We start from the raw sequence: 288,358 nt of genomic DNA on the forward strand, positions 1-288,358 counted from the left end.
GTTGTTGGATCAGGCCGAAGCCCAACCAAAGTAAGTGAATGATGTGTTTTGTGTAGTCGTTCCTTCTGTAAGTCCTCCTGAGTCCAGCTTCATCAGGTGATCTCGAGTTCTACTTGCCATAGGAGAGGGAGAAAATAGTCCCTCCCTCCACACCATTCATAATTTTTATGTGGGGCAGGGAATGAATCCATGGACGCACTGGTGGGTTTACCATCAGGTTTACAAGGAACTAAAGAGCAGGCTGGAGGGGTGATGAGTTTGGTTAAGAAAACATTTCAGACCAAGAAGACAGGGGGGAACTGCGGGATAGAACGAGACAGTGAGCTTGCCTCCCAGGCAGGTTTTTGCGAGATCTCATCGTTCTATTTATAACTCCATGTGCCATGTTAGATTATCTCACACTCCAGGAGATGTGCACCATCTATGCCACAAAATGCATTAGAAACACTACGGGTTATCTCCAAAACAAATGTCTCTGGCCTTCATATTTCTGCAGAGCTCGGAGGTGCATTATCTGGCAAGGGACGCGAGATCCTCTGGCAAAGATCAGTTTGCAACCTGTGAGGCCCGTCCAAATTCAGGATGATTACCTTTTCCATCCTACCACCTTGACAACTTTGAAAACTCCCTGTGCAAGTGCTAAAAATACACAAACGAGCTGACCCTTGCTGTTATCACTGTAGGTGGAATCTGCAAAGCCAACTTTTCTATATTTATTGTTCTATATTTAAACGGAAAGAGAAGCTTTTGTCTCAAGGGCAAAGGATGCTCTTTGATCAACATGTTTGAAGCTTTTAGAAGAAACTGTCACGAATAACTCGCTAGACAAGTCTAGGATTCCCTAACATTCTTGAACAGCCTGAAGGATCTATTTTGTAAAGTGTTATGTACTCTCAGGTCTCGTTGAGTTCTTGAGAGTGCCTCAGAAAAGGCCATCAACTCCCCTTAAGGCTCCTTCACTAAAAGGATCACAACTTAAGGGAGTAGATAGAGAACACTTTGAAACTCTGCTTGTTTCACCAGAAATATGTCTACTATGTGCTGAATGGTTCTTTTCAAGGCAAATGAAAATGGGTTGCTTTTTTAAAAAAAATATAAAAAATGACAATTAAAGGGAGAAACTATACAGGATTCTCAGTTAGGGATGAGGAAGAATTTGGAGTCAGTTCACATTTAAAGACAGGCCTGCCTAATACACAGTTTCTGAAACAATTCAAGAACCAAAGCAAAACCATCATTCAAGATTTGCAGATCTTCAGATTTAGCAATGGAGTTCTTGACCCAGGTAATGTGTAAAAAAAAAAACCCAAGCAGCAAATAATGGGGTATAGGTTTTTATTAAAATGCATATATTTGTGAAAATAACATGCAAAAATGCATTATGTTAGAGGAAATTGATTTGGAAAAAAATGTGTGCATTAAGCTAAATTGCATACAAGCTAGCATGTATTAGGAGAAATTTACAGCAAAAGGCTCATGCATATATATATTGTGGAAATGTGAACTGTCTTTAAAATTGAAAAAATGAGAAACAGAGAGAAACAGAAAGTGACAGATTTGCCCATCATTGTTCTCGGTCATGGATAGCATAGAATAATAGAATTGTAGAGTCGTAAGGGACCATGAGGGCCATCTAGTCTAACCCCCTGCAATACAGCTCGAACCCACAACCCTGAGATTAAGAGTCTCAGACTACACCGACTGAGCTTTCCCATGATAATTAATTAATTAATTGGGTAAGTATAATTCTTGGGTTTTTAAACAAAATGCAGCCATAGAGGTTTCTTCCTTATACTCTTGTGGTTTCTCATCAAAATCCCCCCAGCTGCTTTTCCCTTTATGGGGGAAAATTGCTGTGGCAATTTTTCAGTGGTGAGGTATGGGTTAAACAACATAATACCAAGCCATTGGGAGGGCTTTGCTTTTATTTTGTGTTTTGGTTTTTGGTTTTCATTTTCTTTTATTAAATATTTTGTTTTTCCATTTCACAATTTTTCAACAACAAAAATTAAATCAAAACAAATTCAACCTACATTTTCTTCGACTTCCCTCCCCCCCCCCTGCGGTTCCTTATTTGATATCGTAATCTTACTGCATAACCAATTCAAACCTGTTTAAAAAATTTAACCTTTATACTCCCTTTAAGTTATTTCTTACTGCTCGTGTCTATGTCAATCCTGTTAACGTTTTTAATTGTTCATAGTTTGTCTTCATATATTCAACAATTTTTCCCCATTCTGGAAAGGCCTTGCTTTTAACCCTAGTTCCCTGAACAAGCCAAAATATGGCTCACAGATGTTCAAAGAAACTGTGGTCTGTTTTGCCAAATGTTGGTTTGTTGCTTCCCTGTCCCCCATTTATACTCAGGTCCTTTGTGGCACTCAAGGGCTGGCGAGGAATAACTGCAATGCTCCTCATCACGACTTGGAGGCTGGCTAGAACTTCAGGACCTGCACACATACATAAGAGCATAGTCCAGTCTAGGGTTCCCCAAGCTTATGAGTTCACTGACCCATTGATGAGCTTATAAAGTTGCCATTGACCCCAACTCAAATTCTTAGGAATGTAAATGCAATTAAGTCAAGAAACATCAACATATAATCAGCATATATTAATCATTGGTCACCATTACTAGGAATAATATTTTAAAAAAAGAAATGCTGTGGAATTGTGGAATCATCTTATTAACTACAGGCGTACCTTGGTTGTCGAATGCCTCAGTTGTCAAACAAATCAGCTCCTGAATGAACAAAACCTAGAAGTGAGTGTTTCGGTTTTCAAACTTTTTTGGGAAGCCAAATGTCCAATGCAGCTTCTGCAGCCAATCAGAAGCTGTGCTTTGGTTTCAGAACATTTTGGAAGTTGAACGGATCTCCAGAATGGATTCCATTCGACTTCTGTGGTACGACTGTACAGAGGTTCCTTACTGGCAAAGGGAGGTTGCCTCTGAACATGCCAATGCCCTTTATTTTGCAGGCTCATCCTTCCTAATTGTTGTTTTTTTCACATTAGAAACCTCTTTTCCTACCCTCCCAGTTGCTAGATCTTTATTCACCCCTTGAAACAATCCCCTCAACCCTAGGAGGTCAATATCAACCACTTTGGGAAACCCTGATTTAGTGGCTTAAGTCTAACTTCCAGGAGATGAAATTGTCAGCCTTGGTGCTGTCCAAGGTTCTGAAGCACAAGCCTAACCATCCCTAATTATTTGCTGTAGTCCACCATCCATTATCTTTCCTGTTTTTAAAAAAGGTTTTTATTAAAAATTTTCTTATGTTACAAAACAAACAAATAAACAAGGAAAAGCACATATAGCGTCTCCATTTTGGATTCATAGTGTTTTTTCCACACTTCATTTATGTTCAGCATGACACACTATTGTCATACACATCGTGTGGTTGAGGGGAAAGAGAGGAGGGAGAGGGAGAGGGAGGAAGAGAAGTAGTGACAATCTTTCTTCATTCTATTGCATAGTGTTTGTGTCAGCATCACATAGGTAGATGATTGATGGATTGATGGATTGATTGATTGATTGATTGATTGATTGACTGGCATTGCAAGAGATTAGAGCGTCAAGAGCTTGGTTGTGTTCAGTTGGTTGTAGTATGGTTTGTTTGTATGTGGCAGGGGTGTTGTTGAAGAAGATTAGCCTTATTGAGTAATAGCCTGTTGGGGGGGGGTAGAATCATAGAATCATAGAATCATAGAATCATAGAATCATAGAATCATAGAGTTGGAAGAGACCACAAGGGCCATCAAGTCCAACTCCCTGCCAAGCAGGAAACACCATCAGAGCACTCCTGACATATGGTTGTCAAGCGTCTGATTAAAGACCTCCAAAGAAGGAGACTCCACCACACTCCTTGGCAGCAAATTCCACTGTCAAACAGCTCTTACTGTCAGGAAGTTCTTCCTAATGTTTAGGTGGAATCTTTTTTCTTGTACTTTGGAACCATTGCTCCGTGTCCGCTTCTCTGGAGCAGCAGAAAACAACCTTTCTCCCTCCTCTATGTGACATCCTTTTATATATTTGAAAATGGCTATCATATCACCCCTTAACCTCCTCTTCTCCAGGCTAAACATGCCCAACTCCCTTAGCCGTTCCTCATAAGGCATCGTTTCCAGGCCTTTGACCATTTTGGTAGCCCTCCTCTGGACACGTTCCGGTTTGTCAGTGTCCTTCTTGAACTGTGGTGCCCAGAACTGGAAACAGTACTTCAGGTGAGGTCTGACCAGAGCAGAATACAGTGGCACTATTACTTCCCTTGATCTAGATGCTATACTCCTATTGATGCAGCTCAGAATTGCATTGGCTTTTTTAGCTGCCGCGTCACACTGTTGGCTCATGTCAAGTTTGTGGTCAACCAAGACTCCTAGATCCTTTTCACAAGTACTTCTCTGAAGCCAACCCATCTTGTATTTGTGCCTCTCATTTTTTTTGCCCAAGTGCATTTCTCCCTGTTAAAATTCATCTTGTTTGTTTTGGCCCAGTTCTCTAATCTGTCAAGGTCGTTTTGAAGTGTGATCCTGTCCTCTGGGGTGTTAGCCACCCTTCCCAGTTTGGTGTCATCTGCAAATTTGATCAGGATGCCCTTGAGTCCATCATCCAAGTCGTTGATAAAGATGTTGAGTAAGACCGGGCCCAAGACAGAACCCTGTGGCACCCCACTAGTCACTCTTCTCCAGGATGAAGAGGAACCATTGATGAGCACCCTTTGGGTTCGGTCAGTCAGCCAGTTACAAATCCACTGAGTGGTAGCATAGTCAAGACCGCATTTTACCAGCTTCTTTACAAGAATATCATGGGGCACCTTGTCAAATGCCTTGCTGAAATCAAGGTAGGCTACATCCACTGCGTTCCCTTCATCTACCAGGCTTATAATTCTGTCAAAAAACGAGATCAGGTTAGTCTGACATGACTTATTTTTCAGAAATCCATGCTGACTATTGGTGATCACAGCATTCCTTTCTAGGTGCTCACAGACTGTTTGCTTAATGATCTGCTCCAGAATCTTCCCTGGTATTGATGTCAGACTGACTGGGCGGTAATTATTTAATTATCTCTTTTCCCCTTTTTGAAAATAGGGACAACATTTGCCCTCCTCCAGTCTGCCGGGACTTCGCCTGTTCTCCAGGAATTCTCAAAGATGACTGCCAGTGGTTCTGAGATCACATCTGCCAGTTCTTTTAATACTCTTGGATGCAGTTCATCTGGCCCTGGAGACTTGAATACATCTAAACGAGCCAAGTATTCTTGTACTATCTCCTTAGTTATTCTGGGCTGTGTTTCCTCTGCTGAATCATTTGCTCCAAATTCTTCAGGTCGGGCATTGTTTTCTTTATCGGAGAAGACTGAGGCAAAGAAGGCATTGAGGAGTTCAGCCCTTTCTGTGTCCCCTGTTTGCATTTCACCAGCTTCTCCTCTGAGTGACCCCACTGTTTCTTTGTTCTTCCTTTTGCTACGAACATACCCATAAAAGCCTTTTTTGTTGCTTTTAACCTCTCTAGCAAGCCTAAGTTCATTCTGTGCTTTAGCTTTTCTGACTTTGTGTCTACACGTGCTGGCTATTTGTTTGAATTCCTCTTTGGTGGTTTCCCCCCTTTTCCATTTTTTGTACACATCCTTTTTTAATCTTAACTCAGTTAAAAGTTCTTTAGATAGCCACCCTGGCTTCTTTAGGCACCTTCCATGTTTCCATCTCATTGGTATTGCCTGAAGTTGTGCTTTTACTATCTCCCTCTTAACAAACTCCCAGCCATCATGAACTCCCTTTCCTTTTAGTATTACTGTCCATGGGATCTCACCCAGCACTTCCCTAAGTTTTATGGAGTCGGCTTTCTTAAAGTCAAGAAATTGAGTCCTAGTATGCTTGGCTGCTCCTTTCCGCTGTATAGTAAACTTCAGAAGAGCATGATCACTCGCGCCTAATGATCCTTCCACTTCTACCCCACTAACCAGGTCATCAACACTGGTTAGGACCAGATCTAAAATGGCTGTTCCTCTTGTTGCTTCTCCCACTTTCTGGACAATGAAGTTGTCTGAACAGGAGTGTTCTTGTTAGGAGGTGAGATGATGGAGATGATTTAATTGCCTTCTACGTTGCTGTTTTGTTGAAGCTGCTACTTCTGTACCTATAAAAGATAAATATGGCAGAGCAGAAACAAACACCAGAGTCACAGGGGAACAAAAACCACTCTCAAGCAAGTACCTGCACTGTCAGAGCTGTACTGATGTCTCAAGGGAGACATCACCTTGTGTTGCTGCCTGTCACACTTCTGACAAGGGGAATGTGTGTGGATCAGGGCCTCCGCTGGTTATCTCAGCAGAAGGACAGGTTCATAGAGCTTTGTTATCACTGTTCCTTTTGTATATAGATTCAATAATGTGGAAGTGGTGGGTTAACTCTGGCAGCTCATAAGCTCTGTTAAATTCGGTAGCATTTGTTCAGTATGACCAAGCCAAAATATCCATCAAATTATTATCCCAAGATTGTTATTTTAAACTCTTTCATGGCTCTTCCCCTCCTTGTTTTCTTTCTGCATTTTGAATATTTAAAGACATGCATGCATGGAAGTCCCACTGCACTCAATTAGGTTTAGTTCTAAGTAGACTCGTATAGGATTGCACTGTTAAATAAGTTCTTTTCGTTCTTCCCATTTTTTCTCCCCTCTTGAGCTCTAGAAGCTTATTTTGTAAAATGTGATTCTCGCCAGATTGGGATTTATGAATCTTGACTCAGAATAAAGTGCTCTGAACAACAACAAGCAGCACATCGCCTAATAATATACTGTACTGACAACATTTTTATAACACTATACTGTATCAAAATTCATAAACAGAAGACATTGGTAAGTCACTGCCAAGGATCACTGAAACAGAGGCAGAATGCCTTTCCACAGTCAACATCCTATCCAAAATATAGTTGGGAGTGAGTTGGAGCACGGTGGTGCTATGGGCACAACACTACAAACGTGAGATGTATAAAGTATGACAGCCTCATTAACCTCAGGGTCAAGCTGTATAGCTGGATGGGTTCATGTCTCCTGCTTAAGGAAACACTCCCCCCCCCAAAAAAAAAAGACAGGTCAAAATTATTTTGGTTTCTGAAAGCCTTTTGTATTCCTTTGCAGCAAGCAAATTCTCATAGGGGCTTTATATATTTTTATAGCCATTTCAGTAGTGTAGATACCTGCAGTTCCACTGTTAAACGTCACCTGTAAAACGCTAAAAGCTATAGTCAGTAAGTATAGATCTGAGAAAGAAAGCTACTGTTGCCCTCTGCCTACTTCCCCAAGTGGTGAGAAGATCAGGGGGACAGTGTCAGTACCTGCTTTGGTTTCCTTTAGAGAACTAGAGACCTAAGGCATCTTGGTAATGTTTTCTTACAAGCACAGCATAAACAGAGGCAAACAGCAGGCATGTCTGCAAGGTAGAAGATTCCCCCCAGAGAGCAACTTGGACAGCCCTGCAAGGCTCTGCTCCTGCTTTCAGACAACACAGCTAAAGGCAAGTTAGCAGGGGGGCATGGCAGAGATGTATAAGAATATGCATGCGGTGCAGAAATGGGGTAGAATTTTCCTCTCTCTTTCATAATACTAGAGTCCAGTCCAGTGAAGCTGAATGCTGTAAGGTTCAGCAGGACAATTTAAAGTAAGTACTTTGGGGAAGAAGGATAGCTCAGTCAGAGATTAAGATAGAACTCTCAGGGTTGTGGGTTCGAGGTCCGCATTGGGCAAAAGGTACCTGCATTGCTGGGCTTTGCACTAAATGCCCCATGCGATCCCTTCCAACGCTACAGTTCTAGTATTCTTCACACAGTGCATAGTTAAAACTACTGTATGGAATTCGCTTGCACAAGAGGTAGTGATGTCCACCAATTTGGGTGGCTTTAAAAGACAAATTCATGGAGGATAAGCCTATCAGTGGGTCCTAGTCATGATGGCTACGTTCTACCTCTACTGTCAGAGGCTATACAGTTCTGAAATCTTTCTTCTTCTTCTTCTTCTTCTTCTTCTTCTTCTTCTTCTTCTTCTTCTTCTTCTTCTACTTCTTCTTCTTCTTTGGTGAGCACTCGTAGCTGAGTAAGATTGTCTTCCATAAACACGGTTGTGGTGTTTGCCCGTTCTTTTGAAAATGTCTGTACAGGGGGAGAGAAAGAGTTAATAGGTAGACCAATAGAAAAGCCAGAGGCGGAGCCTACCTGTTTATAAAAAGGCTTAGCCCGAGGTTTGGGTTGGTTGGTTTTAGTTGGTTGGTTGGCTGGTTGGTTGGTTGGTTGGGAAAGGCAGTTGGGAAAGCAGTTGGCAGACAGTTGGAAATAGAGAGACAGTTAGTGCCGTTGTTTCTTGTGTGAGGGGAGGTAGAAGAGTTAGAGACAGGATAAAAATAAGACTAAGAAGGTACAGCGTAACAACGTTTTGAATGCAGTTAAAGTTTATTTGTGTTGTCAACAAACTACACTCTTCTTTGTTAACTTAAGAACCTGACTGAGACTAAGTGATTTACCAGGGAGGACCTGGTTGGTGGCAGCGGATTAGTGGTGTACAGGTCAATAGTCCATGAGACGACCAGGGGCTCCATACAAATGCCACAATGGTTTTAACAGTGGGTTCATAAGTGACTGTGGATGCCAATTCTGGATCCACAGTGAGGACATAGGTTTCCGGGTGGGAGTTGATCACGGTGTGTAGTTGCCAAGTGTGCCTTCCTCTTGGCGCGTTTCTCCCTTGCGTCCTGAGTTCGAGTGTCTTCAAAGCCCACGACACCTTTGATAAAGGCTGTTCTCCAGTTGGAGCACTCAGAGGCCAGTGTTTCCCAGTTGTCAGTGTTTATACTACATTTGTTTAAGATTTGCCTTGAGAACATCTTTAAACATTTTTTGTTAATACGTTCTGAATACCAGTTTCTGGAAAGCACAAGTGCAGAGAGTCCTTTCAGGCTTCTCATATCTGGCTGGCTGCTGTGAGAACAGGATGCTGGACTAGATGTGCCATTGGCCTGGCACATCTAGTCAGTGTGGTGCAGTGGTTAGGAGCGCTAGACTTGTAATCTGGGGAACCAGGTTCGTGTCTCCGCTCCTCCACACGCAACTGCTGGGTGACCTTGGGCCAGTCACACTTCTTTGAAGTCTCTCAGCCCCACTCACCTCACAGAGTGTTTGTTGTGGGGAGGAAGGGAAAGGAGAATGTTAGCCGCTTTGAGACTCCTTTGGGTAGTGATAAAACGGGATATCAAATCCAAACTCTTCTTCTTCTGCTCTTTTTATGTTCTTACAATGAGCAGTCAGATTAATCTTTGGTGTGGATGCACATCAGCTCACCCATCCCTACATGTTATGTCTAGCCTGTACTTCTGTACCGCCCAGTTTCCCCTCTATCTATTCCATAGCCGACGAGGCAGAGAGTCAGTGCTACTCACAACTCTGCCCTAGCCACATCTACTCAAATGCAAGCCACATTGGGTTCAATGAGCCTTACTCCTAGTAGGATCAAAGCCTGAAGGCATTTCAAGTTTTGCCTCCTAAATTTGTCAAAACAAATACGGGAGGGGGGATTTCTTCAGATCCTGCTCCAGAAGCCCACCCAGGAGTAAATGAATGGTGTTTGGTGTGAGGATATAAGGCAGGTGTCCCCAAACTTGGCCCTCCAGATGTTTTGGGACTACAACTCCCACCATCCCTAGCTAACAGGACCAGTGGTCAGGGATGATGGGAATTGTAGTCCCAAAACATCTGGAGGACTGAGTTTGGGGGTGCCTGGTATAAGGTGTTAAGAGTACACAAGGTTATCCCTGTTTTCATCTGTGAAATGTTGCAAAGTACATGCAAGGTTCGTAGAATCAGGCTGGTAGCTTGCCATCCTTCTTTAGCTGTATTGGGTCTCTCCCTCCCTCCCTCTCTCTCTCTCTCTCTCTCTCCCTCCCTCCCTCCCTCCCCAATATCCAATGTATAATATATAACTTCTCTTAAATTTCCATGAATTCTCTATGATTGCAGAGTACTTAAACTGCACTGATTTCCCATAATAGTCAGCTTGGCAAATTTAATGCCTGAAGCATTGTAATAACATCATTTTTAAATAGGAACTCCTGAAATATTAATTGGTCCGTTCGTTATTCTTTCAAGCTGCCTCTCTTTCAACTTCTTATCTACTGCAATGTTCTTTCCCTTTCAACTGTCTGTACACCGATATCCTTCAATCATCAAACCACCCACAGAATGACTCATAGTTATGTGAGATTTCTGGGTTTGGGGCTTACTTTTATTCTCAAATGGTAATTCTATTGTTTTCCTTTTTGTTTCAATTTTCTTATTTTTTTTCCTTCCGTTCATTATATTTTTCTTATGCTGCCATTTCTCCAAGTTGCTCAGAATGATATACATATTTCCTCCATTATCCTCACAACACATCTATGAGGTAGGTTAAGCTGAGAAAAAATGATCGGCTTTTCATGGGTGAGTAAGAATTCGCACCTGGATCTTCCTAGTCCAAGTCCAGCATTCTGTCCACTGTATATAAATGCAGGCTGCAACAAGAGCTATAGACCCGTCTTTCAAATTATCTTAGCTGTTGCTCAAAATGGGGTTACTCAAATAAAATTGAAGGCTATTCTCTGTTTATTCTTTCTTCCATGTATAGGCTGCATTTCCATATTTTTTAAAAAATGCCAAAGGCAATGTATTATCTAACACTTAATAAATAAGCAACATCATAATAAAACTGTGTGAAAATGAGATGAGGGTAGATTTAAAAAGAAAATTGAGGGCTGGGCCTGTTGAAAATAAAAACACAGGTTTAAACACACATTGGCAGAGGAAAAACAACTCAGGAACCAGATACCTGTTTAAATGAAAGGGGGTTTGCCTGCTAGTGGATGATTGGAGGTTTTTAAGCAGAGGTGGGATGGTCATCTGTCATGGATGCTTTGTTGTTGTTTAGTAATTTAGTTGTGTCTGACTCTTCGTGACCCCATGGACCAGAGCACGCCAGGCACTCCTGTCTTCCACTGCCTCCCACAGTTTGGTCAGACTCATGTTTGTAGCTTCGAGAACACTATCCAACCATCTCATCCTCTGTCGCCCCCTTCTTCTTATGCCCTCCATCTTTCCCAACATCAGGGTCTTTTCCAGGGACTCTTCTCTTCTCATGAGGTGGCAAAAGTCTTGGAGCCTCAGCTTCACGATCTATCCTTCCCGTGAGCACTCAGGGCTGATTTCCCTCAGAATGGATAGTTTTGATCTTCTTGCAGTCCATGGAACTCTTGGGAGTCTCTTCCAGCACCATAATTCAAAAGCATCAATTCTTCGATGATCAGCCTTCTTGATGGTCCAGCTCTCACTTCCATACATCACTACTGGGAAAACCATAGCTTTTACTATAAGGACCTTTGTTGGCAAGGTGATGTCTCTGCTTTTTAAGATGCTGTCATTGCTTTCCTCCCAAGATGCAGGTGTCTTAATTTCGTGGCTGCTGTCACCATCTGCAGTGATCATGGAGTAAAATCTCTCACTGCCTCCATTTCTTCCCCTTCTATTTGCCAGGAGGTGATGGGCCCATAGTGCTTTGGGGCCTAAGCTAAGGCATGTGTTTTGAGTATCATGTAGGATGGCCTTAAGTCTGGCTGGTGTCTTTCTCTGCCTCACAGTTTCTTCCTCCTATGAGCATTTGACTCTAGAAATTCAAATAGAATATTCAAATTCAATAGTCCTTTACAAGAGAAAGAGCTGTATTTCGGGGGGACAGAGAGATGTGGGTCTGTGGCAGAGCATCTGCTTTGCATGCAGAAGGTCCCAGGCTCAATTCCCAGCATCTCCAGGTAGGACAAGGAATGTCCCACCTGAAATCCTGGAGAACCTACTTCCTATCAGCTTATACAATATTGAGTTAGATTGCCTGAATTAGTGCAAGGCAGCTTCCTAGGTTTATAGTGTATGTGAGTGGGTGGGCAAGGGAGGACAGAATTTTAAAATGTCCTAGAGCTCTCTCTCTCTTTCTTTCTTTCTTTCTCTCTCTCTCTCTATGTATAATTTGTAGTTTTTACTAGTGGAGAGAAGATGGAAGAAATAGAAGCAGCAGCAGAGAAAATTATACAGATTTAGAAAGACAGAAAAAAAGATGGTAGATAGAAAGGTACATTTAATAGTTCCGGACACAAGCAGCTCAGTTCAGTTTTTTACTTTCAGTCAGCAATTATCTAAGACCTTATCTCATTTATATGGTAATACCTTGTCTCATGTCAAGTCACAAAACAGAGCTAGCAAGCTAAGCAGAGCTGGCTTCTCTGACAGCCCCCTTGAAGGTTCTGGCTGGCTGGAAACCCACCATTCGTGGGTGGAGAAGCCTTGATAGGCTGAAGCTCTCCCCAAAGCACCAATTAGACTTTCCAATGAGCCAAGCTTAGTGGTGCTGTGAGGTGCATAATAAGCTACGGAATCTATTACAGCCATGGATTTGACTTCGCTCTCGTAGCTTATTGCAGGCTGAGCCCAAAGTTACTTTGAAAGATTAATCTGTCCAGTTTCAGCAAAGTGCTGGGATGTTTGCCCAAGAGATTTCCCTTCCTTAAAAGACTCACCAGCCTTCCTTGGCCACTGTGCAATGTATATTCAGGCTTCCAAAAAGCTTTGGGCAAAGTCCTTCATCAAAGATCTTCAATAAGCTTAGCAGTCATAGGAAGAGGTCTTCAAACTGATCTATAAGCGGTTAAAGAAAGAGAAACTGAAGGTAGCATTAAACAGACAGCTTTCACAATGCAGGGAATCTTCATTCTGGCTGGTGCTGTTCAATTTATCCATAAATGATTTTCAGCCAGCAATGAACTATAGGATGTCTAGCGAGGTTGATCTGACAGATGGGTTGGGAGGACACAGGGCTGGCCAGAAGGCCTTTGCAGTGGTGGCACCCCAGTTGAAGAATGCCTTTCCTGAAGAGGCTCACCTGATGCCTTCTTTGTAGTAATTTTAGCACCAAGTAAATTATTATTCTCCTTAACCTTTCAAATATTTGTGTTTTTAGTGTCCTAGGCCACTGTTTACACATCTCATACTCCAGCTGCTGCCACTGAGAAGGCCCTTTCTCCTGTGCCATTGAGCTATGCTTCCATTCTCAGTGGGATCACAGAATTGCAGAGCTGGAAGGGACCCAAGGATCATCTCGTCCAACCCCCTGCAATGCAGGAATCTCAGCTAAAGCATCCACGACAGATGGCCAACCAACATCTGCTTAAAAGCCTCCAAGGAAGGAGAATCCACAACCTTTCGTGGGAGTCTGTTCCACTGCCAAACAGCTCTTGCTGTCAGAAAGTTCTTCCTGATGTTTATTTGGAATCTCCTTTCTTGTAACTTGAAGCCATTGGTTTGAGTCCTACCCTCCAGAGCAGGAGAAAACAAGCTTGCTCCATCTTCCATGTCACAGCCCTTTAGATATTTGAAGATGGCTATCTCCGTCTCCTCTTTTCCAGGCTAAAGAAGCAAGGAAGGGCTTTTCCTTTTGATGCTAGGGGGCAGGCAAGATCGTATGGAGTAGTTGATTCCTAAGTTATCCTGGACCAAAATCACTTAGAAATTTAAAGATAATTGCCAACACTTTGGATTGAGCCCAGAAACAAACATCTAATAAGTATAGCCATTGCAGGATCATGGTAAGATGTTCTCACCATAAGTTAGCTATCAATACTAGCACAGTAGCACTTCTTCCAAGTCCTGCATAGCAAAAAGCCATTTCACACAAGGGTTTTTCCCCCCATGATGACTCAATAGCAAGGAAGGAGAACCCAGAGAATTTGTCTTCATGTTTCTTGTTTTCTCTCCAAGCCAATGGAGCAAGTGTGTAAGCCACATGTGGACTGTCCCCTTTGCAAGTACAAGAGGCCAGTTGTGGCTGGTCCCCATTGGGACTAATTGGGCAGAAGACCAGCCAGTCAATAGTAGATGGTGCCAGAGGCCCTGATAGGCAAAGCCAAATAATTCTAGTGTTCTCCCCAACCACCACCACCCCTGCTAAATTCTGCAAAGGGCAAAACTAAGGAGAGGAAGCTGATGGCCAGGGTTGCCCCCAGACTGCTTGTAAGTAAGAAAGCAGACAAGTGTGGGCTGGCTAAGGTTGGTGGGGCAACGTCCCATTTGCCCAGATAAGTGGTTGCTGTAGACAAGTCACAAAATCAAGGCTAACCCAGGCATCATCCCTCTCCCATAATACTAGAATTCCCGAGTGAATTCATTCCTATGGGTTAAAAATAAATAATTTGCAGGACTTAGAGATGCTCCCCAACTTTGGGTGATTCAGCCTCTGTGGACAGTTGACTTTTACCCCCTAAACTCAAAACTATGCTCCTCACAGGTTGCCCATCATAATGACAGGCATTTCACAACTTTTGCATAAAAGGGAAATGTGCTCTGAGAGAGGAAATGTAAGAAATCCAACAGCCACCTGATAGCAATAAGAAAACAATTCAGAACACTGAGTGCAGAAAAGCATTGTGCTTTTCCATTTGACTGCTCCTCTCCCAAGAAATGGCTGCAGTTTGTGTTTATGTTGTTGTTGTTTTCCAATTCTTGGGCTGACATACTTTGCAGTTCCTTTCCTGCTCAATAATTACAACCCTCCTCGGTAATGTACTGGAGGTGGCTTGAAAAGAGTAATTATGGTGAGCACTTTGATGCATGGTAATATTGCTTTCCATATTATTATCTTGCTTCCATCTTAGAAATCATCATGCAAAACTGTCAAACCATCCAGATTTATAACTTGCCAGTCTACCTCTCCTTGGTTCAGAGCTTCATAGACGCTGTTGTAAAATCATTATTTTCTGCACTGAAATGCAGATCATCATTTGGCATGACAAACTATGGTTTCTATTTATATTTTTTATATATATAATTTTTATTAAAGATTTTTTAAATACAACAAACAAAATAAAACATACAAAAATGTCATGTGTCATAACATATTTTCTGATCCTCCTTGGACTTCCTCACATCTCCCGCTCCTACATTCCAAATTTATAAAAATTAAACCAGCAATTTCTCACCTTATCCCCACCTTAAAATCCCTTTTTACAATGTTATATCTTAAATTTTAGATATGTTTATTTCCTCTTCAGTGCATTAAGATTAACCCAATAATTATCTAAAAATTTAGTTTTTTCATAAATTTAACTTATCTTCATAATTCACTTCATTTGTTTCCATGGTGCCCAATGATCAAACATCCTGCTTAACATTCATACAATTTACAATACTTTTGCAAATAAATCTTAAATTTTCTCCAATCTTCTATGGTTTCTATTTATAATGGATAAATTAACAAGCCACCTCCAGGGCCAGGTGGCTGAAGACACATTTTATGCCATTTGGCATGATTTTATTTCCTTTGTGAAGCAGGCACATAAGGGGACACAGCTACCGAGTCAATATACTTTTATTTGGAGTAAATAACACATGACAGGGAACTGTGCCCTAAACCTGCTGGATCTCTTGGGGAACTCAGGAAATGGATAGCAATACTTATCTTTAGGACCCAACTGATTCCTGCAATCTTAATTTATTTTAAACAGTTTTTAATATTGTGGTTTATTTGCTCTAACTCACCCTGGGACTTTGGGGTGAAGTATGGATAATAAATTGTAATAATAATAATAATAATAATAATAATAATAATACCTCCTACAAAAAATATAAAAAATTAAGATGTGATGAGACACCCTCCCCCACCATGCATCTGTAACACACTTTTACCGCTTGTCAAACCCTGCAGTTTGCTGTTTGTGTTAATACCTTGCTTCAATCCATTTGTACTATGCAAATTAAAAACTGCATTAAAAATAATAATTTTTAAAACAGGTCACTTTTACCAGAAACCTCTTAAGAAGTGATGGAGATGCAACAACCTATGTCTGGTGAGAGCTATGCCTTGCTTAGTGACCTTGGGCCAGTCACACTTCTTTGAAGTCTCTCAGCCCCACTCACCTCACAGAGTGTTATTGTAGGGGAGGAAGGGAAAGGAGAATGTTAGCTGCTTTGAGACTCCTTCAGGTAGTGATAAATTGGGATATCAAATCCAAACTCCTCTTCTTCTTAGATCATAGGAACATAGAGTTGGAAGGGACCCTGAGGATCATCTAGTCCAACCCCCCGCAATGCAGGAATATACAGCTGTCCCATATGGGGATCAAACCTGCAACCTTGGCGTTATCAGCACCATGCTCTAACCAACTGAGCTATCCAGGCTCCTCCTCTTCTTCTTCTTCTTCTTCTTCTTCTTCTTCTTGCTTATTGAAGTAGTAATTAGTCCACTCCAACAGTAGATGGAGCTGTAACCTATCTTAATTGGCTGAAGCTTACTTATTTCTCTTTCTATCTCTGATTTAAGCAACTTCCTCTTTAACTTCCTCTTTCCATTTCCCCTCCTTGTTGAATTCATGCTATATATGTTGCTTGCAGTCAGTTAAGTTTCCCCCGCCCCCAAGAAGTATTTCTGCCATGTATGAGACTGACCGAGTTTATTTGCAGCAACAACATTCCATTAACAAAAACAGAGACCTGTACCCAAAAGTGGCCCAATGCATGAGTGGAAGTGTCATGGCCTGAGTCCTTGGAATCCTCAAGCAACAGCAGACCTGCTTCAGGGGCCATCCTCAGAAGACACACTGGAACCAAATTCCATGCATAGTACCACTGAATACTGAAGCTGCATATTTCCCTGTGGGCTCTCACTGATAGGCTACTGATTCCAATGTCAGTCAAGCAAAGCTACCACAGACCAAGTCCCTGGAGGCCAAAAGCTCTACCATTAAGAAGGTCCAGCTGAACCGATGAGTACTCACCTTTTAACAAGTGTATTTAAGCAGTCAGAAGGTGGTTCTTCCATCTAGCTCCTCCAGGCTAGACTCTGAAGCTCTGGCAGTTGCAATATGCACACAGCTGTAGGAAAGGCTGCCCCAAGTTGTTTTGCTGCTTGGTGCAAAGGACAAGATGGCGTCCCTACCAGTTCACATACAGAGCCTGACTGGACTTGCAGTTGAATCTCACTCAACTCTGGCAATGGGACAGCATCATCTGCCACTGCAAGTTAGATTAGGGAGTGCAGAACAGGCCACAAAGCCAAACACCACAGTCCTGTAACAGGGAAAAATGGTTGGGTTGAGAAGGGGCTCAGCAAAAATGACCTTGTGGCAACAGATTCACTATGCCCAATGATAGGGCTGGCCCTGCCTGTAGGATTGCCACCTGTGGTTCTGAACCTCTGACTCCTTCATTCTAACTGAACGATTCTCAGTATTATCTCATTGGTAGATACCAGATTTATCATGCCCCAAAAATAATTTATTACTGGAGATGTATTATTTTCCCCTTGACCACAATCTTCAGGGTGATGTTAAGCTGGAGAACGAAATCAGGGAGGCATCCATGGAAGAGGAATGGTTGTAGTGATCGTACAAGGGCAAATTGTAGTTGCCCTTCTACAGACTTGCCTAAAATACACGTTCCGGTCATGAGAAAGAAGTAAAAAATTCCAGAATGTGAATAGCAGTGCTGGTTTTAACTAAGAAATAATGACAACAGATTTCAGGCTTAGAAAAATGTGACATCTACAGTGCCTTATTCCAGGAGGGAGGAGATGAAAATGCCAATTACAGCAGGTAGTTAGTAAGATATCATTGGAAGCCCCCGAGAGAGAGAGAAATTCCTGGCATTGATTACTGCCAGAACCAAACACAAAGTCAATTGAACATTTCTGACAGTCTTTGCATTTATTTATTTTTTTAAAAGCCTGTTATCATCAGGCAGAAATCCCATATCCACAGGAGTCGAGAGGAAAGTGGAGGCGTCAGAGAAGCACAAAGACATGCCTAACAATTATAAGATAGCAACCAAGCAATCCGCAAGGGGAAGAAGGGTTGCTGGATGCAGATGTTATCCGCATTCAAGTAAGAACAAAGGGATTCTGTTCCCCTTGCACCTGGACAAGGTATCACTGCTGCACTATGTAACAAGGATGCAACTGGATCTCTTAAAAACAGATTAAGTAGTCTCTCTAGTAATTCCATATATAAAAACTCGGTTGCTTCCCCGCCCCCACTCCTTTCCCTCTAAAAAGTTAGTAAAAAAGGTAAAGGGACCCCTGAACATTAGGTCCAGTCGCAGACGACTCTGGAGTTACGGCGCTCATCTCGCTTTACTGGCCGAGGGAGCCGGCATACAGCTTCTGGGTCATGTGGCCAGCATGACTAAGCCGCTTCTGGCGAACCAGAGCAGCGCATGGAAACGTCGTTTACCTTCCCGCCAGAGTGGTACCTCTTTATCTACTTGCACTTTGGTGTGCTTTTGAACTGCTAGGTTGACAGGAGCAGGGACCGAGCAACGGGAGCTCACCCCGTCGTGGGAATTCGAACCGCCAACCTTCTGATCGGTAAGCCCTAGGCTTTGTGGCTTAGACCACAGCGCCACCCGCGTCCTTCAAGAAGTTAGTAACCCTATGGATTTTTCATTGTGGATTCTTGCATGCTAATTTTTAATTATGATCATCATCATTAAACTTAATTCATCATCTATATTGGGGGTCTCCAGGCAATCTGCAGTAGAGGGCATATTTAGAATACAAAAGCATTCTTTTTTATTTTATTTTTTAAATCAACAATATAAAACACATAAGAAGAGGAGAAAAGCCTGCTGGATCAGGCCAATGGCTCATCTAGTCCAATATCCTGTTCTCACAATGGCCATCCAGATGCCTGCGGGGAACCCTCAAGCAGAATTCGATAAAACACTCCATCCAGTTAAACATACGACAGTTTGCAAAAAGATCCCTCTATTGACATGATCACCATATAGTATCTAAATCTAATTCCACCCCCCTCAAGAAGTAGCAATCCATCACTGCGGTTATAATTGGTGCCCAGAGCATGGCAATTATCTGTATATTGTATTCTTCATGGTGATACTTTTTTTAAAAAAATCAAAGAACCTTTAAGACTAACTATTATGGCATTATAATATAAATTTTATAACTATTATAGGGACGCGGGTGGCGCTGTGGGTTAAACCACAGAGCCTAGGACTTGCCGATCAGAAGGTCAGCGGTTCGAATCCCCACGATGGGATGAGCTCCCGTTGCTCGGTCCCTGCTCCTGCCAACCTAGCAGTTTGAAAGCACGTCAAAGTGCAAGTAGATAAATAGGTACCACTCCAGCGGGAAGGTAAACGGCGTTTCCGTGCGCTGCTCTGGTTCGCCAGAAGTGGCTTAGTCATGCTGGTCACATGACCCGGAAGCTGTACGCCGGCTCCCTCGGCCAGTAAAGCGAGATGAGCGCCGCAACCCCAGAGTCGGCCACAACTAGACCTAATGGTCAGGGGTCCTTTTACCTTTTATTATGGCATAAGAAAATCTTTGCCAACCTGGTGCCCTCCTGATACTTTTTGTAATCTTCAAAATTTGAATAAATATTATATATATATATATATATATATATATATATATATATATATATATAAGATACTTTGGATGACAGCTTCCATCAGCCCTGGCCTGGTTGGGAGCTGTAGTCCCAAACATCTGGAGAGCAGCAGGCTGGCTTGCGCCAAAATAAAATGAGTTAGCCTTTAAGGTGTCAGAAGACTTGTTGGTTTTACTGCAGCTGTCTAACATGCCTGCCCCTTTGGAAGCTGGTTAAACAAAATGGCAGAGACTGCAGTCCTATACACATTTATTTGGGAATAAGTCCCATTGAACATAATAAAATTTGCTTTGGAGTCGAACACACACAGGATTACCCTGTGCTAAATTGTCTCCCCACCCCCCACCCCGTTAAGCCTACCTTTCTGGTTGTGTACACATTACCAGCTTAAAATGCAGCTAGGTTGTTCTTTTCCCCCAGTTTGGATTGAAGCTGGTTTTGCGGAAAATGTCATGTGTACACTGCTTCTCAAACCAGGAGTGTGTGCATATAGCCTTTGTGCACAGGGCAATCTCCTGATTAAAGATTAGTTGATTGATCCGATGAGCTAGCTACCCCGTTAAATCTGCATATATATTTGCCTGTGGCGAAAACAATGCCTTGGGAGTGGGGGGGGAGAGACAATACTATTTTCACTGTGTTTAGATTATATAACCTATAAGCAGTTAGACTGAAGTGAGATGGGTGATACCATCTGCTATCCTGGCAATATTTGTATTAAAATCAGTTTTTTCTTTTTTTTTAAAAAAAGGCATTGCGGGGTTAATCATGGATTTTAGCCTTATTAAAAAGATTTTAATTTGATTAATCATGAAATCAATTAAAGGCTGCAGCCCTACTATTTCAAGACATTCTGTTCTATTCTATTAGGTGAGGGACACTGGTGGTGCTGTGGTCTAAACAACTGAGCCTCTTGGGCTTGCCAATCGGAAGGTCAGCAGTTTGAATCCACACGACAGGGTGAGCTCCTGTTGCTCTGTCCCAGCTCCTGCCAACCTAGCAGTTCAAAAGCACGCCAGTGCAAGTAGATAAATAGGCACCACTGTGGTGGGAAGGTAAAAAATGTTTCCTTGCGCTCTGATTTCTGTCACAATGTGCTGTTGCACCAGAAGCAGTTTAATCGTGCTGGCCACATGACCTGGAAAGCTGTCTGTGGACCTGAAAACAAGATGAGCGCCACAACTTAACCATCCAGGGGTCCTTTACCTCTGTTCTCTTCTGTTCTTTATATCACCACCTCTGCAGAGTGATCCCAGTCCTGTGTCTGGGCTTCCATCTCAAGGCAGTTATAACCTTGTCAATCCCCTTAGATTTCTGCTTCACTTTTTCATAGGACTGCCAGGTTGCAGGTCAAAGAAGGGGAATGCCCCTTTTATGTCCCTCCCATCGCTGCAGAGCTTTTGTGTTCTGTTTCTTTCCTCCCACCTCCGATCAGTGACTGGCAGGGCGGGAGAATGACTGTGGAGATGGCAGAGTCCTGCTTGTCAACAATAGAGGCGAAGCCCTAAAAGTGTCCCGAAGAAAATTGGATTTCATAAAATGACAAAAATGTCATATAATAGTGAGAATGCATGTCACATTTCAGCAAATGCCATATTTGGGAGCACAAGAATACACTTTTTCCTATAAAGGCAACACAAATGAAGTCATTGCTGAAACACATTGGGCATCTCATTATTTTATAAGGACATTTATTTTATAAAATTCTGTTTTTCCGTGCCATTTTGAGGCTTTCTTTCTTTCTTTCTTTCTTTCTTTCTTTCTTTCTTTCTTTCTTTCTTTCATGTGTTTGGTGCTGCTGTCACCTTTATTTCCTCATCAATTAGACTTGCAGGAGCAGCTCAAAGATATTTTCGGCCTGAGGCAAGGGACAAGATGGCACCCCCTTATTCCATGCACAGAATCCATCTCAACTGGCAGTTAAATCTTATTCACTTTTGGTAATGGGGCAATATCCTTCCCTAGACCTGAGGGCAGCAGGCTAAGTTAGGGGGCAGAGAGTACACTAGTTTAGAGGATTCTGGGGGAATAGTCTGTTAACTATAATTTCTCGGTAATAGCAATGTGAATATGCTGGATTAGATGATGTCATGGACTGGCTGGATACAGAGGAGGGGTGGAAGGCACTCTCTGGGGAACCCCCAAGAGAAGAAGGCTCAGAGCCAGGTGATTGGTAGCGGGACAATGATGAGTGGTCAAAGTGAGAAGAGGGAGCAGACTGGGGGGAGGAGGTATCGGAAGCTGAAGAGTTCACAGGGCTTAGTGAACAGGAAGAGGTTGTGGCAGAGAGCAGGCTAGACTCAGGAGAGGAGGCTGGTGAGGAGGGGGCCCAAGAGGCAGAGATGAGACAGGCTGCTGAAGAAGCCAAGGAAGTGTCCCCCTCCTGTTGCAAATAGCTCCTCCACCACCACCCCATTCTCCCAGAACACGAAGAGGAATGAAGCAAAGAGAGAAAAGACCAAAGGAGTCTCAGCTTGCTGAGGAAGGACCTGGGGGAAGAGTCTTAGAGAGCGGTGGGAAGGTGGGAACTTCCAGTTATCATAACTGCCTCATTGGCACAAGACTTGCGAAGAGTTGCTGCGCTCACTGGGCCTGCGCTCACTAAAGAGTTGGCTTCACTGATGCCGAGTGAGTTATTACTAACCTGCTCCTGGAACCCATCCCTGACAGATGACCTTCAAAATCAACCTGTGTGGTGCAGTGGTTAGAGTGCTGGACTAAGACCTAGGAGACCAAGGTTCAATTCCCTGCTCAGCCATGAAACTCGCTAGGTGAATTTGAGCCAATCACAGTCTCTCAACTTAGCCTTCCTCACAGGGCTGTTGTGAGGGGAGAAAGAGAACCACCTTGAGCCCCTTGGAGGAATGGTGGGATATAATTGCGAGAAATACATAAATACAATCTCTTCTGGCTCTTTATTTGCTTGTTACAATTATAATCTACCTTTTCTCCAAGGAACGCACAGCATCGTGCGTGGTTATCCTCCTCCCTGTTTTATCCTCACAACAACTCTGTGAGGTAGGCTGAGAGACATTAACTGGCCCAAGGTCACTCTGTGAACTTCATTGTCTGAGTGGGGACTGGAACCCAGGTCTTCCACCACACTGGATATCACTGATTCAGTGAAATGAGGCAACACTGAGAGCAACGCCTCCTGCCTTTCTTTCCCTTCCTTAAATAATTTTATTATTAAAGATTTTCTTGGTTTACAAAAGCACACGCCTTGTCTCTTTTTTTCAGGCTGTTTTTCTAACAAGCGGTTGTTTGCTTCTCCGTGTTCCACCCGCCTTGCTACCTGAGAATGCTGACGCAGAGCTGCCCAGGCACCACATAGCAGCTTGGCTCTGTTTTCGACATTTAAACCCCACTTTGGGATCTGCCACCGAGAGCCCCGGACTGTCATTCTTCAAAGGACTTTGGTTGTGCAATCAGTCCAAGGGAATCGTTAAATGGAAGACAATGAAAACAAACTTTAAATGAGATACTAAATGAAGGGAAAGGAAAGATGTCGTCAAAATGTCAAGGTTAATGTTTTCATAAAGCTAACCAGGGGAACGGTAAGCCAGTAGGAACGGTTGGGACTTAAACTTTGTAAAACCTTTTGCTTGCCTTAGACAGTAATGTTTCTCCTAGAATTGACTCACAGAGCCTTAGCTGACTGCGTACGCCAGACAGGACCATTAATACACGGATGAGGATGTGGATCTCATGGACCAGTTAAGTGAAAAATGTTATTCAACTACCACCAGATCAATTGCTAGTGAACTGTGTCTCCCGTGTGCCTTGCAAGCAAAGGTCACCTGATTTCATAATTACTGTCATACTAATTGTGACTTTTTATATAGGATCTGATTGTTGTTATTCATGTTTGATGTTGCAGCAAAACCAACAGTCTTGTGACACCTTAAAGATCAACAGCGTCCCCACCCCAATTGCTCAGCCCAGACACTGAGGTCCTCCGAGGGTCTTCTTCTGGTTCTCTCACTGCAAGAAGCGAAGTTACAGGGAACCAGGCAGAAGGCCTTCTCGGTAGTGGCACCCTCCCTGTAGAACACCCTCCCTTTGGATGTCAAGGAGATAAAGAACTATAAAGAACTTTTAGAAGACATCTGAAGGCAGCCCTGTATCAGGAAGTTCTTAATGTTTGATGCTTTATTATGTTTTATATATTTTGTAAGCTGCCCAGTGTGGCTGGGAAAACCCAGCCAGATGGGCAGGGTATAAATAAATAATTTTATTATTATTATTATTATTATTATTATTATTATTATTAGTGAGCTATTTTCTTTTTTTCTTTATTGCATAGGGTTTGTAATGTCCCATGCACCATCCTCTCTGAACCCCCAACAATCAGCTGATCACTTGAGTTTGCATTGCACTGCGCACAGAAGTCGAGAGAATCAGTTGAACATCAGAATTTACAAAATGCCATGCCTCGTGTTATGAAAGCCCTGGCAATCAGCCTGGGTGGGGAAGAGGGAAGGAAATGTGTGCACATTCTGGGAGTGGTAAATGTAGTTACAGGCCAGCCAGCCACATAAATAATAATAATAATAAAAAACTACCTCGCTGGCTCAGATTAAAGCTTCATTTCTTGTAGCATTCAGTCTGCAACATCGCCTTTGAGAAGCTCATAAAATGGGTATGAATTCAACAACCCTGTTGATCACCAGTATTGGGTATTCAGAGGTATTGAGAAATTCCAATGTTTTTAGAAGTTCAAAAAATATTTTTTGAGGGGGAAATAAGGGAGGGGATTCCTCCCAAAAGCCCAGTAAGAACTGAGAGCATAGGGTGGGTTGGAAAAAAATGGCATGAACTTGCTGGCTGGGACTGATGGGTGTTGTAATCCAAAAACATATGGAGGGCACCAAGTTGGCAAAGTGCCATGTTGTTATGTTTGGTTGGTTGGTTGCCTGCTCTTTATTGTAAGGTCCCAGGGCAGGTTGCAACAATAAAATGCGCAGTCATCAAAAACAAATTTTCTTCCATTTGATCTTCTGAAAAAACAATTTTGCTAATGGCAGCACACACCACCTTATCTTGTGGCAGTGAATTCCACCGGTTAATTTTATGTTGCATGCTGAAGCTCTTTCAGTCGTCTATAGTCGTCTCCCTCATCTATTTTCTCCCATTTATAATTTGTTGTATCTCCATCAGGTCTCCTTAGAGTTTGCTAGACTAAAACATGGGTCAAGGGACTTTATCCTTAACCTAAATGTGTTAGATTTATTATGGCTATTGTTATTGCCACCCTAAAGGCTTTTGCAGGGGCAAAAGTGGGGAATACATTTGTAAAGAAAGGAGTTTGCCCCCTACTTATCTTCAGAACCGCCCTGTAAGGTAGGTTTATATGAGACAAGAGTACAGGGATCATAAGATGGGAACTTAAGGCTGAAACGCCATGTTATTTTCAAAGCAGAACTTTTCTGGAGCTCCTAAACTGCAAATAAGCCTCTTTTTGCTGCCACAATGTATGTATTTCTAAAGCTTAATATTATTGAAGGCTGGTGTTAAGAAAAATAAAATGTTTGTTGTACTACTGGGACGCGATATGGCCAGTTTCACCCTGGTGATCAAACTGGCATAAATAGAGTTTATTAAAGCCTTGAAAAATGAGAGTTATAGAAAGAAAACCTTTGCCAGACCCTTCAGCTACAGCACTGCTGCCAATGTGCTCCGCCATAATAGATGACTGGTTTAAAGGAAAAGGAAAAGAAAAAAACACCCAACAACCTTGCTCCGAGGAGTCGATCACACATTTGGTCTGATTGCAACCCTGCTCTTATTTATGATGATGATAACTGGAGGGTACATCCAGTTTACGAGGCAATAATGCCATATGAGGCTGAATAAGCTGCAGTCGCAAGTGAGACCAATGATTCCTGTAGGTGTACGATGGCAAGAAGATGGCCCACAAGATGTAGTTGTTATTTTCTGATGTGGCTAATCCTAAAAATACGTTGGAACTGAACTGAGCTACTGTGTACGGAAGCTGCTTGAAAGGCATGCTCAAAGCTGGAAAGCCGCCATTTTGATGTGGCAACTGGAAGGAGAACCTGTTGAGTCATTCCAAAGGTTCATCTGCTCCAGCATCATGTTCTCACAGTGGCCAGCCAGATGCTTATGGGGAGCCCCAAAGCAAGACCCAGAAGCATAGAAGAAGAAGAAGAAGAGTTTGGATTTGATATCCCACTTTATCACTACCCTGTTGTTTAGTCGTTTAGTCATGTCTGACTCTTCGTGACCCCATGGACCAGAGCATGCCAGGCACTTCTGTCTTCCACTGCCTCCCACAGTTTAGTCAAACTCATGCTGGTAGCTTCGAGAACACTGTCCAACCATCTCGTCCTCTGTCATCCCCTTCTCCTTGTGCCCTCAATCTTTCCCAACATCAGGGTCTTTTCCAGGGAGTCTTCTCTTCTCATGAGGTGGCCAAAGTATTGGAGCCTCAGCTTCAGGATCTGTCCTTCCAATGAGCCCTCAGGGCTGATTTCCTTCAGAATGGATAGGTTTGATCTTCTTGCAGTCCATGGGACTCTCAAGACTACTTGACACTTAATCAAGGGCCACTGGCTGCCCACCATAATTCAAAAGCATCAATTCTTCGGTGATCAGCCTTCTTTATGGTCCAGGTCTCACTTCCATACATCACTACTGGGAAAACCATAGCTTTAACTATACAGATCTTTGTCGGCAAGGTGATGTCTCTGCTTTTTAAGATGCTGTCTAGGTTTGTCATTGCTTTTCTCCCAAGAAGCAGGAGTCTTTTAATTTCGTGACTGCTGTCACCATCTGCAGTGATCATGGAGCCCAAGAAAGTAAAATCTCTTATCACTACCCTAAGGAGTCTCAAAGCAGCTCACAATCTCCTTTCCCTTCCTCCCTCACAACAGACACCCTGTGAGGTGGGTGGGGCTGAGAGACTTCAAAGAAGTGTGACTTGTCCAAGGTCACCCAGCAGCTGCATGTGGAGGAGCGGGGAAGCGAACCCGGTTCACCAAATTACGAGTCTACCACTCCTAACCACTACACCACACTGGCTATCTTCCCACATGTGATTCCTAGCAACTGGCATTCAGGGGCACTCCATCTCTGACAGTCAAGGCCGTCTTTTCTCTGGGGCGCATGGGGTGTGGGGCACCCCGATGCCAAATTCTGGGGGGCACTAGATGGCTGGCGGGCATGCAGCTTCTCTCCCAAGCCTCTGCAGGGATTGCTCTCCTCCCTCCACCTGCAGTGGCATGGGAGAGAGTTGTGCACCCGCCACCCATATGGCTGGAGGGTGCACAGCGTCCCTCCCTCTCTGGGAAATGCTCTCTTCCTGCAGTGGCATGGCAGAGAGTTGTGTGCCCCCCTAAAACAAAGCTCAAGAACTTTGAGCTGTCCCCCTCAAAAAGTACTCAACAACTTAATTTGGGCGCTGGGCGGTTTTTGCACCCCAGCGCCGCACATGCTAAAGACGGCCCTTCTGACAGTGTAGGGAAAACAGTGTCATCTTAGTAGCCATTGATATCCTGCACCTTCACGGATTCATCTAATCCTCTTTTTTGAAATAATTTTTATTTGATTTGAAAAGAAAAAAATTATAACAATACAAGCATACACGATACGATATGTTACAATAATCTTTATTGTCATTGTCCCAGACAGAACAACGAAACTGAAAAAATCTACATAAGACATTCAAAAACAAACAAGCCAGCTATCCCAACCTGGTTAGCCCCCTAAAAACTCTGATACCCCATTTTTAAAATACAGTGTACTCCAATAGAGACTCCTTAAACTGCGTTTAAAACCAAAATTGCATTGGGGTAGAAACTGTTTCTCAGGTGGCTAGTCCTAGTCTTTATAACCCTGTACCTTCTTCCAGAAGGCAGAAGCTGAAATAGATCATTCCTCCAAATCTCTGGACTTCACGACTTCCCCTCCGTGGGTCCTATTATTAAACCTTTTCTACTGCACCTCAGCGCCTAGGGCTTGCCGATCGAAAGGTCGGCGGTTCGAATCCCTGTGGCGGGGTGCGCTCCTGCTGCTCGGTCCCAGCGCCTGCCAACCTAGCAGTTCGAAAGCACCTCCGGGTGCAAGTAGATAAATAGGGATCGCTTACCAGCGGGAAGGTAAACGGCGTTTCCTTGTGCGGCTCTGGCTCTGGCTCTGGCTCTGGCCAGAGCAGCGATGTCACGCTGGCCACGTGACCCGGAAGTGTCTCCGGACAGCGCTGGCCCCTGGCCTCTTAAGTGAGATGGGCGCACAACCCCAGAGTCTGTCAAGACTGGCCCGTACGGGCAGGGGTACCTTTACCTTTACCTTACTGCACCTTTTCTAATAGTCCATATTTTATATAAATCCATTATCTCCATAGTACGTGCTACATTACGAGTGTTGTTGCAATCCTTCTAATGTTTTCATCTGCTTACAGTGGTCTCCAAGATCAATATTAATTTCCCCCCCATCTTTGTTAAAGTTTTGGTCTTCCTGGTTCCTGAGCTTTCCGGTCAGTTTTGCCATTTTGGCATAGTCCAACAGCTTCATTTGCCATTCTTCTCTGGTAGGGACTTTATCTTCTTTCCATCTCTGGGCTAACAGCATACATGCGCCTGTCGTCGCATACATAAAAAGTCTTTTCTGCTCCTTTGGAATATCACATCTAATCCTCTTTTAAACCCATCCATATTGGTGACCATCATGACGGCCACATTCACACTACTGAAGCACTATGGGGCCATTTTAAGCAGCCATGGCTCCCCCCAAAAAAAAAATTATGGGAAATTGGGTCCACTTCCTGGTGGTGCCGGGCTGCAGTCTGGCCACCTAGCCACTCCCCTCAGTGTCAGTGGCAGGACAACATCCTGCGTCCCACTGGGGGAGACCCTGGCCACGTCAGGTTGCCAGGCGGCCAATCAGGTCACTTGAGGGCATGGCCAGGGGCGATTTAAGCCACGGCGCAATTCTGAGGCTTCCTCTTTCAGCCTAAATTTTGCCCATTAACATTTAACCTAAAATTCTGTGTCCTTGTGTCTTTATTCTCCTGGGGGTGGATTAGGGGCCTTGACACACAACTGTAGTTATTTAAGGGTCATTAGACTTGTTATTTAAGGGTCATTAGACTTGTTAGAGGGACGCAGGTGGCGCTGTGGGTTAAAGCCTCAGCGCCTAGGGCTTGCCGATCGAAAGGTCGGCGGTTCAAATCCCTGCGGCGGGGTGCGCTCCCGCTGCTCGGTCCCAGCGCCTGCCAACCTAGCAGTTCGAAAGCACCTCCGGGTGCAAGTAGATAAATAGGGACCGCTTACCAGCGGGAAGGTAAACGGCGTTTCCGTGTGCGGCTCTGGCTCTGGCTCTGGCTCTGGCTCTGGCCAGAGCAGCGATGTCACGCTGGCCACGTGACCCGGAAGTGTCTCCGGACAGCGCTGGCCCCTGGCCTCTTAAGTGAGATGGGCGCACAACCCCAGAGTCTGTCAAGACTGGCCCGTACGGGCAGGGGTACCTTTACCTTTACCTTTAGACTTGTTAGGAGACCCCTATTTTCCATCCAGAGCCATAACTCTCAAGGAACTCTGAGAATTATAAATCTGGGAGGTGAAATAGGGGTTGCCTAAAAAACTCTCAGCATCTTTAACAAACTTCTTTCTGACAGACTCTGCCTCTGCGTCACCATTTTGTGGGCTGTAATTTTCAGCCTTTATGTTAAGGGTATCCCATTCCTTGTTTTATGTGTTTCCGTTCATCAGAGCCCCAGTTCAGATCTTATACAAAATTCATCAAGAGGTCTTGCCATCCATCAGGGTTTCCCAAATTTTGGTCTCCAGCTGTTTTTTTGAACTACAACTCCCATCATCCCTGACCACTGGTCCTGCTAGCTAGGGATGATGGGAATTGTAGTCCAAAAAACCCAAAAAAACTGGAGGCCCAAGTTTGGGAAACGCTGCCATAGATGAAGCAGTTATTATAATTATATAATAATTATATATTATTATAAACAAAAGAGAACTTTCTCTAAAGAAATATTGTTTTTCACCTACTTGCTTTCACAGTGACATTTCAGGATGTGAATCACAATTGTAGAAGTTTTATTTACCACTTATAGGTTTTATTTGCAATTAAGCGGTATACTGTATATATGTATGCATACACGCACATATCTGGGAGATCATGGTCATAGAATACCATACCAAATATGTGCAGTGTCAGAATTGCGACTTGTTCTTTAGCATTGGCACTGTGGTGTTTCTGCTAGTTTTAGCATAATGGATTATTAGGAGTTGAGTATCATTGATTATTGACATACTTTGGATGACTGGTTCAGTTTAGCATCACAAAGAATCATTTTGTTGTATTTTCTTCAACCGACTTTGAATGCAGTAATTTCAGGAAAGGGGCATAAACTTAATTGTTATGTGGTTACATCTGTTGTGATTGCACTTTGATTGTAATCAAATTGACGTGAGTTGGCATTTTTTTAACAGATTCACACCATACCGGGGGGGGGGGGGGGGTAACAAAAGCTGGAAGAGGAAAGCATAAAGCCTGCAAATTTTTTATTGCTGAATAGATGTTCAGTAGCGCTCAAAAATATTGCTATTGGTCCTGCAGCAAATTAAGTATATCTCATGCATTAACTGCAATTATGTGCGAATAGTTTAGGAGAATGGTTGCATGCTCATCAATGCCACTCAGCAAACACAGCCACTATCAGAGAGGTTAATATCACAGCAATTTCAGGCACAGCCCATACCTGAATGTTAGAATCTTGGACTACAGTAGGTTTAAATCAAATTAAAACTTTGCTCTGGGGTGTGATTACATCGCTCAGTCTTCCAGAGCTGTCTTATTATTAGTGCTTTCACACGGGAAAAAGGAGAAGCTTTATGCCTCTCTGTGCCTGGATATATTTTTTTTAATCCAATAAAAAGAGGGGCGTCATTTACATCAGAGGACGGCTTTTTGCTACAGATTTGCTGCCCTCCAGAAATCTTTCAGGTTGGAACTATTGTGTTTTTTAAGTGGCTTTTTCCAGGCTTCCGCACCCAAACTAACAAAAGTGAGAAGGAGTTTTGAATTTTCTACAAAAGATAAGATGTGTTGGACATCCCAGGATTACAATGGCATTGTCTGCAGACGTGGAACTGAATTTAAACGCTCACAGAAAAGAGATGGATTGATAGCTTGGTAGGTATTTGCAAGCCCTGGGGTTGTAGAGGTGGGAAAGAGAGACTGCCTGCAGAATTGACTTCACAGGCATTTGATGAGCTCAGCTCAGGACAGGGCAGAATGCTCACCACGTGCATGGTTGTAACTACAGTGGTACCTCTGGTTACGAGCGCTTCTGGTTACGAACTCCGCTAACCCGGAAGTAGCTGCTCCTGGTTGCGAACTTTGCCCCAGGATGTGATCAGAAATCATGTGCTGGAGGCGCACGCGCAGCGGGAAACCCCATTAGCGGAAGCGCACCTCTGGATAGGAACAGTTTCAGCTTAAGAACGGACCTCCGGAATGAATTACGTTTGCAACCAGAGGTACCACTGTATTGTTGAAATGCAGGGGCAATAGCAGGAAATTGCTATCCTACCCTTGTACCACCACTAGGGGGCTTCCTCACACCATGAAGGTACATGCAAATGAGCTTCGCCGTCACTGTCATTGGTCAGCTGCTAATATTTGCACCAGGCAGCAATTGTTAGAATTCCTGCTCCATGACTGCAGTCATGGGATTGTTGTCTATCACATGACGGTATATGTTTTGACTCCACAGAGTGGGAAGTGACAGAGACAGGATGTTTGTGTTACTATGTTCCATGAAGTGGGACTATTGTCCTTTGTACTTTTTGCTCTTTGCTGTCTGATGCTAGAGAGAGAGGGAGCCATGTTGCAGTGCTCTGTGTGTGTTTAGATATAAATAAAGTAGATTAGCCAAAATGCTATGTTGCTGAGGTCTGTCACACAAGCTGCGAAGACTCTGCGGATCCCTAAGTGTGCCGATGTCTGTTGGCATCAGTTGCTGTGATGTTCAGGCTGAAGAAAGCTTTTGAAGCTCCCGAACGATCGACCAGGAGGGAGAGAACATGCCAGTTGGGCATGTGTCTCTACCAGGGTCCTACACGAGTGTAGGATGAGCTCCTGACAGCAGTTACTCCCTTAGCAGCCACTCATTCAGCAGCCGAGTGAATGTGTCCTTATAGGATCCTCTGTGCAAAAAGGGAATCTTGATTGTCTTAGGATTCTTCTTCACATAAAGGAGCCCTCCACAAGTCAGGCTTCTTTCTCACTGCTGGCAAATGCAAAGCCAGTGGAGGATGTTGTGAATAATCACAGAGCCACAACCTCTCAAAGGTTGGGAGCCCCTGGTCTCAACCATGGTTAGTGAGAACAAGCCAGCATCAAGCTGTGGTTTCAGGTCCTGGCTTGTTCCGAAACCGTAGTTTAAACAAACCACAGTTCTCCACATCTGGATATTACAAGGAACCTTTACAGGAAACGTGAATTCTGCATTCCAGCTAAACAACCCTGGCAAGCATGCGTCTTGTGCGAATGTGAAAGAAACTTGACCGATGCATTACGGGAAACCGCGTCTGAGCATTTCTGAGGGAAGCACTTGCTGCTTACAAGGTACGATTGTGCTCATAACGCTTTGATTCCCAAGATTCCTACTAGTTGGCATTTTTGCTGATAGTGATTTATGTACAAGACAAGATACTTTCTCTCTCTCTCTTTTGCTTGACTCTGCAGAGAAACATAATTAGGAAACAAATGAAACCTGGTTGGAAATTTTAATTAGGCTCATAAAACGCCTCAGTCTGAGAGAAGCATCCGAATGGGACTATGAAGACTTCAGAAAGGGTGGCACTTTCTTCCAGGCTGTATATTTATTTGATTTTATTTATTTAAACCATTTTTATTCCACTCTTCAGCCCCCCCCCCAAAGGCTCCCAGATTGTCTTACAAATGTCAGCAAGAAAGACAATTCCTGCCCTCGGGTTTACAGTCTAAAAAATCCACTTAATCTGTTATTGTACCACAACTCATTTCAGTGGAAAACTAGTCAGCAGCATCCTCTTTCTACAATCCATCAACACTCCAAATTTGAACTGATTTCCAAGTAATTCCCTCCCTCTCACTAAGGATCTCGGGGAGTGAGTGGGGGGAAGGTGTAGAGGTAGAGAACATTTACACAATTTCAAGGCTGAGTTTCAAATCCTAGAATTCTTGGGATAAGTCTTGACTGTTAAACCATCAATTCAGAATAAGGCAGAGACCAGGCCACAACCCTGGACAGAGCTCAGGTAAAAAGGAAGCTGTTGCATCTCCAAGTTGCAAAAACTTTCTGAAGGCTGGGTGGATTAGTCCTGCTACAGACCCGTCCACCTCTGTAAAGTCATTTTATCCTGTAGCTTCATCCCCCCCCCCCCGCCATGGCATAGGAGTGTCAGGGCCTGCTCTGAGAGCAAGCCTTCTAAAGAATCCAGCAAAGTCACATCTTCTTGTCTGGAAGGTCCTGGAAGAGAAAAGGAAGGGGATTGTATCAGAGTGCCATGTTTGAAGGACAACCTGGGCAAGAAGTCTCCAAACATTGCACTCTGATACAATCCCCTTCCTATGCCTCATACAGAAGTCTATTGGATTGGATTGGTAGAAGAAACATAGGAAGCTGTTACGTTGTGGGTGAACATATCAGACGACACAGCGATTCTTCAAACAGCTCTTGTTTATTCACAGGCCAGAACAGAACTGAACTGAACTGAAGGGCTCAGCCAGCCTGCTTATATAGAGTTCCACTACAACGCAACAGTAACTACTTTCTGTAACAGATAGGTAGCCGTGTTGGTCTGCCATAGTCAAAACAAAATAAAAAAATTCCTTCCAGTAGCACCTTAAAGACCAACTAAGTTAGTTCTTGGTATGAGCTTTCGTGTGCATGCACACTTCTTCAGATACCAGATACCACTTCTTATCTGAAGAAGTGTGCATGCACACGAAAGCTCATACCAAGAACTAACTTAGTTGGTCTTTAAGGTGCTACTGGAAGGAATTTTTTTATTTTACTTTCTGTAACTATCCAATCACTGAATGACACTTTCAATGCCTTATTTGCATATGTGGACCTGAGTGAAAACTATCTACAGTATCCCCCTGCTGGCCCAAGGTGAGAACTTCAGGACATAACAGAAGCTACCTTATACTGAGTCAGACCATTGGTCCATCAAGCTCAGTACTGTAAAATAAGGGGGGGTGAAGGTAAAGGACCCCTGGACAGTTAAGTCCAGTCAAAGACAACTATAAGGTTGTGGCACTCATCTCGCTTTCAGGCCAAGGGAGCCGGTGTTTGTCCACAGACAGGTCATGTGGCCAGCATGACTAAACTGCTTCTGGCACAATGGAACACCGTGACAGAAACCAGAGCGCACGAAAACACTGTTTACCTTCCCACCGCAGCGGTACCTATTTATCTACTTGCACTGGTGTGCTTTCGAACTGCTAGGTTGGCAGGAGCTGGGACAGAGCAATGGGAGCTCACCCTGTTGCAGAGATTTGAACCGTCGACCTTCCGATCGGCAAGCCCAAGAGGCTCAGTGGTTTAGACCACAGCGCCACCCACATCCCTTCAGTATTGTCGACACGACTGGCAGAGGTCCTTCAGGGTTTTCTGTAGGGATCTCTCCCAGGCCAACCTTAAGTACCAGAAACATAACCTATGTATGCTTCTTGGAACCTAGTATGAAGAGTGTTAGATGTTGGTAGGCAATTAATTCTACAATATCTGTTGTGCCTAGGTGAGTTAAAATTGTGATCTCTATCTGTGTAATATCCTCTATACGTCAAGCAAATTGTATTTGATATTCATTTCTGAGAACAGATCTAGCCCATTTTGAATCGACCAAACCATTGAAATACCTGGCACTATATTCCATGGAATATTCCACAGCTAAGCTCTCATCTTTTTCCTCCAGTTCTTCTAAATCCCAAGGGGTTCCTAAATTCAGTAGCTGCAGAAAGCGAGTCATCTCCTTCTTATTAGTAGCAAACCCCACTAGTTGTGGGAAAGCCTAACAATATTTTACTTGAGCTGCTTGTTATTTTTTGGTTACTGGTTTCAAAGCTTTACATTTCCTTAAAGTCTTTGAATGCGGGTCCTGAAGCACCATTATGTATTTCCCTGCAAATCCCCAACCCACTCATGTTCTGATATTTTTTCATGAATATTTTCCATTATATTTTTTTCATGTCTTTAATAATGAAATGCTTAAATACTCCGATAATGTATCTGCACATAGATAAATTCTTGAGCTTGGGAGCTAAACTTTGCTGGGCTCTTTCAATATCACCAGGAGACAGGTGTACTTTAGGGATCTTGGTCACCCACCATACCAGCAAAAATTTGATCCTATCCTCTTGTTCAGCCCCCTCTGGAACCCCCCTCTAGCACAGGTTTTATCATCTCACTCTAATCTCCTGGTCATCCACCTTTATAGAGAGCTCAAAATGGCTTTTAATAAAGTCCATGTTTTACTGGATGGCCAGATCCAGCAGTTCATCTGCAGTTGTTTCAATGGTCTGGGGGTTTTTGCATTAAGAATTCTAATTTTTCCTTCATAGAATCAAACACTTTCGTCCACTCAGCAGTAAGTGGAGCATGAAATTATTTAATTTTATCAGTGACAGCTTCCATAATAGCTGGAGTGTTGGTGGACACCATGTCTCCCGGACCCATTCTTAAGGTTTTGGCAGCCATTTTGAATCATGATAGTTGTGATTTTTATTGATTGATTTTATTGATGAAAGAGAAAAAGAAGAGGAGGATAGTGCAAAAAGCACTTTAAGAAAGAAAGATACAGTTTAGTACACTAAATATAATCAGTTATTGTCCATCTCCATACTTTATTATATACACAGATATATAACTAATATTATTGTCCTAATACATATATGGTTATTAATTGCCTGCTATATTCTGTACACAGTGGTACCTCGGATTACAGGCGCTTCAGGTTACAGACGCTTCAGGTTACAGACTCCGCTAACCCAGAAATAGTAGCTCGGGTTAAGAACTTTGCTTCAGGATGAGAACAGAAATTGCACGGCGGCGGCGGCAGCGCAGCGGCAGCAGTGCAGCGGCGGTAGCAGGAGGCCCCATTAGTTAAAGTGGTACCTCAGGTTAAAAACAGTTTCAGGTTAAGAACGGACCTCCAGAACGAATTAAGTTCTTAACACGAGGTACCACTGTAAACTCGTTCCAAATGTCAACATATTTAGACAAAGTTTGCATCTATAAGTAAGCCATTCATATGCTGTGAGTGTTGTCATGTCATGGATCCATTGATTAAAGGAGATCATATGCTGGTTGTGATCTTTAAATGTTAATTCCCAGGACAAAAGAGCTCCCAACTCACGAACTGAAAGCCTAGTAGGTGCTCTGTTGTTTGGACTAAATAATGAGCTTACTCCCTGAGGGGTTGATGGGATTACCTGCTGAGGGGTTTTGACTCAGGTCAACCATTTTTTTCACCTATCCTGTCAATTCCTGTTTTGCTGCAACATGCCAGAGTTAAGTCAATATGTGGCATAAGGAGCAGTTGTTCCCAGCACGCCTCAGCTGGTTTTCCCAGTTTCCCAGTCCAGTATCCAAAAGCTAAGAATGGGCTGCCATGTTACACTATGGCCACATAAGCCTGGTATGCAGTAGGTCGTTTTTTTGTGTGAAGACAATGCCAAATCCTTTGATCCCCTCACAGCTAGTTTTTTTTATTCTTTAGAATAAAGCAAACTTTCCTTCCTCATTAGTTTGAATCACTTTTCATAATTCATGGGCCCTTTCCCTCCCTGGCTCATCGCTCTTTCTTCTCTTCAGTCACAGATTTCAACCAACATCAAAGAGCCAAAGCCATTTGATCAGACCCATTATTCATCTTGCTTCAGGGCTGTGAGGTCAATACCTGGAATTCTTTGCTGAGGCAAGCTTTTTTTAAAAAAAAAAAAGTGTGGAGCTGATAGGAAGTAGGACGCATAATAGTAATGAGTTCAGGCTATTGTTACACCTTCTTTAGGTATGAACAAAACCCTGTGAAGAAAATCCATTTTTTTCTTTCCACTTTCCAATCTGAATGTGCACAGGTTCTACCTGTATGTCAATAAAGGTGCCAGATTTTTGACACATGCATGCATGAAACAATAAGTTAACACGTTTCTTTTTGTTCTTATGGGTGCGTGTTTCCCTTGCCGTCACTCTGCTTCATTGGATTTCTAGTCTTAAAAATGTGTTCTTAGATTTTACACAATTTTCAGTTGTGTAATATACAGCAGTGAAATGTTTTGGCTATATTGGGTCGCCAAAGTTCTGACCGGAGTTGATAATGTTTTATTTGAGGTATCAGTTGTGGGTGTGCCCTGTGGTGTCTTCTTGTAAGTCAGAAATTGTTAGTATTGACTTTGGGGGTTGGGGGGGAATGCTTGCAAGGGTTACACACTTCTAAATTACATTCCTGTGACATGGAGAGCAACAGATGGACAATGAAAGAGGAACCTGAGAACCCTTCTAACAAAGAGACTTATAAGGTAAAAAAAGGTAAAGGACCCCTGGACAGTTAAGTCCAGTCAAAGGCGACTACGGGATTGTGGCACTCATCTCGCTTTTAGGCCACGTGGCCAACATGACTAAGCCGCTTCTGGCGCAATGAAACACCGTGACGGAAACCAGAGCGCATGGAAACACCATTTACCTTCCCGCCGCAGCAGTACCTATTTATCTACTTGCCCTACGGCATCCCTAAAGAGACTTATACAGTGGTACCTCGGGTTAAGAACTTAATTCGTTCTGGAGATCCGTTCTTAACCTGAAACTGTTCTTAACCTGAGGTACCACTTTAGCTAATGGGGCCTCCCGCTGCTGCCACGCCGCCACTGCGCGATTTCTGTTCTCATCCTGAAGCAAAGTTCTTAACCCAAGGTACTATTTTTGGGTTAGCGGAGTCTGTAACCTGAAACGTCTGTAACCTGAAACGTCTGTAACCCAAGGTACCACTGTAGCTCAAAACTGGAAGCATAAATACCCATCATCCATTCTCAATCTTAATACCTTAATACCTTTCTATGTTTGACTCTGACAGTTATCAATCCCATTTAAGCTATCAATCCCATGGAAGCTAAACAGATTTCAAATTATATTGTTGAGGTTTCCTTCATTGCAAGGGGTTGGACCAGATGACCCTGAGGTACCCTTGCAACTCCACAGTTCCTAAGATTCTATTACTGATTATTTATTCTTATTGTTCTGGTGAACTAATGCTGATTCTTCCATTGTTCCTGTTATATTGTCCATAAAAATATTCGACTTTCTTTTCTTTCTTTTTACACGTGAAATTGTTTTGACATGTGAAACTGTTTTTAATCGTCATTTTTTAAAAAACAAACAAACTGGTTGGGGTTGTTTATATGCGTGCAATTGTGTGTTTTTTCTTGCACCGATGTTTTTATTGTGGGTTTTCCCCCCCTCCGCAGGAAGTGATTCAGAAATGGGATTAAATAAATAAATGAAATGTGGACCAACCTGGAGGCTCTGCATTCCGAGTGACCCAGTTTGAGTTATCGAACGGAGATTGCGGCTTCTTTCTGCAGCGCTGTGAAAGGCACCTTAAGGAAGTCAGAAAACAAAATGAAAAAAGGCGCCCCTTCTTTAGGTTGCATGCACTGGACAGACAACTTTGTACTAGGCAGGTAATAGCGACCCAGAATTGAATGAGAAGCAGGGAAGGACTAGGAAAAGTCACCTTGCTATGGCGGGGAGGGGCACTAATGGAACAAAGTCGAGCGGATTTCCTTGTGTGAGAGAGAGGGGCAAAGCACAGCCTTTCCATGGTGAAGGGGCTGTTAATGGGTTATGCCAAGGGAGCAAAACAGTGACCTGTCTTGTGCCTAATTCTCACATGCCCTCTGCAGTGCAGTAGCTGCTTGCAAAGGCGGCCATCCTTATATGGCAAGCCGTAGGTGTGAATGGATTCCCTGCCGATCTGGCAATTTTCAGGATGAGATTGCTAACTGATACAAAGGAGAAGCTTGCAGTGGTGTGAGGAAAACTACCAGACCCTCTGTGGGAGGCCAATTTGCAGAAATGCTACCAGCGATGCTTGCTGCTGCAAGATGACTGCCAGGGCCAATGCCCCTCCATAGCGCTGCGTTAATAACAAATATTGAATCAGCTTCGTCATTTTTCATACTGTGGGGATGAGTTATAAGCTGGCTACTTTTTGGTCGGGTTTGCTGACATCTAACTCTGGTTAGAGTTAGAGTTAGATCTAGTCTGGGACACGGGTGGTGCTGTGGGTTAAACCACTGAGCCTAGGACTTGCCAATCAGAAGTTTGGCAGTTTGAATCCCCGCGACAGGGTGAGCTCCCATTGCTCAGTCCCTGCTCCTGCCAACTGCCAACCTAGCAGTTCGAAAGCATGAAGTGCAAGTAGATAAATAGGTACCACTCCGGCGGGAAGGTAAACGGTGTTTCCGTGCACTGCTCTGGTTCGCCAGAAGCAGCTTTGTCATGCTGGCCACATGACCCAGAAGCTGTACGCCAGTTCCCTCAGCCAGTAAAGCGAGATGAGCGCCGCAACCCCAGAGTCGTCCGCGACTGGACCTAACGGTCAGGGGTCCCTTTACCTTTACCTTTAACTCTGGTTCCCAGCTCTCACAAGCTGGATGTAAAGGTAGGTGGTCCCGTCCCCCATCCCCCGCCCCCCCGCCAGACACCACCACCAATTTTGCTCCTAGTATTTAGGATTCAAAGACTTAAATGTACAGAGATATTCTGTCACTAATAACTGTAGAACAGCTTTCAGAGTCGCCAACATTTCGAAGCCACTTCGTTGTTTCCTGAAGTTTTCAAAACTCTACTGTGTTATAATTTGTGGTGGGTTTTTTTTTAAAGCCTTGTGGAGTCAGAGTGCAAAATTCCACAGTGCAGAAATAACTTCTATTTTCAGCTACATCGAACCCTAGAGTTTTTCAGCTGCGTTTTACTGCATGGTCAGGTGGAGCAAATAGATAGCGCTGCATTAAGTGCAGGCTTATATATCCCTTCCGTTGGCTGACAGAGGCAGACTGACAGGAGACGCTTAAAATATATAGGGGTCCAGCAAGGACTCTTTAATCTCATGTGCCAACCTAAATGTAAGTAAAGTGGCACTCCAGTCTGCTAATAAGGGGAGTAAATCAACTCTGGGAAGCCAATCAGGGGCACATAACTGAAGCCACTCTAATAATCTGAGCTCCCAGCCAAGAAAATGTCTCCTAAACGGAAGGAGGGTGCTGTGCTTCGCTGAGGACTGTAAACTGGTTTGGAAAAGACCAAATATTGGAAGTCAGTGAACATAACAACAATCTGCTGAGTCAGGCCAGTGGCACATCTAGTCCAGCACCCTGTTCGCACAAGTGCAAAAGCAACTCTCCCTTCCTGAGGTTTCAAGAATTCAAGCAACTGGTACCCAGAAGCAAACTACCTCTGGCTGTGGGCATAGAACATGCCATCATGGCTAGTTAGACACTGATAGCCTTGCCCTCCACACACTTGTCTGCTTATCTTTTAAAACCATCCAAGTCGAAAGGTTGGTATCCTCAGCAGACCCTCCACAAACTTTTTTTTAAAAAATTGTTCATTATTTTCAATTTTATACATTTCAATAATTTTACAACCATTTTAACATTTTGAAACTCAACTTCCTTCCCCCTCTTCCTGTGGTTCCATATATATATATATATATATATACAGTGGTGCCCCACAAGACGAATGCCTCGCAAGACGGAAAACCCGCTAGACGAAAGGGTTTTCCGTTTTGGAGATGCTTCGCAAAACGAATTTCCTATGGGCTTGCTTCGCAAGACGAGAATGTCTTACGAGTTCCTGCGGGGGATTTTCCTTTCCCCCCCCTTTTTCTAAGCCGCTAAGCCGCTTATCTGCTTATCCGATAAGCCGATAAGCCGCTAAAAGCCGCTAATAGCGCTAATCCGCTAAGCCGTCAATGGGCTTGCTTCGCAAGATGAAAAAACCGCTAGACGAAGAGACTCGCGGAACGGATTAATTTCGTCTTGCGAGGCATCACTGTGTGTATATGTGTGTGTGTATATATATATATATATATATATATATATATATTCTGCATATTCCAAATTAACTTAACTTACTCGTTTATTCATCTACTTTAAGTATATACACTTATAAAACTGCAGGTTATTGCAATAATCAATAATCCTGCCCGTGTTCTTATCTGGTGAAAATAACATACAAAACCCCCCACTTATTGGGGGAAATTGCTTTGTAAAATGCTTTGTAAAATATGTGCACACAACACAAAAACCACACGCACCAGTGGTGTATGGGATGAAATTTGCACAAAAACTCTGATGAAGCTTTTTTAGAAAATGCAAACTGATGTGGAGAACAGAACTTAAGTTTGGAACAATGAGAAACTGAGAGAATTGGAAATGTATTATTATTATTATTATTATTATTATTATTATTATTATTAAGATGCATATACTGCCCTTCATCAAATAATCTCAGAGTGATTCACAAGATAAAAACATAAGATATAAGCACAAATAAATAGTTAAAACAACAAAGCAACAACACATTTAAAAGGCTGCGGAATATTCATCAGCCAAAGGCTTGGTTGAAGAGGGATGTTTTTTGCCTGGCACAAAACATTTACCACAAATATTTTGCCTTATGTTAAAGAACAATCAGAAGACTCGTTTATCTATGGAATTACATTACATATCATATGCACCATGCCAGGGGCAAGGACAGAGCATGTAGATTTTCCTCTAGGCAATTTCATCTTTTACCCCTAAAGAAGGTATCCATGAATCTTCCCTCCGAAAGATATTCTCCTTTCTGCATGCTTGGATATTCTTTTTCACACGCAAAAAGGCTCCTGGCTTCAGTATGGCTTGGGCACTATTTTGGCTGGTGAAGTTATAAACTTTACAAATGCAAGGCACACTGTGTGAGGAAAGAAATAAACAGGTGTGTGCTGCCATCTTCTGGTTGCTTTCTGTCAGTATTCAACTGCAATAAAAACAACATGGGCTGCAATCATACCCATTTACCTGGGATTAAGCTGGGAGGGACGCAGGTAGCGCTGTGGGTTAAAGCCTCAGCGCCTAGGGCTTGCCGATCGAAAGGTCGGCGGTTCGAATCCCTGTGGCGGGGTGCGCTCCCACTGCTCGGTCCCAGCGCCTGCCAACCTAGCAGTTCGAAAGCACCTCCGGGTGCAAGTAGATAAATAGGGACCGCTTACCAGCGGGAAGGTAAACGGCGTTTCCATGTGTGGCTCTGGCTCTGGCTCTGGCTCTGGCCAGAGCAGCGATGTCACGCTGGCCACGTGACCCGGAAGTGTCTCCGGACAGTGCTGGCCCCTGGCCTCTTAAGTGAGATGGGCGCACAACCCCAGAGTCTGTCAAGACTGGCCCGTACGGGCAGGGGTACCTTTACCTTTACCTTTAAGCTCCTGGTGGTCACCAAAAGAGGTTTAAAGACTGTCTCAAGGCAAATCTAAAAAAAATGTCGTATAAACACTGACAACTGGGAAGCACTGGCCTGCAAGCGCTCCAGTTGGAGAACAGCCTTTACCAAAGGTGTCATGGGCTTTGAAGACACTCAAACTCAGGACAAAAGGGAGAAACATGCTAAGGGGAAGGCACGCTTGGCAAATCCACACCGTGATCAACTCCCACCCGGAAACCAATGTCCTCACTGTGGAAGGACGTGTGGGTCCAGAATTGGCCTCCACAGTCACTTACAGACTCATTGTTAAAACCGTGCTTATGGAAGACAATTTTATTCGGCCACAAGTGATTGCCAAAGAAGAATAAGGAGCTCCATTGAATGAGACTTGTTTCTGAGTAAACATGGCTGGAACTGCAGTCCAGGAAGTGCACATATCTACTTAGAAGTAAGTGCCATTGAGTTTAGTGGGGCTTACTCCCAGGTAAGTGGGTAGGATTGCAGCTTACATTCCTTTCAGGCTACATCTTTATTCAGTATTGTCAAGTAATTGTTTCCATTTTCATCCTAGCTCTTCTGCTGATTCTGCAGTTCTTCATTCTCTCTCTCTTTTAAGCAACTCAAACTTCCCTACTTTAGTTTGAGAGTAATAATCTCCCACCCCGGGTTAACGGTTTGGTAAAGTTTAATTAGGATTACTATGACTTGATATTTATATAAACATATAGCACTAGGTGAAGTGAAAAGGCCGACAATAATGGAATCACTGTGAGACAGAAATGGAGGTGAATGGAAAAAGTAATGTCAAAAAATGGCAATGAATTCAATCAGGGGGCCCACCAGACTGAGTTTCTTATTTATTTATTTTTAGGTATATTCTGCAAACTGAAACTGTTGTGCATATGCCAGAGAAGTGCTGCAGGCCAGTAACAAGCGACTCATTTACATTAGTCAAAAAACAGCATTTTAAATGCATTATAAATATGCAAAACCAGATGGCGCTGTAGAGCATGAAACTTTTCTGTGCGATTTTACATAGGGGTTTTTTGTGACGATTTAATTTATGATGTTTATAGTGTGTTTTTCCCAGTGTATAGATCCACTCTAGGTTTTAGAGGCAACAAGACTTCACAAAGCTAGCACAGGAGGTCAAGCAGTACTGCTAGGCCACTGTTAAGGGTCGTTCTGAATGCAACTGAAGCACTGTACTACTCTAGAAAGCAGGGGCTCACAAACACAGAATAAAAAAGGTCCATGGCCCTCTGAAGATTCTTCAGGGAATACAGTCATGAAGTGTGCCGAAAAGATTCTAGAGTTGTACCTTGGTTTTCGAACAGCTTATTTCCTGAACAACTTGGAAATTGTTCCAATTTGCAAACTTTGCTTCGGAAGCTGTACGTGCTCATGAGCTTCCGTTTGTACTGTTGCGCTGCTAATTTGCTAAAAAAAACCCAAAAAAACCCAATGTGATTGTAGCCTTCCCTTTCTGATTGCAGTGTTCTGAGGTGATATTTGGTGCTTTTGTTTTTGCTATTTTTTTGCGACTGTGGCTTGCTCTTCGTTTTATGGGACTCGTGACTTTGTTTTCGTGACTTGTTTTTGTGACTGGAACCAAGTTCCGCTATTGATTGATTGTGTGACTGTGGAAATGGATAAAAGCCCCCCATCCAAACAATGACTATCATCCGTACAAGTGTACTGTACAATTTTAATTTTTATCATTTACAATACTGTCTTATTTATTTTATAGTACAGTACATTGATTATTAGGGACACGGGTGGCACTGTGGGTTAAACCACAGAGCCTAGGGCTTGCCGATCAGAAGGTCGGCGGTTCAAATCCCCGCAACGGGGTGAGCTCCCGTTGCTCAGTCCCTGCTTCTGCCAACCTAGCAATTTGAAAGCACATCAAAGTGCAAGTCGATAAATAGGTATTGCTCTGACGGGAAGGTAGCGTTTCTGTGCGCTGCTCTGGTTCGCCAGAAGCGGCTTAGTCATGCTGGCCACATGACCCGGAAGCTGTACGCTGGCTCCCTCAGCCAATAAAGTGAGATGAGCGCCACAACCCCAGAGTCGGCCACGACTGGACCTAGTGGTCAGGGGTCCCTTTACCTTTACTTTTACATTGATTATTGCTTTCATTTTATAGATCAATGGTCTTGTTAGATAGTAAAATTCATGTTAAATTGCTGTTTTAGGGGTTGCTTTTAAAAGTCTGGAACGGATTAATCCATTTTGCATTACTTTCTATGGGAAAACACACCTTGGTTTTGGAACACTTTGGTTTTGGAATGGACTTCTGGAACGGATTAAAGTCTGGGAACCAAGGTAACACTGTATATGTATTTTTTCAGAGTCCTCAAGATGAACATGCTTTATTGCAGTCTGTCTCTTGCACCCTGAAGGCATGTCAATCATACAGAAAATCGAAATCATAAAAAATGCCCTGTGCTCACTCACCCATGAGTCAGTCAATGCCACCAGCAGAGCACAGGATGCTTAGCTTCCCAATGCAAGCAATCCAGAGTACCATGCAATCATAGAATTGCAGACTTGGAAGGGAACCCAGGGATCATCTAGTCCAGCCCCCTGCAATGCAGGAATTAAACAATCCCTGACAGATGGCCATCCAACCTCTGTTTAATAACCACTGACAAAGGAAAGTCCATCACCTTCCCAGCAGCTCCCAGACAATTCAGAACAGCTCACAAGCACCTGAACAGTGCTCTGCTGCTGCAAAACTTGCTACCTGCTAATGCATCTGAGCCATTTACATAGATTGTATCATCCTGTCCTATGTGGCAACATCAGGGTATTTTTATGGCATGAAGAGCTTTAGCATCCCGTCATAAAACATCCTTCCATCAGGTACAGCACAATTTACCCTTGTTTTCCTCCTATAGAAAGAACTTTGTTTTTTTTTTACATTTTTTAAAAATAACGTTTTTGTTTATACTTTTCAAAGTTATACATTTCATTAATTTTACAATCATTTTAACATTTCAAGGTTTGACTTCCTTCCCCCTCTTTCTGCGGTTCCTTAAATTTATTTTTAAATATCTTCTCCACATCCAAATTCATGTAATTTGCTCATTTAATTATCTACTTTAAATATATACTCTTATGAAACTGCAGGTTATTACAATAAACCTGCCAATGTTTTTATCTGTTCGCAATTTATCTGTAAATATTCAGTAAACCATTTCCATTCTTTTATTTTTAAAAAAGTTTGTTATCTTGATTTATTATTCTTCCAGTATGTTTTGCCATTTCTGCATATTCATAAGTTTTTGTATCCATTCTTCCTTTGCTGGGACTTCTGCTTCTTTCCAATTTGGGGTGAGTAACATTCTTGCTGCTGTCGTCACATACATAAATAAATTTCTATACACTTTAGGTAGTTCTGTCCCTATAATTCCTAAAAGGAAAGCTTCTGGCTTGGTTGGTTTTTTTACAAATGTTATTTTAAACATATTTTTCAATTCATTCTATATCATTTCCCAGTAAGCTTTAACCTTTCTACAAGACCACCACATATGATAAAAAGAACCTTCTTTCTCTTTGCATTTCCAACACTTGTTTGATTTAGATTTATACATTTTTGCCAGTTTACTTGATATTATGTAGATACCAACGATATATCATCCTATAGAAAGAACCTGGATGTGCCCCACATCCAAACATAGACAGGAGAACCACAGACTATATATTAATTACACATTATGGAACAAGAAGGAGACAGATTAAAACTGCAGAGTTTTGACAAATTAAAAAACAAAGTACGAGACTGGCTTCATTACTATCAAATAAGGGAGGTTTTTAATTTGGAGAAGAAAATTGGTTTTCAGGTGGAAAAATCAAAATTGGAAACAGAATTGTTAGATCCTAAAACTAAGAATTTGTCAAGAATGTATAACTTGCTGTTGAAATGGAATACACAGGATGTAACGGTTAAATCTGCTATGATTAAATGGGCACAAGATGTTGGACATAACATTATGATGGCTGACTGGGAACAGTTAAGGACCACTGGCATGAAGTTTATGGCATGTAATGCCTTAAGAGAGAATATAATGAAAATGATGTACAGGTGGTACATGACACCAGTCAAGCTTGCAAAAATTTATCATCTGCCCGATAACAAATGTTGGAAATGTAAAGAGATTGAAGGTACATTCTTTCACCTTTGGTGGACGTGCCCAAAGATTAAGACCTTTTGGGAGATGATCTATAATGAAATGAAAAAGGTATTTAAATATACCTTCCAGAAGAAACCAGAGGCCTTTCTCTTGGGCATGGTTGGCCAATTGGTGCTAAAGGAGGATAGAACTTTATGTATGCCACAACAGCAGCAAGAATACTTATTGCAAAGTATTGGAAAATGGAACTGGCTGAGATGACTGGCAGAATCCGAGACCAAGGAGAAGAGTCGGTGGAAGAAGATTGGAAAAAATTTAAAGTTTATCTTCAGAAATATTGTAAAATTAAGGAATGTTAGAAAGGTGTTGGAATAGAATTATCTGGTTTTAGCAGAAAAGATATAAAGGATTAAGTAAAAATAATTTGGTGAAAGAAGAGAATGTAAAATCACAATATATTAAGATAAACTATTAAGATAAAAACAAAGCTGGAAAGGGTTTGCTGAAATATCTAACTGAATTAGAATACAAAAATGGGAGGTGCGAGGAGGTCAAGGAAGTAAGTGAATGAAAGCAAGTGATGTAAAGGTTGGATCTGTGTTTTATTTTTCTCTTTTTTCAATTGTCTGTATTTTTTCTGTCCTTTCTATTTTTCTTTTTTTCTTTTTCTTTTTTCTCTTTGTAATCTTTAAAATGTGAATAAATATCATATATATATATATATATATATATATATATATTAATTACACATTAAAAGGAGGGGGATTCGAAGGGCATAGTCTTGTGCATGTGTGCAGGAAACAGTCTTGCATTGTTAACACGGGACAGAATGCATGTTTTAACCATTGTCGATGTTTGGCCCATTCATGAAAATGCCCTCAGCACTCATAGTGTGAAATGCAAGAAAGGCAAACAGACAAAAGAAGGACTTGCATTATATGGTTCAAGTTGTGCTTATCTGAAACTTGGAAGTATTGGTGCTTCAATAACACTAATTCCAAAGCATTTGTGAGTGAGATTCATGTCACATGTTAAGGGACTCTTAAAACCATGGGTAGGCAAACTAAGGCCCGTGGGCCGGATCCGGCCCAATCGCCTTCTAAATCAGCCTGCAGATCGTTCAGGAATCAGTGTGTTTTTACATGAGTAGAAAGTGTCCTTTTATTAAAAATGCATCTCTGGGTTATCTGTGGGGCATGGGAATGTGTTCATTCCCCCCCCCAAAAAAAAAATAATAGTCTGGCCCCCCCACAAGGTCTGAGGGACAGTGGACCAGTCCCTGACAGCAAAAGTTTGCTGACCCCTGCTTAAGACAGTCACTAATCACTAAACACTAATCACTAAACAAAGATTATTCTCCCTGCTTTATCACTTTTCAGTTCATAGGTACAGGTAAAAGTGGAACTGATGGTAAAGACAGGTGTTGAAAGATTTTCTGTTTATTTTTCCAGATATAGACTCTGCAAATAGCATATGGTCTTAGGCTGGGCCACATCACAGCAACTATCGTCTTGAGTAAAAGAAAGGCATTTTTCTCATCCAACATGAAGCTGCTTCCATTTCCCACTTATACCCAGGCTCCACTTCAGCTATCACAGCTACTTCATGGGAGTAACACTCACTCGTGTGTAGAGATGGGAGTGTAGCACCCTGCTTGTGGTTAACGCTTAGCTGGAATGAAATATTCAACACAGCAATAGAGAAATTAAAATAATAATTTATTTGTCAGACAAATAAATATGAGGCACAGTGGTATATGGTTACCAAGCTCTGGCCTGGCCTCTTGCCATTCTGGCCAGCACTTATATTTCCTTAATCCAGCCCCCTTGCTCCTCCTGTGGCTGCCTCTATCCAATCAGCCTGGTTAAAATTCCTATTGGCTGTTTGCTAGAACCAATCACAAAAGATACACCCATTTCCTCTTGCCTTTTATGGAAATCAAAAAGCTATATATTCTTCTATCTATAAATGACAAATAAGTAGTAATATATCTTACATGTGTCTCAACAAGGAATCTTAATTACCAGCTCACCTCTTGCCCTCCTTGCCCTATTGCCTTCCAAAACAGATGATTAATCTTGAATTTTTATCTTAAGCATATGTCAAGGATTTTGAGTTCACATCAACATTGAGAGATCTCCTTCATCTGAAGGTTTCTAAACAAAAGGCCTGACAACCATATATCAGGAGTGCTCGATGGCGTCTCCTGTCTGACAAGGGGGGCTGGTGGCTGACTTAATTTCAGGATAGTTACAACTCTTACAACTATATGAAATAAGAATCTAGCATTTCTTAAATCCTTTGCATAATTATATTTAAACTAATATATTTAATACATAAATAACCTTTTAAAAGGAAAAGAAATCTTAAAAGGATCTTAGTTTAAGAAAGAAACAGCTTTAGAAAAGACTTCCCAAAAATGCTCTGTTTCTGCCAGCCAGACCAGTTGCTTTTCCACTGCTCTTGACCTTCTTAACCTTAGGAAGAAGATATGGCTCATTTTACTATTTATCCACCCTTAATTTGTAGGGTCAGTGTAACCTTGGCTGTCAGCCTGTAATTCCCTTTTTACGACTTTGAGAATTGTTTTCTACTATAAATCAGGGGGCCCCTTGTCTAGGAGTAAAAACATTTTACCAAGGTTCTTAGGCAGCTAGTCTTCTGCCTGGCATAAAACATTTGTGAATTTGAACTCATTTTTAAGATACAAGCCCTGATTAAACATATAAGCTTTAATAAAAATGCAAGCTTATGATTAGATGCCTCAGGAGAAGATACTTGATTCAGTTCTCATTTAAAGGCAGATCTGTCAAATTCGTACTTTCCAAGATGAAAGTACTGCTATCCTTTGAAATGAGCACTTCTACGGATTTTATTATTCAGTCTGCCAACCAGTGTTTACAAAAAGGCACGTATATTAGAGGAGAGTTTGCATAAAAATGAAGATACCGGTGAAAACAACATACACATAATCACTAACATGCAGGCCACTTGACTTGATAAAATAACAAAGCACACTTGATTTTATATTCCCTAAGAACATCGTAAAAGGCCTGCTGGATCAGGCCAGGGCCCCTCCAGTCCAGGATCCTGCTCTCACTGTGGCCAACCGGATCCCTGCGAGGGAGACTGAAAGCTGCAGAATATGAGCAAAACAGCATTTTTCTGCCTTGTGATTCCTAGCCACTGCTATTTAGAGCCGTGGCCAACATTGGAGATAGTATATAGCTATCACGGCTTGCCACCTATAGCCTCGTGCTCTATGAATATGTCCAAAAGCTGCCCTAATATCTGTAAGAGGATCTCAATTTAAATAGCTGCTACTGTTCAAGGATCAACAAGCAAAGAGAAACTTGGCACGTTTCCCAAAACTGCAAAGAACCTCGTTTCGTGCTAATGAAACAAGATGCAAATTGCAGAGCAAAGCATATAGGATGCACCAAGAGAAGCAGCAATTGATTAATTTCATTTAGTGGCATTGGCCCAGTTCCCCAATTTGGCAAAGTCGTTTGGAATTTTATTCTTATCTTTCCCATGATGTTGAGGCATCTAATCATAAGCCTGCATTTTTATCAAAGCTTATATGTTTAATCAGGGCTTGTATTTTAAAAATGAGCTTAAAGATCTTCAAATGTTTCATGCCAGGCAGAAGACCAGCTGCCTAAGAACCTTGGCAATGTTTTTACTCCTAGACAAGGGGGCCCCCTGATTTATAGCAGAAAACAATTCTCAAAGTCGTAAAAAGGGAATTACAGGCTGAGAGCCAAGGTTACACTGACCCTACAAATTAAGGGTGGATAAATAGTAAAATGAGCCATATCTTCTTCCTAAGGTTAAAAAGGTCAAGAGCAGTGAAAAAGCAACTGGTCTGGCTGGCAGAAACAGAACATTTTTGGGAAGTCTTTTCTAAAGCTGTTTCTTTCTTAAACTAAGATCCTTTTAAGATTTCTTTTCCTTTTAAAAGGTTATTTATGTATTAAATATATTAGCTTAAATATAATTATGCAAAGGATTTAAGAAATGCTAGATTCTTATTTCATATAGTTGGAAGAGATCACAGGGGCCATCAGCCACCAGCCTCCTGCCAGACAGGAGACGCCATCGAGCACTCCTGATATATGGTTGTCAGGCCTTTTGTTTAGAAACCTTCAAATGAAGGAGATCTCTCAATGTTGATGTGAACTCAAAATCCTTGACATATGTTTAAGATAAAAATTCAAGATTAACCATCTGTTTTGGAAGGCAATAGGGCAAGGAGGGCAAGAGGTGAGCTGGTAATTAAGATTCCTTGTTGAGACACATGTAAGATATATTACTACTTATTTGTCATTTATAGATAGAAGAATATATAGCTTTTTGATTCCCATAAAAGGTCAAGAGGAAATGGGTGTATCTTTTGTGATTGGTTCTAGCAAATAGCCAATAGGAATTTCAACCAGGCTGATTGGACAGAGGCAGCCACAGGAGGAGCAAGGAGGCTGGATTAAGGAAATATAAGTGCTGGCCAGAATGGCAAGAGGCCAGGCCAGAGCTTGGTAACCATATACCACTGTGCCTCATATTTATTTGTCTGACAAATAAATTACTATTTTAATTTCTCTATTGCTGCGTTGAATATTTCATTCCAGCTAAGCGTTAACCACAAGCAGGGTGCTACAATGTATCAATTCAGATCAAATCAATGAATAAATAACCATTTGTAGTTGCTTTCTATAGCCGCCAGGGGCTGCTGCAGTGCAGGAAATAGAAATTTTTCTGCTCTCCTGGAGAGCAGAAATGCGAAAGCACTGCGCACTGTGCACTGGAAAAATAAGCTAAAGGAGAGCCTGTATAGGGCTACCTGGTCTGCATTGAATAGGCAATTACAGCACAAAGCAATTGGGCGACAGAAGAATGTATAGGGCCAGATCAATTCATTTTGCTGCCTGAGGCAAAGGGCAAGATACATACAGAAGTCAATTGGACTGACAGTTGAATCTTACTCAAATATTGGTGAAAGAAAATATATTGAGGGAACTTGAGGGCACCAGGCTAGCATAGGGGATACGGGGCAAGCATCATGGCACTGTCCCCTCCCTGCCCATCAACATCTGCCACCTGAGGCAACTGCTTCACTCTGCCTCATCACAGGGCTGGCCCTGAGAGTGCACCCAATGGAAAGTGGTTCTTCAGACCTGATGTACTTCTTTCTTTCTTTTTTGTGTGATATATATATATTATTATAATAATTTATTTACACCCCATCCATCTGGCTGGGTTTCCCCAGCCACTCTGGGCAGCTTCCAACAAAGTATTAAAATATAGTAGTCTGTTAAACATTAAAAGCTTCCCTAAAGAGGGCTGCCTTCATATGTCTTCTTAAAGTCTGGTAGTTGTTCTTCTCTTTGACATCTGGTGGGAGGGAGTTCCACAGGGCAGGTGCCACTACCGAGAAGGCCCTCTGCCTGGTTCAACATCTGCCACCTGAGGCAGCTGCTTCACTCTGCCTCATCATAGGGCTGGTCCTGAGAGTGTACCCAAATTTAGAGTTGTCAGAGCAGCTAACACCAATATAAAATGCCAAAACTCAATTCAATTTAAAAGCTGTAAGTTTAATAAAGCAAGGTTGCAGCTAGGAGGCAACAGAGGACAGGCATGAGTAGAAGGCACCACGAGAAAATAATGAAAATAATAGAACAGCGGAACAGCAAAACAAGGAAGATTCGGGTCAGATAAAAGCACCGTAGTTATCCACACAGTGCGTCACTGAACTATGGAATTTGCAACAGAGGCAGATTTAGGGGAAGCTTGCCTGAGACATGACCTGCAGATGTCAGGAATTTTACTTTTTGAAACATGGAAACCCAAATTTAGGGGAGCACAAATGGTTCTGTGGCACTGGAAGCAGAGCCACGAGGGCACCCCAACTATGATGTAGAATAGAAGGCAAGAAGTGGGGGAGGGCAAATTCTGAAATCACACAGGGTGCCACTGAAATTTGAGACCCCAAGGTCTGCCACTGAGATGATGGCTACCAACCTAGATGGCTTTACAAGGGTATTTCGACAAATCCATGGAGGACTGGGCATTCAGTAACGACCAAGCATGAAGGCTATGGTCCACCTCCACTCAATGCCAACAAAGAGGGGCCTGATCCAGGACTGCTCTTCTAACATTCAAGCAAATATGCTGAGCCACCATATTAAAAATAGCAGAACTTTCATAAGCCAATTGGACTTTATTTTGGGGGGCAGCTGTGATGGCTGTTCAGAAATGCCACAGCAACTGTTTGCTGAAGATTTCAAACACTGGTGCCTACGGTTACGGACTAATATAGACCTGCAGCCATTTATTCGAGCAGAATCCAGTTTAGAGTTAGCTGGAATGTCCCAGCTACTTTGTGAAGTGCCTTAACATGAAACCATGTTTGAATTTACAGCGGAGTCAGCTGGCAAGTCATAAATAGTTCCTCTGTGGGGTATTGCTGTGAAAACTGGCCTTCCCAGAGCCTGGTAAACAGCCCTCCACCTTGCAGGGGGTCAGTTCTGGGGGTTCCTGACTTTGCGCAATGTTGCCTATGCGAGTAGACCCCCCGAACTGAACCCTCACTGTACAGTGGTACCTCGGGTTAAGAACTTAATTTGTTCTGGAGGTCTGTTCTTAACCTGAAACTGTTCTTAACCTGAGGTACCACTTTAGCTAATGGGGCCTCCTGCTGCCGCTGCACGATTTCTGTTCTCATCCTGAAGCAAAGTTCTTAACCCAAGGTACTATTTCTGGGTTAGCGGAGTCTATAACCTGAAGCGTCTGTAACCTGAGGTACCACTGTACTACTTTGGCTTTCCCACAAAGCATCCTGGGAAGGGTAGTTTGTTAAGGGTGCCAAGAGTTGTTGGCAGACCCCTATTCCCCTCACTGAACTACAATTCCCAGAGTTCCTGGTGAAGAAGGACTGATTGCTAAGCTGCTCTGTGATTGTACAGTGGTACCTTGGTTCTTAAACTTAATCTGTTCCGGAGTCCGTTCCAAAACCAAAGTGTTCCAAAACCAAGGCGCGCTTTCCCATAGAAAATAATGGGAAATGGATCAATCCGTTCCAAACTTTTAAAAACAACCCCTAAAACAGCAGTTTAGCATGAATTTTACTATCTAACAAGACTATTGATCCATTATATGAAAGCATGAAACAATGTACTGCAGTCACAAAATCAATCAGTAGCTGAACTGGGTTCCACGCAGTCACTAAAAAGAAAGAAAAAGAGCCACAAAAACACAAAATAAATAGCCAAAACAAACCGACCTCGGTGTAACACTCAAACCGGAAGCGTAAAACTCAAATCAGAAGCGTAACGCTCAAAGTGGAAGTGTAACACTCGAAACGGGAGTGTGGCACTCAAAATGGAGCACATTCGGCTTCTGAAATAATAAATAATAAATACCGGTAATAAATAATAAATAATAAATAATTTATTATTTATACCCCACCCATCTGGCTGGGTGGGTGGCTTCCAACAGAATATTAAAATACACTAACCTATTAAACATTAAAAGCTTCCCTAAACAGGGCTGCCTTCAGATGTCTTCTAAAAATCTGGTAGTTGTTTTTCTCTTTGACATCTGGTGGGAGGGTGTTCCACAGGGCAGATGCCACTACCGAGAAGGCCCTCTGCCTGGTTCCCTGTAACTTGGCTTCTTGCAGCGAGGGAACCGCCAGAAGGCCAGAAGGCCCTTGGCACTAGACCTCAGTGTCCGGGCAGAACGATGGGGGAAGAGACGCTCCTTCAGGTAAAAAAGTTTGTGAAAAAAGTTCGCAAACCGGAACATTTACCGTATTTTTCGCCCCATAGGACGCACCTAGTTTTTTTTGGGGGGGGGAAATAAAGAAAAAAAATTATTTTCCCCCCAGGCACGGGGCTGGCGCGGGGGAAGCCCAGCCCCCAGAACAGCCTGCTATCCACAAGCCTAGGGAGCCGCGCCGGTCTCCCCAGGCTTGTGGACAGCTGTGCGAAGCCCGGGCGCGCTCTTCAGCACGCCTGAGGCTTCAGAATGCAGGCAGCTCTGCGCGACCCTCCGGAGGCCAGCGTGGCTTCACACCGGGCTCCAGAGGCTTGCGCAGAGCTTCCTGAAGCCTGGAGAGCGAGAGCCTCTTGCTCTCCAGGCTTCAGCGAAAGCCTGTATTCGCCCCATAGGACGCACCCACATTTCCCCTTCATTTTTGGATGCGTCCTATAGGGCGCAAAATACGGTACTTCCGGGTTTGCAGTGTTTGAGTTCCAAGTTGTTTGAGTACCAAGGCGTTTGAGAACCAAGGTACCACTGTACAGATTACTTACAGATTTCGCATAACACTTCCAGAAACTAAATATATACAAGCTGCCCCCTGCTAACAAGCATCTGAAGAAAGACGGGAGAGCCTGCTGCATAAATAACATTGCTTGATTTAAAAGTTGCTGCCCTGGTTCCACCTAAAGATTACCGTACATTGTGCCAAGAATGCCCTCGCGGTTGCCTGCCAGCTATTGTTTAGTCATTCCTATCCATTCTCTTGGGCACTCTTATCACGGGAAATGCAGGGAAATCAACGCCCATCCCAGAGCAGCCTGCCAGCTAGAGAAGAGAAATACATGCTGCAGAAGGCATGGGAAGATAGAACAAAAGAATAAAAATGTACACACACACATTTTTCATTTTTCTACATTTCAAAATAAACATTTTACAAACTTTAAAACATCCAATGACTTCCCTCTCCTCCTTGCGTGGTTCTTATTACATATCATACTTTCCCGCATATTTTACTATAAGCATTCAAATCATTTTTCCACTTTTATATCAATCAAACATTGCTTACTCTGTTGAATTTATCTTAATGCTCCCAGCGTTTTCAGCTGTGTACAATTGTTTTCCATATATTCAATAAATATTTTCCACTCTTCTTTAAATATACGTTCTTCTTGCTCTCTTATTCTGTGTGTTAAGCCTGCAAATTCTGCATATTCTAACATCTTAAGTTGCCAGTCCTCTTTACAAGGGACCTCACTTTCCATTTTTGGGCTAACAGAACCCGGGCCGCTGTAGTTGCATACATAAATAACTTTTTCTGGCACCTGGGGATTTCTGTCTGGGTTATTCCCAACGAAAAGGACTCTGGTTTTTTTGAGAAGGTAAATTTAAACATTTTTTTCAACTCATTATAAATGATTTCCCAATATTCCTTTACCTTTCTACATGTCCACCACATGAGGGGGGGGGGGAGTTCCTCCCATTTCTTTACATTTCCAACATGTATCTGATTCTGCTTTATACATCTTAGCCAGCCTACTGGGAGTTAAATACCACCTATGAATGATTTTCAAATCGTTCTCTTTCAGAAAATAACACACGGTAAATTTCAAATCACTTTTCCAAAGTTTCTCCCAGAGGTATAGGTGTGTCAATGATGCTCATCTTTTGTTTCCCATTCTAGTAAGAAATTACACATTTTAGACAGGAGTTTATCCTTATTTTGCAACAGTTATTTTTCAGATTATGAGCTTTGGTCCATAGAATGCATTTTTTTGGCATACTTTAAACATGTCCTAAATAATAATAATAATAATAATAATAATAATAATAATTGTAATTGTAATTATAATTATTATATTTTATTTGTATCCCGCCCTCCCCAGCCGAGGCCGGGTAACTTGGCTTCTTAAGTTCTCCATAGGTTTCAGTCTGGGTTCGACCCCTGCAAAGTCCAGCAATTACTGGTACCTGTAAGTCGCCCATTGTCTGTCCATACTGACTCTCTTAATTGTAAATGCTTCAGTGGGGCATAACCATTGTTGTAGAAATTTAAGCATCAATCACTCTCGTTCCTTAAGGGTGTAAAGGTGTTTTCCTTTCTAGCAGATTTTTTTTTTATTGTTTAGTCATTCCTATCCATTCTCTTGGGCACTCTTATCGTGGGAAATGCAGGGAAATGCAACGCCCATCCCAGAGTAGCCTGCCAGCTAGAGAAGAGAAATGCATGCTGAAAAAGAACAAAAGAAGAAAATGTACCTATTAATTTAAGCTTACCACCCTAAATCATTGCTATTCCTCCCAGGATTTGTACAGGTACAGCATAAAACTCAGAGATGATCTCTGCATTGTTTAGTTGGCCAGGCAACTAGATGGTTTAACTACTGGGCTCATTCATCATTCCAGCTGCAACTTTGTCAGTTAACCTGATAACACTGTTGAATGGAGATAGAGACACGTAATGTGGTATAGACAAGTTTAGAGTTCAATTCCACACATTTCAAGTGGCAATGCCAGCTCAGTCTCCACCCTCCCATGATTAAAAGCCAAGGAATATATAAAACACAGTTATCATTTATACGGTTTTGGGTTTAAAGGACTCTCAAGGTGCCCTCTAACCTTTTTTGCTGTTGGCATCTGTCTCTGGAGAGGAATGGCTAAAATGATTCATTCAGTTTCATTTGTTGAATGTCTGTTAGATATTCCATTTGTTATGCAAACTAGGGGCAATATGTTTCCATGGAAACCAATTAGCAAGAGGCACTTCTAGAAGGTAAAGGTAGAAGACCCCTGGGCAGTTAAGTTGCAGCGCTCATCTAGCTTTCAGGCTGAAGGAGGTGGTGTTTGTCCACAGACAGCTTTCCGGTCATGTGGCCAGCATGACTAAACCGCTTCTGGTGCAACGGAACACCATGACGGAAACCAGAGCACATGGAATTACCATTTACCTTCCCGCCACAGTGGTACCTATTTATCTACTTTCACTGATATGCTTACGACACAGCGCCACCCGAATCCCAGTCTCCTAACAACTGTCAGCACCCGTAACAAACTATAGTACCCAGGATTCTTTGGGGAAAACAATGTGTCTAGACCACAGCCAGTATGACAAAAGACAGGATGTCCTTCCTCTTCTCTCCTTGAGGGGAAATAAATGGTTTTTTTAAAGTGAGAACTGTGTAATTCATGGACAGAATTGGTTCTCCAAGTACATTTGTTGCAACTTCAACATTTATAATGCATTTGTGTATTATGTATGTATCTCTCTATCTAACATGGTGGCGGTGGTTGTCCTTTAAAGAAAAGGTCAAAATCTAAAATTTTATGATGAAGTAACAAGAGGAAGGGAGCAGAGACACGTATAAACACTGCAAGAATGTCTGCCCATTTCAGTTGCATGACCTTGAGCTTAGCCCAGGGACGGAGACAATCATCCCAATAAAACTTTTTAGATGGGAAGCCTGCAGTAAGTTGAAAGCAAAAAGGGAAATCATCTGGGAGAGCAAATGGACAACCATTGAGTTCATCTTTTGCGGGGGGAACTGGCAACAGGACAAATAGTAATAATGGGTGAATCAAGAGATGGGAAACCTGTGGCCCTCCAGATGTTGTGGAACATCTGGAGTTATGTGGGTTCCCTATCCCTAGCCGGTAGAAGGGGCAGAACCAAGCACACTGTCCCATGCTTCTTGGAAAAGGGGGACAATAAAAATGTCATCAATTCAGCACAGCTACCGTTTGCTTCTATTAAGGGCAGAAGATGAGGGAAATGATGTGCTGGCTGCTAACACAGCATGTTTCCTATGCTCACTATTCCATTTGTGACAATTGGACTATTTAAAGTCTGGACAGCTGCTATATAGGATTAAAACTGGCTGGTAGTACAGGCAGAGTAGGGTCCTGTGGAAAGTCAGGTGTTGTGTGTCACTCACTGCCTTAATGTAACATGCTCCTTAAGAATCTGTGTCTCGTAAGTCTGGCGATTATCCAACCACACTTAAGAGCCTTTCAGGACCCTTTGATTTCAACACTAGGAGAGTTCTGCGCCTGGGGCCTCTCACTGAAATCGATGGAACATAAAAGTGCCAAGCTTCAGTTGAATATGGCCCTTAAAACAAAATTCCTAGAGGTGGCTTCACGGAGCCTTGTTCATCCCGAAATGTAATCATAAAATGCTTATTTGGCTGCACAGAATGGCACCAAAGTTCATCTCATAAAGAGCATTCAGATCACCATAAACAGAGCAACAGTAAACAGAGGTGAGTTGGTAGTTACCACTGCCTGTTCACCCATCACACTGAGCCACTTTGTTTTAAACCATGACTTAATTGTGAACTTGCCGCACCATCACCACCTGCATGGATTGCTTATGGTTTGTTTGAAACAAAGAAAAAAATGTATTCTGAGTTCACACAACACAACAAGACATACTGTGGTTGGTTTGTGCCATGAGCAAGCAGCTGTGAGGGGACAGGAAGCATGTTCACGATTAAGCCATGGTCTAAAATAAACTGACCTAGTGTGACATGCAAAAAAGAGCCAGTGTGAATTTTCTCTTGGTCATGAATTAGGAAAAATACAAAATGGGGGTGGGCAGTGAAGCTACCCCTTATAATGTTATACAGTGGTACCTCGGGTTAAGTACTTAATTCGTTCCGGAGGTCCGTTCTTAACCTGAAACACCACTTTAGCTAATGGGGCCTCCCGCTGCTGCCGCGCCACCAGAGCACGATTTCTGTTCTCATCCTGAAGCAAAGTTCTTAACCCGAGGTATTATTTCTGGGTTAGCAGAGTCTGTAACCTGAAGCGTATGTAACTCGAGGTACCACTGTAATTCCAAAAACCCGCCTTAACACACTGCCTTTATATTAGGTCATCCAACCAAATAGTGTACACACTTTAGTAAAGCTGAATGCACCAATATGCAGCTTTGTCTTCTGGATCAACATGACATCCTCTAACTTTTCTGGTGTTGTAAAGCAACCCTGCAGGGCTAAAGTATCCATTTTTCAGAGGGGTCTTCTGAAAGCTCCTTTGACATAGCCTGGGATTCATTCAACAGCTGGAGTTAAGCTGACGGGCAGATGGTGTTTTAGTACTAATAGTTTGTATTAATCTGACTGCAACAAGATATTTTGAGCACACATTTTTTATTGACTTTCTGAGTCTATGGAACGGGCCTGTCTATAAATTACTATTAATTAACTTAATTACTGTAATTCAAGTCAGATGGGGACCTCAAAAATGTTTGTATGTTTTTGTCATTTTCATCTCCTTTCCACTTTTATCCCACCGTGGATATGAATAAAAGAGAATGCTATTGAACACATAAGAGTTCTATTTGTTTTTAATGTTACAGCTCCGCAAACGTATTCCTGCTGTATCAAAAAATGAGGTTATCCTGTGTACACTTACCTGAGAGCTTACTACTGAGTTGACACACATTGGATTGCACCAGCAAGGCATGCATCTATACTTCAAATGTATGTTACTTTTGCACCATTTTGTCACAGATTGCCCCCAAAATATTGGAAATCATGGTTTAGTAGAGCTGTGCGGAATTCTAACAGCCCCCTCCCAGAGAACTGCAATTCCCTTGATTCCACAGAAAGAAAGACTTATTTAGATTTAGGCTGTAAATGTTGACAGCAACTTTCCACTATTATGTGTTTAAATTCATCAGAATGACCACTTTCTGCCTGTCACCTGAGAGGTTGAAATGAAGCCATTATTGGACTGTCCCTTCAGCCAGACGTTTTGCTACCTGAAAGTTTTTTTTTCCCTTGTAGGACCTCACTTATGGAACTCCCTCAGCAAAGCTGAATTTTAGGGCACCGTTGCTTTTAGGACACCAAAATCAGTTCCATTTACCTAAACCAGTGGTTTTCAACCAGTGTGCCATGGCACCCTGGGGTGCCTTGAATGATGGTCAGGGGTGCCGTGGGCAACACTGACCTCTTTCCCTCATCTGATGCCCTCTTGCTTCTCTGCCTCCCAAAGGCTTGCACAGGTGTTTGTTGCAGCAGCCCTGGCCACAAGCTCCCCAGGTGAATGGTGCCTCTGGGGCTGGCCAGGGGGTGCTTCCCAGGTCCCTGAAGAGGCATCTCTCTTTGGGGCGGGGCGGAGGCAGCTCAGAGACATGGGGCAAGCAGCTGCGGCTGCCCAGAGGACACCCAAGGAAAGGGGAGAAGAGGCTGAGGGAACACTCCACAAAGGAAGGTGTTTGAAAAAGGGTGAGAGGCTGCCAGCCGTGCAGACAAGGGGTAACGTAAGTGGGCTCCTGAGCCCCACATGGGTGCCACAGAAAGAACGTAGTTGGTCAAGGGAGCTGTGGACTCAAAAGGTTGAAAACCTCTGACCTAAACTTTTAATACTAGGAAGGATCAACTGGCTCTTTTGAGAGAATTTGTGTTGATGTTTATATGCTACCTATAGTTTTTTTTCATACTGTGGGATAGTTTTGCTTTGTTTTACAATAAACAAAATGACATGCTCCATGTATTATGTGGAACAAAAGCAGGCACTGACTTTTTCAAGGGGAAATGTTCGCTAGGGAGGAAGATTGTGGTATCTCAGAGATCATTTCAATGTACTTTGATTATTTCTACTTTTAGGTAAGTATTTTTATTTTCTTGATGCGGGGGGGGGGGGAGCTGCCCCCCTCCCGGCTATGCCCATGATTGGTGTGGTGCGCCCTGCGTGTGTAGGGAGGGAAAGGCGCCCAATATAAAGTTACTGTGGTTCAAAGGGGTTGAGAAGCCTACGCGATTCCAGCAAGGAAAGCCAAACCAAACTGCAACGGGCCAAACTAACCCGCACCCCTTGTGTTTTTGAATGCGGCAACCTTGAACGCGCAAAACGCCATGGCTAAGAGGGGGCGGCGGCGTGAAGTTCAAAGGCGCCATCGTGCCAATGCAGTCTATGTGATTTTGGTACAGTATATAAACTCGTTCCCGCAACTGCAAGCCTCGACCCCTAGGGAGCATCTGGCCATTGCATAAGCCTCGTCCGGCCTCTTAAGCAGTCCCTCCTGACGCGCTTACATAACACAAGCCCCGACCGCCGCCATCCCAGCGACCCCGGAAGATAAGATCTGCAGCAAGCACCCCGCATCTCCGATCCGGGGCGCGCTCAGCCAAAGCGTCCCGGGACACCTGTCCCGCCGCGCCTTTGCGCAGCGCTCTGCAGAGCGGAGCGATGAACCCGGCCGATCGCAGGCAGGGCAAGCGGCGGCGAAGGCGGAGAGAGCGCGGCCCAGAGGGAGGAGTCTCCGGCAACGCCATCGACGGCCCCGCCGCAGCTCCGGGTCCTGGAGCCCTCCGGCTGCCGACTGCCTTTCTTTTGCTGCAGGAGCCTCCTCTGCACCGGGATCCTCGCGCGCTCCCTCCGTCTCTCCATGCCTTTTAGGTGAGTGGCGTGCTCGGGCTGACTTTGGACGACCCACAGCGGGGCTTCCCTCGGCCGCGCGACCGGAGCTCACCTTTGCGGTCACTTTGACATGCGATGGCGCCACCCTCAGCCTCGGTTCGGGGGCACCGGCTGCTGGCAAATGGGTGCCCCCTTCTTCCCTTGACAGGGATCATCTCCCCCCGCTTCCTCGGAGATGGGCAGGCAAAACTTTTCATGTGTGTGTCCCCCCCCCCTCCCGCCCAGTCTGCCGTCCTCGGGATCTAGCGGTCGCCGCGCGCGCTAAGAGCGCAGACGGGGAAATCCCACCCCGAGCCGGGTGTCGCCGTCAGGTCCCCTCCCAGTTCTAAGGCTGAAGCCTAGGAACTTTTCGAAGCGGCGCGGGGCAGCGTCACCACCGGCTGTGTTTCCGGACGCTAATAATGTATCGATTGCTATTACTATTAGATTCCCCGCTGCCGCAGAGATAGATCGGCGGTGAAAGCGGTTTACGCGCGGCGCGGATCCTAACTGCCTCTGCATGTTGGAAGGAAGTCTCCGGGTGTCCTTTAGGGCTGCAGGCGGAGGTGCTGCATGCGGCACTCGCGGTGCGCTATGGAAAGGCAAATGGAGAGGGGGACTTTCTTGTATCGGGTGACAGCTAGTCTTTCTGTAAAACAGAAACTGAAAAATGCGAGGAGCAGAGATGGGGGGGGGGGGAGCGAGGGGCGCTGGCCGAAAGGGGCCGGTTGTGCAATTGCCTCCTTGTATCGTACACAATGTAGCGGTTTATTTATAGTTCGTGGAAGGAGGAGCCTCTGGAAAAAGGCGCCTTTTTTTAGAGAGAGAGAGAGAGAATATATTTTAACAGCTGGGCCGCTATTTTCTCAGAGATACATTTCCTGATAGTTTTGTTGTTGTGTGTGCGGAGTGGGGGGTGTTCTCCGAAAAAATAACTTCTGTTCCGCCTCCGACATTTGGCGAAATCCTCCTCCCTCATTCTTCCCCCAGTGGAGAATTTCATGCGTAATTGTGGGTCCAGAAGTAACTGTTTATTTTTGTTTTAATACTACCGAAAGAAGGGACGGCCTCGGTCTGAGCTCCTCCCAGCCCTCCTCTCTTAGCTCGCTGACCAATAGACACTAACAACAGAGTTTCATTCAGAATTAACTGACTCGAATGTATTTTTCTGTTCCATTTTCTTCCGCTTCTTCCTCCTCCAACGCCGGGGATCGGAATGGGGCGGGGAGGGGGCTTCGGCATACAGATCACTTCCTCTACCTTTGAGCTGCGACCCTTTGTTGTAATTCCCTATAATCCAGTAGTTCCATCATAGAATTGCAGGGTTGGAAGGGACCACGAGGGTCATCTAGTCTAACCCCTGGCAATGCCCTACGTGGGCCTCAGACCCATGACCCTGAGATTAAGAGTCTCATGTTCTACCTACAATTGTTCTGGAGAATATTTGGCAAATTCCCTCCACCTAAATTTTGACACCTGTCTGTAGGGGTCGCGAATCTTAAGAACCATTTTCACTTCATCCTAAAATAGTTATATTTGCTCTACTTAGCATGCGAGTGGGGAAATCATGACTTGGTGCCTTCATGGGTGCAAAAGCAAGTTAATAATTCCTTGGTCTGAAATGGGCTGGCACACTTCCCTTCAAAACGTCAAATGCAGTAGGCAGGATTCTTCCCAAAGTAGCTTGAAACCTTTGACTCTTAGGAAAGCCAGAAGGGGAGGTGGCAGAGAGAGAACTTCTGTAGTACTTCTTCATGCACCACATAGTTAAACTAAAAAGGTAAAACAGGTAAAGGACTCCTGGATGGTTAAGCCCAGTCAAAGGCGACTATGGGGTGCGGTGCTTATCTCGCTTTCAGGCCAAGAGAGCTGGTGTTCGTCCACAGACAGCTTTATGGGTCATGTGGCCAGCATGACTAAACTGCTTCTGCAACACCGTGACAGAAACCAGAGTGCATGGAAACGCCTTTTACCTTCCCACCACAGCAGTACCTATTTATCTACCGGTACTTGCACTGGTGTGCTTTCAAACTGCTAGGTTGGCAGGAGCTGGGACAGAGCAACGGAAGCTCACCCCATCGTGCAGATTCGAACCTCCGACCTTCTGATCGGCAGGCTATGGAACTCACTATCAGCCACTAATGGTTACCAACGTAGATGGCTTTAAAAGAGGATTAGCCAAATTTGTGGAACATAAAACTCTTCCTCCCCAGTTGGAGGTAACAGTGTCTCTGAATGGTAGTTGCTGGAAGCAACAGCAGCATCTGCTCGGCTACTGTGAGAACAGGATGCTGGACTAGATGGACCATTGGCCTGATCCTGCGAGCTTTTATGTACAGTCATACCTCATGTTGCATTAGGTTCATGTTGCGTCTTTTCGGCTTGAGAACGCAGCAAACCTGGAAGTGTATACTTCCGGGTTTCACCATGCGCACGTGTGCAGAAGCATTCTGTGTGCTTTGTGCATGCACAGAAGTGCTCTATTGCACTCTGCGCTTGCGCAGAAGTGCCGCTCTGGTTACGGACTTTTCGGGGTGAGAACGGCACCCTGGAACGGATCGTGTCCGCAACTAGAGGTACCACTGTACGTATGCTCCAGTGCCGCTGCTCTCTCAGTGGATAGAAGGGTGCAATTTGGTACAGGGGTCAAATCCCTGCTTGGCCAGAGGATGAGCTGTGTGCACACCATACACTTAAAAGCACATACACACACCCCAGCACACTGTAGTCTACTCTTCACAGAGGTACAGTTTCCTACCACCCTTAGCAAACTCCAGTTCCTAGGATTCCTTGGACTGGAGGTCCCCCTACCAGCTGCCTGGGTTTGTGGCTGTCTGACAGACCCACCCGCAGAGGAGACAGTTGAGCAGGAACTGCAGAGCAGGTGCAGAAGTGTCTGCCTAGCAGCATGTGAAGTGACTCGGGAGGAGGGGAGGCGCAGGGATACACCTGTTCTGAACTACAGATGGAGCCTTCAGCTGCTATGTACAGACTGAGCTGCTTGACCACTGAAGCACAGCTCTCATTCCAGCTCCATCCTTTCTGGTCTGCAGAAAGGGACAGCGGGATCAACATGCAATTGTCCTATATATGTGTCTACTTTTTATTCAGAGAAGACCCACCAAAATCAATAGCCATGACTACTAATTTAGGCCCATTAATTTCAGTTTGTCTACTCTGAGTAAAAGTTAGTTGAATACAATCCTTGATAATTTTTTGCTCTCGTTCTAATTTACAGTGTTCCCAAGAAAACACAATGTTTTAGCTTTATGATCCACCTTACTCTTTGAAAACATGAGGAAAACAGGCAGTTTCCAACAATGTTCTTGTTTCCTTTGCCTACCTTTCCTAATTTGAATAATATTTGTAAGTTGCAGCATAAGCATAAACTGAAAACAAGATACTTAGGGTGCTCATGCAAGGTGCAAGTATATAGCTGTGGGAAAACACAGGTAGATGTTGGTGGAGAAACTTCTCCAATCGCACCTGTTTGCCTTCTGTGATTGGACACCAGCACTGCTAATTGTGCCTGAGCCAAGCCAGTGGGTATATGGATACTGTATCTTATACCATCCTTGAGCTTCCAGCCTAAAAAAGCAACAACAACAATTTATTATTTATACCCCACCCATCTGGCTGGGTTTCCCCAGCCACCCTGGGTGGCTCCCAACAGAATATTAAAATATTAAACACATATATCTTCCCTTAGGGAGATATAAGGGACAATGCAAAGGTAGTGTGCTGGCTGGCTGCTCAGCAAAAAGTGAGCCCGTTCTAGCCTTCCAATGCAATGAGCACAAAGGCATTGTTGGTTTGTTCGGATGATTTAAGTGCTTAATCAAAAAGCTGTCCAAAGGGAAACACAGCTAAAATCCAGAAAGCAATGAAAAACAAATGTACATAAAACAAATACCATGCAAACACAGATGAAAATCAATACAACTTTAGAATGAATATAGGTAACTAAATTACCTGTCTGGGTAAGCATTTTCAGCAGGTCTCTAAAGCAAAACAGCAAGGGCACCTTCTTAATGTCAATTGGCAGGGAGTTCCAAAGGATGACCACAGTAAGGGACTGACTCCAAATGCAGAACGAACAATATATGGCCTTTGCAAAAGGTGCAAGTCTGCAGATTGAAGCAGTCGAATAGGCACCTCACCTTAGAGGCGACTGAAGAATGCTAAGAAGTTAGTGGATTAGGCAATCCTACTGCATTCAGTGCTGCAGGTACAATATGGGTGTGCATGGAACTGCTGCTTTAATTTTATTAAAGTGTGTTTTAATTGCAGCATTAAATGCATACGTTTATGTATTGCAGACTACTTATTTTTAGGGTTTTGCTGTTTTCCATCAATTTAATTCCCCCCTCATTACCTGTTCTAAAGATCATTGAGATGATATACATAGAGCAATTTGAAATCCCCTGTTTAAATGCTCAGCATTCTTCTTAATGCCAAGTAGAAGCAGGCATTAATTACCGGTAGTTTCAGGAGCCCTCCTGAAGCCTCCGCCTTTATGTCTTTATTAATGGCTCCAGGTAGGACCTAAAGGGGGGCGGGGCGGGTGGAGAAACATGTTAACATTTTGTCCATCAGATTATTGTAACACTATGGCTTGTCCTCTGAGTGAAACACGTTCATTATCCACCCATTAGCATTGTGGACAAGTCTTGGCTTGTGCCTCTGCAGAGTTAAACCGCCAAAAGAGCTGCTCTCCGGGGTATAATTACAGCCCGGCACGTGATGACCTTTTTGCATCGTAGACGTGTGTTGTTGGCACCCTTTGGTGCCTTCCCACTGGCGGCTGCTTGGTGGGCCTGTCTCTGCAAGGGATAAACAAAATATCTCTTTCCAGAAAGGGAGGCGCCTGCACGAAAGAGGCTGGGCATGGAAGACCCACCCGATTCAGCAGGGAAACAAGAGGAGGGCAGAATAAACTGCTTGCCATTGGCCAGCTTCAAAGCATTCATGCCAAACCATCCAGCTCTTTTGTGCAGAGGGAAAGACAGCCAACAGCCTTTTTGATTTGTGGACTTAGAGAGGCCGCTCAATATGTTCCTTTTATTAGGGCCAGGGTGGGAGGGATGTGTGTCTCTTGGACTGTTGAACTGCAGCTCCCACCTTAGATAGCTAAGTTGGTAGAGCGTGAGGCGCTTGATCTCAAGGTCTTGGGTTTGAGCGCCACATTGGGAGAAAGATTCCTGCATTGCAGAGGGTTGGACCAGATGGGTGGCCCAAGTTTCCAAGATGGCGGCGCGTGCAGATGCTGAAAGCTCACTGGAGGGGAGTCAGGGTTTGTTCGAATGAATTATTTATAACCGATTTCACTCTTCCCACCTTGGATCAAATCTATGCTTCCAGGTGCCATAAGAAAGCTGCAGAGATAGCGCAGGATAGTGCACACCCCGGAAATGATCTCTTTCAGCTTCTGCCTTCTGGAAGAAGGTAAAGGTAAAGGTACCCCTGCCCGTACGGGCCAGTCTTGACAGACTCTGGGGTTGTGCGCCCATCTCACTTAAGAGGCCAGGGGCCAGCGCTGTCCGGAGACACTTCCGGGTCACGTGGCCAGCGTGACATCGCTGCTCTGGCAAGCCAGAGCCGCACACGGAAACGCCGTTTACCTTCCCGCTGGTAAGCGGTCCCTATTTATCTACTTGCACCCGGAGGTGCTTTCGAACTGCTAGGTTGGCAGGCGCTGGGACCGAGCAGCGGGAGCGCACCCCGCCGCAGGGATTCGAACCGCCGACCTTTCGATCAGCAAGTCCTAGGCGCTGAGGCTTTAACCCACAGCGCCACCTGCGTCCCTCTGGAAGAAGGTACAGGGTTATAAAGACTAGGACTAGCCACCTGAGAAACAGTTTCTACCCAAATGCGATTTTGGTTTTAAACACAGTGTAAGGGAGCATATTGTATTTAAAAATGGGGTATCAGAGTTTTTAGGGGGCTAACCAGGTTGGGATAGCTGCGATAGCAGGCTTGTTGAGTTTTGAATGTTTTATGTAGATTTTTCAATTTCGTTGTTCTGTATGGGACAATAACAATAAAGATTATCGTATTGTTGTCACTTCCAACTCTACAGATCTATGATCCCTGGCTATTGGGCCTGCTTGTCTGCGGCTGAAATCCAGCAGCACCCTTTTATTAACACACCTCTTTGTAACACAGTCCTGTTGTGTGGTATTAGCTGGAAAAGGCTACCAACTTTTGTTTAACCTGAGGACTCACCAACGGGCAGTGATCTTCAACAGGTGTTTCTAGAACTAGGCAAAGGGTTTTGCTCGATGGTTCTGGAGAGCCAGAAAAGGAGCTTAGTGGCTAGCGACAGCTCTGTGACACATTTCACAGTAGACAGTTAGCTATGACAGCTGGACTCTGCCACTGGGGTTGGAGCCAGTATTGCTTCTGAATAAACAGTGGCTGGAAATCACAGAAGGGGAGCGTGTACTTGGGTTTGGGTCCTGTTTGCTGGTTTGCCTGGTTGGCCGCTCTAAGAACAGGATGCTGAACTAGATGGGCCATTATTGGCCTGATCCAGCAGGCTATTCTTATGTTCTTACACACTGGTGCTGGGGGGACCTGTATCTAAAGAGAAAGAAGCAGTTTGGCATTGCAAAGTAGACAGCTGCCATGGGGTCAAACTGAGTCTTGGGGCATCTTAAAAACTAGCAGCCTTATTATATCATTAGTGGACAAGTCTCTGCTTCATGAGTTGCATGGAGCATAACCTTTAAGTGGATTTACATATACAACAGGGAGGGTGTGTTGTAAGCAGTATGAGTTGCTGGTGGTCAGAAAAGAGGCTTGTCTCAAGGCAAATCTAAAAAAATGTAGTATATCAATCAATCAATCAAACATTTATTGCATTAGCATACAGCCATAGTAGTATAAACACTGACAACGGGAAACACTGGCCTGCGAGCGCTCCAGTTGGAGAACCGTCTTAACCAAAGGTGTCGTAGGCTTTGAAGACACTTGAACTCAGGATGTGTGAGGACATGTGAACTCAGGACGTGAGAAACGTGTGAGGAGGAAGACACGCTTGGCAAATCCACACCGTGATCAACTCCCGCCAGGAAACCAATGTCCCTACTGTGAAAGGATGTGTGGATCCAGAATTGGCCTCCACAGTCACTTACGGACTCATTGTTAAAACCGTGTTTATGGAAGACCATCTTCCTCGGCTATGAGTGATCGCCAAAGAAAGAGAAGGGTTAGGAGAATGATAGGAGTTAAGGGTAGAGCACATGCTTTGTATGCAGAATGCCCCAGGTCCAATCCCTGGCATTTCCAGGTGGAAAAGGCCCCTATCTGTAACCATAGAGCTCCCCAGGCATTTAGTGGAACCAGAGTGGCTGGGGAAACCCAGCTAGATGAGTGGGGTATAAATAATAAAATTATGATGATGATAATGATGATGATGATGATGATGATGATGATGATGGCCAGCCTGTTTTGGACTACAGTTCCCATCAGCCCCTTGGGAGTTGTGGTCCAAAACATCTGGAGGACGTCAGAGACACCAGTACTGAACTTGATGGGTAGGGACAACTGGCTGGGATACAAGCTGCAAGAGAACTATAGGCGTGAGGTTCTCTGGTGCTCCTGCTCTTAAGAGTTTACACTCCTGCACTAGGAGCCGAAGCACAAGCAAGAACCAGCTTCCTTACAGACACACCCTTAATCCCTTTACCCACCCATCTTTTCGAGATTCCCTTCCCCAAACTCAAAAGTAGCACACAGGCTTGTAGTCTCTCTCCGTGTAACACCTTCCACTTTTTCCTTAGGAGAGTTCTGTCGAATCCAGTTTTGTCCCCAGCCTTTCTTCTTCTTCTTGCTTCTAAAACTCTCGATGTGAGGGATTTAATTCCCAGGGAATTAGCTGCATCCTTTCCTCTCTGCCACCGTGTGTTGCGTTCCCTTTTAAGCCATCTGCTCTTCTCTTTTATCTGCCGCCGGAGGAGAAGCCAAGCCCCGTGTTTACACAGCAGCATGTCAGGCCTTGCCAAAAAGGCTTTCCTTGGGTTCTGGAGGTGCGGCTTGCATTCCCAGCTGAAACCCCCCCCCCCGGCACGTTGGATCCTCATTTGGCCCCTCCTTGGCTAGCCACAGATTCCTCCTGTGATTTGACAAATTCATGAAGGATAAAGTTATCAGTGGCTATCTGCCATGGTACCTGTGTTCCATCTCCACTGTTGGGGGCAGCAGTGCCTCTGAATATCAGTTTCTGCACATTGCAAGTGGGGAGAGTTGCACTCACGTCCCTTTCACGAGCTTCTGGACAGCCACACTTAACAACAGGAGGCCACAGTCTTCTCCCCCTTCTCCCTTGGACCACTCATCATCATCCCAACACCAATCCCATGGCTCTAAGCCTTCTTCCCCTGGGGGTTCCCTGGCTGGTGCCTCCCACCACTCCTTTGCCTCCAGACAGTCCATGACAAGGTGCTCAAGAACTGGTCCTTATGGTTCCTCTCTAATATATGCCTGCTTCTAAATAGTTTACCCACATATTCAGAAGGTGTGCCGGCCTGGCCCAGGATTCCACAACAAGCCATTGTTTCTTTTTAAAGAAGAGACGGCGTCACCAATTATTTTTAATGGTTTTCAGAGGAGCTTCCAATATGTAGCAAGCTAGAAGGTGCACAACAGGGAGGCAACAGCTTCGCAGCAGCTCCCCGTCATGAAGCGTTCCAGCCAATAGACTCTTGAAAGAAACCAACTTCTCATTTCCTCCGTGACTTGCATCTCGGCAGGAAACCTCAGTGTTTTTTCAGCAAGTCTTAGGGAGCCTTTAACTTGCTCATCAGAATAAACTGGTCACAGGATGCTCATTCTCAAAAATTCCACCCACACCCCAAAATCTGATAAAGGTGTTTCCTTTTATTGAATGGTTTGACCAATCTACCACTGATAGCCACCCAAGTGGCGCCTCCTGCGATCTTTTGCTTTTTGCACTTTCCCCATCAAAAATATTTACACCTTCTTTGAGCGCTCAGCCTGAACATGCAATGGAAAGAAGTTTACAAGGGGCTTTGGGACATGTGTGTGCCCCTTCCACCATGCCTGACCTTCACATGTTTAGCACAAACGTCTGTAGGGAATTCCGTGCTTGGGTGTCTCTTTGCAATCTGGACCCTGAAAACCCTGGAGATCTGTGCAAGGCAAATTTTCAGATGCAGAGATTTGGGCGAGGGAACAGTAGTTTATTAACCTTAGACTTGGGACAAGGTTACTTGAGAGCATAGCTGTCAACTTTCAGATTTGAAAATAAGGGATCAGCAGCCTCACCTATCCTGGGGACAGTCTACGGGATATCTAATAATCTGGGATAGCAGCGGGAAGAAGCAGGAAACGGCGCTGGAATAAGGGAATTTCCTGCAAAAAAGGGGAAGGTTGACAGCTATGCTTGAGAGACTGCCTAACAGGGGTCAGCAAACTTTTTCAGCCGGAGTTCAGTCCACTGTCCCTCAGACCTTGGGGGGGCAGACTATTTTTTGGGGGGGAAGGGAATGACCAAATTCCTATGCCCCACAAATAACCCAGAGATGCATTTTAAATAATAGGACACATTCTACTCATGTAAAAACATGCTGATTCCCGGACCATCCACGGGCCAGATTGAGAAGGCGATTGGGCCAGATCCGGCCTGCAGGCCTTAGTTTGCCTACCATAGCTGTCAAGTGTCTCTTATTTGAAGGGACAGTCCCTTATTCCAGCACCATGTCCCGCTGCTGTCCCTTATTGATGGATGTCCCTTAAATGTCCCTTAAATGATGTCCCTTAAATTTCAAAGGAAGCAGCTCCTCTCCCTCCCTCCCTGTCAGGCCAGGGAGGGGGAGGCTCCAACTGTGTTGCTTGGTTGTGTTGCTCACCCAATAAGAAGTCTAAGAACGACTGGGGGGTGGAGCTTGCATGCCTTGTGTGTGGCTAGTTAATGCAAGCTGAAGGGGTTTTTGAATGCTAGACGCCATTTTGTTGCACGTGCTGCTGCAAACTTTGCAGTGCAAAGCCAGGCCGGGGAGCCATCTTAAGTTGAGGCTGCATAGGCCTTGTGGTGCATGTGATTCAGATTCTATTCAGTTGAACTTCTGGTTACAAAGTTGGTTGGACAGTGTTCTCAAAGCTACCAGCATGAGTTTGACCAGACTGCAGGAGGACAGGAAGACTGGAGTGCCTGGAACAGGTGAGGCTGCAGGTCCCTTATTTTGGCTGCTGGTCCCTTATTTTCAAGGCTGCTGGTCCCTTATTTTCAAATCTGTAAGTTGACAGCTATGTTGCCTACCCATGTCCTAAACACCTCATATACCTAGCAAGTCACTACAACTGTCAGGGGAAAGTTCTCCTTCATGTCCCTAAAATATCAGAAGTCCCCTCCACTGTAACTCAGAGCAGAACTTTCAGTGTGGCTGCCCCGATTTTGCCAAACAGCATCTCCGTTTAGGTACCCCTGCTGTTTCTAGTTTCCAGAAACATTTGAAGACATTCTTGTTTTGCCAACCTGTTCCAGATGGACGAAAAAGGCCTCTGCCTTAGTTGTCAGTTTTGTATTGTGTTTAAATTTGTACTTAGATGTGTTTCTGTACTATTTCTGAACTTTTAGCTGTACTTAGTGGTGTGTTTGCAAATGGTCTTGAGTCACATGTGAAAGGCGATTCATAAATAAATGATTTACCTCAGGGCATGCTCTATAAGATGGCGGTTGTCAATGTTCCAGTATCCTTAACTACAGCTCCCATCTTCTCTGACCGCTGGCTATGTTGGTTAAGGCTCTTGGGAGTTGTAGTCCAACAGCATCAGGAGGGCACCATGTTAGCTGGGCTGTCATTGGAAACAGATTCTTTGACTCCAATTCAAGCCCTGTCTTCAGTACTGGACACTTCTCTCTCTGGGTCTGGAATGCGGACCCTGTTGCCTCACTGATGTTGTTGGTCCCCCAACTCCCATCAGCATGGCCAAAGGTCAAGGATGATGGAGCGGTCATCCAACAACATCTAGAGGTCCACACATTGGCCAGCCCTACATATCTGGCTGCCCAGTTCAGACAACAGAAGGTTCTTCTGAACAAACCAGTTTTGCAGGGGTAGGCTGCAAGGTTGACTTTCATCCCTACAGGGTTAGTGAAAGGAACAAACAGATGTCATTTATTAAGAACACTGTGCTTTGCAGAAATGAATCACCATTTTAGGAGAGTAAATCAGGGCTCTGGAGGCCTGGTCTCTTCGCCACTCACTGAAATCCACCCTGAAACCAAGAAATTGAATTGAGTCCCTCCCAGGAAGCCATCAGCTTTCCTGCAAGGACAGTGACTCACAGGAGGTTGAGCTCTTCGTTTTGGCTATATTAAGCAGCTCGGACCCATTTTAATGATAGGACGCACTGCTTCTGGCCTAATCTGCATCCTGGAAGAACGAGATCCCTTCCCCCACCCTCTAGCCTATTGGGTTTTGCAAGGCAAATTTTTGTTCTTCTGGCTCAAGCGGCATAATTAGTGGGCTGGCTTTGCCCATGTTGTGCATAAATTAGACTTTAGGTCTTGATTATTCTGCATAGAGAAAGGCAATGCTTTCTAAGGCAAATATAACAGCATCATAGACGTTTGGGGAAGGGCTGTAGGGTCTGCTTTGCATTCAGATTCCAGGTTCAATCCTTGGCATCTCAAGGAAGGCTTAGGAATATCTGCCGTCTAAAACCCTGGAAAGCTACCGCTAGTCATTATAGGTAACACTGAGCTAGAGGAAGCAAGGCGTCTGACTCGACAGAATGCAGCTTCCTATGTTTGGCGGATCACTTTTTTCTGGTGTTGTTAGAGTCAGAGAATTGTAGAGTTGGAGGCAACCCCAAGGATCATCTAACCAGCCTTTCTCAACCTGTGGGTCCCCAGATGTTGTTGAACTACAACTCCCATCACCCCTAGCTAGCAAGGCCAGAGCTCAGGGATGATGGGAGTTGTAGTCCAACAACATCTGGGGACCCACAGGTTGGGAACCACTCTAGTCCAACTCTTTGTAATACAGGAATCTCAACACAGAGACCCCAATCCAATCTGAGACCAGACCAGACCCTGCTCAGCTTTGCTAAGTGTTCTAGCAGTTTTATTGCTGCACCACTAGGAAGGTTTGGTATTATTATTATTATTACTACTACTACTACCATATAACACCAGTCCTGAAAGACCAACATTGGCTCCCAGTATGTTTCCAATCACAATTCAAAGTGTTGGTGCTGACCTTTTTTTTTAAAAAAAAAAAATATTTTATTAAATTTTCAAAATACATAATACAAGATCCCTACACCAAAAAACCAAAACAAATACACCAAGAAACCATATAGAAAGAAAGGAATAAAAAATAACAATAGGGAAAAAAAAGATAGAGGAAAAAAAAAAGAGAAAAATATAACCAACCATTCAATATAACTTTCCTTATATAACTAACTGGACTTCCTCGCATCTCCTTACCCTGCATTATTTATAATCAGAATGTCAGCAAATTATTACCTTATTTCATACCTTATTTTGTACTTTCCAAATATTATACTTCTAAATTTAAAATATTTTTTACCAATTGCTCATACCTTAAAATTAAACAAAATATTGCCTTAAATTTTGACCTTTTCTTACTTATAACTTAATTTTCTATTTTACAAAGCCTATTCGCTGGAGCTGGTATTTTCTAAATCGTGCAAATAGTTAACATTCATACAACTTGTAATATTTTTGTAGATAATCCTTAAACTTCTTCCAGTCCTCTTCCATTGTTTCTTCTCCCAAGTCTCGGATTCTGCCAGTCATTTCAGCCAGTTCCATATAGTCTATCAATTGCGTCTGCCACTCTTCCAGTGTGGGCAAGTCTTGTGTCTTCCAGTACTTTGCGATGAGTATTCTTGCTGCTGTTGTCGCGTACATAAAAAAGCTTCTGTTCTTCTTTAACACTTTCTGGCCGACAATGCCCAAAAGGAAGGCCTCCGGTTTCTTAACAAAGGTATATTTAAATACCTTTTTTAGTTCATTATAGATCATTTCCCAGAAGGTTTCACTTTAGGGCATGTCCACCAGAGGTGAAAGAATGTCCCCTCAGCCTCTCTACATTTCCAACATTTATTATCAGACAGGTGATATATTTTTGCAAGCTTGACTGGGGTCATGTATGTTGGTGCTGACCTTTAAAGCCCTAAACGGCCTCGGCTCAGTATACCAGAATGAGCATCTCCACCCCCATTGTTCAGCCCAGACACCGAGGTCCAGCGCCGAGGGCCTTTTGGCTGTTCCCTCACTGCGAGAAGGGAGGTTACAGGGAACCAGGCAGAGGGCCTTCTTGGTAGTGGCTCCCGCCCTGTGGAACGCCCACCCATCAAGGAAATAAACAACTATCTGACTTTTAGAAGATATCTGAAAGCAGCCCTGTTTAGGGAAGTTTTAATGTTTGATCTTTTATCGTGTTTTTAATGTTCTGTTGGGAGCCTCCCAGAGTGGCTAGGGAAACCCAGCCAGATGGGCGGGGTATAAATAATAAAAAATATTGTTGTTGTTAAATGTAAAACTTATCTTTAAGTAGATTCAAACACAGCTGGTGACCATTCCTTTCATGTGGATGCAAGTGAGTTGCTGGTCTGTGTCCTTGCACACACACACACACACACACAACCTCTGATCTTCTTGGAAGGAAAGACTGAAGCATGTCAGATGAAGCAGGAGGCTAGAGCCCTTCCTTTCTAATGGGTCAGCTTGCAAGGAATTGCCCCACAGCACTGACTCTCCAGTCATTCCCATGCTGTGCTTTGCAACTGTAGACTGCATGTGCTCAGAGGGGTAGCCCAGGAACGCGTCAGGGCATCAAGAGGGGAAGTGGCAAAAAGCTTACCCCGGAAAACAGATTTTCCGGGTGAAGTCGCTATCTTGTTTAACCCAGCGTGAAAGTTTTCAAATCATCTCTGGAAAATGCCCATGGGAAAAGAATGCTCGTTCAGATGACAAGTCCAATCCAAAGTAAAAGAAAAAAGAAAAACAATGAAAATTGTCATATGAAAATTGGCCTGGTTTGCATAAAGCCCCCCCCCCCCGAAATGCTCCCAATTTAACAGTTCCCCCAGAAAACCCACAGCACAACAATACAACCATTTGGCTGGCAAGGCTATTTGAGCTTTTTCATCTGAGAACCAGCCTTGTAAAATAATAATAATAATACCCTGGGGGGAGGGGGATCCTAGGTTGCCAGGAGAAGGACAGAGAGCTCTGTGTCTAAGTCAGCTTCCCACTGCATTCCCATAGCAGGAGGAAGTATTTTCTGCCAGCCTGCTTACTCGGTTCTGTGCGGTGCCTTCTTGCCTACGGCTGCCAAGTTTATGCTTAAATATAAGGCTGGTATAAGTTAAGCAGCATGACCATAGAGGATTTAATGCATATCACCAGTGATGTGGCATCAGGGAAGGCACCTAATATCCCCAATTATGCAGCATATCTCAGTGGGTAGATCACCTGCCTTACATGCAGAGAAGGTCTCTGAATCAAATAATTCCAGCTGAAAGGATCAGGGAGCTGGTGAAGTGCAGTGGTGGTGGTTGTACCATGTATCCACATGGTTTGTGCACGGTTACGGTGTGTCATGCTGCCCACCACTGTTTCTCCGGTTTGCAAATCTGCACCCCAAGCCCCAAAGGGATTGGCAACCACTGGATGCAGGGCCATTTCAAAATGAAATAAACAGCAGTATGTCGCCTCAAACAAGAACCAGATGCTTAAATACAGCCAGATAATTCTGTCCTTAACTCCCAGACCCAGTGGTTGTGTTTGCGCAAACCCATTAAAATTATCCCTGCCAATTAATCAACTAGCATTTAGTTGATTAATCTACTACCTGAAGCACTTAAAGCCTGCAATACCAGTAATTACTGGAACAAATGAATGGCAAAGGGACAGTTCCGTTAAACTCCCCCCCCCCAAGTAGGCACCTGTACCTAACCAGTCAAAGGTGACTAAGCTAACCGACCCGAAGGAGCTTTAATAAAGAGATTTGAGACCTGGGTGGCTGGTGCCTCTCCAGATAAGGTCAGCGGTGACTGAGAGTCATTACTATCTGATCAGTGTCTGGTGGTTTAAGAGGAGCTGGCCTCCTCCCAACTCTTTAAGTGACAGCTTAACTATCTTCCTGGCAACTTCAGTGGAGAACCTGAGGAGCACAGCCCTTAAAAGAAATAAAGCACAACACACCATTCTCTCCAGGCTGAATTAGTGACAGGTTAATGGGAGACGCATTGCTTACATTGCACATGTGACCTGACAGGTTTCTCTTGGGCCCCTGGGAAGACACACATTTTTCATTCCTGGCGGAATGCAGCAAAAAGTGGCAGGTGACGGCCTGTGTTATGTTCTGCGTGACACAAGCTGGCAAAAACCCCTGTGAAGCTTGGGAGGAGACAGCTTGGCCCGTCACTGTGTTTATTCAGCACAAAGGGCTTGGCGTCGGAGTTGTGTGCGGACTGTGGCCTCACAGCTTTGGAAATAATTTCCTCAAAAGTCATTAGCCTGCGCAGAAAATTGCTAGCCCACCATGTGCTGGCAGAGGAAGAATGGAAGTGCCAACAGCTTGGTGCATTTCTGGGCAGTGGGCTGGAGAATAAGACTTATTGGCAGCTGCTAGCTATGAGAGCTGTGTGCTGCCTCCACAGTCAAAGAAGACAGTGATGCTTCTGAATATCAGTTGCTGGAAACTGCAGAAGCTCAGGTCCTGGTTGTGGGTTTCCCAGAAGCATTTGGTTGGCCTCTGTAAGACAGGATGCTAGACCAGAGGGACCAGCAGGCTCATCTTATGTTCTTATGTTAACCTCAGTTTGTCATTAACATCTGCATCAGAAACTGTAGTTAAAGGTTTTATTGGAACGAATCAGGGTCATAAACCATGTTAACCTCAGTTTTTCATTAACATCTGAATCGGAAATTGTAGTCAAAGGTTTTTTGGAACAAATCAGGATCATAAACCATGATTTGACCTTGGTGTATTTCTGTAAACTATGGTTTTAACTATCCACGGTTTACCCTTTTCAGATATAGTGAGAAACCGTGGTTAGTTTAAACATAGGCACGGATGTTTCTGATCTCCTTGTAACCAGGGGCGTATGAAGTGGCCACCCCGGGTGACACTCTGGGGGGTGACAAGATGGCCCCTTCCACCCCCCAGCTGTAGAGCAGCCGAGGGCACATGCAGTCAGTATGGGCTCCTCTCACACAACAACCATACGGGCTGCCACGCGTGCGCAGTCTGTATGGACATCGCACATGCATCACCAGGCAGTTTGCCCCGCCTCTCAGCGTCCTGCCCTGGGTGCTGGAGATGGTACCTCCGCCACTGCTTGCAACTGCACCAAAGGAGAGGGAAAGGGGGAGTGTGAGAGACCAAGGCTTTCCCAGCCTCCGTTGCATGGAACTAAATTACATCCTGAACCAGACCCTTAAGTCACAGTTTCCCATTCAGGTGTAAGGATAAGCTGTAGATTTTACCCACGTTTTATTACACAGGGATTATGATACCTGAACTGACCCACTACTTTTACAAAAGTCAGCCACAAGACCTGATCGTGTGTGGCTCATGCCATGTGCATTTCTGGGTTGGAGCTCCATGTTGCTAATGTTATTTCCTGTGTTTGCTTTTCTACTTCATTTGTTGCTTTGAGCATTTCCTTTCAGAGGAGAAAATGGAGATAGATATTTGTGTTTAAGTAAATAAAATATATCCTCTGTGGAAGGGGAGAGGGGAGTAAGGAGCAGCCATTTGGAGATGGTATCACTTAAAAATATTGGAACAGCTGCCAGTGCTACACATACACACACACACACACAATTGTCCAGAGTCGCTGTGCTATCTTCCACTGTACATTTGGAAGGGTAGTAAATCTCTTCATTGCATTCTTCAAAGCCACCAGATCCTCTTTTAAATAAATCCCTCTTTAAATCTGCCTTTGTTATGGTATATACAGATCTTTCCCATCAGGCACTGGACTTGCTGTCAGCCACCTGGAGCTAACAAAATCACTACAAAGCCACATGAATTGTAAATGTCTCCTGTCCCCAGGCAACATCCCGTGACTGATACCTCTTTTGAGGGAAGCCTGTTTTCTCATAGAGTGCCAAATCCCAGTTTAAGCAGGGAGATGAGCAGGGATAAACATATGATTCAAAAAGCCTGCTTAGGGAGAATTCTTACAGTCAGGCAGCTGCAAGGTTATCGCCACCCTGAAATTATTCGTAAGTTGCTTTCTTAATCCTTGAGGATTTAGGCAGTGCCCAAATTCTAAGATGAAAAGGGCCAGCGTCACTCAGGCCAGCATTGTCCCCTTTTCATGGGCAAGGAAAAAGGTGCTCTGTGCATGTTCAGACACACTTCTTTTCATGTGCCAGGGCTGGACGCTGGCATTTCCAGCAGGTTGAATGCTAGCAATGCACAAAAGCTTTCTTAACTATTTATTACCCAGCACTCTCCCAGTGAGCGCCCTTTTGTGATCACACTTAGATACATGCTGGGCTAGTTTAAAAAGCTCCCTTCTTTGCCTTAAAAGCCTTACAGGCACAGAGGAGAGTTGCAGGCTTTCACCCTGAAAACAGACACTAGACGGCAAAGGGCGGCACCAGTTAAGTACTGCAGATTAATTAGTGGGCCAAAGTAATCCTTTCAGTAACTCCATCACTTTCTGTGCGTTTAATGGAGAAGGTTTCCTTGTCCACCATTCAGCAAATCCAAGAGAAGACCTGATGGATTTATGGTCAACTGTAGCTAAGCCCACATCTAGCTGCAGAATTACTCCTGGTACAAAGGCCACACCAGGATGCTATCAAAACCCTTCCTACCACTGCATCTCAATTTTTTTGCCTGGGAGGTTGCCAGATCAAGGGCAGGCAGTGCAGCATTTGCACTGCTCAGAATGAACTACCATAGTTTGGTTAAGCAAAGTTTGCAGAATTAGTTCAAAAATCCCTGGCAGTATTTCTCACCATTTCCAGGTGAATTAAGGCCATGTTCACATCATACATTTAAAGCATTGTGATATCACTTTGAACAGACATGGCCCCCCGGCCCGAAATCTGGGAGCTGTAGTTTGCTAAGCGTTTGAGGGTTGGTGCGAGACCCCTGTTCCCCTCCCAGACCTGCAGTTCCCAGAGTGGTTTAACAGTCAATCCCTTTTCACAGGGAACTTTGAGATTTGTTATCTCTAATGCCTGGCTATGGGAGAGGATTTGCTGCATGGTTTGAAATTATTTCCTTTTACCATGCAGACTTAAACGTCTGTCTGAGCTATCTGCATAGGAGACAACTCCTAGGGGCAGAAGGGTCTTCAGCCCCCCCTAAAATATCTGCGGGGGGCCGGGCCCCCCTCAAAGTTGATAGGCACATTGCCATTCAAATAGTGTGTTTATGTGACCATGTCATGTGATCAGTTATGCAAAGCAGGGCTTACCTGCCCCCCCCCCCCATATTTTATTCAAGCTGACAACCCTGGCTATCTGAGCTACTTTCTCATTGAGAACATTTGTTTATTAGCTTGCTTGTTGTTGCTTTGTTATATTTGTATCCTGTCTTTCCACCAAATGGTGCAAAAGGCAGCCAATAACACAAATATAATAAAACAGCAGTACTGGTTTCAAGCCATGCAGGAATCTGTCCTGCAAAAGGGGCACAAGTATTATTATGAGTAGCATTTATTAATTTATATACAGCGGTACCTCGGAAGTCAAATGGAATCCATTCCGGAAGTCCGTTTGACTTCCAAAATGTTCAGAAACCAAGGCACGGCTTCCGATTGGCTGCAGGAAGCTCCTGCAGCCAATCAGAAGCCGCATTGGACATTCGGGTTCCAAAGAATGTTTGCAAACCGGAACACTCACTTCTGGGTTTGCGGCGTTTGGGAGCCAAAACTTTCAACTTGCAAAGTGTTCAGGATCCAAGGTAGGTCTGTACTAGCTAATGCCGAAATGGCTTCAAAGTGGTTTACAAAAACATAGAAAATGGTTGCACAGCATATGGAGTAAACAGAAATGCACACTAAAACAATCCCATCAAAACATTAAGATATAAATGTCCACAAATCACTTCCATTGCGGATTCCTAGTCATGTAATGTACAGTTTGACTTGCTGCATACAGAAGGCTCCTGAGTTGAAACTACTGTACTGGCATTTCCAGTTACAGAAAGATCAGAGAAGCTGTTGATGGGATAGAACTTTGACTGGCACCTGAAGGGGTTGCTGCCTTTCAGCACCACAGACAAATCATTCGACCTGCTATTAGGCAGTACTCTGGGTTCCTTGTGCGAATGAAAAAGCTAAGCTTTGTCAAAACTCCATCTGAAACTGTTGAAACAGGAAAAAATAGAACAAGGCAGAAACTAGGAGGAGTCCATTTTATATATTAAAGGAAACAAGAGTCTTGCAAAATCTTCTTCCCCCATATATGCATATCTGTCAACCATCCCTTATTTGGTGGGAAAGTCCTTTATCCCAGCGCTGTGTCCCGCTGCTGTCCCTTATTGATGATGTCCCTTAAATTTCCCAGGTTTCAAAGGAAGCAGCTCCTCTCCCTCCCTCCCTGCCAGCCAGGAAGGAGGCAGGCTCCAACTGTGTTGCTTGGCTGCATTGCTCACCCAATAAGGAGTCTAAGAATGACTGGGGGGTGGAGCTTGCATGCCTTGTGCCGATCAAATCGGCCACGTTGCCTGGGGACTCGCCTTTGCTCAGCGCTTCCCAGCGGAGAGGTGACGGTGGTTTTCCTTGCTGCATCCCCTTTGCTGGGTTGCTGTGCTGTGGGAACCATCACTTGAGGCTTTGTTTGGCTGCTGGCTGGGCTTTCTGCCTTTGGCTCGGAGGGGCCCAGAAGTTGAACATACCTGTGCTAGGAAAATCCCTTATTTTGGCTGCTGATCCCTTATTTTTGAGGCTGCTGGTCCCTTATTTTCAAATCTGTAAGTTGACAGCTATGCATATATGCCTCCTCAACCACTTCAATCTGCAAAACTGGCCACATAATATTTGCTTCTTATATTTGTAAGAAATATAGCTTGAAGTGTGACAGCACATGCACTTTGGAACTGCCTATTGACGCCAGGCAGGCAACTTTGCTGTATTCTTTTCAGTGCTTGCTAAAAACACCTTTGTTTAGGCAAACGGTCTGTCCAGACCCGTAGAATACCAGCACATGTTTTAATCTGGTTTTTAGCTTATTGATCTTAATTATTATATTTTTACTGTTTTAAATCATTGCTTTTAACTGGTTCTCCATGACAATTTTATTCTCTCTTTCTTTATATTTTTTTGTAAACCACTTTGAGGTTTTATTGCAATCAAGCAGTATATAAACGCTGTGAAATAAGTAAGCAAATAAATGGTTCCTATTTCTCCTGTTTGTCTCCCACACAACTGTATAGATGACAGGGGAAGAGCAGGCCGCTGTCTGACTCCAGAGAATCCCTTTATGCAACTAAAGGCCGGCACACAGCAGGGGTGCCTCTGTTGAAAAGGCAAATAAGATTTAAATAGAGATAATCCCCCGAGGAAAAACTCTGTGGAGCCCAGGTCACCATCAAATAAACCTGTTAACTTGCACAGAAGAGTAATGTTTGAAACTTATAAAAACTACAAGACGCCTGATGAATGGGGACTAGTTGACAGTATTAAAAGAAGAGGAAGTAAAATATTAGGTTTCAGTGCGTGTTAAGGCCAAACTACAGTAGATGTAACATTCGCCATCAGGTGCATACGTGATTTTTGTTAAATAAATAGCTGTTAAGTGGGATAGGGGAGAGATAGGACCAGGGGAATGTTGTTGTGATGCCCTTTTCATTTTGATGCTTAGTGCCGGTGAGCCAGTCGCATTCTCCTAAAACTGCCTCTGCACCTGCTGTTTGCAATAGTACTACTGCTTAACAAAAATACGTAAAGAAAAGGAAAGCTCTCATTGCCTCAATCCCTGGAAAAAGAGTCATGGGTGTTAAGGTTGCATATGAAGTTGCCTTATACAGAGGTAGACCGGTACCTAGCTCAGGATTGTCTACTGCAGGGACAAAGGACCTCTGGCATTCCAGATGTAGATGGACTCCTGCTTCCATCAGCTCCAGCCAACATGGCTAGTGGTCAGGGATGATGGGAGATGTTGTCTGGCAACATGTGGAAGGCCACAGGTTCCCCAGCCCCGGGCTTCCTTAACTTGACAGTAGGTCTCCAGATCTCATGAAGGGTCTTCTCAAGCCCTGCTGCTTTGAAGAGAAGAGACCAGTGATTAAAACTGGGATCTTCTGCATCTGCAGCATAGCTTCTAAGTCCCAGCCCTTCCCTGCATAAAGCATCTTCTTTTAATTCCTGTTCTATAAACTGATCTTAGTTGGGCTTTTTTTCCTCTCCCCTCTTACTCATTACTTCCTTTCTGTTTCTTCTTCATTTCTCCCATCCTCTCCTGCCTCTATCTACTACTTGCAAAAAAAGAAATGCACACAGAAAGTTAAGTTTTGCTCTAACTTCAGAGGACAACTTCTCGTTTTGTATTTGAAACAGAGAGGGGTTCTCCAAATCCTAATTGTGAATTCTCCACATCATGTCTGGTTGCGAATTCTCCAAATCCTATTAAATTTATGGCTTGCTACAGCTGTGTCCCATTCTTCAATATGAAGAAGTTCAAAGCAGCATTTTAGCTGCACAACAATCCGATCCAGCACTGAGGGCCTTCTGGCGGTTCCCTCACTGTGAGAAGTGAGATTACAGGGAACCAGGCAAAGGGCCTTCTCAGTAGTGGCGCCTGCCCTATGGAATGCCCTCCCAGCAGATGTCAAGGCAATAAACAACTATTTTACTTTTAAAAGACACCTGAAGGCGGCCCTGTTTACGGAAGTTTTTAATGTCTGACGCTGTATTGTTTTTGATATTTGGTTGGAAGCCGCCCAGAGTGGCTGGGGAGACCCAGTCAGATGGGTAGGGTATAAATAATAAATTATTATTATATTATTATAAGTTGAATAAGCCCAAGCCCACTTGTTTGAGTGGGGATTTGAACTTACATTCCCATATCTCCCCAATCAAGGCACCTAAAGATTTATAAAAGCATGTCATAACTATACTATTAAGGCTCTTAATTTGCACATCACGATGAATCCATGTTCCTGGTTTGTGTTGTGCTGCTTGATCACTCCTGCTTGCTCCTCTTCTCCAGCATGAGCGAAACAAACCTTGAAATGCCGATGATGATACTGCCAGTCACTACAACCCAGCCCTTTTTAACCTTGGGTCCCCAGATGTTGCTGGACTACAACTCCCACCATCCCTAGCTAGCAGCACAGGGATGATGGGACTTGTAGTCCAACAACTTCTGGGGATCCAAGTTGAGAAAGGCTGCTGTAGACTAGACTGAGTTAGGTGGACCAAGGTCTGACTTGGTGGAAGGCAGATTCCTATGTTCCTATGATACTCCAGCGTCCTTGCAGAATTGAATGTACCAATTGGCTGAGAAAGAAATACTTTCAGGGATTGAAAGCAGATGTTGTCTGTGCCTCTGACCCACAATGCCTGGCATATATGCTCAGTGGGAGGGGTGGGTGACTAATTTATGGAAAACTGCAGAAGTCCAGGCAAAAATGAGTCATGCAAGAAAACAGCCTATTTTACTCAATTCCAAAACTGTGTTCTGCGGTTCAAAAACTTATCTGTGCAATGTGGGGTTTGTAACAGTTGATTTGCTTTCTGAAGGGAGAGCAGCGTGGAGATGGAGTTGTTGGTCGGTCTTCTCAGATTCAGGCAAGCCTTTGCATAACTGGTATTTGCTTTTTGTCAGGGTTGTTTTGCAATATGAAGCACTCAGGGCTGATGCTGTTATGAAAAGAAGCTGAATGGCTAGATCATCCAGGAGCAGTTTTAATTATCCTGGAGCACATGGCTTTGAGATCCTTCCAAAAGTTTGGTGCCCAGAGCGATTGTGATCAGATAGTCTTCTGTAATACGTTTTCTCGTGGTGCAAACAAGAACAGCATTAGCATAGTTGCGCTTTCATCCTGCAATTAATGCTGCTACCATGCCATTAAGGATATGATTGTGTTTTTGGCACGGGGCATCCTGCAGGACTTGCAATTAATTTCTAACTTCAGAAACAATTAAGCTTTGCCACAAAGCCCCCTGCTGGTTTGCCAGGTGATCTGTTATTAAGGTTTGCAAAAAGTACGCTCAAAAGAGCAGTAGTTTTTAACTTTTTGCAGGTAGGCTGGTGAATTCAGCCACAGCAGTACGCTCCTGCATGCTGCATGAAAAAGGATAAACAGAGCTTACGCCTATTTGCTTTTATTTGATTTAACGTAATTTATATGCTGCTCGATTGTAGCAAAACCCTGTAAGCGGTTTACAAGAAAAAAGTTGTGCATACCAATCCTAGTGACTCCCATGTTGCGCCCTTGACTTGCTGTGCCGTGTTATATTAATGCTGTCAACTCCCAGCATTAGGAGTAGCTTTGAATAATTGTTACGATGCAGCAAGGATCACTAAGTTAAATCGCTGAGGGTGGGATTCAACTAAGGAGCTGCGTCAGCAGAAGTCTGAAATTGGCTGGGGGTGGGTAGGTGGGAGGCCCTCCAGAACAGTGTGCAGGGGAGCAGAGGGGATTTTTCCACCTGGCAAACTGCAGTGTTTTAATTCCACCCCTTGTAACTTAACTGCCATTGTCCAATATTTTATTTTTTCCATTTTTAGGGGAAAGGGGCATTTGCTTACTAGTAACCTTAACTTTTACTACATTGCTTTGAGGGTGATATCAAAGCTAACCAGTGCTGCTGAAATGTTAAAACAGGATTTGTGGCTATCATATAGGAAAGAGTAACCAGCATGCATTATAAAAGCAATAACAGCAACAGCCATTCTTTTCAATCACTTAATGCGTTGGGGAAATCCCCGAGATGAAAGTAATCTATGAGATTGTCTGGTGTTGCATTTCCCTCCCGGTTTTCTAAGCAATATTAAAATGAAACTTAATCTGTATTTAGGGTGGTTGGGTGCCCTACATTTCAGAGGATGGGGCTCTGTTTTAACAGCTGCCGGAAGACAGTCCTCTATTTGAAGACATCCTTTATTTGAAGAGCTGTCCGGTCAAAGTCTGATTTAAAGATAAAGAACCCTAAGAAGGGAGCATAGGGGCCTTGAAGTGACCTCTCAGCAGGTAGCAGGTAACTTCAGGATGACAGACTGACTGAGCAGGCAGACAGGTCACCAAGTCAACCGTCCTTTGAAATACAGTTTTTGCCCAGTGTTAGCAGACGCATGCCCCTAGTTTTGAAGTGCTCTGAATCTTGATTGCTGCCTGCAGTAGGAGAGGAGCCAATTCAATCTGGTGATACCAGGTAAACATCAGTGCAAGAGCTCTTCTGTCCTTTGATATATGGATAAAAATATAACTCTTATTTCAGGGAAGTGAAGCTGGCTTCATAGATTTGGGCTGTTTTCACCAGACACCTGCTAAGGATTACAGCCTGAAAGTTGAAGGTAAGTTCCATGTAATGTTTACTGGCAGTTCTGAAAAAACTAGCAAAATGCCCATATATTTTTTTTTTTTACAAGCTGGATGTATGTAAAGGGAGGGTCTGCATAATGCAGATAACCTGTGGCTGTCTTTTTCAGATTACAAAAGGCATGGTTATTCAGGAGGCTTTTGTCTGCTAAGTATCTGCTGTTGTTCTTTTTTAATGTAATTTTTAGCTGCGGTCTGTGCCTTTTCATTGTGTTTTTTGAACTATTTGATGGTTGCTTTTTTGTTGCATTTCATGACATTGCCATTTTAAATTGTTGCAAGCTACTCTTCACAATGTATACGCGCTTAAAGAACAGAATAGTGTTATAAGAAAAAACTGCTTCTTTTTCCTTATGGGGTATCCAAGATCCCGCATAGAGTCCTTATGTAGGTTCTCTATTGGTAGGAGAAAATAACAGAGGCCAACCAGAGAATATTGAGAAGCAAAGCAGCTAGTAAGCCTGATTTTTATTATACTGTTGCACCAGGGTCCCCTGCTCACCCCATGTAGGGAGGGAGGAGAGGAACCCAGAACATTGGTGTGCAAGCTCTTATATAGATTTTTGAAATTGTAGCTGAAGACCAACCCCCAAAACATTATACATACATCACAGAAAGAGGTAGTCCCCAGCAGAAATTTGAGTGTGTCGCTTCTCCTGTCTGCCAGGATATCTGATAATGCCTTTTCTGACTGCCTTTTCTGGGTAGCCTGGCCATTCCTTTGAGATGGTAAATACTTAGTTCCTGAATCTCTTACGCATATTGATAGTGTGCTCAGCTTAACAGATACCATACTTGCCAGACTGTATTTACAGGGAGGTGTAAGCCCCTACAGTCCAAAGACAATTAGAAAGCTTTTCCCATTTCCTTCCTCCTTGCAGAGAAACATTTGAGGTCAATTTGGGAGAGTAAAATGGCTTCAGGATTGTCCTCCTGTACTATTTCAGATGCGTGGTTTATATACTTATGTATGTGTTTGCTTGTACATTTATGAATGAATATATATATATATATATATATATATATATATATATGACCTTAGAATTCCTATAACAATAGAAATCTCAATCTTAATGTAAATAAATAACATGCATATGCATAGAGTTTCTGGGCATTTTGCATCAGACATCCCTTTTCCACTCAGTTCCTCAATAAGGCACCGCTTGGCATTTTTACCCCACCCTTTCCTCCAAGCAAGCATTTCAAGGAAGTGTGCAGTAGTGGAGGCAGTGCAGTGCAGTGGTTAGAGTTTCGGGCTAGGTTCCCCCACCTCAAAGGAGCCTCTTCTATAAATGAAGCACAATTGGACAGGAATCAGCAAGTTCACTTTGGAATGAAAGGAAGGGAGGAGCAGCATTCCTAAGTCATCCAAGCAGCCTCAAAAGTTCTTATTATCTAGATTAGTACTAACAAGTGTGATAATTATCTCAGATCATTTGATCCAGACAGTCCTATGGACATCGGCCAGTTCCAGGCTGTCGCCTGTGTATAACATTTGACACACTCCAGCATATTTTGAGTAGCTTTCTCCAAAGGAAACTCAGAGCGCTGATCATTTCCAAATGGAAAACGTTCTGAAAAAGTTGTAATGCTGGAAAATGCCAAGATTGCTCCAGCTTGATCTGCAAGATCTTGATCCATCCCTCCTTGGGTGAGATGGTAGAGCCATGTCAGTTATGCCACTTTTAAACCACTTTAACTTTGTAGCGTAAATGTGCTGCCCATAGACAAAACAATTTCAGCCAATGCAGTTGAGCATGTCTTCCATTTGAAATGCTTACAACACCCAACTGCCCCTTCATGTCTACTTTCTCCTGCATTAATGAGCAGCCCAAAACAAATCCACCTCTACGCTTATATAATAAGACAATACAGACACAAAAATAACTCCCCAAAATACACAGAACACCAGCAGTGACGTTTTGCAAGGTTCTCAGGATTGCATGACAAATATTGACAATGAAGGTGTCAGCGCACCTTCTCAAGGATCGCTTGTTTCAGTGTCAATATAGTTAAATGGTATACTTAAAACAGAAGAAAACACTGCTCCGGATTTTGCAGTGCCTTGGATAATAAAGAAGATTTCTGAATACAGTCATATCTTGGAAGTTGAATGGAATTCGTTCCGGAAGTCCGTTCAACTTCCAAAACGTTTGGAAACCAAAGTGCGGCTTCTAATTGGCTGCAGGAAGCTCCTGCAGCCAATCGGAAGCTGCAGAAGCCCCATCAGAAGTTCGGCTTCCAAAAATAGTTCACAAACCAGAACAATCACTTCTGGGTTTGCGACGTTCGGGAGCCAAAACGTCCGAGTACCAAGGCGTTCGGCATCCAAGGTATGACTGTACAGTGGTACCTTGGGTTAAGTACTTAATTCGTTCCGGAGGTCCATACTTAACCTGAAACTGTTCTTAACCTGAAGCCCCACTTTAGCTAATGGGGCCTCCTGCTGCTGCTGCGCCGCCGGAGCACGCTTTCTGTTCTCATCCTGAAGCAAAGTTCTTTACCTGAAGCACTATTTCTGGGTTAGCAGAGTCTGTAACCTGAAGCGTATGTAACCTGAAGCGTATGTAACCCGAGGTACCACTGTATAATGCATATTTGGACTGGGTCCCCCCCCCCACTTCTGCATAAACAATTTTAAATACCTTTCTGTTCTTGTTATTTGAATTTATATCCCTCTCTTTCTTCAAAATGAGCCAGCAAACAATAAGCAGTAAAATGATTTTAAAAAACCTTTAAAACAATTCCAGTTCAGATGCAGACAGGGAAAGATCTGAGTTTCAAAGGTATTCCATAAGCACCAAAAAGGCAACAGAGACAGCACTATTGAATCATAGAATGGTAGCATTGTAAGGGCCTGTTGTTGTTTAATCGTTTAGACCAGAGCACGCCAGGCATTCCTGTCTTCCACTGCCTCCCGCAGTTTGGTCAAACTCATGTTCGTAGCTTCGAGAACACTGTCCAACCATCTCGTCCTCTGTCATCCCCTTCTCCTTGTGTCTTCAATCTTTCCTAACATCAGGGTCTTTTCCAGGGAGTCTTCTCTTCTCATGCGGTGGCCAAAGTACTGGAGCCTCAGCTTCTGGATCTGTCCTTCCAGTGAGCTTATAAGGGGCTATATATTCCCTATATTGTGCAGAATTGACCTCCTGATATCCTGGCCTATTGAGATGTTTTGCCCTTATGTGAACAAGCTCCAAAGAACCACAGACCCTCGTACAGATTCCCCTCCTCTGGCGCATGCCATAATTCTCAATTTCCTAACCTTGTTTGTGACAGACCATAGTTTTCTAGTTTGTCTGAACAGTAAACTATGGTTAGAGCTTGCCTGCAGACTAGGATCACAAATCAGGATCATAGGCTGGATTGCAAATAAGGCTTTTGTTTGTGAAATGCCCCAAATTTTTGGCTAGCTATGCAGTCGTTGCTCGTAGCTAGTTCCTGCAGTTCACTTTGCTAAGATTAGTCATTTAAATTAAGTTGCCACTTAACTGAAAATGTAGGCCTCTGGGCTTGTGCTTCTCCAATAATTTTTGTAGTATCTAGTGTTTGAGATGATGAAAGCATTGGGGTGGCCCATGCTGCTTTGTGATGGGGCAGCCTTTCTCAACCTGTGGGTCCCCAGATGTTGTTGAACTACAACTCCCATCACCCCTAGCTAGCAAGGCCAGAGCTCAGTGCTGATGGGAGTTGCAGTCCAACAACATCTGAGGATCCACAGATTGAGAACCACTGTATGGGGGAAGGGGGAAACATCTCTGATAATATCTCTGCTTTTCTCAGAAAGGAAAAGCCAATGGGGGGGGGTATACTTAAAATGTGTGTCTGTCTGAGCAGCATATTCACACAGTTAAAAATAGGGCACTTTGAGACAGGGGGAAGGACAAACCCAAAACATGAAGTAGAAAGCCAAACAGATTACTCGTTATTCTCTTCTCTTTTTAACAGCTATGGTACATAGAGTAACTGGGAAGTGAAACAAGCACAGATAATTACATTAAGCTCCCATGTGCCCTGCTGACAGCTGCATCTGGGATGCTTTCACATCTGCCAAGGCCTGTTGCTGATGCATTCTGGGAAATTAAAAAGAGTTTATAGCCCCAGCTCTGCAGTGCTGCTGGGCACTCTGCTTCCACAGCCAGATAAGCCTGACAGGGGCTGCTGATAGGCAAAGAGACAGCGGAACCTTTGCCCAGTGCACCCTCAAATGTGAATCTAGATCTGGTCCCAGGTCTTTAAGTCTTTAAGGCCTTATACAGATCCTATGAACAGTTGTACTTACAACTGTCCAGAGTCTTTTCGGTGGTGGCTCCCAGATTTTGAACTCCCTCCTTAGGAAAGCTAGACTGGCTCACTTCTTGCTGTCTTTCCACTGGCAGGTGAAAACCTTCTTGTTCCAACAGGCTTTGGGAAACTGACCACTTTTAATGAAAGGGCTGGTGTGCTGTTTTCATTGTAATGATTGGTATGGTGTTAATATATTTATGTATATTGCTTTAATTCTATCAGTGTTTAATTGTTTCTTTTTTAATGGTTACTTTTTCTATGTTTTTAGTGGTCCTTATTCTTATCTGTATGCCACCTTGAGTCCCGTAAGGACTGTGAATAGCTCAGTTGGTAGAGCATGAGACTCAGAATCTCTGAGCCATGGGTTCAAGCCCCACATAGGGCAAAAGATTCCTGCATTAAAGGGGGTTGGACTAGATGACCCCCGCTGTCCCTTCCAACACTACAATTCTTGGATTCTAGGATTGCGGTGTAAAAAGGCAAGGTATAAATAGATAAAGAAAAGCAAGCAAACAAACATGCTTGAATAGTGGGGCTTAGACAGAAGGTAACTGAGGTGATCCCTGTGGAAGAGCCTGGGATCAGGCCTCAGACTTGAGTCTTCCTCCCCGATGTCTTTACTGTCAGGAGAAACTGCTGAATTAACAAAGAGATTCTGCAATCATTTAAAGACATCACAAAATGAAGTAATGATGGTAGTTCTAAATTTGATGGAATTTCACTTCTCTGTTGATCAGGACAGTGTTTACTTTTCTCAAAGCCTTTTCTTGTTGCATTTCTTGTTACCTTCCCTCTGTAACCAACCATCTTATAGCAGGCACAGAGAACATCCAGCTCAGTGGCCTTAACTAGGCCCAATACAAGCCAAACTTTGCCTGCAAAGGCTATTTCACCTGCTCTGGACCTGACATCATGTGTGGTGTCAGGTGAGGCACAGTGAGGAATGTGGCTCCAAAGGACCATTTGGGAGCTGAAAGAGAGCTCCCAGCCGTTCTTCTGCAAGCTGGGTTCGCAAACAGTGCCAAGTTCATGGGGTGGGGGTGGGGGGCTCACTGTCGCCGCCAATTAGGTGATCAGCTATCAGCCACCCCCGCTTGTCTGTTTGCAAGATAAAAATGCTTAAGAATCCCTTGCTCAGGCAGTCAAAGGTATTGCGGAGGCTGCTGGCTTTCCATCATTAGGGAGATTACTGATTAATAGTCCTTAATAGACAGTCAATGTCTCTGGAAGGAAGCTAAGTGTGGTGTAGTGGTTAAGAGGGTTGTCTCGTAATCTGGGGAACCGGGTTCGCGTCTCTGCTCCTCCACATGCAGCTGCTGGGTGACCTTGGGCCAGTCACACTTCTCTGAAGTCTCTCAGCCCCACTCACCTCACAGGGTGTTTGTTGTGGGGGAGGAAGGGAAAGGAGAATGTTAGCCGCTTTGAGACTCCTTAAAGGGAGTGAAAGGCGGGATATCAAATCCAAACTCTTCTCTTCTTCTTCTTCTTCTAACGCTTAGAATTAGTGCCAGAGAGAGATATTGGCCTCTGTGGAAGGAGGGACACAAAGTTTTTTGAAAATTCAGGGTTGGGGGAGAGATTTGGATAGAAATAGCCATTTTTTGTTTTCTGTTTTTTTCCGGTTTTGAACTTTATTTTGGCTCAGCTGTGTAGGGCTTTTCTTAGACATAATGTAGTTATGGTCACTGTCACTGGCAAATAGAGAGTCAAATATGTTGGGGGCGACCAAAGCAGTTTCTGTGCCAAAACCGGCCCTAAACCCCGATTGAAATGGATCCAGAAAATCAGTTTCTTCCAAAAGCGCCCGGATCTGGTCTGCGACCATTCGCTCCAGAACCTTGCTCAGGAAAGGGAGATTAGTAACTGGCTGGTAGTTAGGTTTTCTGATTCCAGGAAAGGTTTCTTAAGGAGTGGTTTTACCACTGCCTCCTTCAAACAGGCAGGGACCACCCACTCTTGTAAAGAGGCATTGGCCCAGTAAAATTCGTTAGCTGACACAGCGAAGCTTGGGCAATTGCAGATTCCCATCAGTGTGGAGGCTTCTTAGAGGCAGGTTTGATATTCACCACTCAAAACTATTTTCCTTTGTTCTTCACTATGAGGAAATATACCCTGTCCCTAGATGAACCCTGCCCACTTGAAAGCAAGTTTCACCTTGTGTGACAGGTTTGAAAGCTTTACGTGCCCAGAGGACGTTTGTTGTAATGAAGCCTCACAACTGAAAGTTTGGGGCATGCCAGCCGAGCAGAGAGAAGGCATAAGAGCATGAGGCAAGCCCTGCTGGATCTGGCCAATAGCCCAAAAGTCCAGCATCCTGATCTCACAGTGGCTGGCCAGAAGCCTATGGGTAGCCTGCAAGCTTGGACATGAGCAAAACAGCACTTTCACCTGCCTGCAGTTTGCAACTGGTATTCAGAGGTGCAGTGTCGATTTGCATGTGAACTTGGTCCAGACATGGCCCTGGTTCAAAATGGCATACCAGATTTGGCATGAGCAGAAAGCATTTTCCCCTGGTATGGAGGTGCACAGATGGTGCAGATAATTGGCACATTTGCACACTTGAGGAGAAGCTACAGAAATCCTGTTTTGGCATCAGCAAAGAGCAAGGAACTGGAAGTACCTATGTAGTGCTTATTGGTTTTTAATTCACCCCATCCACAGTGTCCCAAGCAGAGATGAAACAATCAGCCTATTTCATGTCCGTTTCTCACTGGTAAATCGGTCCCATTCTGTTTCTATATACAGTGGTACCTCGGGTTACATACATTTCAGGTTACATACGCTTCAGGTTACAGACTCCGCTAACCCAGAAATAGTGCTTCAGGTTAAGAACTTTGCTTTAGGATGAGAACAGAAATCGTGCTCCGGCAGCAGCAGTGGGAGGCCCCATTAGCTAAAGTGGTGCTCCAGGTTAAGAACAGTTTCAGGTTAAGAATGGACCTCCGGAACAAATTAAGTACTTAACCCGAGGTACCACTGTACAACTGTGAGTTTGTTTGTTTTTTAAATGTTGCACAAAAAGTGCATTATTTTTTAATGTATCCCCCCATGCACATTTTATATGCATTTGTTTCTCCAAATATGCCTTTTTGAAGGAGATGGCTACATCACAGAATTCAGAGAACAGAACCGCGTTACGATTTGCATATCAGTCCAGGAAACATGCAGCAGGTTGCTTGCCTTAAAAAAAAAAAAAGTGGACTGAAATCCATTGAGTAGCCTTAGCCCAAAGTGGTTCAGCGCTATAGTAATGCCTCAGGAAAGTAAGCTTGTTCAAACTCCTCTCTCTCCCGTAGTTTCATCTAATGCAATGACCCAGCAGCCACAGGATGAATTTGACAGCAGCGTGGAGAAGGCAGTAGATTGGATGAAGACCATTCAGGAGAGACTGCGGATCAATGACAACACCAAGGGACCTAGGTCTGCCCTGGAGGCCAGGCTAAGAGACACAGAGGTACACACACACACACACACACACACACACACACACCTGATTTCCTTCAGACATTTTTTCAGATGTAATATTGTTACTGCTGTGATTACCATCTGAACCTGCCCTGACATTGAGATCCTTGTCTGAGGACCTGCTCCAGATGTGCTCCCCAGTGCTATTTTTCTAGAAAAAGAGGTGCCAGAACTCGCCATGAGTGCCTCCCATGTTCTCTTATAATATCAATGGCAGCCCCCTGAGAGGTGCCAGAACTGAGTTCTGGTGACTTCCAGCTGAAAAAAAGGCCCTGGCTGTAGGCATCTGAAAGCAAAGGCTATGGCACATCCTTCTGATTTAATCACAATCCAGTCCTCTGTGCCCTGTCTTTTCCTCCTATTAAATGATTAAATTAGCTAATGGTTAATTCATATCTGCAGTCATCGTTACATACAGAAATTAGTCTTGCTAATGTCTCAATCTCGTTGGCTGTTGGCTTTTTAAATAACTTGGCTCCAAAGTTGCTGTTTCTGAGCTGTGCAGTTTATAGTCATACTTGATTTATATGATTTATGTTCCATTAATCTGTTAATGAAATCTTCAGCCAAGGAAAGCAGAGATTTATTTTTTTAAAAGCATGAAAAACGAGAATGTCATCATTGCAACAGATTTTCTCAAGAACACCTATTCACCTTCCCATTACTGCGAGCACTAATGAGTTCTGAAACCTGGCTTCAGGTTTATTTATAGATCTTCCTTTTGTTACCTAGTGCAGTTTATATTCTGGGATTGGCTCCTGGGAATTTTAATTAGTTCTATAGAAACACACCCTGGTTTACGGGGAGATGCAACCTAAGGTTTAATTTAGACATCATGGCCATACCATGGTGTGGCTATCAGATAAGTGCTGCAATGATCACATGCTCCCTTCTCTCCTCATATACTCTGATTCTCTCATCTTACCTCTCCTGAACTACAATTCCCAGAGTTCCCGGGGAAGTGGGATTCATTGTTAAGTCCCTCTGGGAATTGTAGCTCTGTTAATGGAACAGGGATCTAACAACTCTCAGCACCCTACTACACTTCCCAGAATTCTTTGGTGGAAACCATGGCTGTTTAAAGTGACTTTAAAAGCATAGTGCAGATGGGGCCTTAGGTTGCACGCACACCTTACATTTAAAGCACATCACCTCCCCACAAGGAATCCTGCGAATTGTGGTTTATCCCTCACAGCGCTACAATTCCTGGCGCCCTTAACATAGCACGGTTCCCATGATGCTTTGGGGAGAAAGTCATGCATATTAAATGTGTTTTAAATGTACAGTGCATACCCAGCCTTCACCTCAAAAGTTCTGCTACCCTACATGCATTAATTTTTTGGGGGGTCCCCCCACATCATTTGGCTTCCTTGTGCCCTTGTACAGTGGTACCTCTGGTTGCGAATGGGATCAATTCCTGAGCCCCGTTTGCACCATGACCAGAACGCAACCAGCATCTGTGCATGTGCAGGTCACAATTCGCCACTTCTGCGCATGCGCGTGATGTCATTCTGAGCGTCTGCGCATGCGCAAGCGGCAAAACCCAGAAGTAACCCATTCCGTTACTTCTGGGTCGCCACGGGACTCAACCTGAAAAGACGTAACCTGAACCGAACGTAACAAGAGGTACGACTGTATTTGTGGATCAACCTGTGGAAGCCTGATTCGTACATAGAATTATTAGATTGAGTCAATTAACAGCCAGCTCCCTGGAAGCCTGCCACAGGGTTGTGGCCTGCTTGGATATTGATTTATTTTTTAATACTATTTTCATTTTGTTGATCGATTGCATTTATATATACCGACTTCCTGCCAAGGCGCACGCAAGGTGGTTTACAATTTTCAAAACAAATAGTACAAAATAGCCTAAGGCGTCCTTCAGGGGCTGATGGCACTAGCACTATGACTTAGGCAGCGCCTCTTCTGCCTTCCCTGAGGGCACACAGGCCTGAGGAGCAACTATCTCAGCAGTTCTTTAGGGCTGCTGAGAGACCCTTCCCAAACCTGATAGTTTTACGACCCATAGCCTGGATCTCCTGGCTTCTGCTTTCTCTAAGGGCCCTCTGGTCCTAAGTCTCCCCACGAAAGGTGGAATGGGGTTTTGCAATGCTCCTAAGTCCCCTTTAAAAAAACCTATTTGTGGTTTAATTTTAATGTTTGATTCTTCCTAACAGAAAATCTGTGCGTTGGAACCTGAGGGCCGGTTGAAGATGGACTTGGTTCTCATGAAGGCCGATGCTCTCCTTCAGTGCACCGGTGAGGAAAAGAAACATGAGATATTATCCAAACTAAAGGATATTAAAGCCATGTGGGAAGAGACAGCCATATACATTACACATTGTCACAGGTAAGATTCCAGCCGTAGGAATGTGCCATTTGCCAAGTCAGACTGTTGGTCTATATAGCTCAGGGGTCTGCAACCCGCGGCTCCGGAGCCGCATGTGGCTCTTTTACACCTTTGCCGCGGCTCCGGGGTGGATACTAGCGAGGGGAGGAGGCGCATTGTGCGCCCCGACACTCCCCACTGTGGCGGGCGCTGTACTGGCTGTGACGTCGCATGGGGCGGTGCGTGCGTTAGTCACACACCGTCCTGATGTCACCTTCCCGCCCGCCCGCTACATTGTAAGGGGCATGTACGCTGGTCACTGTTTTGAAGGGGAGTGAAGAACACACACACAAAAAAAGGTAACTTGTTAATTTAACCTTTATTTCTATGAGGAGGAGTAATTCTGAGGGGTCAAACAAAGAAATAATAAAAAGTGACAAAAAAGTTATTTTTATAATGACGAGTTTTGCGGCTCCCAGTTTTTTTTCCTTTGGAAACGGGTCCAAGTGGCTCTTTTTGCCTTAAAGGTTGCAGACCCCTGTAGCTATATCATTGTTGTCTGCATTGCCTGTCAGTCGTTCCCTGGGGTTTCATTCAAGGGGAGATTCTCAGACCTACCTTAAAATTCCAGGGACTGAACATGGGACCTTCTGTGTAGAAAGCCTGATCCACCATCTCTGCCATTTTTTCCAGGAAATCCCAGATTCTGCTTTTGTTCTCCTAGTTTGGCTGCCGGGGATATATAGCCCCTCTAAGGCAGGGGAAGACCCTAAGTTGAACACTGTGTTGTCCCTCATATCCAGCAAAACTATTATGACACAACAATATTTAGTTCTCCCTTATAGCACCTTCATAGCAAACGTACAGACCATTTTATCTGTGGTAAGAATCATAGAGCTGGAAGGGATCCCTGGGGTCATCTAGTCCAACCCGCTGCAGCGCAGGAATCTCAGCTATAGCAGATGGCCATCCAGCCTCTGCTTAAAAACCTCCAAGGAAGGAGAGTCCACAACCTCCCGAGGGAGACTGTTCCACTGTTGAACAGCTCTTCCTGTCAGAAAGTTTTTCCATATGTTGAGTTGGAATCTCCTTTATTGTAACTTGAAGCCATTGGTTCGAGTCCTACCCTCCAGAGCAGGAGGAAACAAGCTTGCTCCATCTTCCATGATGCACTAGCAGAGGTGGATCAGGCCAGTGGGCCCTGCCTTGTGTTTTGATAGAACCCTGAGATCCATGAAACAGAGCCTGGTGCCAAAGACCTCACAAGCTGGAGGTTCCCCACTGGGGCTGAAGAACTAACAACAACAATAATTTATTATTTACACTTTATATAAATTTTTTATAATTTATTATTTATGGCAGCTCCCAACAGAATATTAAAAACATGATTAAAACATCAAACATTAAAAACTTACAGGGCTGCTTTCATATGTCTTCTAAAAGTCTGATAGTTGTATATTTCCTTGACATCTAATGGGAGGGCGCCACTACCGAGAAGGCCCTCTACCTGGTTCCCTGTAACCTTACTTCTTGCAGTGATGGAACCGCCAGAAGGCCCTCAGAGCTGGACCTCAGTGTCCGGGCTGAACGATGGGGGTGGAGACCAACCATAGTGACAACAGCAGTATGGGAAGGGAACACAGCTAACTGCTCCGGAAGAAGTCCATCACTCCCATCATCCAACTCTCTATTTATCCTTTTGCAGCCGTATCGAGTGGGTGTGGCTACACTGGAGTGAATACCTGAAAGCCCAAGATGAATTTTACGTATGGATTCACAACATGAAGGTGACTTTGGAGCCTGACATAGAGCTGCAGCTTGGCCTGAAGGAGAAAGAGTGGCAGCTCAGCCATGCCCAGGTCCTGCTGAACGATGTTCTAAACCAGTCAGCCCTGTTGGAACGGCTGCTGGAAGAAGCCTCTTCCCTCTACAACAGGATTGGGGACCCAAGTGTTGATGAGGACATCCAGAAGAAGATGAAAGAGGAATACGCAGATGTCAAGGACGAAGCACAGGTAAGGAGGGAACTAAGGGTGAGAAAAGGCAGAATATTAAAGAACAAGTGATAGTAACAACAATAATTTATTACTTATAACCTGCCCATCTGACTGGGTTGCCGCAGCCACTCTGGGCAGTTTCCTACATAAAAACGTAATAAAAACACAGCAAAACATCACACATTAAAAACTTTCTGAAATAATAATAATCTCCAGTTCCGTAGGCACAACAGGAAGTCTAAAGTTACAGATAGGTAGCCGTGTTGGTCTGCCATAGTCAAAACAAAATAAAAAAATTCCTTCCAGTAGCACCTTAAAGACCAACTAAGTTAGTTCTTGGTATGAGCTTTCGTGTGCATGCACACTTCTTCAGATAAAGTTAGTCCAGCCAAGGGGTCACATGCTCAGTGAAGTTATAGTGACACTTCTTGTTCCCAGTTGAACTCCCAATCCCTCTCTCTCCTAAACTGAGCATTTCAGTTCTTACTCAAAGAGGTTCACTTGCTCACCACTGGGAGCAAACTAATGTTCCCATTTTGTGCCAAAAAAGTATTCTCACTCTTCCTGGCTGCATTCTCCTTAATTTTTTTAAAAAAAAAAACAACACAAAAAGAACTATAACTACTGAAACACAACTTTACAAGTTTCCTGCCAGTTTCTTTTCCATTCAGTTGAGCCAGAAATGGCCTAAAAGGTTTATTGGCAATTCGCTCTTGAAATAATGTAAATAACCACTCAGGGGACATCCTGTCTTAGCTGAAAAGGGATATTTCACTACTTTACTGCAGTGTAGGTTAGTGGGAAGCATCACTGGTGTTTTCTCTGTGTAACTTGAACCTGGTCTCATAGCAGTTAGTTGGTACATTCCTGACTGAGGCCAACAGAATGATCAATGAGGGCGGTAACTGGAAATGGGCAGAAAGCCTGGATGATTTGCAGGAGATCAGTAGGGATTTCTGACTACCAATTGCTTAATAATAGCAGCAAGAAAATGACTCCTGCATCCTAAATTATTCTGCTGAAATGAAGGAACCAGGAGTGGATTTTTTGTGCAAAAGGGCTGTGAGCTCTATTAAGTTCTGGTGCTCAGATCAAATCCCCGGGTCCATGATTTTTTAATTCTAAGTGCATGCCTTCTGCATCTAGCTCTGATTGGCTGGCCCGGGACTCTACAATTGCATCCATGTATGAGTGGGCCTCATCCCAGGAGTGGAACAAATGGAAGATTTATACCCCAACTGTACATTTAAAGCAGTATCATACCACTTTAAACAGGCATGCCTTCTCCCAAAGCATCCTGGGAACTGTAGGGTGTTGAGGGTTGTTAGGAGACTCCCATTCCTCTCACAGAGCTACAGTTCCCGAGTGGTTTAGCGGGTGCTTTTTTGTGGGGGGAAAGCAGGCGTACACATACCCCTAAACATTTTGTGAATCTAAGTTTGGCCTCATTGAGGGGCAGTCTTTCAATATGAGTAGGAAAATGAGAGCACCCCTAAACATTTTTTAAGGAAAAAAAGCATTGGGTTTAACTATCAATCCCTCTTTCCAATGAGCTACGAGAATTGTAGTTCTCTGCGGGAAACAGGGCTGTCCTAATGACTCTCAGCACCCATAACAAACTACACTTCCCAGGATTCTTGTGGGGGGACCATGGCTGTTTAAAGTGGTATGATGCTGCTTGAAATGTGGAGTGCAGTTGTGCGTGAAAACTGGACACAGTTTTATTGGCTACAGCAATATACAGGGTTGTCTAGGCATGGGCAGGAATAATGACTGGCTTCCCGATGATCTATCCTAGCTGATTTGCTGGGGTCCCCTCCTGGACATTGCCAGCGTAACGTTCCCACTGTGGCGCAGGCCAAGTATGTGAGTTTCACTGGCCAACTTGGCTGAGCAGTACAAAGCCATCCCCACCATACATTCAAGCTACAGCTGTCTAATGCACTGCCTGCAAGATCCCACCCACTACCTGGTGCCTCCACAGTTATGATAAGAAACAGATTTTTTTATTTTTATTTTTTTGTCGAATGTTCCTACAGAGCTCCTGCTGAGGGGAAAGTGAAAAACTCACAACTGCATGCCAGTTTGGCGTGAGCAAAATTCCTTTCTAGCCCTGTCAACCAGTGACCAACCAAATTCCCAGCAAGGGATCTGATGGGGGGGGGTTGTAAAGCAGGTCTAATGGCAGGAACCCCCACTTTGAGGAAGTCCCACCTTCCCAAGAAGCCTCATGAAAGTGCAGAGGCTTCTGGGCAATCCCACAAGACCCAACCTGGTTCAGAAGATGGCTCCCACTTCTCTAGGCTCGGCACAGAGGATGGCCCCACCTAGAGAGGGTTGGCGGACCATAGGTAGAAAACAGAGTCAATCATACAAGCCTAAAGTCTGTGTACCCCTTTGTTTATGTACACTGGGTTAGAATCAGGCCCACGAAATGCTTATTTCATGCAGGATAGTGCAAATAAACATGTGTCCCACTGCAATCCAACTGGTAAGTCTGGGTTTTGTCATGGTTCAGGTGAGGGAAGCAGCAACAACAACCTGGAATTTCATTTGGCATCACTTTGCACTGATTACTTTTACCATCTCTTTTTGTACACAATGTTCCAGACAAAAGGTTGGGTCCCTGAAACACTAAACACAAATAACGCAGTCATAACATTTTAACTCTCAACTTGTGTTGCTGACAATGACCTTTCGGTTGGTTCCACAAGAAATACCATAGTCTGGATCCTCTTGATAGATGTGCATAAGTAGCTAAGCTTTCAAAAGCCTTGAGAAATTGCAATAGTTATAAATTATAGCAGAGCCAGGCCAAAAAGGCCAACTGATTAAAAAGATAAACATGCAACCTTCATTTGCTTTTTCTTTCTTTTTAAGTAACCTGTTCTCATGGTTACAGAAATGCACCAGAAAATCTAATCCCGAAAAATGAGATAAGGAGCAAGTCAGGTCTCAGAAACAACCTTGATCTATTGTTTTTCAACATCCATGTGTCACAACATTTCAAAAGACGGCCTATTTATTTATTTGATTTCTCACTCAACTTTTACCATAAGGCTACAACAATGAAATAGAAGACATCTTTTAGAGGACATCTGAAGGCCGCTCTGTATAGGGAAGTTTTTAAACGTTTGATGTTTTACTGTGTTTTTATATTTTGTTGAAAGCCGCCCAGAGTGGCTGGGGCAATGCAGTCAGATGGGCGGGTACAAATAATAAAATTGCTGTTGTTGTTTGAAATAATTTTTAATAAAGATTTTCTTGGATTGCAAAAGAATGTGCATTGTATAATGTTGGAGGGGAAGCAAGGTGAGTTGTGGGAAGAGGGTGGGTGGCAAACGTACAATATGTTGTTGCTGTGGCTGTTATAAAATATGAAACAATTATAAAACAAAGCAGTTACAACCATAAAACAGGAAAAGTGGAAAAACATGTAAAACCAGTTCTGTATATAAAACAATTTTAAAAAACACACAATCCCATTATGTAAAGTAATACAAATGTTTGAAAACAATTCCATATATTTATAATTAAAAAACCAGTTAAAAATAGTTGCAATATAGATGCAAACTGGGATAAAAGTTCTCTTCTTAAAAGGCCTGTCGAAGGAGGACCCTTTTCTATATACAGATAGGTAGCCGTGTTGGTCTGCCATAGTCAAAACAAAAAAATTTTTCCTTCCAGTAGCACCTTAAAGACCAACTAAGTTAGTTCTTGGTATGAGCTTTCGTGTGCATGCACACTTCTTCAGATAAGAAGTGGTATCTGGTATCTGAAGAAGTGTGCATGCACACGAAAGCTCATACCAAGAACTAACTTAGTTGGTCTTTAAGGTGCTACTGGAAGGAAAATTTTTTCCTTTTCTATATGATAATGCTGGAATAACGCAACAACGACAACAACAATTATTTATTATTTATACCCTGCCCATCTGGCTGGGTTTCCCCAGCCATTCCAGGCAGCTCCCAACAGTATATTAAAAACACGATAAAGCACCAAGCACAGAAAAAAAAGCACAGTCATTCACGCTTCCACTTGTGTCATGCCTAGGAAGCCTGGGTCTGAGCTCTTTTCCCCTTGCTCCACTGCTTTCCAAGGGAAAACCTGCTCTTTAGCGACAGATAGGAACAAATGGCAATCTGGGGAAATCCCAAATGGCCATTTGCTCCGATTTCGCACTAAAGAGCTGTTTTCCCTAAGTGGGAAAGGAGCATGGCAAGAGGAAGTGTTTCTAAGCCCTAGGTTTCATTGACGGGCAAACTAAGGGCAAGTGGAACTCTCCCACAGAAATAAAGGTGCAAGTCCAAGCCTGTTTACGGGATTACTTGGAAGAAATTCTTGTTGGGCACAAGGTTGCAGCTGCAGTCAGTTGGACAGTTAATGCTGAAACTTCACAAGTTCCAGTGCGCAACCCCAGCCAACCACAGCCCTTGGGTTGCAGAATGATTTCAGAATGGCTTGCAGAATGATTTCCTTGTACAGTGGTACCTCAGGTTAAGTACTTAATTTGTTCCGGAGGTCCGTTCTTAACCTGAAACTGTTCTTAACCTGAAGCACCACTTTAGCTAATGGGGCCTGCTGCTGCGCCGCTGGAGCACAATTTCTGTTCTCATCCTGAAGCAAAGTTCTTAACCCAAGGTACTATTTCTGGGTTAGCGGAGTCTGTAACCTGAAGCGTATGTAACCCGAGGTACCACTGTACTGTATTTTCATGAGCAAAAAACGGGTAGAAAATTTGAAGGCCCACACAGGCCCCCTGGTGGCTGTGGCCTTCATCTGCATAATAAATTGTGCAAAAGCTAAGTAAGCAGCATTGAAGTGCATTCTTTTTCCACAGATGAAGCGTTTTGAAATTGTGGGTATAAAATGTGGAAATCCAGCATGGATGTTTTGCAGATAGATTTTGGCATGCTAAGCCTTTCTTTTGTTATCTCGCTTTTTCTTTTCTAGAGAATGAAAGACTGTGACCTCACAAGGCCCTTGAAAACCTTGCATTCATTTAATTAAGTGCTTGGTAATTACAGCATCCTCAGGCCTGGGACACACTGTTTTGTTCTTGAGCTGAAGACAGCAAACTGTTTCAAAATTCCCAAAAGCAGCCAAGTGATTGGTGTGTGTGCACGAGCACGCAAAGGGGCAAAAGGAAAAGAACAGGCTCTTTGTGTTCTGGGTTTCTCAAAAATGCAAAGTATGAGGACAAAGATAACTTTCGCTTTCGCTGTTTCTGATGTTTCTCTTTTTACAGAGGAGAGTGCAGCTGCTTGAAAAGATAACAAAGGAACACGAGCGATATAAGAGCAACGTGGACCAGTTTCAGCTGTGGCTGACCCAGGTGACAGAGAGATTAAACTCCTGCCTTAGTCAAGAAGCAAAATCGCCAGCAGAGAACAGAATTAAGTCATTGCAGGTACTTGAACAGTGTCAGGGCTTTCTGTCGCGAGCGGAAAGCTTTACTCCTATTTCCTCGTCCATCCATGAGCAGGTGTATGAAAGGCATGTTCTGAAAGAGCTCATGTGTTCCACCCAAACAGAAGCCTCCATTTCAAAGATCCCATTCCTCTGCAGCTTTGAAGCTCACAAGGCAGCCTAGGGGAAGCTGCCTGGTCTACCTCACATGGTTGTTGTGAGGATTTTTTTTTAAAAAAAGAAGAAGAGATATTGTGCCGGTGTTGGAGCCCTCAATGCTTGAATGTGCCAGAATGTGCAGGACAGGCATTTTCATGTGGCATCCTTGAGCAACTGTTGTTGTTGTTGTTGTTGTTGTTGTTATTACTACTACTACCACCTCACCCATCTGGCTGGGTTTCCCCAGCCACTCTGGGCTGCTTGCAGCACATATGAAAACATAATAAAATGTCAAACATTAAAAACTTCCCAATAAAGCCTGCCTTCGGGTGCCTTCTAAAAGTTGTGTAGTTCTTTAACTCCTTGACATTCCCCAGGGAGGGCATTGAGAAGGCCCTCTGCCTGGTTCCCTGTAACCTAACTTCTCACTGTGAGGGATCCGCCAGAAGTCCCTCGGAGCTGGACCTCAGTACCTCAGCAATTCAGCACAGCCTAACTCCTGAGCACCTCTCCCCATATATACAGTATATATTGGCCCAGTGCTCCAAGCAGCGCCAGGTGCCTGGGTTTAGCTGACATTTTAATTTCCTGCAATGTCCTGGAGCCGCGCTACACTGGGGGCATTCTGGGAAATAAAAATGGTGGTCTGACTTGGTCACATGTTACTGCTCAGAGCACAAACTCCTTGCCTCTAAGTAAGCCCACCCGGGCCAATCAGACAGAAACACACCAGGCCCTGCCTCTGGCCACTTAAATCTCATGTTGGCTCCACCCACTGACCTGTCCCTTGCTCTGACCACTGACTTGGTGTTCTTCCACATGACCTGCTCATTGGGCATTCATCCTGATTTGCTTGCAGGGAGATAAGACAAAGCTGACTATGTAACGGGCACCTATTCTGGTTTGTTTGCGGGCAGGTTAGATGGTGTTGCGTCAAAGCAAGAGTTATCCCACACTTTCCTCAGAGCAAAACGTCCAAGTTTTTGGGGAAGTGGGTTTGTTGCACAAGACTTCTCGGTCAGCCATACTTGCACAACCTGAATTTGCTGGTATGCGATTGAATCACAGCCAAAAAATAGCAACAACCTGGAAGTGCTCTAGGTATTTTTTTAAAATTGGGAATTGACAACTCTGGGAGGAAGAGCATTTAAAACGAAATATTTATTAGCATTATTTGGGGAAGGGCCATAGCTCAGTGGGTAGAGCCTTGCATGCAGAAGGTCCTGGGTTCAGTCCTGGCTTCTTCAGGTAGGGACTCCTGCCTGAAACCCTGGAGATCCACAGACAGAAAGTTCTGAGCTGGATGGGCCAATGGGTCAGACTCAGAACGATGCAGTTTCCTATGTACCTGAGTAGTAGTAGTAGAATTGTAGAGTTGGAAGCAACTCCCAAGGTTCATCTAGTCCAAGTAGTCCTGGGATGTCCTAGTAGCAACCTTGTCCCTCTATGTAACTCTTTCTGAACCCCTTTCTCCTGTAGGACATTGCCAAAGATGTGAAGAGTGGGGAAAAGAAATGGCGACATCTTGAAGCTCAGTCTACAGGTGTGATGCAGAACACCTCCCCGCTGGGAGCCGAGAAGTTGAAAGAGGAGCTTGAGGATCTGAAGAAAGCCCTGGAGAAGCTGAAGGTGGTCAGCGCTGAGGAAGAAGAGAGGCTGCTGAAGAGCCTTAAATCTGAAAACGCCTATCATTCGCAAGCCAGGCTCTTGGAAGGCGAGGTCCAGGACTTCCGTAAAAGCCTGAAGAGATTAGGAAGCACCTTTGAATCAGATGACAGAGTGAGAGGCGACGAAGACTTAATCACTCTGTGGAGAAAATTCATGGTGAGTGATTATTTTGTCAGGGACAGACAGGGAACAAGGAAATTGTTAAGTCTGTATTATCCTGCCGGCCTTTCTTATCTACACTTATACATACCCATGTGATTGAAGTATGCAAACTTGTTTTGCTCAGGGAATTTTAAGAGCAATAGGGAAGCAATCTGGAACAAGAAAATTGCCTTTTTCTAGATAAATGCAGAATAAAAATATATGCACATGTGCCCAGTAAGATAAATTGATTTGATATGTGTGTGTGCATTTTAAATCATAATACCTTTGTGTTTTAAGGCAGCAAAGGCAACTCTCGCAGCAGAGGAATCAAAGGTTGAGAGACTGAAGGCTCAGCTGAAGGATTTGTTCAGGTTTTCGCAAGACACGCAAGCACTTTCCGAAAGCATGATAGGCCTAATACGGGAATATCAAAGGTATTTGGGGGGAACGAGGAGGACAGGAACAAATAGCCGTTGAAAATAAACTATACCTGAGAAGAGTTGGTATTTCCCCAGCCACTCTGGGCGGCTCCCAGTCAAGTATTAAAAACAATACAGCGTTAAATATTAAAAACTTCCCTGAACAGGGCTGCCTTCAGATGTATTTTAAAGACAGGATAGCTACTTAGTTCCTTCACATCTGAAGGGAGCATGTTCCACAGGGTGGGTGCCACTACCGAGAAGGCCCTCTGTCTGGTTCCCTGTAACCTTATTTCTCGCAATGAGGGAACTGCCAGAAGGCCCTCGGTGCTGGATCTCAGTGTCTGGGCTGAATGATGGGCGTGGAGACGCTCCTTCAGGTATACAGGATGGGGGAGGGGGGAGGCGAACCATTTGGCTTCTATCCAGGCAGCAAAATGTCTTGGATCACTATTTCACATCTGGCTCTGTTTGGTGGGATATTCATGCAAAGCTATGCTGTACCAAGTCAGTCCATTGGGTCATCTAGCGCAATATATTCACTATGCTCCATCTCCACTGCCTTGGGTGTTATGCCTCTGAATACCACTTGTTGAGACTCACAGGTGGGCAGAGTGATGTTGCGTTCATGTCTAGCTTGCAAGCTTCCCAGAGGCATCTGCTCAGCCACTGTGAGAACAGGATGCAATAGTCGATGGACCATTGTCCTTGTGTCCATCTCTGTAGCAGAAAGAGGTGAAGTGGGAGATCCCATTATTGGATACATGGGGAAAGTGTTGGTGGCAAGAGTCTTCCTTTAGCTGCTGACCCTTAAATGTTTATTGGATAATATAGGTCTTATGGCAGCACCTCACCAGGATTTCGGAAAGGGTCTTCTCAGCCCTGTGTGGAGATGCAAGGGAAGAAATCTTGGGCCTGCAAAGCAAATTGCTCTCTCACTAAGCTCTGGTCCTTCCTTGAAGTACTGGGTGGTTCTGCCACATACCTGGGATGTGACCCAAATAAGCCTTTTGGTCTTTTCCAAACTTACTAATCGGTGTTCTGGTGCTGGAGCACATCAGCAGCATCTAGTTGTGAGAAAGACTCACAAACACCCCTGTCTAAAATCCAGCACAGCCAATGGCAGTAAATGTAGACGATGTGAAGCTGGAAAGACCAGTGGTCTGACTTAGGGTATAGTATCTTCCCATCTACTGCTGCTTAAGCCAGCTCACCTGCCATTAGTGCCGAAACAGACTGTCGTTTCATTTTAAAATATCAAAGCGGTTAAACTATAATAGGAATCACACAAATATTAAAGCAGATCACCAGCTGACTATTGTGGGAAATGTACCCCCCCCCCCAGCTTACTTGTCTGTATAAGCCTGGCAGCAAGGAATTTTTCCCCACCAACCTTTTAAAGTAAATGGAGAGAGCACCTGCTGAATCTCTGCTGGAAGGGTTTTCCACAGGAATAGGCAATGGCGCTGAATGGCTCAGTTTTGTGTTGGTGTCAATTGAGGATTCTTCCACCCTATAATCAAGTGGTATATCAATTTTAAAAAGTAATAATAATAATAATTAATAAATAAAAACTTCGGAGGCAAACACCGAAGCTCCTACAGACGATCTCAGCAATGGTGCTGAGATATAAGTGCTTAGAAAGTCCCTGCAATAACCTGGACCTAAGTTGTTCAGGGCTTTGCAAATTAAAACTAAGGCCTTGAACCTAGCTCAGTAGTCTGTAGGCAGCCAGTTTTAAATCACATCATTTGTTCCTGTGGCAAGGGAGGGTGGGAAGAAGGATGCTTCTCCTCTCGCTACCTTGCATGGCACCCTGCCCTCCTTCCTGTCTATTCTGAATGTCGGTGTTGGCAGTCTGCTTTGAAAGTTGAGCAAAACCACTTCTCCTGCTTGCCTGGGTGACATCTGTCCTAAGAGCCAGCTTGCTCTGTAGGTCACTTTTAGTGCTGTTAGTCTCTAGGTTAGGGCTGCCCATTTATACTTCGGATCCTTATCTTGAAATGTTCTGTGCCTTGTTTGCCGTGCTTGAAGACAGACAGTACAGAGGTAGCAGTAACAGTAGTGAATTGCTAGGCATGGCCCTTCTCTCCAGTTTTGCTGGGCTAATTTCTTTCCCGTCGTAGATTTTTGGGTACACCTATCCTGCCAGTTTCTAACAGCCAACCTCCTGTTTCCTACTTACATTCAGTTGGGATAGGAAATCCAGCCTCTCTCTCTCCCTCCCTCTCCCTCTCCCTCTCCCCCTGAGCTTTGGCAAAAGACTTGCACTTCCAGGCTAACTGGAATCAGGAAGTGACGAGCATATAGCCCACACCTTTCCATACTTGGAGGAAAGATCGTCGGTTTCGCAAAGGCGCAGTTAATTTTGTTTGCGTCTGAAAAGCTGTCTTCCTTATGTCAAGTGCAGAGCACGCTGGCAAGCTGAAAGAGGTTTGTCTATATTAAATGGGTCGTTTCAAGAAGGCAGTTCAGATTTTAGGAAGCAAGTCTGGGATGCTTTCCAATGAGGAGTAGCAAGGAAAAAGAAAACTCCCAACGTTTGCCAACGCAGAAAAAACAGATTGCTGCCAGCTCGCTGCTTTGCAGGAAGTGGCAAATCCTTAAGGGGCAGAAGCGGAAGAACAGCAAAGGTAGTTGTCGCAGGGCCTCTCATCCTCCAAAACTAGTTTGAGGGCAACCTCCTCTTATTGTATACAAAGGGAAATGAGAATGTTGCTGTGCGGTGTCAAGTGAGATGAAAACTCCTCACTGTCTCTAGTTTAGCTAAAACAAAAGGTTTCTCTCAGGGAGAATTAACACCCAGGAGATGTTTTCTCCAAAGATGTTTCTCCATTAAGATTGGCAGCTGCATCTGGCCAGGTTCCATCCAGCTAGAAAAAAGTGTTTTGCCAAGTGTTTGTAAAGCAGCAAGTAGATTCTTATTTGGGGAAGTCGTTGCTGGTTTCTGCCTGTCTAGGTCGGAGGGGGAGGGGCATAGCTCAGTGCTGGAGCACCTGCTAGGCATGCAGAAGATTCCGGATTCAATCTCCAGCATCTCCAGACAGGGCTGGGAGGGACCTCTTACTGTAACCCTTGAGAGCCACTGCCAGACAGTACTAGCCATGATGGTTGTGCTCTGCCTCCACTGCCAGAGGCTTTATCCTTCTGAATTCCTGTTGCTGGGAATCGCAGGTGGGCAGAGCGCTGTTGCACTCATTTTCTGCTTACAGGCTTCCCACAGGCATCTAGTTGGCTGCTGTGAGAACAGGATGATGGGCCTGATGCAGCTGTTCTCCATGTAGACAATGCTGTGGTAGGCGAACCAGTGGTCTGTCTCGAGTGATCTTTGTTCTAGTTGCACAGGCCCGCTTATGGCAATTCCATACGGCAGGTGCACCAGGAAGGAATGTGCATCTTGGCATCTTGGTATCTTAAAAATAAAGTAAAAAAGGTTTTGTTGTTCCTCTGAGTAGCAGAGGCAGCTGCCCGGAAGCAAGAAAATGGGTTTATTATGAAGCAGAGACTGAACTGCCTTGTGTCAAAAAAGCAAAGCACAGAGGGCATTGACCATTTGGCTTCCAATGTAAAGGAAAAGCCAGGCCTTTCTCCCTCTCTCTCCCTCTCCCTCTCCCTCTCCCTCTCCCTCTCCCTCTCCCTCTCTCTCCTTCAGCTTTGTAGCATAGTTGAAATATACTCAGAATTGAGAGTGGATGTCATGCTCTTTATTCAGCTCATAGTGGTGAGGAGGAATGGAATTTCCCCCAGAATGTCTGTTTATATACATTATTTACACAATTGGTCCCACGTGATTGGATAGTTCTGGGATTCTCCTGTAGACCAATCAGGTTGCAGATTCACTTCTACCTGGAGCTGGATTGGGTGGCTCCTGTGGACCAGTCAGACTGCTGCATTCTGAATCTTATTGTTCTAGGACCAATCAGATTGCTGCATTTTGGATCCTATTCAGCTGAGTTCATAACAGTAGTTCTATGTCTGTTTTTGCAGCCTGAAGCAGAAGACCTTTAAAATGAGCACCGAGACTGAGACGGAACTGAGGCAACGCTTTCAAAACCCCGTGAGAGAGTTCCAGCTGTGGAAGCCATCGGCTCAGAGGCTCCTAGACACTGCGGCAAATGTCTCTGACCCGGCCTTGACAGATGCTTTTCTGCATCAGATAGAGGTGACAAGATTCTCTGCAGTTCTTGAAAGCCTAAAACTTGGTCAAGCACAGAACCTGTTTGTGTTCACACACACACAAATAATTTGCTGACAAGGAGACATGACACTGATGTTTCTGCAACCACTGGGCAGCCCCCGTTAAAGGAAGGCTTCTCTGTTACTATAGGAAACAACATTTATTATTAAATAATTACATGCTGCTTAATTCCCGGATGGCTCCCAAGCCATTTCGCGAAACATAAAACCAACTGCCCAATGTTGTTAAAATACAGAACAATTAAAAACGCACCATAATTAAAATGCAATGAAATAGTCCCATTAAAACATAAAAATATAAATGGCCATGATTAAAATGTGCAGCAAAACAACCCCGTTTGTTTTCAACCCACAGTAATGGCTGTCATTACTGACAGTAATGATAAGATCTGGATGCAGCGAAGAGCCCTAAGTTCTGTGCATGGAAACACAGCTCCCTTTCTCCCCAAGTCAGCAGAATCTATCAGTGAGGAATAACAACAACAACAACAACAACAACAATTTATTTATTTATGCCCCACCCATCTGGCTGGGTTTCCCCAGCCACTCTGGGCAGCTCCCAACAGAATTTTAAAAACACGCTACAACATCAAACATTAAAAACTTCCCTAAACAGGGTTGCCTTTAGATGTCTTCCAAAAGTCTGATAGTTGCTTATTTCATTGATATCTGATGGGAGGGCGTTCCACAGGGCAGGTGCCACTACCAAGAAGGCCCTCTGCCTGGTTCCCTGTAACCTCACTTCTCGCAGTGAGGGAACCATCAGAAGGCACTCAGCGCTGGACCTCAGTGTCCGGGCAGAACAATGGAGGTGGAGACACTCCTTCAGGTATACTGGGTCGAGGCCGTTTAGGTCTTTAAAGGTCAGCACCAACACTTTGAATTGTGCTCGGAAACGTACTGGGAGCCAATGTAGGTTTTTCAGGACCAGTGTTATATGGTCTCGGTGGCCACACCTAGTCACCAGTCTAGCTTCCGCATTCTGGATTAGTTGTGGTTTCTGGGTCACCATGAAGGTGGTTAGAGGTGGACAAGTTGTCTTTTGGGGAAGAATTCCCATCGCTATGATCTTCTCACCAAGCTATCTCTCATAAACAAACCAAGAATCCCAGGCCACAGTTTGAAAGCTATAGAAGATTTAAAACCTTAAACAGCCTGGGGCCAGGTTACTGGTGTGTGCACATAAGAGCAAAAATTCCCTACCAGATCAGGCCAAAGGACCATCCATTCCCAACATCCTATTCTCGCAGTGGCCAACCAAACCTGCAAGCAGAATCTGTATGCAGCAGTGCTCTCCCTACTTGCAGTTCCCAGAAAGTGGTATTCTGCTTCCTTCAACGGTTGGAGACAGAACATAGATTCCATAGCCAGTAGCATTTTTTCACCCCAACTAGTACAAATCTACCCAGTCCCTGATATTGAGATCTGAGAGCTCTGCTTTCTGGCCAGTCACCATTGAGAACATTTATACTATCACCTTTTCTCAGTGAGCTCACGGTGGCAACCCATGTAAGTTAAAGCAATAACTTAGGAGTTTTAAAAACAAGCTAAGAACAGCAACAGTTGTTATAAAATACCAAACCAAAGGTATTCACTATCACATGCCATTGGACTTGGAAGCAAGGGTTTTATTGGTGGACACAGGACACGGGGCCTTTTTGGTGTTGGCACCGCAGCTGGGGAATTCTCTCTGCAGAGAGATTTGCCCAGCCTGTTCCTGTTTTCAGATGGGCTTTGAAAATGTTTCATTTCCTGGAGGCTTTTATATGCTAGGTTCTCAGATTTTCATGTGCATTGCTGCATTTTTGACATGCGCTGGACTTTAATGGTGGGGTTGGTGTTATTTTGGAAAGCAGGGTACAAATTATTCATGTGAAAATGTGTTCTCCCCTGTAGGCATTTCTGGCCGAAAGCTCCCGCTTTAAGGAGCAGCTCATGATGTTGCAGATGAAGAAAGATTTCCTGGGCAGCATTTTCGAGGCAGAGAGAGCAAAGTCGCTCCTGGCTGAAGCAGCTGATGCCGCAAAGGAAACGGAACACCTGCACAAAAGTCTGCTTCAGAGCAAAATCAGGTTGCAGGTGAGACACTTCTATGGACTTTGCTCTTAGGCCACGGGATGAATTCTGCGTTTTGGGATCATGAGTCCTCTTGTTATTTGATACACTTGTATGCCTTCATGTGAGTCTGGCAGAGTAAGTAGCGGAAGGCAATCATGCCAAACTGTGTGAAATAAAAAAACAATCTTCTCTCTCTTCGGTTAGGCTTTGGTGTCTCAGCATAAAGACTTTGATGCGGTCTTCGAGCCTTTGCAGAAGAAATTGTCTGCTATCAGAGCCAAGTTGGAGGCAGAGAAGGAACCATTGCCTGACCTGGCGGGCAAAGAAGCCCGGCTGCAGAGGCTACAAGTAATTGGACAATTCCTATTCAGACGAATTCTGTTCTGGTGGATGTCATTACTAAGGCAAAAGAGCACCATCAATCCACAGGGTGTTTTTGTGGAGTCACAGGAGTGAGAGATCCCGTGTAGTGTAGTGGTCAGCGCATTGGACCTGGAGTTGTGAGACTTGGGTTCAAATCCCTACTCAGCCACAGAGCTTACCGGATAGCCATGGGGCCAATCACTCTCTTCCCTTGTGTCTATTCTGCTTTGCAAAGTTGTTCTGAGGATAAAAAGAGAGAGAGCATGTCCACCAGCCTGTCTGTTTGTAGGAAAGGTGGGATAATTGCAATTCCTTCATTTTGAAAGCTGAGACTCTGAGTTTTCCTTACCTCTGTACCATTTCTGTATGTGCACCACTGCACACCTTCTCTGATGTCTTTGCAAGGCTCTCATTCTCTCCTACACATATATAGTAATGTACAGAAGAGTCTTCTATGTGACAGTGTTCAAAACCGCTGTGATTAAACAAGAACTCCTCAGTCCCTTCCCCAGCTCCCAGGCTCTCTCTGCCACTAGCTCTGAAGTTTAAAATGTGGCTTGAATTGTATGCTAAGCTGCTGAACTGTGGAGAGTGGTGGTGGTAATAAAAGTTAGAGATGGGTGCTCATCGGCCCTAATGAACGTGTTAGGGCATTCAGGTTCCTGACATATTTGTTTGGTTTGCTGGTGGTACTGTTGTTTGAGCAATTCTGCATATGGCATCATGTAAAAGGCACAACACAGAAAATCCTCACTGTGGGGCTTTTTTCCTGATGTGCCCAGTTGCAGGGCAGTTGCTTTGACTGCAGAAGGCTGTTGGTTTAATCCTTGGCATTGCCACTTAAAGGATCTCAGGTAGCAGCTAGACTGGTGACTGGGAGCGGCCGCTGAGCCCATGTAACATATATTAGCTCCCAGTACATTTCTGAGCGCAATTCAAGGTGTTGGTGCTGACCTTTAAAGCCCTAAACAGCCTCGGCCCAGTATACCTGAAGGAGTGTCTCCGCCCCCATCGTTTAGTCCAGACACTGAGGTCCAGCTCCAAGGGCCTTCTGGCGGTTCCCTCCCTGTGAGAAGGGAGGTTACAGGGAACCAGGCAGAGGGCCTTCTCAGTAGTGGCGCCCTCCCATCAGATGTCAAGGAAATAAACAACTATCTGAGTTTTAGAAGACATCTGAAGGCAGCCCTGTTTAGGGACGTTTTTAATGTTTGATGTTTTAATTGTGTTTTTAATATTCTGTTGGGAGCTGCCCAGAGTGGCTGGGGAGGCCCGGCCAGATGGGTGGGGTATAAGTAATATATGATGACAATGATGATGATGATGATGATGACAATCATCACCAGGCATTATGCATGAACGGGTGGGACCAGAGCCGGTTGGGAATCCCAACCCCCAATGCCAACTAGTCCCTCCCCCTGATGCCGCCATACATTGCCGACTAGCCCTACCCCCTGATGCCAATGCTTTCAGTGCAAACATCTCCAGGAAGGGAGACTTCACACGCGGCAACTTGTGCAATGTGAAATCTTCTTCTCCAGGTCATCCAAGGAGACATGACAGAGTGCGCTGTTCAAATCGAAGACCTGGAAAAACTCGCGCAGTCCGACCCAGCGCAGATTAACAAAACCAAGCAGCTTTCCTCCAGCTATCAAATACTGAAGAGGTCTCTGGAGGTAAATCAGGTTTTGCTCAATGTTTTGCTTTGTGGCATAGTTTGCAAAAACGCTTTGGTTGCAAAGCAAGGTCAGTGAATGGCGTGGCTCTGGGAGACTTTCAAGGGCCAGATGGAGAGGACTGAAGGGCCTCATTTGGCCCCTTGGCCGAAGGTGGCCCACCACTGCTTTACCTCCCCCACCGCCCCACAGTTGCTATTTTCATTGGCGCTAGTGCAAATAGTAGCGAGGGGCAGCGGCACAATTTTCATTACAATGCCTGCCACAAGCCAAGTCCTGCCTGGGCCTCCACACTTTCTGCTGTGGTTTAAGGACAAATGCAAAGCCACATTTAACAGTAAGTGTCATTTGCCTGTTTAAGATCACATATTTAGCTTCTGGGGAGCCTGATTCTCTATGCACATTTGATCCAAAGCAAGTCTAGCTGAGTTCAGTGGAAGTTCTTTCCACAGCGGTCTGGGATGCACTCTCAAGACACTTTAAAAAATGGAACTTTTTGTTGTCACTGCTGTGAACCTGGAAGTCTCTGTTCAGTACTTTAAGGCTGCTGATGTGTGGGACATAAAAATCCATCTTGGTGTTTTTCCAAAGCTTTCGGGGGAGGGGGTGTCTCCGCCACTTCAGGCATCGATCTGGCCTTTATATATTGTTGTGCAGAGAATCTTAGTACTAAATCATCCGCACAGTTTATTGCCAGAGGATTATAACCGCTGGAAACAAATAGCGTTATGTAACATAGCGAATCAATTTAGCGTCTAGTGATTTGTTGGTGGGGGAATAAAGGTCTACACTCGTTCTCAAAAGAAACAACAAGCTTGCTGCAATATTTTAGTTTGATGGGCCAACCGAAATCTAAAGGTGGTGATAAAAAATGTACAGTAATGCAGAAATTTGGGGTGGGTTTTCAAGAGGGATAAAGTTGCTTGTAAATGTCAAACTCCTCTTTTAGGAAGACTTAAAAAAAAAAAGCACCACTATGAATGAGAACTCTTTTTTTTTTTTTTTTTTTACCCTGAATGGTGGTTTGGCTGTTTAGGTCTGTGGCTTTGAGAAAAGAAAAAAGTGTGCCTTGCAGCACAAAAACATACATATTTCTGTGTGCATGGGTGTGTTTAATATATATATATATATATATATATATATATATATATATATATATATATGTTGTTGTTGTTGTTTAGTCGTTTAGTCGTGTCCGACTCTTCGTGACCCCATGGACCAGAGAACGCCAGGCACTCCTGTCCTCCACTGCCCCCCGCAGCTTGGTCAGACTCATGCTGGTAACCTCGAAAACACTATCCAACCATCTCGTCCTCTGTCGCCCCCTTCTCCTTGTGCCCTCCATCTTTCCCAACATCAGGGTCTTCTCCAGGGAGTCTTCTCTTCTCATGAGGTGGCCAAAGTACTGGAGCCTCAGCTTCACAATCTGTCCTTCCAGTGAGCACTCAGGGCTGATTTCCTTCAGAATGGAGAGGTTTGATCTTCTTGCAGTCCATGGGACTCTCAAGAGTCTCCTCCAGCACCATAATTCAAAAGCATCAATTCTTCGGCGATCAGCCTTCTTTATGGTCCAGCTCTCACTTCCATACATCACTACTGGGAAAACCATAGCTTTAACTATACGGACCTTTGTTGGCAAGGTGATGTCTCTACTTCTCAAGATGCTGTCTAGGCCTGTCATTGCCCTTCTCCCAAGAAGCAGGCGTCTTTTAATTTCGTGGCTGCTGTCACCATCTGCAGTGATCATGGAGCCCAAGAAAGTAAAATCTCTCACTGCCTCCATTTCTTCCCCTTCTATTTGCCAGGAGGTGATGGGACCAGTAGCCATGATCTTCGTTTTTTTGATGTTGAGCTTCAGACCATATTTTGCACTCTCCTCTTTCACCCTCAATAAAAGGTTCTTTAATTCCTCCTCACTTTCTGCCATCAAGGTTGTGTCATCTGCATATCTGAGGTTGTTGATATTTCTTCCGGCAATCTTAATTCCGGCTAGGGATTCATCCAGCCCAGCCTTTCGCATGATGAATTCTGCATATAAGTTAAATAAGCAGGGAGACAAAATGCAGCCTTGTCGTACTCCTTTCCCAATTTTGAACCAGTCAGTTGTTCCATATCCAGTTCTAACTGTAGCTTCTTGTCCCACATAGAGATTTCTCAGGAGACAGGTGAGGTGATCAGGCACTCCCATTTCTTTAAGAACTTGCCATAGTTTGCCATGGTCGACACAGTCAAAGGCTTTTGCATAGTCAATGAAGCAGAAGTAAATGTCTTTCTGGAACTCTCTAGCTTTTTCCATAATCCAGCGCATGTTTGCAATTTGGTCTCTGGTTCCTCTGCCTCTTCTAAATCCAGCTTGCACTTCTGGGAGTTCTCGGTCCACATACTGCTTGAGCCTTCCTTGTAGAATTTTAAGCATAACCTTGCTAGCGTGAGAAATTAGTGCAATTGTGCGATAGTTGGAGCATTCTTTGGCACTGCCCTTCTTTGGGATTGGGATGTAGACTGATCTTCTCCAATCTTCTGGCCACTGCTGAGTTTTCCAAACTTGCTGGCATATTGAGTGTAGCACCTTAACAGCATCATCTTTTAAAATTTTAAATAGTTCAGCTGGAATACCATCACTTCCACTGGCCTTGTTATTTGCAGTGCTTTCTAAGGCCCATTTGACTTCACTCTCCAGGATGTCTGGCTCAAGGTCAGCAACCACACTACCTGGGGTAAATGAGACATCCGTTTCTTTCTGGTATAATTCCTCTGTGTATTCTTGCCACCTCTTCTTGATGTCTTCTGCTTCTGTTAGGTCCTTTCCACTTTTGTCCTTTATTATGGAAATCTTTGTACGAAATGTTCCTTTCATATCTCCAATTTTCTTGAACAGATCTCTGGTTCTTCCCATTCTATTGCTTTCCTCTATTTCTTTGCATTGCTTGTTTAAGAAGGTCTTCTTGTCTCTCCTTGCTATTCTTTGGAAATCTGCATTCAATTTCCTGTATGTTTCACGATCTCCCTTGCATTTTGCTTGCCTTCTCTCCCCCGCTATTTGTAAGGCCTCATTGGACAGCCACTTTGCTTTCTTGCATTTCCTTTTCATTGGGATGGTTTTCGTTGCTGCCTCCTGTATAATGTTACGAGCCTCCATCCATAGTTCTTCAGGCACTCTGTCCACCAAATCTAAATCCTTAAACCTGTTCCTCACTTCCACTGTGTATTCATAAGGGATTTGACTTAGATTGTATCTTACCGGCCCAGTGGTTTTTCCTACTTTCTTCAGTTTAAGCTTGAATTTTGCTATAAGAAGCTGATGATCTGAGCCACAGTCAGCTCCAGGTCTTGTTTTTGCTGACTGTATAGAGCTTCTCCATCTTTGGCTGCAGAGAATATAATCAATCTGATTTCGATGCTGCCCATCTGCTGATGTCCATGTGTAGAGTCGTCTCTTGTGTTGTTGGAAAAGCGTGTTTGTGATGACCAGCTTGTTCTCTTGACAGAACTCTATTAGCCTTTGCCCTGCTTCGTTTTGATCTCCAAGGCCAAACTTGCCAGTTGTTCCTTTTATCTCTTGACTCCCTACTTTAGCATTCCAATCCCCTATAATGAGAAGAACATCCTTCTTTGGTGTCACTTCTATAAGGTGTTGTAAGTCTTCATAGAATTGGTCAGTTTCAGTTTCTTCAGCACCAGTAGTTGGTGCATAAACTTGGATTACTGTGATGTTAAAAGGTCTGCCTTGGATTCGTATCGAGATCATTCTATCATTTTTGAGATTGCATCCCAGTACAGCTTTTGCCACCCTTTTGTTGACTATGAGGGCCACTCCATTTCTTTTACGGGTTTCTTGCCCACAGTAGTAGATATGATGGTCATCCAAACTGAATTCACCCATTCCCGTCCATTTTAGTTCACTGATGCCCAGGATGTCAATATTTATTCTTGCCATCTCATTTTTGACCACCTCCAACTTACCCATGTTCATGGTTCTTACATTCCAGGTTCCTATGCAATATTTTTCTTTACAGCATTGGACTTTCCTTTCGCTTCCAGGCATATCCGCAACTGAGCGTCCTTTCGGCTTTGGCCCAGCCGCTTCATCAGCTCTGGATCTACTTGTACTTGCCCTCCGCTCTTCCCCAGTAGCATGTTGGATGCCTTCTGACCTGAGGGGCTCATCTTCCAGCGTCATAACTTTTATATGCCTGTTGTCTTTGTCCATGGAGTTTTCTTGGCAGGGATACTGGAGTGGCTTGCCGGTTCCTCCTCCAGGTGGATCACGTTTGGTCAAAACTCTCCACTATGACCTGTTCATCTTGGGTGCCCTGCTCGGCATAGTTCATGGTTCATAGTTCATATACACACACACACACACACACACACACACACACACACAGTGGTACCTCGGGCTGCATACGCTTCAGGTTACATACACTTCAGGTTACAGACCCCGCTAACCCAGAAATATTACCTTGGGTTTAGAACTTTGCTTCAGGATGAGAACAGAAATCATGCTCCGGTGGCGCAGCAGCAGTGGGAGGCCCCATTAGCTAAAGTGGTGGTTCAGGTTAAGAACAGTTTCAGGTTAAGAACAGACCTCCAGAACGAATTAAGTTCTTAACCTTAGGCACCACTGTATATATTTCCTGTGCTGCATCCTACTTCATCAGAAATATAAATAAATGTAAGGATGGGCTGAGCAACCAATTCCATTCCATTCTGGTCTCGCTGTCACTCAGCCATAGGCCTGTTCAAACCCATTGTATGCATTTTGTACACATCTTATGCACACTTCTAGTATGAAATCCAAACTTTCCAGTGCTTTCATCAGTAAAATGTGCATTTTCTATACACCTTCCACATGTTTTAAGTTCTTATTCACCCCCAAAATGAACTGCAATATCCTGAGAAGGGCATAATCTGACCTGGAGTTGCGTTCTAATCCACAAATACATTTGAGAGCATCAGCTCAGGTCAAGTCCACTGTGAAAACCAAGCAAGTTCTCCCTCATCCCCAGCGATACACTTGCATGGTGCATTTTTATTCCTAGAACACCACCGTGTGGCTAGCTTTAAATATGCAAGGGTTCTTTTAATTGCGTGCTGGTTAAAGAAAGCTCTCATTTTACTGCTGATGCAGATGTTACTTTGGTCTGCTATCTACCCTCATTTTTCATTTATGGAAAAGGTTTGCTCCTGCCACCAACTTGCAGTGCAATTGTACTCATGTCTACTCTGAAAAAAGTACTGTTGAGTTCAATGTGACTTATTGCAATGTGAGTGTATATAGGACTGCAAATAAGGCTCCACCTGCACTATACATTTAAAGCAGTATCACACCACTCTAAGCAGGCATTTTAGCACAAATTTCTCCAAATAAACAAACCCGTGTGCACAAACATTTTCTCCTAATGCAATGAATTTTTGTATGTTACTTTCAATTACATCTTCATTTTTATGCACGTTTTCTCCTAAAATCTGCATTTTCATAAACATTGTTTTGTTGGCAAATTGCGTTGCAAAATCTGGATAAGTGTGGATTATTTTGAAGGATGGCTCAACTGTGTTTTGGTTCTCATATCATTTTAGAAAGTGCTGGTTTGATGCATGTGGTTTTAAAATCATCAAATCAAATTTCTCCCCCATCTCAAGGAGTGTCAGAATGAAACCTGGAGCTGCGTTGCAGCCCAGGACTGTGCAGTATGCAGGGAGGCCTAAGGCACCATCCTTGCTCACTAGGAGATAACAAGGAGGGCCAATAAAGATATCTCTGTTGTGACTGATTACTGATGTGGTTCTCCCTGATGTTCTTTGTAGAACATGACAGCCCAGAGCAAGCACCACGTCCAAGTCCACTGGACATTTAATGACAAATCGTCAGATCTCCTGCAGTGGCTGACGGTGACCAAGCAGAAGTTGGAGTCCTATCAGGATGGCAACGGAGGGTGGAAAACGAACAACAGGGCTTTGGACTTGGAGGTGAGGACCATTTATTTCCTTGTGATGTCATGACCATGCTGTGCAGGTGGCAAATCCGCCTGCCCCCACCTGGTGTCCTCCAGGTGTTTCTGACTACAACTCCCATCAGCCCTAGCCAGCATGGCAAATGGTCATGGGTGGAGAATATTGTAGTCCATCGACATCTGGAGGGCCACAGGTTCCCTATCCTTGGTTTAGAATGAGGGTGAGGAACCTCAGGCACAGGGCCTAATGTGGCCCTCCAAGCTTCTCGGTCTGGCCCTTGGGACTGCCTCCAGATCACATCCCTTCCTCAGTCACACGCTTGCCAAGCCACACTTCCCACCAGCCCTTGCTCTGTGCCCTTCTCAAGTGATAAAGGCTCTTGCTTCTTGGAGGAAAGGGTGGAGAAGTGTGAATGTGTGTGCAGAAGCCCTTGACTTTTGCATGACTGAAATGTAACCTGCTGTACAAAACAAAGAATTAAATCCATTGACCCACACCCACCTTTGCCTCTGGCTGGCATTTCCAACCAACCTTGCACCCCTAAAATGTTGTCCTCAAGGAAACACAGCTGAAAGGGGTTCCCCATCCCGGGTACAGATGGATCCATGGGTGATCTAGCTTGGGGTCCTCTTCTGTTTCCATTTACAAAAGCATCACCTGTGCATAGACTGTTAGCATCCATCTGTTGTCGAGTTACAGCGTCTGCTGTACCTGTAGAGACTGATTCTGGAGAGACATGTTTTGTTGCATCTGGGGCAGATGAAGGCATCCAGTTGTGCTGCTGCATGGCGTTTTTTCTCTCTGTGCTCCTCCCAGTGGCAATTCCTCCTCTGTTCACTGCTATGGATGCACAGCCTGTCTGTCTGTTCCATGGCACTGTGGTTGTCTGCAAGGATTCCCATAGGGTGGGGTTAATGTTGCCAGTCTTCATGCCACGTTTGCAGACATCTTTGTAATGCAGAGCTGGTCTACCACCGGGCCTAGTGCTGGAAGCCAGCTCCCCGTAGAGCACATCCTTGGGGATCCTGCCATCTTCCATTCTGTGGACATGACCAAGCCAGCGTAGATGTTGCTGAGACAGGAGTGCAGAATGTGGGCTTGGGAGACCACGCCTTTGTTTGAGACACTTTCCTGCTATATGATGCCCCAAATCTTCCTGACACAGTACATATGGAAGGCGTGGAGGCATCACTCCTGGTGGGTGTAAGTTGCCCATGACTCACTTCCATAAAGCAGCATGCTCAAGACGCAAGCCTGGTAGACCTTCATCTTGGTGTTGGACATTAGCATCACATTCTTCCATACCCTTTTGGAGAGGCAAGCCATTGCTGCAGCTCCCTTGCCAATATGCTTGTCCGGCTCAGCGTTGATGGAGAGATACTTTAGTGGCATCTACATGATTCTGCGTGTTGTGCCTTGTGCCTTTCAGGGGCTACAAAGTGAGTTTCCAGACAGAGAGATTCAGCTGCACCTCACTGAAGCCCACGGGCAGCTGGTGGCAGAAAACTCTTCGTTGGAAGGTGCTGAGAACATCCGAACCAAAGTGAAGAGGCTAAAGGAATCTTTTGAGTCTCTTGAAGACATGATGTCAAGGTAGGCAGATAGGCAGTTCTGATGTTTTGCACTCCAAGTTGGCTGGCACAGAGGGTGGACGGAGTGAAAGGGCAAGCAAAGCCGTGGTTGCGTTATTAGCTCCCATTTTCTCAACACTTTGAAAGGTCTGTGTGGTTTGTGGGCTTCCAAGAGGCAACTGCTTTGTTAGCGTGAGAACAGAATGCTAGACCTATTAGCCTTTGAGTCGTTCCAGCAAGGCTCTTCTTATGCCCTTAGGTAGCATTTCCAGTTTGAGGCCTGCTGATCCTCATTTGGCAATGTTGTTCAGCCTTGCAAATAAGCCCACTAAAGTTACTAGCCTGCAAAAGTTGCTGGCTGTGGCAGAGGCTTCCCTCCTCTGCCACTCGGCTCAGTTTCTTTTTCTAGTTGCAGAGGAGCGATGGAGAACTCTGTTCCTCCTCCACCAGCCTGTTCATTCACCTGCCGGCAATGCCATGTTGCCCATGGCTACTCAGCAAGTGCTTAAGTAACAGTTCTGATATAGACACGGCACAGGAAGCAGCAGGCAGAGTGGCTTCCTTTCTGAGTAACTGCTGCATGAAAGCTCCAAAATGCTGCAGCAGTGGTTCTAGTGTGGTTAAACTGTTTATCTAAATGCACCCCACAGTTTATAAAGCTGTATCTTGGTAACAAAGGAACCCAGCAGCGTTTGTGCTCTATGGAAGCCTACAAGCAGGAACCAGTTCTCTTCCAATAGGCCCTTTTTATTTTCCAAAGTAGAGAGACGTTTCTGTTTTCATAAGGTACATTTAAAGTACATTTTCCCACACTCCCACAAATCTAAGGAACTGTAGTTTTTCCCTCTCAGAGCTACAATTCCCAGGGTTCTTTGGCTCGGGGGAACGTATGCTTTAAGTATATTACCGGTATGTTTTTATATATGTTGGAAGCCACCCAAAGTTTCTGGGGCAGGGCACAAATTATTATTATCATCATTATCATTATTATTGTTAACAGTGCTTTTTCCTGGAGGGACGCAGGGGTACACATACCCTAAACATTTTGTGAATCTGGCCTCGTTGAGGGGCAGTATTTCAATGAGTAGGAAAATGAGAGTACCCCTAAACATTTTTTTTAGAAAAAAAGCACTGATTATTATTAATAATAATGCATACCGTGTACATAGCCATAAACTTAAATGATCTTCCCATACTTAACCCTTTTCTGTGTGTGTGTTTCTGCTCCAATATTTAATCACTTAAGCTCCAATAATTCAGCATTAATTTTTAGATCTTTCCCAATGCTGCTGAATAATACCATCTAAGTCTTTATGAATCACTGTGGGGTTCTGGGAATTTGAGCTTTCGCCCCCTTTCCTTTAACTTTCCTGGCAAGTTGTATGCTTTTCTCCTTTGCCCAGACTTCTACCCCCCACCCCCCACCCCACACTTTCCAATCTAAGTAGCTCTTTCTTTCCCCACCTCCTGAGCCTGTCAGGTTTCCTCATCAGTTCAGAAACCAGCCGCGGATTGTAACCGTTTCCTAATCGCAGCTAGGAGCGCTCTGCTAGAACAATCCCCTGGAAAGTAACGATCCATTTAAAAAGTGGCCTTAAAACGGCAAGACCATGTCCAGGGAGAATAAATAAAACCCACTGGCAGGAACTTGTCACGGTATCTTTTACATCTGTGCTTCGTCCTGTGATGCTGCTGTGCTTGTGCTGTTTGGGAGCTAGTGGTTCAGTTGCTAGAGAACGTCAGAGAAAGCTTATCCAAGCAAGGTCATCCATGAATCAAGATGAAGGCAGGGATTTAATGCCTCACTCTTCTGGTCGTTCCCAGTGCAAGAATTTCTGCTTGCCAGACAGAATGGTCTCCCCCTCTCCTCCCCCTGTGCACTCATCTCGGGGTTCTCCTATCCTTCTGGAGTGGATTGGGAGGGTTCTAACTACTCCATGCTTCTTCCATCCCTCCTTCTCATCTGACTGCTCCCTCAAGGACACCAGCTCAGGGCTCATGACAATATCGGCCACAGCTTCAACACACTATGTAGCCCATAGGAATCTTTAGTAAGCTTAACGGTTTAGTTGGTAGTCCCAGGATGAATAAGGGAGGCAGTGGAGTTTTATAAATGTTACAAGCCTTAGCTTAACTATCTCTCCTCTCCCCTCCCCTTCTTCGGTTTAACCATAGTCTCCTCCAGAAAATCTACCCAAACAGGACAACGGTAGATGCCGGCAAGAAAACAAACTTTTCAGCCAACCTGTCATCCCATGGTTTTGCCATTCGCTCTACAGAAGATCTCAACCACTCCTGGGTGAGAAAAGCATTTCAGTCACCTTTTTGCTATGACTTAAGTTTTGTGCAACAGGGCTGGCAAAGGAATGGGTCTGAGCCTCTGTAGTAATTTCACAGCTGGGGTCATAAAGGTGAGAACCTGTTTCAGCCAGAGCGCTGTGTTCCCTTGTGTTCCCTTGCTTCTCCAAACACTAGGTCAGGGTTTCTCAAACTTGGGTCTCCAGCTGCTGTTGAACTACATTTCCCATCATCCCTAACCACTAGTCCTGCTAGCTAGAGATGATGGGAGTTGTAGTCCAAAATCTGCTGGAGACCCAAGATTGGGAAACCCTGCTATAGTTCTCACCAACTTCTGAGGGTGGAAATCAGATTGACTCAGATTTGCCTTTGTCAGGAAGCGCATTGTAGATTTGTACCCGTGTAGGATGCTAACTATCTCCGTTCAGTGTATGCAATATGAACTGGGCTCTTCTGTCTGTTATTTTTGCTTTGCCCAACTGATGCTTGGTAGGGAGAACGGTGTGTGTGTGTGTGTGTTTCACAAACTCAGGTCTACCACAAAAGCTGCTCTGCTGCACCCCCTAAACTGGCCTGTTTGCTCACAGTTACAGTGGCAGATGCTGTCCGGTTGCCAGTGTGGAACTGATATTTAGCTGCCAGCTCAAAGGTCTTCTCTTTTGCATTGTACTGCGAACATAGGAAGCTGCCTTAATTTGAGTCAGTCCATTGGTCCATCAAGCTCAGTAATGTCCACACTGACCGACAGCAGCTTTCCAGGTTTCAGGTTGGAGTCTTTCCCAACAGTACCTGGAGATATCTGGGATTGAACTTTCTGCAAACAAAGCAGCTGCTCTACCACTGAGCGTTGGCCCTTTCACCAAGGAGGGAATACGAAGAGGTGGATTTTCCTGTACGCAGTGGCATAGCTCCAACACGATGGGTGCTGGAGCTCAAATCTAGTCTCATAAACTCCCAACTTCTACCTACCAGTCCTAACTGGGACAGGCAACAGTTACTCAATAGGGGAGAAAATGTTCTCTGCAGATGGCAATTGGCACACTCCCTTTTTTATTGCCATTGCTTTACATGTTCCAGGACTGACCCCTGACATTGAAAATAGGTGGCAGGACAGAGTGTGCAGGGGCCGGGTCTGAATGTTGCAGAGAGCCCTGGTTCAAATTAAATCCTGATTTTGCAGCAGACCCTTTTTCTTCCTTTTTTTTTTAAAAAAAAGAGGCCCGCGCTGCTTTGTTTTAATTCCAAGTGTGTTTTCTGCAGTTTACAACTCTTCATTCAGCCATCAAACTTTTTAATAGGGAACCTGGGGCCATATTCACAGCGGGTGTAGCTTGTAACACTGACATGCAACCAAACGGCAAACACCTTGGGAACGGAGCCTGTTCTCGGCTCTGAAATGTTTTGAATGTGAAAAGCGCCGTCTTTTCCAGTACCTTAAAAGTGTTGAATTTGCAGTGTCCCGTGCACAGCGGAATGATGAGGAGTACGTGCCACATACTCTATATTACTTTATTTACACTTCAAAGCTGTTAGGTTACAGAAAAACATCTTGCCTCTGCCGGAGCAGAGAAAGCATCCTCTCTCCTCTAAAGCACGGAGAGAACAGTGAAAAACAGGAAACCAGTGTACGTCACATCCAGTCTCCTTTCCCGTGAGAAACTCCAACAGCAATTGACTGTGGAATGTAAACACCTGTCTCGTGACAAGCACTTCGCTGCACAGTGAAGAGAGCAGAAACCAACAAAAAGTCCTTCTTAGTGTCTCCCCTCAACTGGGGATCTACGTTCATTTCAGAACGAATGAAGAATGAAATCAAATGGGACTGACTCTGTGCTCAGGGAAACATCATTGCAGATCAGAGAACTCCTTCCTGAGTTCTGCGTTCTGCTCCTTGGTGGTTCTCAATGGCACCTGGTAGGAAAGCTTTCTGCCCACCAACAAGCATAAGGAGAACTCCTTGGCATCTTTCTGCCCCCCTCAGAACCAAATTTCAATCTAACCTAACAGCAACTTTTGGGCACATTTATAACGGCAGCAGTGGGTTACCTTGTGGGTTGAGCAGAGAGGTTTAAGATCTTTCTGCCCAGTCCTGTGTCACAATAGGACTAATCCTCAAGGATCAACGGTGGGGGTTTCTCTGTTCATGTGGCCCCCAGAAGGCAAAAAAAAGACTAAAAAAAGGGTTAGTCACTCCTGCTTTTTTTTCCCACTCCACCAATCCAGTTTAAAAAATCAAATAGTGTCCCAGTCTAGTTATTATTTATTATACAGTGGTACCTTGGTTGTCGAAAGCCTCGACTCCGGAACAAATCGACTCCCGAATGCCACAAACCCGGAGTGTTCCAGTTTGTGAACGTTTTTCAGAAGCCAAACTTCCAACGCGGCTTCCGCTTGAGTGCAGGAAGCTCGTGCAGCCAATCAGAAGCTGCGCCTTGGTTTTCTTTTCTTTTCTTTTCTTTTAAAATTTTTTCAAAAAAAAATTATTGAATGATTTTATGTTACAAGAAACATTACAACCATACTACCACTAAATATAATTGAGAAATAAAAATTACATACATCAATATTTAGTTTGTTATTTGCCGTCTTATTTCCTCCCAAACATTCCATACAAAAACACACATATGTCTTGAACGGTTTCGAGTCGAATGGACTCCCAGAACAGATTAAGTTTGAGAACTAAGGTACCACTGTATTTGAATGCCATCCTTCATCCATAGATCTCTGGATGATTTGCGTCATAAAAAAATAAAAGATTAGGACAAGAATTTATCTCTTCGGATCGAGTTAAGAAAAGAGGAGTGGTCATATATGCAAAGGAGAGCCTATCACCAAAATTTCTATTTAAAGATGAGCAAGGAAGAATCTTGGCAATTGAGATACAAAATCAGGGAGAAAAGTTTTTGATATTAGGAATCTACGCACCAAATGAGGGGAAATCGGAATTTTATAAGAAGCTGCAAGAGATAATGCTGGACTATCTGGACTATGACAACATCATTATGATGGGAGATATGAACGGAGTGGCATCAACCAACATGGACAAGTCTCAAAGCCAAAATGTGACAAAAGATGGCAGACTACCTAAAACTTTTGCCTGTAATTTATACTTGATGCGTGGTTTCTTGCCCTGCCAAATAAACTTCGATATGTCCCTCTCCGGATTTTATGACAAGGTTAAGATTCACAAGAATTTCAAGAACCATATTGTAAGGAAAGCAGTGTTTAATGTCTGGATAAAATATAAAGACTTATTAGAAAACAAGACCCCAAGGTGGTTATCACCTATGGAAGCTAAGGCTGTGAAAAGACCTAATATGGAGGTCAAATGGCCGAAATATTGGGAAATATTAGAAAGAGATGGAGACAATTGGAGATTGCAGAGTATGGAGAAACTTAAAGATAAAGTGCGAGATTGATTACATTACACTCAGATTAAAGAGGCTTTTAAACTGGATAAAAAGTTAGGATTCCAAGTGGAAAAATCGAAATTGGAAACAGAACTGTTAGAACCTAAGACTAAATTACTTTCAAGAATGTATAACTTGCTGCTGAGGTGGAATACACAGGATGAAACGGTTAAATCAGCTATGATAAAATGGGCACAGGACATTGGGTATAATATGTTTGCTGACTGGGAAAAGTTATGTACTACCGGTATGAAGTTTACGGCATGTAATGCCTTGAAAGAAAATATTATGAAAATGATATATAGGTGGTACATGACCCCAGTCAAGCCAGCTAAAATATATCACCTGCCAGATAACAAGTGTTGGAAATGTAAGGAAACTGAAGGAACATTCTTTCACCTCTGGTGGACTTGCCCTAGGGTTAAGGCCTTCCGGGAAATGATATATAATGAGCTGAAAAAGGTATTTAAGTATACCTTCCCTAAGAAACCAGAGCCCTTCCTTTTGGGCATTGTTGGCCAGAGGGTGTTAAAGAAGGACCGAACATTATTTATGTATGCAACAACAGCAGCAAGGATACTTGTCGCCAAACATTGGAAAACTCAAGATTTGCCCACGCTGGAAGAATGGCAGATGCAACTGATGGACTACATGGAGCTAGCAGAAATGACCGGCAGAATCCGAGACCTGGGAGAAGAAGCAGTGGAGGAGGATTGGAAGAAATTTAAGGACTATCTTCAAAAACACTGTAAATTATATGAGTGTTAAGAAGGATGAGAGATTTGAAAATAACAGGGCACCATAAAGTTAGCTGAAAAGACTATGAGAATGAGTGAATTTCATGAGAAAGACAAATTTTGAATGAATATCATGTTAAAACTAGGTATTTAAGATTTTGATAAAAATATTCAAAGTTAGGGATAAAATATTGGAATTTCGTACAATAAGAATGAAAATAAGGTGATAAGTTGCTGGCTAAAGTTTTATTAACTTGGAATGTAGGAGCGAGAGACGTGAGGAAGTCCAAAAGGGAAAAATGAAGAAAAGATGGTTACTACAAGATGTAAAATCCTATGTTTGTTTTATTTTTTTCGATGTTTTCTGTTTATTCTGTATTTTTTTCTTTATTGTATTATTAAAACTCTTAATAAAAATTTTATATAAAAAAAAAAAGATTTGCGTCATAAAAATGCAAGTTTAAAAACATAAAATACATAATAAAAGCAAACCAAAACAATAATCTCACACCACCTCCCACAAACACATTTAAAAGGATACAGGATGGTAGTCAGCCAAAGGCCTGGTTGAAGGGGAACGTTTTTGCCTGGCTCCTAAAGGTATATAATGAGGGTACCAGGAGGGCACCCTGGGAAGAACATTCCACAAATGGAATGACAGAAGACAAGATAAATGAATGATTTGTTTCATAGCTGACTCTGCTGGGTATGGGATGCAACTAATCAATAACTCATGGGGGAAAGTGCATGCTCTTGTCTTCTACATTTGTGTCTTTTGCAATTGTTTCTGCAACTCAGGAGAACATGGCCAAAGAGGAAGATACTGATGATCTCCAGCTCATTAAGAACTTTGAGCAGTGGTTGCAAGAAGAAAATGCCAAGCTGTCTGAAATTCTCGCCTGGAAACCATCCAGTGGTGAAGAACTTAAAGCAAGGCGCAGCAAGTTAAAGGTTTGCTCCACTCCACAATGCTGCGTTAATTTCGCATTACTGTATGGTGTGCTTGAGAAGACACCCCAGTCTGGTCTGTTGCAATGGGCTAGGGACATAGGAAGCTGCCTTATGACAAGCCACAGCATTGGTCCGCCAAGCTCAGGAATGACTGCACTGACCAGACTGCAAGCTGCTCTCCAGGTTTGCAGGCAAAAGCATCTCCCAGCCCTCCCTGGAGATGCCAAGAATTGGACCAGGGACCTCCTTGTATGCACAGCATGTGCTCTACCACTGAGCTGTGAGCCTGTCCCCAATATCCCCAGAGAAGTCTTTCCACATCTTTCAGACTAGCATAGTTTTAAAAGTAGTTCAGAGTGGGGTTGTAGAGTTGGAAGGGAACCCAAAGGGCATCTAGCCCAGTGCTAAAGAATCCTTGACAGAAGGCCACCTGGCCTGTGTTTAAAAACCTCCAATGAAGGTGAGGCCACCGGAATCTCCTTTCTTATAACTTGAAGCCATTGGTTCAGGTCCTCTACTCTGGAGCAGGAGAAAACAAGCTTGCTCCTTCTTCCACGTGACAGCCCTTGAGATATTTGAAGATGGCTGTCATATATCCTCTCAGTCTTCCAGGCTAAACATGCCCAGCTCCTGCAACCATTCCTCATAAGGCTTGGTTTCCAGGCCATAGATCACCTTGGTCACCCTCCTCTGCACACATCCCAGCCTGTCAATACAGTCGTACCTCGGAAGTCGAACAGAATCCGTTCCGAAAGTCCATTCGACTTCTGAAACATTCAACTTCCAAAGCGCAGCTTCTGATTGGCTGCAGGAAGCCCCGTTGGATGTTTGGCTTCCAAAAGTACATTTGAAAACAGGAACACTCACGTCTCATTTTCAATCGTTCGGGAGCCAGAACATTCGACTCCCAAGGCGTTCGGGACCCGAGGTACAACTGTATCCTTTTCTTAGTTGGTGTTTTCTTTCTTTCCTTCTTCCTTGTGACAGCCCTTAAGATATTTGGTATCTCCTCTTAGCCTCCCCCTTATCGAGGCTCAACATATCCAACTCTGTCAACCTTTCCTTCTAAAGCTTGGTTTAGTGACCCTTGGAAGAAATATATAAATATAGTTAATATATATTTATGAAATATATAGACATAAAACCATGTAAAATAAAACCAGGCAGCTACACAGGAATAAAAAAATTGGAAGCGTCACCGCTTTGTGATCCGCCTTCCCCTTTGGAAATATTTGTGAAATGCCCCCTAATTGCTGTATGTGTAATGGGAAAAGGCGGTGTGTTCTCTCTTCACCGCTACCACCTCGATCGTTTGCACAACAAAACAGTGCTTTATCTCCCCACTTTCCCTTCCAGGAGCTTCAGTCTCGCGTCCCTGAGGGTCAGCAACATTTTGAAGATCTCCTGCGCCTTCGGCCGATTGTTAAAAACTCTGATGATCTGGAGGAGCTGCGCTACCGATGGATGCTCTACAAGTCGAAACTGAACGATTCTGGCAACTCCTTGGTAGGCCTTGTGATCTGAGGATAGGTGGATCAGGGATCTTTTACATTATACACTGGGGACCCAGTGTGGTGTAGTGGTTAAGAGCGGTGGACTCGTAATCTGGTGAACCGGGTTCGCTTCCCAGCTCCTCCACATGCAGCTGCTAGTCACACTTCTCTGAAGTCTCTCAGCCCCATTCACCTCACAGAGTGTTTGTTGTGGAGCAGGAAGGGAAAGGAGAACGTTAGCCGCTTTGAGACTCCTTAGGGTAGTGATAAAGCGGGATATCAGATCCAAACTCTTCTTCTTCTTCTTCTTCTTCTGTGGAGGATCGAAAGTGGGGGTGGGCTGGGGAGTGCATGTTAAAAACCTAGCCTGTCTGTGCTGTTCCTGGGGGCTAACCAAGAGGCGAGGTCCAAGTCCAGTCCGAAGTTGATGGTGCAGTATGGAGGCTGTCCGTCCAAGCTGTAGCTGGGTCCAAGGCAGGGAGTCGGGTGGGGTCAGGAACTCTGGCAGAAGAGCAGGTCAGGGTCAGGCAGGAACAGGCTACCAATGATGTTGCTCCTGCAACCTGGGACTGGGGCTGGCTGGCTTTTATCTGCCCCGAGGCATAGGGCAGCCCCGGTCCACGGGTGACTCGCCTCTCCTGGCCTGGAGGCGAGCACTCCTCCTGCAGGAACTTAGTTCCCTCTGCCTCTCTGCCCTGAGCCTTTGCAGCTCAGGAGAGGCTGAAGAGTTACTGGACCCAGAGGCAACCTCAGCTTCCCCTGACGGGGCTGAGAGTGGAGCACCTGCAGGCAATGGGTCCTCCATCACCTCAGGGGCCAGAGCAGACTCAGCTGGTGCCTGTACCTGAGGATCCAGCACAGGTGAGGACCCTTCAGGCTCAAGCCCCAGCCCTGGCTCAGCTGGTTCTGGAGGCGGGGGCTCCTGTGCAGGCTGGGATTCCTCAGGTTCAACCTCTGAGTCCGAATCCCAGGCCATCACACTGTCGTACGAAGGGAATATTGACATTCATTGCTCCTTCCACTTTGCCTCTGGCTCTGCCCACAACTGGCATGCAGCCCTCTGGCTGGAAAAGGTCCGCGCCCCCCCCCCCATCTCTGTTGTAATGGAGGGGGGGAATGTGTGATTCCAATTCCCTGCACATTTTCCTACCCTGCTGTACTTCACTGGCCAACACTTGTGAGGTTTGGGGAAATGTTGCAACATGCCTTTAGCTGGTCTGCATGTAATTTGGGGAAAAATGGGGAGAGGCATGCCATGCAGCTCCAATCTTTACTGTTTTGTATGAAGAAAGTGCTCAAAATTTTAAGGGAATTTGCTCTTCTTCATTTCCCCAGTTCTAAATGCAATGATTTTTTAAAAAAGTGGGGTGAATATGGAGTAATAAGAAAGCTAGATGGGAAAAAATACACAACAATCAAATGTTGGCTAAAGTGCAAGTAAGAAGTTAGTGTCCAGTGTCCTTACTCTGTGGAAAATGTGTGTAGGAATCCAGCCTCAGTGGTGCGCTTTTACTGTGCCATCTCCTGCAAAACTACAACTAGTCAGAAGGTGTCAGTGAAATCATAGTTATTTCTCTTGTAAGCCTAAACCAGACTTTAACTTGCTAGGGAACAAAATCCATTTGGAATTTAAACTGGATGTGTGCTATAAAGCTCATTAAATAGAAAATCACCTGCTGCTTTAGCTTGTCCAGACGATGAGAAATTTAAAGCAACATTCCCCTCGTGAAATAAACATTGGCTTATAGGTTCCTAGGGGATACCATGGTTTCTTTTCTTAACTAAAAACCCCAATGCTTTTGTCTTTTTTAAACAGGCAACAAGCTCTTTGGAGGAGACAGACACATTTAGAAAGGTAAGAGTGTGTTTTTGTTTGTTCACAGAAAAGGAGAGGGAAGGGCATATGTGTGTTTGTGTGTTTTAAAAACATAGTTGTCCAATAATGAAATGAAGTATATTTTGTTATGGAGGGCACGGCTGCAGGATTAGAATCCCCACAATAAAATTATACTACATTGCCAACCAAGTGTGCCACATAATACGATGCATTCTAGAAGACGAAACAAAACAATGGGTACACCTGGAGAGAGACATAATCAAAAACACCCCCACCATAGCATACCCATTCCTCCCAAACAAACTAAGGAAAATCCCCACAACACTAAACAGGTTCACACAGACCTGGAAGGAAGCATGGAAGGAAGAATCAGGCAAACTGTCCCCGACCTCAATCCCACTAATCCCATTGGCTCACCACCCACTATTCCATCACGCAGCACAAAACCTCCAGGTAAAAACCTGGCAAACCAAAGGTTCATATCGCCTAGCAGACTTCTACAAAAATAACAAAGCCACATTGACACAAGAAATACAAGACAAACTAGGGGACACCCAAATGCCCTGGCTAACACCACCAGCTAAATGCCTTCTTAAACAATCCAGTAGGAAATCAGCAGCAATTAGGCGCTTGAAAACCTCCTCCTAACAACAAAGGGACATGGTAAAGGGATGGTATCCACAATATACAAAACACTACTGCAAAATCCCACAAACTCCCTAGACACAATCAAAAAACAATGGGAGGATGACATAGGCTATGAGATTAACCCCACTCAATGGACCAGAATGTGGTCTAACCCCCCCCCCACTTTAAATCCATATCAATAAAAAGAAAAGAACTCACTCTGAAAAACACCTACAGGTGGTACCTAACACCAAGAAAACTAGTGCTAATACGCCCAGGAGCCTCACCAAAATGCTGGAGTGGGTGCACCTCCACAGGCACATACCTCCACATGTGGTGAGACTGTCCCAAAATCCAACTCTTCTGGACATCAGTTATACAATACATATGTAAAACAACTAAACAAGTATTAGAAGTCATCCTAGAACTGGCCGTACTGAACATCTTCCAAGATAATAATGCCTACTCACATTATAAAGAGCTCATAACCCACCCAGTCTCAGCAGCTAGAAGCATCATAGCCAGACACTGGAGAGATGTCAAGAGTGAACATGGACCAATGGTATCAAATAGCATGAGAAAACTTACTAGAAAAACTAACCAATAAACTGAAACAGACACAGGGACAAATAGAAGACACCTCTTTATCACATACGTAGCCCAACAAGACAACAACAAGAATCCACCGACAGCATATAAATCGATCTGGCTAACCTGACCCCAAAACCCACCCTCTCACACGCATAAACAAATCTCACTGCAGTCAACCAAGACAGCCAACCGCACCCTAGGCCACCTCCAACCTCTCTCACCACCAAGGAAATATAACAAGCGAATAGAAAGAGAACCCCCACTAGTGAAGCTGACATGAAACCCCACACATACACTGAGTAGAAAAATAGAAGCATTGCCACCTGACCCCTCTTTCCCCCTCTTTTCTTCCCAACCTAATACTGCATGCAACACTAATGTCTCACAACAAATGAAACTGATCTGTAGAAAACACAACTTGAAGAAAGAGGCAATGCACGTATTTTAGTAAACTAATAAATCTTTATTAAAAAATTATATATATTAAAAAAAACAGAACAGCCAGTCTCTTTTAGCTCTCTTTGCTTATCTCATTTACCATTAATAAAATTGTAAAGGAAAATATATATAGAGAGAGGAGTGCTTCAAGAACACAGAGAAAGAGTTGCACTTGGTGGAGTCAAAATAAACATGAAAGGAAAGTACACTAAAATGTGAAAGTAATTTTTAAAATGTCAAAGACTTTAAAGCAGTTTTCGCTGACCTGGTGGCCTCCAGTTACTTTTGACTATTCTCAGGTTGGGGCTGATGGGAGCAGAAGGTGGCCCCAGGTTGGCAAAGACTGCTTTAACGTAGACATAAGATGTATCATAAGCAGTTCAGCCATGATGGCTTTGCTTTGAACCACTCCTGGCCATTTTATGAGGTGAACAGTTGAGGAGACCTAAATGTCTTCTTTTTTCTAATATGGTTCACCCTTGGTTTAACAGCAGCTTAGTTTATGAGAAATTGGATTAAGAATGCTGCAAACCCGGAAACAGGTATTTTGGTTTGTGAACTTTGCCTTGGAATAAGAACATGTTTCGATTCCTGTTGAGTGTGTTCTATTTGTAAATTGAGTCCCCCGCTGCTATGGGAAAGCACGCTTTGGTTTCAGAACGGACTTCCGGAACAGATTAAGTTCGTAAACTAAGGTACCACTGTATGTCCCAGCAGCCTACCATTCCTGTTTTCCTCAGCATCCAGTGTGCTCCCACCGCTGCCCTGGAAAGTGAAATACACACACTGTTAGCCACAATTGTTGTTGTCATTTAAATGTGTATACCGTCCTTCATCCGTAGAACTCAGGGTGGTTCACAACACAAAATTACAATAAAAAAAACGCAAAATACTTAATCAAAACAAGAACAAAAACAAACCAAAAACACACATACACACAAAACACATTTAAAAGGGCATCATAAGTCAGTCAGGATGAAGAGGATATATTAAATTAAGCCAGTGGTTTTCAGACCATTTGCCTTCAGGAGAGATTTGCCTTCAGGAGAGCTAGTGTGGTGTAGTGGTTAAGAGTCATGTAATCTGGGGAACCGGGTTCGCATCTCCGCTCCTCCACATGCAGCTGCTGGGTGACCTTGGGCCAGTCACACTTCTCTGAAGTCTTTCAGCCTCACTCACCTCACAGAGTGTTTGTTGTGGGGGAGGAAGGGAAAGGAGATTGTTAGCCGCTTTGAGACTCCTGAAGGGGAGTGAAAGGCGGGATATCAAATCCAAACTCTTCTTCTTCTTCTTCCCCTAGTGGTTTGTCCACTAAGGAGCCACCAAGAATCTGCTACAATGCCCTTACAATCCATCAGGGAATGTTCTTCCTCTTTCATTGAGGTTCTGATGGAACTTCATCCAAGGAATTGACATGATCTATATTAACTGCTTAGCTTCAGCAGTTCTGCAACCTCAGGTGCATCCACATCATTCCATGTGGCTGCACAAGCTTTTGGATTCTGGCTATTAGTAGGATGGGGGAATCAAATGTTGGATATTGCCAGGGCCCAACTAAAGTCTATTGATTCCCATCTCCCTCCCTCAGTAGAATCAGCTCAAGCGGCAGGAATGTTTCTCTTAGCATCCATTATACCCCTAGGGGGAAAACATGCTGTATTTAATTCTTGATGGGAACATTGCCAGACGCCGAGACAAAAATACAGTTTTCCTCTCTGTAAGGGATGGTTCGAAAGACCAATCAAGGCCATCCCCCGCCCCCATTTTAATATTTGATTATTTTGCTTGTATTTTTAGATAACCCTATCCCCACTGGCTTATATATGAACATCTATAGAGATATAGAGCTAGTTAGATGTCATGTGCAGTACAATCTTGTGCATGTTTTGCTAGAAATAAATTCCACTGACTCAATGATACTTAGGCAGCATTCGCACCATGCATTTAATGCACGTGTTAGTTTGTTAAATTTCTATACTATCCTTCATCCAAGGATCATAGGGCAGTTTTACAATATAAAAACACAAAAAATACACAACTCATATATGCGTTTGCATACATATGTACTAGAGATGCTCAAAAAATTCTCCCCATCCCAATGTGCGAGGAGTATGGAATTACTTTGGTGTTTCTCCAGCTGTCTGCCCTTCTTCCATTTTCAAATATTTTTGGACTTCAGTCTGCTGCTCCTCAGGCCCATCTCTCTGCTCACTAACCTCCCAACCCCCATTTTAGAAGCCACCAATGCACAGGACTACATATGCACATTGACAAAATCAGAGCACAAGGAGGGATTTCACTTTAAACCATCATGGCTTCCCCCAAAGAATTCTGGGGCTACTGTTTGTTAGGGGTGCAGAGAGTTGTTAAGAGACTCCTGTACCTCAGACAGAGCTACAATTCACAGCGTTCCCTGGGAAGAGGAATTGGCTGCTAAACCACTCTGGGAATTGCAGCTCTGGGTGGGAAACAGGCCTCTTGCGAGCTCTCAGGACCCTTAACAAACCACAACCCCTAGTGCTTTAAATGTATGTTGTGAATGTGGCCTTACTCACCAGTAAGTGTACGCATGGTCTGCAATAATGAAAGAACCATTCCTTGATCATCCCAGAGCATAAAAACCTTGCTTGGATAAATAGCACGCACAGAGAAAAAGATGTCAGATAGAAAACAAACGGCAAATATGCACTAGCATAATTTTATCCATAAACAGAAGACTGGAAAATTAAATTGAGAAAGCTAATGCGTTGGGGCCTGTGGTTTCTCCCCCGTAGGCTGACAGTTATGGAATAGCTTATTGCCTCTTCACATACGACGGAGCATTGTAAAAACAAATATTTAAAAAAATAATGATGATAAATGTTTCGTCAAAGGTTGGCTTCCAAGTTGCTGAAAGTATTGCAGGAGCATACTTAGCGTCAATTGGAAATCAAAGCAGGTTATTTATGGGGTTCAGCAGTTCTTGTCTGGTTTATTTTCTGCAGTGCTCAACCCTAATTAAAGCTCCTTGCTGCGCAAATGATTTGGGCCTCATTGTTTGTACAAACAAAGTAATTAGGATTTATTAGATTCATGACTGCCTAATTGGTTCCCTTTGAGATGCTGTGGGATGTAATCTCCTGGAGCAGATGGAGAGTCAGGATCTGCAATTGCGTCTCATTTAGAAAGTCGCCACTGATCGTCGGACCAAATAAGTTCAGCCAGCCGCGAGCAATGCTAGTTCACTCGCTCCTTCTCTGGAAGGCTCTTGGTTCAGGTCCTCATGCTAAAAACATCAACGAGAGTAAAATTCTTTCACTGCTGTAAAACAGAATTTTAGAGTTGGAAGGGACTTTTGAGGTCCTACAGCCTAGTTATTCAATGCTCAGTGAAGGAATCTGAACATGAAATCTTGTTGGATGAGACCAAAGCTCTTCAACTCCAACATCCTGTTCTCACAGTGGCCAATCAGGTCCCTATGGGAAGCCCAGTGGATATACTAGGACACCATGCTCCTGATATCAACCAGACATCATTAGAGCTTCCTGGATGAGGCCGTTAGCCCATCTAGTCTAGCATCCTTTTCTCATAGTGGCCAACCAGGTGCTTATGGGAAGCCTACAAGCAGGACATTGAGGCTCTTGGTCTCAATTCATGTGGTCCTCAACTTTTGATGAGTGTGGGAAGGAAGTCCCACTGGGATGGAATCTGGGAAGGAGAAGGAATGGGAATCCTCTGCAAACAAGGCCTCTGGAAAGAGTGACCTGTCACCTGTTTCATGGGGAGGAAAAGTGTGTGAGAGAAAGAGTGGCAGAAAGAGAGAAATAAAAGAAGGTGGCCACACACACTGCCAGCTCTGGTCCAAATATCACCAGCATCCCCTGCTTAAATTTTACCCTTGGGGGGGGGATGCAGCCCTTGGCAGAAGAAAAGCTCCCCCCTTCACTGAAATAATTGCTTGGATTGCTTGCATGGTTTGGGCATCTCCATTCAAGGTGACGTTCAATATTCCTGGCAGAAATATTGGGAAAGCAGCGACTGCAGAGAAATACACTGCCAACTTTCACAGGGACACTCTATCCAGCCCTGGAGGCTTAGGGGTTTTTGTTTTTGCTTCTCCTGCCTGTTACCAGAACCATTTTTCACGATATATTTGGAACGGAGTTATATTAATGAACGCTCTGCATAATGTGCTAAAGAGCCCACAGCTCCCCAATAACCATCTCAGCAGGAGTCAAAATGCCTCAGGAGGATGAGTCAAGAGCAAATGTGACTGAGGACAGCTAGGCCGCCCGTGCAGCTTGAGTTCAGTCCTAGTGGCACTTTTAAACATTTTAAATATAATTTTCTACACACTGCCTTCTATGCTTGGTGGAATGTTTATCTAATTTTACTATTCTTTTTACAGAAGTCATACGGTTGCCAACTTTTTTTTACTAGCTGTGCTCTTGTGCTTTTAATAGCCTGGCCTGCAGAAATGTAGCAGGCGAAGGTTTACGCCTGGCATGGAGAGGTACCGTGAAGCTGTGCTAGCCTAGTCACCAGTGAGTGACATTCTGCTGCTCTTCTCCAAGTGTGGAAAAGAGGGGAGAAATCTCCCACTCTGGCTAATGGCCTCTGAGAGCCTAGCAAGTAGGACTGCCAATCCAGGACTATAAGACTATTGGTCCATCCAGATGAGTATTGGCTAATTCCATTGGTCATGGCTACCCATGTACACACACATAGCCATGCTAGCTGGGGATGGTGGAAGGTAGAGTCCAACAACGTATGGAGGGCCACAGGCTTCCCAACCCTGGTGTGGACAATAGTGAGCTAGGTGGACCATTGGCCTGCTCTGTTCAGCTCAGTAATGTCTGCACTGACTGACAGCAGCTGTCAAGAGTTTCTAGCTGGGAATATTCCCAGCCCTACCTGGAGATGCCAGGGGTTGAACCAGGGATCAAATGCATGGAAGGAGATGCTCTCCCACTGAGCTACAGCCCTAGATAAGGCAAATTCATACATAAGGCAAATTCATGGAGGATATGCTCTACCTCCAGTCAGAAGAAGCAGAGATTCTGAATTTCAATTTCTGGAAACTACAGGAGAAGAGAGTGCTCTTGTGCTCAGATCCTCCTTGAGGGGTTCCCACAAACATCTGGTTGGCTGCTGTGGTCATTGGCATGGTCCAGGAGGCTCTGCTCGCATTCTTAAGGCACCTTGGTATAAGGCAGAGGTAGAGAGCCTTTTTTCAAACAGGGACCACATTCCCTTCTGATAGTGGCAGACTTTTGGCTCTCGTATTTCAGCAGCACCCAGTGCGATGCTAAAATTCGGCCTCTCCCCATAGGTACCACTGTGGCAGGAAGGTAAACAGCATTTCCGTACACTCTGGCTTCTGTCACAGTGTTCCATTGCACCAGAAGTGGTTTAGTCATGGTGGCCACATGACCCAGAAAGCTGTCTGTGGACAAATGCCGGTTCCCTCAGCCTGAAAGCGAGATGAGTGCTGTAACCCCTTTGACTGGGCTTAACTCTCCAGGGGTCCTTTACCTTTTTTAAAACCCTAACTCTGCCTCTGCTTCTGAGCAATCTTCCAAAAGCCCATGGTGGATCAAGCGAGAGGCCAAAGTGGACAAGGGAACAAATATGAGTTTCACCTCTGTATAGGAACTTCATTGCTACACACACTCATTTCCCCCACCTTGTCTCCTCCAAGCAGACAAGCAAGAGGCATTCTCAGAGTTCCTAGTTCCCATTCCAGCCAGGAAAAGCACTCAGTGTTGAAGCATGGCCAGTGATGGGTATAGCTTGGGCAGAGTCTCCAGGGCCAGACAGAGAGGCATTTATACCTGGGCCTGAGGTTTCCCTAGCATTCAGCATCTTCCTCTGTCCCTTCTGACACTGCCAGCACTCTTAATGTCTGTCTTCACACCTGGTTATTTTGCGCAATGTGCCTCACTGTGCCTCAGTGCCTCACTGTCCTTGGCAGTGTTATTGGCGAGACCCGCCATTGCTCCAGCAATTGAATTTTTGTGCTCTGCAGAGCTAAGATGCATGGCATTTTGATCATGCCTCGAGTCAACAAGCCCATGGTGCCTTCCCACTCCTTGATCCTGCAGCGGCATCACAATGCTGAAGTTGTGACAGCCTGGGCATTTCCATGGCGACCAGCTGAGTCATTAAGCATGATAGCATGGCTGCCGGATCAGGCAAAGCCAAGCCGAGAGCAGGTGGGAGGGAAAGCAGTGGCAGGAATGCTGGATTTACATGACCTCTCCTGCAGGTGTTTGCCTTAGGGCAGTAGGGATAAGTTGAAAGGGAGAATCAGAACCATAGTGTGCAGCTTGTTTGCGAAACAGCATCGCAGTTTACCAACTGCTTCACATTCCTCAGGTCTCACAACACCCCCGTGAGCTAGGTCACCATTCTCCCATTTTACAGGTTGGGAACTGAGGCTGAAAGACAGCCAGTTTCTCAAAAACTCACCTCAAGTCCGTGACAAAGTTGGGACCTTGAACACAGACCCAAACACCTAGTGAATGAGCAGCAGTCAGTGTGGGACACCTGACTTCCTGTGCTGCTGCCACCCAAGCTTCTGAGGGCGGTGGAACTGCCAAAAGGGCCCCCTCTGCCTATCGCAACACCCTAGGGCAGTGGTTCTCAAAAATTTTTTACACTGGTCCACAATTTCAGGTTAATAAATTTCCTCACAGCACACCGATTTTTTTTATTGATAAGAAATACATTGGAAAACACAACTAGGATTGTCCTCAGTATCACTAGATGCCCTTGCACTCATTTTAAAAAGAGATCTATCCATGTTCTGCAAATAATAATAAAAATATTTCAATACTATACTACTCTGAAATGTTTAAAAGTTTCTGTGATTGCCCTTGAACCTTCCAGACACAGTTATCATCCTCCCCTGCCACGTCACACTGCTTGAGAACCACACTGCCCTAGGGGGGATCTGTAGGGAAGGAGGCGGTCTCTCAGCTATTTGGGACGTGCCTCATTTAAGGCTTTAAACACTAACATGAGCACCTTGAATTGGACCCAGAAATGAGCTGGCAACCTTGTGCTGAAATTAAACACATAGGATTGAGACTGATGAAGAAATTGGCACAGAAGTATAGTTTTATTTGTATTTATTTTTTACTTAACAGCATTTATATACTGCTTAATCATCAGGTCCTTTAAGTAGATTAATATCCATCTGCCTGGGATATGAAGGCAAAACAACTCCTCATTTGAGGAAAATAAGCTTAGTTGAGATGTTGTAACCCTTCATGTCAACTAGGGAAATGAAGCTTGTTCCCACTCACCCTTAAGCAATTCTGATCCCCCACACGGGGATTAGAATGTCCCCCTGGGATTTAGGAGATGGAAGATTCCTTTGGGGCATCTAGCTGGGTGCAAGACTATTGTCCTTTGTGCTGCAGTTGTTTCTTTATGCTGCCAGGATTATGGCAGCTTTGAGCCACTTACTCAGATGCTAGGCATGCATGTCAAAGCATCCCAAGGGATGGATTAATTTAAGCACCCACTCTTCAAAATCTCATTCAGCTTCCAAGAAACATAGAAAGGACGCAATGCCAAAAATAGTTATGGGAATGTTTCAGCTCACTGGAGAGCAAGGGTTGTAATCAACTGGCTTTAGGCTGGATTTTTCTTGTGGCCATTACATTCACCATCTAAGAAAAGATTGTCCAATCCCAAACTCTTAGGCATTCCAGTTCCTGCACCCTGGTGGACTTGTAGTTTTGGGGGGATGTTCCAATCCATGAACCTCAAAAAGCTAGAAACCTACTTTTCCTCATTGCAATTTCTGTACACACCCCTGATTTCCCTTCTGTTATTCAATAATGTCAAAATAACAAGTTGCTGTGCTGTTTCACGGTGAATTTGGCAGGAGTTACTTAAGGCTACATTGATGCTGCATGCATGCCAAACGTTTAGAGTTCCTACACGCCCCAGAAATAATAATATTGGGGGCTGTAGTTCATTAAGAGTGCTGGGAATTATAGTCTGGCCCTACCATTAGGTAGAGTGAGTCATTCACCTCAGGTGGCACCCATGCTTTGAGGAAGATTCAATTTCCAGTCCACTTAACTTCTGTACACGGAATGGTGGGCACCATCTTGTCTGCTTTGGGCAGCAAAATGTCTCGGGCCATCCCTGTCAAAGTTCTAGCTGAACAACAACACACAGCGAAATAGATCCTGTAAACCTGAACTCTGGCAGCCCTGTATCTAGAATTTCCCTGCTTGTTGCATAAGGACGTTGGACAAAGCAACTGGGTGAGAAGCTGAACAACAGAAATCTTTCTCGGCGCCTCAGCATAGTTAAGAGTGGCAGAGGGGGCTCTCTTGGTAGTTCTGCCCCCCTCAAAAGTGTGGCCCGGAAGGGAGACGTCTTTCTCTAAGTTTTGGAACTCGCTTCTCACAGAGGTGCATCCTGCTGTCTTTGTTGGACAGCTTCCAGTCATACACTGAAGACACACCTCTTTACCTTTCACAGTTAAATGAAGTGTGTGGTAAAACTATGGCACTCACTCCTAGTAAAAGAGCATTGGGCAAATCCACGGGAGAGAAAACTATCAATGACTACTTGCCATGATGGCTATCCTCTGGTCGGAGGCAGTAATGTATCTGAATACTAGTTGCTGGAAACCACCAGAGGGGAGAGTGCTCTTGTGCTTCAATCCTGTTTGCAGTTTCCCCACAGGCTTGGCCACTATAAGAACAGGATGCTGGGCTGCCTGGGCCATTGGCCTGATCCAGCAGGCTCTTAAAAGGATTTTGTTTTGTGATATCTACTTCTTCCATATTATTTAAGCCTAACTACTCTATTTCGAACTTAAAAATGGAAAGCATAATGATGGTGGTCAACAAAAGAGGTTTGAAGACTGTCTTAAGGCAAGTTTTTAAAAATGTAGTATAAACACAGACAGCTGGGAAACACTGGCCTGCGAGCACTGCAATTGGAGAACAGCTTTTACCAAAGGTGTCATAGGCTTTGAAGACACTCAAACTCAGGACGCAAGGGAGAAACATGCTAGGAGGAAGGCACGCTTGGCAAATCCACACCGTGATCAACTCCCGCCCGGAAACCAATGTCCCCACTGTGGAAGGACGTGTGGATCCAGAATTGGCCTCCACAGTCATTTATGGACTCATTGTTAAAACCGTGTTTATGGAAGACAGTCTTCCTTGGCTATGAGTGATCGCCAAAGAAGAAGATTATTTAAGCCATACTGTTCTGCTTTTGCTTGCTTGTTTGTTTTTGTAATTGTATGAAACCTATTTCTGTTCCGTTGTTGCAACCCGCCCTGGGACATTTCAGTGAAGGGGTGGGGGTAAGAAATCTCATAAATAAATGAAAAATTCCCGGGGGGGGGGACCTGGCAAATATGGGACGTGGTTATTTTTAATGTAGACACCCAGGCTGTTATTCCCCCATAATGCATTGTGCCGGTCTGGTGTTCTCTGCCGCTCTGGTGTTCTCAGAAGGAAACCAAACCTTTTCGTAAGGCCAGAATTGGATTCCTGGCCCACTTTGCTCCCTTGCCCTTCTTATAATGAGCCATTTCGGAGCAGCAGACCCAGTTGTAAAGGCTACTGCTATACATTGAACTCAAATTTCACCATCTGTTCCACTTCCCTTTTTATTCTCTGGCATCTTGTAAAATATGAGGCTTGTACAGGGAGCAATGAAAATAAGTCAGCCTGATTATAAAGTGAGGTGCAAGGGGTGGGGACCCGGAGCTTTCTGCTGCTGTCCAGAGATTAAACAGAGAAGGCCCATGGCTAGATTCAGATGCTGTATATCCCAGAATGGCGGCTGCCCCTGAACTCGGCAAACCTATACAAACATGAAGCAGAGCTTTGGCCATGAGGGAAAGTGTGTGAAACTTGCACTTCATTGTAACTGAATACCCAACCAAAGGCGGCCATTTCTCTCCAGCAGCCACCAAGTTCCTGTCTGGCACGCAAGACAGGTTGGAAAAATTGTAACTGGCGCGTGGAAATCTCAAAATTAATACTAAAAGCAACTGCGTTGTCCCTCGAGGAAACCGAGGCTGAGAAATTGTCTGGAAAAAATTGTTTGCAACACTAAGCATTTTCTTAGAGATTTTAGCGTCTGGCAGATTGTCACACATAGGTCAACCCCAAACGTTGGCTCACGGAAGCCTTTTTTATGGTACCCAGAAACCTCCAGTCCCTTTTGCTCAGCACCTCGTGTCTCTTGAGGGTGTGGTCCGTTCCTGCATAGAAGCATTGCTAGCTCTTGTAGAGGGCACACTGCCTTACATAATGGCTTCATGGTCTGAAAATTATCAGATGGTGTGCCAAGAATCAAATCACTTCATGCTAATGGCTCAGGGACAGAGCCAAGTTTGATGTTAAATGCAGTTGTGGCCTATTGGGACTTGTGAGACAGAAAGCCAGGAGCCCGACATGATGTGGGGCAAGATCCAATGACAGAATCCTCTCCACTGAGTTCCAGAAAGGCAACATGGATAATGAGGAAGGTGAAGGTGATAGCCTGTGCAACTCCTTAGACTGGTTGGAAGTAAGAAGGCAGGCAAACGGGGGCAAGCTCAAGGCAGAGGGAGGCTGGTAGCCCCATTTGACGTAATGGAAGAGCCTCCACTGCTTAAATGCCTCTTCATGTCTAAGGATCACCTCTTTCCATATGAGCCTGTCCAGACCCTGAGATCATCTTCTGAGGCCCTTCTTCATGTGCCTCCTCCATGAGAGGTCCACAGGGTGGCAACACAAGAATGGGCCTTTTCTACAGTGGCTCCCCACTTGTGGGATGCTCTCCCCAGGGAGGTTCAGCTGGTGCAGGGGTAGGCAACCTAAAGCCCGTGGGCTGGATGCGGCCCAATCGCCTTCTCAATCCGGCCCACGGACAGTCTGGGAATCAGCATGTTTTTATATGAGTAGAATGTGTCCATTTATTTAAAATGCATCTTTGGGTTATTTGTGGGGCATAGGAATTTGTTCATATATATTTTTCAAAATATAGTCCAGCCCACCACATGGTCTGAGGGACGGTGGACCAGCCCATGGCTGAAAAAGGTTGCTGACCCCTGGGCTGGTGCCTTCATTATACACCTTTAGGCACCAGGCAAAAACATTTCTCTTTTACCAGGCCTTTGGCTGATTGACATGCAGTGCCCTTTGTGTGTGTGTGTGTGTGTGTGTGTGTGTGTGTGTGTGTGTTTATTATGCATTTTGCATTTTGATGTTGCGATTTTATGTTTTAATCGCCCTGAGACCTGTGGGTATAATTAAATACAAATTTAATAAACAAATAAATGATAAAATTGCAGATTAGATTATAAAATGCAAATTGTATTAGCTGGGAAGAGCAAATAATTATTGGGAACCCAGAAGGCAGGGATGAGAAAATGGGTACTTTCTTTCCCTGCTGTGGTCATAATGAAAACCCCTTCTCTGAAATGTCACTTCAGGTTCAAAGACGCATTTAACATTCTGTGTAGTTTCACCTGCAGTACTAGTTTTTGATGCATTAAAAATTGTAGGGGAGAGAGTGAACAGGATGAGTGATTAACTTTTACTTCCTGTTCCCCAAACACTTATAGTCCTCTCTGCTGTTGTGGGGGTGGGGAGGAGGAAATTGATTCAGTTCTTATTGAAAGTGTGCTTTTCTGATTTGCACTTTCCCAAACTAGATGAGGATGAAAATGCGGCTATCCTTTGAAATTCACACTTCTCTGAATTTTGCAGGAGCTTCCTGCAGCCAATCAGAAGCCTGCCAGCATCGCTGCCCGCCCAGAGGCATCCGCGGCTTTTGATTGGCTGCAGCCAATCAGAAGCCATGCCAGCTGCATCACGGAAGTCAGTCTCCATGCAAGGCCTTTGCGCCGCACCTGTTTAGTGCGGGGACTGACCGAGCAAGTGGCAGGGTCCGCAAGGTTCGCGGGCCGGATTAACGAGCCCAGTGGGCCATATCTGGCCCACGGGCCTTAGTTTGACTACCTCTGCTCTGGGGTGTGCCCTGTGTTGGACCAGTCCTGTAGACCAATACCATCTGCCCCTTCCTCCTCTCTGGAGGGCTCCTGGGGAGGGGGTCTCCACCCCTCCTCTTTATCTGCCCAGCCCATGACATTAATGCTCCATTTGGTTTGTGTCTTTCAGGGACGACCAGCCGGGGCGTGTTCCTTCCTGCGCCGCGTCTGCTGCGCCGCTTTGCCTCTCCAGCTGCTCCTGCTACTCCTCCTGCTCCTCGCCTTCCTGCTGCCTCTCGTAGAGGAGACACACAGCTGCAAGCTCGCCAACAATTACGCCCGCTCCTTCAACCTGGTGCTGAGATACAACGGCCCACCGCCAACTTAAAAGTCCTCTACGCATGAAGGTGCAGCTGAGGTGACAGATTAAATTATCCGAGTGGCTTTTCCCTGAGGTGTCTCACCTCCTGCAGGTCCCCCAGAATCCAACGCAACTCACTAAGGGACCCGTGTAAACTGGAAACTTGGTCAGATGACCTGCATTGTCCATATAGGCTCAGTCCACAGAAATGAAGTATTCATACTTAGAGCTAAAATTATATTTTTAAAGATATATGGCTATATTTATACTGTATATATGATTTTTATATATGTGTCTCAATGAAAGATATCTTGAAATCACCGTTTCCATTTTTAACCCTGCCAATTTTATTGCTGTTCTTATTTTATGCCTTTGTCTTCGTTGAGTAACAGTAGATGTTTCAACTAAATCCTTGTGTAAGCATAGAAACCAAAAGCTAAGGCATAACCACAAACAGGGACAAATGTGAGGTTGTCGTGGGGAGGGTTCCTTGACCTGTGAATTTCATGAAAACTACAGCTGCCACCTGCTTGAAGCGATCCTGGTTGATTAATTGTAGTTGTTGATTAAGTACTTAAATCTATCCAGTTTGCATGCATTTGAAAATGAGTAAGAACTAAAGTGAAACAGCAAACACATATTGCCTGTATCTTTAGAGCAGGCATAGGCAAACTCGGCCCTCCGGATGTTTTGGGACTACAATTCCAATCATCCCTGACCACTGGTTCTGTTAGCTAGGGATGATGGGAGTTGTAGTCCCAAAACATCTGGAGGACAGAGTTTGCCTATGCCTGCTTTAGAGGGTGGACATCTGCTTTTACAGCAGGCACCAGCAACATGCCGTCAGTGGACTAGGGGAACTAGGCTAGTCCCTTAAAGGCTCCAAAAGCCCTCCTGCCACCCTCTCAAAGCCTGCCCAGCCTTGGGAAGGAGGCAGCTGGGATCCAGCATCCTATCAGAGGATTGGTGCCTCCTTCCCGAAGCCCAGGAAGCTTAGGGAGGGAGGCACGATGCTCACACCTGCAACATTCCCCTGCCCCCCGCATTGCCCTCGCAAGCTGACTCTGTTCTCCTACAAAAAAAATCACTGCATGCCATTGGCAGGCCCTATCTTTTCTCCTCCGTGTGAGAGAAAATGGGAAATACCTCTTTTACAGGTGATGCTTTCTTTCTTCTGTTTTTATATGTATATGCATTTAAAAGATTTTTTTTTTTAAAAAACTGCTACCCAGTTAATCAGAGCATTATTATTATTATTTAGTTGTTCAAAAAGGAATTAGTCCGTTAATCTAACCAATTAATCAGCTAACAGTCGCAACCCTGTACTTGTTCCACACGATTGGCTGTGGCAAGATAGTGATATCATACCACATTTTCATAATTACATTCTACGGGCGGAGGAAGGGAACGCCACATGGAGCTGCCTTTTTTTAGTGGCAACCATTGAGCTTCTCACTGCCAGTTCTACCCAAAGTGTGAGAAGGTAAGAGATTATCCTGGGAATTCTGTGGCACCGGAAAACTCAATGTGCCCCCGAGTGAATGCCAGCTTCTGGGAATGCCAGCACAGAGAGTCCTGTTGCAGTCAGGTCCTGCTTATGAGCTTCCCATAGGTACCTGGTTGGCCACTATGAGAATTGAATGGGTCTTTGGCCTGATCCTGCACAGACTTCCTATGTTTTATATGCAAGATGAGGCCCCTGAACCTTGCTGCGCCATCTCGTCTCTCTTCCCCGTTCCTGCTACTCTCCTGTTATCAACGCTTTCTCTCTCGCACACTTAACATAACTTGAAATACTTGAGTCCGATTGACCCCTCTCTATCGTTTCACTTCTTACCAGCCGGCAAAAGATCCTGCCAACCTCGGCAGGAGAGATGTTTCTGGAGGAGGAGGAGGAGGAGGCAGAAGCTTAGGGTGATTGTAGGCAACATAGCAGACATTCTTTCCATGTGCAGAGGTCAGAGCAAAATAGTGGCAACGTCACTTCAACATTTCAAATGTTATGATATCCCCCCCCCCCAAAAAAAAAAAATTGTTGGAGAAGGGGAAACTAAATTGGAAACACATTTTGGCAAGCTGGGGTCTCCCCACCCCCACCAACCTCCTCTCAGCATGGAATTAATTTTCTGCTGAATATGACAGCACATCCAGGGTCTCTAAAACTTTGCCCTGTAAGACTTCCTCTTCCAGGATGCTAACTTTGGTTTCCCCTTCTATCCAGTTTTTCATTCACTCACTCTCTACCCTGCAATATTCAGCACTACATGGCCACTCCCCAGTGGGCTGCTGTGGGGGTTCCTTCCCAGTCCCTGCATTGCAGGGCATTGGCCTAGATGACCCATCCATAGAGAAATCATCACTGGACTTAACAGAGTCTAGTCATCACCTTCTACTCCTCAGCCTCTCATATTGCCCAATCCAGCCCTTTTCTCTTTGCAAGTTAGGCCCCATTTGCGCTATACAATAAAATAAATAGGATCGTACCACTTTAACAGTCATTGTTTCCCCCAAAGAATCCTATACTATAGTTTGTTACGGGTGCTGACAGTTGTTAGGAGACTCCTATTCCCCTGGAGTTCCCAGGGAAGGGGGACTGATTGCTAAACCACTCTGAGAATTGGTTCCCATCCCTGATCACAGCCGCATGGCTTGGCTGCAACCCTCTGCATAGTTACCTGCGAGTAAACTTGATCGAACTCTCTGATGCTTATCAGTTCCAAGGTGGAGCTCACCCCGTCGTGGGGATTTGAACCACCGATCTTCTGATCGGCAAGTCCTAGGCTCTGTGGTTTAACCCACAACGCCACCCGCGTCCCCCTGTAAAGCATGTTAGGCTTTAACAAAAGGCCTTCAGCCAGCTGAATTTCAGCCTTTAGCTTTTAAACAATCTTGCAAAGAAGTGTTACCATTTGAACGGCCAGCGTGAAGAAGGAACTCCATCAAAGGAAAGGAAAGATGTGTCCAACCTCTGCTTGTTTATTTCTGCTTCCCCCGCCCCCATTCTCTGACTTCCTCTATGCTAATCTGTCCCAAACAACAGAAAAAACTTCACTAACAACTCAGTCGCTTGCTAGAGCAAGGAGGGTGCACCACTTACCCTGGTGATCTGGAAGATGATTTCATCCCTTCCGCTCCGGAAAAAAAAGACTGGGCCTGCACCCCCTTCCTCTCTCTTTCCACGCCTATTCCTGCTCTGGCATCCTTCACTGCCTTTTTGCACTCTGGTCCCATAAAAATTATTCAGAGGAAAGGTCTACTGATATCGCTTAACTGTGCTTAAAATATTTTGCCGCTGTGGATTAAGACTATTACCGTTTTGCAAATAAGGAGGCTGCTTCACAGGGATGTTAGCAGCCCACCTGCACGGGATGTTCTTACGCTGTTGACTACCCGAGTGTCCACTGGAGGTTGACTTGTTCATTGCTCAAACCCGCACAGTGTGGTTGGGAAGAAGACTCATTAGCCCATGCAGGGGTCACCTAAGGTGGCAGACAAGTCCAGCTTGGTATTCGACGTATCAGTCTGCTTCGAGACATTCCACTTTCTTGCTTTAACCCAGCTGCTGCTGCAGCTGCTCAGCTTTCGTCTCAGCATCCCTGCTCAGAACCTTCAAATGGTTTGTTTGCTGATAGACTATGATCACTTTAGCAGCGTTATCGCCTTTAATCCCTGCTCTCTGCAGAATCGTGGTGTTTTCCAAAATATTACGCTAGCTCTCTCTTTCATGTGATTTTCCCCCCTTTTCTGTGGAACAAAGAAATTAGCTTTGTTTCTTGTTTAGATCCGTTATATTTGTGTAAGGCTAAGAGGCAAGCAGGTCCACTCATTTTCTTCCATTACTCCATGCAGTTCATGTTGTGGTCTTCATTTCTGAGAGAGAAAGAAATCTAGCATTTGATATCCCTCCTTAAAAAAGAAAAAAATTAAAAACCTGCCTCAGTTCTGTTTAGTTTAAAACCTGGGCATGTGTTTACTAAAGTATTATCAGGGGTCTCCAAAGAATAAGACTTATCTTGGAAAAGCTGAGCTGACCTGTAGTCTAAACGGCACCACCGTAATTGCACAAGGGGATCCACAAGCAACCCATTGTTACTTTTTCTGCTTTGGAAATTGCACAAGGATTGGCTAGTCGTATATTTTTCCAGGCTGTCTTCCCATAAGGCATTCAAACATACTGCTGGTGAGGCTGGATTGTCAAGGAGTGGGGAAGGTGGTGGTCCTAAATGGGGTCGCTTCCAGGTAGGAATGGGGGCAGAGGGTGGGGAATCTGATTCAGTTTGCACTTAAACTTACCTAATTTGCACTTTCTGGAAATGCACTAACAGAAACACGGCCCCCCTTCGGAATTCACACTTTGACGAATTTTCGCAATGCAGTTCCTCAGACAAGTAATGTGTACAAAGAATGCCTATACTAGGGCAAAGTGTTTGTGTAAATGCATATATTAATGAGCAAACAAAAGAAACATGCCAGGTTTCCTCTTTCAAACTGACTTCAACTCCCAGGGAATGGTGGCAGGGGAAAAGCCTATTTTCTGCCTCGAGCCTCCAGTGCAGAATGACTTGTGGAGCTTAAGGATATCGTAAGCCAGCCTTTTATTTAAACCTGATAGCTATAGGTTACAAGAAACTACAGTGGTACCCCTGGTTACAATCTTAATTCATTCCGGAGGTCCATTCTTAAGCTGAAACCATTCTTATCCTGAGGCGCGCTTTCACTAATGGGGCGTCCGGCACGCGATTTCCATTCGCATCCTGGGGCAAAGTTCACAACCAGGAGCAGCTACTTCCGGGTTAGTGGAGCTCGTAACCTGAAGCGTTCGTAACCAGAGGTACCACTGTAAATGCAGATATGTACAGGGAATCCAATGCAGGCAAATGAGCATGCTGATATTATTATTATTATTATTATTATTAATAATAATAATAATAATATACTGCCCTACACCCACAGGTCTCAGGGTGGTTCACAAGGTAAAATTACAATATAAAAACACAAAATACATAAACAAAATATAAACATAAACAGCTGAATAACCCCATAAAACAGTTAAAAACATTTAAAAATAAAAATACAATTAAAAAGCAGTTTAAAAGAATGCAGTCTTTATCTTGTACTTTGACTGTGATATGGATAGGATTTTACTTCTTTTTGCTGCTTTTTGTAACTATCTGGTTCTTGGAATGTGCATTAGAATGTGATAGAGGAGAGTTAGAGTAGTCTCTCTCATCTCTGTGCCTAGCATAGAAATCAAGCCACCCTCAGTGGAAGTCTCCCCATGTGGTCTGTGCTTTAGAGGCTCCACAACATTTGATTTGTCCTGAAGAGACAGCATGCACTTGCTTTTTCCAACATCAATAGTTGACTTGGACATAGGAGAGTGCCTTACAGCAGAGATGCAGGATTGGGGGGGGGCCCTCCAAATGTAGCTGGACTCCAACTACCATCATTCCCGACCATTGGGCATGCTGGCTGAGGGCGGTGAGAGTAGGAGTTAAGCCATTTGCTTGGTGGCGGCAGCTCTCCAACATCTCAAATCGGGGTACTAGTCTCACTGGAGGTGGTGGGAAGTCAGGGGAAGCGCTTTCTCTGCCACAACGAGATACCCTTTCCTACTCTGCCCTCCCCACAATTAAGCAGATTGGCAGACGGACACCCCACCCACACTTTACACAGGAAGCGGCCCCTGTCTAATGTGTCATTCAGCAATATCAAAAGCAACACGATGGCCAGAAACAATAACAATGTGAAAAACTTTATGGAATAATTCAAACCATCAAAACTAACAAACTGTAGTCAACAGTGACTACATAATCACATGAGCACTGTTCCAGAGTATTTTTCAGTATATCTATTCGAAAAAAAGATTGGTTAATGAAGAAATTACATATCTTTCTACTTACGAGTGTTGAACTAATTGGCTGATGAAGAATTCAATAAAACAGTAGTTGTTATCTGGAAACACTGTTCAGCAGAGTTCAGAGTTGGACATCAGAATTGGACATTTGCTGATTATACAAAGCTTCACAGCTTGCTCTCCGCCGGGTAAAGTCTGGCACTGTGATTCATTTAAGGACTTTCAGAGACTTCAGTTTGTTAGTTTTGATGTTTTGAATTATTCCATAAAGTTTTTCACATTGTTATTGTTTCTGGCCATCGTGTTGCTTTTGATATTGCTGACTCATATTTTGCAACACAGGAGTTTGTTTGTTTACTCGTTAATGTGTCATTCAATCAGGAAGGAAAGGCAACGCTTTTTCAAACATGACTCTCTTGCTCCAGCTTTGCTATATGGCTTTTACAAGCTCAGCCGTGCATTTTGATGCCCGGAGCCCCATTTCCTGCTGGAAATGTTTGAAAATGTCACTATTAGGCCGATTGTACTACACAGCAGGGTCTTGTGTTTTTCAGAAGGAAAAGACGGGGGTAACCGTGAGCAGGCGGCAGTAACAAAGCATTTACCCGCAGTCTTTCTCTTTTTCACAAGCCATTGATCAATGTCTCCTCCTGGAATTAGTGTAGATAGATTCCAAAAAAGGCATAGCTAATTTCTAGAGGAGGAGAAGGCAGCAAACTGGCTTCTTCCCACCCACTTGCCTAGCGCTTCTGCCCCTTGAAGCCATCGTTTTCCTGCAACCCCAGTTGTTACTTGGGGTGCATGTCTATTTTTCTCAAAACGAAAAGCCTTTGTCAACTCCAATAAGAGTAAAAGAGTGCAGGCTTAGCATTGCCTCACACATGCATCTGCCTCATAGCTCTATAAGCAGAGCCTAACCATTGCTGTGATCTGTATATAATAGGAAATGTCATAATTGCACTATTTAAAGGAAGGTGACGTTCCACATCCATATAATTTTCATGCCCAGCTTTATAAAAAGGAAGGATGCTTTCATAAAAGTGGAGAGATTTTTTGGGGGTGGGGGGAGCTTATTGGGCTAAGCTTTCCCTTCTGCTAAGGCTTGATCCTGTTAGTTTCAGATAATAAAAAGGGTTCTCATTCATTCCATTCATGCTATTGGGATTTTGCTGGAATTGACCTCTTTATGGTGCTGCCGGGGGGGGGGGGGGCGTTGAATTTTGAACTGAATATTGTATTTCTCTCAAGTTACATGGATACCCATGGATTTGTGTTTGAATTATCAGGGTTTTTAACTTTTAGACATAAATGCAAAGTAAATTGTGAAAATACTGATTATCTGGGGGTGCCTTTTCACAGCAAACTAATATATATAAATAATATTTATGACAATTTAACTTCCATGGCTCCCTGCCCCCCCAAGAATCCTGGGAATTGTAGTTTAGGAAGGGTGCTAAGAATTCTAGCCACTATACACATAATATCATTAGTGCCAGATTTAGTTCTGTCTCTGAAGTTTAATAACTTTCAGTCTGGCCAGTATCTGGATGGGTGAGCTTAGAAACTCCTAGGAAGAAATATCTCACAATCCTAGTATGTGAAGAAACCTTTAGCTTCACATGATGATGGTTTTTCATCTCCAAAGCATCTCAAACACCTTACCCCAAAACGTAACACTTTTATGTGTGTGTGCGACTTCACAGTGAGCTGATCTTACATGCAGATATCTGTACAAATGGATGTTTGAAATGTTTTTCCAGTGTTAAAACAACCAAGAATCTTATGACTAGCACATATATTGTGGCATAAGCATGGATCTGATGAAATAACCTCTGGCCCATTGAAGCTGACATGACAATATATTTGTTATTCTTTAAGGTGTCAGAAAAACAGATAGCATTCTGGGACTTCTTTAGTCAGTGAACCTCAACCATGCATAACTCTTTCTTATGAACTGGACACCGCTCCATAGTGTTTTTTGGCAGAGGAACCATTATGTGTACAGCTTATTTACATAATACGATATAGTACCAGTCAAGCAAATTGATGAGCTACAGATCATCACACAAAGTCTGGTACCTATGACTGTCTAGGAATGCAAACCATGGAGCAATGTTTCTATGCATGATCCACTGAAATGAATGGACTCTGAAGTGTGACCAGTGCTCCAATCCACGGGCATATCAATTGTGCTTTAAATTGCAGTGACACCAGTTTCTACTTGCAATTCTGCAATGTAAGTCAACTCATTGGGTGCTCCAACTTTGCTTCTTCTGTACAATGCACCAGGCAACAAAATGCTTTTGTGTGTGTGTCAAAAGTAAACCACTTGATTTCTGTAACTTTTCTATTTGTGCTAACTTGTGTGTTGTTGGCTCAGAAAAGGTCATGATCATTGTTTAGCCCAGGGAGAAGATCGTCTTTGCTGTCTTCCAGAGATAGAACCTCGTTTCTTTCCCTGCATCACCTAGAAGAGCTAGAGATGTGTTTTATGTTGAATCAAAACTATGCTGCACCTTGCCCTGGGCCTTCTAGTCACCAGCTCAACAAATCTCAGGCAGGCATCCTTCTCAGTTTAGCACCCAAGATCTTGAATGGGAGATGCTATAGACCAGTCTTCCTCAACATGATGCCGTCCAGCTGTTGGACTACAAGTCTCATCTTCCCTATTGGTCATGCGGACTGGGACCAATGGGAGTCAGAATCCAAAATGTCTAGATAGCACCAGGTTGGGAAGACTGCTGTAGACCAAATCAGAGGCATTAAGATGGAGCTATGGCCCTTCTTTCCATGTTACCTTATCATCTCATCTCATCCTACCTGACAAGACACATGATCAATGGAGCTTACTGGTGGTGGTAAATAGTTGGGACAGATCATTTCCACATGTTAGAGAGATTCTCCGAGTCTCTTCAGAGAACAATTAAAGCACATTCAGCACAGATTTAAAGCACATGGCTTCCCTCAACAAACCCTGGGAACTACTGTTTTGCCCTCAAAGAGCTTTAATACTCAGCACCCTTAAGAAACTACAGGTTCCAGGAGGGAAGCTGTGGGCTTTAAATGCATGGTGTGGATCTGCCAGTGGATTTGTTAACATATAGAAAGACTGGCTACATGCAGACATATGTAGCTAGAAGGCTCTGCGTAGTTCAAGGAACGGGTTTCGTAAAACAACCCAGGTGGCTGAAGCAACTGTACATCATTCCCAGCTTTTCTTGGCGATCATGGCCCTTTGACAATGGACTACTAGGACACAGGCTTCATATTTACTGCTACCCCACCCCTTTTTTGATGTTTTAGCTTGGGCACTTATAAACAAACACCCCCATACTGTAGGGACCATTTCCATCACACTGTCCTATGGTGTGTGGTTTTGAACTATGTTTGTAGAAGCTGGGCTCATTTTAGCTTAAAAAGTGTGGGCCCAAACGGATGTCTCAGTACATGTGCGAGCTATCGCAGTTTGTACCTTCTCTTAGGCAGATTTTGTGTCAGGACTTTTCCTAAAGCTTTCTGGCGTCATATGGAGAAATGCTGAGCAGCCCAACTCCTTCACAAGATAGAGTTGCCAGATTTCAAAAAGTAAAAATCCGGACACTTTTTAAGGAAAATCGGCAAAGATGACACTGCCAACATGGCTTGCCATATGTCCAGATTTTGCCGATTTCCACCCGGACACTGCTTCTGAATGCAGTATTCCAGGTATGTCCAGGAAACTTCAGACATTTGGCAACCCTGTCATGAGACTGTTGTCTTTTTGAAGAGCTGCACTTTTTAAAAGAAAAAGATAGAAAGAAGAATCCTCTGTGTGCTCATTTACCGTCACTGTGGTATTTTTGTAAATGGCTTTTTTTAATTAAAAAAATGCATATATTTTTATTCTAATAAATGCCTTCCTGTTTGTAAGCTGCTGTTTCAGTTTGGGTTTTTTTGCGGGGGCGGGGACTATTATATTGTATTCCAAGAGGGGTTCTGCACATGTCACATGGAACCCAGATGTCTGAGAATGTTGAACAATGAGCAGATGATGCTAAGTTTAGTCACATCCACACTATTTATTTAAAACACATTCAAAGCATATGGTTTCCCCTAAAGAATCATGGGAATGGTGGTTTGTACAAACATAACACTTTTTTGTTACTAAATCAATGAAAAAGGGAACTGTGGTTTGTTAAGGGGAGGCCATGTGTTTTAGACGTAAGATGTGGCTGTGACCCTAGTTGTAACTAATAAAATAATCGATTTGGGGAACTTCTTACTATTAGTTATGGAGGAATATAATATGCCAGCCTATTGTAGACAATTTATTCTTTATCCCTTCAGTCTGATCAATAGCACACTGGTTTCCTATTAAAAGAACAGCTTCTTAACTTAGGCGAATAGTATGATTTGGCTGCTCTCTCTTCAAGTGCTGCCTTTCGTACACCTTTGCTTCACTCAGTTTATTCCTCCATCTCCCTCCGGACACATGGCACTATGACACAGGCAGTAGTTGGCGCCATTAAATATGCAACCGAGTGGTGCAGCAATAAAACAGCTAGCACATTTGCAAAGCTAAGCAGGGTCCAGCATGGTTCCAAAGTGGATGGGAGACCGTGTCTGGAGATTGGTTGGACTAGAATGCCCTTGAGGTATCCCTTCCAATTCTAAGATTCTCCTAATAAGCATTAATACCCGCTTAAGCTCCAGCCTGCAAAGTGTACAGAAAAGAAAAAACGCAAGTCCTACCACCCTCGCGCACAATATCCTAACGCATCTTTATTTAATTCTGGCAAATGTGTACAGGATTGCAGCCCTAGTGGGCATTCGTTGGGATGACACCACTGGTCATATATGGTGGGGGTAGGTGGCTTCATTTAGCAAAGCACACTTCAGCCTCTGCTTGAGAATCGAGGATCTCTCTTTTATTTATTTAACAAAACACTGCTGCAGATGGTTGCTTATCCTGTTGCCGCTGGGCTAGCCTCGGCATTACAAAAATCCTCCTATTTAACCCAAATCTTTTCTCTGCGAGTGCCAGACCAGGGCAGTCACTGAGAACAAGTGGTTACTATTCAGATTATGGCAGCTCTGGGCTTTCCCTCACCGCAGCTTTCTTCCTAGGGCTAAGAATGTTCAGCTTCCTCGGCCTCCTCAGTCTTTTCTAATTAGTTTAACTCTAGTACCCCAGGTGAATGAAAAGTGACAGAATAGCCTTTTGCTGCCCACTTTGACGGCGCTGCGAATTTCTGTTCGTAATACTATCTTTGCTGTGATGCCGGGAGGCAGGCTGAAGTCTAGCCCGTTAAATGAAAAATGGGGACCAAATCGCCAAGGAACATAGTTTCAACCAACGGCACCGAGCCCTCACAATTTCCACTCAGTTGAACAGCAGTTCTGGGTCTGTTTCCAGAAGCAAGGCCACACATCTAGAAGTAAGTAATCCAGGGCCAATGAAAAAACCCCATTTTGTTGAGGTTGAGCCATAAACAGCTGTCAAGAGGTGAGCCAGGAAGCCATAGCTGAAGAACACACAGATACATTGCCAGGTGGAGGGAGACGTTGAGGCAAAGTCTCAGCCCAAACAGGAACATGTTTGTAGACCTTTGCGTCCAGGCAGCAGAGCCAGCAGAAGATATTTTGCTGCCTAAGGCAAAAAACAAGATGGCGCCTCTGACCTCCCTCCCTGCCACTTTTCCATGTACAGAGGCTGAATGGCCCAGCAGTTGATTTTTCCTTCGACATTGGCAAATGGATAGTGTTCTCCAATGTGCCTGAGGGTAGCAGGTTAGTTTCAGGAACATATGACAGGCCTGTGGGGCATACAGCTCCGGCCTCCAACAAGGGGCACCAATGGGGATGTCTGAGGACTCGACGTTGGGGACTCCAGAATTACATTAGAGAAGAAAGCAGCAGTTACCATGTGCAGCCTCTGCTTCCAGACAGATGGTCAGGGAAATTGCTGGATATACTATTGAGCTACATGAATACAGTGACAGTTGTTGTTATCTTACCCATCCTGCACCATAAGGTCAAAAGGAAGTTACAGTATTGTTGCACACAGCCTGAAGTTCCAGCTGGCAACGGACTCCAGGGGTTTCTGAGCTTACTCAGGTTCAGTTTCCATGTACAGTGGTACCTCAGGTTACAGACGCTTCAGGTTACAGACTCCGCTAACCCAGAAATAGTACCTCAGGTTAAGAACTTTGCTTCAGGATGAGAACAGAAATTGTGCAGCGGGAGGCCCCATTAGCTAAAGTGGTACCTCAGGTTAAGAACAGTTTCAGGTTAAGAACGGACCTCCGGAATGAATTAAGTTCTTAACCCGAGGTACCACTGTACTGAAGATCAGTGGAGACTGTGGGTTTATGTATGCATTGCATAATTTGAACATAGGGTGTTTATGGGGGTGGGGTGGGCAGGGTGTCACATCATTAACATTCAAACAGATATTGCTTCCACATTAGGTTTCCCAAGCAAGGACAGTCCAGCACCTCCCGAGGAAGTCCAATCCACTGTTGAACAGCTCTTACTGTCAGAAAGTTCTTCCTGATGTTTAGTAGGAATCTCCTTTCTTGTAACTCCATTGATTCCTGCCCTCCCCAGGAGAATGCAAGCTTGCTCTATCTTTCCTGTGGCAGCCCTTTAGATATTTCAAGATGGCTATCATATCTCTCAGTCTCCCCTTATTCCTCTTAAGGCTTGGTTTCCAGACCCTTGATCGTCTTGGTCACCCTCCTCTGCACATGGTCCAGCTTGATGTACCTCTGTGTCTCCAGCTTCCAACTCTCGCATACAAAATCATCTTTGACCTGCTGTTCCCCATCCTAGAGTGACGTGGCACCCATAATAATATAACATTAAAATCAGTTTTTTAAGCAATTCAGATTAAGAATAGGGTGGGTCCCAACAATACATATCTCAAGTGTCAAAGGCTGATGGGTAAAAGAGTTGTGTCTTCAGCATATGATGGATGCTATACAGTGGTACCTCAGGTTACATACGCTTCAGGCTACATACGCTTCAGGTTACAGACTCCACTAACCCAGAAATAGTACCTCGAGTTAAGAACTTTGCTTCAGGATGAGAACAGAAATCGTGTGGCGGCAGCGCAGCAGCAGTGGGAGGCCCCATTAGCTAAAGTGGTGCTTCAGATTAAGAACAGTTTCAGGTTAAGAACGGAGCTCCGGAATGAATTAAGTACTTAACCCGAGGTACCACTGTACAATGAAGGTGCCAAATGTGCCTCTGTGTGGAAGGGAATGCCACAGGTTAGGGAACACCAAAGTGAATGTCCTTTCCCAGGCCACATACGTGAACTTCTGAGTGTGGTGGAACAGGAGAAGGGTAAACACAGTTCCCAATCACACAAGTGGTTCTCCATCCCACTACAGCAGCCTTTCTCAACCAGTTGTTGTTGAACTACAACTCCCATCCCCCCTAGCTAGCAAGGCCAGAGCTCAGGGATGATGGGAGTTGCAGTCCAACAACATCTGGGGACCCACAGGTTGAGAACCGCTGCACTAGAGATATATGCAAAAAGAGAGCGTCTATTTATGCTTTCAAATGGTCCCTAGCTAAGTCATGGCATCTTGAGACAGGGAGTGCATCAAATGCATTTCAGTGGATTTACAGTCTACGTCTTCTGCTTTTCCCTTCAAGTTGGAAACGCGCTTGCCAGAATAAAAGCAATTTCAGGAGCTGTGCCATAATGCTCTTCTCCCCAATTCAATGGCACCATCATTTAGAATTCTATAAAAGTGAACGGAAAGGGACAAGACTGCCAGAGGTGAAATGATAGTCATGAAATGAGCACTAACAGGCAGCTACACAGTTGGAGCCATCCTTGGTTCAATCCCTCTCAGAAACATTTAGCACTGAAATCTGACCTTGTCTAGAGGGTTCCGCCAAATGCATCATGCAGGAGAGATATAATGCAGAGGAATTAGATATTTTTTGTTTTTTTGTTTTTGTCCCCCTTTAGGTTAATATTTCAAGCTTTCAGAATTTTATTTCTTGTGATTCCATGAAATCAAGTCTCCACCTCCAGCTGTGGAAAATCACTCACGATAAACCCATATTGCTGCAGTGGAATGAAGCTGAAGTCTCATCCAGTTTAGCTGTAGCATTTGTGGCATTACTAAGGATTGTAATATAATCTTCTTCAGTGAATACACCAAACAGATGGTATCAGCTGGGCTGCACCGTACTGACTATAGACCTCTCGATACAGCTCCCTTAGTGGAAGCCCTGTTCATAAATTGTACTAATGGGCTGTTTAATATTTTTTTAAATAATTTTTTGCCAAGTCTATGCATGCACTCCATCAGAGTAATGTGGGAGAGATGTGGTTAACAGTGTCCATAAATATGTATAATTCCCATCTGCTGTGCATTACAAATGCACTAAGTATTTCATGCCTCTTTCTCTCTGTCTCTCCTCTTTTTTTGTTTTACTATTCAAGCAAATAAAAAGAGAGCTAATCTTTCAGAGGAATGTTTCCTGATTGGCAGTTTGAATGTATACATAATATATATAAAAAAACTGTTTAGCTGTCCATCTTTCTATATTTTTTGGTGGATCCCCTTAAGGCAGTCAGCTGAACCAAAGCAAGGCTCCATGAACTTTTAAATGACTTTTCCTCCCTCTTCAACTATTGATGGTGAGAGAGAGAGAAAGAGAAATGGAGATGATGGACGATCTGTTCCATCTGCTGGGATTTCCTGACTTCCAAAGAGATAACACAATGAAGTGAAAATGGAGACAGGGAGCAGATCATGACTGGTTGCCAGAAAGGGGATCATTTGGAATACCTGGGAGCTACCTAATGACGTTGCTCCTTCCCATCAGCGGTGCTTTTTATTACCAATAACTTAAAGCCAGTTTCTCATTATGAGATAATAAAGTATTGCAAAGGTGCTACATGACAACCATTTCTCGTCATATCATTTCTTAGCACAGGGGCTGCAAAGCACCCAGACGATACATCTCTATAATTTAGGCATTGGGCTGTGTGTGTATTTAACATTCAAATCCATTTTGGGGGATGGGGAGCCACATCTTTGCAAATGACAAAACTTAGCAAAGGTTCTGGCTGCTTCCCAAAGGAAGCTGATTTTCAGAAGTTAAAGAACTATGATAAATTGAATTGACCTATAACCTAGGGGGGGGGTGTATGTCATGATTCCATGGGAGTACAGAAATATGGTATAATGCCATATACTGAGACTCTCAGCTTTCTTTTCTTCTTAAAAACAAGTTTCTAGTCCCTGTTGGATTTGGCTGGAAGTACTGAACCAATACTTGATGAAATATGGGAAGCCAAAGGATGATATTTCCAGTGATCAGGGGTGAAGTTTCATTGTCATAGAAGGCGCCTTGCCTTTCTCTGTGATGCAATTATGTAAAGAAGTTTAAAATATGAAATACATTTTGGAAAAACAAGCCAAACCTTCATGTAGTTTAAGAAGTTCATAAAATGATGCTTCTCTCGGTGAATTACCTTTGTCTGTAGCTGTGGTGTAGCAAGGTTAGGTGGTACCCGGTGTGGAAAATTTCTTGTCACCCCCCCCCCCACACACACACACATTGAAATCTAGTTGGACTCCCAAGAGACTGCGTTCTACTCACAGTATAAAAAGACTGGCTGTGATCTACTCATTGTCATTACCAGGAGTTGCTGAGCTATTTTTAAGGAAGGATTGACCAAAGTTGTTAGGGGAGCATTGGCCAAAGTTGTTGAGCTTTTTGTGGGGTTGCAGGTTGCAGAGTTTGGGTCCTGAGTTGAAGGAGTTTCTCTCCTTCCTTCCACCCTTCACTTATTTGCTCACCTGCCTCCTTCCCGTCCTCTCCCTGCCTGCCTGCCTCCTCCAGCAGCCCAGGAGCGCAGGGCTGTCAAATCGAAAGGGGAAGGGGGGAAAGCAGCCAGCAAAGTGGCAAAGCTCCCCCCATTCCCACTGGCCTGGTTCAATTACATGAATGCATCCAAACAGCAGCAACAGAGGAGACTTGATGCCATGGCTACATTCAGCTGTCACACTAAACTTTGGTTTGATGAGATGTGAAATTAGTCTCGTGTCCTCGCTCCCCTCCAACATCTTTAAGGCCAAGAGAGGAGCTTACAAGCTTTCACTTCCAGTTTTAACCATTTGCAGTTTGTCATGCAGTCCAAGCCAACAAACCATGGTTGATGCTGGCCATGGTTAGGATGGAGGAGGAGTTTGGTTAGGTTCACCTTCATAATTTGCTCATCCTGAGACAGCATGCAAAATGAACCGCAGCTATCCTTTGAAATTTGAGGTGCAGTTCTCTAACAAAAAACAAAACAAAAACGGGCACAAAAATGTGTATATTGTTTAAAAATGCAGGTAGTGACAGTAACATACAAAAAGGCATTAGGGAAAGTGGCTTGCAATAGTGTGCATAAGACAAAATTGCACACACAAAATGTTATATTCCCTGTTCAGGGAAGTTTTTTGTCTTTAATATTTCGTTGGGAGCCTTCCAGAGTGGCTGGCGCAACCCAAGTCGGATGAGCAGCATATAAATAATAAAATTATTATTATTATTATTATTATTATTATTATTATTATGAAGAAGTAATGCAGGAATGATGGGAGCCCTCACTCGACACAACAAGCGTTTCCATTAAGCTGTTTGCAGCAACAGTTCGTACCTGTATTATTAAAAAGGAACTGTAACCCTAGGTCATGCCAGTAAATTCTTATGTGCCATTCAGGTAAACTTGCTTCTTTTTAAAAAAGATCAATAATGTTAAACTATGAGTCATGCAAATATAGGAAACAGTACAGCCCAGAACGCAAGTGACCCCGGCAGTGTCTGATCCACTGTCACTTATAATACCCACACGAGATGAGAGTTATGGGTTCCACCCTTCCCCCCTTTTTATTCTTGTACAAATGAACTGCTGTAACATGTATGAAATCTCTGCAGGCCATCTGTGGCAGTAATTCATTTAGCTGCAGTTGTACAGAACAGATACACACAGTGAGAAGTGGAGGGGAAAGTCGCGGCGAAGAGAATCTGTGAACCGTGTCTAAAAATATAAATTTATATATATATATATATATATATATATATATATATATATATATATATATATATCAGTTGTCACTTTTGATGAATCAAGTGCCTGATGCAGACATGGGCAGCCAGTGGAGCTGGAGGGGCGGGGGAGCCATAGCAACTAGATAAATACGTTTTAAAACATTTTAATTTTGATACATTGGAATGAACAGCAACAGGGGCTGGCTGAGGTTGAAATTAAGCAGGCGTTCCCAGTCCCTCTGAAATTGTTTAACTTGGAGGAAATGTTCCTGGAAGATAACTTGGAAGCGCAAGAGGAAGTTTCTCTTCAAGCCCAGCAAAGCACTTCTGATGCTTGGTTATGATTACCTTTTTTCTTCTAAATCATCTGTTCCTCTCAAGGTGCCAGAACAAGTCAAGGAAGATTTGCATTAGGCCAGACTAGGCCGCTGGCCAAGAACACATCAGACACTTGGCTTCAGACGGTACAATGAAATGAACGTACAAGGTTATGACCTTAGAACCAGCAACTTTGGTGTTGCTATTGGAATATAAAACATGTCACAACCTGGGACCAGTTTACCTACGAAATCACCTTACCCCCATAGGTGCCCATTCAATCGCTTCAATCGGCAGATTCGGCCCTATCACAGGTGCCACATAATGCCCATTCCGCATTTGTAAGAATTTGGTCGTTTAGCTCCTAAACTTTGGAATTCTCTGCCTAATGAAATCAAGCAGGCACCTTCACTGTACTCTTTGGGGCTCCCGCTAAAAGAACATTCTTGCTTTTACCTTACCCAGACTTTTAGAAAGTTGGTGTGTGTTTTGATCTTGTTTTCTGTCTGTTGTTATTTTAACTTTTTGAATGTCTTAGATTGTTGTTAAAATATTTTTTTAGCAAGGATATTTTTGTTTTATCTTTTTTTTGTAATCCTATTTGAGGGGTTTTTTAAACAATCAAGTGGAAGAGGAGGAGGAGGAGGAGGAGGAGGAGGAGGAGGAAGAAGAAGAAGAAGAAGAAGAAGAAGAAGAAGAAGAAGAAGAAGAAGAAATAGTAGTAGTAGTAACAACAACAACAACAACAACATTTATACCCTGCCCATCTGGATGGGTTTCCCCAACCACTCTGGGTGGCTTACAGCACACACACACACACAGTTTTTTGGGGGGAAACTATCTTCCAGCAAGACCACAGACACCTTGCTCAGACAGCTAAATCAGCCAAGCACCCAGGTGGTTTACATTTTTTAAAAAATGTAGGATAGGTAGAATAGATAGATAGATAGATAGATAGATAGATAGATAGATAGATAGATAGATTTTTTAGAGGTACTCTCATTTTCCTACTCATATTGAAATACTGCCCCACAATGAGGCCAAACTTAGATTCACAAAATGTTTAGGGTTATGTGTACCCCTGCATCCCCCCAGGAAAAAAAGCACTAGATATAGATAGATAGATGATTGATTGATTGATTGATAAATGATAGATAGATGATAGATAGATAGATAGATAGATAGATAGATGATAGATAGATAGATAGATAGATAGATGATAGATAGATAGATAGATAGATAGATAGATAGAGATAAGATCCAAAATGAAATCCATAGGAGCCAGAATGAAAACTTATATAAAGTCTGGGAGGAGAAAAATGCATTTGCCAATGTGATGTAGTAGTTAAGAGTGGTGGACACATAATCTGGTGAACCGGGTTCGCTTCCCCACTCCTCCACATGCAGCTGCTGGGCGACCTTGGGCTACTCACTCTTCTCTGAAGTCTCTCAGCCTCACTCACCTCACAGAGTGTTTGTTGGAGGGGGGGGGGGAGAGATTGTTAGCCGCTTTGAGATTCCTTAGGGTAGTGATAAAGTGGGATATCAAATCCAAACTCCTTCTTCTTCTTCTTCTGGCTCCAGAAAGTTTACAATGTGGGTATACCAGGGAAGCTTTCCTGAGTAAAGGATGCCACAAAGGGGGCATCACCACTGAGAAGGGCCTTCCATGGCATGAAAGATTTCTCAGAACTCTCCTACAATACACCCTGGACCCTTTCATTTTCCTTTCACAGCAGCATCACCTCAGGAAAATGGCGGAGATTCTGGGGAGGAACTCTGTCCCCAAATATTTGAAGGAAAGACTAAAGTTGCCAACACAACTTTTTGTGTCCAGATTTTTTTATCTCTTGGCAACTCTAGGAAAGACACAAATAGAGTAATGAGAAGTTTGGGTCCAAAGTATCACCTCTGGTGAACACAGTTCTGAACAAAAAGAAAAATGAAAACATCGGGCGGAAAGGGAAGAACCAACCCCGAGTGAGAGAAATTCAATGGAGGAGCTAAGTAGTTAAGGTTAAAATAATAGCATTCGCACGTGGATAGTTAAAAGGAGTGTGTGAGAAAAACGAAATGACAGCTTTCTAGCAGAACTAAAGAGAAATGGAAGCAAAAGCAGATGGAAATTCTATAGCAGAACAAAAGCGGAACAAACAAAGAATAATCCAGGAGGAGGTGGGAGTCAAACCAGACGGAAGAGCTTAAAAATTATCAAAGCAAAGCAGCGGTGCACAGGGAGAGCGACACAGATTTGGGGTGGGGGTGAGTATAAGGCCTGGACAGAATTTACAGGGACACTGTGAAGTGTGAATGCAACATGCATGTGTTTTGCCCACATTTACATAATGCAGGCATCTTTGTTCAGGGGGCAACAGAGGTTTCAGGGAGCGCACCAGGGGTTGTCAGCCTGGTCCCTACTGCCCACTAGTGGGCGTTTCAGGATTCTAGGAGGGTGGTAGGGGGTTCTACGGCACAAGCTGAATCCTCCTTCCATTGAGCACTCATGGGCGGTAAGGAAATTTTACCATCAAGAAAGATGCATTAATGGACGGTAGGTATAAAAAGGTTGACTACCCCTGGATTAGAGGGATCTGGCACCCACAAACCCATAACACTACTGAGCTAGATGGGCCAATGGTCTCATTCAGTACACTCCTAGGCTACTGAATTATTGCTACCCAAAGCAGGACAAAAATAAATCAGAACATTTGTGGTATAAAAAGTTTTGGAATTTCAGCAGGAAGTTATGGGCTGTGCACAGGTAAGAAATGAAGCAGTGTGGCTCCCCCTAAATCTTTGCAGGCACAAACAGTATTAAAAGTAGGAGGGCTCCTGCATTACAAATACGTTCAATGCCCTTCAGATGCACCGAGCAACAGTCTAATTGAAATGGCTCAGAGTCCTTTGGACTTGATATTCAGATTGTTCTTTGAAGAGGGCACACTCTTCATTCTTTCCTACTTGAGTCCTGCAAAAAGTTTAAAGCAGGTCTGTAAGTTATCAGAGTCTGTAGGCCTTCCCAACTCTTCTGGATCAGTGTCTCTCTCCCTGGGCCAGGCTGGACTTCTGAAGCCTCTTGAGAACAATCATCCTACCCTGAAATCCTATCTAAACTAAGCATTCTCCAACTACATCTAGGAAGAGAAGGAGGGTGGGTAAGTGCTACACCTTACGCTGGTCAATACAGGCATGTTGGATTTCTCCTTGAGAAAGCAACTGCAACATTTGACAACAGCATGGGTAACAGAAACAAACTGAAAATGAAATTAACACATTTATAGGCTCCAATACTTTGGCCACCTGATGAGAAGAGAAGACTCCCTGGAAAAGACCCTGATGTTGGGAAAGATTGAGGGCACAAGGAGAAGGGGACGACAGGGGACGAGATGGTTGGATAGTATTCTCGTAGCTACCAGCATGAGTTTGACTAAACTGCAGGAGGCAGTGGAAGACAGGAGTGCCTGGCGTGCTCTGGTCCATGGGGTCACAAAGAGTCGGACACGACTAAATGACTAAACAACAACAACGTAGTATCAATCAATGTAAAGTTTGGGGCATCCTGCAAGACTACACAAAAGAAGCAACACAATAAAAAAATAACAGAGTAAGCACAATATCATTTTACTTAACAATCCTAAATGACTCACTCCTCTTCTTTTCAATGTCAACAATGAGAAGGCGTGATTCTCTGTGTGTGATTTATGACAGCTCTTTCCTGTTCTTCTTTGAAGCAAGTGGGGGCAAGGAGGTAGCAGGTAGAAGAGGAAGAAGAACCATTGCAACCATTTGTCATGCACAATCTACAAGCATTGAAAATTATTGAGTGTTATTGAACGCAGGTCCTGCTTGTGAACTTCCCATAGGTATCTGCTAGGGCATAGTGAGAACAGGATGCTGGACGGGCCTTTTGTATGATCCAACAGGGCTCTTCTTAGGTTCATATGTACAAGAGACAGAGATCCTCGCTCTTGTACCCACCCATAGCGGAGAATGCAATATGGAGCAAACAAACCCTCAAAGTGAGCTCTCACTGAAAGAGGCTTATGCCTGTGCTACACAGATAAAACCGGGCAGGGGAGGGAAGCTGGCAATCCTACACATCTCTGGCATTTCAATGCAGCTTGTGTGAAATAATTTCCTTGGTAATTATACCACCATCCAAGAAAGTCTATTAATTATTATTATTATTATTATTATTATTATTATTATTACTATTCCATTTATTCCCCACCTTCTTCTCCAAGGAGTTGAAGGTGGCATACACAGTTCTCCCCCTCCCCAATTCTATCCTCACGACAAACCTGTGAAGTAGCTTAGACTGAGAGGCAGTGACTGGTCCAAGGCCACCCGGTGAGCTAATAATAATAATAACAACAACAACAATAACAATAACAATAATAATTTATTATTTATACCTCGCCCATCTGGCTGGGTTTCCCCAGCCACTCTGGGCGGCTGCCAACAGAATGTTAAAATACAATAATCTATTAAACATTAAAAGCTTCCCTAAACAGGGCTGCCTTCACGGCCAAGTGGGAACTTGAACCCTGGGCTCGCAGGTCCTAGGCCGACATTCCAACTACTATATCACACTGGCTCTTCAGAAAGCACAGAACACATTTTCCTACCCTCCAACATTTATCCAATGAAAACAAGGAACATTTTAAAGAAAAGTGGGACCTTCCAGGATCAAATCAGAAACTGGGGCGGCTTCTGTAAATCCAGGACTGTCCTTGGAATATAGAGACACTTGGAAAGGTCTACATTTTATTTCTACAGGGAGGTGAAGATGAGGGAAATGGATGAACCTAGGAAGCTGTCTTATGCAAAGTCAGACCAGTGGTCCATCTAGGTCAGTGTTGTCCACCCTGACTGGGAGCACCTCTCCAAGATTTGAGGCCAGAGTCCTTCCCAGTCATATCGGGAGATGCCGAGGATTGAAGTTGGGACCTGCTGCTGCATGGAAACCCCCATGAACAACAGTCCCTTTCCTACGCTGCAGTCCTGAACAGCAAGCAAGCCGCTTCCTGTGTGGCATCTTTGCTCCACTATCGCCCACTGAAGTCTATTCCAGGCACCTAATTGGGGTGCCAATATGAGCCGGGCTGTCAGTTCAGTGATTCATCAGAGCTGGGAGGATTTTCTGCTGCGCCAACCCTGAGGGAGGGTGGGAAGAGCTGTCAAGTTTATTTCTCTTCTAAATGGGAAAGAAGAGAGAGATATCTCTCATCAAAAGTAGATTATGAAGTGACTTGTAGGTTTGTCTTCCCGTAGGGAGATGCTGACAACACTTTTTTTTTTTAAAGTATTTCTAGCACATTTACTGGGGGAGTGAGGAATACATGGTAAGGCTGAGTCCCTGCCAGATTTCCTGACCACCCTTCGGGGGGAAGCAGCTTTTAGGCTGGGGTTATCCTGATTTTTTGAGGCTCAAGCTGAAAGCGAATGTGCCCTGGGCAAAGAAGAAGAAGTTTGGATTTGATATCCCGCTTTATCACTACCCAAAGGAGTCTCACCGCGGCTAACATTCTTCTTTCCCTTCCCCCCCCCCCCCACAACAAACACTCTGTGAGGTGAGTGAGGCTGAGAGACTTCAGAGAAGTGTGACTGGCCCAAGGTCACCCAGCAGCTGCATGTGGAGGAGCGGAGACGCGAACCCGGTTCACCAGATTACATGACTCTTAACCACTACACCACACTAGCTCTCCTGAAGGCAAATCTCTCCTGAAGGCAAATGGTCTGAAAACCACTCTTAACCACTATACCACACTGGCTCCTATATGGTATCTGGTTGGCCCTAGAGCCTGTCAGTAGGTTTACATATTAGGGAGGAGTTTGCTTCCTTTCAAAATCCTTATTTCAACTGCTCAATATGGGCCAGAGCTGTGGTAGCTTATGTGGTATCCGCGATATTTTTTTGGACTACAACTCCCATCAGCCTCAGCAAGTGTGGCCAATGGCCGGGGATAATGGGAGTTGTAGTTCAAGAAATCCCAAGGGCACCCCCATGGGCTACTCCTGGCCCAGGGCCTCCTGTTGTCATTCTCTACAGCTGAGCTCACCCAGATGCCCTCGGCCCTTTTACTATGTTGCCACCACAGTCATTTGCCTCACAGGGCTATTTTAAAGGGTCACGGTGTGGAACCACTATGCCCGCCCACTTTAAAATAGCTATACGTCTTAGTAGTATTGACATTTTGTCATTGTCAATTCAACTGGGCTCGTTCTTAAGTGAAAGCAGCACAATTAATGGAGAACAATACGTTAATTGATCTACATGACCAACTGGTCCTCCTATTAAATGTCTGTTTTGCACATGTCTGACTCAACGAACTGGAACTCATTAACCAGAGGAGGTGAGTTTCCATGAACCTATTCTAACCTGTTTTTTTGTTTCCTGCCCACAACCTTGAGGATTTTCTGCATCACTAAAATAAGAAATAAAATAAAATATAAAAAAGTGGGGGACCTGAGCTTTTTCAGTTCCACCTGCCACAAAGCACCGATTTATTTGTGTTACAAGGTGAAATGGAAATGACACAGGGAGAAAGCACCTCACTCACCTCAGCGGCCAACAACGAGGGACAGATCAAAAAAATTGAGATGTACCTCAGCCAATTCAAACATGTCGGGAAACCTTTGCAAGAGCACAGAAAAGAAACCAGATTGCTGTAGAAATGGGCGCTTAACATTTCAGCTGGAAAGCACAGCTTCAATAAATAAATAAAAAAAGCAAGGAAACCAACTAAGGACCCCCAATGGCACACATATTTATTGAGAATCCAATAAAAGTCTCGGAACAAATAACCGGAAGGACCTGTAGACGCAGTCTCCACTGTAATAAAAATGCAATACAAGGCATGAGGGAAATAGTAAAGGGTGAGGGGAACAAGACTGTTCCATGAGAAAAATCAAACAAGAGTCCCATAGCATAAAACCTGGAGACACAAGCTGAGGATGCTGTAAAATTGCTGCCTTTGGGGAGAAAGAACAAGAAAAACAACAGGTTCTCTCTTTTTTTAAAGCATACAAAGAAACCCCAGATCCATATAAATGAAGCTAGGAATTCTGCACAAGCTGCTATAAAAACACATCGGAAAATAGGAAGAGAGTAATGACTTCTGAGCAACTAACTCCTGCAGGTTCACCGAGAAAGCACGTGTGCTAGCTTGACAGCTGCAGGGAATGCTGCGTATGCTCAGGAGACCCGTGTGCATAAAGGCGAGCAAGCTGCAGTTGCAAATGACCCGAAGAAATTTAACAGGGTGCTTCCGTTCCATTCAGCTCAACGTGGCTTCAGCAAACGGGCCATCGTTGGTTTTAAAACGTGTTCAGCAAACCACGAGCCATCTCACAGCTTGTTTCTCCAAAGCGTGGCTGGTTTTCCAGCAGCTTCTACTTCATGCCTCTGCACCTTGGCAAGTGTGTGTGTGTGTGTGTGTGTGTGTGTGTGTGTGTGAGAGAGAGAGAGAGAGAGAGAGAGAGAGAGAAACAGCTCACATGGGCTGTTTTGTCACCTATTCCAATTTCTTGCTTGATGACAGAGCTGGAGATAATGGATACACCACTCATAGAGTCTACATCTACTGCAAGTGATGAAAGCTTACTTCCAAGTGCCCTGGGGAAAAGGGACATCTCCTTTTTTTCAAGCGAGATTGTGGCTGCCATTTTGGGTGCCATGATCCTGCAAACTCTTGAGCTGCACTCTCACTTTTTTCCAGGGCAAGAGTGAGGCGTGGGTCACGTGACTCACCCAGAAGAAGTTTGGTGCTTTTGAAAAAGTTGGATGGTATGCGAAAGCCCCTTTTATTCAGACTGGTGCTGTGCGGGGGGGGGGGAGCAGCCCCGCCAAGAAAAAATGCCATTGGAGATGGACAAGTGATCAGTCTAATAAACCAAGTAACTTATAATTTATTCCCCTACTATTCTCCACTAACTATGGATATTGCTTAAAAAATAAAGTCACTAGCAAGTCAAGCTTTATCAGAGACTTTGATTTGTCTCTCATGTTAGCAAAATCACAGCTGGATGGATCTCTAATGAGCATATCTCCACTGCTAAATTCGTATTACATAGCAGATATAATTATAGCCATGTAGCAGCAGAGAAAAAAAAACAGACTACAGGGCCTCTCCATTGACTCAGAATGGAGCCAGCAGTTTTTGGCTCCTCGCCTCATTTTCCCCTTCCAGCAGTTTGTTATAAGAACGTTATAGCTAAAAGTCAAATACCTGTATTTGCTTTGCTCCCTCTCTCTCCCCATCACCTTTCTTTTGGTGTTGTGTTCTTTAGATTAAGAATTCTTCAAATAAAAAATAAAAATAGTAATCGGGCATAATAAGCCCTAGGGACGCGGGTGGCGCTGTGGGTTAAACCACAGAGCCTAGGGGACTTCCGGGTTAGCGCCTCTGACAATGGCGGAATTCCTCTGATCGGGAGGAATTTACTCCGTGGAAACAGGGTCTGGCCGCCACGGCGAAGGCGGAGACCCACTAAAAATCACAGGCGGGAAAAGCCTGTGAACCTGGGATTCGGCTGGCACCTTTTGCGCCTCCCCTACTCGCGGGGAGACCTGGTTTCGGGGATCTGGAGCGACGTGGGGTGAGCGGCGCGGTGCTTCGAATTGATTGCTTCTTTCACAGAGTGAAGTCACATTGCTGTTGCCGGAGAGCGCTGACTTTTTCCTGTGGACAATTCGATTTTAAACAACTACCCGTGAGTAGAACGGAAAATTGGATCTATAAATGTCTTAATTTGGCACCGAAACGGGAAGGTTTTAAACAGGAAGTCCGCCTTCCCCTTTTGTAAATAGATTGAAGCAAAGACGCTGCAAGCTAAGGTCTTGGAAAGTCTTCTGTAAAGGATTAAACTTCCATCGATTAAAACTATTAAACCCCCCTTGGAAGCAGGAGAAGAGGGGGGAAATTTTGGATCACGCAAGCCTGCAGGAGAGAGTGTTGAAAATTAAATCATCATTGCTCCGAACCTGGAAAGGGTTCTGCCAGTAAGATTGACGTTTTGAAGTTCATTGGCTGTGAATAGAACGTATCTTGACAGTTAGCTAAATAAGAGAAATATATTGTTTCCATAGTCCTCTTCTGTGTTTAAAAAGGAGGAAAAGTAACTGAAAATTGAAACTATATTTACTGTTTGAACTGTGCTTAAAAGGATTGACACAAATAGAAACTGTTTCCCTCTAGAGGGAGCTTTTGAAACTGTTATAAGAGCTGAGCTGGGGGAACCAGCTGCAAGATAAGAGACTGTGAGAATCAGGGATTGACCTTGGACTATTTGAGAATGTCGACAGAAGAAGCTTTAGTGATTGCATTATGCAAGATAAGTCACTCGTTGGAACAACTCCACAAGAAGACAGATGTCATGACTACTAAAATTGATAACTTGGGACAAAAAGTGACTAACTTGGGACAAAAAGTGGCTATCAATACAGAAATTATTCAGGATCTGATACAGGAATCTACTTTGATAGGGCAAATTGTTGAGAAGGCGAAGGAGAAAGTTGCTGTTGTTGAACCTAAGGTGGTACAAGTGGGAGTCCCAGCCTTACAGAGGCAAATTGAGGACTATAAGTTGAGGCCTTTTATGATTGATTTTAGAAAAAGTCAGATTTTGAGGATCAGAGCCCTGCCTGGACTGGAGAAGGAAAGTTGGACAGATCCCTTCATGCAGGGATTTACTGACTTTTGGGATTTGGACGGGTCATGAAGAGATTAGAGCTGTGGGGGCCTTTCGATTTGGAGGAATTTTGAAACATGTCCTGAAATACCTTATGGATTTTAGATTTAACCATGGAGATTTGGTTGACCTGTCAAGAAGGAATAAAAGCATTGCTAGGTTGGAGCTTCCCCGAGATCTGCTCTTCAGTATCAAAGGAAGGAAAATAAGAACAAGATCAGTAGAAGACAAAGTAAAGTGCATGTATAAATATGAAGAAGACCTATAGAAGGGACTTGGAAAAGAGTTAAGAGCCTCGGACAGAAGATCACCAGGTTGATGGACTATTTGGAATTGACGAATGACTGGCAGTATCCGACACCAGGGAGAAGAGATGGTGGAAGAAGATTGGAAAAAGTTTTAAAGTTTATTTTCAGAAATAGAAATATTGTAAAATTACTGAGTGTTAGGGAAATGTTGGAATGAAATCTTATGGCTTTAGTTGAAATGTTTGTTATAAGGAGTAAAGCATAAATAAGCATTATAGTATTAATGGAAAATAAGGGTAAAAATAAGTTAAGATATTTATATGACAGAAAATAGAGAATGATGGAAAGGAATTGCTGAAACAATTAATAGAAGTGGAATACAAAAAGGGAGGTGAGAGGAGGTCGATGAAACAAGGGTATGAAAGATAGACTACTGAAATGCTACAATGTATGTTTTCAAATTGTTTTTATTTTGTATTGTTTAGGTTAATGTTGTGTTTTGTATTGTTTATATATTGTATTGTATTGTTTTTTCCTTTTCTTGTTGTTGTTTTTTGTCTTTTTTCTTCTCTTTTCTTTTTGTAAGTTTTAAAAGTAATATTTTTTTTTTTTTTTAAATAAACCACAGAGCCTAGGACTTGCCGATCAGAAGGTCGGCGGTTCGAATCCCCGTGATGGGGTTAGCTCCCATTGCTCGGTCCCAGCTTCTGCCAACCTAGCAGTTTGAAAGCACATCAAAGTGCAAGTACAGTGGTGCCCCGCAAGACGAATGCCTCGCAAGACGAAAAACCCGCTAGACGAAAGGGTTTTCCGTTTTGGAGGCGCTTCACAAAACGAATTTCCCTATGGGCTTGCTTCGCAAGACGAAATGTCTTGCGAGTTTTTCCGACTTTTTTTTCTCCCCCCCCCCTTTTTCTAAGCCGCTAAGCTGCTTATCTGCTTATCTGCTAAGCTGATAAGCCGCTAAAAGCCGCTAAGCCGCTAATAGCGCTAATCCGCTAAGCCGTCAATGGGCTTGCTTCGCAAGACGAAAAAACCGCTAGATGAAGAGAATCGCGGAACGGATTCTTTTTGTCTTGCGAGGCACCACTGTAGATAAATAGGTACCGCTCCGGCGGGAAGGTAAACGGCGTTTCCATGCGCTGCTCTGGTTTGCCAGAAGTGGCTCAGTCATGCTGGCCACATAACCCAGAAGCTGTACGTCGGCTCCCTCGGCCAATAAAGCGAGATGAGCGCCGCAACCCCAGAGTCGGCCACAACTGGACCTAATGGTCAGGGGTCCCTTTACCTTTACTTTATAATAAGCCCTGGTAGTACTTGTTAATTTGGTACTACGTAATACTGGTATCCCTCTCTATTTGTACCTGTCTGACATCTATTTTTTTCTTTAAGATAATAATTTCTAATAAGAAACAATATAATTTATTGCTATACTCTTGCCAACATCACTTTTTGAACAACAAACGTGTGGTTCTTCTTACCTTTGATGCCATTTTCAGTCCTATTATGCAGTGATCCTATGATGATTCTGTTATGATTCCGTAAATCATTGATTGTAGAGTGTTAGGAAAACCAGGAATGAGCTTAAATGCTTTGCATAACATCTTGCAAAATTCCTGTGTAATTTGGCAACTCCTGCATATCACATTTCATTGCATGTGCTTATTTTTCTTTGGCAATCTCTTCTCCACTTGAATGGCAAGGGTGTGTGTGTGTGTGTGTGTGTGTGTGTATTTATTCCCCTAAAAACAACTTGAGCACCAGTTTCATCTTGACTCACCACACCTGGGTAAAATCAAGATCACATGATCTGGAGGCACTTCTAAACAGGAAATACTCCATTTATTTTTTTAGCTGTGTTTGGGTAATAAAGTCTAGCATCCAAGTGTGAGCAACACATTTTCTTGTTTCATTAAACAGCATGAAAGGGTTTATTACTTCTCTCCACCAAATGCATTTCTGGCTCTGAAAAGTGCAGGATGCCGAACCGCAAGGTAACAAGGTTAACAACATTGCAAGGGAACTCCTTTGGTAAGGCGGGAATCGACTGTGAAATACAAGGGAATGTATTTCACAAGTTTGGAGGCTTTGCTTGCTGGTGAAGACAACATCTTGGGTAACGCTCCAACAATGCATTTTTTAAGCAGGTCTGAGCAGTAAACCCCTGTTCTAGCTTGTTGTTGTTGTTTAGTCATTTAGTCGTGTCCGACTCTTCATGACCCCATGGACCAGAGCATGCCAGGCACTTCTGTCTTCCACTGCCTCCCACAGTTTGGTCAAACTCATGCTGGTAGCTTCGAGAACACTGTCCAACCATCTTGTCCTCTGTCGTCCCCTTCTTGTGCCCTCCATCTTCCCAACATCAGGGTCTTTTGCAGGGAGTCTTCTCTTCTCATGAGGTGGCCAAAGTATTGGAGTCTCAGCTTCAGGATCTAGCAATGGTACAAAAAAGAAATTGAGAGGGGAAAGAGGAGGGAACAAAAAAACATTCCCACGAGGAATGAGCTTGATCAGTGGCCATGGAATAAGAACAGAAGAAGAGCCTGTTGGATCAAGCCAAAGGCCCATTTTGTCCAGCATCCTGTCCTCACAGTGGTCTGGGATGTGGGTGGCCCTGTGGTCTAAACCACTGGGCCTCTTGGGCTTGGCATTCAGAAGGTCGGCTGTTTGAACCCCTGCAACGGAGTGAGCTCCCGTTGCTCTGTCCCAGCTCCTGCCAACCTAGCAGTTTGAAAGCACACTAGTGCAAGTAGATAAATAGCTACCGCTTTGGCGGGAAGGTAAACGGCATTTCCGTGTGCTCTGGTTTCTGTCACGGTGTTCCGTTGCGCCAGAAGTGGCTTAGTCATGCTGGCCACATGACCCAGAAAGCTGTCTGTGGACAATGCCGGCTCCCTTGGCCTGAAAGTGAGATGAGCGCCACAACCCCATAGTCACCTTTGGTTGGACTTAACCCACAAGCAGGATCTGAGCACAAAAGCCCTCTCCTTTCCTGTGGCTTCCAGCTACTGCTATTAAGAAGCATTGCTGCTATCAGCTGTGGGGATAAAGTATAGCCATTGTGGCTAGTAGCCATCGGTAGTCTTCTCTTCCCTGAATTTGTCTGCTCCTCTTTTAAAGCCCTTCGAGTTGGTGCTGCCACCTCAGGGAGGGAGTGCCATTCTTTAACTATGCACTGCATGAGTATTTTCTTTCATCTATCCCAAATCTTCCAACGCTCAGCTTCTCTGGAGGTCCACAGGACGAGTGTGATAAACATTGGCTCCCAGTACGTTTCTGAGTACAATTCAAAGTGTTCGTGCTGACCTTTAAAGCCCTAAACGGCCTCGGTCCAGTATATCTGAAGGAACATCTCCACCCCCATTGTTCTACCCGGACACTGAGGTCCAGCACCGAGGGCGTTCTGGCAGTTCCCTCACTGCGAGAAGCCAAGTTACAGGGAACCAGGCAGAGGGCCTTCTCGGTGGTGGCACCCTCCCTGTGGAACGCCCTCCCACCAGATGTCAAAGAGAACAACAACTACCAGACTTTTAGAAGACATCTGAAGGCAGCCCTGTTTAGGGAAGCTTTTAATGTTTGATGTATTACTGTATTTTAATATTTTTTTGGAAGCTGCCCAGAGTGGCTGGGGGAAGGCCAGCCAGATGGGCGGGGTATAAATAAATTATTATTATTATTATTATTATTATTATTATTATTATTATTATTAACTCATGGACCTCTATTGCAATCCCAATTGCCTTCCATAAGTCAGAGAGCAACATTCTGAAGAGGAAGGACTATCATGGAGGTCCACCATATGATGCAGAACCTCAACAGATGGGGTGTGGAGCTTAGAGGCTTAGCACCCTCTTCCCCTCCCTCTCGCACCCACATGTTTCTTCTAGAGTGGAGGATTATAACTGCTCAAGAGAGCTCATATGAGTGCCCAGTTCCATGGAGGCCCTGCTCACACAAGTCTTCATCATTTTTTGACAGGAATAATCACCTAAGTTGTGTCTTTGTGAGATCAGGCAGTCTTGTGGGATTGTTGAGCTCACATAACCTCATCTGCATGATAGAAGGAAGAGGTCTCCACATTGTTCCTCTGCCATGTGATCACCCACCCCATTTCATATGAACCAAAGGATAGTTTCATGTGACGATACTTCAGTGCAAGCCAAACAGAGCAGGTTGTCTGATACATTTTTGGCCCAGCAGAGGGCAGTGGGTCTCATCTTTATTTCCTTGAGGCTACCTGATCATAGTTCCTGAGAATGGTCCTCCCTATTCACATAGAAAGTGGTAGAGATGGAACAGTACAAGGAGGAGAGAGGTGCTAAACCCTCATCCCTCTGCATCTTGCTTTCTCCTCTGAGCACAGCGCTCCAAGTCCTTTCTCAGCTCACTTCTCATACAGGAGCTGAGAACAGAGAAAAGTATTTTGAGAAACTGACTAAGGGAGAGGGTACAGCACCACTTCCCCCCATGAACCTCTTTTGTACTTAGATTTGGGCCTCTGTAAAGGTAAAGGTAAAGGGACCCCTGACCGTTAGATCCAGTCGCGGACGACTCTGGGGTTGTGGCGCTCATCTTGCTTTACTGGCTAAGGGAGCCGATGTACAGCTTCCAGGTCATGTGGCCAGCATGACTAAGCCACTTGGCGAACCAGAGCAGCGCACAGGAAAAGAAGAAGAAGAAGAAGAAGAAGAAGAAGAAGAAGAAGAAGAAGAAGAAGAAGAAGTTATTATTTGTACCCCGCCCATCTGGCTGGGTTTCCCCAGCCACTCTGGGCGGCTTCCACAAAGACCAAAAATACACTAACGGAAACGCCGTTTGCCTTCCCGCTGGAGCAAACAATGGGAGCTCACCCTGCCACGGGGATTCAAACCGCCAACCTTCTGATCAGCAAGCCCTAGGTTCTGTGGCTTAGACCACAGCCCACCCGCATCCCACAGGCCTCTGTACCCTGATTTATAAGGGATGTGGGTAGCGCTGTGGTCTAAACCACAGAACCTAGGGCTTGCCGATCGGAAGGTCGGCGGTTTGAATCCCCGTGGCAGGGTGAGCTCCCATCCTTTGGTCCCTGCTCCTACCCACCTAGCAGTTCGAAAGCACGTCAAGTGCAAGTAGATAAATAGGTACTGCTCCGGCGGGAAGGTAAATGGCGTTTCCGTGCTCTGCTCTGGTTCGCCAGAAGCGGCTTAGCAGTGCTGGCCACATGACCCAGAAGCTGTCTGCGGACAAACGCCGGCTCCCTCGGCCTATAGAGTGAGATGAGTGCCACAACCCCAGAGCTGTCCGCAACTCGACCTAACGGTCTGAGGTACCTTTACCTTTTACCCTGATTTATACATCATTGTCACAGATGCAGATTTTTTTAAAAAATGGGTTTGCAATAATCACATGTAGCATTGTCAGCTCTGAATGTTGTGAACTCTTATGCCTATTGGGAACTAGTAACCAACCTCAGGGACGCGGGTGGCGCTGTGGGTAAAACCTCAGTGCCTAGGACCTGCCGATCGTATGGTCGGCGGTTCGAATCCCCGTGGCGGGGTGAGCTCCCGTCGTTCGGTCCCAGCTCCTGCCCACCTAGCAGTTCAAAAGCACTCTTAAGTGCAAGTAGATAAATAGGTACCGCTTTATAGCGGGAAGGTAAACGGCGTTTCCGTGTGCTGCGCTGGTGCTGGCTTGCCAGCTGCAGCTTCGTCATGCTGGCCACGTGACCCGGAAGTGTCTTCGGACGGCGCTGGCTCACGGCCTCTAGAGCGAGATGAGCACGCAACCCTAGAGTCGGACACGACTGGCCCATACAGGCAGGGGTACCTTTACCTATACCTTTAACCAACCTCCGCACCATGGCAGGCAGTGGCTCTCCAGAGCCTTAGGAAGGGACTTTCCACATCACCACCTTCCTGATCTTTTTAATGGGAAAGGTTGGACTGATTCTTAACTATTGCAAAAATTCCCATGGCACTGTCTGGTCACTGAGGGCTTCAGGAGAGGTTTATGATCATGCCATGGGTGGGTGCAAGTGCCAACAGTGGGATCCAAAACAAGGTTTTCTAGAGCTGGGGTTGAGCTGGCCCAGGATCCATCGAATCCTGATGTAGTCCAGATGCTGTCATGTGGCAGCATTGGGTCCAATTTGGATGTTAACGCAGTGAGATGTCTACCACCACTTTCCACCCTGCAGGGTGAGGCTGCAGGTGAAGTGACTGCTCTGCAGCTCCACAAAGCCACACTGGGCTGAAGTTAGGATTGCGCCCTTAGTGTTTCTCTGTATTTTATTTAGTGTATATATTCAAGTCTCGAAAGGTACACTGCCCTGTGTTTGTGCATCTCTCTCTCTCTCGCTCTCACACATTCTTCTGCCACCGATTAAATGGCAGATTAGAACATTGCAATCAGGTCTAAACGGAAGGGAGATGCCTCTTCTAAGCTTCTGTCTGCTGTGGCGCATCTAAAATTACCTACAAAGCGAAGAAGTGCTTTTGTTTCCTTCAAAGGCGTTATCTGATTCATATGCAAATATATGCAGATTTAGGCAGCACTCCTGTGGACACTTACTTGGGAGTAAATCCCAGTCCATAAGGTGGGATTTCCTTCTGAATAAGTACACACAAGGGGACTGCTAATTAATTAATTAATCTATTTAAACACATACAATTCATCAACTAAGATTTATTCAGTTCAGTGACAGCTATAATAAAAAATGTGCGTGTGTGGCAGGGAGGCTCAAAACAGTTAGCTCAAGGGTCGTTTGCCTATGATAAATGTGAAACCAGATCATCCTCTGTTCAGAGGAGTTCTGTGTTTAAAGGAGTCCTCTGACTAAAGGACTGTCCAGCCTGGTTTAAAGTTAAATCACCATGTGAAACCCTAAGAAGAGTGGCCTTGAAGCTACATATCAACAGTGGGCACTTGGACAGCAGATTGAGCTGGCCCACAAATCATCCATCCCAGCTTCCCTTGCTCTGGCGAGACCAGTGCTTTTTTTCCTGGGGGTACTCAAGGGCCCCTGCACCTTTTTTTTCCTAGAAGAAAAGCACTGGGTGAGATATATTGTGTTTTCATTTACATTATTTCTTCTAAATTTGCTCCTGTGCATATAAAATAGCATATGCAACTTTCAGGCAAATCTGTTTCCCCCCCTTTTATTAGCATCTCATGCACAGGAGGTCTGACTGGTGCCATGTCTTCTGTCATTTTGGCGCCAGGTGAAAACTCACCTGTTTTGTCTAGGACCAATCTCTGTTGCTCAGTTGGTTTTCTCTGTTCCTGAAATTTGGGCTGAACTGTTTTACTGCATTGAAACCCACCCTGGGATCATATAGAGGCGGATGCTCATTGGGAACAGTCATATGGAAAGCTGGGAGACTACCAGCAGGTGGTGCCAGAGCCAACTAATTCTGGTTTGGTTCCAAACCTGCTGAATTTTACCAAGGCAACATGGAGCAGGAGGAAGTGGACCACTGGTGGGTGCCACCCCCTAGACTGGTTTTAAGTAAGGAAGTAGGCAGGTGGGCTACCTGCGGGCAGACTAGGCTTGGTGGGCAGACTAGACCTGTGAAATATACTCGGAGTTGAGAGTGGATTTCATGCTCTTTATTCAGCTCATAGCAGTGAGGAGGAATGGAAGTTCCCCCAGAATGTCTGCTTTATATACATTATTTACACAATAGGCCCCACGTGATTGGCTAATTCCGGGATTCACCTGTAGGCCAATCAGGTTGCGAATTCACTTCCACCTGGAGCTGGATTGGGTGGCTCCTGTGGACCATTCAGACTGCTACATTCTGAATCCTATTGTTCTAGGACCAATCAGACTGCTGCATTTTGGATCCTATTCAACTCAGTACATAACAACCCCACTACCCTAATAAGCCAGACTTCCTTGCATATGACGGGCAGGCTAGAAATCCTGTTGTTAATTTATGTATTAATTAATAGTTTAGTTCACCAGACACTGCAACAAATGCAGGTATCCCAACCAAGTTCTTCCATGGCAAACAGGCTGTTCCCTGTTGTTTGGCAAACCAGAAATAAATGATTGAGGAAGTGAATTACTTCCTAGCACAAAGTAAACAGTTTCTGTGCTCACTGCCTTTTTTTTTTTTAGCATGCTGATCATGGAGGCTTGCCTTCAAATATTTATGTAGGCTGCCAGGAGACAAAGTGCATCTGATCATTGCAAAAAACAACAATGGCTCCTCATAGAATTTACATCTCGTTCCAACTAGCTGCCGGTGGCCACCGGGGAGTTCTCAATGGTGGTTTTGTGTCTAGAAATGCATGCTGCAAAATGTGCTTCGTGGTGTGCATTGTTACAAGCCTCTTTCAGGGAGAAACGGAGGGGAAAGGGAATGTCAGAGATTGAAAACCAGGTCTTCAATAAAGCTGCATGGATGCCGCAAGACTTGACAGTGAGTCTGGTCAGGATTTGAGCCAACAATATGATAAATAGTTCCTCCCGGCACTTAGTGCATGCTAAACGGCAGACACTTTGAATATGCTGAAGACTGCTGCTTATGAGTTTTTGTTTATATTCCGAATGAGCATGCCTTGCAGTTCTCTAGGGGCCCAGTCCAGGCAGCTTGCAAGAGAAAGCAGAAGCAGAGGGAGCTTACCATTGGCACCACACTGACTGGCAGCAGCTTTCCAGGGGTTGGGGGGGCTTGCTTCTGAGTAGGCATAGCTAGGGTTCAATCCCCAGCACCTGCAGGTAGGACCTTTTGCATGCAAGGCAGAGGTGCTCCCCCAAGCTATGGCAACGAAAGCAACAAGAAGAAGCATACAATTGGCAGTGCAACCCTAGCCATGCCTACTCAGAAGTAAGGCCCTTTGATTTCAATAGGACTTACTCCCAGGTGATTGTGCAGAGGATTGTTGCCTAAAACAATTATAGAATACAGCAGGGGTGGCAAACATTATTGTTATGTACTGACGTTCTCACCCTGGGCCAGCAGGGGGATACTGTAGATAGTTTTCACTCAGATTCACATATGCAAATTTTATATGGGTGTTTTAACTTGGATTTTAACTGTTTAAATTGTATTGTTTATGGATAAATTTTGATGTATTGTTTTCGATATGGGCCAATGGCCGTAATAAATCAAACTGAACTGAACTGAACATATGCAAATAAGGAATTGAAAGTGACGTTCAGAGATTGGATAGTTACAAAAAGTTGCTACTGTTGCTTCCAGGTCATATGGCCAGCATGACTAGGCCGCTTCTGGCGAACCTGAGCAGTGCACGGAAACGCCGTTTACCTTCCCGCCGGAGCGGTTCCTATTTATCTACTTCATAGCTGTCAACTTTTCCCTTTTCTTGCAAGGAATCCTATTCGGAATAAGGGAATTTCCCTTTTAAAAAGGGAAACGTTGATAGCTATGATCTACTTGCACTTTGATGTGCTTTTGAACTGCTAGGTTGGCAGGAGCAGGGACCGAACAACGGGAGCTCACCCTATCGCGGGGATTCGAACCGCCGACCTTCTGATTGGCAAGCCCTAGGCTCTGTGGTTTAGACTTTTATTTCCTAGGCTTTAGGATCACGAGGAAAAGAGGCTTTTAGTGTGCCGTCTCCCCTAAGATTGGATTGTGGTTCTCTGATTTTAATTTTAGTTTTATTGACATTAAAATTTATTATTACATTACAATGAATTAAAATTTATTATTACATATTATTACATATTATTTATTACATAAATAGTTTGCTGTCAGCACACTATGCTCCTGATTTGAGGAAGGGCAGGTTAATGAAAACTGCAAATGAATAGATAACCAGATAGATAAACAAATTGCATAAAATATGAATAGAACATAGTGCATGCTTTTGCTGCTAAGGAAGACAAAAGGCTCAATGATTTCATGCCTTAACTGTACCTCAGGGCATTCTCTTATTTGAAAGAGGTACAGCATTGTGTTGCCACATATGAAATCCAAGCAAGAAGTGTCGTTTTTAACAAGCTAATGACTCAACTATCAGCTGCGGGCACGGTGCCCAGGTATCGCCCGGTTTCCACGGAAAGATGTTTACCTTGATAAATGCTTGCACAGTCTGAAGACGCAGTCTGAATTGCACTTGTGGAGCACTTGACGAAGCAGGTACTTAAATCAGCAGATGAACTGAAATAAATATTGGAAATGGGAAGTGATTGTATAAGTTTTGTCTAGCATCATGAGGAAACCCTTCTCTCAGCCAGCTCTTGAAAGCACCAGGTAGTTGACAGAGGTAAAGAAAAGAAGATAAACACCCAGACAGAACTTCTTCCTCTTAGCTTTCTCTCTCTCAACAGTCTGGCTCTCCTGAGCATAGCTTTGGGGAAAGTAATGCATTTGGGATTTTGTGGAAGTATAATTGCTTTCTTGCCCAGTTTTCTAGTCACCCATAGGAAACCTGCTCCCAATTGTGGTTGGTTTTGATTCAATGTTGTTGTTGTTTATTAGAGCTATATACTGCTCTTCATCAAAAGATCTCAGGCCGGTTCACAAGATAAAAATACAAATAAAAAGTTTAAACACAAAAACAACAAAACAATACCCTGCACAGCACAGGGTGAGCACAGCAAAATCCCATTTCTCTGACCTCCCTCCAACAATCTTGACGATTCCTGAGTCAGAACAGTTAAATTCTGAGATCACTGCACTAGCTGCCAGTGAGCTACTTGGACCCAATTCCTAGTGTTAGTCCTAGTGTAAAAAACTGTAAATATCTTGGGTCCCAAGGACTATTTATGTATTAATTTCATTTTTAAAAATGAAAGCAATTTGCAATATAATAAAAAGCATAATTCAGAACAATTGCATACTTAAAAAATACAAAACAGCCAAAGCATTTGCATATATAAACACAATTCAAATCAAAACAACAACACCCCCCCCATACAAATCCACTGAAATCCAGCAGATACCAAATGGGATAGAAGTCCCCATTTAGAGCTCAACAGAGGGAGAAGAGGAATTATTGATAAGCACTTAGAAGGCTTCTTGAAATATTTTGTTGGGAGCCACCCGGAGTGCCTGGGGCAACCCAGTCAGATTGGCAGCATATAAATAATAAAAGGATGATGATGATCTTCAGTAGGTGGCAGAAGCACAATTTTATGAGAAGGTATTGCAAATGGTTAAGTGCTACCACATTAAAGGCCTGATATCTGACATAATGCAGCACAGACCTCCAGATGACGATAGTAAGATGCAGAACAACATACAAGATATGTGGGGGATGGAAAGAATAGGCAAATCATAGTCATCGGGCTTAGTAGCCACTGATAGACTTATCCTCCATGAATCTGCCTAATCCTCTTTTAAAGCCATTCAGGTTGCTGGCCATCACTGCCTCCTGTTGCAGTGAGTTCCACAGTTTATCTATGCACTGTGTGGAGAACTACTTTTTTCTGTCTGTTCTGAATCTTCCAACATTCAGCTTCATTGGAGGCCTACAAGTTCTGATGTTATGAGAGAGGGTGAAAAGCTTTTCTCTATCCCCTTTAGATCATGCATTCCTGGGCTGTGATAGTCTGAGCTCTGTGATGCATGCTCAAATATTATCCAGTGTAAAGGTAAAGGGACCCCTGGCCGTTAAGTCCAGTCGTGGACGACTCTGGGGTTGCAGAGCTCATCTCGCTCTATGGGCCGAGAGAGCCGGTGTTTGTCTGCAAACAGCTTCCAGGTCATGTGGCCAGCATGACTAAGCCGCTTCTGGTGAACCAGAGCAGCACATGGAAACGCCGTTTACCTTCCCGATGCAGCGGTACCTATTTATCTACTTGCACTTTGACGTGCTTTTGAACTGCTAGGTTGGCAGGAGCAGGGACTGAGCAACGGGAGCTCACCCCGTCGCGGGGATTCGAACCACCGACCTTCTGATCGGCAAGCCCTGGGCTATGTGGTTTAGACCACAGCGGCACCAGCGTCCCATTATCCAGTGTAGATTATTACAATGTGCTATACATGAGGCCAATGGGCACCTATGAGAATAGGCGTTACATGCCCCTTATTCTGTTCCCTACCCAATTTAAAATGAAGTATTCACCCCCCCCTTTTTTTTTTGCATATGTATTCTCTCTTGATCATGGTTGAAATGCAAGCAACTTTTGTATTATAGGCTAGATAAATGTTTCAGTAGTGGCCATCAACAATGCTCAGTGCCTGGCTGAAGATCATTAAGATAAAATTTGCTGAAATGCTATTGCTGAAGGTTCTGGTGCTAGATTAGTCATCTTTCTGTTCCATGTCAGGAAATTCAGCATTCGGCCATGCGGCTGACCCATGCTGTGGTTAACAGTCATCATAATTGTGTCACAAACTAATGGCAATTTGATGTAATTGGCCAAACTTGCCTCAGGACCTCTGCCTGTCATAGGCTGGTGACAGTTCCTTTATAAGCTTGCCAGAGAACTGCCATAAGCTGCGGAGTGCTGCCAACCCGACTACATTAGACCCTCGCTGTCTTTGCAGATTATTGCAAAGTTACAGCCAGTTTGCAGCAGTTTAGCAGCCAACATTTCGACTTTTCATGTGGGCGGAACAGCTGCAGGACTTAATCCTTCTTAGACAGAAATGTGAAGTCGGAAACCAAAGAAGAGATCCTATCAACGAGCAGCACCAAACGCTGGCAGTGAGAACGTCTGCAGAAAAAGAAAATGTGTCATGTGGCCAGAGCAATGAGGCTGCAAGTTATTAGAAGGAGGGTTTTTTTTCCACAGCAATTATACATTTTCCCTTTGACTCTTTCTATAGAGTTTGGGCTCTGGTTCAGATGTTTACCTAGCCTTCACATGGTGGAAGAGTGCGCAACATTGCCTCCAACGTTCAGATGCTGGGTGCCTCCAGACTATCAGTATTTAGGAGGAGGGATTCCAGCACATACTAGGAAATGTAGGTTTGTGCAACTAAAGTGGATTAAAATGCTGTTGTTGCCCCTAGTGCATATAGTTCACTGTTAAAAAGAAACTGACTTTTTACGATCAGGAAAGTGACAGCAAAACGCATGGAGTCGTTTTGGATGAAAGGATGATCGACAGGAAGACCTACAAACATGTCACAAGCAAACCAGGATGAATGGTCATTGTTGTATTACCTCCCCACAAACAAATCAGAACAAATGCTCAGCAAAGATATAAACAAAGAATGCTCGGCCAGATATGCATTCCCCTGTTTGATGTGCTGTCTGGCCCATGCCCAGTTTAAAGGCAAAGAACCATGAGAAGGGAGAGCAATTTGAAGTTGTCAGTCAAAAGTTGGCGCCAGGAAAGCATACTGATTAGATGCTCAGGTAGTTTGGACACAGGTCACTGTGGTGAGATGTACAGTACTGAAGTTCTACTATAGTAATATATCTCTAAATGTTCATGTATCTTCTTCTTTGGCGATCACTCGTAGCCAAGTAAAATTGTCTTCCATAAACACAGTTTTATCAATGAGTGGATTTGCCAAGGGTGCCTTCCTCTTAGCACATTTCTCCCTTGCATCCTGAGTTCGAGTGTCTTCAAAGCCCATGACACCTTTGGTAAAGGCTGTTCTCTAGTTGGAGCGCTCGCAGACAAGTGTTTCCCAATTGCTGGTGTTTATACTACATTTTTAAAGATTTGCCTTGAGACAGTCTTTAAACCTCTTTTGTTGACCACCAGCATTACGCTTTCCATTTTTAAGTTCGGAATAGAGTAGTTGCTTTGGAAGACGCTAAGCAGGCATCCGCACAACATGAGCAGTCCAATGAAGTTGATGTTAAAGAATCATTGCTTCAACACTCGTGATCGTTGCTTCTTCCAGTACACTACAAATTAGCATTGGCATTTTTTAAATATAATGTGCAGCTTCCCACTTTACATAGAATTTCTGCATGTGAGCTTCCGTTGCTCGGTCCCTGCTCCTGCCAACCTAGCAGTTCGAAAGCACATCAAAGTACAAGTAGATAAATAGGTACCGCTCCTGCGGGAAGGTAAACAGTGTTTCCGTGCGCCGCTCTGGTTCACCAGAAGCAGTTTAGTCATGCTGGCCACATGACCCGGAAGCTGTACGCCAGCTCCCTCGGCCAATAAAGCGAGATGAGCGCCGCAACTCCAGAGTCGGTCACGACTGGACCTAATGGTCAGGGGTCCCTTTACTTTTACGACTACCCTGACAGCTGCTTATTGCAAGAAAAGAATAGCACTTCTATTACAGATCATTGCACACAGCACTGGGGAGTCTGAAGGGACCACAAGGCTCATCTAGCCCAACCCCTTGTAAGGAAGCAATCTTTTTGGCCAATGTGGGGCTCCAACCCAGAACCCTGAGATTAAGAGTCTCATGCAGGGATAGACAACCTAAGGCCTGTGGGCCAGATGTGACCCAATCGCCTTCTCAATCCGGCCCACGTGCGGTCCAGGAATCAGCGTGTTTTTACATGAGTAGAATGTGTGCTTTTATTTAAAATGCATCTCTGGGTTATTTGTGGAGCATATGAATTCGTTCATTCCCCACCCCCCAATATAGTCTGGCCCACCACATGATCTGAGGGACGGTGGACCGGCCCACAGCTGAAAAAGGTTGCTGACCCCTGTCTCATGCTGTACTGACAAGGCAAATTATTCATTTATTTATTTTTATTCCTCCAATTTGTACCCGCCCTCCATCGTGGTTTCCAACAAAGATGCAATCATAAATAAGTGCTACTAAAAAGTAAAATAAGCAATAAAGCAATAGCATGGCAACATTAAAATAAGGAAGTTTTTCTCCTAAATGCCTGGGTGAATATGGTTTGTTTTACCTTCACAGAGAAACCCACCAGAATCTCTACTGTACGAAAATCCGACGGATGGGCATCCCAGAGTCCGGGTGGGGGGAGAGAGAACAAAGAAGCTGGCTAGAGGAAAAGCGCTGTGGAGAGAGGGATGGTTTTCGTTCATCCTTTTATTAATTACTTTGCTGCCCTTCATCACAAGGTGAGTCATAGCAATGCAAAAACACAGTATTATTTAAAACAATTTACAGCCGAAAGAATAGGGTGGGTCTAGGGATGGATGAATTTCTCAATTTAGTTTCTCTCAATTTCCTAGTCTTCAGTTCTCCACATTTCTGCATCAGATGGAGATCATTATTTTTTTTGAAGCCCTTCTGCAAATTCACCATAATTTTAGTGCAAATTTCTCCTGATATGCACATTTAAATGCAATTTTTTCCTGATATGCACATTTAAAAGCTATTTCCCTTGATATAATGCATTCTATATGTTACTTTCATTGATCTATGTTAGCCACACTTTCCCTTAATATGCGCATTATTTGGTTGGAGAGGTGCATCACCAAATCTGGAGAAGAGCTGATTTTGAAGGATAGCCATGTTTAGTTTTGCATATTGTTTCTGAAAGTGTGAATCTGGTAGGTTCACAATGAAATTATCACTGAACTTACCCACACTTCCTCTCATAGCAAAAACAAAAGCGCCAAACTTAATCTGTTCCGGAAGTCCATTTGACTTCCGAAATGTTCGAAAACCAAGGCACCGCTTCTGATTGGTGCAGGCGCCCCGGAAACAATAACCGACAACCGCATCAGACGATTGGCTTCCGAAAATTGTTCGAAAACCAAAACACTTACTTCAGGGTTTTCAGCATTTGAGAACCAAGGCGTTTGAGAACCAAGGTACCACTGTACGTTATAAAGAGGAGCCACTCCTGACACTTACAGCCACTTAAGGAACTGGAATAAGCCACAGCTCCTTTTCTGTAATCGTTCAGTCAAAACTGTGCTATTCAAACTTGCATAACTCAGTGATTAATTTGTTCCAGGCCTCATCTCAGCTTAGGGCATTGTCACACATGTCTTGAAAATCACTTTAATTATCACTGGTTGATAAAAGACGTTAAGCTTCAAATGCAATTGTATTGCATCCCCCCCCCCCCCACATAATCCTAAATCCTGCAGTGGCACAGAAAGTAATGGATTTTAAAATCCATTATTATCATTATTATCGATCATTAATAATAGAATTCACGAACTGATTTTACATGAGCTTCAAGGCAATTTACAAAAATACCATAAAAGTGCTAAAAATATGGGTTTTTTAAAAAAATACATGCTTTAAAAGCTATGCAAAATGAACAACAAATGCAGAGAAACAAATGCAGCTTGTCGAAACAGAAATGTGCTTAATTATTTCTGGAAAAGTACAGATAGCAGGCATCTTTTGTATCAAGGGATGAGGAGTACGTTAGTGGAGACAACCCTTTATTATTGCGTTTATATCCCATCTGTGTCCTCACAAGAAGTTTCATCACAAGGCTGTATACAAAATCAACCACACAACATGTAAGATAAGTAACTTGAAATCCACAATTACACCCATTTAAAATCAGCAGTAAAAAACATCATTGAAAACACAGCAGTTAATACATATGTAATAAAGAGCAGGTTGAAATACTGGCAGTCTTTTTAAAAGTCACCAATGAAGGAGCCGTAGGGACTTCATGTGGGTTCATATTCTATAAATAAACATCCCACTACTGAAAAGGTCCTGTGCTGAAACAGTTCTCTACTCCAGAAAAGGGGACAAAAAGTTGAGGGTTCTAGAGAAATGATAAGCAGGCTTCTGCCACTGCCCTCCATCTTTTGCCGCCTGAGGTAACCACTGTTTAATGGTAGGGCCGGCACTGACTGATGGAGGAAAAGAGTGAAAGATGTAGTGGCTGAATCCTGACTTGTTTATTAGATCTTGTAATAGTCACTACAGCACCATGGGGGGGGGGGGCGGTGAGAACTGACAATCCAGTTCACAGGATGGTTGTGAGAGCAAAGTGTAACCAACTGTACATGAGATGCTTGTTGGTCAGAAGAGAGAGATACGGAATAAACATCAACGTATGTGAATGAGAAGTACTTGGGTGTATAGGCTTGTGGACTTATACTTCATGCCAACCCTAAATATGGTACGTTGAAGTATGATCCATCAATTTCAATAGAATCTGTTACACCTTTAGCACGCTTAGCATTGTGGCCAAAGTTATCTAAATACTTTAATACACAGAAGAAGCTAGTCTGTGAAAGTGCATGCCACAATAAATATATTAGCACAATCCTATAAATGTATGTGCACCTCTTTACCCCTTTGAAGCCTGAGAAGTATGTTCTTAGGACGCACTCTCATTCTGCAATTGTTTGTTGTTTTAAAGCTACATTTTAAATTGTTGTAACCCGCCCTGGGACCTTGGGATGATGGCCACGTAATGAATAAGAGTATAAATTAATTAAATGACATTTTAATTTTGAATAAGGGGAAGGGATGTAGCTCACTAGTAGAGCATCTATTTTGAATGCAAAAGGTCCCACGTTTAATCGCAAGGTAGGGCTCTGAACATCCCTTGACTGCCACCGTGAAGAGCCACTACCAGTGAGTGCAAACAGAACTGAAAGGGTCCAATAGCCTGGCACAGGTAGTTTCCTGTGTGCTTATGCATGCAAATCAATACATGTTTTTATAATGGAAGAGGTATATGTGAGCCGACGCACGTCGCAACTGGCTGGCACCCACAACTGTTGTTTGTTTTATACTTTGCTTTATGGGTATGATGTTGATACCTGAACCTACCCCGTCCACCCTATCTGATTGTTACTACCGATACTAAAAGTTGCTAGGCCAGTTATGGAAACTTTGAGTTCTGGCTAAAACATGCCAAGTTCACAGAACAGAGATCCATTTGGAATCACAACAATCTATGGATCTATAGAATACTAACCATGCATCCCGAGATTGCCGAGAGCCCCCTGTATGAGGGAAAGTGCTAATATGTGACTCAGCATGTTATCTGAACCACGATAGCAGCTATAATACTTTCAGCCAAGGCACACTGACCTTTCGCCAGCCTTGCCTGGAGATGCCACTGAACTCAGGAGCATTTGCAATACAAAGCAGAGGCTCTACCAGCGAGCTATAGTGATCCATGCTAATCTCAGTGGGTTTTATATCCGAGTCAACATGCATGCGGAGGATCGTGCCACACGTATCTTTATTGCACTTGCCCATGTATTAAACACACAGGCAAGATGGAAAAGCTATAAAGTGCATAATTAAATATTTACTTCAATTACTAGTGGCCATTACTTATTTAACAGCTCAGGAATTTTTTTTGGGGGAGGGGGCGTGTCGTCATTTCTCTATGGGATAACCTCCTCCATATTTGCTTAAAGAAGGCAGTTGCATCAGGAGAGCAGTGCTTTCTCCACATCATAATTAGCAGAGGCTCTGATATCCTACCCACCCACACAGAGCTTTTTCTTTGTGTCTATTGTGGGAGAATCACTTGGCCGGCCAGCTAGTTTGTATGCATTTCTGGCAGCAAAAACGAAACAGGTCATTTTGAGGATTTTTACTATCAGCTTCTGCTTCCTCCCAAAGTTCACGATGCTTTTTTAAGGGGTAAAGGAATTAGATGCCCCAGTAGAAAAATTAGCTGGCCAGTGGGGTAAAATCAGTTTTTGGAGCCCGACAGTATAATGGCACTAAGCCATACAGTTTGTTGCACGCAAGACACATTGAGTGCCGTGTTTCTCTGAATAGGGGGAGACGGCTTATGATGTGGAACCAACTCCCAGTCACCTCTGACATGACAAAGGCAGAGAAGAAACAGAGAAAGGCTGAACAAAGTAGGAACTCACTATAGGGTACAGAGCCCCTTACACATTTTTTAGAAAGAAGAAATGCTTGGCCAAAAAAAGAAATGTATTTGCATAAAATTTGCATATGCTAAAGCTAAAGGTACCCCTGACTGTTAGGTCCAGTCGTGGACAACTCTGGGGTTGCATGCTCATCTCGCACTATAGGCCGAGGGAGCCGGCTTTTGTCCGCAGACAGCTTCTGGGTCATGTGGCCAGCATGACCATGTTGCTTCTGGCAAACCAGAGCAGCGCATGGAAACGCCGTTTACCTTCCCGCCAGAGTGGTACCTATTTATCTACTTGCATATGCTAGCTGAGATGTAAAGATGCAAATATTTTAAATACAGACACAGTCTATGACCATGTGACTTGTGTGCCTGCTGTGGAACTTCTAACCATTAGTGGGCAACCTTAAGCACCCCTTTGTTCTCCCTTTTTGGGGTCCCTTGGACTGAACAGCCCTTCAGATTGAGGGCATCTTCTAGAAGAGGTTTGTCCTCCGACAGTTTTTCAAATAGAAAGCCATTCTGTAAAGTAAGATACATGCTCACCCTGCTATTGTGGCTCCAGCTGAGGCTGATCTCAGCTCACCAAGGTACCTGCTTCTGTCATCTCCCAATACCCACCACGGTGTGCATTGTCTCACACAAATACTTGGCTATCCTTGTTCTTCCAGTCCTCCAGAGGTTTAGCTCCTTGATGACATAGAAAAGGAGGTCCAAACCTGAAAACTTTGGATCAGATCCAGAGATCTGGCAACATTAAACAAGCAAGAGGGGGAGCAGAATGTGTCCCTTGCCCTCCGTGATGTTTACGGGCACCTAGGACCATCTTCCCAAGCTCTCCCAACAGCATTACCGGTGCTAGTAGGGAAAATTTTGCAAACTGGCCAAATTGCACTTTTGAATCCTGGTAAAGAAACACAATTTCCTTGTTGCTATCCGGAAGAGAGGCATTTGGATTGCCTGCAATAAATTCAAGAGAGTTGTGCACAGTGCTTTTCTTCAAGGAAATAAAGGTGCCGGTAGTCCGGTACTAAGTACCCTTGAGTACCCCTGGAGAAAAAGCACTGGTTTTGCACTCCTTAAAATAACAAGGCCATTATCCGGAGAGACCCTCCGGTTCAGAAGCGCTCTAAATGTGCGAGTCGCCTCCCAAATTAGGGCCATTCGATCCCTGCGTAAATAATTTTTCCAACCTGCTCCCACGTGAAACATGAAATCGGCTGAGCACGTGCCCTATGCGAGTATCGCATATTGAGAAACACTCAACTGGCAAACGGATCTGGAACCCATCCAGTGATAATGAGATGGTTGGGGGCGAGAAACTATACAAGAACCTGAAGAAAAGAGCTCTCTCTCTCTCCTGTTGCAGCTTGTTACTGGCAGACGGTAGGACCGGAAGAAGCCCTCGTAGAAATTAACCATTCTGCCCAAATTCTTCTTCTGGGCATTTAAAAATATTTGCATTATTTTTCCTTGAGTCCTGGATGCCCCCGGAACCTACAGGTTGGAGGGTTTTGCTCCTCCTCCCGTCCCTCCTGCTCTCTCTCTCTCTCTCTCCTCCCTTTTTTTCTGCTCGGGTGATACTGATCTCCTCCCTCCCGCCCCCCCTGCGCTTCTTTCCTTTCCTCTCCGCCACACACACGGTTTGAAATCCCCAAGCAGGAATGCAGAGCTTGGTCTCATGTCTTCATTTTGCAAACGGGGGCTGCTGCTGCTTTTGCTACCGGCAGAGGGGACGGTCGCGCTAACCAGAATATCTGCTTGCTTTCCCCAGAGATTTGGAGACCCCCCCCTTCTCCTTCCTTCCTTCCTCCCTCCCTCCCACCCACCCACCCACCAATTGGCAATTGGAAAAAAATGATTAATCAGATGGCGATTGTTTTTTTATCCTCTTGGCCAGAAAAAAAAGAGAGCAGAGGAGGCGAGGCTGACGTTGGCCTAGAGAGAGAGGCGTGTGAATGGGTGGCCGGCGCCAGCGTTACGCGTCTTGCTCTCCAGTAAACATTAACCAGGTGGTGTTTGTGTGCGCATTTCTGCGCGGCGGCTCTTTCCTCGCTCAAACCAGCGGCTGCGTCGCCTCTGTGCGAAACATCACAACATGCAACCGAGAATCCTCAGGCTTCACCTCCGTCCTTTAAAAACTTGAACCCACCGGGAAGGGGGTGGGAAGAGTTGGGGAGAGCGCGGGGCTTTCCTTCCCGTCCAGAAGAGGCTCCGGGTCCCTCTCCAGCCAGCCCCCTCCCTATACCTTCTGCATCCCTCTCCTCCGCGTACTGCCCTTTTCCTGTGCGTAAATGTGAGGTCTGGTGTTTTTTTTCGGACCCACCCTCCCTATACCCCTCGTGTGTCTGCTCAGTGGCTTTGAACGCCACCCCCCCTCCCCAAACTCTTCTGGCCAAGCAGTTCCTGCTCCCTCCCATCGCTCCCCTGCCGCTTGCGCTCTCTCTCTCTCTCTCCTCCTTCTCTTCCTCGTTTTGCTCTCCCTCTCTCCCCCCATCCTGCCTCCGCCCGAGTGCGCTTTCGGAGAAGGGGGAGAGAGAGAGATCTCACGGAGAGGGGTACCCCCGCTTTTGCAGCCGCGGCGTTTCCATCGCCACTTCTGCCTCGCTCCTTCATGGCTGGGAACGAATGGGACTGGTTTCAGCGGGAGGAGCTGATCGGACAGATCAGCGACATCAGAGTCCAAAATCTCCAAGGTAAAAGCAAACAAATAAAATACCTAGATGTTTATATTTGTGACCCCCACCCCGCACCCCAATCCTGCCCCTCCGTGTTTCGAGTTTGTGTGCGCGCGTGCGGCGTGCGTGTCCGCACCCGAAGAGCGCGCTCCCCTCCGGCTTTGGCTTCCAGATGGATTCGATTTGGGGATTTTAAACTCCGGTTCCTTCCTTCTCTCCCTCCCCCCGCCCCCCAACTCCCGCGTCTTAATTCCGCCTGTGCATATGAGCACAGCTTCCCATTCGTTGGCTGCTTTGATCCGCTGTGCCTGGGAGACCAAAAAATAAAAAGAAAGTATATGGGTGTTTATCTTAATGTGTGTAAACTTAAGGATAAAATAGCTGACGCTGGGGCACGAAGAGGAATTGGTGGTGGTGGGGTGCTTGTGTATGCAGGACTGGGGAATCGGAGGAGGCCAAAGATGTAATTTTAGGTGACTTGTTGAAGGTATCATTCTGCTTTTGCTGCTAATTTTTTGCTTGGAAATCATAGAGAGAGAGACTTGTGCGCAGAAGGAGAAGCGGTTATGTGCGTTAGCTTTGGTCTTTAACTTTAGGAAAAGTTGAAGCAATCAGCATTGCAGAGAACCTAAAAATGGGATATACTGTATTTACGTGAATCTAATGCACCGTCAAATCTAACGCGCACCTCCAACTCTTTTTGAAACCAAAAAAGGATTTGCTGGCGAATGTAAATGGGGCATCAGAGCTAATTCGTAACCTAATTTTCATAATGTAATTTAGCCAGAAAAGGTGTGCATTACATTTGAGTAAATATGGTAATATGATGGTATATCATGGTTCACTGGGAAACCACTGGGCCAATTTCTAGGCCCCCAAGGCCTGCTGGGATTCTTGCAAAGCTTGCTGGACTTGATGGGCCCTGGTCTGAGCAAGCAAGGCACTTTTTTCAGCAATAATGTACTCTCAGGAGCACATAGCACTGATTAGCCATTCCATAACCTCCCCATGCGCCACGGCAACTAAGTTTAAGTGTGTGCAACTGAAGCAATATACAGTATACAGTGCTGCTGCCTTCATCTCTTCTCTCCCTCCACTTATACTTCCTGAAATGCCAGTCATATTGATGGTATTTTGTAAAGATGGCAGTAGATTCTGGGTGTGCATTCTTGCATTGTACATTGATAGACCATGAAGATTTTAGTAAAAAAAAAGAAAAAGAATGCTAGACAGGGCAAGGCCTACATCTAACCTAGTCCTGATCTAATGGACTCATAAGGCTGGATACTCTGATTTCATAGACATCCTTGCACCGTCCTTTCTTTCTCCTCCACAGCTTCTAAAGCCTATCACAAATACTCACATTTTCAGCGGATTAAGGGAATAAATGTGCTAAGTATATAATTTGGAGCATGGTTAAGCAAGGGCAGTGAAAATTTCCTGGGAAATTGTAATGGACTGTTTCCTATAATCTGCCCTTGCTTCCTCCTCCACATCAGGTAGCTTAAAAATATTAAGCTTTCATTGGGTAAGTGGAAAAGCCCATTAAAATCGTACCTGACAGAAGACCCACAGTATCATCTAAAGCTGTGGTTCCCAACATGGGGCACATGCCCCACAGGGGGGCAATTTGATTTTTAAGGGGGGGGGTAATTCAAGAATAAGTTATTAACAGTGAATGGCTTTTTAGGTTTCCTCCACGTGAATAGGAGTCCACTTTTTGAATAATAAGAATTATATGTCACCGAGGGGGGGGTGGACATCAGGATTTTAGAGATGCTTAGGTGGGGCATGGCCAAAAGAGGTGGGGAACCACTGATCTAGAGGATAGCTAGGCAGCCTTTTTCTCTGGGAGCAAATTCCTTTTATTTATTTATTATTAATGTTGCAATACATATGTGAAATCTTTACATAATGATACATATACATAATATTCGTAAATTCACATTTTCACATTTCATTATGTACCAACATTTATCCATTTCTTATTTCTTGCCCTGTGTCTTCCATGTGTGACTTCCTTGTTATTATTTTATAACTTTATTATTGAGATTGTATTTTTGTATCTTAATAATTAAACATTCAATCTTATATATTTGCTTAGCTTAACTTAACTTAACTTTGTGAAATCAGTCTATTCCTTTGAGGGTAATAATCAGGAGCCAAAGCCAGCAGCGGTTGGGGCTAGAGGACAAATTGGACAGGCCACTCCTTCTCTTTCTCTCTGCTACCCATCTCTCTCTCTCTCTCTCTCTGTCTTCTTTGTCATACCTGGCCAGTAGGTTGCCAAGCGAGGGACAAATCACTCTCGCCAGTGGTCCTGATCAATTGCAGAGGCATTTTGAAACTGGGCCAAGGGCTGCATGAAATGAGGCCTAAGGCCACAGGTTGCCAAGCTTTTGATCTAGAACCAACATGGCAACAGGAAGGGCTGTCCATGCTGTTATTCATGGGATATCCATGTTATTCATGGGATATCTGTGGTACCTGGTCAACCCCCCCCCCCCCAAGAATGTGACATCGTTAGGATGGCTTTTACTCTTGGCAATGGGTAACTTTCAGAAATGGCATCCTTTGGAGCTCACTATTGATGCTGAACTTAGTGCGGACACCTGATTGGCATAGCCCACAGCAGCCCCGAGCTCAAGCAATCCACCAGCCTCTGCTTCCAGGATTACAGGCATTTGCCACTGCACTCTTCCTCTTAGGTCACTAAGTTTAAATCATGTTTTCCTGAACATGACTGCTTGCATATAGATAGCTAGGAAGAGCTAGAGACTATGGAAGCCATCTTTGCATGTATGGACTCTTAAGTGTGTGTTTGTATGTATATGTTCATGCATGCCCTGGTTTCTGTATTGAGAGGCTGGGTTATCCTTATATTTGAAATAAGTAAAAGAGAGGGAGGCTTCCTCAGACTTGCCTGGAACATTTTCTACAACTAATGCTTTCAGTGGCCTTACACCTATGAAATTCCTCCGGACAATTTATATGTTTGTCAAGGGTTTGGGTTTTTTTTTTGGGGGGGGTGTAGAGAGTCTCTTGTGCAGCGTTCCAGATCTGTGGTAGAACATCAAATAAGGCTTATTCCTTCACAGTTGGGAATTCAGACGTTTCTGGGTCAAGGTTGTTCTGCAGTAGTATTTCTGCAAAGGACTGGACACAGAGTCCATGCTGCTACTGGAAGGAAATGGTCCTTCCAATATGTATATCTCTCGAGTGTTACCACTGAACTTATGTTTCTTAAGTGCCCATGCTCGCCAGAGTTTTTTGTGTACCCAGCCACCAATTCTGTGCCACGCCAGCTTTGCTTGAATTTCTTTACAGTTGTACAGTAATCCTCGCATGGGCTTAGGCCTGAGTTGACATGTTTAGGTTTGAGTTTTAAAAGCAATAATTTGCGTGCTTTCATCATGCAAGGCGGAAGGACTGTAGCACATGCTTTTCCTCCAGAAGGTTCCAACTTCAGCTGCCAGCATCTCCAGGGAGGACTGGGAAAGAGTCCTCTCTGAAAAACCTTGAGAGCTATTGCCGGTTGATGAAGAATTAGATGGGCTACTGGCCCAGATGCAATAGGCTGCTAGTCTTCCTCTTAAGATCAGTAGGAACTAGGAGGAACTGGTTGCTAACAGAAATAAATGTGACTTCCATGAACGCTTAGAGGCATGTGCATGATGCAGTTTGGCTTTGATGCTCCTCCTCCTCCTCAAAATCTCTGTTCTAGCTACCTGACACAGCCATCCCCGAAGAAGTAATTTTAGAGTATTTCTCCCAGGCACTTTCTTGACAATCTGTTATTCAAAGGCCAGTATTTGTAACAATCTTGGTTCTTCTTCTTCTTTTTCTTTAAAGGTCAAATATTGTGAGGTAGACAAAGCAAGTTGAGAGCCTGTGATCTTTGCAGGGTTTGGGGGCTCTTTTAGTTCACTTTGAAAGTGAAGTTTAACCTTTGATTTGGAACTTTATTTTCAGATCTTTGCTTTTATGCTGTGCATTTTTGTGTTTTAATATCGTAAACCGCCCTGTGATCCTCAGATGAAGGGCAGTATAGAAATAATTGTTGTTGTTGTTGTGTCTGGCCATAATGGAATGATCTTAAGCCATGATTTTGAGAGAGTGGAACTCATTTAGAAGTGTTGAGATGCTTTGAGCTGCTACTTGCAGCAGCCAGTGGACAGGGAAGATGGGACTTAGTCTAGCAGTGTCTGGAGGGCCCTAGGTCCTACTTCCCTGGGTTGGAATTTTATTCTGGCAGTGCTGGTCTAAAGGGGAGTCCAGCAGTAGGTTTATAGTGGTAGTTTTAGGATCAACTGCAAAGGTGTATACTGTGCTAGGAAAGAAATTTCACTGGGAAAACCAGCTTGGTTTACAGCACTCTGTCAGAATAGGCCAGAACGTGACTGGCGATGGAAACCTTGCAATAGAACCTCGCTAGAGCAAATTAAAGGAGAAATGGTACATGGATTGTTCTATCTGCAATGCCTATAGATCGGCTAATGCAATAGCAAAGCTGTATTGACTTTCATTAGCTTTCATTCTGTGTGGATGAGATATGTCCAGCAAAGTTTATGTTTGCTCCTCTCCAGTAAGCCTGAGTTGGCAGGGGCTGTGCCAACTCAAGTAACAGTAAAAGAAGAGCTGTGGTTATACAGAGATGGGAAAACAATTTGCTTAATGTAGCCTATCCCCATCTTTTTAATCAACAGTTGATGTTAAGCTGAAGTATAGCTGTACCTTGTATTAAAATAATAGGTTTGGGATTACATGCCATTATCATTAGAAGCAGGGAGCAAATGTTCTTAATACGACAGGAAAGCATGCAGAGAAAATTGCTGCAGTTGATGGGAAGCGACGTGGTTTCTGTTTTATAACAGACTTGTTTTCTACTAATACCAACCCTAAGCACACTTGGCTGAGAAGCAAGTTCCATTACACTCAGTGGGACTCAGTTTGGATCGTGTTGCGCATGAGCAAGTGACTTGAATCTGTAATCTTATGCATACAGTGGTACCTCGGGTTACATACGCTTCAGGTTACATACGCTTCAGGTTACATACGCTTCAGGTTACAGACTCCGCTAACCCAGAAATAGTGCTTCAGGTTAAGAACTTTGCTTCAGGATGAGAACAGAAATCGTGCTCCAGCGGTGCGGCAGCAGCAGAAGGCCCTATTCGCTAAAGTGGTCTTCAGGTTAAGAACAGTTTCAGGTTAAGAACGGACCTCTGGAACAAATTAAGTGCTTAACCTGAGGTACCACTGTACTTACCTGAGAACAAGCTCTATTAAGTACAGTGGTCGGACTTATTCCTCAGCAAACGTACATAGGATTGCACTGTTTGCGTAGGACTGAGCCATCACCTTTTTATAGTGTTTGTTGAAAAGTGCAGTAGACTTTTGTAGTTAAAGTCACAAACGAGAATCGAGCCAACTCCAGGGGGCTGTGGGTGCTTGGGCACCCACAATAATGTAATTGTGGGGGCCAGGCACCCACAAAGTCAACAAGAAAAGCTGGCAGGCAGCAGTGGCGCTGCCTCCGAGAGAGAAGCAGTTCAGCTCTGCCCTCCGCAGCCAGCCAGCAAGGCCCCCTTTTCCTCTGAGTCTGAGCTCCTCCTGTGGAAAAGGGTGCCTCGCTGGCTGCGGAGAGGAGGAGGAAGAGCAGCTGCTGCCACCACTGCAAGGCAGACATGCAATGTCACATGTACACACCTGCACGTTGTGCGTGTGATGTGGCATGTGCTATGTACATGTATGTGCATGTGACGTAGCACGCCTGTGTTGTGGTGGTGGGCACCCACAATTCTGAGGGTGAGATGGTTCCCCTGCAGCCTAGTCTGTAAGAGAGAGAGAGAGAGAGTGTACACAAACATAAATACACATATCTCAATATGTGCTAGGAAGGTTGTGAGGTTCAGGCTACATGTGTTTCAAGCTCATCGTTGCTCCTTTCGAGGTTTCCTGAGCACTGCCGTAGAATTTAAAAGGAAACATTTTTAACAACACTTAAAAGGCGGCTCCCAACAGAATATTAAAACCACAATAAAACATCAAAAACTTCCCTAAATAGGACTTCCTTCAGATGTCTTCTAAAAGTCAGATAGTTGTTTATTTCCTTGACATCTGATGGGAGGGTGGGTGCCACTATCGAGAAGGCCCTCTGCCCGGTTCCCTGTAACCTCACTTCTCACAGTGAGGGAACTGCCAGAAGACCCTTGGAGCTGGACCTCAGTGTCCGGGCTGAACAATGGGGGCGGTGACGCTCCTTCAGTGGAATAGATCCACACTGAAATTGACAAGCTAAATCCTTTGACTTCAGTGGGTCCATCTGACTAATGCTGCAGATCACGCATTCACACATATATTAAAGAGTACATACATAGTGTTTATCATTTGTCAAATAAAATCTAGGAAAGAAGGGCTATAATGTTGAAACAAATATTATGCTTTTATGGTTGTTATAGAGAGTCCCACCTAGCACTCATGCTGTGGTCTTCCTGGTTTTACTCCTCCAGGGCCATTAGAAAAGTGTTTTACTATTCTTTATACCTTTCGAATCCCTGCGGCGGGGTGCGCTCCCGCTGCTCGGTCCCAGCGCCTGCCAACCTAGCAGTTCGAAAGCACCTCCAGGTGCAAGTAGATAAATAGGGACCGCTTACCAGCGGGAAGGTAAACGGCGTTTCCGTGTGCGGCTCTGGCTCGCCAGAGCAGCGATGTCACGCTGGCCACGTGACCCGGAAGTGTCTCCGGACAGCGCTGGCCCCTGGCCTCTTAAGTGAGATGGGCGCACAACCCCAGAGTCTGTCAAGACTGGCCCGTACGGGCAGGGGTACCTTTACCTTTACCTATACCTTTTGTGCTGCTGTTTTCTCTGTCGTAGGTTTTATACTGCACGGTTGGTTTTAGATTCCTTGTGTCTGTGTTTTATATTTTATGGTTTTCATTATAGTGAACTGCAGAAATGTACTTAAGTAACTAAATAAATATTTTTGTGCACCTACTCTTTTGAAAGTTTTTTCCCCAAAGGGCAATATCTAATTAAGCCATTCTCGGAGTACATCCACTGAAATTAATGGTCTTGAGTCACTTAAGTCTATTGATTTTGATGGGTCTGCTTTTGAGTTGGACTACTATTGGTTATCATCAACCACCATGTGCTAAATTTTCTCCAGTTTCCTAGTGTTACAGTTCCTTTCATGTCTTAATACTGATGGCCAATTTGCACATTAACACATACTTTCTTCTTCTTTCTTTAGTAGTCCCCCCCACCCCCGCACTGCTGTTTTCACATTCCTATTCTGTGTGCACAGCTTTTTTGCTCCAGCTAATAAACTCCAACCATTCCTTCAGCTTTCTGCCCAGTTTCTTGGCTCATTCAATAGCACTCCCTGCGACATCTCCTGTTATAGAACATCTCCTGTAATTGAGAGCATACCTAAATTGTTGTAATGTAAATATTAACACTGTCTCCAAATGTGTAAAAAAATAATAATCAAGCATCATTAACACGGCATCCCAACATTTATCTGCATTATTATTATTAAAATGATTTTTAAAAAGAAAAATAGACAATAGCTTTGCAGTATAACTTTTAATAAAGTTTTCTTCAGTTGCTATGTTGGTTGAAATAATTGGCTGTACCATTCCACTATATAAGCGGAGAACTTCCTATTTGCTTACATATTTGTTTCATGTCTATACAGTTTATCTACCAGCCCCTCTTCGGGGATAAGCATAGAAAAAGTACAAAATACAACCAGCAAATATTAAAAGTGGTATAAACCAACTACATACAAAACCTAACAGAAATTTCGCTGCATCTGTATTTGCCACCATGAGACAGACTTTGCTCTGCTTGCCACTCTTAAATGTCTTTTTCTTTTTCTTTCTTTCAAAGCTTTGTGGTGGAATGCAAAGCATTTAATCTCCCTGTGCCTGGAGGCAGCAGCAACAACACCTAACCAGCTAGCCACGTACAGGGATCCAACACGCACAGGAATTCAAGCAGCTGCCATGGGCCCAAATGGGCTCCCAGTTCCCAGTAGGATGTCAAGCCAAGCATGTACATCTGGCAAACTCTAGTGCTGAGGACCAATTCAATGCGCAGGAGTAGACTGTCCAAGTAGCAGGAAAATGGGAACACTTCAGTGCCTATATAATACAACGGTAAAAGCAAACAGAGATATATTTCTGCATACAAGCAAGCTCTTGTTTGCATTTTACTGTACAGTACATTACTTGTCCCAGGGCTCATGGGACTTTGAATTAAGGGTTGGCACCTGGTTCTTGTCTGTATGTTTATTTAACTGTTAAAAGTATTTATAACCCACCATTCTTCTTGATACCTGGGCAGGATACAATGCAATATATAGGCAAATGATACAAATAAAAGGATAAAATGCTGTATGAGAATTCTGTTGCATCTTCTCCATAGCTGAGAATTTTAGCCAACTAACTTCTACCTAGAGTAGACCCACCCCAATTAATGGATCTAATTTCATGTCCATTTTCCAATGGGTCTACTCTGGGTATGATTAACATTGGATACAGCTGGTTGTCTTTTAAGGCAAATTTACTGGTGCTCTTTGTTTTTTGTTTTCCCCCCCTGTGCATCATTGGTAAAATCTGTTCAGGGACTAATTGGAGCCTGACAAAAAGATGAAAAATGCAGTTCTAGAAGATATGCAGTGATTGACTATAGCCGAGTTATTGCTTTGGGATGACAGGGACTAACTAGTCAAATATATTATATGTATTCTCATAGGCAACAGGCCGCATCGTCTGATGTAATGGACCTGGTGCAGCAGTTATCCAGTTAAAAATCCAATCTGTTTTTTCCACCCAATGTGATGTATGATCTGAATGCACCAGTGAGGTTTTTGAAGTGGCACAGAATGTTTGCCTTGCTCTTACTCTGAAGTCCAGAGGGATTTTTTTTAATTGATTTTTAGAGAGGGCAGGGCTTTAAAGCTCCATTTGCTATGGTGCCAAAGGCAATTTCGGCTGCCAAAGTGTGTTCACCAGCAGAGCTGCTATTTTTTAAAATAAATAAATAATTAAAAAAAAACCCTGTTGTGAATATGATAGTCTAACATTGGCCTAAAGTCCTTTTATGACCTTAAGTGAGAACTTCTCAAACTCAGGGAATTCTTTTTGACCAAGTTGAAAAAAATCACATCTTGCTTGTTCCCAAATAGAATGTGAGAGGTTATGTTTAGAAAGTTTACTTGAAATGTTTGGATCTAAGTTTGTGAGCGGGGTGAAAGCCACTGACAAAAAGATGCATGTTGAAATTTATGGAGTTACGTGGAATTGTTTTGCATAAACATTATCCTGTTCTGAATCCTTTGGTGAAAAGGAGCATAGTTCAGTGGCAGAGCAAATGCTTTGCATGCAGAAGGTCCCAGTTTCAATCCTAGCATCTCCAAATAGAACCCAAATGTTGGAAGGGACCCATAAGGATCATCTAGCCCAACCCCTGCAATGCAGGAATCTTTTGCCCAACATGGGGCTCAAACCCATGACCTTGAGATTAAGAGTTTTATGCTCTGCCAACTGAGCTATCCCTGGCTATAAAGTAGGGCTGGGAATGTCTCCTGTCTGAATCCCTGTAAACCCACTGCTAGTCAAAGTCAAAGGTTTTACACCAAATGCACCAGTAGACTTGACTCTGTATAAAGGAGGCTCCTATAGCCTTACATTGTTGTTACAGCCAAATAATTATTTACCTGTATGACATGCACCTTTATAATTACTAGGACATCATGCTTCCATTCTGTAAACTATAGAATTCATAATTTGCTATACTGTGGTACCTCGGTTTTTGAACGTCTCTGTTGATGAACATTTTAGTTTTCAAATGCTGGTGTAAACCCGGAAGTAAATGCTTCGGTTTTCAAACACACCTCGGAAGTCAAACATGCCACACGGCTTCCGCTGAGTGCAAGATCCTGAGGCCTAGCTGTTGGCTGTTGATTTTTTGGTTTTCAAACATTTTAGAACTTGAACCGTCTTCTGGAATGGATTATGTTTGAAAAACCAAGGTACCATTGTATATTTTTATGGCACTGTAGTTTGACTTCTTTGAAAAAGGACAGATCCCCTGACCTCAGCTTCATGGATATCAGAACTCTGTTAGTTCAGACACTCCTTGTCTTGAGATGCCCAAGCCATTTTGGTGTCAGAGGCAGAAAATCTGAACCTCCCCGCCCCACCCAATGATGAAAATGAAATGCACCAAAGAACTGCTTAAAATTTCTGTAAAGTCCTTAGAAAACATAGGCACATTATTAATCACGATGCTTGGCAATTTACAACCTGTTAATGATAACAGCGAAGGTGGATCAAGCTCTTTCTCTTGGGGATACAGGATCTAGATGGCCACATTGATGGCATTCTAAATGGCCTTTTAGGACGAGAGGTTGGCTAGTAATTAATTGACAAAGCACACACCTTATGTGGTCTCTTCACTGCTAGTCTCCCACAGGTCTCTGGTTTAGTGAGGACTTGAAAGGCATGCATAAGGAAAGGTCTCACAGGTCTGGCCCTACTATCAGATAGAGTGAGGCGTTTGCCTCAGGCAGCTGCTGTCAAAAGGCAGCATAATGTTAACTATTCATCAGGATAGTACTCTGTTGTGTTATGATTGTTAACGGGGGGGGGGGGGAGATACCCCTTGTGAGATTATCTGCCTCAGACACCAGAATGGCTTGGGGGGGGGGTCAGTGTTCAAAACTCCCATTGTTCTAGGTTCATTTTGTGACGGGGAATTGCGGGCAGTTTCTGAGCTTTGGGCACAATACTGCGCCTAAGATTTCAGATTAAAACTGCACAGTGGAAGGAAAGGAGGACCTTTTTCTGCCTTCCCACTTCCAGCTGCTCTCTGAAGACTGGAGAAGAGACCCTCTTAAGAATATTAGGGTGGGTAGGTGGGCAGGGGAAGGACTAGGCCATGTGAAAAATGAACATAATATTTTAGCTGCAGTTCATTCATTTTCAGCTTTGTATTCTTGTTATTTAAAAAAGTGTGCCTAGACTTTCCGTAGTTGCGCCCATAACCTAGGTTTAAGGTGCCATTTAGCTCCTAGCTTACATATATCTCACCTTCTAACACTTGGGGGGGGGCATTACATTGTGTGTGCTCTCTCTCTCTCCCCCCCCCCCCCATTCTTCCATCTTTCTAGGGTTGTCCTCGTGTCTCATTCAGGAAGTGTATACAGTCTGCGTACCAAGTAATTGAGCTGTACAGTGGACACTCGGGTTGCGAATGTGATCCATATGGGATGCACGTTCACAACCAGCAGCGTTCACAACCTGCAGTGGCGCGTCTGCGCACATGCAGGTTGCGATTTGGTCTTCTGCGCATGCACGATTTAGCGCTTCTGCGCATGCGTGACCGTTCTGGTACTTCCAGGTTTTGGCACTCCGTAACCCAAAGAAACACAACTTGAAGCGTCTGTAACCTGAGGTATGACTGTATATCTGTGCAGTTATTCACATGGAAAGTTCAATGAGTATAAATGGTGCTTTTTACCTAGAAAAATAGGTGCCAGTACTCGCCATGAAATTGTTAAAGTAAGTGCCACGCTTTTTAACAACAAAAATAGGTGCCAGTACTGCGTAGCCTTGAGTACCCGCTGAAAAGGAAGCACTGAATATAAAGAGGCTGTATGCCTGTGTACAGGGACGCAGGTGGTGCTGTGGGTTAAAGCCTCAGCGCCTAGGGCTTGCCGATCGAAAGGTCGGCGGTTCGAATCCCTGCGGCGGGGTGTGCTCCCGCTGCTCGGTCCCAGCGCCTGCCAACCTAGCAGTTCGAAAGCACCTCCGGGTGCAAGTAGATAAATAGGGACCGCTTACCAGCGGGAAGGTAAACGGCGTTTCCGTGTGCGGCTCTGGCTCTGGCTCTGGCTCTGGCCGGAGCAGCGATGTCACGCTGGCCACGTGACCCAGAAGTGTCTCCGGACAGCGCTGGCCCCTGGCCTCTTAAGTGAGATGGGCGCACAACCCCAGAGTCTGTCAAGACTGGCCCGTACGGGCAGGGGTACCTTTACCTTTATGCCTGTGTACACAAGAGTTGAGTCATCAAGTGAGCACACCTTTTCACACAAACACTTGTACATGTGTAGAGACAGCTTAGTGTTGCTTGCAACATGTGAACCAGCCTGTTTTAGATCCCCTCTTCCAACTCCCCCTCTGATCTGAACTAACTTACTTGCAGAATTTTGCGTGAAATTAGGCTGAGGGAACTACAGGTTCCCTGCTCCTGCCTTGAAATTATACCGTCTCCGCAGTTTATCTGGGCTCGTTTATAGCATTTCCAGAGACATCTGTTAACTGAAGGAAGCTGCCACTCTTCATCCTTGGAATAAGTGGAGGAGGGAAAACATCAGCTTTGAAACAGGCACTGGCATCTGGGACTTCATCCATGCAAAAATGATGATATTCTGTTCGTTGTCTTCTCTTCCAAACTCTGTTTTTTACCATGGTGCTGCCTTCCTGCCAACTGAGCGAGACATTAGACGCAGACGGTGCTTAAATCTGCAGGAGCAGCTTCTGTTTCAGATGGAGTACTTAAGCTGTCTGAGAACTCGCATAGGAAAAGGTGGGATGCTGTTGTCCTGAAGGGGTGGGCAGACATGGTCCCACGACAGATGTTGGTTGCTCCCTCCTTCCAGGTGCCAACTTGGGACATAAGGTACCGAGAGAAAACGACATCTGTGGCAGCAGAACGTGGCTGAGAGGCCAACTTTGGAGGCAATGGGTTGAGCCCCCTGCATGTATCGTACTTTTCCATGTACAGTGGTACCTCGGGTTAAGAACTTAACCTGAAACTGTTCTTAACCTGAGGTACCACTTTAGCTAATGGGGCCTCCCACTGCTGCCGCGTAATTTCTGTTCTCATCCTGAAGCAAAGTTCTTAACCTGAAGCAATATTTCTGGGTTAGCGGAGTCTGTAACCTGAAGCGTCTGTAACCCGAGGTTGCGAACGGGATCTGTTCCGGAGGCCTGTTCACAACATGAAAAGCCCGCAACCTGAAGTGCCGTTTCTGCGCAGGTGTGCTGTGCGATTTGGCGCTTGTGCGCATGTGCAAGGCACGATTTAGCACTTGTGCGCATGCGCAAATGGCGAAACCCGGAAGTAACCCTTTCCGGTACTTCCGGGTCGTCGCGGGACACAACCTGAAAAAACGTAACATGAAGCAAACGTAACATGAGGTATGACTTTTATAAGACAAGATTTTTTTTTTACTCTAAAATTATGTTCAAAAACGTGCCTCGTCTTATACATGGATAATGAATGGGGTGGATGGGTGATTGGCTGCAGCTGCAAGCAGGAGCTCGTCACCAATGATTGTTGGCTGCTAGAAGGGCTGCTCTGGATTGGCTGCTGCTTCTCTAATGGGGTTGGTGATTGGTTTCTGCATCAAACACTGCTGTGGATTGGCTGCCGCGATTGGTGGCTGCTGTTCTGGGACGCACGCGATTGCCAGAGGACAGCTTTTCTCAGTTGGGTAAAATATTTTTTGCTGGGGAAGGGTCTGTTTGCGATTGGCTGTCACTGTGGCAAGTAGGTGATTGCTGGCTGCTTGTGATTGTCAGCATCGATGCTGGGTGTGAGTGATTTTTGGCAATTCCCCCTCCCCAAAAGCTGTAAAACTCGGGGCAACCCTCTGCAAAAAAGCAGAGCCATCTCTCCCTCGCCCCCATTTTCTGAATTTTGAGTCCCCCAAAATTGGGGGCGTCTTATCCATGGGGGCATCTTATAAACAGAAAAGTACAGTATTTTCTTCCATTTATGTTTTGCCTTTCTTCCATAGTGGTACCTGAGGTGGCATGCATGTCATTCCAAGGTAGTCAACCATAGACAGTGACCAGATTCAGGCCTGCTTAGCTTAAGCCTTCATCATCATCATCATCATCATCATCATTATCTCCGTAGACAACTGGATCGAGGCGGGTCAGGACTGCTGATCCTTTTAGATTTGTCAGCAGCCTTTGACATGGTCGATCATGATCTTCTGGACCACCGCCTCGCAGACGTGGGGATACAGGGCATAGCCCGTAACTGGTTGAGCTCTTTTATCTCTGGTCGGGGACAGAAGGTGGCACTAGGGAGGGAAATGTCGTCGCGCCACTCCTTGGTGTGTGGAGTGCCGCAGGGCGCAATTCTCTCCCCGATGCTTTTTAATATCTTTATGCGCCCCCTTGCCCAGATTATCCGGAGCTTTGGGCTGGGCTGTCACCAATATGCTGATGACACTCAGCTCTATCTGCTGATGGATGGCCACACCGACTCGACCCCGAACATACTGACCAGATGCTTGGAAGCTGTGCCTGGATGGTTTCATGGGAGCCGATTGAAACTAAATCCTTCGAAGACAGAGGTCGTATGGCTAGGTCGGGATAGCATGGGGATGAGGGACCAACTCCCTTCTCTTGCGGGGGCCCAATTAGTGCCATTGCCTTCCGTTAAGAGTTTGGGTGTAATCCTTGATGCCTCCCTTTCCATGGAGGCGCAGGTTACAGCAACAGCCAAGGCGACATTTTTCCACCTTCGCCGCATCAAGCAGTTGGTCCCTTACCTTTCCCGCCCTGACTTGGCCACAGTGATTCATGTGACGGTCATCTCCAGGCTTGACTACTGTAATTCGCTCTACGCGGGGCTGCCCTTGAAGCTGTCCCAGAAACTCCAGCGGGTGCAGAATGCTGCAGCGAGGCTCCTCACGGGGTCTCTGCCATGGGAGCATATTCACCCAGTGCTTTTCAAGCTGCACTGGCTCCCGGTGGAGTACAGGGTCAGATTTAAGGTGCTGCTTTTGACCTTTAAAGCCCTTCACGGCCTAGGACCCTCGTACCTACGGGACCGCCTCTCCTGGTATGCCCCACGGAGAGCCTCAAGGTCCATAAATAACAACACCCTAGTGGTCCCGGGCCCGAAGGAAGTTAGATTGGCTTCGACCAGAGCCAGGGCCTTTTCAACTCTGGCTCCGGCCTGGTGGAACGCTCTGCCTCATGAGACCAGGGCCCTGCAGGATCAGATTTCTTTCCGCAGGGCCTGTAAGACAGAGTTGTTCCGCCTGGCCTTTGGCTTGCAGCCAGTTTGATTCCCTCCCTCCCTCCCTCCCTCTCTCTCTCTCTCTTTTTTTTCTTTCTTTCTTTTCCTTCTCCTCCTGCGATGAGGCTACATTTTAATATTTTAATGTTCCATTATTTTAATGTTGTATTTTATTTTTGTTTTTAAGTTTGTAATCATTCATCTTGTTTTTATTATTGCTTGTAAGCCGCTCTGAGCCCGGCCTTGGCTGGGGAGGGCGGGGTATAAATAAAAAATTATTATTAAATTATTATTATTATTATTATTATTATTATTATTATTATATTTATACCCCACCCATCTGAGTGGCTACCAGTGCATATAAAAACATAATAGCAGCAGCCAAAGCAGCAGCCATCCTGGTAGACCAGTTGCTGATCAGGGATATAAAGGCTGTGGTGACCATACTACATGTTAGGCTGGAGCTCCCTACTTAATACCAGCATGTAGCATGACCCCAAGAGTAGCCTAGAATCTTCGCCTTCATTTATTTCATTTTTAATGGTCCAGCCGAGAGTCTTTCATTAATACCGTGAGCTATTTATACTGTCAGTAACATCTCTGGAGCATTATCACTCAGAGCAGGAATGGTAATTAAAATAAATGAATTTGACAAGATCTGCAGGGTGCAAAGCTACATCATGAAGCTCTAGAACATTTAGTAAACTTCCCAACCAAGGAATGAGATTTGCATACTTCTGATCTGTAAACTGTACAAGGAGGAAGCTTCCACTGCCAGCCTTACAAGGGTTGTGCTAAAAACACACGCAGCGCAATAGAATTTGAGTTTTGGAAACACTCTGAAAGGGAAATATTGACGCTGGCAGTGAGTGTAATTTGCACATTTCACCGTGAACTGTGGCATATATTGTATTTTCCGTGTATAACACGCCCCGTGTACAAGACGCCCCCTGTTTTGGGGGACTCCAAATTTAGAAAATGGGGGAGATTGCCAAGAGTTGTTAAGCCTTTTGGGGGAGGGTTGCCGAAAATCGTTCACCTACCAGACCAATGCTGACAATATCCGTGTATAAGACGACCACCAATTTCTTACATAATTTTTTAATTAAAAAACCCTTGTCTTATACACGGAAAAATATGGGGGGGGTGTGTGTGTGTAAACTAGTTGTGAACCTGGTGCTTTAATATAATCCATGTTTGAGGTTGTCGAAATTTACAGTGAGTTAAGACGATAAGAAAATTCCTGCACACTCTCTACTTGCAGTTCACGGCAACTGGTATTCAGAGGCACACTGCCTCCCACAGTGAAGGGAGAACATTGTGGTCGATAGCCATTGTTAGCCTCATCCTTACCAGCTAAACCGGAGGACTGACTGAACTTCTTTTAATACAGCTCCCTCTCTATTATTTAATCCCTCTTTTTCAGCTAAATTCAGTAGAGGCGGGTGAGTCTTAACAATGGGAATTGCAGGGGAGGGGGGGTGTACTCGATCATAATTGCTGGTGTGTTTCATAGCAAGCAGCTGAACTACATCTCCTCGCCGCAATCTGCAGTTTTAAGGCCACGCGTCTTCACTTTTAAATCAAGCATCTTTTCCCCACAAAGCAACAGCTAGAGACTGTCTGCTGAAGAAGGGCTTATTTCTCCAAACAGATAGGACTTGCAGCTTTGCAGTCGGGAACTGTCCATGCAGAAACAGTAATCAGTCAGACTTAAAAGGCAAGTGGGAATTTAGTCTTTGGAGGTGTTTTCTGTCTCTGTCTCTTCCTAAATTGATGGTATGATTAGGGGCCCTTCTAGACTTCATTTGTATTGAGAAGTCATTGTGGTTTGTACTCGTGGTGCTTTCAAGGCAGTTATACACAACTGAGCTTTCAATAACATTTGCACCTGCAAAAGTTTTGGGATGGACTGAACAGACTTGCTTGCAATAAGCGCATGTCCCTTGGCTTCCTGCTTAAACCCTGTAACTTTTTGTACCACAAATGTTCCAGGCTGGAGGGTCCCACTTTTCTTGTGCTGCAATGCAAGAGAACCCCTACAGAAGACAATGCAGTAAGCCCACAACTTAATGTGCATTTAACTCGTGTGCATACAGCTTTATATGTGTGCCCCCCCCCCAAATAAAAGGGATTGGAAAAGGGTCAGGGTTCCGAGAAAAATGACTTTGGCAATCCCACATGCCATTGAACCCAAGGTGTTTTGACTTTCCAAGATTTTGGCTTTAGGTGAGATCCCTGGAATGTAAGTTTTGGGCTTGCTGTAACATTAGGGAAGCATTTCAGAACCACTAACAAAATTCTGTTGCATCAGTGACATGCTCTGGAATACACCTGTGGGGGGGGAAACCGCCCTGGAGGTGTCCAGTCTTGACGAGCCTATTCAGAAATGCAATACCTGAGGGGATATTGCCAATAATAATACAACTAATGAGGCCAGACTGATTTTGAAATACGGTACATATGGAAGAGAAGGGTAGGAGCTGTACAAAGATCCTAGTTCTGCTGGATCTCTCAGCGGCTTTTGACACCATCGACCATAACATCCTCCTGGACCACTGGGGAGCTGGGGGCACTGTTATACAGTGGTTCTGCTCCTTCCTCCTGGGCTGTTTTCAGAATGTGGTGGGACCCCTAAGTGTTCAGACCCCTGGGCTCTCACTTGTGGGGTGCCTCAGGGTTCTGTCCTCTCCCCCATGCTTTTCAACATCTACATGCAGCCGCTGGGAGAGATCATCAGGGGGTTTGGGCTGGGTGTTCATCAGTATGCGGATGATACCCAGCTCTACCTCTCTTTCAAATCAACCAGTGAAGGCAGTGAAGGTCCTGTGTGAGTGTCTGGAGGCGGCTGGAGGATGGATGGCGGCTAGCAGATTGAGGTTGAATCCTGACAAGTCAGAAGTACTGTTTTGCGGGGACAGGAGGCGGGCAGGTGTGGAAGACTCCCTGGTTCTGAATGGGGTAACTGTGCCCCTGAAGGACGAGGTGTGCAGCCTGGGAGTCATTTTGGACTCACAGCTGTCCATGGAGGCACAGGTCAATTCTGTGTCGAGGGCAGCTGTTTACCAGTTCCATCTGGTATGCTGGCTGAGACCCTTTCTGCCCGCGGACTGTCTTGCCAGAGTGGTGCATGCTCTAGTTATCTCCCGCTTGGACTACTGCAATTTGCTCTACGTGGGGCTACCTTTGAAGGTGACCCGGAAATTACAACTAATCCAGAATGCGGCAGCTAGACTGGTGACTGGGAGCGGCCGCCGAGACCACATAACACCAGTCTTGAAAGACCTACATTGGCTCCGAGCACAATTCAAAGTATTGGTGCTGACCTTTAAAGTCCCAAACAGCCTCGGTCCTGTATACCTGAAGGAGCATCTCCACCCCCATCATTCTGCCCGGACACTGAGATCCAGCGCCAAGGGCCTTCTGGCGGTTCCCTTGCTGCGAGAAGCCAAGTTACAGGGAACCAGGCAGAGGGCCTTCTCGGTAGTGGCACCTGCCCTGTGGAACACCCTCCCACCAGATGTCAAAGAGAAAAACAACTACCAGACTTTTAGAAGACATCTGAAGGCAGCCCTGTTTAGGGAAGCTTTTAATGTTTAACAGACTATTGTATTTTAATATTTTGTTGGAACCCTCCCAGAGTGGCTGGGGAAACCCAGCCAGATGGGCGGGGTATAAATGATAATAAATTATTATTATTATTATTATTATTATTATTATTATTATTATTATTATTATTATTCCATCTTGACAGCCAGCTTTAAATAAATAAATGCTGGGTCCTAAATCCTATTAAGGAAAGAGACCCTTGTGGCAGAAATCTTTTAATACTCAAATAACTCTGCAAACTTCTTCGTTTCTTCCCAGTTCTTGAAAGTAGCTTTAATTTTTGTAGGTACACAAAGTTGGAAGGTTGGAAAAGTACTTTTTGTTCCAGTTTCATTTTGACAAGTTTGATACAGGTTCTAAAAGTAACTATTCTCTTGTGCCCATGCCAAGGTCAGAGAAGGTTTTTGCTCGGTAGGCTTAATTTTCTCCTGTGGCAACCATTGTGTGCTTTTGTGTGTCTGTGTGTTTGAAATGTTGCATTCTGGCCTTATTAACTTGAAACATTATGCCTTTGTCAAAAGGATCAAAAGCAGCCAGAAATCTAATAGATGCATATAATTTGGAGACAAAAAAGGGGCTCCTTTGATCTGGATTGCTACTAGGAATGGGCACATGATGTACCTGGTCTGCTGGCAAGCGCATTATTGGCATAACATTCCTTGAAATCCTGATCCTGTAGCATAGGGTCAGCCAGTGTGGCTACCCTCCATAGATTACTAGTAGCTTCCATCAGCCCCAGCTAGCATGGTCAGTGGTCAGGAATTATGGGAACTGTAGTCCAAGAACATCTGAAGCACAGGATGGTCGCTACTCCTGCTTTAGTATGCATTGTTATTTAAAAAACCTAGAAAGAATGGACAGCTGCAATGGTGTCGCAACACCTAGTTAGTTTTTGTGAAGAAGCTGGAGTCAGAAGTACATCAGCATTAAAACAATAAAGCACCTGATGCCAATGAAGTTTCTTTACTCAAAGAAACAAAACAGCCCAGGTCTGGTGATTCCAGCAACACCTCCCCAATGGAGCAGTTGCGAGGACGGAAGGTTCCCACCATCCCAGCACTTTCTAAGATGCTTCCTCTCCCAGGTCCTTTCCAAACAACCCGAGGCTCCTTTGTCCAGTCCAGGGGTCCCCAAATTAAGGCCTGTGGGCCAGATAAGGCCCGAGGGACTCGTTTATCTGGCCCGCAACGACCCTTGCTGCTGCCAACCGCTCTTACCAGTGCTGCGCTGCATGGCTCCCCACTTCTGGATCGGAGGAGCACCAGAAATACATTGTGCGCATGCGCAAGCATTATTTGTGCATGTGCAAGCGTTATTTCTGGTCGGAGGAGGCCCGTGCACACGCGCACAAGCTATTTTCGGCGCTCCTCTGACCCGGAAGTGTGCCAGAAATAGCGTGTGTGCCCGCGTATGGGCACGCGCTCCACTGCCCTCAGGTTCACCGCACGATCGGTGCTGGAGACACCGGCCCGTGGCGCGGTAAGTTTACTGACCCTTGGTCTAGCCTCTCTTTGGTCTCCTCTCTTAATTTCTCTGCATGTTCTAGGAGGGGAGCTGCCCGTTGCAGCAGGAGGGGGAGACTCCCTGGATTCTTCAGCAGCCTGCCTAATCTCTGTCTCCTTTCCTGCCTCTGATTCTGGACTGCTCTCTGGCCCAGCCTCTTCCTGCTCACTAAACCCTGTTGCCTCTTCAGCTTCCGACACCTCCTCCTCCTCCCAGCCTGCTCCCTCTTCTCCCTCTGACCACTCGTCGTCGTCATCCCACCACCAATCCCCTGGCTCTGAACCTTCTTGCCCTGGGGATTCCCTTTGGGGTTTCCCATCTGGTGCCTCCCACCACTCCTCTGTACCCAGCCAGTCCATGACGGTTACTGTCATTTACCCAGGCATTTCTGCGGGCCATGGTCTTATGTGGGACTCCAGGGACGTCATAGCCATCACCATTATGGAAGGGCTGCAGCTCGGTTGTAGAGCACCTGCCTTGCATGCAAATGTCCAAAATTCAACCGCTGGGTTCACCAGGTAGGGTTACACCTACATGAAGCCCTGCCAGTCAATCTGAGTTAGATGGAACAATTGGTCTGACTCAGTATAAGGCAGCTTCCTGTGTTTCCGCCATGTGCTCTTTGTGAGTTTCCAGAGCCATTATATAGCTTAGTATGGAAATTCTTGTGATAATCCATAGACGCCAAGCCAATGAGTTCTATCAGTTGTCTCTGTAGAGAAGCACAAAGTGGAAATTTTCCAGAATGGAATGTGGTAAAAGAACAACACATCTGGCATTATCAGAGGTGGTGTGCCTCTCGCTATCAGTTGCTGGAAATCACAAGTGGGAAAGTGTTGTGGTGCTCAGGTACTGCTTATGGGCTTCCAGGTGTCTGGTTGGCCGCTGTGGGAATAGGATGCTGGACTTAGATGGGTCTTTGACCTGATTCAGCGCAGCTATTCCTATGCCCTTGTGCAAAAGAAGGAGGATGCAATTGATTAATGCAATTTGAGGTCACAAGCAATCCTATCCTCAAAGCAAGCTCTCACCAGAGGAGGCTTATGCATAAGATACACTTGGAACGCATGCAGATAAAAATAATATCTCATCCATAATAATGGATGTTCGGATCAAAAGCAAAGGCAGATAATTAAACAAATTATGTCTGGGTACAGCAGATTGCTACCTTAGATACCTTCAGGTTTGGAAGGGAGCTGTGTTTTTTTCTTCTTTTTCTCCCTCCCACAGAACCAAACTTTAGAATTTAGAATGGTTTTTTAAAAATGTTGTAACTCTTTCCATTTCTGGAAAGCGTTTATTTACCTTGTGTATTAGTTCTGTCCTGATGTCAATTAGGAATTGGGCATTTTGGTCTCAGAAAGCATGCTGTGGAGGAGCAAAACTTGAATATGTCACATTTAAAAATATTATGGAGATGATCTGGAGAGCAGAAGTGCCACCTTTTTTTAAAAAAAAAGGAAACCTACATTCTGATTATTGCTAACTTTGTTTTATCAACCTGAGGAATCCTAAAACTGTTTTCAGCATCTCTTACCCTGACATTTGTATATAATTAGTACAGTAGGATCACATATGGCATGGGGGTTACGTTCCAGGGTGAGGTGTGGGGCAGGAAGTACATAAAGTCAAATATCATAGAATTGTCGAGTTGGTGGGGGCCGTGAGGGTCATCTAGTCCAACCCCCTACAATGCAGGAGTCTTTCACCCAACATTGGCCATGAACTCTTAACCCTGAGATTAAGAGTCTCATGCTATCTGAGCTCTCCCACAACTGTCCGCGTAAGACCTTTCCTACTTTTCCAAAGGACGCGGGTGGCGCTGTGGGTTAAGCTATAGAGCCTAGGACTTGCAGTTCAAAAGGTCGGCAGTTTGAATCCCCGCGACGGGGTGAGCTCCTGTTGCTCGGTTCCTGCTCCTACCAACCTAGCAGTTTGAAAGCACGTCAAAGTGCAAGTAGATAAATAGGTACCGCTCTGGCGGGAAGATAAACGGCGTTTCTGTGTGCTGCTCTAGTTCTCCAGAAGCGGCTTAGTCATGCTGGCCACATGACCTGGAAGCTGTACATTGGCTCCTTCGGCCAATAAAGTGAGATGAGCGCCGCAACCCCAGAGTCGGCCATGACTGGACCTAATGGTCAAGGGTCCCTTTACTTTTACCTACTTTCCCAAAGCTAAGTGACCCCTGCCCACAGGCAAGGGAGGTGAAGAGCTTACTGAGCCCTGGAAACGTTTGCATGACGTCGCGAGAACTTGAACGGTCCTGCGAGATTGTGCAAAGGCCTCCAAAGCCTGGAAAGCAAGGCAGAGAGCTTAAAAGCTCTTTTCGCTGATGGTCTGCTCCTACTTTGCCCCCCCCCCCACACTTTAAAAAAAGAATTTGGCCAAGCATGTAAAGATGTGAGTAAGTAAAATCTGTGTGAGATGCAATCCTACTGTATTAATTTTGCATGCATGGAGAATTTAGGTGAAACTGAAGACCTAAAGCATCGCTGGCTCTGGGTTGCACTGAAACAAGCGCAGATACAACCAGCTTTTGTAATCAATGGAGGAACGATGAAGCAGCTTCCTCCCCTCCCCCTCGCTCCCCGCTTTCCCTTTTTCTGTTATACATTAATTTAGCTAACTGTGGTCACCAGCATAAGACCAACTGAATGAAGTTGGCAGGCTAATGTGTCCTGTATTTATTTTTAGACTTTTTTCTGACCTGTTTCAAGAATTTAGGGCAGGCTTCAATATAACCCGACATAGATGACATTGGGGGGAGGAGGGGGGGTGAACAATTAATATTGTCCTGGAAAAAGCTGACTTGCTAACATTTTAATCAGGGCTCTGCTCCAAAACCTATGGAGAAATGTACTCCCAACACCTGTAGAATGTGAGCTGCGTAACAACAGGAATTCTGGTGTAGGCTGCTGGGGTTAAGGTCCAGGTGACTACATGCTTGCACTGATGTGCCTGCAACCTGTGCTTCAGGTTTCCAGCCTCCTCTTGTTATTCATTCATTCATTCATTCATTTTCTATACCTCCCTTTATCCAAAGATCCAGGAGAGCAGAACATAATGGACGCAATGTAATGATAAAAAAAGTAATACAGAGCATCAGAGCATAGTAATACACAGCACAATAATGTTTATAATAACAAACTCCCCCCAGCCCAGCACATTGAACAGGCCATAGATCATATAATGGCCTGCGTAAAGAGGAATGTTTTCCCCTGGCCGCCTACAGACATGTAATGATGGCAGCATGCAAATCTATCAAGGAAGTGTGTTTCATCAATGGGGAGCCACCACAGAAAAGGCCCGTTCTCATGTTGCTACCATCTGAATCTCTTGGGGAGGGGGGACACAGAGAAGGGCCTTGGGTGGCAAGTGCAGGGTCCTGGTTGGTTTGTATGGAGAAGAGAGGTGTTCCTTAAGGTATGGAGGGGCTTTGGCCTTGTATACAAGCTTTGGCTCTGTGTACCTGAAGGAGCGTCTCCACCCCCATCATTCAGCCTGGACACTGAGGGCCTTCTGGCGGTTCTCTCACTGCGAGAAGTGAAGTTACAATGAACCGGGCAGAGGGCCTTCTTGGCAGTGGCGCCCGCCCTGTGGAACACCCTCCCATCAGATGTCAAGGAAATAAACAACTATCTGACTTTTAGAAGACATATGAAAGCAGCCCTGTATAGGGAAGTTTTTAATGTTTGATGTCTAATTGTGTTCTAATTTGTTGGAAGCCACCCAGAGGGGCTGGAGTTACCCAGTCAGATAGGTGGCAAATAAATAAGTAAATAAGCAGCTACCCCCTGGCAGCACAGATGAACAGTAGATGAATTGCCATCAGTCCTGTGTCTTTGTGCAGGTACAAGGATGGTGCAGGCCGTTTAGAGGTGTAGCTCAGTGGTAGAGCATCTCCTCTGCATGTCCTAGGTTCAATTCTCAGCATCAGCAGGTAGTGGCTGGGAAAGGCCCCTTGCCTGGAACTCAAGAGAGCTGCTGCCAGTCAGTGCTGTAAACTACCCTGAGCTAGCTGGACCAATCCTCTGACTCAGTATAAGGCATTTGGTTAGGTCTTTTGCTTACCAACATGTGCCTCATTTGTAATTAACACAACCCTGTGTCAATTGTCCATATCTAACAATGTTGAAAAAAATAAATAAATGAAGGAATCTCTGTACAACCTTTAAAAATAGCAGACCAAGGCCTGGCAGAGAGAAAATTGTCTGGCAGAGCATAATACCTTAAGGCCACACTGTGTCCCATCGCACATCTTCGAAAAGCCCGTAGCAGTGTGCAAAATGTACAAAACCATCAGCTGCGCCTTCCCCATATATTATTAAAGCCCAAACTTTGCTGTTCGTTTTTACTATACTGGAGAGCAGCGAAGCCGGCTAAAAATATCAGCTGTAGCGTCTTTTTTAAAAATGTGGCTGTCAAGGAATAATGCATGAAATGTGTGCACCGTGGTGGACTTTAAAATCCTGTGTTTCGATGTATAATTTAAGGGCATCTCTGCACGTTTTGTCTGCCGTTGCTAAACCAAGAGGCAGTTGCTTTTAGCTGTGCAGCTTCAAGCCTTCCCATGGAGCACAAATCGTTCCCTGGAGGTGAGACTATAATTGATGGGTAATTTCAGCCTGTCCTTGGTTTAATTTGAGAAACAGATAGGAATTACTATTTAGAGCAGCTTTTCCCCAACCTGGTGCCCTCTAGATGTTGAGGAAGCCTATTTCAAGAGTAAAATACAGGCTATTCCAAAAGAAGTGATGTCTTGGAGCCGGGATTGGGAACCTCGGTGCTGGGGACCAAATGCTGCTCTTTGGAGCTCTCTGGGTGGCCCTTGAGACTTTCTACAGGCCACACACACCCTACTAGAGTATGTGCTTTAGATGAAGAAAATTCTAAGTTCATTTCCTGGCATCTCCAGTTAAAAGGTTTCAGGGAGAGCTGCAGGCGGTCAGATTCGAGAGCCATGTGCTGTGCTGGCCTTCCTCAACCTGGTGTCCTCTAGATGTTGTGGGACTCCAACTTGCATCAGCCCCAGGCAGCTTGGTCAACTGGTTCAGAGATGTTGGGAGTTGCAATCCACAACAAGTTAGAGGGCATTCAAGATGACCTCAACAGATTGGGGAACTGGGCCCAAGCTAACGAAACAAACTTCAATAGGGACAAATTTAAGGTTCTGCACTTAGGCAGGAAGAACTAGGTGTACTAATATAAGATGAGGGACACCTGGCTTGCCAGTAGTACATGTGGAAAGGATCTAGGGGTCTTAGTAGACCACAAGTTTAACATGACTCAACAGTGTGATGATGCACCAGCAAAAAAAAAAGCTAACGCTATTCTAGGTTGCATCAACAGTAGTGCAGTGGTACCTCTGGTTGTGAACAGGATCACAACATGTGCAGATTTGCTGCTTCTGTGCATGCACTGACGTCATTTTGAACGTTTGCGCATGCATGAGCGGTGAAACCCGGAAGTAACCCTTTCTGGTACTTCCAGGTCGCCGCGGGACACAACCTGAAGCAAACGCAACACGAGGTATGACTGTATAGTGTCCAGATCAGGGGAAGTACAGTGGTACCTCAGGTTACAGATGTTTCAGGTTACAGACTCCGCTAACCCAGAAATAGTACCTCGGGTTAAGAACTTTGCTTCAGGATGAGAAAAGAAATTGCGCAGCAGCGGCGCGGCAGCAGCGGGAGGCCCCATTAGCTAAAGTGGTGCTTCAGGTTAAGAACAGTTTCAGGTTAAGAACGGACCTCCGGAACAAATTAAGTAGGTAACCCGAGGTACCACTGTAATAGTACCACTCCATTATGCCTTGATCAGACCATGCCTAGAATACTGTCTACTGTGTCCATTTCTGGGTACCACAGTTTAAGGATATTGACGAGCTGGAATATGTGCAGAGGAGGGAGACCAAGATGATCAAGGGTTTGGAAACCAAGCCTTATGAGGAATGGTTGAGGGAGATGGGTATGTTTAGCCTAGTAAAAAAGAGATAGACGTCCTCCAATATCTCAAGGGCTGTCACATGGAAGATGGAGCAAGCTTGTTTTTTCCTGCTCTGGAGGGAGTTTCCGACCAAATATCAGGAAGAACTTTCTGACAGTAAGAGCTGTTGGACAGTAGAACGGGCTCCCTTAGAAGATGGTGGACTCTCCTTCTTTGGAGGTTTTTAAGCAGAGGATGGATGCCGTAGTTGAGATTCCTGTATTTTAGGGGTTGGAGCAGATGATCCTTGGGGTCCCTTCCACTTCTACAATTCTAGGATTCGATCAGATATGGAAAGGCTGGACTAGGTAGAATGGGCAGTAGTATAAGGCAGTTTCATAGATTGGTTTCTGACGAGTTCAACCGTCCTCTGTATTTTCCACAAGTCTGTATGCTAGTGTTAAACTCAGTTTAGAGCTCTGCCTCAAATTAAGCCCCAAGGGGAACGTGGGTAGATGCACGGTGATTTATTTTTATTTTGTTTTTGGTGGTATATCTGACACAGGTTCTTGCAACAGGATTTGATATTTAGCAGAGAGATTAGGGAGAGGAGCTGGGCTACAAGCAAGCAGCACACAAGCAATTTGGAGCACAAATATGACTTTGACTGCGGCTTTGGACAGAGGACAGTGTGTCTGTCTCAAACACTGATGGCTGCTCTTATCACAGCTCTAGGCAGTAACAGAGAAGCTACTTAAAGGAGCAAACCGAAAGAGGTTGGTTATTGAGGCGGTGAGAGAGAAGAATGCTGTGTCGCTTTGCTTTCAACAAGGGTGAACTTCCTCTGACAGTGCAATCCTTTCTTAACCACTTAGAGTGCGCACTCTTGTCTACATCTGGATGCACCTCGTGGTATCCATCGGTCTGGAAGCGGACTCAAAGCTTATTTAATCCAGCTTCCTTTGCACAGAGGCAGGAACCACTGCGCTGAAATGATCCCTCTGAAACTGGCCCATAAAATAGAAAAATGTAGCATGTTAAAAATTAATAGTAGGCTTGAGGGAACTGGGTGGGGGTAAAGCAGTGAGGATTTAAGGTAAGCCCAAGTTCTATTGTAGGGCAAACCACAGACGGTGGTTTGGATGCAGCTTTAAATTAGATGCAACTTAGTTCCCATAGGACTTAAAAACAGGTAAAGGACCCCTGGATGCTTAAGTCCAGTCAAAGGCGACTATGGGGTGTGGCACTCTTCTCGCTTTCAGGCCAAGGGAGCTGGGCATTTGTCCACAGGCAGTTTTCTGGGTCATGCGGCCAACTAAACCGCTTCTGGCACAACGGAACACCATGATGGAAACCAGAGCACATGAAAACACCATTTACCTTCCTGCTGCAGTGGTACCAATTTATCTGCTTGCACTGGTGTGCTTTCAAACTGCTAGGTTGGCAGGAGCTGGGACAGAGCAACAGGAGCTCACCCTGTTATGGGGATTTGAACCGCCAACCTTCTGTTTGGCAAGTCCTAGGCTCTGTGGTTTAACCCACAGCGCCACCCGCATCCCTAGGCAGAAGGCTACTTCCACTGAATTCTAGCCACCCTCCCCAGCACTACTACTTGGGAGGTTAGGATTGTGCTCTAGGCTCATATCCAAACATGTCAATATTTTCTCTTACTACTGATTAATGTAGGGAGTGAGCAGGGGGCAGACAGTAAAATTGGTTAAAGCCAGAACCCCTGTAGATTATGTACCACAGCGCCATCCGCATAGTACTGAAGTGCAACTGACTAACACCCTAACCCAACTCTGTTTTGCATATTTGGTTGTCTTGGAAGGTCGCTGTGTTTGTTCCAGTGTTAGAAATTAATATGCATATAAACTAGGTGCCAAATGGCACCTTAAGCCTAAGTTATGTTCGCCACAACGGAATGTCTATTTCTCAGGCGGTTGGACTAGATGAGCCTTGGGACCCTTCCAGCGCTGTGATCTCGACTACATTGCTTGATTGTAGCTTACTCTTAAAACAGTCCACTTGTCCCAGTATGCAAGGAGAGACACACACAGTGGAAATGGAAATGGTATTAACTACAGTAATACTTCCGCGAACGTTCGTCTTGTCTAGTGTCCATTCTAGTGAACGTCCGCGGCAAACCTGGAAGTACCTGAATGGGTTACTTCCAGGTTTGCCACATGTGCAGAAGCGGAAACTGTTCTGTGTGCATGCGCAGACGCGGCGCTTTGCCCTGCATCCTTTTCAGCTAGCCGGGGCTCCAGAACTGATCCCGGCTGCAAAACAAGGTATGACTGTATGGAGTAAGAAAGAGGGATCTGCTTCAGCAGTGTGTTTCATGAAGGGAACGTGCTGGAGAAGCAGTACCAGCAGGATGGAACCCTCCATGCATCAGCTAATGAGCAGAGGGTTCAGTCTCAGTGGCTGCAGGGACCTGGTTTAATAATAATAATAATAATAATAATAATAATAATAATACCCTGCCTATCTGACTGGGTTGCACAAGCCACTCTGGGTAGCTTCCAAGATAATATAAAAACACAACTAAACATTGAACATAAAAAACTTCCTGATACAGAGCTGTCTTCTGATGTCTTTGAAAAGTCAGGTAATTGGTCATCTCTTTGTCATCTGGTAGGAGGGCCTTCCACAGGGCAGGTGCCACTACCGAGAAGGCCCTCTGCCTGGTTCCCTGTAACTTCACTTCTCACAGTGAGGGAACTGCCAGAAGGACCTCTGAACTGGACATCAGTGTCTGGGCTGGACGATGGAGGTGGAGACACTGCTTCAATATAGCGCATTCCCAGATAGCCACCTAGCCACATCTCTTCCCCACCTCTGGCGCAGATTGCACCATTTCCATTTCTAGATATTCACGGGTCCAGAATTTCAGAGGTTCAGCCAAGGTGCAGTGCACAGCTATTGGGAACAGCTCGGATCATGACTCAACAAGCTACATTGGCAAGTGGGAGGACCAGGTCATCTTAACCTCTGTGGTGAATCAGATTCAACAGCATTCATTCATATCATGAGGCTGGTATCTATCTTGCATTCTTCTTCTCCCATTCCAAATTCAATTTTCCAAATGGGTGCTCAGGACTTCCATGTGATCAAATTATGTTTGTTATGGTTGGTTGTGGATTCTAAGCTGCTGCTGCTGCTTTTCAAAGCCATTTCATAGAAGATAAACACAAGTTACATCTGCAGGTCACACATGCTTGGATTGCTCATCCCTATACAATAATGCAGGCCTAAATAAAACATGATGGAAAGTAATTTTAGTTTGAACAATCATCAGGTTCTCTCTCTCTCTCTCGCTCTCTCTAAATTATTTTACTCCAATCTGTTAGTTGTAATAAGAGGCATTGGCTGAGAGTATAGGTAACATAGTGCCCTCTCAATGTTCTTGAACTACAACTCCCACAATCCATAGCCATTAGATGTGCAGACTAGGGTTGATGGGATCTGTAGCCCAAGAACATCTGGAGTAGATGGGTCAGGGGTCTGGTCCAGCAGGTTCATCTTATGTTACTGTACACACTGTGCCCACATGTAGGTTCTGGTTCATGCAAAGGACGCTTCCTGCATATTCACAGGCTGTGTTCAAAACTCCCATTGTTCTAAGGCACACTTTGTGACAGGGAATTTCATTAGCACAAGCAGTTTCTGAGCTCTGGGCACTATACTGCACCTAAGATTTTGGATTAAAACCGCAGAGTGGAAGGAAAGGAGGACCTTTTTCTGCCTCCCCACTTCCAGCTATTTTCTGAAGGCTGGAGAAGGGACCCTCCTAAGAATATGTCAGTTTCTGACACTGTTCCTGGGTCATATGCATGGAGGCCACTCTCAAAAATGGGTTGTCCATTTGTAGTTCTTGCTGAAAGAATGAGTCATACTACATATTTGGCATCATCTTTCAAAAGAGCAGATACCAGTTTTTGTTTTAAAATTGGTTCCATCTGACGGGGTTACAGCTGGATGGAATCTGAATGCTAATGTAGCTCGGGTTCAAATCCTGCCCTGTTGGACCAGGCCTTTTTTCTTCTAGGCATACCACCAAAAAAATAAAAATCATCTGTGATATAAATTGGTTTGGAATATACTGGACCCAGACTTTCCTGTGAAGGCAATTTCATCCTTAACAACTTGATTTTCTCTGGCTGTAATTCATACCTTGTGATCCGAATGAGAAGTCTCAGCAAGCAAGGCTTCGCTATGTAATGCTGTCAGCTTGCCAGCAGTCCCTTCTTCAGCAAAAGGGTTTTGGGTTTGCTATGGGTAGGAACTCTCTGCATATATTGACTTTTCCATAAGCAAGCTAGAAAGAACAAAAGGCAGGACCTGATTGATCTGGGCAGGTCTAATTTCAAGTTGAGAAAGGTTGTCAGGCTAGATTACTTGAAATCTCAGGAAGTGTTCCAGAGATCAGAGTTAAATCTTGGGTCTGGCTGTGTTTAGTTTATCTGTTCATATTACTGGAAAATGCATGGGCTGCGCACACTTGTAACTTAAGACATGACTGAACTGGCTAATTTTTGCACAGGGTAGTAGTCTTCACTCACACTGAACCCCAACACAGGAATAATAATAATACTAAAGTTTCACTCCGCTTCTGACACTGAGTTGGCCACATTTTTCTTTTCACCTAATTGATATCAAGAGCATGTCTGAGCATTTTACAGCTTGAGCCAGGCCCCAAAGGATATCGGTGTACATTATGGCTCTCTGAATCCAGTCCCATTGATTGGATTCTTAGGAACAGCTCACACATTGCACAAAGGCAATCGCAGGTTTTCCACCCATCTGCACGCTGCGGATCATTGTAGCCAATCACGGTTCCCTGATCAATGTGCTTCTGTTGTGGACATTTGCACTGTGCATTTCTGGATGTGCACTTTAAAACCTCATAGATTGGGAAATGCGTGAAACGACCTTTTGCGATTCTGTGGCATTCGGTGTCTACAGCCACAGCGAGTGCTGCAATCTTCCAACAAGTGGACCTCACCCACAAAGGTCCACTCCTCCATTGTCTCCCGATACAGACAGATGTCAACAATTGCTTTGGCATTGCAGGGCTAAGGAAGTGTTCCCTTAAAAAAAGAAAAGAAAAAAGGAGTGAGCCCTGAAAAGACAATTGAGAAAACATTTAAATCCTGAAGGATTGGCGTTAATTCTTTTTCTTTGTTTTCCTTGAGATGATTCCAGACTTCTGCACGATGCCCTCTGCTCCCCCTGACGCTAATCTGTGAAGCATTTGAAAGCACTTGTGCATGTGCTACCTGCACTTACAGTCCTTGTGAGAACAATTAAGTGCATATGTGGAGAGCAGTTTTTCTTTTCTTTTCTTTTTGCACTCATCAGGAGTGGCTCCAAAGCGTAACACACTCGGTTTTTCTGAACTTGCGGCCCCCTCTTTCTTAATCAGTGTTTGCTGTGTTAAAAGGTAACATACATTTCCTGAGCAGTGAAGGAGCTTTGAGGGATGGGCCAATCTAAACATGCGAAAGCTGCCAAAGGCTGACTCCGAGAGCAGCTGTTCGCGTCCTGGCAGCGGTAATGTTATGAGGCTTCTGCTAGCACGTGGGTTGTATGCAGACATGATCCTTTCGGAATGGTGGAGATGGGCATGATTTATGCCTGCACTTCTGCTGTAGCTTGGAAAGCTCAGAGCAACTTACGTGGGGCTCCCAGGTACCTCCCACCGAGACATTGATTTGGGTCCATAGGAGCTAGACTCCAACACCCATCATCCCTGACTATTGACCGTGCTGGCTGGGGCTGATGGGAGTTGTAGTCCTCTAACAGCTGGAGGACCACAGGTTCCTGGTTTAAGTAATACAGCAATGCTCGACGCTTCCACCCCCACAGATACTTTGAGGTATATGGGGTGTTAGGGGAGGGGTAGTGCCTCTGGTGGGGGAAACATTGTCCTCCTTCTGAGGTAGTGTCTCTACCTTTGGTCCCCACCCTGCACTCAGTTCTCACCTGTGGACTGACTTTGACTAGCCGGCTAAACCAAGTGAGGGTAGCCAATGGGTCTCAAAGTCTCGGTGAGTTAAGAACTTCCCCTGTATGTGAACGAGTGGACGAGACCAATAGCGGGTCCACTGGTCAAGAAGGCGGTTTCTGCACAAGCTGTAGAGCAGGCATAGGCAAACTCGGCCCTCCAGATTTTTTGGGACTACAACTCCCATCATCCCTAGCTAACTGGATCAGTGGTCAGGGATGATGGGAATTGTAGTCTCAAAACATCTGGAGGGCTGAGTTTGCCTATGCCTGCTTTAGAGGGAAGTGAAGGGCAGATGGTGCTTGTCGACCTCAGAAGGTAGCCCATCTAGGAGACAGAAAACTCTGATCCTGAACCTGTGCTGCCTTGCAGGATACCTTTGGGAGAAGAAAAGGCTAAGGAGTACTGTATTTTTCGCTCCATAAGACACACTTTTCCCCTCCTAAAAAGTAAGGGGAAATGTGTGTGCGTCTTATGGATTTTTTCTTCTTCTTGGTTTCCCCCTCTAAAAACTAGGTGCGCCTTATGGTCCAGTGCGCCTTATGGAGCGAAAAATACAGTAGATGCTACTGAAATCTGGAGGGGAGTCCCTAAGGTGGTTGGATGGCACCTTTCTGGCAACTCCTGCAGCCAAGCTGGTGCCAAACGTATTGCTCTGCTTTCTTTTGGACCCCATCAGCGAGGCCGAGAGCATCCCAGAACCCTCATACTACACACTGCCCAGGCTTGCGCCCCGGGAAGGTCACTAATGCAGCAGTTCGGCTCCAATCCCAGAGGCGCACTCCATTGTCTCTTCAGATGCCAACAACAGCAGGGCTTTCTTTCCTTATGTTTCAAGTCATAGGGAAGGGGAATGGACCAGATTCCTTCTGCGAAAAGAGTGATGCCTGTAGGTAGCCTGGCTAATCCCGGATGCATTAGGGACTGAAATATACTCGGAGTCGAGAGTGGATTTCATGCTCTTTATTCAGCTCATAGTGGTGAGGAGAAATAGAATTTCCCCCAGAATGTCTGCTTTATATACACAATGGGCCCCACGTGATTGGCTAATTCTGGGATTCTTCTGTAGGCCAATCAGGTTGCGGATTCACTTCCACCTGGAGCTGGATTGGGTGGCTCCTGTGGAGCAATCAGACTGCTGCATTCTAGGCCCTATTGTTCTAGGACCAATCAGACTGCTGCCTTTTGGATCCTATTCAACTCAGTACATAACAGGGAGAGAACTCTGTGGGCATCTCACTTGCATTCTTAGGTTGATGCATCTAAAGAGTTGTGTCGTAGGAGCTTGGCTATTCCAAGAAATACTGTTTTAAAATTTGTTTGTATGCTAAACCAGCTACATTAATGCATGAAATGTTTGAGGCATGGATAAGGAAGTGAATAGAGGCTTCATACCATCATGTAGGATCTGCTCAGAGACTGTGGTGCCATGTGATACATCCTTTTAATGAGTCTGTGTAGGGACCAAAATCTCGTTATCAAACATTTAGGCCACATGGTGATCCGCTGTTGCCTGGCAACATGATTCTTGAGCCCCCCATGGGGAATCCTAAGTTCAGATCAGTGTCACAGATTTAAGGGCTTGGATATGTGAAAAGGATCTAGGAGTCTTGGTTGAGCACAGACTTGACATGAGTCAACAGTGTGACGTGGCAGCTAAAAAAGCCAATGCAACTCTGGGCTGCATCAATAGGAGTATAGCATCTAGATCAAGGGAAGTAATAGTGCCACTGTATTCTGCTCTGGTCAGACCTCACCTGGAGTACTGTGTCCAGTTCTGGGCACCACAGTTCAAGAAGGACACTGACAAACTGGAACGTGTCCAGAGGAGGGCAACCAAAATGGTCAAAGGTCTGGAAACGATGCCTAATGAGGAACGGCTTAGGGAGCTGGGCATGTTTAGCCTGGAGAAGAGGAGGTTAAGGGGGGATATGATAGCCATGTTCAAATATATAAAAGGATGTCACATAGAGGAGGGAGAAAGGTTGTTTTCTGCTGCTCCAGAGAAGCGGACACGGAGCAATAGTTCCAAACTACAAGAAAGAAGATTCCACCTAAACATTAGGAAGAACTTCCTGACAGTAAGAGCTGTTCCACAGTGGAATTTGCTGCCAAGGAGTGTGGTGGAGTCTCCTTCTTTGGAGGTCTTTAAGCAGAGGCTTGACAACCATATGTCAGGAGTGCTCTGATGGTGTTTCCTGCTTGGCAGGGGGTTGGACTCGATGGCCTTTGTGGTCTCTTCCAACTCTATGATTCTATGATATTTTATTATGGCTCCTCTGATGTCTATCCAAGAGGCACAGGAGGTGAGCAGTTGCCTTATCTGCCTCCAGTTTGAATGCCACTTAGCAGGAAAGCGGTTTTTGTTTTATTGCACAGAAATAGGACCTAAAACAGCTTTTGCCAGCGTGGTGCCCTCCAGATGTTTGGGACTACAACTCCCATTGTCCTGGCAATCGTATAGCTGGGCTAATAATGGTTTAATTTCCTGAAATGGGAATGTTTGCTTATTTCAAATTGCTGTGTATTTTTAGCATGGGTTTTTTCCTTTGGCAGTAGCTCTCTCATGTGATTGGCTGACTGTGAGTCACATGAGAGGCATTCCATTCTGTTGTGATTGTTATTCCAGTAACTGTCATTTTTTAACTGTTTTCTGTTCTTCTCTCTCTGTGTGAGAGGAGAATGGCTGCTGAGAGAGGCTTCTCTGGATAGTGATGAGGACAGTGTCTGTTACTGTGAACTGTCTGAAGTGAAATAGACAAAGAGGAATATCCCTATAAGTTAATAGGAAGAACTTTCTATAAGGAACAAAGTGAATAAGCATGGGATTGTAAATCGATTCTCCTCAGTTATATGCTTATGAATGTAAAGTTCTTTTAAATATAAAGAGTCTGGACATTGCATATCATCAATACATCCCTCCTGCCAGCCCTGACCATCATGGCCAACGGGCAGGGATTTGAGGAGGCACCAGGTTGTCCTTGGATTTTAAGGGTTGGTTGCTATTTAAGATCCTTAATCCAGTTTTGGTGTTGTTTACATTGCTACGGTTACGGTAGGCCGCCTGGAACACTTTGAAGCCTTTAAGGTGGAATGTGTATGTACTTTTAAAAAGGCAAGAAGGAAGAATCCTGACCTAGTGTTTGAAGTAGCCACTTGCAACAGCATCCAGCAACTTTACAAGAGCTGATTCTCCTTCCTTTAGCCTACAAATGAGTCATGGATATATCTAGGCCTCATAAACATTTTTGTGGGTTGATAACTCATTTTTCAAAGCCGTCTTCCTCCTTCCCTCTCTGAGGCCAGTAGCAAAATCTTTTGTTGATGGGCGATGAGAAAAATGAAGCGCAATGCACATGCTGGTGTCGATGCTCAATAGGTTATATAACACATCTTGATACCAGTTTTCCTGAACCTGGTGCCCTCCAAATATTTTTAGACTACACCTCCCATCCTTGATTCAATTTTTTGGGGCCAAATACATATTGTCCTGTTCACTATATTGTAAAAAAAAAAAAAATGACAAGGGCTCACTGTGGAAAATTCTTTGCGCGTTTCACATGGGCTCAAGTTCCAGAATGTAAAAAGCTCAAGGAGATAAGTGCTATAAATGATTTGTTTGTGATACAAGTGGGGATCCGTTTTCAGGAAATGGCTGTTCAAATACTCCTTAGACATTGCTGAAGCCTGGTGTAGTCAGAATGTTGTCAAAGGGTTACCTTATTTTGTAGCTAGCAGGGAAGCTAAATTATCGTTGGGAAATTCCAGGCATTTTCAGTGGACCTGTGACCTTCAGCATGGGCTAATGGCCAAATGAACTCAAATATTGAAACCCACAAACTGTTAGACCCAGTGCAGACTTGACCATCTGACCTCTTTAAGGGTGGTGCAGGTTCTTAGTGGGCCATGACAACTCCCTCTCTCTCCTGCTGTCATGTGCACAGTTGCCGTTCCCCCCGCCTTCCTTGCATTGAATTTTTATTCAGCTAAGGCCAGAAAACTGTGCTGTCCTTGTAGTCTATTTTGACCATATCCCATTTAGGTTGATTGCCATATAGCTGTATATCCAGGACTTTTTTTTCAGCCAGAACTCACTGGAACTCAGTTATGGCACCTCTCAGGTGGGCGCCATTGCCATTACAAGAGAACAAGGGAGATGTTCATGGTGCGATCTGGTACTTCTTTTTCTAGAAAAAAATATCTATATCTATCTATCTATCTATCTATCTATCTATCTGAAAGGCAGATTTCTGCTATGGGAAACTGCAATCATGTGCTAGCTTCTTTTAAAAACAGCAACGTATATTGTTGATTTCCAATAAAGTGAACGAACAGTACAGGTACTCTTGTCTGAGTAAGAGCAGAAAAAAAGTTTAAGGAGGAGGAAAATGGAGGAGAAATATCCTGGATCTGACAGTAATTGTCTAGTCTGGTGGTTCCCAATTGGTAGTCCGCCAACCCCAGGGGATCTGCATCACCCACCCAGGGGGGCTGTGGTGTTATTCACCTAACAAAAACTGCCAAAGAGATATAACATTTTTCAAAAGTAGCGAGTCCATGGTTTGACTTTTGAAAAACAAGGTGGTCCTCAGTTCTTAGCCGATTGAGAACCACTGGTCTAGTTGATGGAGAAATGTCTCCAGAAACCCATTAGTTCATGAGGACTTCCTCCCCTCTGTCAATTTGTTGATAACTGAGAAAAAGACAATCCATGTTGTTTAAAATGAGGCCTTCCTAGAGTGCCTACAGGCTTTACGAACTGCGTAAGTCATTTTCCCCAAGAGGGCTAATGTCCAGATACGAGTGCACCAAATGAAGAAGAAGAAGAGAAGAAGAGTTTGGATTTGATATCCCGCCTTTCACTCCCTTTAAGGAGTCTCAAAGCGGCTAACAATCTCCTTTCCCTTCCTCCCCCACAACAAACACTCTGTGAGGTGAGTGGGGCTGAGAGACTTCAAAGAAGTGTGACTGGCCCAAGGTCACCCAGCAGTTGCATGTGGAGGAGCGGAGACTCGAACCCGGGTCCCCCAGATTAGGAGACTACCGCTCTTAACCACTACACCACACTGGCTCTCAAATGACCATAGTGAAGTCCAAATCAGTTTTCCGGCCTGTGGCAATCATCATTGCTCCAACTTCCTTCATTAAGCAAACTCCAGTGACCACAGATGCCCTTTTCAGTGGGGCTTGCACAGAAGATAACTAACAGTTGATTGTATCCCCATATTATCAGTCAATGAAACTGTAAAACCTGACTTGATTTTTGTTTTTCCCCTGCTGATAAACATCAGTTTTTAGTATTAGGTCAAGGGTAGCCAATGTGGTGCTTCCCATATGTTCGTAGGATCATAGAATTGTCCCACAATTCCCACCAGCCCTAGCCAGTATGACCCATAGTCAGGGGTGATGGGTATGGCAACATCTGGATGGTACCCCAGTGGCTACCTCCTTCTTAGCCCAGTCGTGTTTATAGTCTTGGGGACACAGATAAATTGATCAGTATGGCTGCCCACCAAAGTACAGCATGCATCTAAGGGGAAGGAAGGATCATCCTAAAAAATAATATTAAATGAAAGAGAGGAAACCGATCAATCCAAAAGAGGACTAAATGGGGGAATGGTTTGCATAAAATGTACATGTGCTGATTTGTATCTGCATAGGTGCAAATTTAGAAAGATTTACTATAATGTGAATTAAAAGTACAGAAGTGGCTCTGTGGTCTAAACCACAGAGCCTAGGGCTTGCCGATCAGAAGATTGGCGGTTCAAATCCCCGTGACGGCTTATGAACAATTGTTAACAAAAGTAGGGGGGACATGGAAACTGAAACCATATGACCAGGTTAAAGAAAAAGTCTATGATTGGTTACACTATTTCCAAATAAACGAAATGTTTAGACAAGACGTTAAAGAGAGAGGATTCGCGGATAAAGAATCTAAATTCCAGACTGAAATAATAAACAATGATTATAAAATTCTTTCTAAAATGTATAATATGCTATTAGAGTATAACTTGATAGATGAGGAAGTGAAGTCTGTGATGATTCATTGGGCAAGGGACATCGGCCATAATATATACTACGAAGAATGGGAGAAACTCTGGAAAAAAAATCTTAAATTTACAGCTTGCATAACGTTAAAAGAGAACCTCATGAAGATGTTTTACCGTTGGTATTTAACACCTGCAAAATTAGCAAAAATACATAAAACTTGTAATAAATGCTGGAAATGCAGGGAAAAAGAGGGATCCTTCTTCCACATGTGGTGGGACTGCAGAAAGGTCAAAGGCTTTTGGGAAAGTGTATATAATGAAATGAAAAGTATATTAAGATATAACTTTGGGAAAAAGCCGGAGGCTTTTCTGCTAGGCCTAGCAGGAAGTGATATAAAGAACAATGATAGTAAATTCTTCCAATATGCAACAACAGCCGCAAGGGTCCTATTGGCCCAAAATTGGAAACAACAGAACATACCGACGCTTGAGGAATGGAGAGCAAAACTACTAGAATACGCGGAGATGGACAGATTGACGGGGAAAATTAGATATTTAAAAGACCAAAGGTTCATTGAGGATTGGGGGAAATTTGTGGAATATCTGGAAAATATAAGTGAAGGTCAGATAATGCTAGTTGGGTTTAAAAAAGCTCTGTGAAAAGGTTGGAATATTGTCTAAAGAGAAAAAGAAGGAAAGAGAAAATAATGTCAATATAAGCTAGGATTTGTGTGAATTTGTTAAATTAGCGTATGGATGATTTCAGGGGAAGCTGAAGGAAGTCTTATAGAAAGAAATCTGTGATAACAAGGCGTAAATTGTTTTACTTTCTTGTTTGTTATGATTAAAAAACAATAAAAATTATGCAGGAAAAAAAAAAAAACAAATCCCCGTGACGGGGTGAGCTCCCGTTGCTCGGTCCCTGCTCCTGCCAACCTAGCAGTTCGAAAGCACATCAAAGTGCAAGTAGATAAATAAGTACAGCTCCGGCGGGAAGGTAAATGGCGTTTCTGTGCGCTGCTCTGGTTCACCAGAAGCAGTCAGGGGTCCCTTTACCTTTTTACAACTTTCCATAGTGAGGAAGGCTGAAAACCGATGTAGTGCGTCCTGCCTAGTCTGGTGGTAACTTCCAGGCCCTTCTTGATTCCTTCTCTTAGGGTTCTTTATTTTTAAACTGAACTAGGACTGGATAGCCTTTCAGATACAGGGCTCCCTCAAATAGAGAATTGTCCTCTTTCAGCCCGTCAGACAGAGAACTGATTTCTGTAAAGCTAAATTCTGCAATGAATATGGTAGTGGAATTGGTGAGTCAAAACGGTCTGCATAAGACATTGATGAGCATGGAATCATAGATTTGTAGAGTTGGAAGGGACCCATGGGTCATCTAGTCCAATCCCCTGCAATGCAGGAATCTCAGCTAAAGCTTCTATGACAGATGGGAATCCACTCTCCGCTTAAAAACCTCCAAGGAAGGAGAGTCCACAACCTCCCAAGGGAGACTGTTCCATGATCAAAGAGCTCTTACTCTCAGAAAGTTTTTTTCATATGTTTAGTGGGAGTCTCCTTTCTTGTAACTTAAAGCCAAGATGATATGGGATTTTGCCCTAGCCTGTACAGTTTACAGTTACAGGACAATTTGTATTCTAAACCAAATAGTAATAGCAACTTCAGTTTAGAAATACATTTTATGAACAATGATTCCTTTCCCTGGCAGGGGACATGGAATTTCACATGACTCCTGGGACAAATGTTAAGTTCTCCTTTCCAACATGGACAGAACATTTTGCTCCAGTTCTGACTTTCCTATCAAGGGTGAAGCAAACGAAGACATGGTGAATTGAAACAAACAACGACACACACACACACACACACACACACACTCAAGTCTTTCATCTCCTCCTCCTAAGGTGCAAAACCGGTTCAGCCTCGTGGAGCCTTGCCCATGTTCTCACAAACTAAGTTAGCAGGACTTTCAAACTGTTTGCCATATGTTTTTGTATAAACACAACGCTCTACAAGCAGATGATAGTTTGAGATCTGAACAGAGCCTTGTATGGGTGTTCACGGCATGTAAGCAGTTATGTGGAGGCGAAGGGCTGCTGAGCTCCACCCTGTCCCATGAAACGTATTTATTCTGTGTACAGCAAACCATGAGCTTGAGGGCAATGATCTGAAGTAAGGATCCTTTTCTATGGAGGAGAGGGTTGTTCAACAGTGAAACGGTCTCTCTTGAGAGGTCGTGGTCTCTCCTTCCTTAGAGTTTTTAAAGCAGAGGTTGGATGGCCATGTATTATGGATGCTTTAGCTGTGGGTTAAACCACAGAGCCTAGAACTTGCCGGTCAGAAGGTCGGCAGTTTGAATCCCTGTGACGGGGAGAGCTCCCGTTGCTCGGTCCCTGCTCCTGCCAACCTAGCAGTTCAAAAGCACGTCAAAGTGCAAGTAGATAAATAGGTACCAAGTAGATAAATAGGCGGGAAGGTAAACGGCGTTTCCGTGCACTGCTCTGTTTCGCCAGAAGCAGCTCAGTCATGCTGGTCAAATGACCCGGAAGCTGTACGCCGGCTCCCTCGGCCAATAAAGCGAGTTGAGCACCACAACCCCAGAGTTGGCCATGAATGGACCTAATGGTCAGGGATCCCTTTATCTTTACCTTAGCTGGGATTCCTGCATTACAGGGGGTTGGACTAGATGACTCTGGGGGTCCCTTCCAACTCTAGAATTCTATGATTCTATTGTGGTTGCTAGCAAGACATGATGATTATGTTCTGTGCCCACGGTTGCGAGGCAGCAATGCTTCTGAATACCAGTTGCTGGAACTCTGGTGGTAAAACAGTGAAATTAACTAAATGACAAAATGCCCTTTTAATATCATCCCCAAGCCTGCCATTCATTTCTTTAACTTATATCCTGCCCTTCTTCCCAGAGGAGCACAAGTTGACAAACAGCAAGTGATAAAATAAAAAATAAAAACAATTCTGATATAGATGCAGACTGGGAAAGACCAAAAAGTTCATTAAAAGAGGAAGGTGGGGTTGAGGTGGTTTGCTTCATCCTACCCAATGGTAGGGCTGGTCCTTTGTGAATCTTACAGAGTAGTATTGGCCATGGATGAAATAGCAGTAAGTGTATGTTTCATTATGTAATTTGGTATAATTACCCATTGCGCTGTAACTTCATATTTCAGAATTCCAGGGCGCTTTTCACCATAATTAACAAGATAGAAGATAATCCCATCAAGAATGGCTGTATAACCCATTGCCAGAGAAAATTATAGCATAAACTCTGTTTTTCAAAGATAGGAATAGATTTTAAAATATGCGGCGTGCTCACAGTGGCCAAAAATAAAACTGAAATGGAACGACATCTGGATTTTTAAGGAAGTGGGAGGGGATGGGATTGCTGACAGTAGTTCGTAAAGTGTGCAACCAGCTTTTCTGACACCAGTTTGAATGAGAAGAGATTCTGTTGAGATATGATAGGAGAATGGAGAATAACAGGTGTGTGAAATACTTAAAAAAAGAAAAACACTGACAGTTCAACAATTCTGGAAAATACCTCTGACAAAGAGCCGAAAGAAATGCTGGGGTGCAGGTTTTTAAAATGCAAACTTCAGCGAGGTATTTGTGTAATTATTTGCTGGGATCAGAGCAGACGTGAAGGGATTTTAAACCTCCTTTAACTCAGTCTCTTTCCCACATCCCATCCCATAATATAAGAAGGAGCCTGCTGGATCCCATCAAAATCCAGCACCGTCTAGTCCTCCCAGTGGAGTGGTTTCTACTTTTCTACCCACCAAATGAAATTTCCACAGAATCCTGAAATAAAGGGAGGGGGAGAGAAGAAAGAGAATATCTGTGCGATTTTGCCACTACGAATGATTTGAAAATCGGAGTAGGTAAACTCATAACTTGAGCAGTTTAAAGCTTGGCAACCTCCTGGAATAAAAGAACACAGAGTGAAGTTATTTTTCAATTAAATTAGGCTTTACTGTTCTAATCCAGTAAAACAAGAGGGGCTATTTTTAGTAACTAACATCATTTTATTAAGTGGTAGCCAAATCCAATGCAAACTCATGAGGCCTTTTTGTTGTTTTTGTTTAAAGTACTACTCAACTGAAGAAGCAAATTCCCCGCCCCCTCTCAGATCCCTTGGGTAGTACAAAATGGTGGATGCTGGTCTTGCAAACAGCAGAAAAAGTTGTTGCATTTTCCTCAACTAAAAAGAAAGAAAGATAAAATCTAGAACTCTACTGCCCTCCTAAAGAACAGATGGATCAGCTTTAGTTGTTGTCGTTTAGTCGTGTCCAACTCTTCGTGACCCCATGGACCAGAGCAGGCCAGTCACTCCTGTCTTCCACTGCCTCCCGCAGTTTGGTCAGACTCATGTTTATAGCTTTGATAACACTGTCCAACCATCTCGTCCTCTGTCGTCCCCTTCTCCTTGTGCCCTCAATCTTTCCCAACATCAGGGTCTTTTCCAGGGAGTTTTCTCTTCTCATGAGGTGGCCAAAGTATTGGAGCCTCAGCTTCAGGATCTGTCCTTCCAGTGAGCACTCAGGGCTGATTTCCTTAAGAATGGATAGGTTTGATCTTCTTTCAGTCCATGGGACTCTCAAGAGTCTCCTCCAGCACCATAATTCAAAAGCATCAATTCTTCGGCGATCAGCCTTCTTTATGGTCCAGCTCTTGCTTCCATACATCACTACTGGGAAAACCATAGCTTTAACTATATGGGCCTTTGTTGGCAAGGTGATGTCTCTGCTTTTTAAGATGCTGTCTAGGTTTGTCATTGCTTTTCTCCCAAGAAGCAGGCGTCTTTTAATTTCATGACTGCTGTCTCCATCTGCAGTGATCATGGAGCCCAAGAAAGTAAAATCTCTCACTGCCTCCATTTCTTCCTCTTCTATTTGCCAGGAGGTGGCAATGATCTTAGTCTTAGGGACTCCAAATTTCTGTAGCATTTACTCCTTAGCCTTTTCTTCTCCCAAAGGTATCCTGCAAGGCAGCAGAGGTTTATGATCAGAGTTTTCCTTCTCCTAGATGGGCTACCTTCCCAGGTTGATGAGCCCCATCTGCCCCTCACTTCCCTCAACAGCATGTGCAGAAACCGCCTTCTTGACCATTGGTCCCACTATTGGTCTTGTCCACTCAATGTGCCAGAGCCTGGTTTTGCATGCTTTAGTCATCTTGTCCACATTGCTTGTAAAATTCATTTGCCACCTTGCTGCTTCTCTTTCCACACAAACCATCCTTGCCTTCTAAGCAAGATGGGCAGCTTTTAAGCCTTGCTTCCTGGGCTCCAGAATGCTTTTGCAAGAGCTCATGATCCCTGAATATCTTGTGAGAGCGTCCCAGAGTCTGGTAAGAAAGGCAGATAGCTTAAAAGCTCTTTCTGCACCAGAAAAACCTGGTGCAAAAGGAGCTCTTAAGCTTTTTGCTTTGCATGCAATTAATTTACGGGATTTCAACTGGATGGCTTTCTTTTTTAAAAAAAAGAAATAATATTTTTATTAATTTTACAACAACTAAACATCACATGAAAAAGAAAAACCATACATCAAAACCTTAAAACAACTCTATAGACAGTGCACATTGAATCCAAAACCTGGGACTACTAGAATCCCCTGACTTTCCTCCACCCCCACCAGGTTCCCTTGTTCTATGTTGTTCATGCATGTCCATAAATTCAACTGGCCAGCTTTCAAGGGCTTAAGGTTGAAATTGTAAAAGTTGTTGTTGTTGTTTTATTTTTATTTGCATTTTCAAAAACAGGAACAGAGAGCACAAATTATTTGCACGCAAGATGCAATCGTATTTTATTCAAAACTGCTCCAGTGATCTAGGTTGTGTGTGTGTGTGTGTTTGTGTGTGTAGGAAGGATTTTTTTTATAACATATAACAGATATTATATGCTGGCAGTAGTTTGCTCCTACAAGCAATCTAGCTACTGTGTTCTGCACTGACTGCAGCCTCCAGACCAACCTCAAGGGTAGCCCCAACACAACCCTTTCCTGTCCCATACTGTTCATTTCCTCGCTACCCTGCTCTGATTTTTGTTAACTAGTTAATCTGAGTTGCAGCACCTGCATGCAAAGCTCAGTGGGTTAGAACCTGGTGCTGATAACTCCGTGTTTGCAGGTTCAATCTCCGTATGGGACAGCTGCATATTCCTTCATTTCAAGGGGGACCTCAGGGTCCCTTCCAACTCTATGAATCTTAGACTGAGTTAACTTTTGCTGCTGACTCAGTTTCCATCATCTTGCAGAGGCATCCCATGGGAACATGACCTGGGTGCGCCGGGGCTCTAGAATGCCAGTAAGCCATTGTCACGTCTTTACACACAAATGCTGAAGGGGTTCTGGAGTGCCGAGTGCACAGGGAGAACGAGCAACGACTGGTCTCGGTGTGCTGCTTCAAACTTGAGTTGAGAGTAAGAGTTAAGCCTAGTTTCGAAGTCAGCTGCCTGGTGATCATTTCTCCTCTTGAGTTCCTGTTGTCTTTATTGAGCCTGGAACTCTGGAAGGTTAAAACTGAAACCAGACTGTTCTCTCTCTCTCTCTTTACTGTTTATATTACTGAGTTCTAGTAAACATGACTTCTTTCTGGCATGGTGCCGTGGATTGGTGAACAGGCCTAGCCGTGTGTTGTATGTAATTATGAGATTTATAATCCTGTTACTGCTCTCTGGATGCCCAGAAAAAGCCAACACAGATTCAGTAAACCATATGTATGTGAGCAGACATCTTAAGACTTGGACAGATTTTTCTTTCTTCCTTTTTGACTGCTGCTTTTCACAAGGATAGGTACAAAAAGAACATGTTTAATTGGGTTTTTGGAAACTGTATTACATTTATGAAGCCTCTGTGAGCCATGCAGATTGAAATGCTTCGTATTGGGAGTTCTGCAATAGAAAAGGTGCAAGCAGCGAGAGACATGTGAATCAAATGTGGCCCGATGATGCTGGGAGCATCCTCTGGTGTTCTTTCGGCAAGTGTCCTTAATGTTATTTTCATAGATTGCATAACATATAAGTCCACAGTTGCACTGGAAGCCAAACCTTGCTTCTCCTAAGCAGATTCACTTTGTTAAATAGGCGCTTCCCTTTTTAATAAACCTGAGTTTCTTTATATCTTTCCTTTCTAGTGGAAAGGGAAAATGTGCAGAAAAGGACTTTTACCCGTTGGATAAACCTACATTTGGAAAAGGTAAGCCTGTTGAACAAATTAGCCCACTCAAATATTATAGACACACCTTTCTATCTTGGCTTTTGGCATTTTGGATGTATATTTTTGGGACCCACCTTATCTCTGTGATTTTAAGTTGTTTAAAACTGTTTTGAATATAATGTTTTAATTGTTGTAACCTGCCCTGGGACCTTAGGATGAAGGGCAGATAAATAACAACAGCAATAACAAACCAATGAATCATTTTTAAAAATTGCAGTTATTGAAAAGTGGATGAGAAAGGATAGGGGTTCATATTATTCCTTAAATATTTATTATCTGTTGATACATTTGCAGGTGGTCTGGAGGTCCTTTCCAACTGAGTGCCTATCATGGACTGGTTGGACACAGAGAAGTGGTGGGAGGAACCAGCTGGGAAACCCCCAAAGAAAGAAAACTCAGAGCCTGGGGATTGGTGGTGGAACAATAATGAGTGGTCAGAGGGAGAAGACTGGGAGGTGGAGATGTTGGAAGCTGAAGAGGTGACAGGGCTTAGTGAACAGGGGAGAGTTTGTGGCAGAGAGAAGTTCAGAATCAGAAGCTTCATCAGGCTAGTGAAAGGAGAGAGGTGAAGAGGCAGAGATGAGTCATGCTGGTGAAGAGTCACGGGTATCTCCACTTTCCCCATGACTCCCAGAACCAGAAGAAGCATGAAACGGGAGGAGCAAAAACAGGCATGCAGGTATAGTCTCTGATTGCTTGTCCTGAAGCAGTGGAGACATAGACAACCATGGGGAGGGGGGACCTTCAGTCTCAGAACTGATTTCATGGAGTAAGACCTACAGGGAATGAGCTTTTGTGCTCTTTAGGTCTGACACTCCGCTAAGTCTATGAAGACAATGTTTGCAAATAACGAGTTGACTCCAATTTTGAAGTATGTGATTTACTGTTTAGCTCGCCCTGTGACAGAGCCAAAGGTCACCTTTCTCAATCCTGTGCCCTTTTCTTTCTTCACAGTGCAGCCCCCCTCTGGAAGTGAAAGATTTGCTGGTTGATGTTAAAGATGGCAAAATTTTGATGGCTCTGCTGGAAGTTCTCTCAGGGCAAAATCTGGTACGTGTAAACCTTCGTTAACAGCCTCTGTCTGACATAATAATAATAATAATAATAATAATAATAATAATAAATTTTATTTATATCCCGCCCTCCCCAGCCAAAGCCGGGCTCAGGGCGGCCAACAACAATCAGACAATCAAACAATCAAACAATTACACATTCTAAAAATATTTCATTAAAAAAATTAATTAAAATCAAATTAACGGCAACCGATTAAGCAAGATTCTGTGCAGGTTGCCAGAGGAGGGAGTCAGGCTGCGCCCTGACCAAAGGCCTGGTGGAACAACTCTGTCTTGCAGGCCCTGCGGAAGGATGTCAGGTCCCGCAGGGCCCTAGTCTCTTGTGACAGAACGTTCCACCAGATTGGAGCCACAGCCGAGAAGGCCCTGGCTCTAGTTGAGGCCAGCCTAACCTCTCTGAGGCCTGGGACCTTGAGGGTGTTATTATTTGCAGACCGTAGGTTTCTCTGTGGGGCATACCAGGAGAGGCGGTCCCGTAGGTACGAGGGTCCTAGGCCATATAGGGCTTTAAAGGTTAAAACCAGCACCTTAAACCTGATCCTGTACTCCACCGGGAGCCAGTGCAGCTGGTATAGTACCGGATGAATGTGATCTGGCAGCGAAGACCCCATAAGGAGTCTCGCCGCGGCATTCTGCACCCGCTGGAGTTTCTGGGTCAGTCTCAAGGGCAGCCCCACGTAGAGCGAGTTACAATAATCCAGTCTGGAGGTGACCGTCGCATGGATCACAGTGGCTAGGTCAGGGCGAGAGAGATAAGGGGCCAACTGCTTAGCTTGGCGGAGATGAAAAAATGCCGCCTTTGTTATAGCTGTAATCTGCGCCTCCATAGAGAGGGAGGTATCAAAGATTACACCCAAACTCTTAACGGACGGTGCTGGCACTAATTGCACCCCCGCAAGAGATGGGAGTTGCCCCCTCAATCCCATATCGTCCCGCCCCAGCCAGAGGACCTCTGTCTTCGAAGGATTTAAGTTCAACCGGCTCCCACGTAACCATCCAGCCACAGCTTCCAGACATCTCGCCAGTGTGTCTGGGGCCGAGTCAGGATGGCCATCCATCAACAGATAGAGTTGGGTGTCATCAGCATACTGATGGCAACCCAGCCCAAAACTCCGGACAAGCTGGGTGAGGGGGCGCATAAAGATGTTAAAAAGCATCGGGGAGAGAATCGCACCCTGAGGCACTCCACACACCAAGGAGTGGCGCGATGACAATTCCCCCCCGAGCGCCACCCTCTGTCCCCGACCAGAGAGAAACGAGCGCAGCCATTGAAGGACTGTGCCCTGGATCCCCACGTCGGCAAGGCGGTGGTCCAGGAGTTCATGATCGACCATGTCGAAGGCTGCTGACAGATCTAGAAGAATCAGCAGCCCCGACCCGCCTTGATCCAGCTGCCTGCGGAGATCATCTGTTAGGGCGACCAGAGCCGTCTCGGTCCCATGACCAGCGCGGAAGCCGGACTGGAATGGATCCAGAGCAGATGTTTCATCCAGAAACCTACCAAGCTGTTCAGCAACCGCTCTCTCAATCACCTTGCCCAGGAATGGAAGATTCGAGACCGGGCGGTAATTGGATAGATCTAAGGGATCTAATGATGTTTTCTTTAAGAGCGGGCGCACCACTGCCTCCTTCACTTCCCCTGGGAATATCCCAGTGCCAAGGGACAAATTGATGATATCCCCCAGGGGGGCCCGCACCTCGTCTGGACACGCTCTAATCAGCCATGACGGGCACGGGTCAAGAGGACAGGTGGTGGGCTTTCCAGCTTGGAGGAGTCTGTCCACATCGGCTGGAGATATCCGGTCAAAGTGGTCCAATACTGGACCCGAGGACAGTCGAGGGGCCTCCAGTTCCTTTATTGTATCCAAATTGGCAGGGAGGTCATGGCGGAGCAACAGGACCTTCTCCGCAAAAAAAGCTCGCAAATGCCTCACAGCTGTGTGTCAGATTGTTATTTAGATTTGGCTGTCCTTCAAGGGACGTTAAAGACTGAATTATACTAAATAATTGTGCCGGGCGAGAGCTAGCGGATGCAATGGAGGCCGAGAAGTAAGACTTCTTAGCGGCCTTCACTGCCATCTCATAGGTTTTCATAAAGACCCTATAAGATGTTCTTGAGGCTCCGTCACGGGCACCCCGCCATACTCGCTCTAGCCGTCTGAGGTCCCGCTTCATTTTCCGAAGCTCCTCGGTAAACCAGGGAGCCCGGTTTCTGCCGGGTCGCAGAGGGCGCTTAGGTGCGATCTCATTGATGGCTGCCAGGAGCTGGGTATTCCAGCCCTCAACAAGCTCAGTCAATGAGTCGCCAGGGGGAGCAAGGTCCCGCAAGGCTTGACGGAATCTATCAGGGTCCATCAGCCTCTGCGGGCGAGCCCAAATCGGCTCGCCACCTAAGCAGGGTGGGGGTGGAAAGTCAATCCTGGCTTTCAGAGCGTAGTGATCAGACCATGGCACCTTCATCGAAGGAGACATGATCACATCTATACCGGCACCAAAGATCAAATCCAGTGTGTGGCCTGCTTGATCTGTGGGGCCCGAAACAAACTGGGAGAGCCCTAGTGTCGCCATGGAAGACACCAGGTCCAGAGCCTGTGGCATCAGCATGGAAGTTGAAGTCTCCCAATACCAATAGGTTAGGGAACTCCAAGGCCCAGCCGGCCACCGCCTCCAGCAGGCCTGACAGGGTGGCTGCTGGTGTGCTAGGTGGCCGGTACACCAGCCAGACAGCCAAGCTCTCCTCGGAGCCCCACACTAGGCCAACACATTCAATGCCGGGGATCGAAGGCGATGGTAGAGCCCTGAAAGAACAATCTGCCCGGATTAATAATGCCACCCCTCCCCCCCCGGCCCACAGTCCGTGACTGGTGGAGGATGGAGAAACCCGGGGGCGCCATCTCTCGTAAGGTAACAGTTACCCCTTCGCGCACCCAGGTCTCCGTCACACAAGCCAGGTCGACCCCCTGCGAGGTGAAGAAATCTCGCAGGGTGGCGGTTTTGTTGCCTATAGACCTGGCATTGCACAACACCAGTGAAGGAGGTGAGTAATCCTTGCTCACCCTACCCTCGTCTCTCGGGATGGGGCGCAGATTGGAAGGGGTACGAGCATATCCGTATCTCAATCCCCTTCGCCTATAACATCTGCCCCCACCGCCATACCTCCCTCGCCCCTCCACGGTAGCAATCCCAAGCCTCATACTAACCTCCATTTACAAAGTAGAAAAACAAAACAACCCAAAAACAATGGCTCTCAGCCAGGCCCTGATCTGGACAAATGTCCCCTGTGGCTTCCCTTTCCTTCTGTGTGGCCTTGTGTTCAGCTAGCTGGCCTCTTTGGTGGTTGCTCCAGCCCGGCTGTCCTGCTCCTATGGGGCTAGGGCAGAAATGGTGGGTCACTGACCTAGCCCAGGCAGTTGGTGCAGGGGGATGCCAGTCTTGTGGAAGGAATGAGGTCTGGATCCAATGGCTCTTCATGGCCAATGACAGTGTGAGGTTTGCGGATGGTGGGTGAGTCAAGTTCCTCTGCTCATCCTCTGAAGAGATACCTCCATTCTGAGGTCCAGGCATCATCTTCTGAGGGAGCCTGTTCTACTGTTGAACAGCTCTTGATGTCAGAAGGTTCTTCCTGAAGTTGAGTCAGAATCTCCTTTCTTGTAACTTGAAGCCATTGGTTCGAGTCCTACCCTCCAGAGCAGGAGAAAACAAGCTTGCTCCAGCTTCCATTTGACAAGATGGCTATCATATATCCTCCCAGTTTTCCAGGCTAAACATACCCAACCTCCGCAAGCATTCCTCGTAAGGCTTGGTTTCCAGACCCTTGATAACCTCAGTCCCTCTCCTCTGCAAACGTTCCAGCTTGTCTTACTGGTGTTTACCTCCTGGTAGATGTGCTCAGAATTAGCTCAGTAGAGCCTGCACTGTCTGGCAATGGCTTTCCAGGGTTTCAGGCGGTGGGTTTGAAATGGGACCTTTTGCATGCAAAGCGGATGCCACAGCATTTCCCCCTTCAATAATGCACTTTAAAAAGCACTAACTGGCTTACTTCCCTCCTTTTTTAGCTGCATGAATACAAGCCCTCAACCCATCGTATTTTTCGACTGAACAATATCGCAAAAGCCCTCAAGTTTTTGGAGGACAGCAATGTAAGTAATTCAAAAGCTGCTGAATTGTTTTTCACTTCTCCCAGTACAATATCTCTCTCTCCAAAAGGAGGAATGTGTAAGCTGAAGGAATTATGTTTTGTTTAAAGTTGCGTCTGAAAGGCTGCATACAGTATGCACAAGGAGGGGTTCCTCTCAACCCAAATTATTATTTTAATGTCGTAATGTTCAACTGGATTAAAGGATCAAGAGGCCAATATTAAAAGAAAATAAAAGAAATGACTGGGTTCAGCAGCCTTTAAGCAGCTGGGCTCAAGTTGCTCTGAAGGTTAGTGATTTGAGTCATCTGACTTTCCCTCCCCCCCAAAAAAATGATTTCAGCATCACATGTTCTATATTTCTCTGCCCAATTTATAGCAAGAGATCATTTGAGCTTTGTTCAAAGAAAGATGGAAACGGTTACTCTAGAATTCCGCAAGGTCTGGGGTTGAACATTGTGTAATGATGTGGGGGGGGGGATGCCACCCCACACTAGTGTTGCTATGCAGGCTGCCTTTGCATCAAGTGCAGAAGGAGGGATGTAGAAAGCTTTCTTATACTGAATCAGAAGATTGGTCCATCTCACTCAGCATTGTCAAAAGCTGCCCGGGATTGGGTTATCTCCCAGCACTAACTGGAGAAGCCAAGGATTGAACCTACAACCTTCTGCATGGAAGCATGCACCCTACCACTGAACTATGGCCTTTCACCTAAGCAAGACTCACTTTGGAGTCTTATGTGATGGTGAGGAGATGGATAAAGTTCTCTTTCAAGTCTGGGCAATGGGCAGCAATGTAAAGCAAGTCAGGAATTGGCAGCCATGAGAACCGCATCAGCAAATAAGCACCTCTACCATTGGTGCCAATTTAGGTGAGATCTCGCCTGAAATCAGCATGATCCTGCCTGAAATCAGTGCTGATGTCGGTGGTGGTGGCAGGAGTGACAGGGCGGCTCTTCCTGTTTCACCTCAAGCAGTTAAACATCACCACTGCGTATACCAAGTCTGGTAGTTGGCCCAGCTAGCTCAGCATTGTGATAGCCAACATAGTGTTTTCCATATGTTTTTGGACTACAGCTCCCATCATCCCCAGCCAAATGGCCAGAGATGATGGGAGTTGTGATCCAACAAGTTCTGGAAGACACATTGGCTGTCCCTCATCTACACTGACAAGCAGAAGGTGTCGGGGATTGGACCCGCAAAGCAGATGCTCTGTCGCTTAGCTGTGGCCCTATAAATCACCACCCAGCCTCACAGCAGTGTCTCTGTTAGGCCGTTGTTGCTTTTCTCCATTATCACTGGATTCTGCATGTGCTGCTGACATCACACTTCACACGCTCATGCTAGCCCTGTTGCCAGGGGCCTTGGTATGTCATAGTAAGTGCCTTGCCTTGCTTTAAAAGCTTATGTAAGGTGAAACACTCCTTTAGGCACACACTGAACTTTTCGGAGGCCAGATGGACTGATTTGGTCTCTTGTGTCCAGCCCCTTCTAAGGGTCTTCACAATCTCATTCTTGTAAGTCATGCTTAGTTGGAAAGGATGTAGAAGAGTTATTCACGTATGGTGGTGAAACCAGGGCCACCAGGTCTCGAATCCAAGGACTTGCAACAGCTGTGTCTAACCAGCTTCCCATTTATAGGCATTTTTAAATTCCCACACAGGACCCACCTTGGGCAGTAGATAAGAAAAGTCAGGCTTGGTCTAATGACGAAGGTTTTGTGGAAGAATGGAAACCCTTTTGGATTAATTTAAAGAAATATTATTATATGATGAACGCATGAGCATGATTTGAACTATGAGCAACAGAAGGGATTAGAGGTTATGGTATTCTTGTTAAGGTTTAAGAGATAAAAGACAGTGCAGCAGGGGGAAACAAACAGAAACACCATGGGAATGGGGCTGGGAAGTTTTTTTTTGGGGGGGGGGAGTTTTTATTATGTATTGAAATGTACATATGAAATATTGGAAAACTTCAGGAAAAAAATGAGAAGTCAGGCTTGGGACTGGAAGAGATGGGCCCCAAATTCCCCACTATAATTGGCCATCTTCAGTATGGGAATAAGAGTGATCCACCACTTGTGGATGTTGCAGCAAGAACCAAACAAATATATGGGTGGTTATATACTTTGCAAAAAAAAGGGACGCGGGTGGTGCTGTGGGTTAAACCACAGAGCCTAGGACTCACCGATCAGAAGGTCAGTGGTTCGAATCCCCACGACGGGGTGAGCTCCCGTTGCTCGGTCCCTGCTCCTGCCAACCTAGCAGTTCGAAAGCACGCCAAAAAGTGCACGGCGTTTCCGTGCGCTGCTCTGGTTCGCCAGAAGCGGCTTAGTCATGCTGGCCACATGACCCGGAAGCTGTATGCCTGCTCCCTCGGCCAATAAAGCGAGATGAGAGCTGCAACCCCAGAGTCGGTCACGACTGGACCTAACGGTCAGGGGTCCCTTTACCTTTACTTTATACTTTGCAAACTGTGAGTGCTACAGTGGGATAGAGATGTGCTTAAATAACCGCTCACCAGCTCTGGCTGTGGGTGAGGTTTGTGGCCCAGGGCACAAGTTAAAATGAACAGGGCTATTTGCAATGTGACTCTTGTGTATTGGGAGCCGAGTGATTAAACATCCGGACATTAAAACGTACATGCTGGAATTGTTTAGAGCTGATGACGTGCACCATTGGGAAATGAACACTGGTTGTGGGATGTGAAGCAGGGCCTTGAGGAATGGTTGGTGAGGACATGAGGTGTGGCTTTCAGCTGTAGGTAGTCTTGGCGGCGAGGTGGCAATTTCACGGTCTTGGGTGGCAGTTTTAGGCCTTGGGCAGAATCCTTTAGTCCAACAACCGAGGAAGGGATGTTGCGGTGACTCACCCCTTTCTGCGGCGGCGATATCAGGGTTCCCTGTTAGAAGGGTCCTGAGGGGAGTCTCTGACCACAAGCGCTCAGCAGTGGGCCATAGAGCTTCCCTCAGCAGTGCAGGGAGGGGGCCAGCTGTGTAAAAGCATGTTTTGCAGTGTCCCCATGTTCCCTGTCTTCCTCAGACCCCCGGGGGGGGGGGGGCTTAGAGGGATATACGCCCAATGCCTAAGCCAAGGCTTCCTACATTTGAAATTCAATAAAATTGTGGCCATTTTAATTCCAAAATATGTTGTCATGTGTTTTCCTTGGTCTGAGGTCTGGCTCCTGTGCCTGGGCACGCAAACACCCCCCCCCCAAAAAAAAACCCCAGCCTAAAATTTATCCATGAGCATCAAACATGGTGCCCTCCCCAGGTTGTTGACTCTCGTCATCTCTCACCATTGGCCATGTTGACTGCAGCTGGCAAGATTTGTAGGCCGGAACATCTGAAGGCACCATGTTGCCTAATCTTGCTCCAGCCCATGTGCTGCCTTTGTGACCTTCCCTCTGAGGAATGATATGACATTGGTGACATCTTACTGGGACTGAACCATTGTTGCAGTTGAGCCGCAGGTTAAAAGGTTTCCCTCTTGATCTCAAGCCGGTTTAACCAAATTTTAGAAGTCAGGGCAGGGCAGGGAAATGTTGTTTCCATTCCCCTGGCAATGGAGAGCCAGCAGTTTAAATATTAAGCCACCATGAAAGAGGTGGGAAGGGACAGCCATGGTGTGTAGTTAATGCAGAACTCGAGAGGAATTGTGACAGGTGGGGAGAGGCTCAATATTCTTACTGTCAGCGTTTCAGAAAGGTCTGAGGCCCTGTATTGCAACGCAAGGGTTTAACGCTGTCATGGGCAGCCTGGGGATTTCTCTCTTTTCTACTCTGCCATCCTGCTTGCAATGAATGAGCAAGAGAAGAGAGTGTGTCGTTTGAAGGAGAAACATAAGCTCGTCATATGGATTAAACCTCTCTGTGGGAACTCTGGGTCCTGTCATGGCTTCAAACCCAGAATCCTTGGTAACTTGATAGGAATGTAGGAAGCTGCCTTTATACAGAGACCACTGGTCCATCTAGCTCAATATTGTCTGCACTGACCGACAGCAGGGCTTCAAGGGTTTCAGGCAGCCCTACCTGAAGATGCTGGGGATTGAACCTGCGACCTTCTGAATGCAAAGCAGATGTTCTGCCAAAGATCTACGGCCCTTCCCCAGATCGTGCTCAACAAGCATTTAAAAATGGAGAAGGCATCTGTAGTGATAGCTGAGCCTCCCAAGATAGTGGAGAGGTGTTTCTCTGCCCAGTTAGTATTAGAGTGGCATTCTGTTCCCCTTTCCCATCACCCCAGAAGCTCAGATGGCACCTTAGAGCAGGGGTCAGCAAACTTTTCCAGCAGGGGGCCGGTCCACTGTCCCTCAGACCTTGTGGGGGCTGGAATATTTTTTTGGGGGGGGGGGAATGAATGAATTCCTATGCCCCACAAATAACCCAGAGATGCATTTTAAATAAAAGCACACATTCTACTCATGTAAAAACGTGCTGATTTCCGGACTGTCCGTGGGCTGGATTTAGAAGGCGATTGGACTGGATCTGGCCCCTGGGCCATAGGTTGCCTACCCATGCCTGCCCCTCCCCGAACCACATGCTGCACGTCAGCAGGCTGTCTGCCAAGATGGACCTGATAAATCTGACTTCAGCAGAACAATAACAGCAGATTATGTAGCTGCAAATATGCCTAATATAATCAAGTAAATACTTCATCACAAGGGCATTAAGAATAATGCAACTGAGGGTCAAACTAGTTACATGAGTGCATAGCAGCCATGTGGCTTCTTTCTTTCTTTCTTTCTTTCTTTCTTTCTTTCTTTCTTTCTTTCTCCCTCTCTCCCTGCATAAAGAAAATGGTCCTCCCTTCAGTGAGCCGCTATCTTGCAACCATATCGCGTGAACTAGATATACGTAGAAGCAAGCAATCCAGCTTTATACATTGCAAGCCAAAACCTCGCCCAGTATGAGTGCAAAATGCAACTCCCTGTTCCCTGGCCTTTAGATGGGACACATGTGCATTCTGTAATTGAAACTGCACTTGAATGCATTTGTCTACCTATTTTTAAACGTCTTTTAAAACCTGCAACCCCCTTTTCTGTAGGTGAAGCTGGTTAGCATTGATGCAGCTGAAATAGCAGATGGAAACTCTTCCATGGTCCTGGGCCTGATATGGAACATAATCCTGTTTTTTCAGGTAAGGAATGTTGTTACATGTTGGCTTTTCTGTTAAACCTTTCATCAGAATACAGATTTGTTATGTCTAAAGGCTAGGAATGAAACAGATTCGTTTCTCCCATGTACCTTGTTTTGTGTCAGGTCTTCGTTTTTCTTGCATTAAAGACTCCGTAAAATGTATGAACAAACCTGGATAAACCGAAATAGATGAAACACCTGGGCGTCATTGCACTTTCCTCCCCCCACCTTGCAGTCCACTTCATTGCCCTTGCAAATGGATTTCTGCCTCAAAGTACTTGAGTCCAGCCTGCCTTGTGTGCATGTGGCTGCTGGCCAGAACCCAGATCAGAAGATCTTGTTTTCTATTTTTGTGCTGAAAACACTTGAATGCTGCTTTGTGCATTTTTAGCAACATGGGTCTTAAGACCTGAGTCCTGTAACGAGGCTTTAAAGCCCTTTAATATGCATTACTTGCACTACTTTCATGTACTAAGATGGAATCTGATACGGATTTCAACGATCTGGGAGCCTTGAAATGCCAAGAATTGAATGCAGCCAGTGAACTTGACCATTCTCAAAAGTCTGGTGCAGATGTAACCTAGTTCAATCTCTTTAATCATGGATAAGAGCAGACAATGGGCTAGTATATTACCCCTCTACCTACCCACCCACACCCACTTCTCCTTCCATGGGCAAATTTTGAGGGAGGTGCAATATGGAGGGTCCTTCATTGAGTCTGCAGCTATTACACACAAACACACTTTTTTTCCTCTACAGCAGCTTTACACCCAAATTAGGCTCCTCTCCAGGAAGCGCTTAGCTTAGGATCCAGTAGATCCATAGGCAGTACGGTTCTGCGCCCACCCTAAGCCTGCCATGTCCCATTTCAGGGTCCCCTGTTGGCTACCATATCTTGCCCACCCTCTGCAAGATCCTTTGCGGTAGGGTTGGGCGATAATCAGGTTTTCAGCGTTGTGATATATCACCAGCTAAACATTGCGATATACTGATATATCACGATGTCTGAAGTAAGGATGGAGCTATCTAGGGGCACGGTTTCCCCCTCACCATGGTTTCTGCCAGCGCCTGATCTTGTGATTCGCTGCCCCCTGCCTGAAGTAGGGGAGAGCTTTGTCGGCAGAGTTAACAGGCACTGCCGGGATTAATAGAAGCACTGGCTGGCTTTACGGTTTTCCCACATTGTGATTTTTGCATCTCTCTCTCTCTCTCTCTCTCTCTCTCTCTCTCTCACACACACACACACACACACACACACACAATTGGCGATATATTTCCAGGTCAATAGTTATGAATCCAATACGACAATCAATGTGGACTTCAAATCGATTTGGGACAATAAATCGATATTTTGCCTAGCCCTACTCTGCTGTGATGCTACCCCCTGTTGGCAGAGCCAGGCAGAGGGCTAGGAAAAGGTAAAGGGACCCCTGACCATTAGGTCCAGTTGTGACCGACTCTGGGGTTGTGGCACTCATTGGCTGAGGGAGCCAGCGTACAGCTTCTGGGTCATGTGGCTAGCATGACTAAGCCGCTTCTGGCGAACTAGAGCAGCGCACAGAAATGCCATTTACCTTCCTGCCGGAACGATACCTATTTATCTACTTGCACTTTGACGTGCCTTCGAACTGCTAGGTTGGCAGGAGCTGGGACCGAGCAACGGAGCTCACCCCGTTGCGGGGATTCGAACTGCCAACCTTCTGATCGGCAAGTCCTAGGCTCTGGTTTAACCCACAGCGCCACCCGCGTCCCTAGGAAGAGGGCTACTTCCACTGAATTCTAGCCACCCTCCCCAGCACTACTACCTGGAAGGTTAGGATTGTGCTGTAGGCTCATATCCAAACATGTCGATATTTTCTCTTACTACTGATTAGTGTAGGGAGTGAGCGGGGGACAGACAGTAAAATTGGTTAAAGCGAGAACCCCTGTAGATTATGAACAATGCTGGGATTTTTCAAAGTCACTTACATGCTAGCTGTCAAATTCAAGGAGCACCTGACTAATAATGAGATTCAATTCCAGAAGCAAATAATAAAAAAGGGAAAGGAAAATGCATGGAGTGATTCATAGCAGACAGCTGTCTTTATGACTGCTTTGTGGGGAAGTTGCAAAAAATGAAATCCTGTGTCGCCCTAATAACGATAACAACCCTGATTTCAGGATTAAATCATTTTAATCCCCAAAGGAGGCTGATTATTAAGCTATAATGATATTTGTCATTGTATAATAATATTACAAAAAATTATTAGGTGGAAACCCTGATCTCTGGCTTTTAGCACCATGCTGAATTCCTTGTTGTTATTATCTCCAGGAGACGTTTTTAGATTGGGTTGCAGGTGGCTCTTTATTAGAAAATGCCCTCATTGTGCAAGGCATGGCACCCCATTTTTACCAAGCCACTTGATTCCCACTGTCCTCCTCTAACGCTACTCTTGAGGGTAGTACGCAAGGATAATCTGAAAAACCTGGGCAGTCTAATTTGTGCAGTGAAATAGAGCTTTCAAAACCATCATTGGATACAATCCTATATACCCTTTCACAAAATCATTCCACTTCTTGTTCTTTTATTGTATTGCTGCTGCTTCTTTGGCGATCACTCATAGCCAAGTAAGATTGTCTTCCATGAAAACAGTCTTAACAGTGAGTCCATAAGTGACTGTGGAGGCCAATTCTGGATCCACATGTCTTTCCACAGTGGGGACATAGGTTTCCAGGTGGGAGTTGATCACGGTGAGGGTTTGCCAAGCATGCCTTCCTCTTCGCTTGTTTCTCCTTTTCACCCTGAGTTTGTGCTTCTTCAAAGTCCATGACACCTTTTGTAAAGGCTGTTCTCCAATTGGAGCGCTTGCAGGCCAGTGTTTCCCAGTTATCAGTGCTTATGCTACATTTTAAGAGATTTGCCTGAGAACATCTTTAAACCTCTTTTGCAGTTCACCAGTATTTCACTTTCGATTCTTGAGTTGGGAATAGAGTAGTTGTTTTAGAAGATGGTAATCAGGCATCCAAACAACACGACCAGTCCAACGAAGTTGAGGTTGAAGAATCATTGCTTCGACACTGGTGATCTTTGCTTCTTCCCGTACACTGACATTTGTTCGCCTGTCTTCCCAAGAGATGTGTAATTTTTTCCAGAGACATTGTTGATGGAATCTTTCAAGGAGTTGGAGATAATGTTTATAAGTGGTCCATGGTTTGCAAACGTACAGTAAAGTTGGTAGTACAATGGCTTTGTAAATGAGCATTTTGGTTTCTCTGTGAACGTCCTTGTCCTCAAACACTTGTTGCTTCAGTTGAGCTTGCAGAGCTCAGGCGATGCTGGATTTTGGCATCAATGTTGGCCCTTGTGGAAAGATAACTGCTCGGGTAGGAAAAGTGGTCGACATTTTCCAACGTTACACCATTAAGTTGAACCACTTCCCTGTTACTCAGGGAAGGTGTGGACTGTTGGATTATGATGCTCTATAGAACGACCACAAGCAAGCACCTTGTTTCATGTGCCTTGGGATCTGGATATCACCTTTTGAGAGCCTTCAGAATTTAAGGAAGGACACTGACATCTATGGGCCATTTCAGGAGACTGGTTAATTCCTAAACTAGACCTTGATGGCCTATGGGAGAGCCCATCAAAGTGTGCTAAGTTCCTCCTAGTATTTTTAAAACTTTTAAAGTGTCGCATTGATTTCTGAAAACTCCTGGAATAGTTTCTCTGCTTAAAAGGCCAGAGATCAAACGAGTGCCCAAACCATTTAAAATAGACACTTTGGAGATTTTTAAACAGATATCCATCTGTCATGGATGCTTTAGCTGAGATTCCTGAATTGCAGAGAGTTGAACTAGATGATCCTTGGGGTCCCTTCCAACTCATAAGAGTCTATGGTTCTAGGAAAAGCATTGACATGGTCCTGAGCTTCCTTCAAAAACTATGACGTCTCCATACAGGGGCATTGTTGGTGCAAACAGGTACAATATAAAAGCACAGTACTAGTGAAGCCCTATTCATCTGCCAACCTCATTTGCCCAGAGACACTTGTTTCAGTTTTAATATCAGGCAAGGTGGAGGGCACAATCCACATGCAGTACTTGGCCTAGAAAATCTTGTTGGCATTCCACTTCTCAGGGTTACCTTTGATGGCTAACCTTCCCCTTCCCTCTGAAAGTCTGTCTCCCTTTGAACCTATACTTATAAATTAACGTATGTCATTGTTATTCAAATTTGCATCATGGCCCTGTGCCTCAAGCCTTTTGAGGGCCTAGCAATGCCCTCTCCTCCGTGTAAAGCCTACCATCCCCTTCTAGGGAATCTGAAAGCTCATAGAGAGTTTCAGGTGAAGAATCCAAATTTCAGATTCAGGTTAGAGGAAGAGGAATCGCAAGTGGAGAGAGTGCTGTTGTGCTCATGTCGTGTTTGTGGACTTCCCACAGGCATCTGGTTGGCCACTGAGAAGACAGGATGCTGAACAAGATGGGCCTCTGGTCTGATCCAGCAGGGCACTTCTTACACTCTAGATTCCAGTATCCTCCCAAATGGAACTGATGAAAACATGGTGGTGGGGGGGGGTGGTATTGATATATTTTCTTGGGCACCTGGAATTCATCATCCCCAAATATACTAGCGGATGCAGTCAGTCAACTAAACAAAATCCAGCTTGAACACTTAAAATCTTTTATTTCCCCTTCCCCCACAAGAAGGCCAAATCCAACTGGCATCATGAGCGTCTCTTATGTCACCCTCTTAGCCACACAATTCCCATCCAAAAATTTCCGACATTGCTTAACAAAGGGCCAAAGTAGACATGATGATAATCGCACAGCTGGTAGCTTGTGTGATTGTTCTTTGTTCAGTTAAATAGCAACCACACTCATGGGCTAGTGTGTGTGTATGTGTGTGTCCAGATTAGGACTGCAGCTGGTGATAGGTGGAGAGAAGGGAATTTACCCTTTGCTGCCACCAGGGTCCCAATCCAAATTCAGTTGACCCCCCTGGCAGCTACTATTTACTAAACAAAGGACAATCATGCTTACTGCCAGCTGTGTCATTGTAGCCGCCTCTAGATTGACCCAGCCTGTTTCTTTAAAAGTGAGCCAAGTTTTCAAAAACAGGAAAGCAGATCCTCCCAAGTCAGCAAACCCAGCAGAACAGCTCTCCTACCCCCAACTCTGCCCCTTAAATCGGAGAAGCTCTAGATGTTGCTGGACTCATATCTCCCATCATCCCCCTGAAATGCAGGAATCTTTTGCCTGACGTGGGGCTTGAAACCACAACCCCGAGATTAAGCTTTACCAACTGAGCTATTAAGACAGCATAAGTCATGTCTATGACTGAACTCTTTAACTGCCCTTAAGAGATCAGGATGTGATGTCTGCACTCACCCAAAATGACTCTGGATTTTTCTGTTATCTCATGCAAAGGAATTCCTAATACTGGTTTTGCTGATGGGGGTCTTCTGGCACCACAAGATCAAATGACTGAGAAGCAAGAATTCGCTCTTCTCTCCAGCACTATATGGTTCATTTGCCCCAGTCTGTGCCCCATCCCCCAGCTGCCTATATGTTCCTCTCGCCATTTGATCTCTCTCCACTGAGAGAATTGCCCCTTTGCATTCTAGCATTCTGTGTCTTCCATAGTTTATGGGGAAATCCATTTTGTCTATACAAGGAGCAAGGAACATTTTTGGCTCCAGGGGCGAGATCCTCTCAGGGTCAGCCTCATGGGCCGCATTTGACTGGTGAGCAAGGCTGCACCCATGACATCACAGTGATGCCGTGAGCAAGGTGCTTTGAAGTCCCAAAGTCAGGACTTCCAAGCACCTTTCAAAGCAGTCACTTTGGTGAATGTTAGCTGTGTGAGCGGTCTCCTGGCAACTCTCTGCAGCTTTAGCAAACTGCGGTTCCCAGGACTCTTTGAGGGAACCCCTGACTGTTGAAATAGCATAAGAGTGCTTAAAATGTGCGGTACGGATGTGACCTTTCTTCTTGTGGTTCTTGTTGCTATACCAGAACATAAGAAGAGCCCTGCAGGATCAAATCAAAGGCCCATCTTAGCACTCCTGTTAACTGCAGTAACCAACCCAGAGGAGCTTAGGGGAATCTTGCAAGCAGGACAATGACACGATATATGACCTTAAGACATGTGGGCCATATTCATTCCATTACAGGATCCTTGCCTTTAGAGCAGGAATTGGGGGGTGGGGGACCTGTGGCACACCTGATACTGTGGGACTCCCAACTCCCCCCAGCCAGCATGGCCAATGGGCAAAGCTGATGGGAGCTAAAGTCCAGCCACATCCCTGATTTAGAAGTTGCTATGCATTTTTACTCCCTGTGTCTGGAATGCAGCGGCCGAGGCTGCTGGCTCGAGTCTTGCCATGTGTCTCGCCGAGGGGCAAGTGCTCTTTCAGATAGCATGAAACCGGGCCCCAAGTCAACGCTGCCTTTTGCGCGGGGCTAGCCGGCATGACAGGGCTGTTTGTGAAGTTTGGAAGCGGCTGCTTGCCTGAAGAAATGAATAGGCTTGCTTGTCCTCGAGGCAGCATGACAGAATGATGGATTCTCTGCTCTGTTTTTCTGACCCTGGCTGCTGCCTTTCCCCCACCCCCTGCAACAGATTAAAGAACTCACAGGCAACCTCAATAGGAACTCCTCGTCTTCCAGCCTGTCGTCGGGACCCAGTGGCCCTGATTCAGACACCTCTCATCCCAACACGCCTAATGTCGAGAGAAGCATGTCTGTCTCGGTGAAGGATCAGCGAAAAGCAATCAAGACCCTTTTGAACTGGGTCCAAAGGAAAACAAGAAAGTAAGCCAACTTTTCTCCCCCCCCCCTTAAAAGTCGCCGCAAATCCCACTGCCAATCAGATGGAAGAAGATTTCCATTAGTTATCTGTGTGATAAAATGGATTGGATGCATTCAAAGTGGATTTGAGGGCAAGCAATAAAACAGGCTCTGTAATTTTGCCTGTATCAGCCAAGGAAGAGCTTGGGCTATGCAGCTGGGTTTTTGCTGTCCTTCCTGTTTCACAGTTCTGTGTTTTGTGTCAGTAATAAGACCCTATTCTGACTATTCTTTGCAGCGTACGTTGCCTTGGGGGGATCCCAAGTATAAAGATGTGCTCATGGCTGGACCTTACATTAGCTCACAGGAGGCACAAGGCCATCTCCATGCTAATGTGATGATAATGATGATGATGATGATAGTAACAACAACAGCAACAACAACAACAACAATAATAATAATAAAGTTTTATTCATATTCCGCCCTACCTGGTTTAAAAACCGGGCTCAGGGTGGCTAACAGGAAATATAAAACACTGATTAAAATACGACTATAAAACAGCATAAAATACAACATAAAATGTAGCATCAATATCAATAGATATCAATAGACATGGGGTAGGGAACCTTTTCGGCCTGGTGGGTCAGATCCCTCCCTGTCCCCACCACTGTGGGACAACTTTGACAGGTGAGTGGGACAACCCACCTGTGAAATCATCAATGGCATCAGGTGACCGACAGGTGCGCTGTCCTGTCCACCTGCCAAAGTTTCTCGTGCTGCGCTTCCCAAATGCCCAGTGGTAAATGGGTTGTTGGATGCTTGGAAAGTGATGTGCATGGGGCTTCACCAGTACAAAGTACAGGGCTTGGCTGCATGATCAAGCTCTCCGCAGGGAACTTGCTGGTGAAAGCCGATCCAGCTGCCCTCCTATTGATGCGAGGTGACTTCAGCCCTGCTTTCTACAGGGATCGATTCTGTGGTTCAGCTCACCTGCTCTAGATGCATCTTTTATCTGCTCCACATGTATAGGTGACATCACGTGTGGGGCACGCGAGTGTGGTTTGGGGTGGGTGACAGGGACAACCCTCGGCCAAACTGGGACACATGCCAGGCCACATTTGGCTGGAGGTTCCCTACTCCTGGTGTAGACTATATTGAGCTAGATAGACCAATGGTCTGCTTTGGTCAGCTTCCTACATTCCTTTGCTGACAGTTACCATTTGCCAGGCAAAAGCTCTCACTGAGGTCCTCTGAGGGCAGGCAGCAGGGCTAGGCAGCTGGATCTCTCTCACCCCATGATGGACGAAAAGGCACCTTGTGTACAAAAACTCCCTTTTGTGAATGCTTAGAGCATGATGCATTCCCCTAAAGCTAGGAAGCCTTTGCACTGGAATAATTTTCTGTGTTACGAGAGTCTTGAACATGCCCATCTCCCTGTATGGATTTTCATACCACCTCTCTCCTTGGTATTCTCACCTCCAGGTATGGGGTTGCCGTTCAGGACTTTACCAGCAGTTGGCGAAGTGGCCTGGCTTTCTTGGCAGTAATCAAAGCCATAGATTCGAGCTTGGTAGATATGAAGCAAGCTTTGGAGAAATCACCCCGGGAGAATTTAGAGGATGCATTCACTACAGCACATAACCACCTAGGTATTCCAAGACTTCTGGAGCCAGAAGGTAACTTGTTCATACCTAAATGTCTTCTGCAGGCTTTTGGGATTTACAGGCTGATCAGTGGGGCCTTGTGATCATTACATTGTTTTATCTTTGTTTGTAAATCACTCTGAATTTTTTCCAGTGTCATATATTTTTTTAATGAAATCAATAAGTAAAAGGAAATAAATTTAGATTCATCACGAGACAATATGTGTGTCTCCCCAGACATCATGGTTGAGTCGCCCGACGATCAGTCCATTGTGACCTATGTGGCACAGTTTTTGGAACATTTCCCAGAGCTGGAAGGGGTACGTATGTTCCTTCACTTCGCTCTTTGAATGCTTCTTTCCTGTAAGTGTAGTTAGGTCACTCTCAGCGATAAGCACCTCCTCCACATTTAGGAGGAAGTTGGGTGATTGTTTCCCTCATCTGGTCTCCTTTACTTTACCTCAGTTCAGTTGTATTTACTTCACTAGGTGAACCCAATTCCCAACAATATGGACAGTGGGCAGCAAATGTGGGTGGCTTTCCTCTTGTCTCCCCACCCCCTAGATTGGAAATGGCAAGAATCAAAGAGACACTGTTGGGATCTTGACTCTGCATGAGCAGTTCCTGAACTGCACCTGAGAAACCTGGAAGTTGAGAGGGCTGCAGGTATATCATTAGATGTTCATCAACTAAACACTCCCATAACTCAAGGTAGGCCGCCCAATGCATCTCTGCATAAGGTGGCTTGGTCACTTCTGACTATTGCAGAGACACAGCAGAAACACCCTCTGCCCTCAAAGGAGACCAGCCATTGCATCTCTGCATGTGAGTCACTGCTCTTGGTTTGCCTCCTTACAGTTGGGAAGCATGCAGCAACTCAGGCAGAGATGTCTTACTGTTTCCTATGATGATAGCAAGTCTTTGGTGGGCTGGTGGAAGCGTGGCTTAATTGTTCCGACAACTACCTTGCAAAAAGAAATATTACAGTGGTACCTCAGGTTACATAGGCTTCAGGTTACATTCGCTTCAGGTTACAGACTCCGCTAACCCAGTAATAGTGCTTCAGGTTAAGAACTTTGCTTCAGGATGAGAACAGAAATCGTGCTCCGGCAGCACGGCGGCCCCATTAGCTAAAGTGGTGCTTCAGGTTAAGAACAGTTTCAGGTTAAGAATGGACCTCTGGAATGAATTAAGTACTTAACCCAAGGTACCACTGTATTTATCAAATGATGATGATGGTGATGATGATTTATTTAATGTTGTATAGGAAGATTTTTCAGATCCGGACAAGGACTTTGCAGCTGAATCTCCTTTCCACATCAAAGAGACACCAGGGGAAGAAAATCAAGGGAAGGTTTTGATTTTGAATGAGAATGGGAAGCACACCTATACCGGTCACCTGGACAGAAGCCAGTCTTCACCTCCCAAAATCTATATTCCTGGTTCGCCCCTTAATCCAGAGAACCCAAGTTTTCATATGGCAAATGAGGAGATTAATGACAATCTGCAGCAGCAACTATCAGATCATTCAGAGACTTCCACAGAAGAACCTCAGAGGCCGAGCTCACTGCCAATAACAGAGCCTGTTGATTATCAGTCCAATTCTGCTGCCGACATTTTTGCCAATAATGTAAACGGGTCTGAAGGGGATCAGCTGAGTATGTCCGATTCACCAACACAGAGCGATTACCTTCTTCTGCCAAGTTCACCTCCGTATCACAAACATTCTGTTGAACCTGCTGACTCTTCGGGAGTCGACTCCGAAGAATTCAGCAAGAACAAGCCAGCCATTGAAACTAAAGAATCATCTGATGGAAAGGCTTGCTCATCCCCTCTACCTGAAAACGTACCGGAACATCTGACAACGGAACTTGAACATCCAATTCCAGCTGCTGATGAGCAAGATAGCACAAAGAAATATATATTAGAATTGTTGAACAAGGAAATATCTAAGCTCCCAGAAAAATATGACCATGCAATGCAGTCTTCTTCCATAAGGGAAGGACATGCTACTCACCAGGAAACTGGTGGACCTGATTTCAACGATAATTCAGAAGAGCGTTACCCACTGGAACGTTTTTCTCCAGTTAGAAACACTCCCAAGAGCCTAGATATTACTAATGAAGACAGCTCGGTGGGTGAAATGATGGCAAACCCTTCCAAAATCTCCATAATCCCCCATGACCTCTTCTATTACCCCCATTATGATGTTCCCATATCAGACGTCTTGGATGCTTTTGCTACACCCGGCGCAGACCCCACCCTCTCGGAAAACAACAAGATCTGCGCCGAGCTTTTAGTAAACTGTTTGGCGGAGAAAGAGTTGCTTGACCAAAACGCGGAGAAGGATATTTCAAAGGCAGGCCTACACACGAGTAATGCAGCACCAACACCCTTGGATGATAAAAGCCCGGAGAAGCAGAAAAAAGATGCCCGTGGTCACACCAAGGCTTCCCTTAACAACGCTGCTGCAGAAGGGAAGAATGTGATACTCAAAGCAAACAGCGTGGATTCTGCTCACTCAGATGTCCCTGTGGTACGGTTGGTTTTTGCATTTACTTGTTTTCTTGTGCCAAATTCTTCCCTTGCACTGGATGCCATCTTAATTATTATAGAGAAGCTTACACCATAGTTCCTTTTCTGAGGGCTCTGGTGACTAGCAACTGCTTGGGTCTATCCCCCTGGTGTTGCACCTGGAAGTAGTCTTTAAATGCAGAGATGGAGAACCTGTGACCTTCCAGGTGCTGTTGGGACTCCAACTCCCATCAGTCCCAATTATTGCCATTGGTTGAGGCTGATGGGAGTTGTAGTCTGGCAACATCTGGAGAGCCCCAGGCTCCCCACCCCTGACTTAAATGCTTATATTTAAATATCTGGGATCAGGCCCATTGACTGGTCAAACACACACTAACCATATTGGGTGGTTGCTGCTCCCATGAGAGTCAGGGAACTTGTTTTCTACCAATGTGACTTCTTGGCAGGAGTAGTAAATGGTACTGCAGGATGGTACTTCAGTTTAGATTGTGAGTCTCTGGAGCAATGCAGTATTTTCATGTGGTATACTATGGGTTGTGTCCAACTAAATCCTACTCAAAGTAGACCCATTAAAATCAGTGGTCGTGACTAACTTAGGTCCATTGATTTCAGTGACTCCACTCTGGGTAGGACTTAGTTGGATACAGCCCTATGACCCGATTTGGTAGCCATTAGAATAAGGTGTAATATCAGCCTAAAATGAGAGTTTAATTTGGACTCGCTTCTGTTTGGCTTGATGTATTGTCCTAAGAGGTTAGCTCTGTTTGGGGAAGCGAGATCTTCTTCAAGTGGCAAGTCTCCCACTGTACGTACTGATCCTGCAGCCGTGTTCATAGATGTGTTTGCGTTTTGTTGGGCGTTAGAAAATCCCAAGGGTCATTTCACAAATAACACAAGCCCAGATTTACCATGCAAGTGTACTCTCAACAGGGAGCTGTAGCCAATCCTGGCTTTTCTTGTGAGTTTGCCTCTACGGTGCCCTTGGTTTCAAACACCTATCTTTCACAATTGCACTTTACATGTTGAGGTGTACACCTAAACACCAAACATAAGGTTGGATCCAGACTTTGTTGCACTTCATTCCCTTTGACATCAGTGGAACATCAGTCAGAATTAATTTGCCCTGTTGGTTTCAAGAAGGCTAAAGTTCAACTAGGGACGCAGGTGGCGCTGTGGGTTAAAGCCTCAGCGCCTAGGACTTGCCGATCGAAAGGTCGGCGGTTCGAATCCCTGCGGCGGGGTGCGCTCCCGCTGCTTGGTCCCAGCGCCTGCCAACCTAGCAGTTCGAAAGCACCTCCGGGTGCAAGTAGATAAATAGGGACCGCTTACCAGCGGGAAGGTAAACGGCGTTTCCGTGTGCGGCTCTGGCTCGCCAGAGCAGCGATGTCACGCTGGCCACGTGACCCGGAAGTGTCTCCGGACAGCGCTGGCCCCTGGCCTCTTAAGTGAGATGGGCGCACAACCCCAGAGTCTGTCAAGACTGGCCTGTACGGGCAGGGGTACCTTTACCTTTACCTTTAAAGTTCAACTAAATTAGCCTCGATGCAAACCATGATGTGTGAAGCAGCCCCGAACCTGGATACTTGGTTGGTTACATTTCTCCTTCGCTTTTCTTGAAAGTGCCCCAGGCATCATTTGGCAGTGACGCTGTATACATTTACTTGTTTAGGAAACAGTTGTCAAAATGAGAAGATCAGCTTAAGGATGGACAAAATGTTCTGTCCACACATAACCCCACTTTGTTCAGCTTGTTTTCGTATCGGTAGAGCCCTACTTGCATTCTGGTGCACTAAAACACCCTCTGAGACAGAGGTCGTCAACATGGCAGCCCTCAGATGCTGTCAGACTCCAATTCCCAGCAGCCTCAGCTAGCCTAGCCAATGCATAGCAATATTGGGAGTTGGAGTACAGCAACATCTGGCACCAAATGAGTTGTGGAACCCAGTATGTGAAATTATCTGCCCCAGAAGAATAGATGGCTTTGTACTTCACAATTTTTCCATTGACACCTGAGGATTTCTTTTTCCAATGAGATTTTAAGTTGTTTGTCATACAGAGTTCTTCTAGTTGGTCTAGGCTTCTACATGGGTTTCTCAGTGTTAAGATTGCTTCCTTTTGTATTTTCAGTGACTTTTCGTTTGATTGTTGCTTGTTAGCCACCTTATTTTGTAGTGGTCGGGAGACAGGGCAGAAATCCTTCTCTCCACCCAGCTACCCACCTCTGTATCTATTTTATTTTGATGTTCTTTGCCAGCTTCTGCCACTTTGGGCACCTCTATTTTGCTGGGTAGCAGGCAAAATAGAAATCCCTCTGTCTAAGCATGTCTGTGTCTAGTTAGCTTGCTAGCTAAACAAGCAAGTGAATGTAGTTTGCCAATATAAAGAAGAAAAAAGGAGCTTCAAAGATTAAATAGGCGGATCTTAAACTTGTACAAATGCTTGCTTTTAAAAACCTGAATTATCATCATTTTAATTTTTAACAGATAGTGGTAAACCAGTTTGATACTGCGGCTGAAGAAAGAAAACTGCCAGAAGAAAGGAGCAAAAAGAAAGAGAAAAGGAAGAACAAGTCAATTTTTCAAGGAGAAAACAACCCAAGTCCGAAAGCTGGCTCCACCCGGCTACTAGATAAGCTAGAGGAAGAATCCATGGACCATCAGGGGCTTTCAAGGTGCTTTCCGTTTGCTTCTTTGGTTCCTAAACACAAAACCCGTCTTGCCACTTTTTCTTGTCTGGTTTCCAGGCAAAGCTTATTTGCCTGCCACGTCTCATATTTTGCTGGCCTTCTTGGCTGCAGTCCTGGACAGCCATAGCACAGGCAGGGGAGGAAAAGTCCAGGCAGCCGGATGCATTTGGGAAGGGCGAGGTGCAGCCAAAATCTAAGTACTTCTGGGACCTGCTGGGTGATCAGCTCCCATAAGTGCCGAAGTGTGTTTAAGCCCCATTGACTTCAGTCGAAGAATTTAGCACAAACATGCTTCGGTTCTTAACGATGACTGATCTCCAAGCATAATGAGCAAGTCGCTTCCCCCACCCACCTGCCTGCCCCTGAAATTGGCTCTGGAGGGTCAGGGGAACCCCTAGATCAGTGCACAGGCGGAGGAAAGAGGGGCTCATTTCATCTGACAAACTGAAATACTTGTGCAGATGGAACAGTTAGATGAGCACTGACTGGCAGCAGCTCTCCAGGGTTTCAGACAAGGGCCATTCCCAGCCTTATCTGGACATGTGAGGTTTGAACCTAGGACTTCTCTGTGTGCAAAGCAGATACTGAGCTATGGGCCTTAACCCATCTCTGCAGTAGCACTCAGTGGGAGGCTGTTAAACGTTGTCTAGATGAGTTGTGCATGTGGAGAGGGAGAAAGGGAGAGAGAGAACTTTGTGGTGGACTCACAGATTAATATAGGGTTCTGATCCTGTTCTTCCAGAATCATCATTTAGTACAATGAACCAAACTGGTTAAACCTTGTTAGCACAACGGGGAGTCTCAAGCTAGCTTTATGCATTCAAGTGACATTGTTTAATATGTATTTTTAATCTGTTGGCAGCTGCCCAGAGTGGCTGGGGAAACCTAGCCAGATGGGTGGGGTATAAGTAATAGATGATGATGATGATGATGATGATGATGATGATGATAATATTATATCTACTGTATTTACCCAAATATAAGCTGCACCTTTAAAACAGGAGGAGGGAAAGAAAAAATACCCAAATATAAGCTGCTCCCTTCCTTGCTCTTTTCCTTCCTGGCCTTGGATGCAGATGGGGAAGTATGTGCAGGGCGGGTGCCACTTCACCACGCTCCTGGTGCTGTTTGCCCCACACTCCTGGCTGCATACCATAATGTTGCGAATATAAGCAGCACTTTTCACGGTCAAAATTCGGGGGGGGGGGGGAATGTGGGTTATATTCGAGCCAATATGCTATTCTCCCCACCTATTCTCTCCACTTATTCACTTTCAAGAATTTTTGTCCTACCTAACAATTTCACTGGGCCACCTCAACACCATTTCCTTTTCCTGCTCTATAACCTACAGGAAACAATTTTGGACATTCCTCCTTTCATCCCTTAACCCTCACTGCCTTGTCCTCTTCTCCATAAGCTCTGCTCATTCTGGAGAGAAAGGGTGTGGACAACATCAAGTTCATGCTTCATCCCTAGATGCAAACTTGGGAGTCTGGTCACTTTCTCTCCCAGAGCTATGGTTTCTCTAAAGTGTTGCATATGAATTTGGGCTGGGACCATTAATTAGATTGTAGTAAATGGGAATGCTGGTTGCAGTGGAGTTTGAGAATTTGGACCTCGCAGGAGATAAATGTCTTTGGACGATACGGTGTTGTGCATATCTTGAAACTGGGGTGGAGAAGAATGTCAAGCCAGTGCACACCTTGCAAAAGTGTTAGAGCTGGGCTGTCTTTCCAATCAAGCTTCTCTTACATATTGATTCAATTAACCTTTTCAGGGTCAGTCACAGTGATCCCAATGTCGTTTCCCAAAGATATTTAGCAGAGTCGACCAGTAAGGTAAATATATGCACGTATCTCTCTTTTGCATAATCATTCAAAACCAAGCTAGTACAACATGGCTTTAAATAATTCTGGTTAGCCAGCAGTTAGACAGTCAGTGGCTTTTAATCTCTCTGTATGTGGGGGATCTATTTTCTGTCACCCTGAGTTGAGATCTGTCTTGAATTGAACTGCTTACTGTGCTCCAGTATTGATATGTGTCTGCTCTCACCATGCATTTAGCAGACCTGTTGTTGTTAAGATAAGATCGCAGGAGGAGATCTGCTGGATCAAGCCAATTGCCCACCTCCCAGCCCTACCTAGAGATGAACCAGGGACCTTCTCATGCAAAGCAGATGCTCTACCACAGAGCTATGACCCTTCCCCATGTTTTAGGTTCTTTCAGCATGTTCTGCCATGGGATTTGTGGCATTACACTCTTGCTTTTCAATATGCCTTCCCCTTGTCAGTGCTGTTAAAACAGCAGGCTGGCTGCCTGTACACCATTGAAGCACATTCCCCAAGTCTTCCTCTCAAATGAGGTGTGGTGGTGACTACTGGGGTCTCCTCTCCAAAGTGTCTTGCATTTTTGAAAATGTTAATAATGAGGGTTCTTCCGGTTTAATCCTTTTATCCAGGAGTACGATATCATTCCATTTCGTTTTGCCAAATCTTCTTATCTGAAAAAATAAAGCCTTTTTACAGTCCTGAAAACTACTACAAGTCACCACATTCAAATGATCAAAACAAAATAAATTCATTCCAGTAGCACCTTAGAGACCAACTAAGTTTGTTGTGGGTATAAGCTTTCGTGTCCATGCACACTTCTTCAGATACACTGAAACAGAAGTCACCAGACCCTTATATATAGTGAGAGGGTGGGGAGGGGTATTTCTCAGAAGGGTGGTGGGAATGGGTGATTGGCAGATAGGTGTGGTAAACCTGTTGACGACTGTTAATGACTGCAATTGGTCTTACAGGAAAAAGCAAGGGATGAGATGATAAAACATGATAAAGCTATTTTTAGTAATACCCCTCCCCACCTTCTCGCTATATAGAAGGGTCTGGTGACTTCTGTTTCAGTGTATCTGAAGAACTGCATGCACACGAAAGCTCATACCAAGAACAAACTAAGTTGGTCTCTAAGGTGCTACTGGAAGGAATTTTTTTATTTTGTTTCGACTATGGCAGACCAACACGGCTACCTACCTGTTCAAATGATCAGTTACTGATTTAATGGCAAAAGATTTGAGCTCCGTAACAGCTTACAACAATCCCAAATACTTAACCCATTTAGGGTCTTAAGATCTGTGAAAGTTTGGGTACTGCGGTGTGCTTCATTTCTTGTTTTGTTCTCTGCTGCTGGCTTATTGCTGTGTTTAGATTTCATGGTTTTCATTTTTTTAAAATTTTACCATTTCCCCTGGATTGTAAGTTGTCCAGATGACTTTTATTACAGTGTGGGATATAAATACTGTAAATACACCTGTTATATCTTTTACAGTCCAGGCTATTTAATTAGATTGTTGTGACAATTTGGATTTGATTATTTTCCAGGAACTTGGCAGCACTGATGTTCCAAAGAGCACGGCTACAAGTGAAATTGCTAGCTCCTCTTCCAGGTGGGCACTTAGCCTTCTTTCATAAGTTGAGCCTCAGGGTGAAGACAGACACCAGCTTTGGCTGCAAGCCTCGGTTTTACAAAGGATAAGCTACAGTCAAGAGCTACAAGTGGAACTGTGTGTCTTTACCTGCCATACACCTTATGTTAATTGCCATTAGGTATGGGGCAGGTGGGCGTGGCCTCATGAGCCAAATTAGGACCCTGCTTGGCCTGATTTGGCCTAAGGGCTGGAGGTTCCCCATGCCTGCAGTGGAGCCTGAGGACAAGGAGGATTACCGTATTTTTCGCTCCATAAGACGCACCTGACCATAAGACGCACCTAGTTTTTAGAGGGGGAATGCAAGAGAAAAAAAATTCTTTAAAGCAGTGTTTCCCAACCTTGGGCCTCCAGCTGTTTTTGGACTACAACTCCCATCATCCCTAGCTAGCAAGACCAGTGGTCAGGGATGATGGGAATTGTAGTTCAAAAACAGCTGGAGGCCCAAGGTTGGGAAACGCTGCTTTAAAGGGAGTGCTGAGCAGAGCCGTGTGGAGTGTGTGTGCGGCGCTTGCAGGCTTTTCCCTGAGGAGGGAGAAGAGCAGCCCATCACGCTCTGTGCAGCTCTTTAAAGGGAGCGCGACTCCCCGCTGCCCTGAAGAGATCCCTCTCGCTGTTCTGGCTTCTGGGATAGCTGCACAGCCTGCATTCGCTCCATAGGACGCACACACATTTCCCCTTACTTTTTAGAAGGGAAAAGGTGCGTCTTATAGAGCGAAAAATACGGTATGTCCTGGTTGTTATTTATTCTTTGTTAAGCTTTCTTTTCCCAACTCCATGTTGCCTCCCTGCACATGTGCACACAGACACCAAGACTTAATTTAGATTAATGCCAATCAGAGCAGCAATCTGTCTTTTTGCTTCTTCCTCCATAAATTACCACGTATTCCAGTGCTATGTAATGATTGGTAATTCTGACTTTTTACTACCCACTGCTGCACCTGCATATTTATTTATTTTACACCTGAAAGACCCATTCCAGAAAAGATTTTCTACTTCCTGTCAAACACCTATTGTAGGGTAACCCCTACAATCTTTTTGCCCTAGCAGCGTTGAAAATCCAGGCAAGTGTTATTAAGGAGATTGCATTTGATTGCTTTGGGGATAATGATTAATGGTTTTGTCTGTATTAAATATGTAAGTTCTTAATATGTTAGATGTGACTTATGCAGTATTTCAAAGATATAGGTTTTATGCATGATTCCAGGCAGTAACGTGATTTTACGCAGTATTTTATATTGTTTTATATTGCATTTACAGTGGTACCTCGGGTTACATACGCTTCAGGTTACATATGCTTCAGGTTACAGACTTCGCTAACCTAGAAATAGTACTTCAGGTTAAGAACTTTGCTTCAGGATGAGAACAGAAATAGTGCGGCAGCAGCGGGAGGCCCCATTAGCTAAAGTGGTGCTGCAGGTTAAGAACAGTTTCAGGTTAAGAACGGACCTCCGGAACGAATTAAGTACGTAACCAGAGGTACCACTGTATTTATCTTCTATGCAAATGGCCTATGGCCCAAGCATTAAAAAAACTGTCTCTTTTTTTAAAAAAAATATTAATTTATACAACAAGAAAAAAACACACACACAAAAACACAAATACCAAATTACACACAAATTACAAAAATAACCATAGACACATAATTTTCTTGGCAAACAATAAAACATCTATTGGTCTTAACACTAAAGACCCAACTTCCCGTCTATTCCATATTTCAAATTCATATTATTTATTGCCAATACGCAATTTTTTCCTAATTAAACTTATTCTCAATAAATCTAATTTCTTCTGTCTACCTAGCAACTATTACTGAAGTTCCTCGAATGCTGCAACAGAATTTAAACTACTATATTTATTTTTCAGATATTCTTTGAAAACCTCCCATTTAGAAACAAATTCCTGTTTTGATTTATTCTTTATTTTTTCTGATAAACCATCTAATTTGGCATATTCTGTCAGCTTTTGGATCCAATCTTGTATAGAGGAGATTTCATTACTCTTCCATCTTGCTGCGATCAAAACTCTTGCTGCCACCGTCGCATATAAAAAGATACCCTTCCTCTTTTGTGGAATATCCAAATCTGTTATTCCCAGGAGGTAGGCCTCTGGTTTTTTTTATTGAAAGAGCTCTTTAGCATTTTTTGCAGTTCTGCATGTATGCTCTCCCAGAATACCTGTATTTTCCTACATATCCACCACATATGGTAGAATGTTCCTGCGTCTCCGCATTGGAGAACAATTACTTGACACATTTTTATACATTTTTGAAAGTTTCCATGGTGTTAGATACCATCAATGTTGCATTTTTTGAAAGATCTGTGTGCCACCTTTTTCTGGCATTTCAGCGTGACGTAACGAAATTTCCATTATTTTAAAAAATGATTATCCTAATAGAGAATAGCCAGCCGAATTAATAAAAAAATCTGCCATTGTGGGCTAAAAAATAGATAACAGCAACTAACTAATTCAGCAGGCTCTAAACTATCCACAAGCCAAATGAAGTGAAGCAAACCAAATGCTGCGATGCATTAAACCAATGAAACTAGCTACTGAAAGCTCCAATAATCAGGATTTTCTTTTCCTTGGACCAGTAAGGGTAGTGATGAAGGTGTCCGGAGTAGAAGTGGCTTAGTGGATGGGGTGGAGCCTGGCATGTGAGTCGCTGCTGCTTAGTGAGAGGGAAAGTGGCAAGGAGGAGGAAGACTGGATTGACTCTGATGATGTGTTTGCACCACGCCCGCCTCCCTGCTGCCTTGCCTCTCTCTCTCCTGGTAGGCAACAGTGACCCACCTGCTAGGAAGCTAGCATAATGTCCCCATCCCAGTGAGCTGCTTCTGGCCTAGTGGATCATCTTTGGAATTCCACAAGGCTCCCTCTCTGCAGTAGCTGCCCACCTGCAGACAAGATACTCTGAGACAGGCCTCCAGTGACTATCTTTCTTCTTATTCCTTTGCAGGAAGAGAAAAGACCTTGAAAAGAAAGACTCTTCTGACCAGGCCAGCGGGCCTACACCCTCTCCGCGGACAGACCAGCCTGAGCTGTTTTACTTCATTGTTTTCCTCTGGGTGCTGGTCTACTGCTTATTGCTCCTTCCACAGCTGGTTAGCAGCCCCCTTTGATCCCTGTGAGTGAGCCAGAATAATAAAAGATAGCGGCTTGATGTTCTTTGTTTGATGTGCCCCTAAATGCGTTTCTTCAGGAGGTAGAAATGTTAGCCAAAGTACAGGACTCCATACACCCCTCTCCTGAATTCAGAGCTCGGTCTTTTACTCAGGTGGCTTGTTACATTATGAAGATTCAGCTCACCTGACTTTGTGTACATATGGTATATATTTATATAGATAACTAGGTAGAGATTATATATATCAAGAGAGAGAATGAAGTCATTGGGATAATTACTTAATACTTGCAATTTTTGTATGTCTGTGCCTTGCTTTATAGGATGTTAAATAAAATGAATAATCTCTTAGGGAAAAGATCCTAGATTTAGAGAGTTCTAGTCTTCAAAAAGAATCATTCTTATACTTCGGATTTTATCTACAGCCATGAAATCTGCCAAAAATATATATGTGTGTATTTTTTGTGTTGCCTTTTCAGTAGAAATTTTTGATTGAAGAAAGTTGTCCTTCCTCCATAAACTGAAGCAAGATGTAATTATTTTATTATCTAACACGTGCAGCTAGAGCCAATCTAAAGCTGCAGTCCGGTACCCACTACTGAATTCATTGGACTTACTTCTGAGTAGACATGTATCGGATTGCACTATATAGTCTATGCTAGAAGAATCTGGAATAGCTCCAGAGAACTTTTTAAAGAAGTATGTGATATGACTCAAGACCAGAATTTAACCAATTTTTAGGTTAATGTATATGGGATTGTGAAGGAATACCAGACAGTGATTTAGGTCAGGAACGGGGAACGTGTGGCTCTTCAGGTCTTCACTGTTGTTGTTTTTAGTTCTCAAACAATACTTAATTGATGTCACACACAACCTTTGCATTGTTTCCTTTTTATCCAATGTCCTTTGTATTTAAATGAATGATGTGGTATAGTATCACAATCGTTGGCATCTGTCTGTTTTGGGAGACAATGGAGGAGTGCGCCTTTGGAGGTGAAGTCAAACCATTGGAGAGTTACAGCGCTTGCTGTGGCTGTAGAGATGGATACAGGAGAGACATGTTTTATTGCAGGCGGGGCAGATGAAGGCTTCTGGTTTTGCTGCTTCAGGTGCACCAGGGATTAATTACATAATTATGTAAAATTTCACCACAGTGAACAACAAGATGAACAATGTGACTTTTGATGGAAGTTGAACTGCAGTGGTACGGAACCGGCGCGGCATGCTATGGACATGGAGTGGAATATAAATGGATGCCTGCTTACATTGCAAAAACTCCACTTCCCATCAGACAGTGGCAAGGCATGATGGGAGTTGTAGTCCAGCAACTCCTAGAGGGCCACAGGCTCCCCTCAGCCTTGCTCTAGATAAAAATGAAGGAGGGACCCTGTTTATAATTTTTAGTGGAAATGTACAGAAGAAATGTTTTTATTTAGAACTGTATCAGTGTCATGAGGGTGGGCAGGAGAGAAGATGAGCCATATACAGAGATGAGGTGAGAGACTGTGTTTTATTGACCAAGGTAGGAAAGTTGTTAGCCTCTGGTTGCCATATTAGAATCTGTAAAATGCTCAGTCCATGGTTCTCTCAGCATAATCCCGTAGCACCAGAGCTGCAGTGTCAATGGCTGGCATTATTATATAGTGGATTCCAGTGTGTGTCTTGTACATGCTTCTTCCTCTACCTTCGCACAACCAGAATTTGCTCCGTGTGTTGAGATGTCAACGAATGTGAACCAGAGTTGGGATGTCAACAAGCATGAACAATGGGGTTTCAATAATGGTTAGGTTTCCCAGATAAAACTCATAATGTCCCAGTGGGTGGGAATAAGGACATAAGAAGTTGGATCAGACCTATATCCATTTTGTCCACCATTTGGTTTCCAAAAGCAGTTAAGCAGATCCTTTTGGAGAGCTCAGAAACGGAGCATGAAGGAACCTGCTGCCACAGGAGGCAGTGCTGGCCACCAGCATGGATGGCTTTAAAAGAGGATTTGGCCAATTCATGGAGGGCAAGCCTATCAATGACTAGGTGCTTCCATGATGATGATGCTCCTCTACCTCCCCTGAATCCCTGCTACTGGGAATCACAGCTGGGCAGTGTGCTCATGTCCAGTTTGCAGGCTTCCCATTGAGGCATCCGGTTGACCACTGAGATCAGGATGCTGGGCTGGGTGGGCCATTGGCCTGATCCAGCAGGCTTGACATGTTCTGAATACAGAGGGTAGAGTCTGTTGCACCTCTTTGGGAAGCCGATTGAATGTAGGCTTAGTTCATGCAATGAGACTCCCTGGATTAGCAGAATGCGGGAGTAGAATGGCCTGTACCACCTCAGACTGCAGGTGGGGAAAATACCATTTTTAAAAGCTCTCCTGTATAGATAAATTGATAGATAGATATAAAAGTTCCAAAGAATCAACAGCCTTTCTTTGTGGTGTCCTGTCTGTTGCTAGAGACAAGGAGCACGTAGAAATGATGTCTCCTGTCTGCAGTAAGAAATAATACCGTCAATTCAGCTTGCCCTGGGGAAGGTTTTAAAAGGTCATCCAGCCTGTTGACATCCCAAGCTCATCTTGTCGCAATTTCAAATTATTCAAGCCTCTTGACCGAAATGGCGGTTCTGCTGGGCTTTTCTCAGCTGCATTAACTCCACTACTATTGCCTCTGCTGCCATCTGCATGTAACAGCGGCCAAACCTCTGGGGTCTTATTTCCGTGGCAGATTAACGTGGCAGGAAGAGGACCTTCTCCGTGTGACATGATTTTGGCTGTTTTGAATTGTGCACGACCATTTTGGCAAGCATCCCGATCACTGGGAGAAATCATTTGGAGGCAATCCTGCTGAATTTCCCCAAATGTGTCATAGCTGCATTTTTGTTTTCTAAAAAAGTCAAGTCATCTGTGACGAGCAGCATGATACCTCAGAAAAGTGTTTCTCTTGCCGCTTGATGCTACTGATATTCTTCCAAAATAATTCCTCTGCCAGGAAAACAAAAGGGCTGCAAGGATGACTGTATTATTATTATTATTTCTCCCTTTCCACCCCACTGCTTACCAACTAGCCATTCAAGCGGCAGAGCGCTCAGATTAAACCAGATACAGTCTGCAGCTGCTGCAGTTGATAGATCATGCGGGTTAGCAAAACAGAATTTGTCTCTTGAACAGTGCCGAGAAACCCAGCTGAATTTACAGGAAGGGGAGAATGCTGCGAGAGAAGCAAACAGTGGTGTGTTGTCTGCCTACTCAGTTTTCCCGTAGCTCTTAGAGTAATTTGGAGGGTGCAGTTGTAGGAGGCTAAGAAATCCCATTTCTTAGCTTTTGCAGCACATAACTGCCCTGTTGCAGCTGCAGCCCTCCTGCCCATTAACAGCGCAATCCTCAGCATTTTCACTCGGTGGGGCTTGCTCCCAAGTAAGTAACTCTGATTAGGACTGCAGGCCCAATCGTGCAACAAGGGCAGCTAAAACCATCTAGTGCCGTCTAGTCAAATTCCGTCCCCTAAGCGGCATGAGAGACCTGATGGCTCTCCACCACCGAACAGCTGATTGTTGGGCTTGCAGAGGCACAGCCAGTGATCCCAGCAAAGGCACAGGAGTTTGCAAGCACTGGCAATCAGGTGGTCCTTAGCATCTGCAAAGCTCTGTGCCTTTTCTGGCGCAGCTTGATTTCAGACCATACAGGCAAAGGAAAAGGGGTCACTTGATGTCACTCTGATGTTAAGTGATGGACACTTGGGCAGCCACACTTACCGTATTTTTCACGACATAAGACGCACCTGACCATAAGACGCACCTAGTTTTTAGAGGAGGAAAACAAGAAAAAAAAATATTCTGAACCAAACAGTGGATGTATGATTTTTGTGGTTCATGCTGTGGCCACAGACATGATATGTGATTTGACAGTGAGTTTGGAGTAGCCCAATGCAAAAATCCTGAGGATCCATGTGGATCCATATTTTGTAATCAACGTTCTTATGCCATTGCGGCCCCACGAAACAGTGGATGCAGGTTTTTTGTGTGCAGGCTGTAGCCATGGACATGCTATGTGATCTGATGATGAATTTGGGGTGACCCAATGCAAAAATCCTGAGGATCCGTGTGCTTTTACTTCCCCCCTCCCTTATCTCCCTCCTGATCGCTTGCCATTCAACTGCTCAGTCGTTTCCTTTCAACACCCCCTTCCCTCTTGTTTGCCTGAGCGTCTTTTCCTTAGCAGGAGCAGTTTTTTGCTCCTCCTTTTCTTCCAGTTTCTCTCCTCGTTGCTTGTTTTAGTATTCCTGTCTCCTCTCCTTGCAAGTTTGCTGTCTTTACCTCCCCACTCCCAGGCAGCCTCCTTTATCTCTGGTGTCCCTTATCTCCCTCTCAACTGCTTGCCGATCAGCTGCTCAGCGGCTTCATTTCAACACCCCCTTTCCTCTTTCTAAAAAAACAACAAAAACACAATCTGCTTTTCGCCCCTGGGCAATTTGGCTCCAGGGACCACGCATTCGCTCCATAAGACGCACAGACTTTTCCCCTTACTTTTTAGGAGGAAAAAAGTGTGTCTTATGGAGCAAAAAATACGGTACTTGCTGAGTTATCCTGCAGGGGGCAGGGGAGGTAAGGATGTAGCTTGCCAATCCAGATCCAGCTCCCCACACCTGCGTTAACGTGAAGACACACAAGACCCTTCCAAAGGCAGCATCTCCTGCACCCGAGGGATCTTCAACACATGCCTACCAACCTTTCTGTGCAGGCTTCCAAAAAAAAGAGGTGCCACACTCTCCCTTGGCAGTCTGTTCCACTGCTGAACTGTTTAAGAAATGGGCCACATTCAGCCAAGTATTTAAATAACCAAAATTCTTCACTTAAAGCACCAAAGGAAGAAACTCGCATTTCCAGAGGTGAAATCCTGAAACCCAGAACTTTCGTTTAAATATATACTGTATTCCAATATTCTAGTCCTCAGGGTTGTAGAGAAAAATAGAGAACCTTATTTTTTAAAAAAGGAAAAGAAGATCCTGAAGGCGCTTAACCAGAGTTTGTAAATGAATTGGAGCAAACCAATGTGATGTAGTGGCTTAGCACTCTTACCTAGGACCGGGGAGTTGCAGGTTCAAATCCCCACTCAGATGCGAAGCTCACAGGATGACCTTAAGTCGGCCAAACCTATTTCGCAGGGTTGTTGCGAAGATAAAGTGGGGCAGCAATCGTGTATGTTGCCTTGAACTCCTTGGAGGAAAGATGGGATATAAATGTAATAAACACACAAAGCAACAAAACTTCCTTTATGAACTTACACTACTGCACACCAATATTTTTTTTCTGGGGTGCATAGTGTAGTTCATTTATTTAGGCTGCAGTCCTGTACACATTTTTTGTGGTAGAAATCCTTGACAGATCTTCTGAGTAAATATGCAAAGGATTGTGCTGCAATTTGAACTCTACAAACTACTGGCAATCTTTGGCTTATTCAGGTTTTGTTCTGTGGTGCGTTGGCATATTTTTTGAGCGGGGACAATCTGAACATGGTGTTACTAAGACAGAAGGATTTGTTTTTAAAAGCACAGAAATAAGCAAGCACATTATGAACTCCTGGTATGTTTTCCCGGTCACTTCTATACACTGAATGTTTGCACTTAGTCTCCAAAAGTATTTTTTTAAGAATAAATAAATAAAATGTTTTATGTATAGTTGGAACAAACAGTAAAGGGGACGTGGGTTGCCCCTACCCCAACCACTGATCTGTAGTTATCTTAAAAGGAGAGTGCAATAGTGAACAGCTTGAAACTTTATTTTCTAATGCCTCTGATTTTCAAATAAATAGATGGATTTTCTGTACTAAATTGGTTTGTTTGCCTACTTTCCTCTTCGAAATCTATGTTAACCTCTGCGTATTTAGGAAGTCAGAACAGCTTTTTGTACCATTTTTGTTACAAGCTGAAATAATTTGGTTATTATTACTACTACTGCTACTACTACTACTACTACTACTATTATTATTATTATTATTATTAGAGTTTATATACTGCCCTATACCCAGAGGTCTCAGGGCACTAGAAAAGATTTGAGAAGAGGCAGACAGGTACTAGGGCTTCCAAGCAACATCTTAATCCATGGTTGGGGAGCCAATTTTCCTTCAGATATTTGCTGGACTACAATTCCCATATTTCTTGACCATTTTTCAGGATGATTGGGGCTGCTGGGAGCTGGAGTCCTACAAATATCAGGACCCCTAACCCTTTCTTAGTCCCTGCATGCAACCACAGGGCTTCCCACAGTGTGTGGTCCAGGAGTTTCATTCATGTGGTTTGTGGAAGTGAAAGAAGGAGGAGGCTTTTTTCTTCCCCAGATGAATAAACTTTGGCTTGTACAGGATAGAGATAGATCCTAAGTTGGGGAAAGAGGCTGACAAGACACTTGATAAGGAGCAGAGGGAAACTCAAAAAGCATACACAGCATATCACGATTCCTAAACAGGCAGAGAAATCGTTGAGTGGTCCACCAAGACCCTCCGCAATTATGAAATGGTCTTGGGGCAGGGAGATGTTTGGGAACCACTGCCCTTCTGCAACGAATAATAATAATAATAATAATAATAATAATAATAATAATAATAATAATTTATTATTTATAGCCCGCCCATCTGGCTGGGCCTCCCCAGCCACTCTGGGCGGCTTCCAAAAGAATATTAAAATACTATGATACATCAAACATTAAAAGCATCCCTGAACAGGGCTGCCTTCAGATGTCTTCTAAAAGTCTGGTAGTTGTTGTTCTCTTTGACATATGGTGGGAGGGCATTCCACAAGGAGGGCGCCACTACCGAGAAGGCCCTCTGCCTGGTTCCCTGTAACTTGGCTTCTCGCAGTGAGGGAACCGCCAGAAGGCCCTTGGTGCTGGACCTCAGTGTCCGGGTAGAACGATGGGGGTGGAGACGCTCCTTCAGGTATATATCCTTCAAGTATACGTTTAACAAAAATAAACACAGGCTACACCTTTCCCTCACCTGTCTTCTGTTGTCTCCCATGGGTTGAATTGTAGATTGTAAGTTCCTTGAGGCAGAGGGCTTGTCCTCTTACACTTTGTAAAGTGCCATGCATGCTGGTACTGGCACTATACAAATAACAATATCGGGAAGAATTGCATATTTTAAGCCACAGCGTCCTTAAAAAGCTCTCGCCAGCTTCTCCAGGGATGATCAGTGGGACATGGGTGGAGCAGGACTGTGGAGTCGCGCAATTCCTCTGGCACTTATGCATGTTTATGGTGAACATCTGTGGCATGGGCGCCTTGTGTGTCTGGAAGTCTGTGAGGAGGAAGGCAGGAAGGATAAAAGTAGGCAGAGCCAAAGCCAATGATAGGTGGAGCCACCAAATTCTTCTTTGGTCCCCATCCCTCCCTGCTGAATTCTGCAAAGGCAACCCGAAGAAGGTGTCAGAAGCTGACAGCCAGTGCCAGCCCTAGGACAGGTTTTCACTAAGGAGGTTGGGGCTGCCTGAGGACAGACTGATCATGGCAGGGCAGTGCCCTGTTTGCCCTATTGGGCCAGCTTCCCCTGCATGGAGGCTGCCTGAATGAGTGACAACCTGGAAACTCAGCATTCTCACTTTGTGCCGGGAAGAGGTTTGCTGCAAATACACCAAGGGGACAGTGAAAGAGGTGTGACGTGAAACTGGGCCAAAGGCACAGCCCCACTGTACATGTGTCCCCACTTCCTATGTTTCCATAAATGTTCCTGAAGAGGGCTGGTAAAAGGTAAAGGGACCCCTGACCATTAGGCCCAGTCGTTGCCGACTCTGGGGTTGCGGCTCTCATCTCGCTTTATTGGCTGAGGGAGCTGGCGTACAGCTTCCGGGTCATGTGGCCAGCATGACTAAGCCGCTTCTGGCGAACCAGAGCAGCACACGAAAATGCTGTTTACCTTCCCTCCAGAGTGGTACCTATTTATCTACTTGCACTTTGACATGCTTTCGAACTGCTGGGTTGGCAGGAGCAGGGACCGAGCAACGGGAGCTCACCCCGTCGTGGGGATTCGAACCGCTGACCTTCTGATCGGCAAGCCCTAGGCTCTGTGGTTTAACCCACAGCGCCACCTGCATCCAAAGATGGCTGGTACCTTGCTCGAACTATATATATATACATATATACATATATATATATATGGCTAAGGCATTTATAAACGATGACAACTTGGTCTTTTGATTCAACTTTTCCTTGTATGGAAGTCACACTTATTGGGTCAATCATGAAGGAAAGGGTTCCTGCAATTTCTCCTTCTCATAGGGGGAAAGTTGCTTCTTAGAGGAATTCCCAGCTTTGGTCATCTCTATGATCTGCGTACCCCACAAGCTCTCCATCGGCATGCTTCAGTTCCGGTCTGATTGACAGGACTGGAAGACCCCGCAGGCCAAATCTGGCTCATAGCAGCCGGTCTATTAATTTCCATACCCGACATTTGATACGTTACAGACTTGCCGCCAAAAATCAGTCCAGCGACACCAAATTTAATATGTCCGTTTCAGACACCCTCCCCATGTCTGTGCATCCCCTCTCAGCAACAATAGACTTGGTTTCTTTCTCTCCATCCCACCCCAATCTAGCCTCCCATTTCCCACTCAACAGCCTCACCGTTTTCAGCATTCTATTCTATAGAACCAGCTAGTGTTCATTAACCCTCCATGACATCACAGCAGCTCAGCAAATAGCCAAAGGTGCTCAGAATTTATTTTTATGGTAAAGGCTAATGGCATTAAGATTCAGATCACCAATGCAGAACAGTTTATTTTTAAAAATCCAACTATTACACCAGCCATTAGGTTCCTTTACAAGCTAGCTTATCATCATGTCCTCCTCGCATCCTTCTAATTAACAGTGTGATAAAATTGGCCCCTCAGAGTGCTTATTTCCTGCTAGGTCTTGTTCTCATAAGCAGCAGGTGAAAGCAGTCTGTGTGTACTGTACTACTTCAGCAAAAATAAATCCCTTACGTAGAAAACGTGTCAGGCTAGCACCTGCCTTCTCCCTCACATTCTAATCTTGAAAACTTATCCTGTCCGTGTGGAGCAAAATTCTACTCTATCCCCACAATCGAGTAGTAAGGTTACTGTTTCATTATGCTGTCTCGTGACATCTGTGGCTTATAGAGTTACCAAACTGAAATACCCAAATGGACAAACATCTTGGGAGCTGTGCAAGAGAAACTCCCTCCCTTTACAATGTTACAAGCAACGTCAAGTTTTGCCAAGCAATGCCCAAGATTCCAGGGGTTTTGGCCCTCTTCCGCGGTCTGTGTTCCTTTGGGGAAATGAAGGTGCGGCAGAAAAGTTAGTGACTTTTAAGATATGTGGTTTATTCACATATATGCAAACTGAGTGTAGGTGAGGGGAGTGCAGAAGTTACTGGCAGACAGAGGCACCCCTGCCCTCTCTCACTACCTGCCAGGATGGTTTTGACCTTTGTTGTTCTTTCTTGTTCTCAGCGTACCCTTCTGGCAAGCAACTCCTCCCCAAGCCTTGTTTTTTAGAGCCACATTTTTCCTGCAGCACAGTCTGCCAGGGTCCAAGGACTTCTCTGTGGCGTTGGTCATTAACACCTTTTGTCATGATAATGTCTCTATCCCAGGTGAGGCCCTGGCTTGAAAAGGAAGCTTAGCCTGTATTCTGCAATGGCCTGGAACCTTCTCTTAAATATTCCAAATATTAGCTAGATCCTGACATTCATTCATTTATTAGGGGTTTTTGGGGAGAGGGGGATCCTCCCCACAAATTTATAACAATACAGACTGTACAGTGGGATTCACGCTTAGAGCGAGGAGGAAAATGTGCAACTGGCTCTACCGGTGTTTCCCAAATTTGAGTCTCCAGCTATTTTTGACTAAAACTCCCATCATCCCTAGCTAGGAAGACGAGTAGTCAGGAATGATGGGAATTGTAGTCCAAAAGCAGCTGGAGACCCAAGTTTAGGAATCACTGCGGCAGCTAGACTGGTGACTGGGAGTGGCTGCCGGGACCACATAACACCGGTCCTGAGAGATCTGCATTGGCTCCCAGTATGTGTCCCAGCACAATTCAAAGTGTTGGTGCTCACCTTTAAAGCCCTAAACGGCCTCGGTCCTGTATACCTGAAGGAGCGTCTCCACCCCCATCGTTCAGCCCAGACACTGAGATCCAGCACCGAGGGCCTTCTGGCAGTTCCCTCATTGCGAGAAGTGAGGTTACAGGGAACCAGACAGAGGGCCTCGGTAGTGGTGCCTGCCCTGTGGAACACCCTCCCTTCAGATGTGAAGGAAATAAGCAGCTATCTTCTCTTTAAAAGACATCTGAAGGCAGCCCTGTTTAGGGAAGTTTTAATATTTAATGCTGTATTGTTTTTAACACTTGATTGGAAGCCACCCAGAGTGGCTGGGGAAACTCAGCCAGATGGGCGGGGTATAAATAATAAATTAATAATAATAATAATAATAATAATAATAATAATAATAATAATAATAATTATTATTATTATCACTGCTCTACCCCATATACAGCCCTGGATTTAGGGAGGTGCAAGCTGTGCTCCCGCACGGGGCACTGAGCCGAGAGGGCACAAAACTGAGAAGATCCATACTTGAAAATATGGGGGCACCAAATTTTGGGCTCACACAGGGCACCATATTATGAAAAATGACCAAAGCCTGCCCCTGCCCTACTGTCAGATGGCTGGCTCAGTCCTTCCCCTAACAGGTAGACATTTGGAACCTTCCAAATGAGCAGTTGATGATGCCTAGTGGTTCCTTGGAGAAGGGCCTTAGTTCAGTGCATTGTAAAGTGCAAAAGATCCTGGGTTCAGTTCCTAACATCTTCAAGTTGGGTTGGGGGAAACCTTGCCTGAAACCCTACAGAGCCTTTGGCAGTCAGTGTAGAATAGGGGTAGCCAACATAAGGGCATCAAGATCTTGTTGGACATTCAACCTCCATCACTCTTGACCAGCAGTCTAGTGACACCTGGAGGGCAGGCACCCCATTGGGTGCCCCAATGTAGATGATACTCAACTAGATGGAACAATGGTTTGACTCAACCTAAGACAGCATCCAGCGCTCCTAATTCTGCAGGCACCTCTGTCACGTGGAGTCCCATCTGTGCTGCATACCTGTCCATGCTCAATGTGCAGACATTGGGCGAAGGAAGGATTGATTGACCACGCAATATGAAGGGTTTGGAGTCAGCAGCATTGCTGTGTGAGTCAGAGCAGGGTATACTGGGCTAGATTTTCTCACCTGCTTTTAAGGCCGCTTGCTATGTTCCTTACCTTCTGCACACAAAGTTGTCCTGTCATTGATTCCTCGTAGACATTAGATGCCCTTTTCTTTGATTTTATTTCTCTCTCTAATCAGCCCACGCTAACAAGAGGCACGACACGTTCTTTCAGGGGATAAGGCTCCCGCTGTATTTGGTTAATGTTCTGCGACCTTTTAATCTTTTACAGACTTCTCGATTCAGCTCAATGCTAGAATTGATTTTACTCTTCTTTTTCGGGAAGGAGTTCCTGAAGTGGACATCTAGGGCCCGTAAATTCAGGCTGGCATTGTAAAAACCAACATTACAAAGTGGGAGGCACTGACCTTTTGCAAAAGCTACAAGAGAATGAGAGGACAACAAGAACAAGATATACAAAAAGCAACCTGCACCTAGTTGCTGCGTTACACTCAGAACTCAGCGTCACTGCCAAATTGAGCCTGCAAGCCAGAACAAGCCCACTTAAAATTAATGAACCAAAGAGCCTGTACCTTAGAGAGAGCCTTCTCTCTTCCACGTTTGAGATATAAGTGCACACACCTCCAATCATTTTACATAATTAAAAATTCCCAGTTTACAGATGGTAATCACACGGTCTTCAGAGGCCTTTAGTGTGGCCAATGGGGGTGTCCTACCTCCAATTTCTCCCCAACTGTTGGGTGAGCTGGGAGGGAGTGTGGTTGAGATCTTGGCTGTGTCCTGGAAGACCTGCTCCCTGCCTTGCTGGCCTTTCCCACCTGATCTGAGAGGACTGACTCCAGCTACAAAAGCTGAGGCTGCTGAACACACTCTTGGGCTGGGGGCAATGTTTAAGGGAGGGAGTTGTTGCCATTATTGACATTAATTTTTTTTTGTATTTTTATTTTAGATCTTATTATGATTTATGTGGTAATGGTTCAATTTCGTTGTCTACTTTTGGCGTTTTATTTATTGTTTATGACTACTTTTACTATGTTTGTAATTATGTGATTCCCCCCCCCCCCCTTCATGTTGTAACTCGCCTTGAGCATGGATTTAACTATGGAAAGGTGGCATACAAATAAATTTATGTATGTATTGTGATGATGGGGTGAAGAGTCATGTCTGTAAAAATGAACAATCCACTCCCCATAAGTGTGTGTGTGTGTGGAGAGAGAGAGAGAAAGAAAGAGAAAAAGAGAATAGCCTAGGCCCAAACCCCGCCCCCTGGTTCTAGTCACGCCTACTCAGTGCTTGCTTGCTTGACTGATTGATTGAAGTTTGGTTGATTGACATGAAGTTGCCACAATTAAGTGCCACACTTTTAACATGGGGGGGGGAGGGGGGTCTGCATACTCTTGAGTACCCCCATAAAAATCACAGCCTAGTGATAAGCCTCCATTGGGGAAATAATGAGGCCATGCTTAGTAGTAGTGGTAGTATTAAATTAAATTTGCATACCACCCTTCATCCATAGATCTCAGGGTACTCACAAGATAAAAACAAAATACATAACAAAAACAACAAGAAAGAGCCAAACCAATAACCCCCTCCCTCCCACAACACATTTAAAAGGGTATAGGATGTTAATCAGACAAAGGATTAGTTGAAGAGGAACATTTTTGCTTGGCGCCTAAAGTATTATTAGATTCTGTAAGAAACACAGAAGTTTTCCATCCCTATAGTTTTCTGACACGAACCCTGCTGTAATAGTGAATTTACCTGTTCTGAACTAAATTGTTTTTCAGGTTGAGAAACATGCCCTGGGTTCTGGCAAAGCCTACCACATCAAACCTTCCCAACACCTTGAAGGCAAAAAACCAGGTATAGTGGTACCTTGGTTCTTGAACAGCTTAGTTGTCGAACAAATCGGCTCCCAAATGCCGAAAACACGGAAGTAAGTGTTCCGGTTTTTGAATGTTTTTTGGAAGCCTGCGGCTTCCGCTTGAGTGCAGGAAGCTCCTGCAGCCAATCGGAAGCCGCATTTTGGTTTTCGAACGGTTTCGGGAGTCAAACAGACTCCCAGAACAGATTAAGTTCGAGAACCTAGGTACCACTGTATAGTGGAAAATTAAAATGGCAGTTAAGAGTCAGCAACCAGGGGCTGCTGATGTCACCCACTCTCATTTGGTTAAAGCCCTGGGATGGAGGAGGCAGTCTCTGTCCAGGGCCTCTTCAAATCCGCTTCCTTCTGCAATGAGGCAGGAGGAATAGAGGAGCACACTTAAAGAACCCTTATCTCCCTATCACGTCTTTTATCATGGGTCTATAAATCCTCCAGGTTGGCCTTTATCTGAACTTCCTGCACATCATGATAAACCACCTCCTTTGATGGTAGCCTGCAAAGCACTTGCATGGGTTAGTCTTGGGGTTTGTGTGAGTTCCCCCACTCTTCCCACCTTGCTGCTATATTTTACTTTAAAAATACACTGAAGAATTCAAAATTTGCCTGACCTAAGCAGATGCACGGCCTCACATGTTCTGACCAACTCCCACAGCGTACAGCAGAACAGCTGCTCCCCTTCCTTCGGTCTCCTCACAGGACATAATTCTTCATCCAGCCACGGAAAGCAGAACGATGCCCCTGGAATGAACCACAGATACTTTACAGCTTTAGCGATTAGTACCCGAGCTGCGCTGAAGAAGCGGGTGTAATTTCGGAAACGGACGAAGTATGGCTTTGGCAGTCCCACCTGGTACAGCTCAAAGTGCTAGATGAATGCAAAAATAAAATAAAATAAAAAGTCTTCCAGCATCTTATCTGCAAACAGAACGGTTGGTATATCTGTGACTCAGATGCAGGGAACACAAGAGGCTCCTTTCTGGTGCAGCACTGATTAGAGCAAATTTGCATCGGGACTTTGGAGTATTCCAATGTTCCCGTATTGGAAGAACATCCATCAGCCCCGTCCAACATGGTCAATGGATGGTGGGAGTTGTACTCCCACAGCATGTGGAGGGCATCAGCTTTCAGGCAGGCTGGAGGATTCTTGTGGGACAGCAGGAGCTTCCTCTGAGGTCCATGAGCCTGGTTAATTTTCCCCATCTTCCCTCATTAAGTGTGAGTTACACGTGACCCAGAGGGACATGGGTGGCGCTGTGGGTTAAACCACAGAGCCTAGGACTTGCCGATCAGAAGGTTGGCGGTTCAAATCCCCGCGACAGGGTGAGCTCCCGTTGCTCGGTCCCTGCTCCTGCCAACCTAGCAGTTCGAAAGCATGTCAAAGTGCAAGTGGATAAATAGGTACTGCTTCGGCGGGAAGGTAAACGGCATTTCCGTGCGCTGCTCTGGTTCGCCAGAAGCGGCTTAGTCATGCTGGCCACATGACCCGGAAGCTGTACACCGGCTCCCTCGGCCAATAAAGCGAGATGAGCGCCACAACCCCAGAGTCGGCCATGACTGGACCTAATGGTCATGGGTCCCTTTACCTTTACCTTACACGTGACCCACCAAGGCTAGCACAATCCACCAGCCATAATTTGAGACCTACCTGTCCCTTCGGCACACCTCCATTTTTGCAGCCCCAACCATTAGCAACAGGAGTTTGACCTCATGGTGGGCTGAATTCTACTTGGTAGCTTGAACGATGTGCAGGCCTTTCCCCGTATAAACCATCCTGTACATCATCTGAGGCCCTTATTTGTGTGCACCTCCATGTGAGGTTCAGAGGGTGGCAACACGCGAATGGGCCATCTCAATAGTGGCTGTTTTGTTTTTAATTATTTACTTATTTTATGCTGTATTTTATTCTGTGAACTGTCCTGAGATCTTATGATGAAAGGTGGTATATAAATTGAATAAATAAAATAAATAAATACCAGTAATACTACATATACCCTTTCCTAGAATATGTCCCTTCTTTTTGATTTGCAGAACACACATTCTTAAATAACCAGCATTCTGCTCAGATAGGGAAGGAGAGGTAATGAAACCAAAACTGTTTAGCAACATGAAAACAGTGGTTATTCATAGCCTTTACCTAATTCTCGTTCTTAGGACTGCAGGAAACTGCCCTATACCGAGTGAGACCACTTGTTCATCCAGCTCACCATTGTCTACACCAAGGGTGAGGAACTGGGGGTCTCCAGATCTGGGTGGAAACTACACACATATTAAAAAAGCTGTGAAAATGCTTTTAAAAAAAAAAAGTTTTGAAAACTTTATTGAATTTGACATAGCTCACTGTTGCCATCTAGTGTCACATTTGTAAATTGCGTTTTACAACACATTTGCAGCTGTATAGCTGAGTCCCTGGTTTAGTTTCAAAGCCCCCTGGTCCCAGCCAGCATGGCCAGTGGTCAGGGATGATAACAGTTGTAGGTAAAACAAGTGGAGGGCCACAGATCTCCCAGATCTCAGGCATGGGGAAGCTTTGACCCTCCAGATCCTGCTAGGCTACAACTCCCACCATCCCTGACCATTGGCCATGCTGGGTGGAGCTGATGGAAGTGATGCAGCATCCCCTGGTCCAAAGGTTCCCCACCTCTGCCTTGCTATACTGGCTGGCAGTGGCTCAGGTGTCAGGCAGGAGTCTTCCTCAGCCCTACCTGAAGGTGCTGGGGAGTAAAACAAAGACCCTTTGTGGGCAAGGTATGTGATCTGCCATGAAGCTATGATGGCCCTTCCCCAAGTGATTATTCTTGTTCTTCTGTCTGTCTACCGGTATATAGAAAGCTGGCTCTTTTATAACCTCTCCTTTACCCAAACAAGATTACTGCAATAACATATATGAAGTGCTCTGAACATTGTAAACATCATATAAATGCTAAATGGTACTATAATCCTTTAAAATTGCATGGGTTTTTAAAAAGGAGATTGGACGATGTACTTCAAATGGCTCTTTAATAGAAAATAAATTTAGCTTAGAAGCTTTCCACTGCAACAAGCACATTGCTAGCCCCTTACCATTTCCTATGTAAGCCACTGGTTGATATCAAATAATGAGAAACATATAAATGCACAATTTAACAGTATCATTCTTGCCTTTACTAGGTAGCAAATCTTGCCACTGAGTAATTGAGATTTTAATGTTTACATGTGGCTCTTTTAACAGAAATATGGGCGTATGGAATCTAAGATATTTTTTTTCACTCTGGAGTTCTAAGGCATTTATGTTCCCTTGGATGAGACACTGGAATTTTAGAGGCCTCAGGACAGCTGAAGATGAGACTTGACACTCATCTCATGAACCGAAGGAAGGGAACGCTAACTACACAGTATATAGTATGGTAGTTGGAAGCAGCTGTCAAATCCTTTTCAACCCCCTCAAATGATCTTTAGTCCATGTATCTTCTAAGTTGCCACTGACAGAGCCCCTTCCCCAAATCTAAACATTTTTTCTGCAGACTTCTGCTGGGGTTCTAAATTGTGGAGGGGATCTACACAAATAAAACACACTCCCATGTGTGTCCCAAGTTTCTTTTTATTAACTTCTTGCTTCCATCATTATGTTTTGTTTCCCCAATGCTGAGTATTTGCTGGAGTCTGTTCTGGTCTGTTTCATTATGTAAATTCCTTTTCTGCTTTAAGCTTCAAAAACAAAACAAATCTACAAGGATAGATGCCACATGCCACATATACAGCTCACAATCTGAAACAAAATTACTTTGACCCACTTAACAATTGATTAGGCATAGGTGGAAATCAGGATACTAGGAAATTATTGATGCTCATAAGATAGGGGCACTCCATTTTACAGTAGAATTTCAGACAAAAAAGAAAGGAGTGATTAAGCTCCTGCCTTGACCTGTCACTTTTAAGTGGGTTTGGCTGCAGTTTAAAATTTGTACAGAGAGGGGCTTGCACCATAAGGCTTTGAAGAGAAGAGACTCTGCTTTGCAACTAAATATAATTAGAATCAGGGTACTGGTCCCTTAGGGGCTGAGTAGGTAAAATTATGGGTACTGTCCTGTGTGCATTTGCTTGGGAATCTGCCCCATTGACTATAATGGGATCCAGATTCTTAGAATTGTAGAATTGGAAGTGACTCCCAAGTGCCAGCTAGTTCAACCCCCTGGTATGCAGTAATAACCTGTATTTGAATAAGCATGCTTAAGATTTGCAAACAATAACACACTGAAGATCCCGGGCCCCAGGGTAATTAGACTGGCCTTGACCAGAGCCAGGGCCTTTTCGGTCGTGGCCCCAGCCTGGTGGAACACTCTCCCACGAGAGACTAGGGCCCAGCAGGATTTGATATCTTTCTGGAGGGCCTGCAAGACGGAGCTGTTCCGACAGGCCTTTGGCCAGGGTGCAGTCTGACCTTTTCCCTTTGTATAAGAACAAGCATGAAGGAGGCCTCACAGCCTGTTCACAGGTCCTTATATGATCAGTGAAAACAGTTGGTCCTGGCAAGTATTAACTGCTCTGAATCTTAACCTGATAACTGCCGTTTGTCCAGATTTTAATTTGTCTGAATTTATTTCAAGATGTATTTTAATTAATTGATGCCTGTTTTTATGTATACTATGATATTTATAAGGACGCAGGTGGCGCTGTGGGTAAAAGCCTCAGTGCCTAGGGCTTGCTGATCGAAAGGTCGGTGGTTCGAATCCCTGCGGCGGGGTGCGCTCCCGTCGTTTGGTCCCAGCGCCTGCCAACCTAGCAGTTCGAAAGCACCCCCGGGTGCAAGTAGATAAATAGGGACCG

At 44.6% G+C, this 288,358-nt stretch overlaps 2 protein-coding genes and 2 long non-coding RNA genes across 8 annotated transcripts; 3 read left to right on the forward strand and 1 right to left on the reverse strand.

Moving 5' to 3' along the window:
- Positions 1-8,090: 8,090 nt before the first annotated feature.
- Positions 8,091-14,254, forward strand: LOC307200844. The gene is made up of 3 exons (XR_013832446.1): positions 8,091-8,251; positions 8,286-8,400; positions 13,015-14,254. It is a non-coding gene; the product is annotated as an uncharacterized lncRNA (long non-coding RNA).
- On the reverse strand, positions 8,124-65,402 carry LOC307200890. Of its 2 annotated transcripts, XR_013832465.1 has the most exons (4): positions 65,216-65,402; positions 37,992-38,074; positions 12,575-12,692; positions 8,124-8,138 (listed from the first exon to the last, which is right to left on the reverse strand). It is a non-coding gene; the product is annotated as an uncharacterized lncRNA (long non-coding RNA). The 2 variants fall into 2 exon arrangements; XR_013832466.1 differs by lacking the exon at positions 65,216-65,402 and having other exon boundaries at positions 37,992-38,770.
- SYNE3 (spectrin repeat containing nuclear envelope family member 3) lies at positions 60,758-155,899 on the forward strand. Of its 2 annotated transcripts, none has more exons than XM_079947977.1 (19): positions 60,758-61,243; positions 85,658-85,733; positions 93,342-93,499; positions 95,685-95,857; positions 97,542-97,851; positions 103,082-103,243; positions 104,881-105,225; positions 105,511-105,647; positions 109,620-109,794; positions 111,726-111,908; positions 112,092-112,235; positions 113,789-113,923; positions 119,729-119,890; positions 121,305-121,468; positions 123,622-123,745; positions 128,690-128,842; positions 130,199-130,348; positions 132,152-132,190; positions 145,963-155,899. In XM_079947977.1, exons 3-19 carry the CDS (start codon positions 93,356-93,358, stop codon positions 146,158-146,160), a joined length of 2,898 nt encoding a protein of 965 aa, XP_079804103.1. In that variant the 5' UTR covers positions 60,758-61,243; positions 85,658-85,733; positions 93,342-93,355; the 3' UTR covers positions 146,161-155,899. The 2 variants fall into 2 exon arrangements, with proteins under 2 accessions (XP_079804103.1, XP_079804104.1); XM_079947978.1 differs by lacking the exon at positions 60,758-61,243 and adding an exon at positions 83,880-84,004.
- Positions 155,900-194,371: 38,472 nt separating this feature from the next.
- CLMN (calmin) lies at positions 194,372-270,540 on the forward strand. Of its 3 annotated transcripts, none has more exons than XM_079948172.1 (13): positions 194,372-194,621; positions 239,836-239,897; positions 240,873-240,968; positions 245,047-245,130; positions 250,170-250,262; positions 256,866-257,056; positions 258,515-258,708; positions 258,913-258,995; positions 259,943-261,211; positions 263,694-263,881; positions 265,674-265,734; positions 267,274-267,338; positions 270,337-270,540. In XM_079948172.1, the coding sequence occupies exons 1-13, from the start codon at positions 194,540-194,542 to the stop codon at positions 270,497-270,499; spliced, it is 2,631 nt and encodes an 876-aa protein (XP_079804298.1). In that variant the 5' UTR covers positions 194,372-194,539; the 3' UTR covers positions 270,500-270,540. The 3 variants fall into 3 exon arrangements, with proteins under 3 accessions (XP_079804298.1, XP_079804299.1, XP_079804300.1); XM_079948173.1 differs by lacking the exon at positions 194,372-194,621 and adding an exon at positions 239,026-239,122; XM_079948174.1 differs by lacking the exons at positions 194,372-194,621; positions 239,836-239,897; positions 240,873-240,968; positions 245,047-245,130 and adding an exon at positions 246,490-246,642.
- The last annotated feature ends 17,818 nt before the right edge of the window (positions 270,541-288,358 follow it).

The sequence above is a fragment of the Podarcis cretensis genome (assembly GCF_951804945.1).
Source record: "Podarcis cretensis genome assembly, chromosome: 1".
Taxonomy (NCBI): domain Eukaryota; kingdom Metazoa; phylum Chordata; class Lepidosauria; order Squamata; family Lacertidae; genus Podarcis; species Podarcis cretensis.

Coding starts and splice junctions, on each gene's coding strand:
- SYNE3 (XM_079947977.1), top strand. CDS start 93,356: ATGACCCAGCAGCCACAGGATGAATTTGACAGCAGCGTGGAGAAGGCA. Junction 113,924..119,728: donor TACTGAAGAGGTCTCTGGAG/GTAAATCAGGTT, acceptor TGTTCTTTGTAG/AACATGACAGCCCAGAGCAA. Junction 119,891..121,304: donor ACAGGGCTTTGGACTTGGAG/GTGAGGACCATT, acceptor TGTGCCTTTCAG/GGGCTACAAAGTGAGTTTCC.
- CLMN (XM_079948172.1), top strand. CDS start 194,540: ATGGCTGGGAACGAATGGGACTGGTTTCAGCGGGAGGAGCTGATCGGA. Junction 239,898..240,872: donor TAAACCTACATTTGGAAAAG/GTAAGCCTGTTG, acceptor CTTTCTTCACAG/TGCAGCCCCCCTCTGGAAGT. Junction 267,339..270,336: donor ATTGCTAGCTCCTCTTCCAG/GTGGGCACTTAG, acceptor ATTCCTTTGCAG/GAAGAGAAAAGACCTTGAAA.